Raw genomic sequence first — 288,358 nt, 5'->3', positions numbered from 1 at the left:
TTTTGAAGTGACTTTTTAAATGATAAAATCCTACAAAATTGTTAGTAATTATTTCTACATTGCTCCTATATTGGGTCATGGCAAACTCTTCTCCCTGCCTTTCTAGTTTACAGCTAGCCAACTTCACTCCCCTCCACTTTATTTTATAGAGTGGGGAGTCCAGCTGTGAAAGCCTCCACTAAATTAGATGAGTAGAAAAACAAAGATCAGGAGCAACGTTCTCATTCCATTGTTGCCACTCACCCAAGTTATCCCCGCCATCACCCCACATTTATATCAAGAGTTTTACTTGATGAATTGCCTCATAAATCAAATTGAGGATTTACAAGAAGTCTTTTTATTTCATGGATTTAAACGTAGATTGAATGCTTGGGTAAATATTGTACCATTTTTATAAAATACTAGCCTAACCAAAATACCATTAAATAGTACAGAGCCAATAAATAAACCAGCATTCCAATCCAGACATATTATTAAGGGAGGAAGCAATCAGATCTATAAAGGAGTTCTACACTATAGGAGGGTGAACTCTTACAAACCAGATGTTTCAGTTTCTGTGTGGCCTTTGTATAACGCAACGTGTTCTAAGGTACTTTGTAGTCACTAATTAGTAAAGGCTCACTTAAACCAAATACTTTTGTTCCTCCCAGTTCTGAGTGATGTGCACAATTTACAATGCTCTAGCGTTGACCTTCAGTGGCCTCTCAGATGAATAATGTGCATCTGAGATGGATGTTTTTCTTTGATATCAACAGTGTCCCTAAAGTAAAAAAGCAACACATTTTGTTCTTATCTTTTCCTGTGCCAATGTCTTATCTGTTTGATGTAAATTGGAATCTCAGAATTCTTCAATATTTTGGTCCTCTTCTAGATATGTTGCTATTCCTAATCCGTTATAAGGAATGCTTGATGCGGAGTATTTTCAGACATCTGGTTTAGTATAGATTTACCTTGTGTTGGTATCTTTGTTAGATGTTTAGAACTGAAAAGTAAGTAAATGGAACAGAGAATAGAGCCCCACAAGGATCAACACATATTTACCGAGGATTTCTTTGGAAGACTTATAGAGTGGGAATTACTCTGGCTCCTGCTGTGAAGGTAGTAATGACCTGACAAGAAAAATGGTCGTGTACGAGCGTTAGTCAAGGTGAATTAGAGCAGTATAAAGAAAACTCGCTTTGGAATCTGTAGACCTAGTTTAGAATCTTTACTAACTATCTGACTCTGGCGAATTATGTAATCCCTCTAAATATCAATTTCCACTGAATAAATAAAAGTATTGTCATTAATGAACAATTCTGAATAGGATTAAATTTTTTTTGTCTTAATCATACATGTGTGTGTCACTTGCTCTGTGACAGGGGCAATCATCCATGCAGTCTGGTTCCCTATCAGTAAAATGCTGTGAGTTCCCTTGAAGGAGCTATAAGCCTGCAGGAAGGAAAGTGCTACATAAATCCAATTATTGTGTGGAGAATGGTAAGGGACAGTGCAGTTAAAGTCCAATTATAATTTAACAGTAAGCATGTGCTTTCAGAGAAACAGATGATGGTTTTACTAATGTCTTCTCCAGCCCTGCAAATTAACCAAGATCCAAGAGCAGCTTCTGTGAAAAAACATGGTACATTAGTCTGCTAGGGCTGCCATAGCAGAATACCACAGCCCGTGTGGCTTACACAACAGAAATTTATTTTCTCACATTTCTGGAGTCTAAAGGCCCAAGATCAAGGTGCCGTCGCGTCTGGTTTCTTTCAAAGCCTCTCTCTTTGGCTTGCAGATGGCTGCCTTCTAGTTGCATCCTTACTTAGTCCTCCCTTGGTGGATATGTTGTCTGTGTCATAATTTCTTCTTGTAGAGACACTAGTCACATTAGAGCAGAGCCCTACCCATATTACTTCATTTTACAACAATCATCTCTTTAGAGGCCATATCGCCAAATACAGCCGTGTTCTAAGGTATTGAGAGTTAGGATTTCAATGTATGAATTTGAACTCTTCAGGCCGTAACAAATGGTTTTCCACAAAATCCTAAAGCCAGTGTCATTGGGGGCAATCTCTTAAGCAACCAAAGAGAGAATGTGAGTGACTGTGTCTGTTGGGGGTAGGGGTAATCCTGCAAAGGAGGACAACTGGGTCAGAGTGGGCAACCTGTTCCGGGACTTTTACTTCTTCATATTAATTCATGCATTTGTCACTAGGCTATATTTATATATACCACATGATTTTATTCTGTTGGTCCCTTTTGCTCCCAGATAACCCAAGTGAGTACAATATTTGATATGTGTCTCATAGGAAAGAAAAAAAAAAGTAAAGTACGAATGTATGCAGAAAATGGATAATGGTCCTAAAAGAAATTCTGGTGGACCAATGCAAATTTTTACAATAAGAAAATATGGACTTTTGGTAAATGTTGAAAATGAGAACTACAGATACGCCTTAGTTGTTTGACATCCATGACTGTGAGAACTTGAGAAAATAATAGAAGTGGTTGTATTTTGTGGGATCATAGATTTTTAAAAAAGAAAAGCCTCTAAAACTTATTTAACTTTACTAGCATGTATTTGGCCAAATACAGCCTTTCTGTTCATAGTCATAAGTTCATTGCATTATCACTAGTCATGCATTTATGGTTTTATACAAACGAATAATAACATGACTGCTATGGTGCTACTTGTGGTTGTGTTTTTGTTCTTGAGTAGATAAACTACAAGGCAGTAAGGTGAGAAGTGTATTCTGCTAAAGGAAGTGATTCTCACTGTATATAAAACACTATGGTGTGTCTTTGATTATGGACAAGTTTCAAGTCTTTGAAATCTAACTCAAAGTAAACACTGAAAGCACTGAGCAAGAACTTTCATTGTAAAAAATGTAGGAAGGAGTGGGATACAAAGAGAATATGAGTTTCATATACTCCTATGCCAAAATCAAATTTTAAAATATTATTAGGTATTTATTCATGGGATTAAATCACTAAAGACATAAGCGCTTTTTAGTTGGCTGAGTAAATCAAATATCTCTACTTGATTTCATATGTTACTTATTTGCATTGTTAATTTTTTCCATATATCATTTTAATCAAAGGTCAGAATAAACTCAATTCAGCATAGCTATTTGTAAAATGCAAGACAAGAACATTTGAACTATATAGATAATGATTCATAATTAGAAGTCTGATAAATTATTTTTTTACATATTTTAAGATGCATCTTTGGAAAAGTTTTAAAAGACATTCCAAGCAATTTCTTTTTCATGAAAAATTAAGGTTAATACTACATTAATATAAAATCTCACTCAAAATGCACCAGGGTTTGAGTTAAAAGGGATGAAAATTCTCTTTTCACTAAAGGTACTTTTTAACTGTCTCACTGTGTAGTTTCTTATTTTAAAGGAGGGAAGCACTAAACTGTTATATACCAGCTGTTTAAGGAGAAACCCTGTTTTTCTAGTTTCAATGAATCCCCCTAGCCTATATTCTATGGGATATCCAATGATCTCCACTCTTACTTATTTTACTAATTCCTGTTTCTTATTTCAAGTTTTTGCTCCAGCGAACTCTAGATTTCACCAGCATCTCATCTCCACTTATGATTATCTCTTTTTGTTCATCATTGACCCAGAGGAAGATTCAGACCCATATTCTTGTTCTTCAGGCCCATCTCTCAGACTACCCCAAGGACGTTCACTAGGCATGTGATGTAACAGGCTTTGCTGAGTTTTGAAGCATGGCGGGGTTTTAGATGGAAACAGTGTAACTAACTTAGAAATGAATGCTGGGCCCTCCAGCCACTCCACCAACAGAAATTCTTTGTTAGACAATATCATCTTCCAGCTATAACTTCTTGTCATTCCTTAGGCTTTTGTCTCTGTGTCTCTACATTTTCTCTCTTCCTTATTGATTCTCCCCTCTATCCAAGCCTGAACTCTTGCTCTCTACTCATCTTGGTAGACTAGCTGTCACACTGTCAAATCTTTCTACTTCCAATATGTGCCCTGTTAAATGCTTACACAATGAGGGACATTGCCATCAATCCCTTCCTAAGACTTTGACATTAAAAGTTTTCCATGTCATCTGGATCTAAGAAGGAAAGACATTTTAAAAACTTCTCCGGGAGCCCACCCCCACGGTTGAATGGTTAAGTTCGTGTGCTCCACTCGGGCGGCCCAGGGTTTTGCCGGTTTGGATCCTGGGCACGGACATGGCACCTCTCATCAGGCCATGCTGAAGTGGTGTCCCACATAGCACAACCAGAAGGACCTGCAACTAGAATATACAACTATATACGGTGGGGCTTTAGGGAGAATAAAAAAAAAAAGGAAAGAAGCTTGGCAGCAGCTGTTAGCTCAAGTGCCAATCTTTAAAAAAAAAACCTCTCTGGATTATGGGGACTGTGCTGTCAGTGCCACCATAAACTGCCAGAACACTGACATGTGATTATTTGGGCAGTGGGAAATGAATGGATAAACAAATTTCAAGTCATTGGTTTAACCTATAATCTCTGCTTATGTCCTTTTTCTTTTCAATCTACAGAGATAAAATAATGATCTGAGCCAATTTCGCTTTTATCTTTTTGTTCTCCTTTGCCCTGATAGGAAGACCACCTCACTCTGTAACCTATAGGATTTCAGACAGATTACAGGCTGCAGAAGGAGGATGCAGAATCTGGTTAATCAGCCACTGAGTGATTCAGTGATAGCTGTTTGAATGAAAACATGGAATTCATAGGAGTAAAGTTGAAACTAGCCTAAGGGATGGCTCTGAGAAGGCTGTGACAAAGCAATTTGCCTGCAGACCCCATTTGATATCCTGCAACATCTTTTCTTATGATTTAACCTTCGTTAGCTGTGTATTTCCCTTCTGCACATTTTGAAGTTTGCATTAAAAAATCATGGCATAGTAAATGGTTTTAATGCAATATTAAGGAAGGTTAAGGTTATGATTGTTTAAAAAACACTAGAATTTCAGAAGTGTGAGAAGGGAATGGGAACTCAGGATTGCTGGAGGCCATCACTTTTGTCCTGTTTACTTTGTTCTAACAGGGTCAGCCCTCGGGAAAATCAAGAAGAAGGTGAATAAGTTCCTTGACTTTTCTGATCAAATCACCTTTTTCCCCCAAATTTAGTGATGCTTCTCTGTGATCGAATGTCTTTTCAAGAAACTTTATCTCAGTTTGTTCTTCTTTAAATATACAGTTTGCAGATAAAACACTTACTTTGTGTTTACCATTTGCTAGACATTGCATTTAGCATTTAATATGTAATTCACACACTTCCAAAAAGTAGGTAATACTACTATGATCGTGTTATAAATGACGTATCTAAGATTTAGAGAAGTTAAGCAAATTGCCTAAGATCAAAGAGTGAGTTAGCGGCAATGTTGTATCGAAATACTTGAACAGTATTTCCACAACCTGAATTCAGAGTATTACCTCCTGTGGTAGCTGGTAGCTGCTAAAGAAGGACTCATTCATGTGAAGTGTGTGTTTGTGTGTGTGCCTGTGTGTGTGTGTGTGATTACTGAGGGTGAAAGTGTTGATGATGCAATGGAAAAATATCTGTAGCAGTGACAGGAAACATGGTGATGTTTTGTGATGTTGGCAAGTGTAGTTGGTATAAGGGACAGGGTGAGGTGGCTGCCCTGGTCATCCAAAATCCCGCACCATTCTCTTCTTCTTAAAATAGACTGTGCTCTAACTCCGGAAACATTCATTGACCAAAAACTGAAAATGTTTCATTATCAAAGAGAGAAATCAACTGTTGTCTATTATACTAAAAATGACTTGCTAAACGGCAACAACAGAAATAACAAACAATCATGGGAGAAAATATTCATTCATAAATCTTTATTAAGAGCCTACTGTATGCTGTGTACTATTTTAAGGATACAGTAGTGAAGACTGATATTGTCTCAGTTTAGCAACTTTTGGGGAAATACAAGAAAACGAAAAATTATAAGGAATAAGAGATAAAAAGATATCAATAAGAAAATTAAAAAGAAAAGAAAAAAATTGGCATCAACAATGAAAGGAGAAGCTAGTCTAAACCTCCACCTGTAAGAGATAACTGTCATATACTGTAAAAGTTGCACCAAACCAAGGACAGGCTCAGGTAGTATAGACCTTTACAGATCTTAAACAGGTGGTCTATTCTGGAAATGGAGACTTAAAGAGGGGGACTAAATCCTTTGTCTGGGTCAGCAGTGTTCTTGGCAGGGCATGGATGAATCACAGCATTGTAAATCAGTACAGAAATATCTTGTAGTTGCAAGGAGTGGGGAGAGAGGTCAGGGGAAGAGTTCACTGAGAGCCATGTAGATCTCTGCTTTCCCCAAAGACGAAACACAAATTTAAGAGAACTCAGCAAATTTGTTGAGAAAAACTCTGAAACAAGAAGCAAAGAAGCACTCATTTAACTCAACCCTGTGTACATAAAATTTATTTCACAAATTGTAAAAAATAATTATTTGTCTAAGAAAATATAACTTTCCAAAATTTAAATTTCAAAAATTAGGTGTTCATAAGCAAAACACCTAAACTGACCCAAATGACTGGAAAAAAATTGGGAAAATTATCACAGAGTGCTAACCACAAAGTACTAGCCCCAAAAGGATCCAGAGGGCATGTTAACAAATGTCCATAGACAGGTATTTCAAATGCTTTTAAATGCTTTCCACAACACAGAGAAAGAAGAGAGAACCCACCACACCTTTTTAGAAAGAAAGCATGACATTACTATGAAAACCTTCGAAAGATAGTTTAACAATAAAGAAAAAATAACCACTGACAGATTTAACTATGAATATCTACACATTCCTAAGAAAGCAAAGAAAAGTAAGTATATGTTCGTTTCAATAGATGTTAAATAGGAATTTTTAAAATTTTAATATGTATCCTTCATTAAGACTTCTAAATAAAATCCAAATAGATAGGAATTCTTTAACACGATGCAAGGATGATTATAATGCCTGTAACTAACGTTTATTACGCACTTACTATGATGCCTGGCACTCTTCTAACAACTCTTTCATATACTGTATACAAGCCCGTGATCTAGGTCATATGATCATCCTTATTTTACAGATAACAAAACCATGGCATGGAATGCCAAGTACCTTTCCAAGGTTGATGATCTAGTAACTGGTAGAAGTAGATAGAAACCAAAGTGGGCAGACTTTAGAACTCTTACATGTAGCAGAAATCATCTTTAGACAGGGTGGTCCCAGAACACTCCATGTATGGAGAACTGCATGAAGGATGCTTCAACTCTCTTCGGAGAAGCAGCAGGGAGGGGAGGCAGGCTTGAATAAATGAAAAAACATTTTGTTCTTAGAAAGGAAGACAATATTGCACATGTACGCAAAGCTTTTTACATATACAATGTTTATTACAGCAATGTTTGTAAATATCCTAACCATAGCAGTGACTGGAAATATCCTAAAATTCCATCTGTAAACGAATGTTTAAATAAATTTGGTATATCCATATGATAGAATAGTATGCCACTAGTTTAAAAAACATAAAGTTGATTGGTATGCATTGACGTGAGAAGATAGCCAAGATTTATTGGTAAACGAGAAAAAGAAGGTACGGAAGAGTATATATAATACTCCAGTTAATCTAGAAAAAGGAGATTTATAGCTGTAAGTTTACCACAGATACATAAAAATATGAAAAATTCTGTAAGGATATACAAGAAACTAGCAACATTGTCTAGCTCCGAGGAGTTCACCTGGGGTTTGGGTGGCACAAGAAGTAGAGAGAGACATGCAATTTTTAAGAATTTTTCTGTGATTCTTTAATTATAAAAAGTATATATATTAAAATGATCAGCCCAAGGGCTGGCCCAGTGGCGTAGTGGTTAAGTTCATGTGCTCCTCTTTGGTGGCGGGGGGTTCACTGATTTGGATCCCAGGCGCTGACCTACACATCACTTATCAAGCCATGCTGTGCCAGGCGTCCCACATATAAAAGAACAGAGGAAGATGAGCATGGATGTTTGCTCAGGGCAGTCTTCCTCAGCGAAAAAAGGAGGAGTGGTGGCAGATGTCAGCTCAAGGATAGTCTTCCTCCAAAAAAAAGGTCAGCCCGGGTGAGGCTGTGTTAGGAGCGCAAAGCAGCAGCAAAGAAAGTATCTGGAAAGGCCCTAAAATGAAGGATATTAAGGAAACGTAGGAAATAAAAAGATTGGGAAAGATACTCATAGTAGTTTTCTAAATTGATCAGCATTTGACCCCTTACTATGGCTATGATGTAAATTCTGTAGCCCTGGAACATTCTTCTATTGTTCCTAAAAGAGAGGTGATAACATTTTAGTAATACACCACTAGTATTACTCTAGGAAATTATACACTTTCATGACCTACAAAGATCATTTTCACTTAAAAAAAACTAGCTCCTGAGGGATTCAAAAGTCAATGAAATCTATTGATTTTTTTCTATAACTGCCAAAAAAATCCTGTTTTTCAGAGCTATAATCTTATACAGACTACACCAAACTTAATACAGAGCAAAACTTCATTAATTGGAACTTGGGGTGATATATACAGTATATTAATCTATTCAAGGAAATATTAATTTTACAATGATATCAAGCACATACAATAACTGATAGTAGCTTAATAAAATATTGCCTTTTTAAAGATTCTAGTAAATACAAGTGTCTGTTCTCTTCTTGCATGTACTAAGGCCTCCTTAAATATGGTTCTGTCATAATAAACTTTCAAAATCACACTTCTAATTCCTGAAAAGTCTTCTGAATTATCAGATAAATATTTAGTGTTGTTCTATTGTTATAGATTTTATTCTATATGAATACTTTTTGCATTGCTAACTTAATGCTTGCCATGTGTGTTACTTTTCAAACAAATCACTTTATTAAGTAATCTGATAATTAGTCCTCCAAGTATGATAGCTAACTTAGTGATTACTGCATATTTCTTATATTAAACAAGAAACTCACAGACTCAAGAAAAAATTTAATAGCAGCTTTCACAATTGAGTGTATGCTAATTAGTGGAAGCTTTGGGAAAATGTATTTTAATTTCCAAATACTGAGAAATGAGAGAGATCAGAATTTGCCACCCCAAAATGTGTCTCTTTGGCTTGATTATTTTTAAGAACAAAAGAAAAAAGGACTCAGGAAGAAACTTTGGCCTTCCCCTTAACTCTCTAAAAGAATTTAAGATAGAGGGCCTATTCTAGGAAGGAAGTATCACCATAAATAACTAAGATCTAAAACAAACTGAGTGTGGTAGACAGGGAGGAACCTACCAAGGCCTATTTGATCAAAAAAGTCCTTTCTGTGTCCCATTGTCTCTGCAAGGAATGGCAAACATTTGTTTACCAAACATTTGCTTTTCCATCTCCTTATGAGTTGCCTTTCTTCCCTCCAAAGTCCCAAGCCACTACCCCCAGCATCCTCCTTTGTCTTTAGCTGAAGGTGGTATGCCAGGTGTTGGCTTCAACCATTTTGGCAAGTTACTCAGTTTTCCTGGGTTTCTTCCTTGTGTACATGTTATTAAATTTGTTTGATTTTCTCCTGTTATTTTTTCTCATGTCAATGTAATTCTTAGACCATCCAGAAGAATCTAGAGGGTAGAGGAATATGCCTTCCTCCACTACAGAAGATAACTCTATAATTCAGTGTTTCACGTTTCCTCCTAAATTAGTCAAGTCCAATGATAGTAATGAAATCTACGACTTCTAGGTTTTTTGAAACATTGGTGATCACTGCACGGTTGTGTAAATGTTGATGTAGAAAGTCGGGAAAAGCACGAATATGTTTTGATGGCATCATATCGTCTGGAAGATATTTTTCTGAATAAATTCCAAAAATTGCCCAGGGTTATTTTTGTCATTTGCCTCTTTCTTTTAGAAGTTGGTGCTGAAAAAGCAAAATAAAAATAGCAATCACCACTCCCTAACAGTTGAATATTCTCAGTGACTGAGCTTTCGTTAGTTGTGGTTTTATAGTATTTGGAGCTGGTTTGTTTAAAAAGAAATAAATAGATGCATTCCTTGGGTTTTTGTTGGCATGGTTCACCTCTTTTGCAAGTCTCTTTCTGTGCTGTCTACCGAAAAGAAGAAATATCAACCCAATCTCTAGTGTAAATAAGTGAATTATGAGAAACAGTTTGCTAATGTTTCTTTGCTAGAGTGAATTTAAATTTTTAAGCTTATTAAATTGCCTCGATATTCTTTACTATTTATTTCTATTTTGTCAATATAAGAACAATGTAGCTTTTATAGAAAGTTTTGAAAATATGGAATATGACATATATATAATTCTTTTCACATTCCCATACTCTGCTATGGACCTCATAAACTAATTTCTTTATTTTTTTTTGAAAACACTATGAAGGAATTAACAATAAGTATGTTTCCTGGATATTCCTCCCCAGGACCAAGCCTTGTGGAACTCCAATGGTAAATGATAATCCTAAAGAACCAGTAATGTGACAGCCAAGTTACAGTCAGATGATAAAAGAAAAATAAGTGATTTTATTTATATGTAACCTTTTAAAATATTTAAAAATATTTGTCCATTTACGCATTCATTCATTCATTCATCCAATAAATTTCACTACGTGTCTAACATAAGCCAGGCAGTAAGCTAAGTGCTGGTTACACAGTGATGAAAAAATAGACATCTGTTTCTGCCCCCATGGAGCTTAGAATTCCCAGGAGAAAATAGATAGTACAAAATAAAAATCAATGCATATCTCATTATACATTATAAATTGTATATATTTCTTTTTTAACTGCTTATTTTCCTTTTAACATGTTATGAAAGTATTATTTTTAAAAGTCAGATCATTCCTCTGCTCAGAACTCTCCAGTGACTTCCCATCTGATCAAAATAAAGTGCCAGCCCCTCCCTTGGCCAACAGGCACTAAAGGCTGGCAGCTGCTCTTCTTCCGTTGCTGTCTCCTTCCTCACCCGCTGTAGTCACACTGGCTTCTTGGCTGCTTCTCAATCACACCAAGCCAACTTCCACCCAAGGCAAGGCATTGTATTTCCTAGTCATTCAACCTAGGAAGCCCTGCCTCCAAAGCCTTAAGGTCTAACATGTTATTTCCAACTTTCTGAGGTCTTCACTGGCCACCCAAATGAATAAGCCTGTCTTCCAAACCAGCCTTTAATTTACTTGGTTCTTCTTTATAGCTTTTAATACATTGTGACATATTATATTCTCATATGGTTACTGTCAGACTCTCCCTTCTAGAACGCTAGCTCCATAAAACTAGGGATTTGTTCTCTTCATTGCCCTATCTCCGACATCAAGAACGCTGCCTGGCACTTAATAGGTATTTAATGAATGTTTGTGGAATGAATGAATAAATAAAATGAAAAAAATGTAGATGAATACACAGTTTCCCAATCACTGAGGGCTTTTATTTGCAGCTTTAGAATATTTAATGATACAAATACATCATAACTTAATGAATCTCCGGTTTTTAGCCATTAAACTAAATTAATTTCCATTTTTTTCCTTGTATAAACAATGCTGCCAGGAGCTGCATTGAGGTTAAATCACCTGGTGTTATTTCTTTAGGATAAATTCCAGAAAGTGGGATTTTTCAAAGACTATATAACTATTTGGCCAATATTAGATAATGAGAAAATATTTATTATTGCTAAGGAATGTCTATATCTGAAATAAACTGAAGCTCATTGAGGAATTGGCCGCTGGGCCCTCTGTCCAACAGTAAGCTTCAACTCAAATTATTTGGGGTGCATTTCCATGCCTCTAGTCACGGTTTCTGGTGAATTCAATTTTAAGTTTTCTCCAGTCACAATTCTTAACCACAGTTTGTCTAGCTAGGTAACACAAATGTGAGTTTTAATGTGTATAATATATATGCCTCAGAAATTTTTAAAATCTCACTTCTAAAAATCCAATAACTTTATTTTAAGAATCAGAATAGGAAACATAAATAAGAATACATATAGTGATCCATCCACAACTATTTGACTGGGAAGTAGATTAAAATCTTAAATTATTGCTGAAGTTATCTAAGTTGAAAAAGACTCAAATATAAGAGCTGAAACCAATCAAAGTTTCTCATGTCAGCTGCACTATTTCCTAAGGAGATAATCTATGCAAGTAGTATTTATCATTTAAACAGTCCTGATTCAAAGACCATTGATGATGTTATATTGCCAAAAGAAAGAACTTCTAACTGACAGGTTATTCGGCATGAGAAGGAAAGAATGAAGGAGGCTATTTGCATTTAGCTCACATTTTAAAATAAAGAGAAAGTAAAGAGAACAGTTTCCAAATTTGACATCAATCCTCCTCCCTTTATTTTTTTTTTATCAAAGCTCTGTTTTAGTTTAGAGAGGAATTCTAAATTGACATTTAAATGGTGGCAGGCCAATTCTCCTCTGCCTTGCGAAGCGGTCTCTGGAAATGTACAATTATGCTGTCATCTTTAGCACTCCACATTGGACAGAGTTTAATTATTAATGTGTTTCCCTCAGAGAATGACTCGATCATGTCACAACTCTAGACAAATACAGCTAATGCAAAATCATAAAATATTCACTTGAATACTGCTGAACTGACAGGAAATTAATTCTATGAACACTTTTGATATTACCAGAAAATTAGTTTCAAACGCATAAGACTGAAATAAATGTGTTCATAATTTGCTCAAGGGTAACGCTCATCTTGCAATCAGTTGGTGTCTTTTTATAAATGTTACAAGTATTCAACATGGCTTTATGATAAAGAGGACAGCTAATGTAATGTATTATTTGTAGACAGTGTTTTACTTGTAAACAGCAGGGAGTGAAGAATTGCTCTCTCAGAAATATTTAAACTCCAGTAATATTCTGCTATTTATCATTTTGTAGAACTGAAGAAGTACCATCAAAAAAATTTGTTTTTCAGAGACTGAGAAGCTTAAGGAATGGTAATGGGATTTCAAACTTTTCACTTCAGATCACTCTCCCATGTCTTATAGAATATCTGAAAATGATTGAAAATGATTAGTAGCTTAAGGCTACTTGGTGTCCGGCATTGGAAAAATTAGAGATTTTATGTCTTTTGACAGTTAAAAGTATCCCTCAAAGAAATTTATTCTCTCCTCTGTGTTTGTCCAGCAATTTGCACAAATTTTAATGTATTATTGTGTAATTATTTGTGGACCTATTTTCACACTTGCTTAACAAAAACCTCCTCGAAAGTACAAACTTTGTCATGGCCTCTATCTTTGGTGCCTAGTCAAGTGTGGGACACAAAGGCTATATGCATAAGTTGTTTGGTGTATATTTAAATGAAGGGAAAAACGGATAAATGAGAAGAATCTCACTAAAAATATCAATGGGGAAATAAAATCAGTCAACATAAAGTAAAGCCATTTTTACAATAGAAAATAATCTCTAAAAGACATTTTTAACTGTATCTCTGAGAGTGGCTTGCCTAGCCTTCAATGATTTCTGCTTTTCTGGACACTCCTAACACATAAATGTAAGCATTTGATGGTCAGAATTTGTTATCTGGCTACAGCTAATTGAGGCAAGCTAAGCTACTGAGATGTCTCTGCCTCAAAATTTGAAATTTTGGGTGTTGTTAGAGGTATATCATATTTGACTGTATTCTAGTGAGAAAGTCTGCCAATGAGTAATGAAGTTCACTCTCTCCTGCCATGAGTTCCAGCGCCTCTTTTCCTTCTATAAAGGACCGTTTTAGCTTAAGCTAACCGTAGTCTGTTTCTATTGCTAGAAACCAAAAGAAACTTGCTTCACATAATAATGTATGACAAAACATGTTTTGACAGTCTCATTGTACTAATTCTATATTTTTAAACAAACCAGGTAATCTATATTGCTATGTCTAGAGTTTTCAGGTCTTTCATGCTTTTTCCGTATACTGATCATACATTTCACATAATGTGAAAAAGGAATTATTATAATTGTCGGACATTCATTTTATACCATCTGCAAAGATGCTGTAATAAAATATTAAAAGAGGTATGGTTATTAATGAATCATACCAGTGAATTTTAGTTTAACAGTTTTAACTTATTTTAAAAATTGCAGGAAATGAGGTTGTTCATTATGCCATAAAGCTACTTCTTGTAATGACAAATCGAATGAGAGTCTGAGTTAAATGTGACTATATAAATGCAAAAAGAACCAAATTGAATATATTCATAGCAAGTGAAATATAGAAAATTAACTGAACAAGGAAAATCTTAAAACAATGGCTGAATGTTTTTTAAACTCAATGTTTTAATATTTTCCTTATAAAGATTAGTTAAAATGCATACTAAGCTTTTATGCTAGTTTTTGTCCCCCTATTTTTTCAAGACTGGTTATTCATTCAACAAACAGGAGATCTATTTAGTCGTTCATCTTGCAAACAAGTATTCAAAACCTACCATATGCCAGGCATCAAGCCAGGTACTAAAACGAGTACGCAGATGAGGGCAAAAATTTTTCTATCTCTGGGTAGCTTTAAATCTAGCAAAGATAAGAAAAGTAACACAAAGTTACCATATAGATCAAAATATGACTGAATGTTAAGAGAAGTGTGCATTTAAAATAATATGAAATTTAGATGAAGGAAAAGAGGACAAATTAAATAAGGAAAATTATGAGAGGATTAATTATTAAGATGGCTTTAACAAGATGGAATTGGGCAGGAAAGGATATTTTGAAAGACAAAGGTAACTCTAGTGACCCAGAACAATATGAGAAAAAGAATTTTTGCTGAAGCATAGAGCTTATTCAATGACCAGCATCCAAGGATGGTATCCCGAGTCTGGCTGGGAAGGAAGTTATCTCCCCTGCCCCCCACTCAACCAATAATCAAATCTTCTCTTTATATTTCCAAATAAATTTGTTATCTACATGTTACAGCAAAACTAATAGAGTTGTTTTCACTCTCTGTATATTTTTCCTCTCTTCCCACTATCTCTTAAAACAACTCCAATCAGATTTTAGTCTCTATCTTTTCTAGGTCACTAATAGCACCCACATTGTTAGCTCCAATAAGTAATTCTTTGTCCAAAATTCACTGACCATTAGTGACATTTGAATACTTGGTCATTCTGTCTTCCTAGGAACCTGGCTTCCAGATAACCCCACATCCTTATTTTTTCTCCAACATCAATGCCCATTTTTTCTCATGATTATTATTTGTTTGCATTCTCTCCAACCTCTTAACCTCTTAAGTGTGGTATCCCAGTCTTTGGGTGACTTCTCTTTTTGCCTATTCCTTCTTTCTGATATAATTCTGTTTTGTGGATTAAAACACCAAATATAAATTGAAGACTCCAAAATTTATACCATATTAAGGACCCTTAATTCTTGACTCTTTTATCCAACTGCCCTCTCAACATCTCCATTTTAGTTATTTATAAAATATTTGAAAGCTGCACTTCTGATTGCTTCCCCATTCCAAACCATCTTTACTCAGCGCCTTCCCCTTCTTAGTTAGAGGCAACTCTGTTCTTCTTGTTACTCATATCAAGACTCATGGAGCCATTTCTGACTACTGTCTTTCATTTGTTCTCCCCCAGATCCTGTTGATGATAACTACAAAATATATCCAGACTCTGATTGTTTCTTATCACCATCACTGCTACCATCCTTATCAAACTCAATGGTCTCTTACCTAAACATGTTCTTTGTTTCTGCCATTGCTGTCCTTCAGTCTGTTGTCAATACCACAGCCAAATGGATCCTGTTAAAATATAAATCAGATCCTATCCTTCTTCTGTTAAAAAATTGTGCAATGAATTCCTATTTCTCTCAGAGTAAAAACCAAAGTCCTTAAAATGCTCACTGGCTGTTTCTCTACCTGGAATACTCTTCTCCCAAATATCTCCAGATTTACTTCTTATGATGGTCAGTTGTATGTGTCATCTTGGCTAGCCTATATTACCCAGTTATTCAATCAAAAACTAACCTAAGTGTTGCTGTGATGGTATTTTGTAGATGCATTTAACATCTAAAGTCAGTTGACTTTAAGTAAAGGAGATTCTCCTTGATAATCTGAGTGTACCTGATCAAATCAGTTGAAAGGCCTTAAGAGCTGAACTGAGGTTTCCCTAAAGAAAAAAGCCTGCCTATGGACTGCAGCATCAGCTACTTCCTAAGTGTGTAAGCCAATTCCTTGCAATAAATTCTCTCTCTCTCTCTCTATCTACATAAAAATATAGATAAATACACAGATATAGATACACATAGATAAATAGATAGGTAGGTAGATATCTCACTACCACATATATTGAATATATATATTCACTTCTTGTTATGCATGGTACTTATATTCTATAAAGTCACCAGGAACACTGAATTAGCGAATACTGGACCATTGCTCCTAGGGGAAATATAAGGTTAAGGTCTACTCACAACACTTTTGAAAAACTGATCAACACATAACCTTATTTTATGTGTGCTCCTGTTTAAAGAAACCTTATTTAAGATATGTTGTTGATTCATAGCAAACAGTACTATAACTCATGTCTGAACAAAGATTATCTAACACAAGCATTTTCTCAGTAAAGCACATCACAGACTTTTTGTGCTAGGGAAAACAAGATAGTTAATATTATGTTTCGGGGCCATTTTAAACAGTGAAATCACCAAGAAAAAGCACAAAAATGAGAAAGAAACTGGTACTGAATAGACCATGAGAAGTAAACGTTTACAGTGTGAGAGCTAAAACAAGAAGGCCCACCATTGCTTTGTTGACATAAACTAAGAACATGTGTGTTAGGTGACTCAGTTTTTTTACTGCTCTGCGCATGACTGCAAAAGTGGCATGATTATTGATTTGTATTGATTTGTAGCTTACAAATAAATTTTAGTGAGGAGATAAATTTTCGAATGTGGAATCCATGAATAATGAGGATCATACACACACACATCTGTGAATAATATGTATCCATGAATATATATGCAAGTAAGTCAGTGAACGATGAGAATCGAATACACACACACACACACCTGTCTCTCTCTGACTCTGTCTCATTGTTTCTCTCTGTCTTTCTGTCTCTCTCTCGAGGAGGATATTTATATATCCTATCGGTTCTGTACCTGTGGTGGAGACCTATCCAGTGTACTCCTTCTTTATCTACTTTAAGTCTTTGCTCAAATTTCAACTTCTTAGGCCCATTTTGAGCACTATAGTACTGCTAATCTTCCTTAGCCTACTTATTTATTTTTTGTAACACTTATCATGTTCTAACATTATATAGTATGTTTATGTTGCATATTTATTCATTATTTATTGTCATTTATTATGCATATTTATTCATTATTTATTGTTTGTTGTCCATCTCCCCAGATTCAATGTAAACTTCACAAGAAAAGGATTTATGTCTGCCTTGTTCACTTATGTATCATCATTGATAGAATTATATTTGTAAGATAATAAGTGTTAATAAACATTTTTCAGTGAATGATGAGGTACTCGATATAAACATTGAGTTTTAAGATAATTTACTTGCTGTTCGTTTCAGTGAACTTGAAACCAGATTATGGCCTCTAAATTTATTCTTTTTGGAAATTCTAGAGTAGGCAGCATAAAGTTTACTTAAATATATCCAGTGGCTATCTTTGTAACAACTATATTTCACTCTCTGGGGGCTCCAATCTGAGAACTGAGCTGCACAGCCATGTGGGGCATTTAAAAAGTAGTTTTGCTATCAAGAACCAAGAAGAGAGATTAAGTTAAAGACTTAGAAATGTGTAAATGATGATTGCTAAAACTGAATAAGTGTGTAAGCTCTCTGAGGAATAATATAGATAATTCAGTAAGAATGGAGAAGAGATAAAGAGGAGACTAGAGAAATTCTAAGATCGAATATATTTAAAAAGCAGGAGGAGGAAAATGAGATCATTCAGATATAGTAAAGAAAACACTATCTCTATCATCTGTCTATGTATCTGTCTACACGTCTATGTATGTATCTATCTATGTATCCCAATGGGGAAGAGTTTAATACACCAATAAGGAAGACAAATTAATTTTTGCTTAAATACAGTGTTTAACCCTGACAGAAGGGAAAAATTCTTCCATAAAAACATTATATACCCATTAAAACAAGTAGCACTTTCGATGTCTCACAAGACTGGCACGTGGATTGGGAATGAAAAGTGTCCCTAACAAAGGCTGGTTTGCCTTATATGACTATTGTGCGTTGGGGGTAGTAGGGAAAGATAGGTGCAAAAAGCCAAAGCCCCACTGATGGGGCGACTGAGAAATAGCCTGCATCAAACAGACGATCAGTCTCCCTCCATGAGATTTGCCTTCATAAACTTGGCGGCTAAAGAAGCAGAAAGTTAAAGGGCAGGATTTTTACTGAAAGTGTAACTTAGTCTAGCCTTTAATTTCTAATTTAACAAAGATTATCATCCCTTCATCCTAGTTTACTAAGAGAGGAAAGGGGATAATCTTTATGGGTGGAAGATATTAGCTGTACTTATACAGGTCTTTTATGATGAAATCTGGTTTAAAATTTAAAAAAAATAACATACATGCAAGATGCAAGGAAATGTGACTAATAACCAAAGAAACAATACACAACTGAAGCAAACCCTAACGTGGTCCAGAGATTAGAGTTAGCAGCAATAAGTAAAATATCAACATTACTGTAGGAAGGATAAGGAAAGATAGACAAAATTGGATGAAATGTATGGATTATTTCAACATATATTGAAATCTATAACAAATAAATCAAATAGACATTTTAGAATTAAAGTGTTTAATATCTGAATTAAAAAACCCATTGGACAGGTTTAATAACTGATGTAAAAAAAGGTTAATGACCTCAAAGACATCAGTAGAAAACATTCAAAGTGAATTACAGAATAGAAAAAAAAAAAAAAGAATGGAAAGGAAAACATAGAACATAGAAACCTATGAAGAAAGAGAAATTTAGGTTTTGCTTGGTGGCGTACTACAATGAAATTTAGTGACTTGAAACTATAGTCATTTATTATTTCTTCACAATTCTGGAGGTTGACTTTTCACAATTCTGTGGGTTAACTGAATGCTTCTTTCTGTCTGGCAGACTTGTCTGATCTCTCCTGGGCTAGAGGTTATGCATCTGGAGTTATCAGGTGGGTCAGTTAGGGGCTGGATAATCCAGGATAGCTTCCCATGTCTGGTATTTAGCAGGCTACAGGATGGCTAATTGTTGGCTGGGGCATCTCATGTCTCTTCTTCCAGGCATTTCCTTCTCCAGGAGGTTAACTCAGATTAATTCACAAGATAGTTTCAGGGTTCTAAGCACATGAGAGAAAACAAATGTTCAAGTGCTTTTCAAGCATTTGCTTGCGCAACAACTGCCTAACGTCCAAAGCCATTCAAATAGCCAAGACTAGATTTAAAGAGTAAAGAAACAGACTCAACCTCTTCGTGGGAGGAGCAAAAACCTCTCCCTGAAAAAAGGTGTACCTACATGGGTGAGAAAAAAATTGTGGCCATTTTTTGCAGTCTATCACGATTGGAAATTGAAATCCCAGAAGGGACGTACAGATGGATTGGATCAAATACAATAATTAAAGAGTTAATGGATGACAATTTTCCAAACTGTTAAAAGATATCACATCTTAGATTTAAAAAAACCAGAAAACCACACGCAGAACAATTTAAAAAATTAATTAAACAAACCAAAGCAAACATCTAAGCACACATTAGTTTGTTGAAAAACAGAGACAATCTTAAGAGTAGCCAGAGAAGAAAGAAACATTTCCTTCAAAGAAACAATAGTAAGAGATTAACTAACTTCTGAACAAATATTGTGAAATCCAGAAGATAATGCAATGGTATCTTTATATACTGAAAAATAAGTATCTATCAAAAGTAGAATTAAAGATGTGGAGCAAGTAGAATATTTGCATATTAATGGACGTGCATATTGGTAAAGTCACTTTGGAAAGTTATTTGGAAATACATTCAAAAGCTAAACATTTTAACTTCCCTGTAAGCCAGCAACTTCATTCCTAATTACATAATCCCTCCAAAACTGAGGACATACGACCACCAAAATATATCTACAAGAGTGTTCATAGCTGCTTTCTTCATAACAATTGCATACTGGAAACAACCTAAGTATCATGCTACCTAAGTATCCAAGCATGGATAAATACAGTCTTATTTTTCATGCAATGGAAAAGTAATCTTGAGTTTTTAATATTCACATTTACTAGTTTTATCCTGAATGCCCACAAGAGATGATCTGGACTATACATGGAATATCATTATTCACTTAAAAAGCAGATAATGACTCTGTGGTTTCCATCTCCCAATTCTTCCTCCTGGGGTAGCATGATGAAAACCAAGTCAAATATCCTACACATAGCAACTTTAGAGTCTGTATTACAGGCAAGAGATGGAGAAAAATTGATTTTCTCTGCTTATATACAGGAGAAAGATGGACATGACTCTCTTTCTTCTCCCAAATGAAGGGAGAAAAACCTTTTCTCCTTGACGAAGAGATGGAAAGGATTCTGAGTTCTCACTCCAACCTTTTGCAATATAAATAAAATCTCTCCAAAAGCCAGCTAGTCCCAGGTATCTTCAGATTTTGCAATCTAGAAATGTCTCCAAAGTCTTGGGCCCTCTTTTCTCTTGAAATGTAATTACATACTTATGATTTTAGGTAAATTTCTCTGGAATTCTCTCTCTGTATATATAATTACAAATTTAATTCCCAAGGCTTTCTCTCTACCCAGAACCCCAAGCTTGCAGGAAAATTTATTCAGAAATCTCCTACTCTATAGAAACACAAACATATTTTCCCTATACTTCATACCAACACAATGATATGAAAGAATAAACTACTTCTAAACTCAGCAGCATGAATGAATCTCATAGATATATAATGAGGAAAGAAAGCAGAGACAAAGAGTATGTACCTTGTGATTCTATTTGTATGAAATTCAAGAAGAGGCAAAACTAACCTATGGTGATAAAAATCAGAATAACACTTTCCTCTGGAGGGGGAGGTTAATGGTAAGGGGCACATGGAATTTTTTATGTAGATATATGTAGTGGTGTTTATATGTAGAATTCAGTGACATTTACACTTAGGATTTTCTCACTTTACTGTATGCTATGTTTCAATAAAAAAGAGTGAATAAAGATATTTCTGAAGAGACTAACATTTCAGTTAAAGTAAAGAGGTCATACTTTTTGTGGACCCAATCAGAACAGTTTTGTCATATTTCTCCAACAATGCTTGTTAGTCCTAGTATAAAAATTGAAAATAAACAAGCAGTTGGATTTACCAGAAGATGGAATGTAAAAGATGCAATTGGAAATGCTGATCGATGAAGATTGCTTTCGAGTGCCGCTTGACCACGTAATTCATGCTCAGTAAATGAAACTAAAATAGGAGATTAAGGAAGACTAAATAAAACATCTTCTAATAATATTAAAGAATGTCTTCGAAAATTATCTCACTTAACCTTGCTAAAACCTAAGACAGTACATTTTTTTATGTTTCCAGAAAATAAAACCAATGAAACAATAAGGTTACTTGTTGGTGGGTAAGGACTAGGACTTAGACTAAGGTTCAGCAATAATGCCCTTGCCTAGAAAAGTGTATAGCACCATGCTCTGTAACATTAAAATTTTGAAATAGCCAAAACCATTAAATAAATGGTAAGACATACATAATATAGAGTATTAGTAGGTAAAAAGAAAGGGAGACATAAAACGATTGTTGCTAAGTGATAAGTATAAAAAATAATTGTAGATTTTCTTAGGGTGCATTTCCTAAAAACAATCTTCAAGGAGAGCTTTTCATTCAGGAGGCTTTAGGGATCACATTCCAAAATGATATCTTTAGAGCTTGGGCTTGTGGCCCCAGTGGTTAACATTCCGCCCTCTCTGCTGCAGCAGCCTGGGTTTGCAGGTTTGGATCCTGGGTGCATACATACCCACCCACCAGTCATGCTGTGGAGGTGTCTTACATACAATAAAGCAGAGGAGGATTGGCACGGGTGTTAGCTCAGGGCTAATCTTTGTCAAGCAAAAAAAAGGAGCATTGGCAATGGATGTTAGTTCAGGGTGAATCTTCCTCAGCAAAAAAAAAAACCTTCAATCAATTGAAGAAGCTGTGTCAGGCAGAGGGAGAAGATGAACTATGATGCGATGCAAAAGAAGATTTAGTTGATCACACGGGGAGTCCTTGAGCTGAGATGGTCTCCAGAGCTTCCCAGATTGAAGCAAGAGGTCCAGGCCTTTGTATTTCTACAGAGTAGTCATTGGATAAAGGCTTCCCTGGGGGTCAGAGTTGAATTGGGGCAAGGTTGCTCCCTCCAGCATGGTGGAAGGTAATTTGGAGGGGGTCCTTGCTCACAGTGGCTAGCTGAATGAATGCCTCAGTCTTGAAGGTAAGAGTTCTGAGTTGCACACCACTGTATCCATTACAGGCCACTCATTGTGCCACATGGATCTACCTGCTTCTTATAATTTGACCTTATATCGCAACAAATTCTGCAAGATCCTAATTTGTCTCCTTTCCTGGAGATCATAGAAGAGGAAGATTAGTGGAACAAATGAGGATCTTGTCACTGCAGCTGGTATTGGGCCCAAACTGCTATCCATCTTCTGCTTCCTCTACGATCCATGCTAGATTTCCCTCAGCTTCAGCCTGCACCTCTGCTAGTCCGTGAGTTTCATCTTAGAGAGTGATCCAGACCCTCACCTCTAAAGGGTCTAATTCCCAAGATATCATGTCCTTCTCAGGCTAGCGTGCTACCTTTGTCCATTTAGCTTCCAAATCAGGCAAGAGAGGACCAAAAGTTACTTCAGCAGACCACCTCAGGTTCAAATACAGTCTTCACTTCTCATTTTAACTGCAGCTCTACCTTCTGCTAAAGATCAGTCATTTACTCATTTTAGTATGTTGATTCTTTTTCTTGACTGCTTTTGTTATGACATGAGAAGCCTGAAGTGACACAGTGGTAGCCATAGGTGAAAGTTTAGTGGAAATCTTACTGTGACCACTCATGGAAGTTCCCTCTGGGAACCAGATCTTCTACACTCACAGAGTCTAATGTTGTGAGGAGTAGAGGCACAAATTCCTCACATGGCCACAGAGAGTAAATCAGAGGTACTCCAGCATCTACCCCTTGGTTCAGCAAGCCAGATATTCTCCTTTCTGGAGACCTGGCATTGATTTAGGGTATATACTGAGTCCTTGTGGATTGTACTCCACCCTTGCAGAAGATTATCTCTGAGTTGCTGTTACAGCTTCATCTTCAAGAAATTGTTCCACCACTTTATTATGCTCATAGCTTCTGTGCTGTGATATGTGATGTGAACTGTGGATTCTATAATGAAGTAGCCAGTGTCACACTTCCTTTGCTATAGAGTGTATCTCTTGGTGGGCAATGTTACGTGGAAATACATTTTGGTGCATCGAATTCTCAGAATACCCTGAGGTCTTCTTTCTGAGACCCAGCTTCTCCTTCAGTCAGTGGGTAGCAGGTCTGCAAATTGTCTCAAGCCTTGAAACTGGGCAAGTGCACCCACCTTGAAAAGCACTGTTTGATCTTTAAGCAAAGAGGAGAACGAGGCATTAACTGCAAGAAGAAGGTCATTTTGGTGAATGCAGAGGAACATGACTTCTCAAGTGTGTTGACTCAGCTGTCTCCATTCAATGTTTCAGGGTCTCACGCATTCTCAATCAGGACCTTGTTCTTGGATGAGGGAGATTTGACAGGGTTGAGAGTTCAACTCGTTGGAGCTCTACTTCTGTTCCTGTTAAATCTTGGGTCTGATCCTCAGTATTTTCTGTGCTCCAGCTTTAGAAGATACAGTCTGTTAGCTGCTAAGGAAGTCTTCTGGCTTTCACACATTGCTTGAATAGGTTATTGATCATCTTTAGCCTTTAATTTTTCCCCCAATGTATCAATAGCGCCCAGCAACCCACATCCAATTTCATACTCCTTAAAATTACTAGTTCCTCTGTACTTTCCAAATTCCTGAGATAATGTGCCAGCCAGTGGGTTCTCTTACACCAATATCATTTTCCAGTTTATAACCAGTATAAGTTTTAACTATTACTCTACTACAACATGGCATGTGCTAAATACTTCACCTGCTATTTACCTACCACCAGTGATGAGGTCCTCACGATGGCCACGTAACCATTGATCCAGCTTCAAAATCTCATTTTCAAATCTGACTTGTAAAATGCCTAGACAGCAAACTCTAATTTAGATTAATTTACTAATTTAATAGGATCTACTTATGTACTTTGGGTGCACAAAAAAGGGAGAATGCAGCCTCTACCCTAAAGTCACTTCTAAGTTACGTGAGTTGATAAACAAAAAGCAATCGTTGTCAGTATGATAACTACTTTAGCATTTGAGCTGAAGATATTATTGACGTTATTATTATCAAAAGTTACCGTTTAGAAAACTAAGACTCAGAGACACTGGGTTCCTGAGTGATCTGACTCCAAAAAAACTGAATAATTTTAAAGACTAGTGTTAGAACCAATTGAAAATAAAAATATACTCTATGTTGCTGGTCTTTTGTGCTTCCACATTTAAGGCAAAATACATGTGAAACAATTGGAGCTAATCTCTACTTGGAAAGCTCTGTGCTTCAGGAGAACTATCTAGTGATCAGAAAAATGCTATCCGTTGCTACTCACTTTGAAGAAATGGCAACCAACTGTTAGGTTTTAGTCATCTTTTGTACAGGATTCTATTGTATAGGATTTAACAGCAGTCAGTCTATTAGCTTTTGATCTTTGAAGAGTCAATTAAACATCTTACAGAAGGTAACCAGCTTTGTGTCTGCTCTTCAGTTGGAAGGAGTCTAGTTGACCTGAGGAAAAGAGGTCATCATTCTCTGAGCTCATTCAAAATATTCTTCCACACAAAAGATAGCTTCAAAAGGAGTCGTTAAACATGCAAATGCAATAAAAGACGTTACACATCTTCCCCCTGATGCATGGCGCAATTAGTGCAGTGGACATCACTGCAATGGATATCACTGCAATGGATGTTCTTGTCCTGTTCTTCAAACTGCTGAGTTAACCGTGTCTGTCATTCTTTAGTTTTCAGGAAGTTCTTGCAATTGGTCAATTATATATTTATTACCTTTTTTAGGAGAGAGAAAAATAAGATGTAATGTGGCAATGTGATTGGAAGATTTTTTTGTTTTCTTTTTGGCTTTTTTGGGGGAACAAAATCTAATTTCAACATGTAAATTCATCATTATGTGTATGAGTTCATGAGTTTAACTTTTAAAATTACAACTTTGCACAGCACAAGCTTTCACTTACGAAGAATGTTTTACTGTCTTTGTTAGGTATTCCTTTGTTTTGATGTTATGAAATCAAATTTCTCTGCTGTCTCAGTTGCTGACTGGTCAACTATTGTGTTTTAGCAATTACTCTTCCTTTCTCCTCACTGATTACAAGCCAAATTATAAAATGCTGGAAGTATTCTCTCTTAAACCAGTTTTCAACTTTAAAGCATGAAAAGCTTGTTGTAAAGATGGAATGAATTTACTTCTTTTTTTTCTTTATATTTTATACTAGCAGTTGAAGCCTGCAGCAGTTTCTGTATGTCAGGTGAATTTAACACCAGACCTGAGATTATAATACAAAATTTCTAACTGAGGTTCATTTATGAATCCCAACTATTGCTATGAAGCTTCTTACTGTCACAACTGAATTAAAAAAACAAAGTATAAGACTCTTGTAAATGTGAAAAATTGATTATAATTATTCCACTAATAAAAAAATTGAGATACAAAATATAACTATATAAGGGTATTAATACTTTTATATATTTATGAATTTTTGTACCAGCATCAATACCAACTAATTTTAATATCATCCAAAATTATATCTAATACAGCGGAAAATTAATTAACAAATACATTAAGCAACACCAAGACTAAGACTGATTATAAGGAATCATTATTCAATATATCCCAACAGGCTGATTTAAAGCACTTGAAGTTTGTTTTTAAATATGAATACTTCATTATTAAGTATAAGTAAATTTTTCTAAAAAATGAATAGTAAGATCACTTTTTAGACAGATGAATAGGAAGTTTTTATAGAGCATACATCTAGAGATACAGGCTGGGTATGTGGATCTGGAGCTAAGGAGAAAGATCTGAGTTAAAGGGACAGCTATATCAGTTAATATAAATCTTAAGGTGAAGGAGATTGACTATGAAATAAAGTAGAAAAGATAAAATGTAGAACTCTAAAACACAAAAGTACTTAAAAAGTATAATGAGAAAGATGAGTCAGGCAATGAAACTGAGACTTACTAGTCCAAGAATTAGAACAACCACAGAAATGAAATTGGAAAAAATTGTTCAGACAATTAATGTAGTCATAACCCAACACATATACAGATAGTTCAGCTAAAATTAGGAGGATAAGTGGCCATTGTGTTCAGGAATCAGAGGAGTGACTTCAATAGATGATATTTGATGTGAAAAATGTGCATCTATCTGACAGCAAGATGAAAGAATACATAGGGTAAAATAGAGACTCTAGAAATTATAGATATGAAGAAATGTAGTAAAATAGACTAGAGCTAGAGAGCAAAGCTATTAGGGAAAGATTATTGTTCATCATTTGGGGATGAGAGGTGGTTCATCAGCTTTCTATGACATAAAGGACAACTCGTGGAGAGATAGAGAAAAAAGGTATTCATTGATAGTAAGATTTTTCCTGAAAAGATGTGAAGTAGTGAAACAATATTGCTTAGGAAAAAACTTTAGATAGGAATCCAAGACAGGAGGGCAAATCCGTCTGCTTCCTTTATGAAAGACAGGGAGGTAAAGAGGAGGGCAGAGAGAGAGAAAAGTAGATGATGATTCAAGATATAGAGGGAATTATTGTCCAATAGGCGCAATTTCTCTAGGGAGCATGACGCAAAGTCATCAGCTGAGGGGAGACAGAAGTAGAGATAGAGATAGAGACAGATAGACAGAGAGAGAGAGAGTGATGAGAGAAAGAGAAAGAGGTGGAGAGGAGAAGAGGAGGGGAGGGAATCAGAGAGAGGTCAAAATTAGAATGTAGAAAAAAACAGTGAAGGTTTTGAAATTGGTTTTAGGGGAAGTAGACACATAGACAGATACTGCTGAATATCTTTGATGTCTCACTTAAGTTTGGAACGTAATTATTTAAGGTAGTAATTTGTGAGACCATATGGATATGTCATCCTTTAATTAAATAACTGTCCTCCATTATTAGTATTATAATTTCAACCATAAAAATGAGAATCTGGAAATTTTTATTTGATTGTTTTCTAGATATTTAATTATAAGATAATATAAAAGTAGTTTTAAAAATAAGATCTGAGTCACAAAACTTAATCAGATACATAGAAAATAATTGGCGAATATATAAGCATCATTAACACAAAAAATAAATTTTTGACATGATATATACAGATATGCATATAGTTATATATTTCATTCTACTTTGGAAGATAACCTGGATCTATGAATAAGTATTTTCCCAACTATGAATGATAAAATGACACATATGATGACATACAATATATTATACATTATTTATACATTGTAAATTACGAAAATTTGAATTAAAATTATACACATAGTATATATTAAAAGACTAGAATTTTCTTCCAAATAGCTTCTATTCTAAATTTATAGCTCTCATTTAAGGAGTAAAGTACTATGGAAGAGTTGTTAAGTGACAAAGAAATATTTCTTTCCTTTAAATAATGAGGGGCCAACTCAGAGCACAAAAACATCTGTTTAAGCAAAATGGCAAACATCTTTATATTTGGCAACATAAGCTACCCCAATCATAGCACAAAATGTCTTCATTTTACCTCATACTAACACAATAATGAAAGAATTCTGAATTGTTATGTTTACAAAAATCTATGCATTTTTGAACTCACTGCGTAAATGAGTCCATGAAGATTTGCCTCTCATATAATATATTCATTACTTTGGTTTCCAACTTTTATCCAGAATTATAAAATTTCAACTAATCAGAAAAAAGCATAAACATCCATCTAAATGATGTTCTTAATTATTTTTGTTCACATAGATTCTGGGCGGTATGTTGGCTGATCACATTGCTTTGCAGGTAGAATTCTTTTATTAATTTGCGACATCCTACTCACGTGGCTCAACAGATCTCAAAGGAAATTCTTTCTTTAAAGATTTATAGGAGGAAAAACAGGAATTGATGAACAAGGCAGGTCCAAGCTTTAAAGTGACTTATTTTACCAAGTGCGTCACCAAACCATTAGAAGTAAATGCAGTTTTGTTCCAGAGAGAAACATGGAAAGAAGATATTTTGCTGTCATGACCTCTTCTTCATATGTCTGTGTTGAGGATTCATGAAATAAGGTATTTCTGCACTTGAACAAGAGAAGAAAAGACAATCTTGGAAAAACAGAAAGGGCAAAATTGTTCCCAAAGTAACAATTACAAATAAAAGAGGAGAAACTAAAGGTCGATGGGAAGATATGCTGCAATCAGGTTTGGAAGCTGAGACAATTCCGCAACTCACTTAGCTGTTGTTCACTATAGTCTGGTCTCTAAAAGGGACCTTGAATACTTTTGTCATGCCGAGTTGTGACTTGGTTAGTGAGGATGAGCCTCAGGCTGGAACTTGCAAGTACTCGGTGTGCATGTGACGGAATAAATATCTCAAGGAACTCACTTCAGTAGACCCAGAGTCCAGAGTAGACAGGCCTTCAGAAGTTAACTTTCTTCTGTTCATTTCACGCTTCACTCGGGCAGCCACTTACTAGGCAGCCACTGTGTTCAGAACACAGCAATAGAGGATAAATGTTAATGCAACCATGCGCGTTTTGGCCCTACTGCCACTTATCCATGTGGCCGTAACCTCAATCAGAGATACACTGGGATCCCCATTGCGTGTGTGATCATAGGATGACTCCTGGCAAATTGGGATGAAAAGAAAAAAAAGTTTTGCTTTTGCATTCAATTTGCTATGGTTATAAAGACCCAATCATTGTATCTTTTATGATTTGTTAAAAGGATTCAAGGTACAAGGGCCATTGTGGCAGAAGGCATATAGTATTCATAAGGCACCATATAGGGAAATAGAGAGGCCCAACAGCTTGATCTCTCTACCCTCCATCACTTTCGACAAGTCAAGTGTCTCTGTCCTGGTGTCTCTTCCTCGTGAGAAAACACAAAAGGGGATGAATAATCCATTTATCCACATAATAAATTTTAGACTTAGTTTTTATCTGTGAAAATGAAAAGAGATCTTTGGAGCCAATTTTAGAAGTCATAGGTTCCAGGTCCTGTTGTCACTTACTATCTGAACTTGGGCAAGTCATTTAACCTTTCTGAGCTCGAGTTTCCACGTCTATGAAATTGAAATAATAATGGCTAACTCACAAGGTGCTGTGGGTCAAATGAAATACTGTAAGTGAACAAGTTATGAAAGCCGCAAAGTATAGTACAGTTTAAAGTATTATTACTGACTATAGTTTCTCTTTTCTAGCACAACGGGTAAGTAAAATTAGAATCCTTTTTCTATGCCTCCTTTTCATAAGTCGAAATAGAGTTTATCCATGGAAAATAGTGTCATTAGATGCCCAGAGCTGGACACAGATATAGTCATCTTCATGACTTAAATAGTTCCACTTCACTCTTTAAATAAAATATCCCTGGAGAGAGATCATTGACTCCACAATGTCTAATGGGCCTTACTTATTTTGACTTGGGGAATCTTGTGAGACATAAAGCAAGACGCTAAACTCTCAATTTCAGTATCACCTTTTTCCTAGTCTAAATTTAAGATTGAAACTTGAGGTTAGAGTTAGGCATGTCTGTATAAGACTTTTGAAAATACTTTTTTTGTAACAATAGACAAAAACATTTAACAAGAGAATATTCACAGACATTCCAACCCTGGCACCAACATCTGTTACCCTATAAAGGCAAACCTGGTTTTGCCTGCAGAGATTCTTTTCTCTCTTACTTTCAATAAAGAAATCTGCCATTGACAGATCCATTCCTGAGAGTTTGATATAGAGAACGGACTCATGAGGAGAGAGAATGAATGGCAGAAACAGAAGGAGGAATGAGGAAGAGAGAGAGAAGAGAAAAGAAGAGGAAAGGAGAGCAGAGGAGGAGAATGGAGAGGTAGGAATATCGGATCTGTACTTCAAGGACAAAATTAACTCTTTGGAAAAAGGAAATAATAGACATAAAAGGAGCGAGGGGAGGGAAGGAAGAAAAAGATAAATCCTCAAAAACTCAGCTTCCACAAAATTTTGGGTTGTTTGCTGAGAATGAGGAGGAATAAAATTAAAATTAAAATTTGAGGGAAAAGTAGCTGCCACCAACGTACTGAAAGAGTAAGAAGTAAGAATGGAGGATCTATGATGTATATCACTATGCCCTGTGAGTAGAGGTTTGATTTTAATTACATTTATTAATTATTATTTCTTGGGCTGGATGCCTCAGCACACAGCTGGGCTGTTATATGATCCCAGGTATATTCAGTTGACATTTTGATGTATTCAGTGAATGTCATTCAAACTGTATCAACGAAAAATTCATATATTTAAAGGATGTTCCTTAACTATTTACTCAGCTGTATTTAGTCAGATTTATAGTGAATAGAAAGTATGTTTCAGACAGGCTCATTTCATGCGTCCTTTTTCACATCTTTTTTTAAGATTATTTTTTCTTCATTTCCTCGCTATAGTAATTTCATACTAAACAAACGAAAAACAAAATGCCTCATCAAAATTAATAGTGAAGAAAATTTTATCCCATTTTATCCAAAACTATTTTATCTAAAATTGTATCTAAAATATCTTCTTTGTAGAATTTTATTAAATACTATTAATCATTCTTTCTCTGCAAAGGCTAATATCTATTACATTGAATGAAAGGAAAATTTGATTTAATTAGGCTCAGAAAGTGACAGCACTTTGAACTTCCTTTTTCAAATGCAATACTATCTAATATTACTCCACACCTACTGTGTGCCAAGCACTATCCATGCAATACTTTTAAACCATTTTGTGGAACACTGACGGTGTCTTAATTGAACTGAAATTAGGATGTAGCCACAGGACTTTGGTATAGACCAAACTCTTTCAAGCTGAAAAGTAAAGTGTTATTTTATAATGAAGAATGGCCCTTAAATATAATTGTTTCTCTTTACTTTCCAAGTTATTCTTGAAAGTTATTCCACCAGTCATACTGTAAGTGAAATATATAGAATTGTTTTTAGCTCTGAAAACCAGGTTGGCCTGTAGTGTCAATACTTTGCCAATGACAGAAATTTGACACACAGTATTTAATTTAATTAACTTTAAGAAAAATATTGTTGTTTATTCATTGCTGGGGGGCAGAGCTAAAAATGACCAGTAGTAATAATACTGTTGGAAAAGTGTCTTTCTGAAGGTGATGAATTGACATAATGCCCCTTGAGTTTCTTGGGAGAGTCAGGGTATGGATTATAGATAGGTAAGAAAAGCAGTTTCCAGTCAATATTATGTGCTTTACACCTGGTTGGAAAAAAAAATCATTTCCCTGTAACTATTTAGTGTCCTGAAAACTTGAAGAGAAACTAAAGTCAGTTGAGAGCTATGTTTTCATACGAGAACTCTATCTAAGCTAACTCTCAATAAGATGAAAGAGTAGCTTACAGACAATTTGGTCTAAGAGACTAAGAAGATTGATCCTCCAAGGACTTTGATACTAGGGAAGTTTAGAAGGTAAATTTAACCTTACTATTATTTAAGCCTTCTTTTGGAACAGTGAACTTGATTTTACTGACTTATAAAAACTCTCCTCATTGTTTCTCAACAGAGTTTTCATCTTAACGGGTTATTAATATTGCCAGTGCTGTTTTATTCAGAAACAAAGCTGGTGTGAACACATTGTAAAGTGAATACTATGCAGTTAGCTGTCACAGAAAACTACTGCAGGTGAAAGAAGTTATCTGGAACACTATTCTTCTATTTTCTAAGATATATAAGACTTTGGTGTTCTACTAGTATTATGTCTTTCCATCCTTCTTCACAAGAAGGCCTTTCCACTTTATGTGGTAAGAAGGAAATGAAGTGACTATTTCAACAAATGTGGACTAGAGCTAGTAAAAGCAGAAAGCATGGTTTGTATTAAGAACAAAACACTATAAATTCCATTCATGTGTGTTATCTGAAAAAGGCAATTTTATAAGCTGTAAAAATCAGGATATGAATATAAAAATATGACTTCATAATATGAGACTCCTTTGAACTGGATTTTCTTTATCACTGGTTCGAGTACTTGCCCTTTGAGCCCACTTTTGGGATCTATGATGCTATGTGGAAATATGAGCGACTGTACCACTCATTATGATCAAAGTCTGCCTTTTTTAGGAGGGTCGTAGCTCAAACTTTGCCTTTTTCCATATTGTTCAAATGGTATCAATAAAACTACTTCATAATTATTGTATGAAGTGATTACCTAAAAAATATTTTGGTTTGTATTTACTTGCAATGAACTTTAATTAGGAAATTATATCAAGAATGCGTGGGTGAGAAAAAAGACATTTCCTCCCTCTGGGTTTAAACTTGTGTTCTTTGCCCCCTTGGGGACCTTGTGCTTATCTGTTTGTTCCTGTGTTCCAGCTGAACCTCACCCTCTTCTTACATCCCTTTGCCTTTAAACCTTCTCCCTTCTAGAAGGCTGTTGTGTTATTTCTTTCTTATTTCTTGCTTTTATTCTGATACTGCCTGACACATTTTTCGTACTGTATTTTACTTAATCTCTCCTGCACTCTGGGATCTGAAAGTCCACACAATAAGGTCATTAATAATGTTCTTCCCAACCTACAAACCCTCTTTCAATCACTGAAATTTAGAATCTTTGAAATTTTGGCCAAGCTATTGTTTATGATCTTTGATTAAAAGTCTTTTGTTTCACTATATCTATGACATTAAATTTTTCTTGTTTTCCAAAGTCTCTCATTCCTTCTCTCCTGAGAGTAAGTAATTCTCTACGCTGTTTTTTTTTTAAAATATCGTTAAAGAAATTCTCACCTTCATCTCTAGCCTTGACCTTTCTGCTATGTAAGGAGTTGCAAGGATTTAATTGCTTGCTGAACATTTGTACTTTAATGTTTTGCTGTCGCTTCAAACTCAACACTAGGAAACAACTAGCAGCGTTCCTTGTCAGACTAGTTCCTGTTTCTCTTTTTGCTTATTTCTCCTCTCACCTCAGAACTATCTCTGGCATCTCGCTTACTTTCACATCCCAATACTGCCCTGTCTTGTCTATGCTATTTAACAAACAAACAAACAAACAAACTTCTATTTATCTCCTTTTTCACATTCCTATTACCTCAACTCTAAATAAGTCATTTATCAGTCCTACTTCAGTCACAAGAGATAAAGTGTGTAAAGGAACTTGTCAAATAACAACTTTAAAGTGACAAACAAGGTTACTACTACTCCCATCAGCACAAAATCCTAACTTATCTCCCTGCTTTATGTTTCCTTATTCAAATGCATCTTGCATTTAGCCAACCAATTAATTTCCTGAAGATAATCGCAATACGGAATAATCCCAACTTTAAATTTCAATGTCTCCCCATTTCTTACTATAATTCCTAGAACTGATATTTAAGTCTCTCCATAATAAGACACCAATCTGCTTCCTTACACATCCATCTTCCTGACAAAACCCACGTCTATGCTTGTATATCAAATATCCCATCTTCCTTACCATCCATGTTATAAAATACTATTTCCATTGTTCTCCAGGACTTCATTCTTCCATTCATGTTTCCAGATTCTTCAACCACCCAGATATAGCCTTACCTCTTTTTGCACTTCCTATCTGAAGTCAGCAGTTGAAACTTATTGCATAAAACATGGTATTGTTAGTGTTTTCTATGAGCATGTTTTGAATATCACTTTAAGTTTCATGAAGCAAAGAAAGATTTTAAAAGTTATTTTATTTCCCCATGATGTCCTTAAACAGTGGACTTTCTGAAAATATTAGTTCACTGCTAATTGATGCATTATTTTCAAGAACTATCATCCTACTTTTGAGTAGAATAGAGAATACCATAATAGAATTTACATATTCTAAAACTGTAAAGTATTCATTTAATTAATATTCTCTTAAAATTGGTTGGAACAATAAGTAGTATAAGAATACTACCGCAAGAATTCTTTTAGTTTATTCAGTACAAATCTTATTCTGCCAACATATCTGTTTACTATAATTAAGAAAGTTTCATGAGAAAGAGTTGAAAAACAATCCGTAGCTTGCCAACTAAAAGAAATATCCAGAATTTTAAAAAACCTGTCATAATTTCTTGATTTGCCTGGACTAAAGGATAGAAAGGAACTGAAATGATTTGGACCAACTGACCATGGCACCTGAGTTAATTATTATTGGGGGTGGGTATGCTCTCCTCATGCTAGTCGGCACTCTTGCAAAAGCCTGACATTGACTGGGCAGGGTAATGTGGGTGGACCAGGACAAATCCATTTCTATTATTAGAGAAATAGCTTAAAGCACTGACTCCAATAATGGAGGCTCAGTGAGATCATTTGAGGATATGAAAGACAGAATCCTAATTTTTGTTATTTAGATTTTTCATGACAAAATTATGCATTTCTGGAAAGTACTACTTCTCCTTTGAAGGGCTATGTATACAACGTTGTGGAGAAGATCCTAATTTATTTCCAATACTTTCCTCAGAAGAAAATTTAACAATGGCTATATAGATAAATGGTAATTGTATGTGTCATGCGCTTTTACTGGTGTTTAATTTATATCAGTTTATTTAATACTGACAACAATCCTATAAAGAGGATATTATTATTATTAACTTTATAAAGAGGATATTATTATTAACTTTAATAACAATGAATGGATTCAATTTTGTTTCACACTTTCCTAACTGATATCACCATTAAATAAAATATTTTAAATGTTATTCATGTTTGCTTTTATAGTTTTTATCCTTAGAGAACACAACGCAAGCAAACAGAAACAAAAGAAAACAAAAAAACCTTGTCCCTGAAAGGCGGTATGCAAAAAATTCTTTTAAGTAATTTGGCCTTGAGTAAATCGTCTTCCCGGTGTTTGGCAGAGTACAGAAAACATTCATCTTTGGAAATAAGACCAGGACAGAAAGTCCCAAGGGCAGATTGATTATGGAATCTTTTGCAAGTCAGCACCACAAAGTTGCCCTGTAGAAAGCACATGTGTCATGGAAGAAACAAGCTGTTTACATTTTCCAAATTTTAGAATTTTTCAACCGTACTATTTGCCTAGTTTAATAAGCCACAGACATATAAAAACACACAAAGAAATTTATATAGAGGTGGCAAGGTGGAAGGGGGGAAATGAAAGTTTCTGAAAAAGATTGCAATTTGAAATAATAGATTTGTATGATAGTCTTCTGATTTGGAAATTCTTATTTAAAAATTATACAAGTCTGAAAACTTTGTATTACATGGAATGACGGTCTTATTTCACAGTGATAATTGATATCAATAATCTATAAGCATTGGCAGATTATTAGAGATTTTAATGATAAATGCTGCCCTTTCGTTTATAGCATTATTTGGTTTTCACAAAGTACCATGCTGATAATAATGAAATAGTAGTTTGCATCTCCTAAGACCCTGTGTATCAGAAGATTGCAAAGTATTGCAATTAACATAATTTTCAAGCATAGAAAAGCACATATTAGTAGAATCTTAAGGATGAGTTCATTCCAGAGCTGTCCAGTATGACAGCCACTAGCCACATGTCTATATAAAGTAATCTTTTAATTAATTAAAATTAAATAAATATTCCATTACTCAATTGCACTAGCCTCATTTAAGTTCTCAACAGCCGTATGTAGCCAGTAGCTGCTGTATTGGACAGTACAGATACCAGACATTTCCGTCACTGTAGAAAGTTCTATTGGACAGTGGTGTTCTAGAGTTGTAGTCTTCAAAATGTAAAATTTACACTTTGTTGAATGAAAACTTTTTAATATCTCTAAATATTTACATATAACGTGTAATATAAAATCAATATAAATATCTGTTTTAAATATAATAAACCAATTTATCAGCATGCTCTTATTTTATGCTAATTATTTCATCTTATTTTTGGAGGATTTTGCATGGATTAATATAAAGATTCTTACTTTTCAGTATCTTAATATCTTAAATATATGCATCTAATCCCTTCTGCTCATGCAGTGCCACAAAATACCTAAGCTTTACTTAATATTGTGTTCTATATTTGAAACATAATCCCCCAGTTTTATACTAAACAAACCCCAAAGAAATATTTTCATAGCATATTGCTTTCAAATAATTAAAAATATCTTGCCTAAATTTCTGAACTAATCTTAGCTGGGAAGGGATGGGACACAAGGAAATCTTTAGTTTTTAAAGTTCATTGGTTTCTGAATTATTGAAGCACACTAAGTTTAAATCTAACTTAAAAGTGGAAAAATGCTCTTATTCCATGCTCTGGCTTAAAAATAGCCAAAGGGATTTTGCTCAAACTTGTGAGTCATCGAAATCCAAGAATTTTTACAAATGCATGATGGTTAGAACTAATGTTTACAACTTTGAATACATTCATATAAATTAGAAACCTGACACTAAGGTGAAGCCACTTTTAGAGACAGGTATAGCCACCTAATGACCAAGAAATCATAGTCACTCTATAGTTCTCCACATTTTAATCTTTAAATGGTATTTCAAGTGGATTGAATTCTGTATTAATCCAATTGGTACCACAAATTCAATCTGCATCTTGCTATGGAAAGAGATATAAATATACAGATATAAAAGTAGACATATAGACAGCCATGTCATGTTGAATGGAATTTGTCCTCTTTTTAAGGATAACATGTAATAAATTCTCTCAAATTCTGAAGAAGATAGCATTTAAGTGTCAGATTCTCTTTTTATTCTGTTCCAGAGTATCCTCAAAGATACCAAAAGACTATCCTGTGGCTCAAATTCCCTGCAGCCTACCAGCCCATGCATGATAATATTGGAGCATAGAAGGAGGTAATTGAGATGGTGAAGTTGTAGGCTACAAGAAAAAGCTTTTGTGATTTCTCCTCTTCTCTCTGTGAGGGAGGTAGGGTACCAACCCCTCAAGCTGAATGAGTAGAAGTCAAGAGAACCATTCATAAACATTAGGAGGGTTTTCTAGAGAAAAGTGTTTGTTACCCATTCTGTAATGGATGTTTGCTGTACCACAGAAACTGATAGCTGATGGCAGTGCATCTCAGTGGAGGCCTGTGCGAATGCCTGGAGGAAATTGGCATGTGGTCCCCGGAGTTTGGAGGGCATGTGAAAAGAGACTATTGCCTGCCTTTCCAGTATGTAATTCTGAAGAGTTGGGAGGCTGGCAGCTCCAGCTCATAAGGATAGATTATGAGGAATAAGGGCTGTAGAAGGGCAAGCTAAACTTCCTTTACTCAGTGTACCAGGAATGTGTTGGTTTCCCATGTACCAGGTGGTTATTGAAGAAGATAGATGGTTTTAAACCACCTGGAATGGTATTGCAGTCAAGAAAACTACTGGGATGAGGGATTTTAGCAGTAGGCTTTTGTGGGATATGTACTGCAGGGAGCGGGAGTCAGGGGATCAGATCATAAAAGTTCATGGCTTAATTACGGAATCATGAAGTATGAAAAGTCCTTGGAGGTTTCTAAAAGCGTTCCACAACTGTACGCTGTGAAAGATAGAAAATTTGAATACTTATCCCACAGAACATTAATAACAAATGTCTTTTGCCCCTTTCTCTCTCTGATTCCTCTCATGACTCTTGATTCTATCCTAAAAGAATCAGAAATAGCAGAAGATGGATGACGCCATCTTATTTACAGGAGATCCCTCGGCTATGACTCAGACACTAGCTGGGGGAGGAGGAGGGGGTGGAAACTATCAGCTGCATGTTATAATGAACCTTTAACGCAGACAAGGGAAGTTGGTTTATTTCCTGAAAGTTACTTGAAAGCAATGGGATCTTTCCGAGATGTTGTCATAGGACAGAGAAGAGAGCAAATCTAGCATGTTTGAAGGCAGGGATTACAAAAAGTAAAGCTATTTCCTCCTTGTTCTCTCAACAAATTTAAACCTTTCAATAAATTTGTTACATATATATAAACCAAATTCTTTTCTAGAGGACTGTCAAAAATGAGTGTCATTGGTCAAAATGGGAAGTGGATGAGAGAAGATGGATGGCTATTGGTAATTCATCGCTGCTGCAAAAAGGAGGAAAACACACTGCAAATGCATAGAAATAGGTATGAATACTTATCTTAGGTCTTTCAAGTCCACTCAAACAATTTTTGTTCAACTCTTTCCAATTTTAAAATCATTTTCTTTGATAGAGAAGAAAGAAGTTGAAGAATTCTGTTTTCTCACTGTCATCTGTTAATATTATACTATTTCACTCAGAAACATATCTAACAAAATTTCCCTTTTTTCTTTCTGTTTTTACTGCCAACATAACCCAAAGTTTTTGTTTGTTTGTTTGTTTCCGTAAGTATTTTTCCCCCTCAGGCATTGGCTCATATGAGGATAGATTTTTCTTTCACCTTTCCTTATAAAGTTTTGTTACTCTTTGGCTTGCTCTTCAAATATACCTTTTCTTCCATATTTTGTACATGTTCTTCTAAATTCTAAGCTTACTAGAGATGTCCATGTATCTGAATATTTCTGAACATCCATACCTATTTTTCAGTTCCCTGGAATCTTGAATAATTATTTTAGGATATCAGTTTAATAGCATTCTATCAATTAGATACAATGTCTTTTTTTGAAATCTATTGTTACATGATTAATATTTTATTTAAACTTCTAAAAAAGTTTTACTAAACTGTAGGGTGTATGTAATGCCTAGAAATCCATTTTTTAATATTTATAAACTTTAATACATTTGGGTAAATCTCTACCAAATGTTCAGTCAATTTCACTTTACCAACTAGTTCTTTAATATGAGTTAAAATACAAAACCCTATATATTCGTTTTGCAAAATGTGACTAACAAAAAAAAGTAAAATAAAAAGTTGAAATTCTCCACCATTTGCATTTTATGCCTCTATGTCAGATTTGCAACCTCTTTTCATAAAGGCTTTTTCATTTTTTCCATATGGTTAAGTAGTCTTCCATGTTTTCACAGGATTTCCAGATATATTTCAAACTTTTTAAATAGTTACCTAAATATTTACCCATATTTTTCCACCTCCTGGTTTGTGCAGATTCCTTTAGGAATATGTACACGTTTATGAAAAAGTAATGATACTTATTTGCCCCTTTGCTTAGAATGGTGCTTTATTAGAAGGCTCTTTCTTAAATTTGATGTGCTCAGTTGGTTTTTAAGTCATTTTTCGCTGTTGTTGTTACTGACGTGATTCTTTATTGGATTAGATTTAGAGAATTTCACTTATAAAATACACTTTTTGGAATAAATTATGCTTTTATTTTGGGCCCAACAAATGATCAACTTTGATAAATATTCCAAGAATAGATTGATACATTTGTATTTTCTGCTTATAGGACATACAGTTCTTAGAAACAAAATATACATATTCACTTGTATAATTGTCTCTTTTTGGTACAGCTGTATTCAAATCGCCTATTATAATCATGGCTTTCACACCTTCTACTTATATTCCTAAGAGGCTTCAGTTGTGGATAGTATGAACTTTACAACTTCACACCTCAATACTCATGTCTTCAAAGCACAAGTGACTTCTTCCATGTAACAACAATTTAACTATATCAAGTATCTAATATACAATCCACATTTAATTGTACTAATTGTATTAAATTGTCCTAACAATGTCCATTATACCAGTTGTTTTGATTTTAGATCCAATTGAAAATAGCTCATTATGTTCCGTTGTTTAATACTATTTATTTTTCCACTCAAAATATTTGTGAGATTCTACGATATTAGTTCAAGTAGTATATTTCATTCCTTTTTAATGCTCTAGTTACAGAGTGTGTATATATATATATGTGTATATATATGTATATATATGTGTGTATATATATGTGTATATATGTATATATATGTATATATATGTGTGTATATATGTGTGTATATGTATATATGTGTGTGTGTATATATGTGTATATATGTATATATAGGTGTGTATATATGTGTGTATATATGTATATATGTATATGTGTGTGTATATATGTGTATATATGTATATATGTGTGTATATACATATGTGTACATATATGTGCATGTATATGTGTATATATATGCGTGTGTATATATGTATATATATGTATATATGTGTGTGTGTATATATGTGTATATATATGTGTGTGTGTATATATGTGTATATATGTATATATATGTGTGTATATATGTGTATATATGTATATATGTGTGTGTATATATGTGTATATGTGTATATATATGTATATATATGTGTGTGTATATATGTGTATATATGTATATATGTATATATATGTGTGTGTATATATGTGTATATATGTGTATATATGTGTGTGTATATATGTGTATATATGTATATATATGTGTGTGTATATATGTGTATATATGTATATATATGTGTGTGTATATATGTGTATATATGTATATATATGTGTGTATATATGTGTGTATATACATATGTGTACATATATGTGCATGTATATGTGTATATATATGTGTGTACACACTACACACATATACTGAGTTTATCTATAAATTCTTTTGTTGACATTTAGGCAGTTCTTCTACCCCTTTTTATCATTATAAACCATGCTATTATGATTGTTTTCACAAATATCTTTCTTACGGATGTGGGCATATTTTCTCTTGTGTGTATAACTAGAAAAGTAATTGCTATCTATTTGGGTAGGAATGTCTACACCTGCCATAGAGATTCCCAAATTATTCTTCAAATCAATTATACCAATTTATGCTTCCATGAGCAAAGTATATATGTCCATTATACCTCATATCTGCCAGTGGTTGGTAATTTCAGGCTTTTAAACCTTTGACAATCTGAATGGCATGAATAGAATCACACTGTGATTTGATTTTGCATTTTTGTGATCATTGGTGAGGTTGAGCTTGAATGAAATGGCTTGCTAGCCATTTGTATTTCATATTCTGTGACTTGCTTCTTCAAGACCTGTGCATATTTTTGTTTTATTTGCTACTTCCTTATTGATTTGCAGGAAATTTATATACATAAGATTATAGAACTTCACTCATATATGTTGAAAATCTTTATCCAATGTGAGATAAATCTTCAACATTTATTGCATTTTTTTGATGCCAAAGTTTTTTTTTCTCCCCTTTTACATAGACTTTATTTTCTAGAGCAGTTTTAGTTCACAGCAAGATTGAGCATAAAATACAAAGAGTTCCCATACACCTCCTGCCTCTGCCTCCTGACACACCCACGGCCTCCTCACTATCACCATTCTGAACCTGAGTGTTAGATTTATTTCAATCAGTGAACCTACAGTGACACATCATTTACATTAAGGTTGACTCTTGGTGTTGTACATTCTGTGGGTTTTCACAAATGTATAATGATATGAGACTACCATTATAGTATCATACAGAAGAGTTTCACTGCCCTAAAAGTCCCCTGAGCTCCAACTATTCATCTTTCCTCCCCCATAACCCCTGACAACCATTGATCATTCAACTGCCTATGTAGTTTTGCCTTTTCTAGAATGTCATACAGTTGGAAAGATAAAATATGTAGCCTTTCCAGATTGGCTTCTTTCACTTAGTAATATGCACTTATTTTCCTCCTGCGTTTTCATAGTTTAATACCTCCTTTCCTTTTAATGCTGAATAATATTCCATTGTCTGGATGTACCATACTTTACTCACTCATTCAACTACTGAAGGGCATCTCGGCTGCTACAAACATCCATGTGCAGGTTTTTGTGTGGACATAAATTTTCAGCAAATTTGGGTAAACACCAAGGAGTGCTATAGACGGCTATTATAGTCAAGCTATGTTCAGTTTTGTAGGAAATTACCAAACTGTCTTTCATAGTGGCAATATCATTTTGCATTCCCATCAGCAATAAATGAGAGTTCCTCTTGTGCCACGTCCTTGTCAGCATTTGGTGTTGTCAGTGCTCTGGATTTTGGCCATTCTGATAAGTTTGTAACAGTATGTTGTTGTTTTAATTTTCATTTCCCTAATGATACGTGATGTTGAACATCTTTTCATATGATTATTTGCCATCTGTATATCTTCACGGTAAGGTGTCTGTTTAGTTCTTTTGCTGATTCTTTAATAGGATTGTTTGTTTTCTTATAGTTGAATTTTAAGAGTTCTTTGTAAATTTTGGATAATTGTCCTTTATTAGAATTTCTTTTGCAAATATTATCTTCCAGTCTGCCCCATGTCTTCTCATTTTCTTGTCAGTGTTTTTCATAGAGCAGAAGTTTTTCATTTTTATAGTCTAAATTATCATTTATTACTTTCTTGCATCTTGTCTTTAGTGTTGTACCTAAAGATTTGCTGCCACACTCAAGATTATCTAGATTTTCTCCTTTTAAGAGTTTTATAGTTTTGTTTTTTACATAGAAGTTTGTGATCCATTTTCAGTTAATTCTTATGCAATGATTATGTTCCGTGTCTAGATTCAGTGTTTTGCATGCGAATGTCCAGTTGTTCCAGCACCATTTGTTGAAAAGACTATTTCGCTCCACTCTGTTGACTTTGCTCTTTTGTTAAAGATCGGTTGACTATGTTTATGTGAATCTATTTCTAGGCTCTTTGTTCTGTTCTATTGATCTATTTGCCCATTCTTTTGCCAATACCACACTGTCTTGACTGTATATAATTATATTATATACTATATAATATTACATATAATATATAATATATATTATATATATTATATTATAGCTCTACAGTTAGTCTTGAAATCAGGTAGTGTCAGTCTTCCAAATTTGCCCTTCTTCAATTTTGAGTAGGCTATTCTAGGTCTTTTGCCTCTCCATATAAACTTCAGAATTAGTTTGTTGATAACAACAAAATCAACTTGCTGGGATTTTGACTGGGATTACATTGAACCTATAGATCAAGTTGGGAAGAATTGACTTCTTCAGAATATTGAGTCTTCCTATCCACGAAGAGGGAATATCTCTCCATTTACCGTCCTTTGATTTATTTCATCAGAATTGTGTAGTTTCCCTTATACAGCTCTTGTATATGTTTTGTTAGATTTGCATCTAGTATATCATTTTTGAGGGTACTAATGTAAATGGTATTATGTTTTTAATTTCAAATCCCACTTGTTCATTGCTGGTATATGGGAAAATGATTGATTTCGTATATTAAAGTTGTATCCTAAAACCTTAGTATAATGATTCATTAGTTCCAGTAGATTTTTGTCAATTTCTTTGGATTTTCTGTATGTACAATCAAATCATCTGCAAACAAAGACTCTTTTATTTCTTCTTCTTTCCAAGTCTGTATAATTTTTATTTCCTTTTCTGGTTTATTTGATTTAACTAGGACTTTCAGTATAATGTTGAAAAAGAGTGGTGAGAGAGACCATTTTTACCTGTTTTTGATCTTAGCAGCAGGAAAGCTTCAAATTTCTCACCATTAACTATGATGTTAGCTATAGGGTTTTTGTGTTTTTTCGGTATATGTTCTTTATCTAGTTGAAAAAATTCCCCTCTTTTCTTACTTTACTGAGAATTTTTATCATAAATGGGTGCTTGATATGATCATGTTATTTTTCTTCTTTAGCCTGTTGCTGTGGTGGATTATATTAATTGATTTTTAAATGTCGAATCAGCCTTGCTTACCCGGGATAAATCCCACTTGTTTGTGGTGTATAATTCTTTTTATACATTGTTGGGTTTAATTTGCCAATATTTTGTTGGAGATTTTTGCATCTTTGTTTCTGAAAGATATTCATCTGTAGCTCTTTGCTTGTAATGTCTTTGGTTCTGGTATGAAACGCTAGACTCATAGAATGAGTTAGGAAGTATTCCCTGTGATATTATCTTCTAGAAGGGATTGTAGAGAATTGGTATAATTTCCTCCTTAAATGTTTGGTAGATTTCACAAGTATACCCATCTGGATCTAGTGCTTTCTATTTTGGAAGAATATTAATTATCAGTTCAATTTCTTTAATAGTTGTAAGCTGACTGACATTTTGTATTTCTTCCTGTGTGGTGAATTTTTGCAGATGTGTCTTTCAAGGAATTGGTCTATTTCATCTAGGTTATGAAAGTTGCGGGCATAGAATGATGCATAGTATTCCTTTTATTAGCCTTTTACTGACTATAAAATCTGTAGTGATATCTCATCTTTCATTTTTAATATTAGTAATTTGTCTCTTCTTTCTTTTTTTTATCGTATGCTTTTTGGTGAGGAAAATTGGCCCTGAGCTAATATCTGTTGCCCACCTTCCTCTTTTTTTTTATCCCCAAAGCCCCAGCACATAGTTGTATACCCTAGCTGTAAGTTCTTCTAGTTCTTCTATGTGGTATGCCGCCACAGCATGGCTTGATGAGCAGTGTATAAGTCCGCGCCCAGGGTCCAAACCAGCAAACTCTGGGCGGCCAAAGCAGAATGTGTGAACTTAATCACTATACCAGCAGGCCAGCCCCTCTCTTTTTACCTTGGTTAGCCCGGCTAGAGTCTCACCAATCTTACTGATTTTTTCAGTGAGCCAGCTTTTGGTTTCATTGATTTTTTTTTATTGATTTCTTGTTTTCAATTTTATTGGTTTCACTCCAATTTTTATTTCTCTCCTTCTGCTTATTTTGGATTTAATTTGCTCTTATTTTTCTAAGGTGGAAACTTAGGTAATTAATTTTAGATCTTTCTTCTTTTCTAATATATGCAATCAATGCTATAAACTTCCTTCTACACAGTGCTTTGCTGTATTCCACAATTTTGATAGTATGTATTTTCATTTAATTCAAAACAGTTTTAATTTCTCTTGAGATTTCTCCTCAGTCCCACGTGTTATTTAGATTTTGTTGTTTAATCTCCATATATTTTGGGATTTTCCAGCTCTCTTTCTGTTACTGATTTCTAATTTAATTTCCATTGTGGTCTGAGAATAGACACTGTATGATTTCTATCATTCTAGATTTGTTAAGCTGTGGTTCGTGGATCAGAATGTTATCCATCTTGTGAATGTTCCATGTGAGGTTGAGAAGAATGTGAATTTGACTGTCGTAGGATGGAGCATGTCAATTATATCTAGTCAATTGATAGTGCTATTGAGTTCAGTTATGTCCTCACTGATTTTCTGCCTGCTGGATCTCACCATTTCTGATAGAATGGTGTTGAAGCTTTCAATTATAATAGTGGATTTTTCTATTTCTCCTTGCAGTTTTATCAATTTTGCCTCATGTATTTTGATACTCTGTTGTTAGGCTCATTCACATTAAAATTGATTATGTTTGCTTGGATAATTGACGCCTTTATCACTATGTATTACCCTTTTATCTCTAGTAGCTTTCCTTGCCCTGAAGTTGGCTCTGTCCAAAATTAATATACTACCCCATCCTTTAAAAAAGCAAATTATTGTCAGCATAGTTTATCTCTCTTCATCTCTTTACTTTTGATCTATATGTGTCTCTATATTTAAATTGGGTTTCTTTTAGACACATATAGTTGGGTCTGTTATTTGATCCCCTCTGACAATCTCTGTCTTTTAGTTGATATATTTAGACATTGATAATTGTCTTAGTCTATTCAGGCTGCTGTAATAAAATACCACAGACTGGGTGGCTTATAAACAACAGAAATTTATTTCTCATCAGTCTGGTGGCTCGAAGTTTAAGATCAGGGCGCCAGCATGGTTGAGTGCAGCCCTTGTGCTGGGTTATGGGTTCCTGTTTTATCCTCACGTGGTGGAGGGGGCAGAGTCTCTATGAGGTCTCTCTTATCAGAACTCTAATCCCATTCATGAGAGCTCCAGCCTCATGACATCCTAAAGGTTCCACCTCCTATTACCATCATCTTTGAGGGTTAGGATTTCAACATATGAATTTTAGGAGGACACAAACATTCGTACCAGAGCAACATTTGAAGTGTTTATTGATGAACTTGTTTTCATATGAACTATATTTGTTACTGTTTTCTACTCGTTGCTCTTGTTCTTTGTTCCTTTTTTGTCTTCCACTTTTTTTATGCCTTTTGTGGTTTTAATTGACATTTTATAAGATGACATTTTCTTTTCTTTCTTAGCATATTTGTTGCATTTCTTTTTTTACCTTTTTTTTGTGATTGTCCTTGAGTTTGCAATACACATTTACAGCTAATCCAAGTCTACCTTCAAATTATATTATACCACTTCATAGGTAATGCAAGTTCCTTATAAAAATAAAATATTCCTAATTCCTCCTTCCCATCCCTTGTATCATTGCTGTCATCCATTTTACTTATCCATAAGCATACATATATTTGTATATAGACAAATTATAAAAATATGTAATCAAATACATTGTTACTGTTATTACTTTCCTTTAAATATACTGTTGTCTGTTAGATCAGTTAAGTATAAGAAAAATAAAAGTTTGTATTTACATTCACTTATTCATTCTCCAATGCTCTTTTTTCTATCCAAATTTCTGACCTATACATTTTACTTCTCTTTAAAGAACTGCTTTTTAACAATTCTTGCAAGTCAGGTCTACTGGCAACAAATTCCCTCAACTTTTGCTTTTCTGGGAAAATTTTTATTGCTGCTTCTTTTTTGAAGGATAGCTTGGCAAGACACAGATTGTAGGTTTGTGGGGGGTTTTGCTCTCAACACTTTAAATATCTCTCTCATTTTTCTTTTTGCTTGCATGGTTTCTGAGAAGTCAGATATAATTCTTATCTTCGTTCTTCTATAGGTAAGGTGATTTTTTTCCCACCCTCTGGCTTCTTTCAAAGTTTTTTTCTTTATCTTTAATTTTCTTTAGTTCTAATATGATATGCCTGGGGGTAGTTTTATTGGCATTTATCCTGCCCAGTGTTCCCTGAGCTTCCTGGATCTGTGTTTTGGTGTCTGACATTAATTTACAGAAATTCTACCATTATTGCTCAAATATTTCTTCTGTTCCTTTTTCTTCTTCTTTTGGTATTGCCATTATACATACGTCACACCTTTTGCAGTTGTCCGACATTCTTGGATATTCTATTCCATTTTTTCAGACATTTTACTCTTTGCATTTAGTTTTGGAAGTTTCTACTGACAAATCCTCAAGCTCAGAGATTCTTTCTTCAGCTGTATCCGATCTACTATGAGCCTATCAAAGGAATTCTTTATTTCAATTGAAATGTTTTGATTTCTAGCATTTCTTTTTGATTCTTAGAATTTCCATCTCTCCTCTTACATCATCCTTTTTGTTTTTTTTTTTTGCATTTTGTCTACTTTGTCCATTTGAACCCTAGCATATTATGCTTAGTTGTAAAACAATTGATGGTCTGATAATTCGAATATCCCTGCCATATCTGAGTCTGGTTCTGATGCTTGCTTTGTGTCATCAAACTGTGTTTTTTGCCTTTTAGTATGACCCGTGCTTTTTTATTGCAAGTCAGACATGAAATATGGGGTAAAAGAAACTATGGTAAGTAGGTTTTTAGTTATGTAATGGCAAGGTGTAAGGGAGGAGAAATATTCAATAGCTGTATGATTAGGTGTGAGTCTTTTGGTAAGTGTTTGCCCCTGGACTATGAACTTTATAAGTTCTTCACAGATTTTTTCACTGCCTTAGGTGGTACAGATGGCTAACGGGGACTGGAGTTGGGTATTTCCTTTCCCTCAGGTCAGTTGGGTTCTGATAAAACCTCAATAGTTTAGGCTCTGGCAAAATGGTTTTTCTTGAAGGCAGGTCTTATTAATTGGAACAGAATGCTTTTGCATATTTCAAAATGGGTGCTTCCCCTCTTGCTGGAAGCCTGAGGGGATTTTTTCTGATTATCACTGTGAGAACCTGGTAGAGCTCTTGGAGGCAAAACTCAAAAGTATGCACTCTGCCCTCCTGTACCCTGATGACTGGGCCCCCAGCATTTTTATCTCTCAGGCTTTTCCACACTGAGCCTCTAGCAATTCATTAATTACAGTTCAGATTGTCTTATTCAGGCAGTGGCTCTTGTGGAGGTTTCTGCTCCAGTAAGTTGTTATTCTCTGTATCTTTTCTTTAGGATTTCAATAACTATATTAAGAAGAGAAATTTACCTATTAACTTTCCTTCCTTGTAATAGTCTTTTCATGCTTTGGTACCAGGGTCCCACATAAATTCTTTTTTAACTCTTCCCTATTAATATTAGAATTTTAGAAAACTTTACTTCTTATTTGCCTACTTTAGCATTATTTTAATTAATATTTCAATCCTATACATACTTTCATTCCTGGAAGATACTACTGTTATTATACTGTATAATTGATATACAGTCACTATCCATTTATAGTTACTAACATATTTGTCTTTTTGATTGCAACTCATTACTTTCTATACATTTATTACTTCTTTAAATAATTGATATTAACATTTTTAATGTGGTTTTGCTGACAACAATTCTAAAAGATTTTGTTCATTTAGAGATGTCTTTATTTAAGTTTAATTCTGAAGGATATTTTTGCCCAATATAGAATTTTCTAGTTGGCGATTATTTTCTCTCAACCGCTAAAATTGTTGTTTCATTGTCTTCTGGCTTCCATTATTTTCATTATTGTCTGTTTTTGAGAAGTCAGTTTTCACTTTTAATATTGCTTCTTGAAGTTAATATTTGTTTTCCCCTCGGATTGGGTTTAAGTTTTCTCTGTTTTTAGTTTTGAGTAATTTTACTCTGATGTTCCTAGATGTGATTTTCTCTGTGTTTATTTTACTTGGGCTTCACAGAGCATCTTTGCTTTCACTGTGCATTGATGTCTTTTGTCAGTTTAGAAAAATCTCAGCCACTGCCTGTTCAAATATTTTAGCCTCCCTTCTGGAAAACCAATTATATTTATATTGATCTATTTACTATATCTCAGTTAATTTTAATGATCTTCTTTAAATTTTCATTCACTTTTTTTCCTCTCTGTCCTTTATGTATATTTCTACGCGTCCATTTTCCAGGTGTCTGACATCATCTTCTCTTATTTCTAGTGTGCCTTTCTACCTGATGCCCATTAATGTCAGTTTCATTTATAAAGTTACTACATGACTCGTTTTATTAATTTAATATTTTCTAGTAAAATTTACTATCTTTTTATATTCTCCTTTTTAAACATGTGTTAATCATAGTTATTTAATAACTTGCCAACTCACTCCAAAGTCTGGATCACCTCTCATTCTTTTACTATATTGTATTTTTTCTGTTGAATTTTAGTCATATATACCTGGTCTTTGACATGTTTAACAATCTTTGATTGAATTTCAAAAATTATCCATAAAAAATTATGTATGCTCCGCATGTTATTTTCCCAGAAATTGTTTGCTCTGCTCTCCTCTAAGCAGGGAAAGTAATGGCTGATTACCTAATATCTTCAAGGACTGCTCTATGTTAAGTTTGTTTGCAGCCTCAGTAATGTTCAGCTCACCCCGGTTTGTTCTTCATTCTTAATTGTTTTCAGCTGATATCTTAATGCGTTCTTTGGTCCCCTTTTCCTTGGTGGATCCCAAATTCTTCACATCAAACTGAGCAAAGATCTTCTCTACATTTTAGATGCTTTCTGCTTAGGTTTTAATTCTCCTACCTCATGCAGCTCCAGAACTTTGCAAATGTCTTTAGGTTAAAATCGATCTTGGCTTGAAGCTTACCAAGTCTCTTCCAGAATATTGGCTTGTTTCTTCTTCCCTCGGAAGTGACCCGCTCAGGATGCAAAGTCCAGGTTCTCAGCTGCCTGACTCTACCTAAAATCACTGAGTGTCCCCAGGGTAATAATAACAATAGAAATCAGGTCATTGCTTGAAGTGCTTCCCTCTCAAGGGGCTTAGCCCCTCCAGTTCTTGTTGCAGTAACACGTCCCCACTGCTTTCAATCAAATGGTTTCTGTATATCATCCAGCATACACGCTTGTTTTTTGCAGGATTACTGATCTGCCATTAGTAGTCCTTTCCATTCTTACATCCATCTACAAATGTAAATTCTTACAATCCTGGCATAAACCCAACCTTGTTATAATATGATGTTCTTTCATACTTTACTAGTTTCAATTTGCTTATGGAATTCTGCAAGTATGTTTATGGATTAATGAGCCTTTTTCTTTTTTTCTTTATTCTCTGTCAGGTTTTGTTTTTAATATTATGCTCATCTCATTAAATGAGTTTGGAAGTGTTTCCTTTTTGATATATTCATGAATAGTTTGGAAAAATGGAAAATATTTGGTTTTGAAATGTTTACCACTTCCTTTAGGTAAAATCCTCTAAGCTTGCTTTTGTTTTTTTGTTGTTGCTTTTTTAGTGTAGGAAGGTTATTAACTATGGATATGGTTTTGTCTTTCTTTAAACCACTTTGGAGAATCATATTTTCTTTTGATTAGTTTATTTCATTGCATCTTTCCGTTTTTGTTGCTTTCTGCTTTTGTGATTATGGCGTCCTTATTTACAACTGCAGCAAGAAGTAAGTAACGCAGTGATTTTACAGTTGAGGAACTGGAATAGCCAAGTATACCCAGCTGAAAAGTGACAAAATTAAAATCTAAATTCAAGCTTTTCCACCACATCACATTTTCTTTCCTAATTGAAGCACATCCACCAATGATAGGTCAAATGGTCCCAAAGGTAGCCTAGACCTTAGAGTTGCGTCCAGTGTGATTCTTTAGGATAATAGCACAGTCAGTCTGAGAACTTTCCACTTGAATAAAAATCAGTTAGGTTAAGTGTCAGTAGTCTGACAACTTAAACGTGGCTACTCTAGAATAAAAATTAGAAAACTCCGCACTATGAACTATTTTGTTCTAGAATATCAGCATAGAATATCATTATGAAATGAGTGAAATCAGAATAGCAATTGAGTTTGAAAACTGATAAATGTTTACAACTCATATTAGGGGTCAATCGATGGCATCAAAGCTATCTCTTTTTTTTCCTCTCAAAATACTTTCCTTATATTCAGCAAACTATTACCCCAAGATTGGGGAAGGATAAGGTATTTATAACTAATTGGAAAAAAGTCCAATTTTAACAATAAAATAAGAAACTGAAGGAAATTAAGTTGATGAATATAATCATTTGTTTAAAAAAACCAGATAGCATAATAGTTTATTCCCATGCTACTGTAGTAACTGATTTACTATTACTCTTAGACATAACAAAAATAATTTAGTTTATCCATAAAAGTAGGAATACTATAAATAATTACAGCAATTAATCCTTGTTCTGCAACAGTTTCATAAAGTTCCATGAACTAAAAATTTATGATATGTAGTGTTTCATCAAGTGATTTTTGAAAGTTATATATATGTGTGGATATATATATATCCACACATATATATAAATTAATATAATAAATAAATATATACAGTCATGGACTGCATAACAATATTTCATCAACAATGGACCACATATATGATGGTCCCATATAGCCCGGGTGTGTAGTAAGCTATACCGTCTATGTTTGTGTAAGTGCACTCTATGTTCACACAATGACTAAATTGCCTAATGACGGATTTCTCAGAATGTAACTGTATCATTAAGTGACACATGACAGTGAAACCAGGTACCTGAGGGTTACTGTAGATATTAAACCAATTTGCTGTTTTCCTGTTTAACTTGAGGAGTGACTCAGGGCTCTCAGAATCTGTGAGCTTGTTTTGCAGAAGAAAGAGAATGCCTTGGGGAGGTTGTGATTACTGGATGGCCAGCCCTCAGGGGCCATTGAAGCCCAGAAGTCAGATTGCCCAGGGGCTTATTGGGAGTGACCCCTTTTTTTCTCGAGGATACTCCTGCCAAGCCCCTTAGCTCTATAAAACTCCCCTGCTTTCTCTTCTTGGAAAGGCAGATTAGAGCCAGCATAGGCTCCCACCTACTGTTTTGACCACTTTGAATAAATCTTCCTCCATCTCTAAGCACGAATGTCTCAGTGTTTGTCTCTCCATGCATATGGCACATGAATTTGAGATTAAGAGGTTCGGTATCAATTGTATGTGAATATAACCTTAACCCAACGCGACAGTCAACAGCTGTGGCAATAATTCAGAATTATCCATTAGTACCCTTAGCATATTAATCATAGTTGTTTTAAATTTCCAATCTGATAATTCCAATATCACTGCCGTGTCTGGTTCTGATGCTCTCTCTGTCTCTTCAAACTATGGTTTTTTCCTTTTGGTATTCTTGATGCAAATAATCCATAACCAATATATAGATGAAAATTGAGGTGAGCACATTCTGAGCCAAAACGTGAGGACCATATAGCCTGGGGCCTTCCTTCCCCAAGGAAGAAAGGGCACAAAGAAGTGGGGTGTGCAGAGTGGCTATACACCCTCAAAGAGCATGTTTCACATATGACTGAAGTGTTCCTTTTACAATAGTCAGGAGATTGACGGACACAGCAGGCAGTAGGTCTTCTGTCTCAGTAGACACAGCAGGGGGGCAGGTCTGTTGTCTGGAGCTGGGTGGTCACAGGTGAGTGCAGCAATCAATTCCCAGCCTAGGGAAAGATGTTTACCCTTAAGGAAATGCCAATGTGGGGGAAGTTGCACTTTATCTTAAGGCCATTTGTTCTTGTCTTTGAGACACAGAAAATACTTAAAGCAGATGTATAATGTATGTATGCTCAATGGGCAGATCAGGCCCTTTTGGAAAAAACAAAGGCCAAATTAGGTTTATACCAAATGGCTTCCTCATATACTCCAATCTATCCTATTGCTTGCCAATTTTATTTGTCAACATGCTTTCGTTAAAAAAAAAGTAACAGGCCCAAAATGGAGTCATTTGTCCCCATGGCAGCAAACTAAGGCATAATTGCAGTTTTAAAACTCTCCCAGGAATGTGACTTTTAAACAGTCAGTCTGAAATTTCCTGAGTAGCACCAGTGAGGTAACCTGCATCATAAAACCCCCACCATTCCCTTCCCCCCAAAAGAAGATGTCCTGGCTTGCATCAATCCGTTCTTTCCTTTCCCTAATGACTTTCTTACCCCACCTTCCTCCTGCTTAGACAAACCTTTCATCTTGTACAGCTCCTCAGAGCGCCATTCTGTGTGCTGGATGGGATGCTGCCCGATTCATGAATCGTTTAATAAAGCCAATTAGATCTTCAAATTTACTCAGCTGAATATTTTGTATTTTAACACCTTGAAATTTTTTTTTCCCAACTGGACATGATATGCTAAGTAACAGGAGCTGCTGTAAATAGGCCTTCAGTAACATAGGGGTGCAGTATGGAGGGAGAAGCAGCGTTCTCTAGACCTGTGATCAGGTCCCAGTCTTTGAGTGAGCCTGTGCCTCTGGCCTATGAACTTCACAAGCACTTCTCAGTCTTCCTCTCCCCCCTTAGGTGGGACAGGAAGGCTAGAGTGGGCTGGAGTTGGGTACTTCCCTTCCCCAGGTCGGTTCGGCTCTGATAATCCCCCAGCAGGTTAGGCTTTGGTTAACTAGTTTCCCCTGAGGTCAGGCTTTGTTAAGAACAGAGTGTTCTGGCTTATTTCAAAATTGTTCCTTTTATCCTCCACCTGCCAGAAATTCAAAGGATTTTTCTCCAGTATTTACTGTGGGAACCTGGTGTAGCTCCTGGAATTTAATTTCACAGTACTGTGTGGGGACCCCTTACGAATGGGTCCCTTTGGAGTTTTTAACTCAGAGTTGTCCACACTGAGCTCCCAGCAATTTGTCAATCACAGCTCAGGTTTTCCTACCCAGCCTCTGGTTCCTGGGGTGGTTTCAGTGGATCACGGCTCAGGGAAACTGTGACTTCCTGTGTTTGCCCATCTGTCTCTTCAATCTGTAGGGACAGTGATTTGCCCTGTGTCCTTACCTTTCTGATGGATCCAAGAAAAGTTGTTTTTGTTCAGTGTGTTAAATTTTTACTTGTTGTTACGATGGAGTGGTGACTTCCAGCTTCCTAACATGGAACTGAAAACCGAAAGTCTGAAGTCTTAACCCTTCAGGAAAAAAATAACTAAAGTGTTTTGGAGACAAATTAGTGGGAAATACATTTTGAGCTACGTTGTACATTTTGATGCCTGATTCAAAGAAAAATGATTATGACTGATCCACCATGAAATATTATTTAGAAGATAATGCAATTTCCTTTCTACTCAACCAAATAATTAATTTACTTGCCTCTAGAGTAAATCAACATATTCATAGTTAAAGAATTCAACAAGAAATCTTAAGAATAAGAACAAATATCATCAAGTTATATTAATGGCTTCTGTTCATAAGCAATCATTTCTCTTTTATTATAAATTGGTAAATATACCATCAATTTTTCCCACATTCCTAGATGGTAACATCAGCATATTGATATGTGAGATCTTATTTTTAGATTTTCATTGCTAAAGCCTGAATTCAAGTGGAAAAAAGATCTTTGAAAATTAATTTGAAATTTACAAAATGTTTTCTTCTTACCTTCATTGACAGTATAAGTATCTGCAAGAGTCAAGAAGCTTCTGTATGGAAAAAAATTAAATAACAAAAATTCCAAGAGAATTTCCTGATTGTTGAAAGATACAATTCCAAGTTAATAAAAATACATAGTCCAAAAGAGAAACTATTAAATTTAAAATAATTTTTGCAAGAATGAAATCATTGAGGCCAGCCCTATAGCCGAGTGGTTAAAGTTTTATACACTCCACTTCAGTGGCCCAGGGTTCATGGGTTGGGATCCTAGGTGCAGACTTACTCCACTCATCAGCCATGCTTTGGAGGCATCCCACATACAAAGTTGAGGAAGATTGGCTTGGATGTTAGCTCAGGGCTAATCTACCTCACAAAAAGAAAAGAAGGAAATCATTGTGTATTTATTTCCCATGATTTATTATATATCTTGAGAGATGGAAGTTTTCATATTTTCTGTTTGATTCTCACTGCAAGATAACCCCTTTCTCCCCCAAAAAAATTTGTGAAGGTTGCGTTTGGTCATATATAGAAGAAGGATAAGAAATTCACTTATTTGTATCAAAACTGCTATTTCATAGTTGGCTTCTAAGGGGAAAATTACAGTGCTTATTTACTCGTTTAATTTCAAATCTAAAATGGATATGATGAAACAGAGGAAAATATTAGAGAACCAAACGATTTCCAGGAGACACGAGTGAGAAAATACACTTCACTTATATAGAAAAGACCATTGGAAAGAACAGCAGCTTTCAAGAGTCAAAGATAAATATTCTTTAAACATTATTTGCACTATTAAAAGTTAATTATTGTTCATTGAGCAAGAAGATGTTTATTAAATATCTACTATGTGCCAGACAATGTTCTATGAACTTGAGATATATCAGAAAAGAAAATAAAAAATAATCTATTCTCTTAATGTTGAATTTTAGCTGAGGGAAACCAGAAACAAAGCATAAACATTACAAATAAGTAAAACTTATAGTATGTAAAGTGATAAATTACATAAGGGATGCGGAAGAGAGGAGATAAAGATGAAGTTCCAGAGGGAGAAAGTTGCAATTTTAAATAACTTATAAATAGGACCTTGGATTAAGTGAGCCTCATGGAGAAGATATCATTTGAACAAAGACTTAAAGAAGGCAAAGGTGGGGCCAGCCCGGTGGCATAGTGGTTTAATTCGTGTGCTCTGCTTCAGCGGCTTGGGGTTTGCCAGTTCAGATCCTGGGTGCAGACCTACACACCATTCATCAAGCCATGCTGTGGCAGTGTCCCACATAGAAGAACTAGAAGGATGTACAACTAGGATATACAACTATGTACTGGGGCTTTGGGGAGAAAAAAATAAAGAATTATATGTGATAAATGAGTTTAAAAAGAAAAAGAAGAAAGTCAAGGTGTTGGCTATGTTTAGGCAGAGGCTCTGAATGAGGAGCTGGCCAGGAGTAATCAAAGAGCTTATATAGCTAGAATGGAGAGAGCAAGGGGTGAATAATGGGAGAGACAAGAGATAACAGGGGCAAGATCAGGTAGACCTTTGTAGGCCATTGTAACGATTCTGGTCTCTGAAGATACAGAGAGCCAGTGGAAGATTTCCAGCTCGGGACTGAAATGAGCTGACGTTTTGAAAGGATTACTCTGGCATTTATGTCAGGGAACACATGATAGCCAGGCAGGGGTGGAGGTTGAAGAACCCATTTATGGAAGCCATAGAGGCCTGGAAGTTGTTCACTAGGGAGTTGACTTCATATTGGCAGCTTGAAATGGACCATGGTGGGTATATTTACACCTAGGAAAGCAACAGATGCTACAAATCAGGTATTTTAATTAACCAATTTAATTATGACACTTTCATAATTTAAAGTACATGAAAGAGTTTTTTTTATTTGAATTCTTTAGCATCAAGTTAGTTTTGGCATACTACTTTAGCCATTAATCTCTGTTTTCTCTTGCTGTTTGGAATTGGCTATATTTATGAATGAATCAGCTTTAAGTACACCTTTCAGATTGGATGAAGCATTCTAGGTTGTTTGTACAACAACTAGTTAACTCTCATGTTTCCTTTTAAACAGATCTTCAATTTCACTAAGCCAGTCACAGTCATCTGACTTCCTTTGTTACTATTGATTTAGGAATAGGCACAAGACAAAAGTGTGGCAGATTAGTCCAAGATCAAAATAGATCCATTATATACGGTAGTGTCTAATTAGATCGATCATATAAAATATTCTCCTAAATAGAGATGCCCAGGAAGAGGTGGATTTTCCTGGATACTGTCATATTTGGACATGATAATTAGAAACACTATAGCCGCTTTGCATGGTTGCAGAGAGCTAACCTTGGGACCAGGTTTCCACGTGGAGGCTGTCAGACCAAAGAGATGAGAAGAATCTGGATCCTTGATAATGTCTCTGACCGACTAAATTAACCAACCCCAGACCCTCCCTACCTTTTTCTTTCTCATTATGTGAAATAATAAATATTCTTTATAGTTTAAGTCAGTTTGAGTTGATGTTCTATTATTTGCCATTGAGAGCATCCTAACTGACATAAAAGCCCAAGCTTCAATAGCTAATTCTGTCATTTCCTTCTTTTTAGAATAAATATGTTATTCAAATATCAAAACTGTCACTATCATTTGCAGTTTCTTCATTTACTGATGAGTTTAATGCAAGATTTGGAATTGATATCAATTCTCCTAGAGGATCACAAATACTTGAAACAAGTAGATCAACACTGTAATCCATTTTGTATTCAACAATTAACCTGGTAATATAGTACCTGCTTTTGTCTATCAGTGGCCATCAAAATTCATATTCAACTGATATTCACAGAGTATATTGTGTCCTATTGTTACTTTGTTTTATTGTGTGTTTGGTTTTTTTTTTACTTTAGGAAGATTGTCCCTGAGCTAACATCTGTGCCAATCTTCCTCTATTTTGTATGTGGGATACTGCCACAGTGTGGCTTGATAAGTGATGTGTTGGTCCATGCCCAGGATCCAAACCTGAGAACCCCAGGCCGCTGAAGTGGAGCACGTGAACTTAACCACTACACCACTAGGTGGGCCCAGTATATAAATTTTTTGAGTCTGGTATTTTCATTCCAGTTTTACAGATGACAAAATTGAGGCTCAAAGAGATAATCTAATGTATAATTCAGTATTGATGTTTGTGCCAAGTCCATTAATAGAATGGATTATGTAACTGTGTCTGATGTATACTAATGGATTTTAATTTGATATTAAGTTATATCGCTGTGTAAATATTTTTTGTGTACACATCTGCAATAGAGATATGTAAGCACCTCTACATGCACACACACACTCACTCATTGCCTTCCAAAATATGATACCATTGTACACACCAGTAAATATTTATTGATTGTTTAAATTTAAAGTAAGAGGCTTGACGGTGTATTCATGTTGATTCTATCAAAATCCTATAAAAATAATCAGCTTTGTTTTTCAGTTCTTTATGCTCAGCATCTCATTTTTAATTGTGTAGGACAGAAATTTTAAAGCATTAAAAATCATTATTAAGAAAATGAAAACAGGTTTTAAGATAACTAAAAAAATGTGGATCATAAAACATTGCATGATTGTAATAATATCAAATATATGATTTTATGGACAGAACTGGAAGATAATTTGCAATGAAACTATTTGTCTTGGGATTTATAGTCCTTTTCCACATTTTCAATATTCCTTTTAATGTTGTCAATTGTTTAAAAACTATAAATAGGACTTGATATTTTCTTATAGACAATTTCCTAGTAACACTGGTCTTTCACTTCTACAAAGAAGTGACAATGAATTCAGTAAACTATTTTCCATTTACAAAAAAAAATACTGAAGTGGTAGTTTGGCAGTATCTGTACATTCAATGTAGAATTTAGTTTTTGAAGTTTAACTGGAAAATTTGAACAATGTAACAGCCACACTGGGTAACTCAGGCCTCTAAGTCCCTAGTCCGGCCTTAGTTCCCCGCCCTCTGTAGATGATCTGAATAGTCACTCTAATTCCCTGCTAAGGTTCTTTGTTTACACACTCTTTATGTGATGTGGTAATGATCAAAAACTCTGGAAACAGATTTTCTGAAAGTATGATTATTGATATTTTATAAACCTTTTGAGATTACATTTATCCTGAATAAATACCTATATCTGAAACGGCACGATGACAAACTGTATAAATGAGATACAAAGAAAAGAAAAGAGGAGAATAGAAGGATAAATATTGTATTAATTTTCGCATTTATCTTTTTCCCTCAGCCTCTAGATTTATTTGCCTAATTGTTCCCAAGGTGATGGAGTTTGAAAATTTGCTTTCACTAATAAGTGTTTGTTAGGGATCAAGAATCTCTGACCTTCTAAACTCTCCCAGGACCCTTTCTCTGTAACTGACACATGGCCATTTCCCCAATCCTGTACGGAAGAGGCCAAATTGACCAGATTCCTAAATGGAAATGTGGAACAAACAAACAGAAAACAATATAACTTTGAATATCCTCAGAAGCATTCACTACCAGTATTGATAGAAGGCAGACATATTTCCATTTATTGTCAACAGATTTTAAGATTTTTAAGTACATGTAGCATCTCTGCTTACGTTTCAGTATGCTAATGATGTGCATAATGGGAAATATCTTAACTGAAAATGATCAGTCATCAGTGAGTATGTATGATATACCTACTCTTTGCTTGTCTCTGCTAAAAACTGTGCATGAGTGTTACCTAGCGGTACCCAGTAGACACCTCCTCAAGGAGCATATATTCTCCCATGGGTGTCTAATATGGGCTGACCAGGGGAAAAGAAGGAATGGAAAGGGCGTTTTCTAAATTTCAAAAGTTTGAAAACATACAGAATTCAAGATAAGATGACCTTATCTTCTTTAAAATGATGAACTAGCCGGGGATTTAAAACTGAAAAATTTTAATATGTAATATATATAATATAATAGACTATACTATAATGCGTGTATATACATAAAAGATCACACTTAAATTCCTTCCTTTGGAATAAATATTGGTGAAGGAACCATCATAATGTTTACCGGTTTTCTTCTCTATTTTCAAAGGATGTTATATTACATGTGATAAATATGTGGAGGGCATATTGATGTACTGAACAATCATATATATGACCATACTGATGTATTGAACAATCGTTGACATATTACCAATCATATTGACCTATTGAACAGGATTGACAGTGGCTAGAATGAGATTTAAAAGGGATATAAGGACAAGCTTTGAATCATCTTCTGACCACATGTAGTGAAAGACAGCATGATTTGAACCCATAAATACACTGTAGTTGGATAAACATCCAGAAATAAAAGACTAATAATAGAAGTTTTGAAGGTTATTCTTAATCTTACTTTTTATTCCTTTACAGAATGTTTTAATGGTGAGCAAATGTTGTACAATCTAATACTTTATCAGAACATATATGGATTTTCACTTGTTTCCTTTGCTGATTCCATGAAGTTGCTGATGTTTTTCTCAAGGCATCTCACTTCAGTACCTAATATATGAATTGTAACTGAGTAGTTGATAAATATGCAGGAGCAGGTATCCCACACGATCAGCTAATGATGTTAAACAAAATTCTTGGAGAAACATTGAAAGATAGTCCAGATTATTTTAAGTGTAAATACAGATTTGCATATATATCCTTAGTCATATATATATGCACACATATACAAATACATATATAAAGATGATACAATTCTTTGTAGATAGAATAGTGATTCAAAAAAACCTTAGAATAACACTATTAATCATAATTCTTTCTAAAAGTATAATTTAGGGAAATGCAAAATAAAACAAATAAGATCTTAGAAACCCAAAGAGGAAGAAGTATCCTTACAGAAGTGAGCTCTCTATGTATAACTTTATACCTAAGTTATAAAAATATTTGCAAAAACTTGACAAACGCCTTACATACTGTAGGCAGGAGACGATCAGCTCTTTATATCTTAAGTTTTTGCTTTGTTTTGACTTTTATTTGAATGTTTATTCCTTCACTTACATTTTTGGTTGTTTGTTTTTCGTGAGGAAGATTGGCCCTGAGCTAACATCTGTGCCAGTCTTCCTCTATTTTGCATGTGGGATGTCACCACAGTGTGGCATGACGTGTGGTACATAGGTCTGCGCCCAGGATCCAAAACAGCAAATCCTGGGCCACCAAAGAGGAGTGTGAGAACCTAACCACTATGCCACTGGGCAGCCTCTTGACTTAGATTCTTTAAGCTTCAAAATGTCAACTCAGAGAAAATGCAAAAAAAAAAAAAATCACTGATAATTCCACAAGTATTGCACTAATTTTGCTTACTTTCTTTGTACAGTCTTTCTTACATGTTCGTATTATATATTAGCAATATTTTTTCATCTTACTATATTCACTTTTCAATATATCATGAGATTGACTATGCTGCATTGTGATCTTCATAATCATAACATTACGAATAAATTTAATAGTTATTTGCATAATGACTTTCTGAATTAATAATTGGCTCAAATCACCATGAATGTGCTGATCACATTTGATGTCATTTAATCAAAACAGAGTCTGTCCCTGGGATATACCATGTGTAGAATATCTAGTGAAATATCTACACCAAGCTCTGTAGGGCTTGTGTTAAAAGGTAATATGGCTCAGGGATTAATTATCTGGCTCTAGAAGCATAAGAGGTAGGGCTTTATTACTAACTTTGTGAATGTGGACCTAGCATCTGTCTAAAGCTTGGTGCTGTAATATATAAAGATGGAAAATGACATCACTATGAGTATTAAAAATTGCCATGCATTGTGGTCTTCGGGTTTCATGTGCACCCCCTGAGTCACAGTGCGTTGGGTTTGTATATTGATTGCTCTCCTTACTAGTTTTATCACTTTGGGCGAGTAACTTCACCTCTCTGAGCTTCACTTTGCTCATCTATAAGATCAGAATAATAAAATAACCATTAGAGTGGGGTTTTGTTTTCATCAAACGATATAATCTCTGTAAAGCAATTAGAGTAACTGACACATGATAAAAGCACCATTGATTTCAGCAGTGGTTATTTTAGCAATAGTAGTTGTAGTAGTAAAATTCAATAAATATTGGTGTTTTTATATATTTTTTGTATTGTCAACAATGCATAAAGTAATTTTTAAAATTTTATATTATTATTTTTGAGAATTGATTGTGTCTTCAATTATTCTTATACCATTACATGCTATATAACAAATATTTTAGCAGGGCATTTTTTATTTCATTCTATTCTTCCATAGCTACTGACAGAAGTGATTGCAGTTTGAGGTCAAATCAGGCAATAAAAATGAATTGAGTAAATGTGACTATACAATGGCTAAATTTACAGTAGAGTTATTTTTATGTCCATATTTTAATATGTCATTTACAGCCTATTTATATTAAAGCATGCGTTGGTTATGGAAATAGTTGCATAAAATCAGCCATTATCCTATATCTAACAAGCTGTTGTGACTAATCCCATTCTGGTTTATAAGGTTTCTAAAGCTTCATTATTCAATGCATATATTCATAGACTTGACCTTAAGTCAGTCGATACATTCATGAGATGAGACCCAAAAACATATCACAACTGCACTACATGTTTACAGTAGAAAACGGACATCACTAGGTATGTTGACTTCTGAATAATGATTGGAATAAATGCTGCCCTTCAAACGCTGGTGTGCATGCCCTCAATCCCCAAGGAAATCAATATTTGCTCATCTTTTATGAGCGCAATCCTTAGGAGACCGCCTGATACCTCCAGGCAGAGTTGTGTGTTCCTCCTCTGTGCTCTCCTATCACCTTGTTCATGGCTCTTTCATAACACTGTCTGCAATTTTTTGCTTTTATGATTGTATCTTCCACTGGACACTGAGTCCCTGGAGATCAGGTCCTGTCTCCTCATTTATGTAGCTTCAGTACCTGGGGTGATGCCTCATTGGAAAATGAATAAACGTTGAATGAACGACTGACCACTGAGATGGCACATACAGAAGTTCCTCTAATTAAGAACAGCTTCGGTTGAAAGCCTATTGGTGTGCCTGAGCCTAAAGGAAAACCCAGTAAGAGATCAGTGAGTGAACTATAGCTGTGACAGGCACTGGTCTCAATATTTTTGCTTCTTTTAAATTCTCTTCTTTGAATATTTGTGTTCATAATGTTCCCTTTTATTGTATTTCCGGCACGGAAAATAAAACCTGAACCAAAACTTTTATGGTCAAACTAAAATAATCATGCTTAACTAACTAATGTCATTTTTTTATGTAGTAAGCTGATTTGACTTGCCCAGAGGCTAAGCTTTTTTAAGTCTATAAAAATTATAAGGTTTAAAGTGTGTAACCAGAGGAGATCCTGTATTATCTGAAAACCTGATGAGGAAATGCAGTATTTCTTTTTATTATAATCTGTTACTGTTAATGTAGGCAACAATGTGTTTATTGGTAGGTCTCTTCCATTGTTAATGAAAAAAAATTTCTAGAGATAGTGGCTCGAACAAAGTGCATAAGGTTAAGTCAAATTCCATTTCCAAAATTATTTTCCCTCTCGTCTAAATAAGAGACATTTTCAAAAGCAGACATATATGGGGGCACATGGTTTAATGCAACACTAGTAATAAAGAAACCATAATGTGCTTTTACAAACAGTTTTGGGATAACTCCCTCGTATTATCATCATTATTGAGTGAAACATGCAGCACTTTACCGTGACAACAGGAACACCTGCCAGCAAAGCTGTGAAACTCGAAGTTTCCCTATTGCTCAATTCGGCTAACAAGCTGCTTTAAACTGCGCGACATCAAGGATTTTTTTTCTGTCCACTCTTGGGGCATATTGTAGAGAGCTATTCATCAATTATCAAGATTCTCTTTTTATTCTCCAGGGGAACTGAAAGGTTGTAAGCGGGAAGATTTTAGCAGCAAAATCTCTCACTGTATTTAGTTTAGTATAAGTACATTGTTATACATATATTTTATATTCCTTTGAGAAATATATAAGGAATCATAAATCCCAGTCAGAATCTATCTTGAATGTTGCCAATACAATCTTTCCATTGTATAAAATCCTCAGCTTTGAAAGCTGATGACATCTCTGAAATTACTTGGTAATCAATTATATTTTTGTATTATTACAAGTTTAAGTATTGTTATTGTTAGCACAGAGGATATTGCTACCAATAGTTACATAGGGTTAAAAGTCAATGACTATTTTCGTTATATTTAAAACTCTGCTATATGGTTTGTTGTGTTGACTAGGTATGTGCTGTAAAGTTAAAATGCAGTGTTTGCATACTGAGTAATTCTAAAATGTAAACTACATTCCTTAATATTAATGTGTTTTAAGTGACACCAGTTATGTATGTCTATGATTCATATTGCCGAGATCTTCCCCTTCCCCAGAATGATGTACTGTCACTGTCCTATTCATTTTGAATGTTGTATTCATAAGGGTTTTGTGACTAGACATCACCGTAAATCAATGCTATTGGACTATATTTTCAAACAAAACATTTACAGAGACAGTCATCCCACGTTCCATATTCAGAGTGCACCACTTCTGTGAAGGTCAAATAAAGTCGACATCAACTTATGGATTAGTTTATTGAAAGAGCAAATGAAACCAGCAATTTTTGGAATACCTTAAGAAGGGGTTTAATGTATTCCTGTTTCACTCTAGAATTCCTAATAGTCTTAAGAGCTCTGCTAGAACTGTAAGACAAACAACATTAGAGGGAGACATGAGTACTTGAGGTTGTCTTTTCTGATGAAGCACAGGAAATATTCCAAACAGTGATGGCTTATATTATGACTTTAGAAAGTATGTGGTAATGTTAACAATGTCACAATTTACTTCAAAATAAACACGATTCATTGATGATCCTCTATTACTTACTGAATATGCATTCATGGTTGATACACAGAAATACAATTTGTTTCAGTAGAACAAGCTGATCTCCTATGTTCTGATTTTTTTTCAATATTGAGAAGACCCTTAGATTGAAGTAAACAATATTTCTTAATTTTCTTTTCGTAACAATTTGGTGTGACGAAGGTCTCGGGTAGTTTGTGGCCACCAAATATCCTCATGTAACATTCTGTAAGTTTTCTCTTCTCTGTTTTCATTTTCTCTATTCATGTGGCTGTAAAGGGAGACCACATACTATGTAACAAATATACCCAAATCAGTAACCTATGATCCTATTTAAATAAACCATCGAAGTGTGAATAAACAGGAAAAGGAATTTAGTTTTTTTGAGAGATAGGAGTCATTCTTGAGTAAAGAGCATTGAATCTAAACTCTCTTGCATAGTTTGGGCTTTGTATACATTAACTTAGATATTTCTCTAAAGAATAGAAAATATATTTTTGCTAAAATTGTTTGTGGGAAAAAAAAAACTTTTCCCCTAAGCTACTAGTGATATTTTACATAAAAGAGTTAGAACTTTCTGAATTCCTGTTCTTAGTTCTTCCTGTTGACAGCAAATTTACAAGATTTCAGAAAAAAAGTTTTTAAAGTTACCATGTAACAAAATAAAAAATAGCAGTCGAGAATCACCTTACTATCATATAGAAAGATTCTCTTAATAAAATGCGTAACCTGCACAAATTAATAAATGTACAGTAATTTGGCACATAAAATAAATTAATTTTGTATAGAAAATTGCAATGTGCTACAGGTAGGCTAATTTATCTTAAACCCAAGCCCATATTTTACACCATGATGACATCCATCCATTTTATATTCTGATACAGCACTTAGTACAGGGAGTGCTACACTCGTTCATCATCTGTACCATAATCTTTCTTCCCAATTATCTTCTTGGGAGGTTCAGTCAAGAGTGACGGTGGACATAGACATCAGAGCTTTAATTAAAAAGATACGGGTGCTCTGATGGAGGTAACTCTGTGTACCCCACATTTTAAGGTAAATTAGGTGAAGATGTGATCTTAATTAACATGTGCTAGCCATAAGTTGCTCTAGTTTTTAGGTTGTTGGAATATTCTGAAAAGTTTTAGCACTCACTTTTGGATGCTATTTGAAGGGATGTGGTGGGGGTGGGGTAGGGAGCAGTAAGCCAAACAGCAAAAACCAAATTGATCCCATTCCCTTTGTGAACAATAAACCATTTGAGGAGATAAGATGTAACTGTCTGTCTGCAGGTTTCTTTTAACCATGTTCCGGTCTTTTATTTCACTCCTTTATAATTATCATAAGGATGCCATTCTTAAAGTGTACTTTATATCAGTTCATTGCTATGCAGCACAGCCAGCTCTGGAAGGTAATGTTCACTTCACAGATGAAGAAAGCAAAGAATAAAGAGCCCTGCTCTCTTGCCTAGGGTTACATTATAAGTTAGTGGCAAAACGTGTATTAAAATTCAGGCCCCTAGAGCCGCAGTGTTTTAATTAGCTTAATAATCCATGCTAACTTTCATGATTGTTAGGGCTTACGTTTTGGTATTCTTTAACACTATTCCCAACACCTATGAAAAATGGCTGCCCTTCATAAGGTTAATGCAAACTATGAGTTACACCAATTATGCAAACCCTAATCTTTGTAACTTATCTACCTCCAGGGTGCTTAGTGCTATGTGAGCCGTATTTTATTTCTTATTCAAAAGAGCTTTCACCCACTTCTGTGAGCACTTTCCTTTTATACTATTAACAACAAAAACAAAACCATTAATTGCATGTTACCGCATTTAAACTTATAATGAAGGTATAATTATCTCAACTGTATTAATAAAGAAATTAATGTTCAGTGACTTGTCCACAGCTGCCTAGCTAACAAGAATTAGCATGGGAATTTAATTCTGAGAGTTATTCCAAGTATCACAGTACATTATCTTTACATATAAGGTTGATTGTTAGAAGAAATCATGTGATACTAGTGGAAAGATAAAATCAATAAATGGATTTGAAAATGGACACATTGTATCAAAAAGTTCCTCATATGTAAATTTTTTTCCTAAGCCCGTCTTCACTTAGTCATGATTCATATTCTGCACCTTATTTATTCCTTCCTTCATTTATCCAGTTAGTCATTTGACAAATATTAAGCTAATTGCTGGCGTCATAGATCAAGAGAAATGATTTCAGGTTGTGCTATTATGGTTTTAAAAATGACTAAGATAGATAATACATTAAAGTGAACTGACTCTAGATGGAGTGTTTCAAAAAGACTTAAGCCAGGATAGTATTTAAACTGAGCATTAAAGGAACTTTGAGATGGAACTGCCATATCAAGAATGAGGGGAAAATATTCCAGCGAGGAGAAGCACAGACAACATCTTCACCATCATTGAGCTCACCTTTGTGAGGAGGAGGCAAACGAAACTGAAGCGAAGAAGTCAAAGATGTGATATGTTACATAGAGGGAAGCAGTGAGGAAATCTCACAGCAAGGAGACGTAGCAGAGTCATTCTTTCAGGTAAGACGTTATAGAAAGTCTCACTGAGAAAGGGACACGAAAACGACCTGAAAACAATGAGGCAGAGAGCCAAACAGATCTCCAGGGAGGGCCTCAGGCAGAGGGACCAGCAAGTACAAAGGCCCTGTGGTAGAAGTACACTTGATGTGATAAAGAAGCAATTAAGAAGTTGTAAGTAAGGTGGTGGTAGTGTCTGATTAGAATTTAGGAAGATAACTTTTGTGGGATTTGAGGAACAGAAGGGAGAACTCAAGAATAGAATAGGAGAATAATTAGGATGGTTTTGTGCAATTCCAAGTGAGCGATGATGATGACCTGAACAAGAATGGTGGCATAGGAGATGGAGTAATATGCTACATTTTGCAGGTGGAATCAACAGGACGTACCGTATGATTAGCTACAATGAGTTAAAAAAAGAGAAATCATCAAAAATGACTAATTTTTCACTGACAGGTGAGGGGCCTAAGTAAACTAAATTAGGGAAGATGTGGCATTGAGTTTGAGGAAGAAATAAAGTGTTTTATTCACCCCTATTAAATTTGAGATATCTATAAAATTTTAAGAGGAAATTTCAAGTAGGCAGTTAGCACAGGTTTGATATATACATCTGTGTTTCATCAGCATCAAAATGATATTTAATTAAATTCATAGGCTCTCCGTTCCTAATAACGCTACTCAGCACAAGCTTAGAAATATGATGCATAACTATAAGTTAAACTTAAATGTGAAATTCTGAGGATTGTTCAACCAATTTACTTAGAGGCAAATAAACAGTTCTACTCTTGCATAGATTCACAAAAGGGGTGATTTTGTCAGTAGCTCAAAATTTTTAATCTAAATATCAATATCACCATCAATAGAATTTGAATAGCAATATCACAGAAAAACAGCAAAAAGTAAAAACTAATAATAAGTTTTATTCCTTAAGTCCTATCTGGCTTTTACTTGATTACTATGCTTCATATATTTTCCAAGACATATGAACTTGAACTCACCAACGAGTATAATCTCAAATTCAAGTAAGATGACCATCTAGGAGATTGCTTGAATGACATGGACATATAAAGGTTACAACTTTGCAATCTGAAGATGTGTTGTGTTTGTCAGGTGTAGTGTTTTAAAATGACGAATTGATTGTCATGAGGCAGGGTGTGCTCTTTCTAGTTAGTCTCAGATGCTGCCACTCCCTATTGTCTTCACCATTATGCTGTTTGCCTGGTTCTTGACGCGATTTCACCTTCTTAACCTGCTATAGATACTTTCCACATCTATCTACCTTTGTGTTAAGACTAACTGGCAAAGCCCTGTGCATGGTGGTTCTTTGAAATGAGCCCTTATGCAATTCCTTTTGCAGAATTGTGTGTTAGTATGTTTCATCAGTCTACGCTGAAAGATAGGTATAAGAAATACACCTATGGATCTTATCATTGTGTGCATGGTAAGAATGTTATTGATGATGTTATGCATTCCAGCACACAGCATTCCTTTTATGAAATAACAGTGAAAAACTACTTCAGGGGCCAGCCGCGAGGCCCAGGGGTTAAGTTTGTGTGCTTCATTTCGGCGGCCCAGGGTTTTGTCTATTTGGATCCTGGGCGCCGACATGGCACTGCTCAGCAGGCCATCCTGAGGTGGCATCGCACATAACACAACTAGAAGGACCATCAACTTGAATATACAACTATGTACTGGGGGACTTTAGGGAGAAGAAGAAGAAGAAAAAAAAAGATTGGCAACAGATGTTAGCTCAGGTGCCAATCTTTTTTAAAAAAAACACTTTACTTCTAATATTATTACTGAATTAAGTTGTTGCTCTAATTAATTGGCTCATTTTTATCTCAAAGTAGTGTTAAGAATTGATTTCATTATGCAGTTTCAATTGGTTGCTTGAAAACTTAGGTAAATGTGAAATAATAGAAAAAATGTATATTGGTCTCTGCCCTGAGTTCCCGGCACAAAGCTTCCAAGATCCTCATAATTAGCTGAATGAAGAGAGTGCTAAAAGCATATTTTATTTTGTTCTAATATTTGATCTTTGACCCTGCTTCCTGACACATAACTCCTAAGTTCCTTGAAATTTCCTGGATGATTGAAATATTTTTTCTTCTGTTAAGGTGAGTCATGGTGGCCTGCTAGATAGCTTCAGAATGGGAGCTGGTCACCAGAAAGCTCAAACTACAATTAGAAGCTTGGAACTTCCAACTTACCTCCCATCCTCCAGGAAGGGGAGAGGCTGGAGATTGACTTAATGGTCGATCATGCCTATGTGACTAAGTCTCTATAAAAATCTCAAAGGGTGGGATTCAACGAGCTTCCAAGTTGGTGAACACATTCACATGCCAGGGGTGTGGTACACCCAAACTCCATGGGGACAGAAACTCTTACTCTGGGGACCCCTCTGGATTTTACCCTATGTATCCTTTATTATAACTTTTATTACATAATAAGCCAGTAAATGTAAGTGTTTCCCTGAGTTCTGTGAGCTGTTCCAGCAAATGACTGAATTCATGGAGGGGATCATAGTAACCTCCAATTTAGAGCTGGTCAGTCAGAAATACAGGTGACAACCTTGGATTTGTGATTAACACCTGCGGTAGGATGGGGAGTAGTCTTGTGAGACTGAGCCCATTAACATATGGGGTCTCCACTAACACCAGTTGGTGTCAGAATTGAATTGGATTGTAGGACACCCAACTGGTGTTACAGAGAATTGCTTGTGGGTTGTAGAAAACCCAAACATCTGGTGTCAGAAGTGAAGTTTGGTATGTATGTATGGTAGGTTTGTATGATAGTGTGAGAGTAAAGGAGACACATAGGGGAGTTTTTCCAAGACAGTTAGGATGACAAATGTTGGGACTCTGTGTAGACAGCATTCCAATATGACTCTCACTGACCCTCATCCTTGTATTTTCTCTTCCCTTTGAATGTGGGGGAACCTGTAGCGATGAGATTTTGCAGATGTAATTAAGGTCCCAAGTTAGTTGATTTTAAGATAGGGAGATTATCTGGGTGGGCCTGACCTAATTCTGTGAGCCTTTAAACATGGATCCAGAGGTCAGAGGCAGAGGAAATCAAAGATTCAAAGAGGAGAGGGATTCAACTTGAGGTATATTCTCTGATCTGACTTTGAAGATGGATGGGGCCGTGTGGCAAGAAATTTGGGTGGACTTTTCTTGCTGAGAGTAGCCCCCAGAAAGGAAATGTGGACCTTGGTTCTACAGGTGCAAGGAATTGAACTTGTCTAAAAAGTAAAGGGCTTGGAAGTGCATTCTTTCCCTGGAGGCTCCAGAAATCACCAAATCCTGGCTGACACTTTGATTTTGCCTTGTAAGACCTGAGCAGGAACCCAGCCACACTGTACCTGGACTCCTGATCTAAAGAAGTGCGAGCTAATAAACGAGTGTTGTTTTAAGGTCGCTAAGTTCGTGAAAATTTGTTATATAGCAATAGAACAAAAATACGGACTATTATGTCAAGAACTGTTAAAGGTATGAAAGTTTACTCTGTTTGCAACCTAAAATGAAATTTGCCACAGTTTCTTGCATACTGGTAGAGACATGAGACTCATGGATCACAGACAAGTGGCCTTAGTAGCTGCAGCAGAGCAAAAGCCAGAGTATCAGGATTTGTGCTGGTGGCCTGAACCCCAATTCCCACAGGGTAATGCAGAGACAGCCAGGTGATTGAGCCTCGCTGCACGTACATTGAGTTCTGTTACAGGAAAGGAACTCCCAGCACAGGAAACAGAAATCTTTTATAATGGGCAGTAGCCTGCTTGACCTTCTCCCAGAGGGAGACATTATCTTTATTAAATGGGCTAGTACATAAACCTGGCCTTTGCCCCTAAGGGGGGCACTATCTCTGCCTTCTAAGGCTTCTTCCTAGACAAAGGCTATCAGTGATGAGCAGAAACACAATTGTCTGTCAATATCTTATACTTATACCTTCCTTCTTGAACAGAGGCAGTTATACTAATAATAAAGCGTTTATTCCTAGAGAATTAAGATGCAGTGAAGAATATTTATCAACACTGTGCTATACGTAGACATCTCCAAACTAGTAGACTTCAAATTTTATATAAAGCAAATTTACCAGCCTAGCTTAAAATAAAAGTTATAATCTACCCTTTGCATTTGCGTATAAATGTATAGTAGATTTTCATTAACCTTAATCTTATCTCAAGTTTCTGTTCCTAACTTTGCTTTTCTCTCTTTCTTCCTTCACTATTTCTAATTCATGTTGTGGTTTCATATTTTCTGAATCCTGAAATAAATTAGAAGAATTGTGTTTAAGCAAAGTCAACTAAAACAGAATAATTTGGTAAGAAATAGACTGACAAGCAAAAAAGATATTTGTGTAGTTTTCCCATGATTCTGTATATTGCAGGGCCTGTGATCAGCTAAGGAGTTGGGCTCATTAGACTGAATTCATTGAAATTTCTAAAAGCTTTAAGGGTTTTGTTGCAGGATATATAGTTCTATGAAGGCAATTGTTTGGAAAATATTAGATATTTTTAATAGTTCATGGTTAATTTCATATCTCTGAATAACCTTTGGCTCTGACCAAGGTTCATACCCACACAACATATAGCTTGAAGAAAAGAGATGCTCTTTCCATGCTGATTGGACAAGTTAAATTTCCAAATCGACCACCAGACCAACTGCTGTGGGAAGAATGAGGCCTATTCACATAGTCCTAAATTACTGTCTATCTAGGAGCCAGTCTTGATGGCAGATGGGATGAAATTAGCTGATAAACTTAGACCAAACAGAGATCCATTCTGGATCTGAGCAGGGGTCAATCCCACTCAAAGCTCACTGAGTGCTGAGTGGCTAGAGGGGATGCAGTGTGTAGAGGCGGCAATCTATATAACTGCTATGTGAATCAAGGCAGAGGTTATTAACCTTATATTATAGAATAAGAAACTGAGGACAAAAATGCAATTCATTTGGCCTCAGTCGCATAACAAATGGCAATGTCAGATTTTTAGGCCAAGTTTTCTGACCTCAGGCCTATTTCTCTTGTCCCTATTTTCTACCCTCTAGTGATACGTTGACTAAATTAATATGACCTGTTAATGAAAGCAGGGTTTGAAAGATGAAAAAAGGAGTGGCAATGAGATGAATAGGGTCTTTGCAGAAAAAATATTTTCAAAGAGGAAAACACCTAGAAAGAGGAACCCTGGGTCGGATTTTGTAAGACGATGTTTGACTTCTTCACAAATTTGCCTAGGTGAAGACCTTCAAGTACTTAAGAGCCAACAACTCAGTGGTAGATTGCAAAATCCATGCCATGAGAGCACTTTTGCAGATTCACTATCCCACTGTGACTCCCCAGAACAGCTCAGGCTAAAACAAAGAAAACAAATTCCCATGAAAACCTAACTGAAAGGTCACAGAAAGGAGAGGCAAACTCATTAATTTTTTTCAGAGCCTGAGGGTTCATTTTTTAAAATCTGTGCCACATTGGCACGTGCAGTCTGCATGATGACTTTCTTTTGTAGCAAAGCACATCCGCTGCAGTTTGCAATACCCTGATGCCTGGCTGTCCTTTGGCTCCATATCCTGGTCTTAGCTGAGGCTGCCTTGTAAATTCAGGAACTCATTTCACTGTGAATCATCCGAGATGGACCTCTCTCATGATAGATTTTACTTCTTAAATGATCTTAGAGTAGTTATTTTCTATCTGACCTGTGTACAAATGAGTTGTAACAATAGCATCTACATTAATTGTTAAATTTCATTTTTTCTGATAACTGCTTCATTCAAAGTGGAGATAGAGGGCTGCTATTTTCCCCAGAAAAAAAAGCATAAAGTTAAAAGACAGTAAAGTGATAATTTGTATTTTTACCTGTGGGTTCAAGAGTTGATGTAAGGCAGAAAAGTTTGAAAGTATATATAACCTGGCTAAAATCAGTCTTCTTTCTCTGTTCTCGATCAAGAAACAAGGTGAAGAGTTGGAGAGGAAGAGAAGAGTTAGAGCCTGTTAAGGAACATTCATCGCTGCCCACCTTCCACTCCATGTTGGAAATCTCTTTAAGTTCAGGAAGCAGAGAAGAGAACCACAGCTCAGAGTGGATGACGAGGACCCATGAGAAGCAGTTGTTTACATTTTTTTTTGAGACATAATAGCCACAGTTATTAAAAAAAAAGCCAGTTATTCCTTAATATATGAATCATTATATACTTATAAAAATCTTTACAAGGTATGCGTATATTACTATAGTAATGAATTTGTGTTAATGTCCACAAACACATGAAATTAAAATGAATGAGATAAAAACATTTTTGGAAAATGTCCTGTTCCATTTATCAGTGGTGCTAAAATCTTTTTAAAATTTTATTAAAATTATTTGATGCTTTCAGCGTCATTAAATATCCATCAAAGTCATGAATATCTTGATTTAAAACTTTGTGCTAGAAAATGATTTGCAGGCCTTTTTCTAAATTCTCTTTATTGAGACAACTGTTTATTAGTTTAATGACTGTCATTATTGGAGAAGTCAAGTGGTAAGATTCGTAGATGCAAATAGAAGAAATGCATGTTGCCTGCATTTACTAAATCTTGAGACTCATGTTTCAATCTCACCCACTAATAATGAAAATATTTTGCTGAAATTGGCTAGCAGGCTTTGAGCTTCCCTGATGTTCATCAGTTGTTCTTTCAAGCTAGAAAATGCTGCATTTTCATATTTTTACAAAATATGCTCAAAGCCAGTCACAGAAATTCATTTGGAAGATTCTTAATCAGATTAAGAATTAGAATTCTGATTTTTTAAAGCATGCTGATAGGAGAGTTTTTATAGGTGACGCTGTTTGCTTTCAGCAACAAATTTATCCAAAGCCGGACACGTTTATAAATGTCATTTTTCCAAACCTTCTCTCTATAGCAGGAGGTTCTTTGGGAAGCAACTACACTCTTACTCATTGTTAAAATGTGGCAATTTTGGAATACTTATTTTATTAAAAGAAAAATATATAACTCATCTTTAGCTCTGATAATTCCTTAAGGGCACTCTCATAAGATATGAAAAGTATCTCTGTGTGGTATGCAGGATTTTCCTTCAAAATATCTGCTTTTTTCAAAATATTTGGAGATTCTTCTATTTAGATAATGTGGTCCATATATTCACATTAATAAAATGCAATACCTCATAATATACCGATACATAACAAAGGAGTGAGGATGGCCCTGCCCATCCAGGTAGCACTCCCTTGCTTTCCTCAGTATGTGTCAGAGGATGATCTCACATGCTGTGATTAAGGAGGTCTCATAATTTTTTCTTCCTACAGCTCAATTAAATCATCTCATATACCTGGTGTCTACATAGCCCAATTTTTTAAGCCTTTTTATTTTATAATGATTTTTGATTTATAGAAAAGTTGCAGAGACAGTACAGAGAGTTTTTTATACTCTTCAAGAAATTTTCCCTTTTGTTAACAAATTACAAAGCAATAGGACATTTGTCAAAACTAGAAGGTAACGTTGGTGCAATACTAGTGTGTAAACTACTGATTTTACATGGATTTCATGCATTTTTTCTCTAATGAATGTCCTTTTCCTATTGCAGGATCTAGTCCATGATATCACATTACTCTTAGTTGTCTTGTTGCATTAGTCTCCTCTGATCTATGGCAACTTCTCAGTTTTCTTTTTCTTATGACCTCGACAGTTTTTAAGAGTAATGATCAGGTATTGCATAGAATGTTCCTTGATTTGGGTTTGTCTAATGGCTTCTCATGGGTCTTGCAAAGAATACTACGGAGATGAGTTGCCCTTCTCATCACATCATGATACATAATATCAACACGACTATCTTTGGTTGTTAACCTCCGTCAATCACTTGGTTAGGGAGGTACTTAAGATGTTTCCTCACTATAGTTACTTTTTTCCCTTCCTTTGTTTTTGGAAGATAGAAAGTCCAGTTCACACTCAAGGAGAAAAGCATACTCTACTTTGAAAACAAGAGGGCTTGAGTTGGTATTTTGATTTTTTTGTGAGGACATCCTGAAGTTCCTTTGGTTCTCAAGTAAGATACTGTTGACACTTGATAAAGAAAGCATGCCAGCAAGACTTCATGGAAGCCTGGGAAAAGCCAGGAGAGAATGTATGCTAGGATATCCCTTATACGTCGCCCTCCTTGAGATGGAGCAAAGACATAGCCGAAATATCAGTGGATTGAATATGAGAGGGTTAGCCAAGTGATAGCCAAAACTAGGCCCACAGATATCCAGATATTACTTTCTTTTTCTACACAAATGGCCTGATAAGATAATTTTAAAAGGGAAGGAAAGGTTAGAAGAGAAATGAGACAGAGGAAGACAAATGTGATACTACTATATTCAATGCTAGTTCTGAAATGACATAATCTCAGAATTTCTTCAAGGAGAAAGAGATGCATTGGAGATGGAATTTTATCACTAAATGAGACTATGTTGTAAGCCTATAATGACTGAGATAACACTGAATTGGGCCATGAAGAACTAGAATTAAGTAGATCAGATTTTTTGCCATCATGCAATAATGGGAGCTCAAGCTAGAAATTAAATTGAATTACATAAAAATAAAGAAAACAAGATTTTTCAATATCAGAGTTTTATGGGCTGTTGCTACTGTCAGGTTCATACCTTTCACACAAATTTGGCAGCATCATCACAGGTTACAAACAAAATCTGTCCATGCAGGGCTGGCTGGATGATAAAAAAATTGTTACAAGATATTAAGACCATGCTTCGTGGTTGGGCTAAGCAAGATATATTTTCAATTTTTTTATGATCTGGGCAGACATTTCATAAAAATGGGGATGAAAATCCATGAATAAGGGAAAGATATAACTTAGTGTTGATGAGTATTAGTGTCGGACTCACAGAGACCAAGATTTAACTTCCAGTTTTATTATTCGCTAACCCTGTGATGTTGCTGAATTTAGTTACATTTTTTGAGCCTCAATTTACTCCTTTCTTAAATGAAGATAAAAATGACTGCTTTATGGCATTATCAAAATTAAATGAGATCACATATGTGCTACATTCAATACAAAGTGCCACATATGATCGATAATCAATAAATCATAGCTTGCTACTCTTCTTTTCCTTCTTCATTTCTTATTCTTCTTCTTCTTATTATTATCCTAAATATGTATTTTGAATCCTGAAATTATAAGAAGTTAAAGCCAAGTAAGTTAAATCTAGCTAGGAGCTGAGATAGTGAAGGAGAAATATAACAGCACAAATGAGAAGAAAAGGTTCATAAGGTCTAGAGAAAGAAGTCAATTAGAGCATAGAACATCCACCAGGAAAGCCACTTCAAAAAAAGAAGCCTGGGGCTGGCCCCGTGGCTCAGTTGTTAAGTTTGGCCTGCTCCACTTCAGTGGCCTGAGTTCATGGGTTCGGATTCCAGGCATGGACCTACACCACTCATTAGCCATGCTGTGGCAGTGACCCGCATATAAAATAAAGGAAGATTGGTGCAGATGTTAGCTCAGGGTGAATCTTCCTTAAGCAAAAACAGGGGAAGATTGGCAATGGATGTTAGCTCAGAGCTAATCTTCCTCAGTAAAAAAAAAAGTAAATAGACAAGGAAACTTAAGTTATGAGAGAGAACTGGGTGTAAGTTGACTGAGTTGTTAGTTTATACAGATACCCAAATTTGCTCTCTTGAGGAGTTATCAACACTTGAATAAAGGGCAGTCTTTTATTTCACAGCTAAGGCAATTAGAATTTATTTTACCTTACATATTTTAATTTATAATTCCTAATTAGCATATTTTTTGCAAATATAATAGGGTACTGCATGCTAAACACAAATTCATATAAGTGCTTATGAGATTTTCAACATTTTATTTCTTATGGCTGACCAAGCATGAAAGATTAGTAGAAGTAAATTTTTAAAAGAATGCTTAGCTATTAAATTAGAGCGTAAACTTTTCCAGTCTTTATTATTATTGCTAGATAAAGAGTTGTCATTTCTAAAGGAATGCTGGAAGGTAGTTAATTTCTCTTTATGCTTAGGGTTACAGACTTTTAAATTTGTAGGTCTATTTCAGGCCTCATTTAGCTATTAAGAAATTTACACTATTTCCTTCCCTTTCCTAATGGCCAGAGAGGCTGCAATATAAATTGAGAAGGGAAGGATAAGGAGAAGAATCCTTAAATTTTCATTATAGTTGTATCTCCTCTCATCAAAGGACCTCAGACATTGCCCTGCTGGGTCAGTAATGCCAGATAGTTAATTTCCATCAAGATACACAGATGTGCTGACATAACAATACCCAATGTTTCAAGAGCCTCAAGGATATTAATAAAAAACCATTTCTTAGAGGAACCTCAGATATTTTCCCCCAGGAAAGATTACAGATCAGTATTTGCTGTCTCAAAATATTAAAGTAATTAGTGTTGGGTGAATTTAAAAAAAATGCAACATTCACACTGGTCCAGATAAATGCCAAAGTTTGGAGGACGCTTACTTGAACTTTACCAAAACTATGGAAATTCTCATGTTTGCACAAATGAACTGCAAGTCTAGGGGGAAAGGACTATCTTGCAAGATTTTGAAAGCATCCTGTTGCTGGTTGGATTGAAAATACCATGGTTGTTCTCTGCTTTTTCAGCATTCTCTGGGTCGGTTTAAAAAAAGATGAAAAAAAACAAGAAATGCAGAGACATTAAAAAGGCAAAAGTGAGCTTTTGAAACCTTTATAAATGAGGTGGGTTTTTTTTTTGGAGTTTGACCTGAGACCATTGGACTTTATTTCAAGGAAATGATAATGAGCCAAGTAACTGTACTGGCTCCCGTGTCCTGCCCCTCTGCCTCCCTCCTACCTTCCATTCTACTAGAAGCACGGGAAACCCTTGGAAGTCCGCAGGAACTCCATGCTTGCATCAGCTCAGGGGGGGATCCAGAGCAAGATGAGAAACAGGCCTGGAGACTGTGATGGGAGCTCGAGCAGATTGTGCAGTCTCATTTCACATGCTCTTGTATCCCCTGCTGTCACATTTTTCTGCTGCCGACAAGAAATCAGCTATGGGCAGAGCGAGGGAAAGCTAGGGCAGCAAGTGCTCTTCTGGCTGGTGTTAACAAAGCAGCCACGCTAGCGAAGGGCCGCCTCGTCTTGCATTCTGCTCTGCTGTCTTGAGTCCATTTCTGAACCCCAGCCAGCTCCCAGCTGGTCATATACTACAAGGCTGTCATGTCATCAACCCAGGCAAGATGTTCCAGCGTTTGTGTGTGTATTTTTTTAAACTTGCCAACTTGGCTGTTTTCCCATAAATTGCATGGAATAATAATTTTTTTTCGAAAAAGCTTAGCTTCTCTTTACCCATGGGTGAGCAGGTTTTTGGAGATTGCTCAGTCAACAGAATTCGGGTCAAAATTAGTGACAATGAACAGGCAATCATATTTAGATATTCAATGACTCATATTTGGATATTAAGAGTCTAAAGTAAGGTAGAATATTCAGAAGCTTTTACTATAAGGAGCATCTGATATCACGAGTAAATGTTTCTATTTTCCAAATACGTTATATATCTTCATTGTACAGTAAGGCCTTGCTTTTTGACAGTAGTTTACTTTGTGTGTATATATATGTGTGTACCTACCTGCTTCTTTTATAAAAGCTTTCCTGGCAAAACATCAAAACATTATCTGTAAAATAAATGATAATAAATTACCCAAGAGAAGAAAATATCTTTCCACCCAAACAATACGTAAGTCAAGATGGTTTATTTGAGAGAAGCCTGGGTTTGTTCAAAAAAAAAAAAGAAGCATTTGTGAATATTTTTAATAATTTGAACATATGGTCTGAGCAGAAGCAGAAAAGGCACTTTTTTAACTTGATGTCAGATCATATCACATTATGTTGATTTATACTGCATAATGTGATATGTTGCAGATTTTTAATAAATGGACTTACTTTACCATCTCAACTAGGAAAGATTTCTGTGTGCAAATCTGGTGATGCCCTTTGGGGTTCTTTAGGAGCTCTCCACTAACACCATTTTCAAGTTTCTGACAGAGATTTTTTATATTTTACTTACTTTCTCCATTGGGTAAGGTGGCAACATGTGACAAAAATGAAGTGCTAACAGAAAGAATGTTTCTTTCTCCATTTTTTTCATCAGCTGGGGGAACTAAAGTTCTTTTATCTAGTTCAGGAGCAATAATTTGACAAGAAGTAATGAGCAAGTTTTTGATGGAGGGGCGGGTGGTGTAATGAAGGTGTGAGAAGGAAGCTATGTGAGGGAAGAGGGGGGAAATGAGAGCATTGCCATGTCGGGGAGGCCTGATCTGCACAGCAGATGAACCGACTGTGTACTGAGTCGTCTTCCTGATGGCCCACCTTCCCTTATGCTGAATCACAGAGACACGCTGCTAAGATTTCTGAATACTTTTCATCTATAATATCCAAACTGTGTTTCTGAGAAAAAAAATAAACTTTCAAAGTAGATTTTTTTCCAATGAAAAACAGAAACTTAAATAGATCAAGCAGCCAATCTAAGATTTCACTGGGATCTGACTTTTTGGCAAACAAATATAAAACTACCATTTTCAAACCATTCTTCCAAATCTTTCTTTTATTTGTCGCTTATCATCCAAATAATCACTTATCTTTAATTAAATGACTATCGTTGAAGCATATGCAGTCCCATACACATACCTAGAAAAATGAATTAAAACAAATTAAGCAGTAATGCATCATTTCTCTAGACAATTACCAAGAGACAGTGTAAAAATATAAAAAGACACATAAGAAAATCACAGAACTCCTGAAAGAATATCAAGCCCAAAAGATACGTCAATTATCTGACAGGTGAATTTTATATACAAAGAAGTAAATGAGAAGACCTGTGACGGTGGGGGTCATGTTTGTCTGTTAGACAGTATTTCCAATACCTGGCATAAAAATAAGTCAGAGATATTTGCTGAATAAATGAATTAATATGTGCAATGTTATCTTAAAAAGGGAAAATAACAGATGATTTCACTGTTTTTTCAAGATTGCAAAGTAGAAATAAAACCCTTTACTATTTCTAATTAGTATATGTAGTACACTTATTCTAGCAGGGCTTCAGCTAATTGCTCTCCTTGGGTTATTTAATTTTATTTTCATTAATATTCCATTTTAAAATTAAGGAAAAAATAAAGGGAGGTTGTAAAATTGATAAGAAATTTGCCTAAGGTCAGTAGATACTAAGTGGTGAAAATAGGACATTAAGAGCCCACCACGCTGTATTGCCCAAAAGCACTCGAGGAGACAACTAAACTTCCATGGCAGTAAAGTAGCAATTATTCCAGATCATTTGGATGCACGGAAAGTGAAACTCTTTGATCACATAGCTTTCAGGGCTTGAGAGAAGTGTTAAAGGATCAATCAGTGAAATAGCTGAATATATTAAATATGGTTTAGTTTGAGATAGTGTACGCAAAGGCATTAAAGCATAGGGGGATCTGCAGATCCAAGTTCTGATCTATATTATAGGGGCAACAAAAAGAAAGCCCTAATGGTATGCAAATATGATGCTAAGGAAGTCAACGAAAGATGAATAAAATAAATTGACAATGTCAGAATGAAGAATGTGTCCCTAGAGAGGAATGGAGATCCAGTAGTCAGAACTTTTGCTAATGCTTAACTCATTTCTATCTGTTTTTCAGGTTAGTTTTGCCACCCAAAGTTCAACTTATCTTGAGAAAAGAAATAGTTAATTAATATATCTCTTAGGATTAATATATCTCTTAGGATTAGTGTCGGCTGTGAGAAACAGAGATCCCAAAGCAGTAGCTCAATAAAGAAACATGTTATTTCTCTCACATAAAAGTCCAGAGAAGATTGTTAGAGATGATAGGGCAACTTTGTTCCCCAATGTCCTTAGAACGCCACGCTCCCTCTGTCTTATTCTCTCAGGCATGGCCGATTCATAATGCCAAAAGACCGTCCTCTCTAGCTATCATGCTGGCATTCCAACCCACAGGAAGGAGGAGGGGATGATGAAGAAGCCAGGGAGTGTACATTCCAGCTATATTTCAAGGAAGGAAGCATGAGACACACAAAACACCTTTCCTTACATCTTATCAGCTAGAACTTAGCCACAAGGCCCAGGATGTTGGTCAGTGAGGAAATGTATTGGTTTTCAGGGTAGAGAGCTAAAAATAGGCAATTTCATAAATATTACTATGAAAGAAGGAAAGAGTAGGTGTTGGAAGATGACTAGCAATCTCTGCCACAGTTAGTATTTATTTAGAAAATGAAAACATTTCTTTTTCACTGTTATTTTTTTAGAATTGCTTTAAAACTCACTTCTTCCTGAGATTCCTTCCATGCATAGAGACTGGGGAACTAGCTACTATTTCCAATATTTACTAATATTCCTGAGGATTCTTTGCTCATATGGGCAAACTTTGCCTCAGAAATACCAAAAATTCATGCCACAAATAACATTTATCATTGGGGCCCATGAAGCCAATATAGTTTGACATATTTTTTTCATACATGACCTTTGTAATGCTTGTTTGTGGGTTCAGTAATATACTAAATGACAGCAATCTCAAACCCAGACGAAGTTATTCTTCTTAAAACATTACACTTCGATGGGTGGGCTAGCTCATCATCTCTCCCCGAACTTGCTTTTACTCCTGCTGTCCATTTTGATGAACGGCACCACCAAGCTACCTGTGGTCATGCTTTATTTCTTTTCTTTCATCCAATGCAGTCAGATACTGTTGGCCAGACTCATTCTTCACTGGGCTTTGTCTGGGTCAGACTGATGTTGTAAAAGGTTTTCCAAAGAGTTTTTACCCATCCCTTCACCACCCCAGCCTCAGTTCTGCTCAATCTTGACAAGAGCCCTCTCCTTTCTCAATTAGGACGCTAAGAGATTTTATCTTTATTACCTTTAAGGTAAGGCTATTACTACAGAAATTTCAGGAAAATAAGTAATCAGTGTTTAGCTTTAAGACTCCAAAGCATAGATGGCATTGTTAATCCCAGGAAAGACTGTCTGAAGGTACAACCCACAAGAACATCAAGTGCTTGGCAGATCCTGGTATAAGCAATATGGAGAGAAAAATGGTGATTATTACAAACTCTAACAATTATTCAATCCAGAGGAAGGAGGAGGAAGAGCAGAGAGACGAGCAAACACATTAGCCACTGTCATGTATCTCTGAAAGCACATTCCTGGAGTCAAAGCCCAGGATGCTGTAAATCGCTAGAGAGATCTGGGGATCCAAGAGTACAGGGAGGTTAGTATAGTTACTTTGCTGTAATTTAGGGCTCAACCAACCTTTGAATTTTTTCCCACAGCGTCTTGGTGTCGAAGAGTAAAACAGAAGGACCAGTCGTAGCAGGTCTACATAGACAATCCCGAGATAGAGCCTGGGTGAAAATGCAAGATTTCCTCTACTTTTCTTAGAACATTGTAGAATTGGTTGAAAGAGAACACAGCCTAAGAGTCCTTTCAGTTGCACAAGAGCCCCCCTGTTTCTCTCTGATTGGACTGTGCTATGACAGGACAAAAGGAAATACATCAACAAATTCCAGTGGAGATAAATGCAGGAACCCTCAAGATCATCACTCCCCAGCCCCACCCCCACTCTGTCATCTAGTAGCTTTGGAAGCTCAAAGAAGGCACAGAGGAGGATGTCCACAGTTGAACCTGGGAGAAGATAAAAGTATAGGAGGAGAAGGTGCTTCTTGACCACCAAGACCCTTATACCTCTTTCCCCTAATGACTTGGTTTTATTATGTAAGCACCAACTCCAGCTATCCCAGGTTGCAGGTAGAAACCCCAAACCTGGAGGTGAAGAGAGAAGAGTCAGTCTGTACTATCAACCTAAAGTGATAGTTAAAATATAAATTATAGGGGCCGGCCCCATGGCCAAGTGGTTAATTTCGTGTGCTCCACTGCAGCGGCACAGGGTTTCACTGGTTTGGATCCTGGGCACGGACATGGCACCACTCATCAAGCCATGTTGAGGTGGCGTCCCACGTGCCACAACTAGAAGGACCCACAACTAAAATATACAACTATGTACTGGGGGGATTTGAGGAGAAAAAGCAGAAAGAAAAAAAATAGATTGGCAACAGTGGTTAGCTCAGGTGCCAATCTTAAAAAATATGTATATAAATTATATTTAAGAATTTAAAAATCATGTCCATGTATATATGAATAGATATATACATGTATTGTATAAACGAGTTTGTTTATTTGTATGTATAAACACGTTTTTACAAACATCTACTACATATTCATTTTTCTCTATATTTATTACCTTGATCCTAAATCATCATCTGTCATAGAAAACATAGTCTCCACAGCTCTCCCAGTGCCTGGCTCACGCATACCTGTCTGCAGGTTAACAAGAAGGCAGACCAGAGTTGACTGTTCAGCTGTGAGTTCCAGCCTGCACCAAGTGATGCCAATGGTGTTTGCCCAAATCCTTTGCACCAGAGTTCCTTTATTGTTTTGCTCAATACACTTGTTTTGACTATAATGGTTGCAGTTATCACATTGTATCATAATTAAGTGTTCACTTGTTTTCTTTTCCCAGTGGAAGGTTTTGGGGGTGAAGGAGTGTGCTTTATAGAATTAATTCCAGTATCTGATACACAGCACATGATCAATCAATTTTAATAATATGAGTAAATGAAATAACAAATGAGTAATTACTGTATTCTCTTTGCATCTTGTGTTTTAATAAAATAATTATCATAGTTAAACTAAAAAAAAGAGAAGCCTAGGAAAAGAGATGCCTTGACTGAAGTTCAGAGGGAAACACATGGAGGACGTAGTAAAGCTACAGGAAAAATTCCCTAACTATATATTTGCTATTCACTAGCAATAGGAGAGAGAAAAATGAAATCAGAAAGTGTTTCCGAATACTTCTGAATTTTCCACTGTATATATATATGTATTATATTATATATTTTATAATATTTATATATTTTATATATATTATATATATATTTTAAAGTTAGATTCCAATAATATTTCAAAAGCTTCATTTTAATTAAAAAAAAAAAAACTTTTGCTCCATAGGCTTTAAGTAGGAGCTTAAAAATGGTAACGTAAGAAAAATTTTTCTACCAAATTTATAGTCTAAAAGCAGATCAGAAAAACAATACTAAATAGCAGACATTTAGCTAATTCATGAAACACTTCCCTGAAGAGTAACATATTTTGTTCCAATTAAAAAACATTAGGAAAATTTATGTATACCTGTAGTAGATTGTCAAAAGTGGTCCCACAATAAATGATGCCTCCCTGTGACCATGGACTTTTGCCATGTCTTTGCTGCTCCTGCCATCAAGAGGTAGAATGTATTTTCCCATCTCTTTGATCTGTGCTGGCCTTGTGAGTTTCTTTTCCCAATACAATGCAAGGAGTGATGTTCTGGGACCTTCTGAGACCAGAATTTAAGAGGCTGTTTCCTTCTGCTTTTACTCAGAAGAACTGCAGTCACCATGTAAGAAGTCCAGGATATCCTGCTGTAGAGAGAAGCCAAGTGGGAAGAGAGGTCTTGGGGGATAAGAAATCAAGTGGAGGGAGAGGTCCTGTGAAGGAGAGCCAAAGCTCCAAACTTATGAGAAAGCCCAGCCAACACCAAGGAAAGGAGCAATTCAGTCGTCCTAGCCAGCCCCAACTGTTTTGAGCCAACATAACACTGGTACCAGATATGTGAGTGAAGTCATCTTGAGTCTTATAGCTCTAGTTTAAGGTCAGCCCTGGGATCTATGGAGCAGAGATGAACTGAGCCCTATGCATCCTGCCCAAATGCTAGACCCAAATAATTGTAAGCCAGAATCGGTGTTTTAAGCCATTAAGTTTTGTGGTGTTTTCTTATGGAGCAATAAGTAACAATACAGTACCTCAATGATGATCATAGTTTTATGTACTACCCAGAAATTGGTGTAGGCTGATAGCACACTAATTACCGTGCTGCATGTAGTAGTTCATACAGGTGTTCCGAAACTTCTGTTTTAAAAGAAAATCTAAATAATTATGTGATTTTTGGAAGAAACTGATATCTTCTATAGTGTGTGCACAAAATAATGTCTCCCTTAATCTTAAGAGTCAAAATATATCTAGTTTTACAAAATTGCTACACACATAGAAGAGAACTAATTAATTTCATTTTGTTTAAATAAAATATATAAATTCATATTTCTAAAATATGTCATCTATAATAACATATCAAATAAAATACATAAGTACTATTAGAAGAATAACAATGAAGTGGACATTCATGGCCACACTACTTATATTAAAGAACATAATTGCTGTTTAAAGTTAGATTTTCTTGCATACAGATTTTATGTCACCCAATTTTAAGTGGCATAATAAATGGCATTCGTAGGTCATGAATTTTTAGTATTGAATCAAAAAGTATTTAAAAAGTTGGAAATGTTATGATATGTAACTATAAAAACAAATGCCCCAGCTAATTTAATTTAGCTCATTAGTGTTATTTGTCTCATCAATATGAAAAACTAGTTAAATTAAGTCAAAGAACAACGATTAGGCAAGTCTCACCCTTCCTTCAGTCATATGAAGGACTACACAACAGACTTTAGTCTCTGAAGATTGAAACATGAACTGTACCTCCAGCTCAGGATAAGTATAGGAAAGAAAATCAAATGGGACTGTTTTATTGTGTTTGTTTTTATGTTTTATTGTACTTGACCACTCATCATTTCATGCTTCAGTTCATCACTTTGGCTTGCTCTTCATGAGTGAAGAGAGAAGAGTTAAGTGTTGTCACTCAAGGATTATCACTAGAGTTACCCAACCTCACTAAACGTCACAGTATAAATCGGAGAACCTTCCATTTCTACATTAAACCAAAAAAAACAAAATGTATCAGAGATAATCCTTGATTTTTACCAAGGCAGTTTAATTGAAGTCTTGTGAAGACATAGAGGATCTCATGAAAATGTTTTATAAAAGCTGATTTTAAAATGGCTCATTTGCTATAAAAAATGTTTATAGATCTTTAATAGATAGTCTCCAGAGAGTCATAATTTTTCTTGAGTCTATTACTTATTGTACTTTCAGGCATTATGGTGTCATTTTCATTCAATGTAAATTTTTGAGGGAGAAGTAATCATAGCTGAAGTCTCTGAAAAATCACCCAGTTGTTACAATTAAGTTGATTGCCAGTCTATATTTTTCATATAAGAAGAAGAAATGTTGCCACTTTGTGAATAACTTGGCAATGATAAATGACACACGTTTTCATACATAGTTATAATGTTCACATAATGCTTTTTCTCCCCCAAAGCACATTTAACCTTTGTTTTGTCAAGAATTTTATGGACAATAAACTCTGAACAATTCTCAGTGCTAATCAAAGACGGAGAGCAAGGTTTTGAGGCTTGAATAAATAAGGTAAAAGTAGTAAGTTTTGTGTCCAGCTCACTCTTCCTGGGTTGATATTAATGTCATGTAAATAGTGCAGCCAGGACTCTCACTTTTTGGATTCCATGTTAAATTGGATTGCATACATTTTAAAGTTAAGTCTAGTTTAAACAATGATAAGTAATTGAAACAATGAAAGGCTAGCATCTTATAAGAATGTAGGAAGTAGAAATTTACAAATAACTTTTATTGGCATTATTATGTCTCTCAAGTCCCACACACATATAAAGAATGGGCAGATGTCTGCAAGAGTTTTTGTCTGAAGTGTTGTTGTGGTCTTGATGATGTTCAAAGGATTTTCATCATCTGACCATCAGCATCCCATCAAATTCAGAGTATTGTTTGACTATTTTCTCTGTATCTGTACAATGGCAAAAAATGTCAAAAGCACATCAGTCTGCTTTCACTATGGTACAAAAGCCTGTGTGTCTTTTGTGCATTGGATGGCATTAGCAGCTTAATTCCAAGGCTATAGGATTTGTTTTAGTAATTCATTGTTATGTAAACAAATCAGAATTTCTCCTCTCCCCCAACTTACTGGCTTCAAATAAAAATTTAATATCTTTTGTGATTCTGTGGAATACTGGACCCAACTGAGCAGTTCTTGTGCTCCACATTGTGTTTGATAGGGCTGCAGTGATCTGGGGCCTTGGTCTGGAATGTCCAAATAGTTCACTTACATGGCTTTACAGTTGATGCCGGCTCTTGGCTGGGAGCTGATCTCGAATCACTGATCGGAGCAGTTCAATTTTCTTCCGCATTGCCTCTGTATATGGCTTAGGATTCTTAGAGTAGGGGGGCTGGGTCTAAAGAGAGAGCAATCCAAGAGTAAGCTGTTGAAAAGGAAGGAGACAGAAACTGCCAGTCTTCTTAATTCCTGCTTATTATGAATTGTTGCTTAATTCCCAGGGTATCAGTTCCATCTCATTCTATTGGTCAGAACAGCCATATGCCAACCCAGATCCAAGGAAAGGAGAAGCAAATTCCATTTCTTGAAGTGAGGAGTGGCATCTATGGACAGAGTGGTGAGGAATTTTGGGGCCACAGAATCATGTACTAAATCTCAACCTCTCTCATGCCAACTCTGTCACCTTACCAATTTTTCCATTCCTCATTTGTTATACCCTTAAAATAGAGAGAAAGCCTAATTGGGGCATATCTGTTGAGCACCTCCCATGTGCCAGACACAACAGGATATTGTGAGAGTACAGCCTCACTAGATAAAGATGACTTAAAATGATATGGCTGAAATGTCCAAATTATTAAAGCTAGTGTTCTCATTGTTCTGTATGTCAAAAATTTGGACATCTTAACAACACCCTGTGTATTTCTGAGAGTTCCCCTGGAAAGCTTCGTGGATGCCCCGGAGCAAGTCTACCCTGTTCCTGTCATCTCATTTTCCCATCACACTCCTGCATCGATGTCAGTTTACCTGCTAGATTTGGTTTGCTTCCCTGGCCGTGGCCACTGATCATTCTAGTGCTCCAGCTAGTTTTCACAGCACAACTCATACAAGGAAGTAACATTTATCAAGAATTCATAAAGGCTTGATGTTCAAGCAAGTGTGACATAAAGTGGCTCGAAATCACTACTAGCAAGGGCTATTATTATGTCCCACAGAATGAAACTCTCAAATGAAACATTGCCTAACTATACATAGGCTTTTACATTCTGGGCTCTGACTCATCTCACATCAAAGGAAGCATCTCTATGTATATAAGACGGGGCCCAACTTTACCTCCAGACATAAGAGGAAGACACCTCCTAAACCACTGACTCTCCTCGAGTTCAAGTGCCAACTCATTTTCTGTCATTCAACTTATTTTCAGAATTATTGGCAGTGGGAATGCCCATTACTTTAGAGTGTAATGCCCACTCGCATGAACATGGTGTGGTCTGGGTCACCCCAACAGTGTGCAGCAGCTTCAATACCTGACGGTGCGTTTCCTAAATCAGGAATTAGTATTAAATGACAGCTAAGAGAGCCACCTCACTTCAGCTCCTTTGATTTCCTTTCAACCAGTTTCTTTCAAGAGAAAATCAGGTCTAATTATCTATTTGGGCTGTCTGGTCTAGGCTGCTAATGAAAACAAAACAATTGCTTAACCCAAAGCTTGCTTCCCCCTTTTCTTCTCTGTCTCTCTTGCACCTATACACATGCCCACGCTAACAAATAATATATAAATGTCAGCATGAGATATTCTAAATCCAGATTTAGGGAAAACTGAACTAACTAAGTTAAACTAAATTTGACTTTTATTGGTTTCCTGAGACTGTCATAGCAGAGTACTACATCCTAGGTGGTCTAAAGCACTGGAATTTATTCTCTCGTCATCCTGGAGGCCAGAATTCTGAAGTCTGAAACTAAAGTGCCCACAAGGTGGTTCATTTGGGAGCTCCAACGGAGAATTTGTTTCGTGTCTCTCTCCTGGCTTCTGGTGGGTGTGGTAATCCTTGGAGTTTCTTGATTGGTAGATGCATTACTCAATTTCTGCCTTCATTGGCAACAGGCTGTGCTTTTCTGTGTGTCTGTGTCTAAATTTCCCTCTTCTTGTGAGGACTTCAGTCATACAGTGGGGATTAGGGCCCACCCTAATCAAGTATGACCTAATCTTATTTCAAATAAGGTCATGTTCACAGGTACCAAGAGTTAGGACTTCATCATACCGTTTTGGAGGGATACGACGCAAGCCAACATTTAATATTTGTATGCAGAAAAGTCTGCAGCCTCATAGAATCACACAAGTCAGACTAATAACCAGCCCATTTCACATGTATCAAATAAATGCCTTAATTTGCATTACTTCATTGAGTCAGGACTTTCCAAGAATAATCGAAGTACTTACCTATTTGCCTAACATCTGTAGAACGTAAAGACCGGATCATTCAAGTTGTCCCTCCCAGAATAAAGGAAAGTCTGCCCCCAAACAAATACCAATTTCCAGCCAATAAGGCAAAAACTGCTCATAAACCTCCCACTTGGCAGTTTTCTAACTTTAAAAATCTTGAGATCCAGTCTCCACTGGGCACCTGTTTGTAAGGATAAAATGAAGTAACAGAATGAGAAATCCCTAAGCATTCTTAGGAAGAAACAGTGATATACAAATCTGGGGCAGTTTTATTATTCTCTTTTCCACACCACTGAATTCATTTTCTCAGTGGGAAGCCTTCTCTATCATCATCTTTTTTCTACATTCTTTCCCAAAGCAGAGCTTATCTTTTTTTATACCCCTTTCACATATATTATGTTATTATCGCTAAGAGCAAACTTTAAAAGAACCTGGATATTGGAGCTGTTGCTATACTCTTGAGAGAATACTATGCTACCCACTGAGAGAGGGAGTCCTGCTGTTAAGACTCTTTGCCTGGTGAGATGACCAGGGTAATTGTCCAGGCTCTGCACCGCCAGAAAAAACACCAGGGGCTCTGAGAGGTACGACAAGGCTGAGAAAATACCTCCCATCGCTAGTGCAAAAGGGGGGCAATTCAGACTATTGTCTTTCCTCCATGATTGTTTAAAAAGATTTAAAATCAACCGACTAAAACACACAGATTGTAATTCTAGCCTGGGCACCGTTCGATGTGGGACAGAGCTGAGGACTAATTGCTGAGAGTTCTAAGGGTCTGGAAAATTCCACTCCTGCTGAGGATTGCCAAAGATTAAATCTCAAACTTACTGCATTTTTTTATTATGAAATAATTCTGACATAAAATAACTATAGAAATCCATATAACAAACTCCATTGTGAATTTCCTATCAATTGCATTCACTGCTTTTCATCGTTTACATTATCCCTTGAAGCACATACCTTTAGTTCTAATATACTCAAATTTATCACTTATCCTTTTTAGTTTGCATTTTTGTGTTTTGTTTAGAGAAATATTTTCCTACCTTGAAGCTATAAACATATTTTCCTAAAGAATTTAAAGTTTACTTTTTTACGTTATATATTTACACCTATATTTATTTATGTCTATGTTGTGGAGAAGGGATCTTTTCTTTTTACCCCACAAACTGTAACCAATTTTCCAAGCCCATATATTGAATGGTACATATTTTTCCTTTTGCCTTTTGGGAAAGATCAAATACACTGAAAAATTAAGGAGATGATTTTATCCTATAAAGCTATAGCAGTTGGAAGAAAATTAATGAGGAGCATCTCAAAGTAAAGGAAGGGGGCTTGGGGTTTTATAGAAGCAGATAAACAAAAGACTCATCTGTGAGTCTTAGGGAATCAGCAGAAGGATGCAGAAGGGTCTTATTTGGAGATGTGTGAGGGCATATTTTATTTTATTTTATTTTTTTGAGGAAGATTAGCCCTGAGCTAACATCTGCCAATCCTCCTCTTTTTGCTGGGGAAGACTGGCCCTGACCTAACATCTGTGCCCATCTTCCTCTGCTTTATATGTGGAACGCCTACCACAGCATGGCTTGCCAAGTAGTGCCATATCTGCACCCCATCCGAACCGGCGAACCTAGGCCGCTGAACTTTCATACAGAATGTGCACATTTAACCACTGTACACCAGGCCGGCCCCCAAGGGCGTACTTTAAGGTTGGTCATTTCCTGGAACACAAAATTGTAGGCAGATTTCAGAGAACAAATGGTAGGGTGGGGGAGTTCTTAGCCATTGCTGCTTTCTGGCAGCACAGGGCTCAGATAAAATTGAACATTGGCACTTATGATCAAATCCCCATAGCAAGCTTTCTATAGGCCTGAGTCTATTTCTAGGTTATTGATTACTCTATCCATGTGTCAGTATCATCATTTCATTGTTATAGTGGTTTTCTTATTTTCGTTTTTTTTTAATGAGGATGATAGGCCCTGAGCTAACATCTGTTGCCAATCCTCTTCTTTTTGCTTGAGGAAGATTGTCCCTGTACTAACATCTGTGCCAATCTTCCTCTATTTTGTATGTGGGACACTGCCACAGCTTGGCTTCAGGGGCGGTGTGTAGGTCTACAGCTCGGATCCAAACCTGCAAACCCCAGGCCACTGAAGCCGAGCAGGAGAATTTACCCACTATGTCTCTGGACCAGCCCCTATAATAATTTTTAATATCTTATAAGGTGAGATCAATGAACTTCTTCCTCTTCAAAGTCATCTTGGCTCTTCTTATTTCTCTGTCAATTTCCAAGAAAATGAGTTGTGACTTTCATTGGTATTACATTGAATTTAAAGGTTAATTTTGGAAAAGGTGACAATTTTGTCATATTAAGACTTTCTATACATTAATTTGGTTTGTTTTTCTATTTCAAGTTTTCTATGAAATATTTCAACTAAATCTGCATCTCTACTTGTTTTTTTCTCATTTTCAATGAAACACAGTAACCAGCTAAGTGAATATTTTAATGTTACATTTTGCAAAATTTAGATTGTGCTAGATTTAGCTTTAATTAAGAATATGTTTCTGATCACAAAGGTAATATTAACTAATTGTAGAAATTTTGGATAAAAGGGAAAATGACAAAGATGAAAATATCCATTGTCAATATTTTGTATATTTCCTTTAAAGATCCTCATATTGAATATTTCCATATATGATAAAATTGGGATCACAACTACGTGTGCAATTTTATATTCTACTTTATTGACCTAATATTACAAAGTTTCAGTAAACCGATATTATACCATTACATGGATTTGCAATAATCCCTTTATTCATTTCCATTATATTGGGCATTTTGGTTGTGTTTAATCCTTGGTTTTTATAAATATTATGTTTTCAGAATATCTATATAATAAATCTTGCTAACTCTGCTTAATTCCTTAGGACAGAGGTCAGCAAGCTATGGCTAGCTGCCTGTTTTTGTAAATAACACTTGATCAGAACTCAGCTGCCCTCATTTGTTATGTTGCGTCTATGGCAGCTTGCATGTTACAACAGCAGAGTTGAAGAGCTGCGACAGAGACCAGATGGCCGACCAAGCCAAAAATATTACTCTCTGGCCCTTTACAGGAAAAGATTGCTGACTCCCTCCTTAGGGTAAAATTCTACCCATGAAATTTCCTGGTCTAGGTGTAGGCATAAATTTATAAGGTCTAATACACTATAAATTTTCTTCCTGAAGTTCTGAAGTTTGTGGCAATATTGTATGAGCACCTGTCTCAAAGCACAATTACCAGAATTGAATATTAAACCTTTAAACTTATAGAGTACATTTTATTCCGTCCCCCCATTGAATTTTTCAAAAATTATGGTCCAAATAATTTATTCATATGCTACAAAATAAACTGATATGTACTTTCTGTAAACCGGTATTTTGATATTTTTATATCATGAGTTTTAAATCACATACTGACTTGTGCTTGGTCCTCCATACGTGTGTGTTCCTTGGGCGTTCCAGGGAAATCACTGTAACGTCAGATGATGCTTGAAGTACTTGACAGCAGCCAAGGAGATAATTATTCATGAGAAAACGGAGGCTGTTTGGGTATCACCCTTCCACCGTGTGCACACGCAGATCCCCTGGTATCTCTCAGTAAACACCACCAAGTATGTCTCTTTTCTGCCTCCAGGAAGATTTTCATCCTTAACCATTAGCTTTGCCACACTAAATCACCAGAACAAAAATTCTAGTGCTGTGTGTTTCTTTCCAAAAATTTGTATCTCATCTCCCATAGAAAAGAGTAAAGAAGTATTTATGATTCTTTCTGTGTTTGGCTTATCAAATGCCGCAGACAAGATTTATATATGCATACTTACAATAGGAAAATTTTATTTAGTGGCAAAATGAAAAACCCAAATAATGAGAAACTATATTTTTCTTTCAACTGGTATAATAACTCCATTACACTCTATTTTATACAACAAAATTGTTGAGAAGATGGTGTGCATGTAACATTCTGCAAAAATGATGACCAGTATATTTTTTAGAGGAGAAACTGAGTTAGAGAGACAGGAAGATTTACTCTCTTTGTTTACCTATTTCATCTTATAAGGATGTTTAAATTTATAATTTACTTACTCTTTTTTACAATCGAATCGTTTTACTTAAGGAATTAGAAATAAATTTTTAAATGACTAAATGTATTTTAACCATTTCAAAGTGTTCTGATTATTGGCTAGTTTGTGTTAGGTGTGAGAAAGAAGGGCTATTATGGGATGTTTTGGTGAAGATAAATGCCTTTGGGATTTGACTCCTTGCTTTTTGTTATAAGACCAAATAAATCCTTTCTAAAATTTATTTGAACTTTGGCCATGATATTTATTCATGAAAGTGATTCTCAGAATATGGGTTTTTCGTAAGAAGATGAAATATTAAAGCGAAGTGATGTGTTTTTATGAGTCTGAGAGGTGATGGGTGTTCAGAGTTCATTGACCTCCCCACCTTCCAAGGACACTGGGCCTGGGCCCTACGCAAAGGAATGTGTCTGGGCTCGGGGCCAAAGATGGCCACTTCGGCCTTGACTCTAAGGCACAAGTTACAAAAAAATATGTCTTGCATCATGTTCCTTGTCTGGGCTGGCCGCCCCCCGACAGGCACCTGACAAGAGTTTAGAAACATCCCATCCAATGGGAACAAAAAAGATAAAAACACCCCATCCATGGGAACAAGAAGAAATAACTCAAAATATCCAAATATCTAAAACCCTGAGCCAAAACCCAGAGAAACCTTAGGATAAAAGAGAGTCACAGGTATAGAATAATTGAAAGTCTCACTAAGGAAAGGATGCTTTGCCTCAGACCCAGACAATCGGTGCTCCCACCCGCTGTACAAACTATTGGGACTTTCCCGGCTGATTGCGGTGTGGATGTTGTAAGCACTGATTTGTTGCTCCCCTTTATCCTTGCTCCTTGTTCTGTTTCCGTGTATCAGTAAACTTTGATTGCTTAAACAACTAAGTAGCCTTGGCGGTACCTATCATTCCTTGCCCTTTGCCCCTGTGGGCAACAATGGGAAAATGGGAATTCAGGTATATTGAGAATTTCATACTGGATGGATACCAAAATTCCTTTCTGGAATCAAGTTACTTCCAGGCAAGATTACCCCTTTCTACCACTCCACTCCCTCCCTGGACTAGAAGAAAAAGAAACTTTTATTGATTGTGCAACCACTTTGCTAAAGACACAGTGCCAAATGATGTTCATTTGTGAAAGGTGGAAATGGCTCAAGGACACTGGTGGCTCTGAATGGAGAAGAAGCATTCTCCCTCCATGGTTAACAAGTGGTTTGGGTTTTCTTTTCACTTGTCAGAAAGTCTTAATAATCTTTCTCATCTGTGTATTTTAAATGTGAATGGAAATCTTCTGGGTCAGAATTACACCCTCACCTGCACGTTAATTTGTGCAGGTTCCCTTAGGTCTACGAAGAAAAGATCTCTGGAATTGAGCTCCAGTGACCTACATTCTTGACAAACATCTCGGACAATTTTTATGTAGACAGAGGACTATTGACGAAGAGCTGTTTTTCCCCATTCTTCCTTACCTTGGAATTCAGGCTTTTGAACTTAGAAGGGAAAATAGTGAGATCCTTGCACATATCCCATTTTTCATAATTTGTGAAAAAGAATTTACAATATACTTAATATACAAAAACATAGACAAAATACACTTAATATACAGTGTCATTTAGTGGGAAACACTGTGGCTGTTGATTCAAATGACAGTTGTGAATTCTCATTGTTTTCTAAACTTGATTCCTCAGTGGTAAAATGACAGAACTTAAGTCAAGGTCTATATCTAAAACATCTTTTATTTTAAGTTTTCTAGAGAGTATCTCTTATCATTTGTCACCCTACACACATTCATTCACACTCCCTCACACACATGTATGAACCAACTGGTGCCATTCATTCAGATATGTGCAGAAGCATAAACGGCTCATAGAGAAGAAGCTGAAGTGCCACAGTGCCTTCTCTCGAGAAATCATTCTGGAGAATGAAGGGATGAGAGTGCCACCCCAGGAGGAATTTCGCTGGTTGACCTTTGTAAGTTTCTAAGAAATTTCAGACTTAGTCAAATATTTTGCCCTGGGATTCCCCTGTGACTAGTTATTTCTTATCCTTCATTCTTGAAGAAAGTGGATTATAAATAGTCTTTCTGTGAGCTTTAGTTTTGGAGATGAAACTGGAAAAAATAGCCCCAGAACAAATGAACGGTATATGCCCTACATGAAGCAAATCTTAGATAATAGTTTTGGTCAGGGGTGGGGAGTGTTCCATTTTACTAATCACTAGAGGAGCACAATTGGCTCTCACTAGCAGGTACATGCAGCTCAGCGCGCTGCCTCCCCCACCCCCATTTTTACCCTCCAAAGCAGACAAATGAGGCTCAGCACAGATGAGCTCCAGGACTAAACATTACTTTACATCTTGACTTTTCAGGTTACTATGGCATTTTGCAATATCCTCATTATGAAGCAGAGAGTTTACTAATTAGAATATGTTGTCAGAAAAAAACATTTCCGCAGTGAGTAATATCTTGGACGTGTGACTTCACGTATGCCTCAAAACTATCTTATCAAAAAGTCCACAGGTAACGTAACCTCAACTGATACCTTTTTCCAAAATGCAGGAGGGCAACCTGGCAACTTCCTCCAGAGATGTCTGAGGCTCCAGCCTTTCCTTAGAGGTTGATACTTTCATTAAATGCCTCCTTATTCTGGGCAGTTCTTTGAAGCTGTGCTCATTGGTGGCAGGCAGCGGGGCCACTACCTAAGAGAGAGAATGTCTGATTTAAATGTTCTTCCGTTTTTTTCTCCCCTTGTTTGTCCTCTCTCCTTCTTTCTTTCTCCTCCTCTCTCTCCTTTCTTCACTCTTCTCCTCCCTGCCTCTCTCCTTCATTTTGTTCTTCCATCATTTCTTTTCTTGTATTTCGTATTAATGTATTAAATACCAGAAATAGTGCTTTGCACAGAATTGGATCAATAATAAATGTTTAAATAAATATGTGTATAAATAAATGGTGATTATGGGTCTGTCATGTAAGGAACAAGTGTTTCTTTGTTTACGGCTGGCTGGCACAGTCATTCAAAAATACTTTGCTGCAAGTTCAACCACACCATGGTTTTCATATGGAGCGACTTGCCAAGGTAGGCTGGCTAGTTTCATGAATTGATGGGGTCCTTCAATCTGACCTAACAAAACAGACCAAGGTGATGGTATTTCAGGATGATATGCTGATCCTACCTTTCAAAAATCCTTAACAAATGTGAGCATTGAGCCAGGTATTTCTTTAAACATTCATTATTTAAACTATTTCCCTTCAAAATATCATTACATACAAATTTAAACATTGTCATGTATGTCATTTTTGTTGAATCTTTACTACGCTAACCTCATTATTCTTCTCATGTTTGTGCTTTAAGTGCTTTTGTTTCTGTCTTTTAGAGAGAAACTTGATACCTAGGTAAACTGAGGAAATTGGCACAAAAGGTGGTTCTGATTCTACCAAGTAGATATCCTGAAGTTTTTACCTGAACATGGGCCAAATGCTAGTTATTCTGAGACTGGTAAGGCCCAAAGCAAACAATTTCTGTGATGGCGTTTTGATGAATAAATGTGGTGAGGCTGAACTACAATCCCCAGAATCCCCTTCCTAGGATGTTTCTAGGATGATTCTAGGATGTTATGATGGGCTACAAGAGATAATCTCTTGTGAGAGTTGGAACTGGAGAAGGAGTCGGTGGCCATTTTTAATCAAGCACACATTTTTTCAAAGTTAATCAAACAGACACCAATCTAAACGCTGCAGTGAAGGGATTTTGCAGTAGTTTTTATTCCAGTAATTTTATTGAGGTCATAATGGTTTATAACATTCTGTAATTTTGGGTGTACATTATTATTTATCAATTTCTGAATAGACTTCATCGTGCTTACCACCAGTAGTCCAATTTTCGTCCATCACTGTACATATGTGCCCCTTTACCCCTTTCAACCACCCACCAACGCCCTTCCCCTCTGGCAACCACTAATCTGTTCTCTTTATCCATGTATTTGTTATTTTCCACATATAAGTGAAACCATGCAGTTTCATTTTCTCTATCTGGCTTATTTCTCTTAACATCATACCCTCAAGATCCATCTTTGTTGTTGCAAATGAGACGATTTTGTCTTTTTTGTTTTTGTTTTTTTCTCCCCAAAGCCCCCCAGTACATAGTTGTATATTTTAGTTGTGGGTCCTTCCAGCTGTGGCACACAGGATGCCACCTTAACATGGCCCCACTAGCGGTGCCACATCCATGCCCAGATCCGAACTGGCGAAACCCTGGGCAGCCAAAGCAAAGCGCACCAAACCAACCACTTGGCCACAGGGCCAGCCCCGATTTTGTCTTTTTTATATCTCAGTAGTATTCCATTGTGTATATATACCACACCTTCTTTATCCATTCTTCAGTCGATGGGCACCTGGGTTGCTTCCATGTCTCGGCTGTTGTGAATAGTGCTGCAATGAACATAGGGGTGCATAAATCTCTTTGAATTGTTAATTTCAAGTTCTTTGGATAAATATCCAGTAGTGGGATAGCTGGATCCTATCATATTTCTATTTTTAATTTTTTGAGAAATCTCTGTACTGTTTTCCTTAGTGGCTACACCAGTTTGCATTCCCACCAGCAGTGGATGAAGATTCTCTTTTCTCCACATCCTCTCCAACATTTGTTATTTTTTGTCTTGGTGATTATAGCCATTCTGACAGGTGTAAGGTGATATCTCATTGTAGTTTTGATTTGTATTTCCCTAATAATTAGTGAGGTTGAACATTGCTTCATGTGTCTATTGGGCATCTGTATATCTTCTTTGAAAAAATGTGTGTTCACAGGCCTTCCCTGAGATCGGAGATTACAAAGAGCAAGTGAGTCGGAAATCCCTATCCCTTCTCCCCTGATTCTTCCTTCCTGACTGCCTGTAGGCAACAAAGTTCAGATCATGTCCGTGGGGTTACATCCTAATCATCTTCCCTTCCTGCTTGCCTGCCCTAGAGACTTTGATTTTCTCAGCCAGCCTCCACAATTGCATAAGTCAATTCCTTGATGTCCATTTCTACATATTATCCCACTTGTTTTGTTTCTGTGCTTGAACCCTGACTGATACGCTGCCAAAAAACAGTGACCAAAACCTGCAGGTTCTCCTAGAGATTGCTGTTAAGATAACCATTCTGTGTGTGTGTGTGTGTATGAAGTTGTTATTTTAAAGTTTAAACTCTAAGAAAATAAATTTGTACAATAATTGTTTATTTTGTACAGAATGTTCTGTCAGAATGCAGGTAAAGTATGACAATTTTCAACAAGTATTCACTTAGGATTATAGTTCATAAAAAGTAAAAAGAAATTGCAAAGTTATATTTTTATATTGAATGAAAAATTGAGTAAATGCATTGAGTAAACAATATTCTTAGACAAATATTTCCATAACACTAATGCTTTGAGATTCTTTGGATCAGAAATGTTGAAAGATCTAATATGTAATATGATGGTTGTAATATGTTCACGTTAATGATATTTTTGCTCCGGCTAATCAGCTGCTACTCAGTCGATGTGTGTTTTTCATAATAAGAGAATTTAGGTCAATGACATACTTATCCTGATTATCTCGTAGAGAATTCACAGGATATAATAAAAAAGTAGTTCTAAATTGGAAAAGTGGAGGAAGAGTTGGTTTTTGGCTTCTCCTTATTGAGAAGATCCATTGTTGAAAGAGAGATAAGAGACAGTGCTATAAGACCAGATCATTATTTATTTTTCTTATAGTATGTGATCTCTGTATTAGGAAAATAGGCTAAGTTCAAGTAAATAGTACAATCTATTTGATATTTTTACAATCTTCATATAAGATCTGTGTATAACAGTGTCTATTGATAGACAAGGAACTCCTGGGATTCCTAACAAGCAACACAGAAATCAAGTAGAATGATCTGGATTCTGTTGTCATCATTGGTGTTGTGGTAACTTAGCAGGAAACAATTAAAAAATATGTTGATTAAGTACCTGCTGTGGTCAGACATTATTTTAACTACCATTGGGGAAAAGAAAGATTAAAAACTTGGTATCTCATTTTAAGCAAAGTATAATTTAAAACATTTTAGTTCTCATTCTTAAGTCCACCAAATCTTTTGTTTCTCTTTAATTAATTAGTTAATTGCTTGTCTTATTTTTATGCAATCTATTAAGTAATAAAGTAATAGGAATAGCACAGTCTTTGCCCTGAAGGAACTTGCATTTTAGTAAATAAATAAAATAAACATGAATTTAGATCATAAAAGAGATTCTTAAAATTGTAAGTAGACATATAATTCTCAGTAATACGTGACACAACACAGTAATAACTAAATGTCTCTGGTGTTTACAGTGATACCCTGTATAATGACATTTCAGTCATTGATACACTCTATACACCACGGTGGTCCCATGAAACTGGTACCATATAGCCTAGGTGTGTAGCAGGCTATACCATCTAGGTTTGTGTGAGTACACTCTCCAATGTTTGCACAACAACGAAATCGCCTTATGACACATTTCTCAGAACGCATGCCCGTTGTTAAGCGATGCATGACTGTCCTAGTGTTTTCACGTTAGCTAACGTTTGACTATACAGATGTAGTTCTTGACGGATTAGGGACTTGAATTTATTCGTATTTTTGCTCATTCCATAATTGCTTAACTAAAGTCTAGCTTCTCCTTTTATTTTGTAGAATCCCTTTAATTTTTGAAGACTCTTGACTGCTAGTTGTCTAAAACCTTGGGGTGGCACTTATAACTGTCTTCTGGTTGTCACCTTTTATAAAAGTTGTCTATCTAGGAAAAGCTAAAACTTATTCTAGAACTCAGCATTTCCGCATGGAAGGGCATCTTGCTGGCTACAGAAGCGGTCGAATTCTCTAGTGTTTCCTCTCAAGTGAGTCATTTGCGATATCGTAGGTACTTGATACGGTGGTTTTTATGCCCAGAATACTCTTGCCTAGGGTTTGTTCAGCTGATTCCTATTCAGTTGGCATTTAATGTGAATCTAACAATTCTGCTTTTATTGTTTGACTAGACTAGGGATTGGCAAACTATGACCATTGGGCTAAAGCCAGTTCAACACCTATTTTTATAAATAAAGTTTTATTGGAAAACAGCGTTTTCCATTCATTTATATATTTTCTCTGGGTGCTTTCATGCTACAGCTTGCAGATTTGAGTAGCTGTGACAGAAACCATATGGCCTGTGTGGTAGGCAGAATCCTAAAATGCCCCCCATGATTTCCTGTCCTAATTCCCAATATTGTGAATATTGACATTGTCTGGCCTCCACTGCAGCTCAACTTCTCCCTCTGCCCAATATCACTTCTTTCTCTCCCTTCTATAGGTTTTGATCCAAAGGGAATCTCCTAATCTGCTTCCTGGAGAACATGACCTGCATCACAGAAGTTGATCATCAAAACTCACTTATTTTCAAGGGTCTAAGCTGGCCCTCCTCCAACCCTGTCATCCTTGCTACTTGCAAATAGGTGACAAATCCTTAGCCATTCATGGAAATATGGTGATTTTCCTCCAGATGGCTTTCTTTTTTCTCCAATTGCCTTTTTCTTGGGGTTGATTTCTTACTTAGAAAGGACTCAATATCATGGTGTAAGTAACACTGTAATGCCCTGAATCTTGTACGATTGAGGTAAGAGTTGGGGCCTCCTTCAGAAAGTCCCTTTTCTTTACAAATGATTATAAATAAATGATTGAATAAATGAGGTGAAAGGCTCTGAAACTTAAACTCTGTCCTAAATCCTCCTCTGCTCACCAGAACTAGAGCCTGGGGTTTGAAAGGAGCCAAATTAGCTCTTCCTTATTTGGCCTTTTAACAATTTGTCAAAGCAGAATCCTTCGGAGAGCTCTGATGTGGAGTCAGAAAGCACTGGTTAGAGTCTAGAATCAGACAGACCTTGTTTGAATTCAGACCTTCTCATGCTAGCTATGTGATCCTGGACAGACTACATAACTTCAATGAATCCAATTTCTTCAACTGTAAAATGGAGATATTAATATCTACCTTGTAGTTTTCCTGTGAGCATTGAAAGGAGAGAAAAAAATAAAAGGCACATTCCCTGGCATATTTGTATGTCCTCAATAAAAATGTTAGCTATTATGATTTTTAGTGTTACTAGAAATATTATTATTATTATTATTATATGTCATCTCATAACCATCTGCGCTTCAAGATCCATCAATGACTTTATTTAGGATCAAATCCATAATCATTAGCATGTCCTCAGGCCCTACATGGCCTGATCCTTGCCTCTCAGCCTCATCTTTGTCATTTTCACTCAACTCCAGACACATTGGCTTCTTTTTGGTTCCTTGAATGCAGCAAAGTTTGCCTACCTCAGGTCGCTTCCGCATCCTGTTCCTGAGGATCATATTCTCATTTCCCTCCATGAATTTAGCTAATTGCTACTTATCACCTAAGTTTCTGCTTAAAGTTAGCTTTGAGGAGAAAGGCTCTTGCTCTTCACCACCACTAGCCTTCCTCCAGGTTTAGACAAGAATACCTTACGATGATTACTCAACTCAGTCCTCACTCTAGCTTCACAGTATTTATTATTTGCTGTAATTATATCTCTGTGGGTGTTTGATTAATGTAGAATGTAACTTCCATGATAGCAAGGGCTTTGCTTTTTTTTCACTGACATGTCTCCAAACCTGCAATAGTCCTTGTTCATAATAGGTGTTAAATAAATATTTATTAAATATGGAGCAAACATCTGTGTGCCCCATTATTCTAAAATCTTTTCTGAAAGTAGGTGATGTATCATCTTGTACCCCAGTATCTTATATAATGCCTGACATATATTAGGATCTCAATAAATATTTGTCAAATGATTGAATAACTAAATAAACAAATAAGTGGTTCTATAGTTTTCTCTTGTTAGATAAATAATATATAAATAATTAGATAATCAGAGAAGCTATAAAATATAAGTTAAAGAATAAAACCTTTATAATATTTGGGTACAGTGGCAGAGATCTAGTATTAGGAAGGAGAAAATTCCCTTTTCCCTCCTTGGTCGTTTTGGCTGGTCAAATAAATTAAATGACATATGACAGATTAACAAGAGAAAATCAAATGTAACGTATGTACATTGGGAATTCAGGTAAGCATGGACAATTCCAAAGACAGGCAAAACGAGGTATATATGTCTTTATAGACAAAGGAGAAGGGGTCAGGGGTCTAGGCCTTCAAGGGAAAGGAGGAAATTTACAGGAAATAAAAAAAAGAGTTAAGATTTGTTAAAGAACTGTTTGCTGGGCCATCCAGAAACAATGGAATAAAGAGAGGACTTTGATGAAACAGGCTTCCCTAGGTTCCTCCCTGTCTACCACATCTAGTTCATGTTATACTGCGGTTATCTATGGTGATAGATCCTTCCTGGAACAGGTCCCTTATCTAAATTCCTTTTAGGTAGTGAGGGGGAAGGTCAAAGGTTCTTCCTGAGTCTTTGGGGCCTGATTGTTTTTAGGTTGAAGTAATTTGCATGCCAGAGTGGCACATCGTGGGGAGACTCTTCTGAACCCCTGCCCTAGCTAGCTTTCTGGATTGGGCCCTTAAGCCTACTAGAGGCAACTGTCCTTTTACCCACACCAGTGTGTCCTGATGTCCATGCTAATGAAGTTAAGCATCTTTTAAGGCTTACTGGGTGTGTGTATATATATATAATTCCTTGTGTTGAATGATTATATGTTTGTCCCCATTTCTATACTTCTTTTATGTTCTTTCAGAGTTATAAATATTCCTCATATCAATATTTCTCTACCCAAGTTGTATATCAAGTTTTAAACTTGAGGAAAGTTTGGTTGAACCTCTGGTCCAAGCTCTAAAAATGTTTTTAGGTTGTATTTTGTCTTCTTTGACACATAGAAGTATTTAGAATTTTGTGTAGCAAATCTATCATTCTTTTATTTTACATGTATAGGGGAGCAGAATTTGCTACCCCAAAATGTATCCCTTGGGTTGATTACTTTTAAGAACAAAAGACTCAGGAATGAAGTTTTACCTTGCCCTTAACTACCTAAAAGAATTTAAGACAGAGGTCTATTTCTGGAAGGAGCTATCACCATAGATAACTGTAATATAAAATGAACTAGGTGTGGTAGAGAGGGAAGTGCCTAGCAAGGTTCCTTTGATCAAAGTCTTCTCCAGGTCCCTTGTCTCTGCAAGGCACTGCAAACCTTTGCTTACCAAACGTTTGCTCTTCCATCTGCATGCGAATTGCCTTCCTCTCTTTGAAGTCCTAAACCACTACCCCCAACATCCTCCTTTGTCTTCAGCCGAAGATGGTGGCTTCAGCTATTTTAACAAATTACTCAGTTTTCCTGGGTTTTTCCCATGTACACAGGCTATTAAACTTGTTTAATTTTCTCCTGTTATTCTACCTCATGTCAGTTTAATTCTTAGACCAGCAAGAAGAACTTAGAAGGGTAGAGGAAAATTTCTTCCTCCCCTACGCACGTATTCACATTTAAGATTAACGTCACGCTAAGGGAGATTTCTTAAATAGATACTCATATTTTTTCCCTTTCACTTTGCAATCATTTTGCAAAGAGAAATGAATAAAAGCACTTATTTAAGGGGCTGGCCCCGTGGCCGAGTGGTTAAGTTCGCGCGCTCGGCTGCAGGTGGCCCAGTGTTTCGTTGGTTCGAATCCTGGGCGCGGACATGGCACTGCTCATCAGACCACGCTGAGGCAGCATCCCACATGCCACAACTAGAAGAACCCACAACAAAGAATACACAACTATGTACCGGGGGGCTTTGGGGAGAAAAAGGAAAAAATAAAATCTTTAAAAAAAAAAAAAAAAAAAAAGCACTTATTTAAGTAGTTTGATCATCACTGGTGCATACGTCTAACTCCCTTTGCAGCATTTTAAATTTATTGAATTAGAACTCATTTCTTTGGATGGAATAAGGGGTTGTCAAATTCTGTATCAAAGAGTGAGATCAAATGTGTTGGCGATATGACCTCAGGTAAAGGCAGGAGCATTAGAGTCAAACAATTTCAGCTTCTTGGTGGCAAGGCCTGTCTAATGAATCTTTGTAACCCTGTACCTGGGATAGTGTCAGACACAGAGAAACACTCACCATTTGTTGGATGAGTGAATTACTTGGGATTCTATTAAAACACCACAATTTATGAGCCATAGAAAATGACCAAATTATTTAATTTCTCTGATCGTGCACTTTCTCATACGGAAAATTTAGACGATAATAACTTCTTTTTAAGGCTTTGGAAGCATCACATTAAGTAATTCAGAGAAAGTGCCTGACACATGGTAGGCGTGCTATCAATAGTAGTTATTATCATTTAATTCCTTGCTCACTTGTTAGCTTGGGTTCTAGAAAAGATTTTAGAGGATTCAATTAAACTTAAGCTGAGTTATGAAAGAATAAAAGAGGTTTTAGACACACTTCAGCATACATAGAGGTTTGGAAGGAAGTTGTATATCTGTTTGTATGCTTGAGATTAAAGCTAGGTTTAGCAAAAAAGCTTCAGAGAAACTTATTTAAACAGAAATGGTGGTTTGAATCAATTCTGTTTTATTACTCCCATGTAACATTTGGATGATGTGTCCACAAACAGTTTCTTTATTTGAACATTTAATTGATTTCAGCTAAAAACTGATATGATGATTTTAAACTCAGCTATTGATTCCACCATCCTGAAAACAATCTGGGAAATTTACTCTCTGGTGAGCAGAGATCAAAATAGTTAATATATTACAATTAATTCCCAAACGCAGCTGCTATGAAAATTTATTTTTATTATCTCCATTGCATGGCTCTCACTTGACATAACAATTAAATACAGTTATAGAGACAAAAACACTCCTTAGCATAACCATAAGCCTGCTCCTCCTCGCAGCTAGCTGTTATTCTTGAATGAACTGGAAGGAGCAAAGGAGGGGCAGCGTCGATGACTTGCAAAGATTTCTTTTCAATTCAAATCTATGTAATATATTGGAGTGCCACTGTAGTTGGTAAGAAATTACATAGTTTAATGAACAATGCATTTGTTTCATTGAAGGTTTAAAAGAGCATATTGTTTGATAAACTCTCAAATGACATATTGAATATATAGATTTTCAAAAATTTTCTCGTGCAGTATCATGTTATCTGTCTTCAGCAAACTAATCCAGGCATATGAATATTATCACACAGACTTGTTAATCTTATCAATTTTTAGGTGCCCGAATAAGCATTACAGTTTATGAAGGTACTTACAAATAAAGAATTCAATGAAATGTTTAAAAACTTAAATTTAGGATGTAGATAAGCAACCTGAATTATACTGTGTGAATTTTCCATATTGTATTTAGAATAAACATTTTATTATGAACCATAAGGAATATGTACAATAAATATTTTATGACAACTCATAAAATCTGTTATTATTATTTGCATTTGTGTAATACAATAGACGTATCGTAAGAACATTTATATGAAGATGTGTTTTTCTTTTTGTTTAAAAGGCAGTGTTTTGTTTTTTAATAAATCAATTTTACACCACAGTCATGCATACCTGATGTGTGTTTTTAATGGTCCTTCATAAAACCAGCATTTAAACTCTTACTTAAATGCGGGGAAATTTGATTTACTAGAATATGCACCTTGATTGCCATAGGAAAATGTGTACAGAGGTTTTGCAATATTAAAATTGCATCCAATTTCTTTACATTTAACTGTAAGGAGAATGCAGGGAATAAAGACGAATGATTGACTAATGTCAGAAGGTTCTATATTTATAAACATATGACACACTGATAAGCCCAGGATGTCATTAATCTACCCTATTTATATGTAAGCATTAACTTTCTGTGTTTCTAATGATACATAAAAGAAATTATTATAATAGTAGAGAAGGTTTATTGACAGCAATCCTAATGCTTAAACAGTAGTGAGCTCCTGGGCCAGGGAAATCTGTTACTGGAGCATCATAGATCAATATTAAATATGAAAACAAACAAGAAACACTACTATGCTTTTTCTTTGTAAGCATTTTGTCTTTTGTGATTTTTGGAACTAATCTGGGCTCAAAGTTCTAAATTAATTGAAAAGAAGCTTTGGAAATCGATGATTGAGAAATTAACCTGAAATGTATGTGTGGATAGTCAGTCTAATACCAAGCCTACATCTTTTATTTTTATTTTCAGAGTTAGACAACCTTAACTACTTTCCTTCTTGAAATCTGATGGTTTGTTTTGTGTGTGTGTTTGTTTGGTTGGTTGATTCCTGTCACATTACTATTTCTAGTTTTCCTGTCAATTTGTGTGTTTGTGTTTGTGTGAGGAAGATTGGCCCTGAGCTAACATCTGTCTTTAATCTTCCTCTTTTTGCTTGAGTAAGATTGTCACTGCGCTAACATCTGTGCCAATCTCCCTCTATTTTGTGTGTGGGATGGCTCCACAGCATGGCTTGATGAGCAGTGTGTAGGTCTGCATGTGGGATCCTATCCCCCAAACCCTGGATCGCTGAAGTGGGGCATGTGAACTTAATTACTACTCCACTAGGCGGCCCCTCCTGTCAGGTTTTAAACCATAAACCACTCCTTATTTCTCGTCTTCATGGGAACCTCTTGATCCACTCATTCTTGGTGGTATCTTGTATTCTCTTCTTCTTTCACTTTTTTACTTTTGCTTATTTATCTTAGGAAATTTTATCTATTCCCATGGTTTCCACTATCAACTCTTTGCGGATGACTCTTAAGTCTGTAATTCCAATCAACATTTCTTTCAAAATCCAGACTCATACCCAATACTTCTGAAAATGTCTGCCTTCACATAACAAAATAACTTAAAATCAAGTCCAGCTGTTTACTGTCCTTTTCCCAAAACAATATCTCTGTAAGATGGGAAAAGACTAAATCATCAGTTACAGCCCTATGGGGCTTCAACTAGTGCAGAACAAACAGAAGAAAGATAGGAGAAGGAGAAAGATGTACAGAATTTCTGGGACAATCTCATCTCTAGCAAAAAGTATAGGGTCCAGAATTGTTCCAGGCAGTGTGATAAACCTTGCCAGGGGTCCATAGGGTTTTCCCACAACAGTCCTAGACAAAACCCATACTCTGAGGTTGGCTCTTCCATGTTGGAATGAAAGAAACAAAGACACAATGAAAGACAGAACTTTTCCTCTAATAACTACTGGAGAAAGAAGCAGAGGTGTTTAACCATTCCAAGAGTTCTTTCCCAATGCCCAAACGTGAAAGAGGAAAGCATCATGTTAGACGTAAGCATTAGAAATGCCCACTCTAAGGCTGTGGGAAAATTTTCCTAATTTACTTTGCTTTGTGTCACTATAAAGCTACCTTGGTATAAGAGCTGAGAAAAGGAAGTACTCATGTTAGCAGCGGTAGCAAAAGCCAACAGATGAGGTGGCTCCAGTACATGGAGAAGCATTACTCACATTCCAGCACTCATAGCAACATCAAAGATACATGCTTATCTCACATGGAAAACTTTAATACACTGTCGAGAACCAGAATGGGTGGGGACAGTGGGGGAAATGTAGTAACACAACGATACTGTGGTAGATCGAAGTCAAAGTGGCTTTTGTTTAATTACCTCTACCACCTACATAGTTTTCCAAAGACTGTTCTTAGAGAGTGGCCTGCTGTACATCTATTCAACCAGGTGAGAAAAAGAGGAGTCATCCTAGATTCCTCCTGAACCAGGGCTACACCTGCTCTGATTACCTCTACCACTCCAGGGGCTCAGGCCCTCATTGCTACTACCTGGGATTTTTGCAGCAGTTCGGGTTTACTCACTGGACCCCAAGGTTACGCACTTCATCCATCCACGTTTCTGTTAATAATCTTTCTAATATAAACATGACGATTTCAATACCCTCTAATAGTTCCTCCTAACATTTTGGTGTAAACCTCACTCCTTCAGTCTGGCATAAGAAACTTCATGCCATTGCCTGGGTGGTCTTCCACTTTAATTTTCATTAGTACCTGCCATTCTAGATACAACACTCCTCAGGCCTCCAGTTTCTTCCTTCTGGACTAACCACCCCTACCCACACCCTGCATATTATCTCTTATTCATAAAAAAGAAAGAGGGGAAAAACCAATGTTTAGACATACAGCTTTTTCAATTCATATACAGCTCCATTTTCCTAGGACACACAAATAACCTGGTTACCAGGTTGCCTCAGGTAGGATGAATTCTAGTATTAGGTGCTGTGCTATGTCCGAAACTGTTTTTCTTCTGGAAACTCATTGTCCTAGTCTGCTCAGGCTCCCACACAAAACACCATAGACTAAGAAGCTTGAACAACAAATTTATTTCTCTTGGTTATGGAGGCTGGAGAGTCCAAGATCAAGGTCCTGGCTGGTTTGGTTCCTGGCGAGAGCTCTCTTCCTGGCTTGCCAAAGGCCTTTTGCTGTGTCCTAACAGGGTAGAGAGAGAGCTCTGGTTCTCTTCTCTGATTAGCGCACTGGCCCTATCTGATTATGGCCTCACCCTTAAGACCTAATTTAACCTTAATTACCTCCTAAAGGCACTATCTCCAAATTGGGGGTTAGAACTTCAAGATGTGAATTCTAAGGGGACACGATTCAGTCCATAGCACTCATAATCATTTATCCATCCGTAGAAAAACTGATTGAGAGCTTAGGGTCAGAGGACAATAGGAGCAGAGGATACAAATCTGAATTAGAAAAGCTTCCAGAAAGAAAGGTATACACATTCTTGAGGAAGAGAAAAGTGCATCAACAAGCAATCGACAGAGTGTGAGAAATGCCATAACAGAATTATGTACAATGTATTTTGAAAGGCACTGAGTGATTTTGCATTTACTGAAAAGTGGCATTTCACCCAGAATTTGAGGATAAATAATAGCAGAATAAGAGGTGAATATTGGAAAAATGGTCACGGCAGATATAAGGAAAAACGTAGATTTCCTTAGTGTAGTAAAAAAGCATGTCATGTCTGGAGATTCCTGTATTATTTATTATGTTGAAAGAATAACAGAGTTCACAAGGGAGGGTGATATGAGATAGGCAAGAAGGATTGGTGATGCCTAATAGTATAAAGAACAATGTATGGCTTATCAAAAAGTGAGACATTTTCCCATAGTCAAAAAAAGAACAGTTAAAATTTCCTTTTTACTTTTTTTTTCTGTAGAACTAATCGGATTAGTACTTTGGAAGGATCACTCTAGAAGCAATGTGGACACTAATTCTGTGAGGAGGAACTGGAGAATGGCATTTCCATTAGGAAGTCATTATAAATGTTTGGTTGAGGGATGAAGAGATCTTGAATGAAGGTTGTGACAATGATCATGGAGAGAGGGAGTTAGATTTGACGTGGTTTCTGACTGGCCACAGACATGAAGAAAAGAGAGAGAAGTCGTGGAAACTCAGTAGTTCCTAGCTTGGGCAAATGATCTATTGGTGATGGCATGTAATTTAGAGAAAGCTAAGGGACCGTAGGCAAGTGTGGAGAGGAGGGAAGCAAGTGGATAATGATTGGGTTTATTTCAGTTTTCTGAGAATCCTCAAAGTGATTATTTTTACTGGAGAGTTGGCAAGCCTCATTTATAGTCCTTCAGAAGCTAAAACTAGAGGTTTAGATTTGGTAGTCTTTAGCATTTGAGTATACATATAGTTTAAATTGTATCCTTTTACCCATTGTGTTATTTCATTGAGGCAAGAATATTGGGGATCCAGGAGCAAAGATTAAAGAAGAGTATAAATTTGGAAGGATGTGGCTTGGATAAAGGTCACTTGTGTGAAAGAATGCAGAATCCTGGGTCCTCAAAAGTGAAATAGTTTGTTATTTTATAGTTTCTGGATTCAGCCTGCTTTCTTGCAAGCTACGTAATTGCATTATCTTCAAGATCTACAACAATGAAAGCTTCCAAAATCCTAGCTAGAAATTCCAGAATCTAACAACCTTAATTTTTCTGAAAATGTTCCTTAATTTTTATCCATATTTCTCTCGTTTGTCCTTATATCTTTGCAATCTATCCTTCCTATGTTCTTTTATCTATTTATTCAATGAATATTTATTGAGCACCTCTATTCAGGTAATGTTCTAGAGTCTAGATATACAACATTTAAATACATGCCTTCAAAAATCTTATGTTCTCCCTGGGAAGAGGGAGTCAAGTTTGGACAAAATGCAAAGAATTACAAAGCTCTCTTTCAGTCTTTATTTAATAATAATAATAATAATACTCAGTTACTTTATCTCTATCTGGCCCAAACTGGAAGACAGAGGACTACAATTTGGGTCAGAAACTCCCTCAGTCTAATGAGTAAAGAATTATTTCTCTATTCCTAAGTTCTGTTCTAATGGTTGAGATTGAGCACAAACATTTCAAATGACTGATTTCTCCATGGAACACAAATTGAGTTTCCTTTCTTTAAATGAAAGAAATGATAGTTTCAGTTAAAAACACACATTGCGTTTTTTCAAATTTCAGTTAGTGCCGTATTGCCCTGCACATGTTTCACTGTGTTGATTTTTGAATGCAGATTAAAGTGCCTTCTTTTTAACCTTAAAGAGAATCTTCTACTGATTGAACAACTTAAAAATCAATTTCAACCTAATAATCTTCTAAAAATATCCATTAGAAAGTTCAATTCCATTCATGATTAAATCAATTTGATGTTCTTATCCTAAAGATCTTTATTATTTTTTAACATAGAGAATTTTATCTGAAGCTTAGTTTTTAGAACTCCAATTTTATTTTACTGAAATCTTTGGATTTTCAAAGCATCATATAGTAATTCGAAGATTTTCAGGTCAGGCAAAATATGTACTACTTTAGTATCGCTTGGGCAAATTGAGATATACTTTCTTTAAATAATCATCTAGGTAAAATATTTCCAGAATGTTTTTATTCAAGTTTGGTAGCAACAATTTATGAGTTGTTGACTGATCTATATTTTAAATTCATTTAGTAATATAACTAGATTAAATCATGCATCAGAAAAGACTGCTGGAGAACTCAAATGACCATGAAGCAGTCTTGCTAATGTATTCATGAGAAAGCTTACAAAGTTTATCATTTTACAAACTTCTATCTATTAGATGTCCACATCACTTCATGTTTGCATCATTAAGAATTCATGGCTTCCTATCACACTTGCCATCTGGTCCCATATCCTAAGTAGTACTTCCAAGCCACACTCTTCAACACTTCTCTCCCTTCCCCTACTTGCAGAAGACACACTTATTTCATCATTGATATAACTGAAAACTCATTTCCTAAAAAGTATCCATTCTATTATTTGGGCAGAGTTTTTCTTCTCTGGCAGTTGATGGACCACAGATAAACAAAGTAGTTGAGAGAAACCGGAGAGAGAGCTCTAGGTGTGGTTTGGGCATCAAGGATTTCCAGAATGCTTCTCTCTTTTGGCAGAAAGCAAGGTGACTCACTGCTCTGCTCAGAGGTAAGGGTGAGAAGAGTGAGGAGGAAAGCAATTTCCCTGTGAAGTTGGCTATGGGAGGGATTGAAATTAGAATTTTGTGTGTCCTTTCTGTACTTTTATTTAATGGCTGCTACTTGATATTAAATAAAGTTTATCTGTAAATTCTCAAGGGTAATGTCTTCAGAGGATTCAGAGTAAGGAGATTTTTTCTCATTTCAATGAGAGCCTCAGCAGTGCCACACACCCTGACTGTAAGGGGAATGGCAGAAGAGGACAGGGGACTGAAAGAGGGGACATTTATAGTCAAGGATGTTGGGGACATTGTACCTGAAAAGATGCTTCTTAGCCTTTTCTTTCCAAATTTAATTTTTGCAAAGAAGGTCAAATGATTACATCCCACCCAGAACATATGCAGAAGTTGACATTTATTATTTTTAGATTTAATGTGACTAAATTTGGCTCATTTTCCATGCCTGTCCAAATCCTTCAAAATTCTGATTCTGTCATTCAACTTATTCAGTCCCTCCTTCCTGCTTACGTGCGGACATGGTCAATGCATCTCCAGGGTCTTCATCTAGAAGTTGGTTGTATAGATTGAGCATAGCCTAGTGGTATGACTCTAGAAAGCTCCACTCAAGTTGATATAACTTTCATTATTCGGTGTAGTCTTTATGCATGGTCATTCAATAATGAGTGACAATGTAAAGTCATGTGTGGACAAATCCACTCAACTGTATTATTGTCTATTCCATACTAGTTTATCTGATTCACATGAATATCATCCACTAATTCAGTAATTGGACATGTGAGACAGGTTGTCCCTGACTAAGTAAAATCGAGATATCTATACTAAATTCCTGTCTATCAGGCTAGAAAACCAGTAGAAGATATTCATTTAGGATAATTTCATGATCACAGTTTTAAAACACAAATTTATTTTATTGGTATCCTATCTCTAGTATTACACTTATTAAAATATGGAATTTTAATTATTACATTTATTGAAAAACATTGGATACATTGTTTTTAATTTAAAACACATTGTACTTTGATTTTCTAAGATTCTGATGTGTGTGATTCCTTTAATCTCATTTTCATTTTTAGTATATTTCCTTCTTATGAGCACTTATGCATTAAACACAGAATGCCATGAGATGTACAAGAAAAGAGGTTGAAATTAATTTACGTCTGTCTTTTTTGGGGGTAGTTCTTTTATTTAAGTTGCTTGGGAATTTGATGGAATATTTTTTCCTCAGGCCAACCTATGATGCTATTTGTCGTATTTCTATAAAAAGGCTAAAACTGATGTATCAATTTATGCTTGCCAAAATAAGTACCATTCATAACAAGTGTACTTTTTCTTTATTCTCCATGTGGTTGTAAGAAAAAAAGACTGTAAAAGTGAGCACTGCACAGTACTTATTTCATCTCACAGATCTGTATTAATATCCCTACATCAGTGTCAAATGTATTAGTGAAAAGCACAATTAATTTGTTAGTAGGGAAATTATTTATCAATGGAGATAAGAAGTGGAAATAATGGCTCCCTTAAATGAATCCTAATATTGTTACCCAATTTTGGACATGACTTGTAATCCTTCTGCCACTGAGTCAGGCAAAGAACAAAATGAAAAAAGAAAAGAAAAGAATTAACATAAAGAACAGGATATGAGTAGGGAAGAAGAGCAGGAGCGATTAAGAATGGCATTTGGATTGTTTTCCTAACCTCAGAAATGAGTTAACAGTAAAGGAATATCAAAATACACAGAGATATATGTATATATATGTATATATAACTGGGGCAACACTTTCCCCATTCTCCTTTCTTACCAAATTCCTCCTAAATGCGCTATCACTGGAATTCATTCATATTAGAGAATAGAAATGCTCTCTAAGAATATCTAATTGACATCATCTCTTTTTTTTGCTTATGCTTGTCTAAAAATGAAAAGAAATAAAGATGCTACAAATATGATCTTATTTTTAAATATTAGAGATGGTCATGTGAGATGGAAATGGACTTAACTGAATTTGTAATGACAAATCAGATAGATTAATTTAACAATTGAAATAATAACTAATGTGTACAAAGAGCTTACTCTGTAACTGTCAATTTGTTGTATTTTATATTATTTTTATGTCTGAGGAAACTGAAGCCTCAGGAAATCAAACATCTTTCCAAAGTCACTCATTAGTAAAAGTATCAAAGCTAGAATAAGAACTGCTGTATTTCATATTCCTAGTTGTTAAACTCTGTGATGTAATTCCTCATTATTATAATTAAGGCTGCAATGATTCCCTTTACATACATATAATAAAAAATGTATTATTTAGAAAATATATATCATTATGTTGGTAATGAGGAAAAAGTGCATATATGTTGTACTTTTTCCTCATTACTGATGATTTTCTCCAATGAAAGGAACACTTAAATACTATGAAACAATAACATAATTGTTGAAATACATTTCATCTTAATGTTATTACAGATGTATACCACTCTGTTCTGAGTTTGTAGTCACCCTCTTGTGGACTCCCTTTAAGAAGAAACTTGGATTGCTACGCTTTTAAAATGGATTGTTTGACCACCCATTCTGGGGTGAATATTTTGATATTTACTCAGAATGCACATAGAAGACAAGATTCCTTCCTTAAAGGACTTGCGTCTACTAAAAAAGGCAAAAATGTGAATACATGATTGTGTCATGAACTATAATAGAGATCCTTTATTACAGATTTTTGGGAATCCACAGGAATAAATTATCAACCATGCCTGAATGGATCAGGAAAGCCTCACAGGTGAGGATGGGCTTTCCATGTGGAAGGAAAGATGGGCAGGAATGATAAGGTAGGCATGAAACAGAGTGGTGAGGTTTGCAAACTGTCAACCTTTAATATGACTGGACTAGACTGTAAACTTCAGAAAAGCAGTGATGCTAGAGTTTAGGCAAAGCTCAGATTGTGAAGGGCAAAGAAACCATGCCAGGATTATACATTTTATTCTAGATTTAACAGAAGGGCCCCGGAGTGTTGCGATATGGAGAAGTCAATGTCATATTTACGTTTGGGAAGAACTCCTGCCTTGTCTCAGCCCCGGGGAAAGGTACAGTAGAGAGGATGAAGAAATAATGTTAAGTGAAGATATTTGACACTTTCTAACATTACACCAAGATAACCGGCTCTTACCCAGTGATGAGTCTTGATGCTAAAGATGTGCAGATTAAATTTGAGTTTAAGAAAATATTAACTTAAAAAGTTAAATAGCACTGTCTTTAGTTACTTATAATTCCCAAATGGGTTATAAAAGGATTTTATAACCTAATAAATTACCAGGATATGAGGCTGTTATTCTCTCATCCCGAGGATAGCGCCTTAATACTGAGAGCTCTGTTGGTTTTAATATTGGCAGGATCTTTTTTTCTTTTTTTTCATTTCCTATCATTATATCCTAAGGCTCCTTCCCACCAGTGCAGCTGCCACAGAGTTTTCCCTCAGCATCTCGCCTTGTTTTGCTCTCTCCGTCTCAGTAGTTTCATACCTGAGGCCAATTTGTAGTTCTCTCCTGTAGTTAAACCAGCTGTTTTGTAATAACATTGTTGATTTCTCTGAATGAATAGTACAGAGAGCAGTCTTTTACATTATCATAACATTTGTAAGACATGAGCCCTAAAGGATCTGAGAAAATCTATAGTAGGAGAGAACATAAAACGTCTCTCTAATTTTGAAATGTTTTGTTAATATGGAAATGCAATAATAGGAGATAATGGCAGTCACTTGCCTACTACTGATTCTGAGAAGTAGTGGTCTTTAAAGCCAGATTTAAAAATGCATGTATGTCCAGCAACTCTGTACATCTGTTTAACTCCCAGAACAACTTGGCAGGCGAAGAAAGAAAAGGAAGTGGTAAAGTCAAGCTTTAGTTGCTTAAATGGGAAGGTATCTGTTTTTATAATCAGCATAATAGATTTGGAGTAAAGATACATTAAACTGGCATTTATCTTTTCAAATTATATTCCATTTCCATTACTTCATTAATAGGACCCATGTTTTTCAATTACATGTAACACTTCTGAGCTACATATAAAATCCTATGCATTTCTACAGTATCATGTTTTATTAGAAGGAATGACTAACATGTGGGGAAAATTGACAAATACATTGATTTCTCATGTGTCTTTCAAAAAATTAAGAATAAGAAGACTTTTGTTCTAGGTCTTATATAGCATCGTCTTGTATTATATATTGTCTCCAATATAAAAGTTGATGTAGTATGCTAGTCATTATATTATTTAACAAAATTAGAATATTTAATTGGAAACATTTTTTTAGATAAACTGCTATTTTTGATTATTTTATTTCTATCTCTATTTTTGACCTAGTATCAAAATGATATACACTCCACTTGAGTTCATGAAATGGTACAGTAAGCTCTTTTATATCATGATTGATGAATTACTGTAAGATGCTGCTCATCTCCTAGCATATGTTCCAGATGTTAAATATTATGAGCAATCTCTAGTACTTATAACACTAGTAAGTGTCTTAGAAAGAGACCATTATTAAATTTTAGAGTGGAAATCCAAAACTGTGGACAGATTTGTTTAACATTTATTTCCTATTTAAAACGTACTATCTCCCATTAGTGAATTGAATTGTGAAAAAAAAATATAGCTAATATTTTCTCTTTAATCGGTTTTGTTGAAAAGTTAGATCAAAGTTCTCCAACAAGTCATTTGTGATAGACAGTCAAATCCATCACATGTGTAGGCGGAGGGTCAGTAGCCACCAAAAACTTTCTTTCCACAGAGCTAATAGAATTTTCAGCTGGGATAAGAAAAGCCCAAGAGAAAAAAGAGAAAATCCTTCTCATTTATATTCCCCAAGAATTTGTGTAGATGGGCAAATGCCAATATTAACACAATCTTTCCGCTATCCTTTAAAAGTTATATATTTTCAAGGAAATAATTGTACACTAGCTTAGCAATTCCTCTACCACAACTTGCATCAGAATCATCTAGAGAGCTTGCTAAAACAGTTGACTGGGCCCCAATCCTAGAGTTTCTCATTCAATAAGCCTGGGATGGGTTCTGATAATTTGCATTTCTAACAAGCTCATACAGAAACCACACTTTGAGAACAACTCCACTGAAGAACAGAAAATAAAGAAAAATGTATTAATTTGACCCCTAAATTATGGCTCTCTCTTGACAGTGAGGCATGTTTTCTATTTGCTTTTTGTGTGTCTGATAATTTTTTTAATTTAATGGCAGACATCATGGGTATAGACAGAAGAGACTGAGGCAGGTACAGTGAAGCCTGGCAACGGGTTTGTTTCTTCCGTCAAGCTCTTATTGTTGGAGCTTAACTTTATCTACTTAGGAGATGATCTAGGTTTGGGTTTGTTGTTGCCATGGTTACGTTCAGTGTACCACATGCTTCAAGTACCTCTAAGGATGCCTTGAGCTTGGGGTTGGGGTTCTAGGTGCTTTTTCTCATTTTTCATGTTCCACTCTCAGCTTTCAGCTTTTATCCATGCCCATGCCAGCCACAGAGGGCTTCTCTGTCCACATTTCCCACTCCCCAGTAGCAGTTGCTTGTTACTTGGTGCTTAGGAGGCTGGTGGAGAGGATTGGGAGAGTAGAGTTCTCTATTTTCTTGGTCCAGCCACACACTTAGGTAGGCTCTCTGTGCCTGGGCTTTATGGGCAGGGCTTTCTCTGCACTCTTGAAACTTCTCATGGCAGCCAAGCTGTGTCTTGGATTTGTGGTATGTTTGTGCAGGACAGTATTTCCTGCCTCCTCTACTCCCCCAGGGGTAGAATGTCCCTAATACTATTGATAGAGGATTCTGGGCCCAGGATTGAGTTACTAATCTTCTATTCATGGGAATAGAATTCCCTTCATTCCTAACATTTTATTATATGACTCTTGTAAGTGAACTGGAGATATTGGCCTCTCTTTTATTGTATAGTACTTAATAAATATTGAGTTGCATAACTTTGCTTTTTTTTATTATTTTGTGGAAGAATTTTAACTTAATAAGTATCAGGCATTCTTGATAACTTTTAGAATACCTCCACAAAAATTTCTGAGCTTGATTTTTAAAAACGTTTTTATTTTAAATGACATGGTAGGCCTAGTGTAGGAGGTTTCCAATGTCAATTTTCTTATTTTTTATTGGTCTGTTTCACTTTCTAACGTTTTCTCTTTCCAATTTTGAAAATGTACTTTTTTGTAGAAGAGTATGTGCAATGGACTGAATTGTTGAGTCTCCCAAAATTCGTATGTTTAAATCCTAATTCTGAGTGTGATGATGTAGGAGGCGGGGCTTTGGTTAGGTGACTAGGTCATGAGGGTAGAGCTCTCATGAATGAAATTAGTGTCCTCATAAAAAAGTCCAAGAGATCCCTCAGCCCTTCTGCCATGTGAGGACACAGTGAGAGGAAAGCCATCTGCTAATCTGGAAGGGCACCCATTGGACACCAGATCTGCTGGCACCTTGATCTTGGATCTCCCCAATTTCAGAGCTCTGAGAAACAAATTTCTGTTGTTTATAAGCTCCCCAGTCTATGGTATTCTGTCGTAGCAGCCCGAATGAACTAAGGCAGTATGTTTTTTTAGTTTTTAATGTTATTATTTTTAGTTTTTCACATTATTTACAAATTTTATGTCTGTTATATATGTAGCAATTTACCCTATTTTATATTTGGTCATTTATTTGAATCTTCTTCCACTTTTCTTTTATCAGTTTGTAAGAAGTTTGTCTTAGTACTCTGTTCAAAGAACTAACATTTGTTAGTTAGATATCTCAATTTTTATTTTTTACTTCTCTATTTCATTATTTATCTGTCATATTTTTTATTTTTATCCATGTCATTCTTCAGATTATTTTATGTCTTTTCTTATCTCTATTCTTAATTAAGTGATTTCCTGAGTTTTGAGCTTCATTTTCTAACAAATATGAAGAAAATTTATAGCACTTTTATATTCTTTATTTCACAATTTTGAACTATAAATACTTCATTGTTATTAATCTCTAAGTATATCATAGTAAATATTATATAATTCTTATTTCAAATTTTAAATATTTCCAGACATATGAGTGGCTTGCGGCCATGCTTTGTTATTGCTTTCTAATTTTATCACATTGTAGTGAGAAAATAAAGTTTTTATGATATTGACTATGGGGATATATTAGGCTTTCTTGCTGACTTGGTTCATATGTGATTTGTTTGAATGTTTTGTGTTTGCTTAAGAAAAATTTGTGTTTTCGGTTGATGGGTTTATAGTTCTCCTTATGACTATCGGTTTAAGCAAATTAATCATTTTATTCAACTTCTCATACTTTTGCTATTTTTTCTACGTATTATATTAATTTTTAAGAAGGATGTGTTCAAACTCCAGTGGAGTTTTCGATTTCTGAAATTCCCTCCAGTTTTCTTAGTTATTATTTTATATATTTTGAACCAATATTATCAAGTTCATGTATGTTAATCACCATTACTTTTGTTGTTCTTTTGTCCCCTTTTCCAGTATATGACATCTAAATCTCCCTTATGATGGTTGTTAACCTAAATTTTGATTCAACTGATAAAACATTTGCTACCATGGTTATCTTTTTAAAAAAATTCTGATCAATCGCTCTTTTACCAATCTTCCATTTTCAGCATTTCTTCATCTTTTTGTTTTAAATGTGGCTATTGTAGCTAACATATTGCTGATACTCCTTTATAATTCAATTTGGATGCTTTTCTTTTCTCTGATCTGTTCAAAATTTTATATTCCTTATAACTGCAATTATATCAGGAATTATTTCTACTATATCATTTTATGTTTATTTACCATACATTTTTTTCTTTTTTTATCTCTTTCACTCTATGGACAGAATATTCCTCTGGTTTTAAAGCCCAATGTTCTATTCCTTCTCTGCTGTGGACTATCATACTTATTAAGAGCTTTAAGTATGCTTATTTTTCCTGTTACTGTGTGAAACTTTCCCCTATCCATATATTCTGTCTGAACAAGAAAAGAAATTTAGCCTGCAGTTGCCTAGATGTCTTCTCCTCCCACCACCATCGTGGTATCATCTGGAATTTTAGTTTTGAGTGGGGTAGATGCCCTTTGTCTTGTTTGTCACTACTTTTTTAGAAAACAGTAAACCTCGTTATCTCTTTGTTCATTCTTACTTTTCATATGACTTTTTTTCTTTCTCTCAGGTTTACTTATTGCCTTTTTATGACTAGAATACCAGCTTTTTATTTCTTTCCTTTCTTTTTAACAAGAGTCACAGTATGATAAATTATTTCAAGTCCTGTTTGCCTGTGATTTATATATATATATTTTAACCATATATGATTATTTTCCTGGGTGTGTAATTAAAGTTCCCTATTTACTGTTCTTCTCTTACCTTTCATTTGTATAAAGAAATCTGATATTAATCAGATTCTTATTCTCTTTAGGTTATCCCATTTCCTCTGGAAGAAACTAAATTGCTTCTTGACTTTGATGTTTTCAAATTTCAGTATCTTCTATTTGTTTGTGATATAGATTCTCACATTCTGAGTGCTGTAATTTTTTCTGTTTTGAAATATTCTCTAGGCTTCTCCTGATACAGGTACAGTATAGCATTTTCTGAGTTTTTTCTTAGTGCTTATGCATCTCAGATGCTTTGTGTTTCTCCTTGTGACCTTGTCTTTTAGAACTATGCTTTTGCTCGTGATAGCCACCTGAAGGTGGTGGGCAGACCCTGGGTTCCAACCCTTCCAAACTGCTTTTTGGAGGTTGGGAGGTAAGCATTTTGCCTTAGGGCTGAGAGCCTAAGGTTTTGCAATTTTGGCTTAATCACTTCTTGTTTTACACTCCAGGTATCCCTATGCCCCAAGGAAACTACTGTATTTTCATTCCAGGGACCACTTTCATGGTTCATATCTAAGTACCCTTTAGGGTAATTTCCTTCTTCTTAGCATGGAGAGGGGTGAGGAAAGAGATCTGCTAAATCTGAGCCTTGGTGGAGAATAACGACACTGCATAAATTTTGGCTTTGTTAGGAAAATGTAAAGGCCAGTACATAAATTAAAATTTAAGTAGAACTTCGTTTCCAAATATGGTGGCAAGCTGGCATAAGATGCTGGTTCTCTCTCCTTAAAGAAACCCTGAGATGCTACATGAGTGACAGAATATTTTGATTCTCCAAGATATGGTGAATGATTTTAAAACTCAGAGGCTATCTTAGAAAGATAGAAGCTGATTAGGTCCTAGGAAACAGCGACAAGGGAACCAGCCTAGAACAGACCTTCAGGGGTCACAGATGTGGGATACGTTGAAGAGAGATTTCTCTTTAGGTCCAATCTACTCCTCTCACCAAAGCATCCCTTCCCTGACCACCTTGGGCAAATTCTTGCACAACCTTCTAGAGAAAGTGAGCAACCGAAGTAAGGAGACAGTGACAATGGATCCAGGTGGGCTGATAGGTAGACTTCTGATTGTTTCCTCCTCCCAACTTTCACAATCTTGGGCTAAAAAATTATCATAAAGAATGCCTTTTGGCACCTATTCTTGCTGTCAGCTTAATTTAAATCCTGGTGTAAATTAACAGCCTTTTCTTCTTTTGAAGATTTTTCTCTTTATCTTTGAAGTTCTGAAGTTTCACTATGACATGTCTAAGTATATATTTGTTTTTATTTATTCTACCCAGAATTTGATGTTTGATTTCCAAATGAGTACTCGTTTGTTCCTTTGATTCAGATAATTTTAGGCTATGATCTCTTTAAATATTCCTTTCTTTCTGGTCTCCCCCCATTCTCTCACTCTAGAACTAATCAGATGTATGCTAAATATGTCCCCAGTTATCATTCGGTTATCTTTTGGAGCTATAAAACTCTTCTCGTATGATCAAAAACATTAGGTAATCTATCAGATCTATGTTTCTAATGGGTATGTCTCCCTGGGCTGGACTCCTTTGCTCGAGTCATGTTAGCTAACTGGCTCCTTACTTCTACTTTTCTCTGTCTTCATAGGTATTCTCTTTCCTTTTCTCTTATATTCCATTTCCTGATTCTTGGACCGTTGGTTTTTGTCTTTCTCTCTTCCTTTCTTCATTTTATGAACACATCCTCCAGCAGCATCCTAATAAAAGGGGCGTAAAATGATTGGAAATGTCTTAATTTTACACCGAAGCTTGACTGATAGATTCACCAAGCCTTTTGAGTTGAAAATTATTTTTCTTTAATGTTTAAAACAACGCTTCATTGTCTTTAATTTCTAGTGTTGCTTTTTAGGTGTTTGATGACATTTCAGTTGATGCTTTGTTATGTATGCAATGTTTCCGCTTTCAAAACTTCTGGAATATATCATTTATTCATAATGTTCTGAAAACTTGTGATGATGTGCTTTGCTGGAGAACTTTCTCGTTCATTACGCTGGGAACTTAATGGCCCTGTCAATATAAAAATTCCTACTTACCTTCCCTGGTGTTTATCTTGTTTATTTTCCTTTTCTGTTTTCTATTTCTTTTTCTTTCTTCTTCTTCTTTTTTTACAGCATAATAACTTGACTTACATATATTGTGAAATGATTACCATAATAAGTTCAGGTAACATCCATCATCTCATATAGATACAAATAAAAAAAAAAAACGGTTTTTCCTTGTGATGAGAACTTTTAGGATTTATCTTCTTATCAACTTTCAAATATACCATACGGCAATGTTGACTGTAATCATGATTTTGTACATTACATCAAGACTCACTTATTTCATAACTGGTAGTTTCCACCTTTTGACCACCTTCATCTAATTCTGCTATCCCCACCTCTGATAACCACAAAAGTGATCTTTTTTTCTATAAGGTTTTGTTTTTCTTTTTAGAGTCCACATATAAGTGAGATCATACAGTATTTATCTTTCCCTGTCACTTAGTATAAAGCCTTGAAGGTCCATCCACGTAGTCACAAATGGCAGGATTTCCTTTTTTATGGCTAAATAGTATTCACACATAGATATATCTGTGTATCTCATGCTTTCTTTATCCGTTCATCTACTGATGGACACGGATTGTTTCCATACCTTGGCTTTTGTAAACAATGCTTCAATGAACGTGGGGTGCGGATTTCTCTTTGAAGTAGTAATTTAGTTTCCTTTGAATAATTACCCAGGAGTGGAATTGCTGGATAGTTTTCATTTCTGATCCCTTGAGATATTTATTTTATTTTGATTATTGTTTTTTCATTTTTATTAGTTTTAGAAATTATTTGTTGCTATGTTTTAGAATTAAAGGCAGAGGTGTAATCCGTGATGTTACAGAACCATCACAGCCATAAATCATCTTAACTGGTCTCCATCTGTTGTTAGGCTCCCTCTTTCAATCCTTAATAGTTATATTTCTAATACTCAAATCTGATTATGTAATTCTGATACATGAATTTCTTTAGAAATTTAGGAATTTAGCAAACTCCAAATTCCTTTGCATAGAAGACAAAAACCAAATTCCTTAACATAGAATATAAGACCCTTTATGATCTAACCCTGCTTAGCTCTTTCTTCTTATGTAACTCAATTTTCTCTGCTGACATATTCAACTATTTGCCATACCTGAATTTCTTATTCTACTTCACAAATCACTTCCTTTTTCCAACTCTATAATTCATTTCCCAATTTTGCCCTCTGAATTCCTGCTCATCAGGCAGGGTTTAACTCAAGCATTACTTATTCTAGACTGTGTAAGCTGACTTTTCTTGCTAAACTAGACAGATGTCCTGATAACCCACACGCGCTTCCCTTATACTTTTGGAGGACTTCAACTTTGGCTTATTTATTTGGCTTTCTGACAAAACTGTGAACTGTGAGTTCAGACACTATGTGTTACTCATCACTGTATACTTAAGAAAACGAGTAGTACCTACAACCTAGTAATGCACTGTCTTTAATGAATGCTTTTTGAGAATAGAAAAAATGATGTTTGTAAGATGAATTAATTAATATCATTTTACAAATGTATTTATTTGACACTGAATCCAAGTGAAAAAAAGTCTTTACTAAGGTTATAAAATTGTGAAAAATAATGGAGAAAAATTGAAGAATAACTTCATTGGATCACCTTGCTTTAAAGGTTGTCCTATGGAATGAAGCAAAATCCACCAGTAAATAAAACCACTAAATAGCTTTTATGCATGCCAATTACTAGGGAGAGAATGCAAAGCTTTTGAAATCCCAGGGAGATTACAATTGAAATAACTCCCCAAAGCCATACTTCATTGAAAAATATTGACTATCTAGATTAGGACTGTGAAGGAAAATACAAGAACTTTTAAAGAAAAATCTGGATATAAAGATGTATCTGTATTGCATTTTTTAGTATAAACTATCTTGAACTCTTGGTATATGTACATAACAACATGTCTTTATTTACTTATTAAATACTTATTTGCTTATTATTACTTATTTTTCCACATGGTATAATTTCAAGATTAAGTATTCAGTAAGATACATAGCATTTTCTTTTGACTTGTATATAATGACATTCTTCTACATAGATTTTAACTTCTTGAGAAGAAAAGTGCACATAGTATCTCTTACATTCTTTTTTGTTTAAATTCCATCTCCTTTTTTTCTGATCAGTATACTCAGAGTTGGTCTAGTGACTTACTCCTTTTTCACTGGATACTGTCATACGTAGAGTTCCCAGACACTGACACTTCACAATACAAATTTGAAAAACCAAGAATGTATTGGCCAAAAACCTACAAAGAGAATTAGTAGAGTAAAATACATGGTCCCTTACATTCTCCTTAGCCCGAAGAGAATTGTGCCTGCATTGGCAGTAGCTAGGCACAGGCCATGGACACAGTGTTATGGCAGAGAAAGACCCCAACCCTGAGATGATCTGCATATCTTAGGGAAAGGCAGGCAGAGAATAACTATGCAGCTGTGTAACAATGGAAGCTCCCGGTGTGGAAATAATGTCCATTATAGAAATAGGAGGCTCTCCAGAATTGAGCCTCTGGTATTGGCCTATTCTTCCAATTAACTCAATCAGAACTGCTTAGTTGGCTGTGAGCCTACTTCTTGCTAAATTACTAAAAGTAGATGAAGGAAACAAATCCTATTGTATTTCTCTCTCTTAAGACACGGTCTTCCTGAATTTGTCAAATGAGTTATACTGTTTCAATCTTGGGCATACACTGTGCGAGAGCCTTTAAACTTGTAAAAAATATTTACTAAGTTCTTAATATGTACCAATCATGAATTGGATCTACAAACTAAAGCATAGCAAGTAACAAGACAGACTAAGTCCTTGTCATTATTAAGCTTACATTCCCCTGAAGGGAAACAATCTTCATGTTTTCCCTTTCTTGCTGGGGAAACCAGTAAGTCACATTTCCCAGTCTGTCTTGTCTTTAATGTGACCATATGACTGAGTTCTGGCCTATGGAACATAGAGAGAAATTGACGAAAACTACTTCAGACCAGACCCATAAAAGGATCCTATGCAATTCTCCATAAGCTCTCTTCACGAAAGGTGATATAGGCCAGATGCGGAGGCTTCAAAGGGGTATCTCTAGGCCCTATAATATGTTGGAACCGCTAAATGGAAGAAGCCCCTGAAAACTTCATGGCACAGAGAAAGTGTCTCCACTGCGCGCGCACGCACACACACACACACACACACACACCCCAGATACTCATTGAGTGAAATTGAACTGTATATGAGTGGGAAATCAACCTTTGTGTGTGTGTGTGATAAGTCCGAGACTTCAGACTTGTTCATTGGCAGACAGTTATATAAAGATACGAATTTAAATAAATAATCACAAGAAGGAACCATCCATGTACAAACCGAGTTTTCCAAGGAATGGAGAAATACTGTTTAGTACAATCAATGTAAAAATGACCAATGGGGCTAGCAAGGGGTAGCTAGTATGCAATAAGGTCAGGAGTAGCAGGATTATATCACACAGCAAAGCAGAACAAATATATGATTTTATTCCAAATATAACGTGGAATCATTGGAGGGTTTTAAACGACAGAGTGATACTACACATAATATTTCTAAATTGTCCTTTTTCTTTCTATTGTGAAGAGAAAGGAACTGTTAAGGTACAAAATGAAAAACTATTTAGGAGGCTATGATGATAGTCCAAGTGAGAAATGAGGATGGTTTGGTCTGGCGGCTTTAGTAGAGACTAAAAAAAGTGGATGGATTTTATATACGTTTTAGAAGCATAATCAACACTATCTGCTAGTGAATTATATGTATGTTCTAGGTTTTTGGCTTGGTCAAGTGGTTATATAGTGATGTGGTTTACTGAGGTGGAGGAGACTGAATAAAGTTCTGCTTGGGAATGGATGTAGTTTAAGCATTCTGTTTTTCACATGGTAAGTTTTAGATGCTTATTGGTCATGCATGTGAAGATGCCAAGTAGACAACTGGATGTAAGTATCTAAAGCTGAGGAGAAGACAGGTTTGCAAAGAGATATTTGGGATTTGTTGACATCTGTAGTAACCGATGAAAGAAGTGAATGAGGTGATGGGAGGAGGGTGGGCAGATAGTGAAGTGGTGACAAGGACAAAGTCCAGGAGGCACTTCTACACTTAGGAGTCAAGGAGAAGATGACAAGCCAGCACATGAGCTTGAAAAAAACTAGCCAGTGAGTTAGGAAGAATATTTCTTGTGACTGATAAAATAAAATATGCTTCTAGAAAGAGGGCATGGTCAACCAGTTTAAATGCTGCTCAAAGGGCAAGTAAGGCAAAATCAGCGAGGTGACCATCAGATTTGACAAGGCTAGGGCCTAATGGTAGTTCTCGACAAAAGTGGTTTCTTCAGTGTTTGGTCCAGAAACAATGGAATAGATTGCAGAGACAATACCTAGTGAGGAAATATAAGCAACAAAAATTAGCCACACCCTTTAAGAAGTGTTGGTGTGAAGGATAATAAGAAAGTGGTAGCTGCTGGCATAATGATGACAAAAAAAAAATTTTATGGCTATCCAAAGGCATGCTTGTATGCTGAAGGCACTGTGGACAAAGGTAGAAATTAGGGGAGAAATACTCAGGAGACTGTAAAGTGGTTGGTAAGAGTTCAATCATGGAGAAGGTGAGAGGAGATGATTTCCAGAGTGCAAATGGGACGTTTGACTTATGATGGGAACAGAGAACTTACTCCAGTGCACCAGGAGGAAAGAATGAGTTTACAAATGATTTGACCCAATAGGGATGACCTAGCGAGATATTTCTGTACTTTCTGCTACCCAGGCTCAGGAAGCTGCTCTCCCTTTATGAAGTCTGTTTCTTCAGCACTTACTTTACGTCTGTGAATCACCCGACATCCTACCAATAAATTCCCTTTTACTCTAGTTAACTAAAGTGTTTTTCTTTGGTTTAGTACAGAAAGCAACAACTGGTCAAATAAGTCAGTGCTATGTGAAGAAAGCAGTCTTCATGAAAATTTGGGAAACGTTAAGTAGAAAAATTCCTCTCTCCTAAAATATATTCTCAAGCTTCCTCATGCAGGGTCAGAGATTGCAACAAGAAGGAATATTGGTCACATTCTTGAGCACTAAGATTGCAGAAAGCTGGTCATTGGCGTGTCCTGTAAGAAACAGTCAGTGTCAGATGAGCAGATGTGAAGCAAGAAGCTGGTTGTCTCTTCTCTCTCTCCATTTAGATAAGTAAGAAATAGTCGCCAGCCTTTACTTGGTCTCTTCTGACATGTATAAATGTTATTTTGCATAGAAAAAGATTTTCGGCAATCATGTTGATGTGTCAAAGTAGAAAAATGTCCAGAAGGCAGATTTATCTGAGGCACTGGTTTTCCCACTACTTTAGCTATGGAACTGCTTCAGTGGATGCAAACAGGCAAAAATATATTCTGTAAAACTGAAAACAGAGCAGATTTTCTTGAATTAAGAATGAGTGCCCATAAGCCCAATTTTAGTTCACCTTCTCTCTCCATCCTATCTATAGCCCCATAAACCTGAGCTTGAGTGAATATTTTACGTGTTATACCATATACCATAAGTAGGTTCCTTGATCATTTCTTTTTTTTCTTTTCTTTTTTTCGTTGAGGAAGATCAGCCATGAGCTAACAGCTGATGCCAATCCTCTACTTTTTTTGCCTGAGGAAGATTATCCCTGAGATAACATCTGTGCCAATCGTCTTCCACTTCATATGTGGGTCACCACCACAGCATGGCTGATGAATGGTGTAGGTCTGGGCCCAGAATCTGAACCTGTGAACCTGGGCCACTGAAACAGAGTGCACCAAACTTAACTGCGATACTACAGGGCCACCCCTCCTTCATCATTTCTAATTCAAATCACAACTGAAAGTACTTAATGATTTTGCTTTTGATTGTACAACTATGGATTATAATTTGAATGGTTTGAATAATGCTCAAAACATTAAATTAACTAGTACCCACCAATTCTACAAATCATGTGGATAATTATGTGCTAATTATGTGTTTTAAATTTTATTTGTGTTACTTTTCTTTTTATGATAACGCAGAGTAGGACCATTCAAACAAATGTGCACGTGGTAATATTGGGATACCTGTCATCTCAAAGATGAATAAGGTCGATTCAAGGCAAGATGGGATCTCCCTCCTTCCCCCTTGACTGTTCAGTGAGTATGATTCAAGCTGTGTGCTCATTCAAGGAGTGAATTTCTCAGATAGGGGAGGGAATTATTCAGTCGAGGGTCCATAAAGTCCAACCTATCAAATTATTTTTTTCTACAGTTTTTGATGAATGTATCTGCATCCTAAGAGAAAACTTTATGTTGGCATGAAAGCTTATTACATACTTATTTTCAAAAGAGACTATGAACGTTAGAGGGGTTAAGAATTGCATTCTTAAAAAAGTAATTAGCTATGGCATTTATTTAAAAAAGAGCTAAATCAACATGCCCACTCTTATACACAGCACCATTCATCAGAGAACAGATGGTCCCCTAAAAGTGAAACTAAACAGTTCTCAAAACATGACAATCCATTTATCTTAATGTGAACATCCTCTAGCAGATATCAAAAAACAACCAAGACAGATTTACAACTTTTGGCGTGTATTATATATGCACTTGAAATCCAAGAAAGAATGTTTGCATTTAATAATCTGATTCATATTGGTAAATGGCACATGAAAATGTATAGTAAAACAGTGCTTAAATATTTTGATTATATTCAAAACTGCATTAGTAGAAAAGACAACGTTTATCAGCAATATTTCTTTAAGCTTTCTACTCTGTTGTTTGGCAAAAATTATCTGAAATTCCCTTCTGAATAACTCTATCTGCCTAGATATTTGAAAGCTGGGTATCTTTTGTTGGGCGGCATACTTTTATATTAGATTGAATAACAAACATATTCATAGTATATTTTATCTTTTTAATTCATGCATTCATCTTTCATTTATTCAGCAAACAGTTATTGGGCGACTGCTATCAATTGTACCAGGAAATGAAAATAAAGAGATAAATCAATGATCTCTATTTCTGCCCTTAAGGATTTCACAATATAGGAGGGAGAGACAGACATATAAACATATCATGATAATAAAATGAAATAAGAGTTTAAAATATAGTGGGGAATAATATGTTGGAAATATTAACTAATGTTGTTTTCTTCCCATATTTTCAATTCCTCCTTGGTAGCTTCCATTCCTACCCTCTCTTCCCTTCCTCTCATGTGGTCTCTTTTTGACTTTTGTGTTTTAAAGATGCAGATTTTGCAGAGAAGGAAAACAGTTAAAGGCTTTGCAAAGGACTGGGAGTAACCCCATAAAGAAGATCAGAGCCCAGCTAGAAAAGGATTTCCTGTATGGAGGGAAGGAAGAAGAGAGCTGGAAGGGGAATGATAAGATTAGAAGGTGATGGGTCCATGTGAATGGCTTCCCCTCTTAGTCTCTAAGGGGGCTGGTCTACTGGAGTAAAGGCTGAGTAAGGAGATTCTCAAGATTCATGAGATTTGAGAGTTAAGGGTAACTGTGCCACTGTGTGTCTCGTCCAGGTACAACCCTGAGCATGTGTGCTAGCCCCAGCTAAACAATGATTGTTATTGTGCTAGGCAGACAGAGCAGGCAGAATCTTATGGAGTTCCCTGTATAGGCACGTGATACTGTAGCAATAGTCATTCATTCATTCATTCACTCATTCACTTATTTATTCATTTTGCTTCATTCACTAAATGTTCCAGGAAATCTTCTTGGAACTTGGGATATATGAATTCTGGTAGGCATAATTCTCAAATTACCTCCAATGACTTGACCTGAAATAATCCCCTCTATTTTGAGTGCAGGAAGAGCTGTGAATATGAGAAGGTATCATTCACATGATTATGTTACATTATATGACAAAAAGCAAGTTATCTGGATGGGTTTAAGTAATTACATGAGATCTTAAAGACATGGTTTTATCCAGCTGGTAGCAGAAGCAGAAGCCAGAGATATTCTAAGCATGAGGAGGATTTGACATACCTTTGCTGGCTTGGAGATGGAGGGGGTCACATGGCAAGGAATGTGGGCAGACTCTAGAAGCTGAGATTGGCTCTGTTGACAGCCAGCAAGAAAATAGAGTCTTCAGTCCTATGCACGGAACTGAATTTTGTCAACAATCCGAGTGACCTTGGAAGCACATAGCCCCCAGATCCTTTAGATAAGAGCCTGCCTGATTGACTGATGCCTTGATTTAGGTTTCCTAAGACCCTCAGCAGAGAACCCAACCATATCCACCGAGACTTCTGAATTATAGAGCTGTGAGATAACAGATAGTGTTGCCCTAAAATTGTGGTAATTGTGGTAAATTGTTACGTAGAAATAGAAAACAAATACCCACATAATAATAGAGAAAAACCCCTCACCACATAGAGTCTAAAATCTAGTGGGGAGAGAGAGATAATTAAGACATAGAAGTTCTTCTAAATCATTGGAAAATCAAAATATAAATTATGGTAAGTGAAATTAAAAGTGGAAGGCAATTGCAATTTTAGAGAGGGTGACTACGGACACTACATTGAGATGATGGCGTTTAAATTAAAAATTTTATGGCGTGAGAGAGTTAGCCACGCAGCTATCTGGGACAAGTGATGTCTGGGAATGGAAAAGAATAAATTCCAAGGATCTAAATTGGAATAAGATTGAAGAATTGCAAGAAGGGCAATGTGGCTGGAGAAAAGTGGACAAGGAGGAAATTAGGAGATGAAATCAGAGAGGTGACAGGAAATTAGTTCACACAGAGCTTTAGAGGACATTGTCCGAATACTGGCTTTTCCTCTGAGTGAAATGGGAATCCAACGAGGGTTTAGACTGAGGAATGACATGATGTGACTTTGTATTCAACGAGATCACTCCAGCTGCTGAAGAAGCAACAGAATAAATATGACAGAAACATGGAAGAAACAGCTGTTAGTCCTGATGGTGTCTTTCATATGGAAACGAGGTGAAATTCACAAGAAATCTATATACACCTGTAGCAAGGGACAGGACAAGATTGTAAAGTTCTCAAAACATGCCTTTGAGGATAGATGTCCACTAGAATGTAAGCTCTATGACCACAAGGTTTGGTTTTATTTTTGGCCTATTTTCTTAATCACGGTATTCCTGGAGCCTGCTGTGCAGTTCCACTCTATAATTAACTGTTGAATAAATGGAGACACATATGAATGAATCAGTGATCACTGAAAATTTCTCATTTATTCACTTTGCCTTCCAAACTGGGAGAAATTAGAGTGTTTGGCAATGGATTGAATGTATGTTTCTGCCATGTTAGTATAAATATGTATTTTGGTTCTTTGTTCACTTTTAAAGATTTTTTTTCCCCATTATTGTTAGGAGCCAACAGACTTGAAGTTTCATAAGGGCAAGGACAATGTGTTGTTTATGATTACAATCTCAGAGGCCAGCAGACTGCTTAGTACATTATGGGCATGGAAAAATATATATATGTTTTAAATCTATGAATAAAGAGTGAATTCTGTGATGAAACCATTTGTTTTGTCTTTTGTATAATATTCTCAATTACTACTGGGAACAAATATGTTAATGATATCCCTCTAACTCACCAATACTGGTACCATGGTACGCTGGAACCATAGTGGGGCAAAAGCGAGCTCTGTAACTGAAGGGATTTTGTCTTTCTCCATCACAGCTGTCACCCCAGTGCCTGGAACACTGACGGACACAAAGGGGATCCTCAAAGAATGGGTTGGGGCGGGGAAGAGAGGATTAGATGAGCGCAAAGATCAATGAAAAAGAATCAGAAAGATTGAGTTCTAATTTCCACCCATTATCAGATGTTATGTTTTTAGTTAAGTTGCTAGAAACTACAATGTTTGGTAGGTTGATTTTTAATATTTGTTCCAAACCTGAGAAAGAAAGCAAATTATGCTACTCTAGCAACTGCATGAATTTATTACATTCAACCAGTAGGATTTGCTAAAATGTTACAGATTACTTCATTAATTTCCCTAAATTCTTCTTAGTAACACTCTGAGGAAATATAAGCATTTTTTGATGGGAGAAAAATCTAGAATGCTGCATAGAGAAGGCAATCAGAGGAATAGGAAATTTAGGGGGAAAAAATCTCCGCACAAGGAGGTCATCCTTCTGAGAAATGCATTGATAACAGGGAAATTGGGAACTTTCAGATAAATTTTAGGTTACTAGGTGCCTGTAGAAATATTGATTATGCCATTTGTCTCTGTGATCTGATTCCCATGTACCACCAGTATCATACTCACTCCTCTTTACTCTTCACAGGCTGCCAGTCACCTTTCTGAAAACAAATCTAATTAGATCACCACTCTGCTAACGAAAAGTTGATGATTCTTGCTGCCATAGCATTAAATACAAATTATTTACAAAGAAATATAAAATATTTGCAGTTTGGCCTTCATTTTCAGACTCATGTGATGTCATCCTCACTCCCTCATCACAGAGTCTATGCTCCAGCCACAAGAAATTCTAATAATAAATCCTTATCTTTGCACAGTATGTTTCCTCTTTCTGAAATGACTCCTTCCTTTCTTGCCCTTACAACATCCAAGTCATCCTTCAAGATCCAGCCGAGACTCACTTTCTCCAGGAGAGACCTTTTCTTACAGTCCTGAGTGAATGAACATAGTAGCTTCACCATTATGTTTCCATGGCACTATTGTAGCAGAAATTGCTAAAGGCCCCCAACAGCCACTGTGCCCTTCTTCCCTTTGGCAATAAAACTCTTAACTATTTATCACACGGCCATATGACTCGCCTCTGGGAACGGGATTAGAACAGAAGTTCTGTGAGCAATTTCTGGATCATACCTTTAAGGGGAGCTGCTTGACATCTACTTTCTCTTTTCCCTTTCTGTAGGTTGGGCCATGGAAGAAGTACCCTAAAGAATGACAAGGCAAGATAGATGGAACCTGGGTTGCTGATTCACTTTGTTGGAGGTAGCATCCTATACTCAACTGATAGTCTATCAGCTAGGACTTCTGTGTGCGAGAAAAATAAAGTGATCTTGTATAATTTAGCATTATTTGGTTTCTATACAGCAGTTGGCCCAATGTACTAACTAGCAATACAGTGTTATTCTCTTTACAGACCCAGTCACATAATTGAAGTTATTAGTCCGCCATAGACTGCCTTTCTTAAGAGTATTTTAGTTACCTAAAAAAAAAAAAGAGGGAGGATTGATTTTAAGAATAAAGTGGTATTTTACAAAACTCCAGGGCCTCGCAAAAATCTAGAAATAGGAATTGGAAAGCCACCAGAAAGCCATATAATTAGTCTTTGAGGCTTAATCATTTTCCTGTGTGTCTTACTCAGCTCTCTCTCAGCTTCATTCTTCTGCCTGGTAGTTAAATGCCTTTTCTTTCTTCACACACGTGGGTGAAGGCAACCTCCCCACACCTTTCCAGAACATATCATTTAAATTTAAGCAAAATGTCAGATGGAACTAGATCCTTTAGGTCCTAATTCCAAATTCATTAAAAGAGAATCTCTATGGTTGGGCTTGGATAAAATCTTCCACTCAAATCTAATCATGAAGCCAGAGACGGGGCATTATTTTTTTTGCAGTGAAAGGAAGTAATTGCATGTGTACACACATACTGAGAAGTGTCTGCTGCAGAAATCATTTACGATTAGAGGGCCTTGTCAAGATTTTACTCAATTTGTTATCCTCTGAGCCTAGTGCATTGCCTGATAAAATAAATGTTTGCCGAAAGGTGACTGAATGAATATGATCCAGAGAGAGAATGCTGATAATACAGCAGCCAGAAATAGGTTTCATCATTTTGGCTGTAGACATAAACTCTTCTTATCGTGCAGACAAGAAGTGAAACCCAGACAGTGCAGAACTCAAAGAAGGTATATTCCAGGAGCAAATTCATCATTGGCAGGTCTCAACAGGTGACCTGTAAAACACACACAGATTTACCCTGAGTGTAATGTCATCATCTCACACAAATCACAACTGTCTACTTGGTCACATTATTATTATTATTTTAATTTCAAAAAATCAATTAAAAATGATGAACTATCTGCATTTTTAGTTCTGTCAGTTAAAGAAGTTTCTGTTCTATTGCAATAAAAAATACATCATAAACTATTTGACTGTGTGCATACATGTGACAGTTAGTAAATGATGAATTCTATTTTAAATCTACATTTTTGTTTTTTCACTTTCTTTGGTCAATGGGATAAAGCTATGAATTACCTGAGGTAGGAAACCTAATCACCTGGGCTACAAAGTCCTCCTTTATTGCTAAAGGTACGAAGAGATAGAGGATTCATTCTGAGATAAAGACATTCAATCTCACTCATCAGACTACGCATGTCGGAAAAATCACCTCATGGATGAGCAGAACAGATGGAGCATAGCAGAGAATGAGGGACTTGGGAGATGGAAAGACATAGGTTATGTCAGAGCAATCCTGGACAGTGCGAGATAACAAAACAGTGCATCCATACATTCTATTTCCAGTGGGGATAATCATTGGAAGGTTAATCCTTTAGACATTCGGAGATTATCCTACACTTGCAGAGATATCATGGTAATGTCTTATCCTGTATTTCAATTCTAGCACCTAATTGTAATGGTAAACTTTATGGGCAAAAGTAAAGGGATATTACTTAGTAACACTCTTGTTTTATTTTTAAGTTTTCGTTTTAAATAGTTTCGAAACTAGATTAAACTTTCAATAACTGTACAAACAACTACTTCTTACCCTTCACTAATATTCCCCAAATGTTAAGATTTTACCATCTTTACTACCTTTACTCTATACTACCTATCCTCTATTTCTCTATTTTTTTCTTTTTGGGACTATTTCTGAGTCAGTTGACAAAGTGATGTCCTATTTCTCTAAAATATGTATTTGTCCAAGAAAACAAAGAACACTCTTCTATATAACAACAACTCTACTATCAAATCTAAAAAATTAAAGCTGATGTAACATTACCATTAAATATTCACACTCTATTTAGAGTTCACCAATTGTTCCAGTTGTGTCCTTTACAGTAAGAGGATCTAGTTCACGATCGCATTTTTCATTTAGTTGACATGTTCCTTTATCATCTTTCAATATGGAGTGTTCCTCCGTCTCTCCTTGACTTTGACGCCCTTGACAATTGTTCAGAATGTGCCCTGGTTTGCATTCGCCTGATGTTTTCTCACGATTAGATTGAGATATGCACGTTTGGCAGAAATAACCCAGAAGGGATGCTCTCTTCCTCTCTGTGTATCAGATCAGGGCACATGGTGACTATTGGTCCTATTACTGGTGAGGGTAACTTTAGTCCCTTCATAAAGGCAATGTCTGTCAGCCTTCTTCACCATAAAATTATCTTTTCCACTTTGTAATGAATAAGTATTTTGTGTGGCTCGCATTGAGACTATGTAAATACTCTGTTACTTCTCGCATCTCATCCTCTAGTTTCAGCATCCATTGATAATTCTTGTCTGAAGCTATTACTACCATGACTCTTTTTGAACAAATCAAAATAAATTCCTTGACATTTATTTATCTATTCATTCAAAAATGTATATCAAAGACCTATTATGTGCCAAGCACTGGGTAAAAGTCTAAGGATACTCTATCAGTCAGGAAAACAGCCCCTGTTAAGTATTATGGAAATACAGGATTTATTATAAAAAATAAACCTTAAACAAATATCCTTACAAAAGGTCCTGTGGAAGTAAAAATCCGGATGCAGTTAGTAGAAAAATCAGAGAAAAAATCACCAACATGTTTGCCTGGAGATTCAAGGCAGGGGGACAAGGCAGAGCTTACAAGTAAATCCAAAAGGCTGAGCTGTTGAAGTGGGACTATGAAGGAGGAACTTATGGAAAGCCCATAGTGACTGTTCCAGGGGACCTATTGCATTTATATGGGTGTCTCTGTGGTTCCCAGTCATAGTCAAATTGATTTAACATAGTCTAGCACCGATATCTAGGGGTGGAGAGTGGAGTAGAATACCCAGTTCCTGTTTTCTGTGAGCTTTGTTGGGGAAGGTAGATATTGGAGAATTAATGGCAGACAAATTAAAATTGGAATTCTGAAAAGCGTTAGACAGAATCACATGATTCTGTGAGTTAAAGAGTTTAATAATGTGGTCTCCCCGAGGCAGTGATACTTGAGTGGAGATCTGATGAAAATGGCCTAAATGATAGCTACCTCCTCATATTTCTTCTGTAATGTGAGCTTATCACTCCCCAGTCAAGAAGTAGAGTTTAATTCCTCTCCCCTTGAGGTTGAGTTGGACTTGGTGACTTGCTTGTACTAAGTAGAAGGAGGTATCAGTTGATGCTACATGATTTCCAAGTTCTAGGTTAGAAGAAGCCCTTCTAGCTTCTGCCTTGCTTTCTTGAAATGTTTGCTCTCCAGATGCTTCTCCGCAGAACCCAAGACATCACGTGTAGTTGTTGTGGTCAACGATCCCAATTCTGCCCACGTTTCAAGTTATCCCAGCTCAGGTGAGTGAAGGAAGAAGCTTGGACGTGGAGCATCCAGCCCTAGTTGTTTAGCTCCCATCCACGCAAGTCACTTGAATCACAACTCCTTCCCCACCATTTGAGTCTTCCAAACCATGGCTCTCAGACATCTTTCAGCAGAGAAAAACCGTTCTCCTTGTGCCTACTACCTGAATTTCAGTCTCATACATTTTGTAAGCATCACAAAACCTCAAAATTGTTGTTGTTTTCTGGTATTAACTTTTGGAGTGTTTGGTTATGCAGCCGTAGTAACTGGAATAATCAGTTTTGAGATGATTTCATCAATCCAGTTTAAAATGTATTTTATCTTCTATCCCATTAACATTACGAGACAGAGAAGCAGAGATGCTTGAGAGATATTTGCAAGTTAAAAATATAAAAGATATTAGTGATAGTTTGACAGATAATGGACGGTAAAGCAGACGAAAATATCAAGGTTCTTAATTTCTCCAACTCCATAGATAATGTTATCTTTTAAGGAGATAATTCCTGTGAATGTCTGGTTCTCTTTCCCTTCCTGGGAACACGGAAAATTGTACTCTAACCTATCAGTAGTTGAGTGGTACTACTTGCCTAACTCTGGCCAATGAGTTGTGAGTAATGAATAATTGTGAGTAAGGTAATGAAAGCCTCTGTATGTTTTTCCCATTCTTTTCTTCTTCTTTGGAAATGTGAAAAGAAGCAGCCTAAATTACTGAGCCATGACATGAGTGACAACTGCCCTGGAGAGTCACCCAACATACAGAGGACTTTGTGGAAACAAGAAATTAATTTTATGTATTAAATCACTGAATTTATGGGGTCAATTTTCACCATAGATTAGTCGTGTTTGTCCTGATCACGTGGGAAATGCTGAAGGAAGACTTTGTGGCCATGGGAAGTTGGTTTAAATCATGGAGTTTTTGGTTTTTGTTTTTCAATTAAATGGAAATTGTATCAGTTGTAAGGCCATTTATAAATCACTTAGAAATTATTTTAATTTGGATTTTTTTCCCACATATTTCTTTCACAATTTTTATTTAAAAACCACTTTAAAGAGTCAAAACATATCCCAGGCACTATTCTAGATGATGTAGAATACAGGGTAGATATACTTATAGAAATTGATATATAAACATTAGCCTGGAGAAGCACAAAATTTAGTAGAGATTTTTATACATGAGTATACCAACCATAACACAAGGTAGAAAATCATAAGTGTTACAAAAACTGTTCAAATATAATGTTATGTTTGTTCAAGGAAGCCTAGAGGTTCTGGGGAGTGGTTGTCTGTAACAACATACACAAAATAATACATCATGCCTGGAAAAATAGGGACAAATTTAGACGTGAGGAGGATCTTTCATGCAGAATTGTGGCATGAATCTGGCACAAGATGTGTGTAGTAGATAGAGGTGACAGAAAGTAATGCAGTTGGGCTGCAGCTCAAGCATAGATTTTAGAGTAGAGAATAATAAGGCCAGAAAATTTGGTTGAACTTGGTATTAGATTGCAAAGGACATAAAGGTAAAAAACATAGTTTCAGATTTTATTTTCTTAGGCGAAGGAGAAACTACAGATCTATTTGAACACAGGAATTAGGTGTATGAAGGGTGTATTTGAGGAAAGAGACTGAATAAAAGCCACTTATATTAGAGCAGTATTCAAAGCAGGAGGCATTGAGAGCCTGAAGATAGAAGCAGTGTGAATGAAGAAAAAGAGACCTAGGCAAACATTTTTAACTTGCATCTAATTAGATAACAATAACAATTCTTTTATATTTGCATTTATAAACCCTTACTATGTATCACCAAGTAGTGCTCTAGGTGTATCTATCTATCATCTGTCTATCATCTGTCTATCCTTCTATTATTCTATTTATTGATCTGTCATGTAACTTTTTGTCTACCTGTGTGTGTAAATTTATTTGATCTTCACAATTATCTTAGAGATGAGTTCTATGTTGGGTACAAGGAAGAAGGAGGGATGAACAGATAACTAAAAACTTAAACTTGGGTGAATGACACAACTGTGAATTATAAACAGAAAGTGAGCACAAAAATGAGAAAATTTGTATGGAAAATATGCTCCATTTAGTTTTTGACATATTTTGTTTGAAGATCTATCTCAAATATATATATCAGTAATGCACATAAATCTCTAATTTTTAAACTCCAGATTTTCATTTTTGTTAGATACAATATTGGTAGCAAATTTTACAAGTAGATTGGTGGATCAATAAACTTTTGCTACATCACAATTCACTCCAAAGCAGTGGCTTAAGGAAACAAACATATGTCATTTCTCATTGTTCTCTTAGTTGGTTGGGTTGAGAGCTTTCGAATGGCCTTATTTTCGTGTCTGAATACCATATGATAGGCATCTCTGGGACAGCTTGGATGCCTAGGACAGCTGGGATGGCTGGTTCTTCTCTTCCCATGATCTTCCACCCTCCTGAAGTGGACTGCTTGGACTTGTTCACATGGTGGCAAACGGTTCCTAGCAGCAAAAGTTGTTGGATCCTAATGCACAAACACTCTTCAAGCCTCTGCACAAGTTACATTTGATACTGTTCCGTTGGTCAAAGCAAGGAAATTGGCCAAGCTCAGATTCAAGAGGTGGAAAAGTAGACTCCACCTCTTAATGGGGGAGGCACCGTATTCACATTGCAATGGGACATAGAGTGAGGCAGGAAAACAATGGTCATTACTACTGTACTTACCACAGTTGGTGCTAATGCTTTCAACATTATTAACACACGTTTATAATCATAAATACTATACTTCAATATGTAAATGTGGCATTTTAGGATGACAGTGGCTATGATTGGTACTGTACCTTGCAGAGCAAGCATTTTCTCCCAATCCATTGTTTCCTTCTGTCTTCTGATTAGGCTGACATTGTTCACCTGTAGCAGAAAAGTAGACGTGACCAGAATCTTCCCAACACTTCCCCACCCCTCCATCTATTCTGTGTTCTGGTGATATGGTTAATGGGGCTAAGGGGTAGGGTTACGTAAGGTACATGTTCTATTCTCTTCTCACATCATCGAATCATTATTCTAAGAGAAATGATATAGTTACTTATCTTCATCTCCATCTCATAAAAGCCAATTTACTGTACAATATCGCTGAAAAATTACTAGATTACTGTCTGTGCTCACGACCCTATAGAAAGATAATTTAATCATTCTATGCTGTAAATTCATATTTGTTGGTTGACCTAGGAGCCTAGATACCGCTTCTGAACTGTTTCTGTTAGAAAATGTTGCCAAGTTGCTCACTTAAAATATTTGACTTGGCAGATGGTTCTAGTTGGGGATTTCCATTTTTTATCTTCAATAATGAGACACAAAGTGTATCTTGTTATAGGAGGCAGCATGGTATAATGGGAAAGGTCTAGGACCCAAAGGAGTTACACTCTAGCTCCAGTGTCATTATTTACTACCTCTGTGACACGGGACAAAGCAGTTAAAGTCTGTAGGCCTTAGTTGGTGTTTCAGAAAAAAAAATAAAATATTTTAAAAATAGATAAAATAAAATAAAAGTAACAACTGCCCTTTCAGTACCACAAAAGTATAATCTATTATAGAGCTTTGAAAACTTTAAAGCACCATATTAAAGTAAAGCATTCTTATCTCTGTTAGAGTTACCTGGTGTTGTATATGATAGTAAAAAAATATTGACCAATTACTGTTCAAACCCATTATTATTAAAATAATAGAAAATGATAAGCATTTTTGAATTAGACTAAAATTAAATTTAATATATTTATTGATAGGCCAAACCTTTTTGCACTAAATCAGCAAATCCTCCAATGTTTTAATACAGAATAAAACATTTTGAATGACACAGATACCGCAAAATTTTTAAATGTGAGAATGAAAAAGGGAACTACAGACCAGCAAAACATTGTAGTGATAATTCTGAAGTCAAGATGAAGTACCTGTTTATTCATTAATAACTTTTACTACATATAATTCCAAGTCAAATTTTAAAACATCAAAATGAATAGAAAAAAGTCTCCCAACTATATTGCAATGGCTTTTCTAGTATTTGTTTGTGCCATGGTGCATTTAAAATATCCAAGCTTCAAAATTACACTTTTCTTTTTTCTTTAAGATAGTTTCAAAAAATAATTTTAAAACTTGTTGATATTAATCTTCACTAGTGTTAAACAAATCTTGGAATTGCATTGCTGAGCCTATAATTAAGAGCACCTATGTAATATATTTTTGAGAAGCAAAACGCAGATTTTATATGGCCCTATGATTAGGAAGACAGAAGGAACAGAAAGTTCTTCTGTTTTATGTGTGAAGTTCTGTGGGAAAGTATTTAAGGAAACAGTTACTTACTGTGGGGTTGAAAATTTAATAGTATTTCACAAGGGAAGAAGAAGGAAGGGTGTTTTGAACAGAGGGAATCGTGTGAATAAAGGCATAGAATGATAAGACCACACACACTGTTTCAAGAAATGTAAAAAATTCCGCCTTAGTCCAAGCATTCCATAACGTCGGCATTGTTCTGACCAGTCATCCCTATCTTTGCGTTCCACAACCCCCTGGCCACAGTTCATGCTTCATTTTGCTACCTGCACTTTTTCTAAAACCATGATCTGGTCTTTTCACTCCTCTGCTTTTATATCTTTGATGCTCCTCACTTACTAAAGAAAAAACCTTAAACTCTTTCCTTTGCATTAGCTCTGGAATTCTTCACAAACTAGCATTTGTTTACCTTTCTGATCTCTCCTTATATTAGAAAGAGTTGTGAAAATTTTAGATGAAGCATGACCTGGACTTCTAAATTATCCTCTAACCCCTTGCTATATTGAGAGCATTTAACTTTTTCTAGACCATAATTCCATTGTCAGAGCTGAGACCACCTGCAGACATCTTTGCTTGTTCTGAATTCTGACCTTGGTCCTAAAATACTTGATTTTGTCCATGAACCTCAGCCTTCATTCCTGACCCCTGTCCTTGTTCCCAGATCCTTTATCTCTTCTTTAAAAAAGGTCCATGCTGTATGCACATTGTATTAGACTTCTATTGTTGTATGGCAAATTGTGACAAAATAAGGGGCTTAAAGCAATACACATTTAACTCAAAGTTTCTGTGGGACACGGGTCTGGGGACAGCTTCGTTGAACCCTCTGTAAGGCTATAATCAAGGTATTGGCCAAATGTAGATTGTCATCTAGAGACTCGACTGGGGAAAGGTCTGTTTCCTGGTTCATTCGAATTGTTGACAGAATTCATTACCCTGCAGTTGTAGGACTCCTGGTATCTTGCTTCCTCACAACCAGTGATGGGGAGAGATTCCAGAGTCATATGCTAGCAAGACGGAATCTCTTACAACGTAATACAAAGGGGTGACATCCCATCACCTTTGGCATTTTCTCTGAGCTAGAAGCAAGTCATAGGGCCCACAATGACTCATGGGGAGGGGATTATAAAAGGATATGAATATCAGGAGACAGAAATCATGGGGGCACTTTAAAGTCTATCTGCCACACATGTGCCTGTGGCACATATGGTTTTCTATTAGGTATAAATAGTTCACACATACAAACACACACACACACACATGTTAGATATCCCAAGGTCTTAGGGCAATTTTAAAGTTTAATAATTTCAGATGTATAAAATACTGCAAATATATAAATACTACAAACTTATAAAATTCAATCATTTAATTTTTTGTGCAATTATTCAATTATGTGAAAATTCTATTTTTTAATTTTTGTTTTCAGTCAATGTTCACTATCTTCAATCATATATATATGAGAGGGAGGGAAATATTGAAATATCTTGAGAAAGATAAATTGAGATTGGCGACTTGAAGGAAACTCAAAGATTGCCTAGTCCAAGTTCTCTTAGTTTAGAGACAAGAAAACCCAGATGGATGTAGTGTCATGGTTACCAACAAGTTAACAAGAGAACTGAAATGAGAATTCAGAATTCTTAACTACATTTTCATTATTTCTTTCCATTCTCATCACAATATCTCCCTCAGTATACTGCCAAAAATTACAAGAGAATAAAGAATAGCATTTAGCTTAAAGCTTGGAATATAGTAGGGGCTTAATGAATATTTTCTAAATAAATACATGAAAGAAGGAAGGAAGGAAGAAAAAAAGAAAATGAGGAAGTCTTCTGTAAAAGAGTTCCTCCTATTTTTCTTCTTAACCAAGATTTATTTTACCAAAATTTTAGAGATGCATGCGTGTGTATATATATATACACGTATATATAAATTTATCCCTAAAATATTTGTATTTCTCTAATGCATTCATATATATATATATACAAATAATTGAAAGAAAGTAGAGTAATTTTATAAAACACTATCCAAGACCAGTAATTTAATGAAAGATCATAAATCATAAAATGGTAAAACTAGAAACAACGCTGTCAACCAGAAAGAGATAATTTAAAAATATTTATTTATTTACTTACTTGGTGAGGAAGATTGGTCCTGAGCTAACATCTGTTGCCGCTTTTCCTCTTTTTGTCTGAGGAAGATTTGTTGCTGAGCTGACATCTGTGATAGTCTTCCTCTATTTTGTAGTTTGGATGCTGCCACAACATGGCTTGACGAGTGGTGAGCAGGTCCACACCTGGGATCTGAACCTGCGAACCTGTGAACTTCAGCTCCTGCTGAAGCGGAGCGTGGGAACTGCACTGGGCCAGCCCCTAAATATAATTAATTATTTTTAAAGTACATCTTACCGTGGGAACTAGGTCAGAAATGGAAATATGCATACACAAAAAGTCAAGATGGTACTCACACAGGTTTGCAGTTCACCCTGTCAGTATTATCTAAACAATTTTAAAATGGCCATTGGTAAATAATATTGTTAAGTGACCACAAAAGGAATTCTACTCTTAAAGAAATGTACTGCAATAAAGGTTTACAGAGATTTTAAGATGCCACACATTGAAAGACAATTTTTAATTTCAGAGTTACAAAAATGTGAAAAATATGAAGTTTAGGTTCTATAATATATGATATCTACAAATGATGTATGACATGGCCTTAGGTTTTATCATGCACTGAAAGTCAGAAACAGATTTTTAGGTGAAGTAACTTATCCAGTACCACACAATGCTTAAACGGTAGGGAAAGATTTTAAACTCCAATCTTACCACAAGCTATGTGCCTTCAGAACATGCAAATTGAACTCACTGCATGTTATGTAATTTAAGTGTTGCACAAAATTGTCTTTATATACCACAGAAAAAATGCTGAGCAAAACCAGACGTAGATCAAAATAGTCATGCTTAAGTTAGACAATGATTTGACTAAAATGAGTTTGATTTACCAATAGCATCATGACACTTTTCTAAGTACATGCCAGAATGGACACGGATTGTCTTATAAGGACTCTTCTCTGTCCCCATATATACATCCCCAGTTAGATAGGACATTACGCTCAGGGCTTTCAAGACCACAGCTTCCCTCTGTGCCCACAGTTAATGGAGTCATAAACTAGGCTTAAGTCTTAATAGGATAAAGTCAGATTACTTTGAAAAGTAGACTTTACTTGATCCTGAAAATAATACTTCCATCAATTTGTATTTCAGTAAGTCTTTCCAATGAGCAAGCTTACAGAATAAAAGTTTAAGGCTGTATCTCTTACTTAAATCTGTTGACTCCCACATCCAAGAAGTGATGATTAAGCAATGCCTACACCCTTTCAGTCCTTGTCTGGGCTGGTGGCAGCCAAGTCCATTTAGCTGATCCTCTTGCCTGTCTGCATCCTTTTCATTATTGCTTTGTCCCTGCTGTCAGGCTGCTATCAGTGCTGTCACAAGAGGTAATGTTACCTTTATCTTCCTGAATCCACTCAGGGGATCCGAAAGCATCCCAGTTCTTTCTTCCATGACCACACCTCATAAAGTTCTAGCCTCATATGATATAGGTTTTATCCATTACTCTATAGTCAAAATCTCCTGGAGGAACTCTCTGAAAGAAGCTAGTGTAGTGAGGTCATAATTATTCTCCTAAACCTGGGAGTTTGGTGGAGGCCATTCTGTTCCATTGCAACCATTATAATGGTGCCTCACATCTTAAGGGAAACCACCTACATTCTTCAATGAATTCACTACTATTGCATAAGGCATGATCTTCTCTCAGTATTCCTTAACCTGTTTCTTACTGATAAACCTCACAGCATTATAACTTTCTCTCGTTTTCTTTGTTCCAGGAAGGCAGGCACCGTGTTTCACAATTTAAACCCTTCAACCTTCAGCCTACACTACCCATATCTTCTCATAAGTGTTTCTGTAGGATTATCTCCACCCCATTATAGGTCCTCTGCATTTTTTCTAATACAAAAATATAAAAGCCAGAAACAGTACTAGCAATTGAACTGATGTTTATCCAGTACCTCTCATACTTTCCTTCTTGGGCCCATCAACTCTTGGTTGCCTGATCACCTGACTTAGTCTTGTGGTTCTCAAGATGAAAACTGATTATGGGCTTCCTTAGACTTTGCATCATCTTTCCAGACTCACATCAAGTGTTAGTTGATTTGCTTTCTTATGCTGCTGGATTCCTTACCAATCCAGGAACCTTTGTGAACTTAACCAAGAAGAGGGTCACTGGGGCTGAGACACTGGTTGAGATGATATAGTATATTGAAAAGAAAATAAAGTGAAATTTAGAATACCCACCATCGCCATTAACTAACTGCGTGATCCTGGTCAAGTTACATTCCTCATCAATGAAAGAAGGGTTCAGTATCCTTCTTTAAATCTAGGTGTTCAGCATCCTTTCTAACACTTAGAATTTTTAAGTTCTTTCCAATCTTGTCTCTAGATCTGTCCCGAGCAATTCCAACCAGTAAATCCTGAGGATGGTACTAAGTAAGAACTCAATAACCTTTGCTGAATGAATTGTTAAATAAATCTGTTATCATAGACAAGAAAGAAAACTTGAGTAGTCTTGGGACTCTCCCCAGTGCAAACATCACGGCAAAGAGATTTCATTTGATAGCTACATTTGTAAAATTCTGCCCTATTAACAATCACAGTCTACTGCATAACAGTAGGATTTTATGTAGAAGCACAGGAATAGAGTCTTTCAGAGAAATAATATGATAATAATTATCACACTCAAATATCAAAGAGTAGAGTAGTCTTTATAGGCTGCATGGTATCAATAGTCACCTTTATCAGATGAATGTATGTATTTGGTGAGTGTGTATATACATTCTATACTTTCCCAAGCCCAGAAACTGCATTTTAATAATGAATTATCATGTGAAAATTTATATACACCATATAATTCAATTTGGAACTAATGCATACTTGAGTATATTCAGAATATTTGATTTTAAGTATCACTGGGTTTAGCAATCAGAATATTTCAAAGGTGCATGGTTACTGCTAGAGTTTTGAATAGCCATGCTCCAGAATCATTAAAATCTCTATACATAATAGCTATGATTTAATCTAAAAATGATATTGATGTAGTAAAAACAGTCCTATTTACAAAACAAGGATGCTATTCTACAGTATATTTAGGTCAAAGTTGAATGAACAGTATGAATCATACTGTTTGTTTTGTAAACTAGTTGTAGGCTTTAAATTAGTTTCTAAATAATTTACTTCTACATTTTATACATTCAAGCAACATTGCTTGGATATTTTCTCCCTGTGAACATGCACCAGTGAGTAGGATGTTCATTAATGTTTATTTTTTTAATAAACAAAGGTGTGCTAAAATAGTTCAAACAATATTTCACTGAATGCTATTAGGAATTTTAAACAACTAATTACTTCGGTTTGCAAATTTAGTGAAACCTAATTAAATAAATATCGGATCTATGGATCAACGTATTAAATAAATACTCCTGCTTTATATCAGTCTTTCACATCCTGTGTTTATGGAGAAACCTGTTTAAACAAACAAGTGATAAATGAATAACTGTAAAATACATAATTCCCTTAAGTACTAAGTAATGAACAAAACAATTATGTCAACCTTGAAACTAAAAGTTTTTTTCAATTCTTGGAAGGAGAAGTTCATTCCTAAGTGGATGAATTCCAAATAAAAGTGTGGGATGTTTATCAAATTGGATTATCTTTGAATTATTGCTTTATGAAGTCGGTTATAAACATATAGTATATGTATAGTGTAACAAAGAAAATAATCATTCAAATGTCATAAAAATTTTTTTGCGTACTTATAAAGATTTTCTCCAAATACTGAAATTCAAAATGAGAAAGACATAAACTATAAAAGTCTTTACAGTAATTATATTATTTCAGCTGCAAAAGATATCTTAACTAGCTAGATTCCATTGATCTCCTATAAAGCTTTGTCAACACAAAGCTTTTTCTCTTAAATTGATTCTCCATTTTGTCTTCGCATTTTCTCAACAGTGCACAGCGGGCATCCGTGTCTACAGACAGAAAACAGGATCTAGCTGTAGGCATGTGAATAAAACAAAGAAGCCCCGATTAAAGGAAAAAACCAAACAAACTGCTGTTGCTATTTGATCTTAAAATTATTGATCTTGTCAATCAGTTACAGACACAGAGTGCCATTTAAATATGTAATGACTAGGAATGTTACAGTGTATTGCTGACCATTTCAAAAGTCAAAGAAATCCACAAGATAATGTGCTGCTCTAATGTTAATTTTGCTTTGACTGCTGAAAGTATATCAGTACACATTCTATTTCACAAGCATAAAATCAGTCAAGAAGCCTTTGGAGCTAGAAAATCAGAGCATCTGTCTAGATCTTAGCCCTGTGTGGTTTAACAGAGTGAAGGCCCAAAGTGGGTGGCGATCTTGTCTACCCTGTGTTCTCTAGGTAGAAGGGAGAGCGTTCGGAATGCAGGAAACAGAAGGAAGGCGATGAAAGGCATTGGCCTGAGCAGTAAGTTGCATTTGGTTGTAACAATGCCCAGTGTTGGTTAAACTGAAGACAGAAAAACACAATGAGCATCTGCCTGGAAATGCACAGCTTTCATTTAAACTGTGTAGCTGGCAGATTCTAAGCGAGAATGCTGATTCTCACCACTTTTTACTTTTTCACTTCAAGCCAAATGTGGACAATTTCTGGTGCATCTCTGACACTGAGCCATTTCACCTTCATGTATATCCACAACTCTAGTTCATCGAAGATGCTGACACTCTACTTGCCAGGCTGACGTCCTCCTCTTTGCCAGTCTTTTCTTCATTTAGTGGAAGAACTTTGCTGTTTCTTTTCTAATGGGGTCAGTAGCACCTTTGAACCTATTTTCACTTAAAATACAAAGGGATTTGCACTGAATAAGTAGAGAATCATATGCTCATCCCATACAGGAACGTGTACCAGGTCCCTAGTTGATGTCCTTCCATCCTTTCGGTCGCAGCTTGAATCTGCAACCATGATTCTGATTAACCTCAGGACGTATATGGTAATTGCAACTAACATTACATCAGGTCTCTGTGAAGTTTCATCAAAAAAGACCAAATTACTTATTCAAGGAGTTCCTATTCTTTTCTTTGAATTCTTTAATCCCCAAATAGATTCCATATATAAATCTCTTCTTTAATTCTAGTGAAGGTAATGGCAATCTGACGAGTGCTAAAGGGGACAGATTTGGGAATCATCAATATTCCAGGAGAGCGTGTTTAATTCTGTATTTTTAGTTACTGAAATTGTGAACAAATGGCAGTATCACCGTTATGAACATATACTTTCTGTGAAGATGAGTCAACTCTATAGCCTTTGAAAACAATATCTGTAATATTTCTAATTACTTTTACAAAAGAACACCAAAAATAGTTCATGTTTTTCAGATAAGAAGATATTTATCTATGAAAGTATAATGCAAATTCAGTTCATTTCATGAGCTAAGTATGTTTTTCCATCAGCAGGTGAAAAAAACAAACTTAAAAGCTAAACTAACTGTATTTTCTTGACTTCAAAATAATGTAGCTCAAAGGAAAAAAATCTGAAAAGGTTGGCAAGCTTAATTTTCGTAGCATAGAGCAGAAAAAAAATTATGCGAACAATCTTCTTTCATTAGTTTCCCTAAGTTTTGTGTAGTGAATCATGTACACAAGCAAGCAGCAGACAAAAACCCAAAATTTTTGTTTGAGCTTAATTTGAAAGACAACGATTAATATTTATAGGTGCCGGCCCGGTGGCGCAGCAGTTAAGTTCGCATGTTCTGCTTTGGGGGCCTGGAGTTCGCTGGTTCGGATGCCGGGTGTGGACATGGCACCGCTTGGCATGCCATGCTGTGGCAGGCATCCCACATATAAAGTAGAGGAAGATGGGCACGATGTTAGCTAAGGGTCAGTCTTCCTCAGCAAAAAGAGGAGGATTGGCAGCAGATGTTAACTCAGGGCTAATCTCCCACCAAAAAAAAAAAATATATATATATATATATTTATACAGTACTTATAATTTATAAATAGATCTTATGTATGTCATTTCCTTTAATATTTAATAACTTTGTGATTTACCACAGAAAATGTCACCATTCCTATTTTATGTCTGAGAAGGAGACTGAGCCTTAAGAAAACTGTAATTTAAATGAGGAAGTTATATGACTGCAAAGTGGAAAATCTTATCTTTTCACTCCTACTCCCTACTCAGGGATTACTTCCACTAAACCAGAATGTCTTCCCATCTATAACACAACTGTATGCAACAATGGGCAAACACTTTAATTTTAATAGCTATAAAATTTATGTTATTCAGAGGAAACAGAGAAAAGCAGATTTGAAGTGCTCTAAAATAAATGAACGGATTTCTAAAATGCCATTGAAAAATAGCATACATGTGAGTCCTGTATTCATGGCCTGGGCATACCAGGAATACTAGCATTGATAGGTTTAAGATATACAATTTTGGAAAAACACAGAAAAACAGAAAGGAGAATGGAAGAAGGTGATTCAGTCAAGATAGAAATTGACAGCAAAAAGTCCGTGAAGAGAGAAGAGCTATGTACAGCATAGCAAATTGTAACAAAGCAATTACAAAGAAAAGAAAGAGGATAGAAAAATAAAGGATAAAATGATTAAGCGAAGGGCTGTCTGAATTGAAAAGGAAAGAAGAACTCTAATATAGAAAATATTAAATGTGTGTTGGTATTAACACTGCTGCTGTATAATGCTCATTAACAAAAAATGAAGGGGATATATATTTAATATTCTCTTACAATGAGAGAATCTGAAAATTGAGCCTAAGAAATTTACCACAGACCACAAATAGGTATTTCTCTTTCTGGAATCTTGAGGAAAATGGAAGGCAGGAGGAGAGACGTGCCACTAAGGGCAAAATTGAAAGAATGGCAGGAACTTGCAAAAATAGTATCAAGAAGGCTGAACCACAGGGGGAGCTGAGCCTTTTGGAAAGCACTAAAGAAAATTTAAATATAATTTCTAAGAAATACTGAGCAAGGAATAGGCCTGCTTCCTGGGCCAGATGGTGTAATATTAGCAGATGACATTGGAAGGACTAAACTCCTATTTTGCTTCTGTTTTCTCAATCAGGAAAAAAATGATCTTCAGACTCGAAAGGGTAGGACAAACAAAGGAATCCAATCCTGAGATAAATGAGGAGATAGTAAGAGAGCACTTAGCTACTTCAATGAGTTCACATTACCAGGCCCAGATTGATTACATCCCCAAGGACTGAAGTAACTTGCACGTGGACTCTGACTCATCTTGTGAATTTGCCTGCTCCTCTCTATCTGTCCTGCCACTGTCTAACCCACACCCCCACCGTCTCCCTGCTGGGTTATTTTAACAGTCTTCTGCGCAGTCTACCTGGCCCCAGCGTCTCTTCATCGAGATCAATCTTCCATACCAGCTCCAAAATGAACTTTCCAAAAAACACATACATGATCATGTTTCTCTCTTACCTAAAAAACCTCCTATCTCTCCAGTTTCTCTAGTTTCTACAGGATACACTTCTTATTATGCTATATATGGGCCTTCCCTTTGTTGCACCACCTTGTCATTCAATGCCTTCTCTACCATACCATATAGCCCATGGCCTAGACAAGCTGGACTGTTGTTCAACTGGTCATGCTCACATACGCTTCCTAATCTTGGAACATGCTGCTCCCTCTGCCTAAAATGTCTTACCTTGCTCCACTGATCCACTTCGAGTCTTCAAGACCCAGGTTAACGATAACTCTTCTTTGTAGTTTACTCTGGGTCTCAAGGTAGATTGAATTCTGGACCTTTCTGTCTTCCTGATTAGAAAGCTTGTTTCTCAAAATGACTGAATAAGATTTATCAACCTTGAATCCTGCAGGCCAAATGTTAAATGTTTGCTGAGTTAAATGTAATTTTTTAATACAACCAAAACTTTCCATAAATGTTTGAAAAATCATGAGAGACGAGGCATCATTAATATCCTTGATTCCTAAAATTATACTTGTATTTTCAAAAGTAACGTATTGTCATTATAAAGATTCAAACACTGGATTGGTTCCAGGGGGTATAGGTTCATAGCCTTGTTCTCCCGCCCTCAACACATCAATATACAGATCTACTTCACCCTTTAAAAAAGTTACAGAATATTCCTTGGCTATGAATGGGCCAAGTCTTATGATTATGGGGTAAAGGAGAGAGCAAGAGGAAGAGATTATTATTTACACACTGTAGGCCTTTTCAACTGGGCCTGATTCATACACTTAGGAGAGAGAATGCTATAGGAGGATGCTATAAGAAAACTCAGTTCTCTTGAAACTATAGTAATATAAGCATGTCTGTGCAGACAAGTGATTCCACTGTTTAAAGGATTTTCAGAAATGCTTTTCACTAACCTAAGCTTCACAAAGTATGCAACTCCACTACATAAAAACTGCTAAAATGAGCACGTTTTTACATATATATGTGTGTGTGTATATATATATATATATATATATATGTTTTTATTTTTCAAGATGGAATCCAAGAAATGGGATTTCTGAGTCTAAAAATATATACGTTTTAGAGTTTCATATGTGGGAAGAACCAGAACTGACTTCATCATGATAGTCTTATACGTTTTTGATTAATGAATGGATATCCACCTAGAAAAACATCTCTAAATTTGTGCTGTAGCATTGTGTTATTTCTCATTTTCTCAGCTCTTGTATTCAAAATGCAAAAACCATACTTATTAAACAAATAGATAATTAAAAAGAGTGGAGATGAAGTTAATTCTCTGATAGAATAGCAATACAAAAATATCTTGACAGATTTGAATGATAAAGTCAACAAAAAGTAACATAGGAATTGAAAGTGTGCACAGAGATTCAAAAATCCTGTTCCCAAACTGTTCAGTGGAAAAATGTTCAGGGGCTTCAGCTGACTAAGTTTCTGCCCAATCATCAACATGTGATAACCTTCTAGATTACATTGGTTTTAGTGTCTAGAACATGAATGGTACAGATTTTATTCTTCTTCAAGAATCAGATTCCACTTGGGATATTGCCTCAGATTCTCCATGCCATATTTTACGATGGACATTTTCAAAGTGAAGCATACCCAAAGAATGATGAGTAATAGAAAGGAGGATCTCAAAACTACATCTTAGGAAAAATAGTTAAGGTAAGAGGAAATATACACAAATAATTCAGAGGTTTTTGAATGTTTGAAAATCTGTCTTTATTGAGAAAATTGATATAGTCTGTGAAGCTCCAGATTAATGGACAGAAATTATAGAGAGATTGATGTTAACAATATATGGAAGAAATTTAGCATTTAGAACTTTCCTGAAATGGAACAGAAAAGAAGATATGTTGTGAAGTAGGTAGTTGTGTTCTTGTCCAGCAAGGCTAGGCATCGCCACCCAGGTTTCTGTAGTTGGAGCTCCTATGTTGAGTGTTAGTTTACTAAAAGTGGATGACTTTTGGGGGTCAGCCTTGTGGCCAAGTGGTTAAGTTTGCGCACTCTACCTCGCTGGCCTGGGGTTCGCTGGTTCAGATCCTGGGTGCGGTGCTATGCACTCCTCATCAAGCCATGCTGTGGCAGCATCCCACATAGAAGAACTAGAATGACTTACAACTTGGATATACAACTATGTACTCGGGCTTTGGGGAGAAAACAAAAAAAAGAGGGAGATAGGCAACAGATGTTAGCTCAAGACTGAACTTCCTCACCAAAATGCATAACAAAACAAAAGCGGATGACTTTTAACAGCCCTTTCTATCAGAGATTTTCATAAAATGGAAAACAATCATCACAATAGCCAAAGTTTATAGAGAGTTTATGATGTCAGGTATTCTTTAAATCTATCACATAACATATTTTATTTAATCCTAATAACAACCTTGTGCAGTTGGTGAGGTTATCATTATTCTCAGGGCTTAGAAATATCACATACCTTTGGCCCTATTTTTACAACCAGTAAGTGGCTGCCTGGCTCTGTGTCACCGTTCTAAAGCTTCGTGATAGACCAGCCCCAATAAGCGGAGCACGCATTTTATGATCTTGTGACGAGTCACTTTTAGCACGTTCAAATGAGGGAAAGCCAGCGATGGCGTCTTGTCCTTTAAGAAGCCCCAGTGCTATTTTTGTTCCACTCTGTTTATTAAGTGTCTGCATTGTATCAGGGGTTCTAAGAATAACAGCCGCAGGTGCTGTCATGTTATAGACCCTAGCAGTCTCTTTGACCTCATAGGTAGGCTCTGGAAAGTTCACCCTCCATGTTAATTAAGTTCCTTCTGCCTGAAACCTGCACGTTGTAGTGGTTGAGTAAATTTTCAGGGATGAGTAGTATGCTCAGTTATACCTAGAAATACAGGCTGGGAAGGCGGCAATGGTTTGCAGTTGTTCCTTGTCAATCATAAGCTATGTGGCTTTGGGCTAGGTCTTAACCTATCCAAGCATAATTTTCCTCACCTGTATGAAGAGAATAATAATAGTAACAACAGTTGGGATTATAATGTGGCTTAAATAGTATAGGGTTATAGTGGGGATTGCATAAGGAAACACATAGAAAGTTCTTAGCACAGTAACTGACACATGGTAAATGCTAGAAAAAGGTTAGTTATTACTGTGATGATGGAGACGATGACATCTGTCAGTATAATGCTCTGTACTTCAGCTTCCCAGGAAACAGAATGCATGTGAGCACACATGCACATTGCAAATCTTGATAATAATAAACATTACTGTGCATATGTTTCTATAAAGCAGTTAACAGAAGTTCCATATTGCAATAATTTCTAAAATGTGTTATAACTAAAAAGTATAGTTCTCAGTACTGAGCGAAGTTCCATAAATCATTAAAAATTCTCATCCCCACTGAGTCTCTCTGTGACACCTCCAGCAGCTCAGCAGCCACTCGCAGGCCCAGCAGCTTGAAGGTCAGGGATGCAGGATCTCCAGGTGCCGGGGTCACTTCAGTGTTTAACCCCTAGTCCTGTCGATTTAAAACTATGCAGATTTGTTCTCTCCTTTGAAACAGGACCCAGCAAGGATTTATCAGGTGGTTATCCCCAGGGAACAGAAATTCACTCCAGGACAAGCTAACCAACCACATCAAATAAGGGCAGACGAGGGACAGGCCCCTATGTCCCATGTGTGAATGCTCTGGGACTTATGAAAAGGTCTTGAGACTGTGATGATAAATCAGGGGAAAATAATATGAAGGAGAGAGTAGGGTTGTTGGCTCAGCAGACAGATGGGCCCCTGTGGTTGGTTGTCAGAATCTTGAGCGGTTTCTTCAACCTTATGGCCAGAGCAAGAAAGAGTTTCAAGAAAAAGAAAATGGCTTTGGGAAGGTCATCTTCTCAGACAGATATTTCTGATTGCAAGGATTGCATATTCGGTGCTTTTGTTGCCGGTGTACTCGCAATGAAGCGATAAAATGAAAAGTCTAACCCGCATTCCCTCACATAAACACCTCAGGCGTTTACGAAAAACAGAAACAGATTAAGATTTAAGATGTGCCATACTTTTTTCTACACGCCTGTTTCAATTTGTTTATTGTAGTTTGGGTGACTTTTATAATAAACTATTTTTATCTGGATTTATATAGGGATTAGAGCAATTTAAACTTTTGGCTTTATTTTAACTGTTTTTCAAGCTGTGAAGTAATTAAAAGCAAACCTACAAAGATGCAATGTAACAAGATATGGGACAATCCTCTTTTTTCCATCTGAAATAACTTCTCTAAGTTATACTTTGAGGAAAATGTTAGGAAGCACCTGGATATGTGGATGTGTTTGATTCCCTTAGATTTTTTTTTTCTCTCAGACTTACACAAAGGATATAAAACATCCTAGATACTATTACTTTTCATAAACTCAAAGGTTAAATGATTGACTCACACATGCTGATATTATTGCGTAGAGATTAATCTATTACAAAGAATTAAATGCCCAGAAAACATCAGATATACGTGGGAAGTTTGCACAATGGAAAGCTAGAGAATAGAGTACAGCTTTTCTGGGTTGCAGTAGATTATTTAACTCCTAAAGAAACAGATCTGGGGCCTTTGTTAACTCAAAAATATTACAAAATAGAAGGCATAACTTCAATCAAGTTCTGCATATACATTTTTTAAGCTCTGATATCGTGAGTAATTGCACATTTTTCTACTGATTTTCATTTCAAGACTGATGAACTGGAAATGGCAGTCACCACAATGCGTCAGGCCAGCGCTGTGTTGCTTGGTAATAGTGAGAGACACAGAGAAAGGTACTTCTGTTTCTAGAATAAGACAGTACTGCTATGCCCCACTTTGATTTCCACAATTATTTACTGTGCTCCCATCTGCTATGTGCTCGTTCTTTTGCAATCTACTTTGCAGGAGAGAAGACGATGGAAGTATTCCTTGCTTTCAAGGGCGGAGCTCATGTCTTACAAACGAGGGACTTGACAACTATACAAATAACTCTACACAAGGTGGAACCAAATGGGTACCAAAGAGAAGTACAACCATGAGAGTAGGAATGAACCTATGAAATCATCCACATCATTTTATAGAAGAGGAAATGAAGTCAAGAGTAAGGGTTTGCTTAAGGTCAAACGTATATTAGAACAACCTAGGACTGGAAGTCAGGTCTTTTACATCAAATCAAGGACTCTTTTCAATTTAAACCACAGTACTATTTGGGGGCAACTTAACTAACTCTAATTGTTTTGGGGCTTTGGCATCTTTAACTTTAATGCAAGAGTATAAAAATATATCAAAAATCTTTCTGAAGATTAAAATACATGGAGTGAATTAAAATTTTGACTAAGCGAAGTAAATACCATTTTATAACTTTCTAAATCCATATTCATATATCTGATATATTTTACAAAGTGGTTGTACAATTCAGAATTGTCTGTGGAACAAATCCTCGTAGAGAGCTCATGACAAAAGCACTATTTTTGTTATCTGCCGCTAGCTGAAATTTAACAGATTCATGGGAATAGTGATTGCCGAAGTTTTTAAAATTATGTGGACCTTGACATGATTATAGTTTTTCTCTCAGTGAATGTTGATTGAGATAAATACAAAATAGCAAAAAACCAATATGAATTCTTTAGCAAATTTAAATTATGAGGCACAAAGGTGTCTATAGACACCTGAAAAATAAAGGTAATATGTGTGGGGAGGGGGGCGTTCCTTCAAAATGCCATCTTACGTGAAAATATTAACCCCATTCATTTATGCATTCACCATTCATTCATTCAAGAAAAATTGACTGATCTCATTGTAGTCATGAGACATAATATTAATAGGCCCGTGTTCAGAATTCTTTTTCTACTATAAAATAGGAACATTTGTCTTTCCATATTCTTTCAACTGGACTTCCTTGTGATGAGTAGAGTAGAAAGCTCCTGTGGGATTTGCTGTGGAATAAAGCAATTTGCGAAAACATAGCAGGATACTCTCACCAACCATGGTAAGTATTTCTCTTGCAGACTTCCCAGAAGGTGATGGAGATCATCTACAGCAAGTATCTTACCAGCTTGAGAGACAGTGAATAACCATGCACTATAATATCTGCTCATTACCGACCTCTACTGGGCTCAATAGATCCTGCAGATGATTTTTAAATAGGTTGAGTGATTCCAAGGGGAAGGAAGGAAGCCAAAATGTCCGCATCATGCTAATTGGCACTTACCTTTAATTCTAATTGGCCATTCAAGGAAGTCTCTTTAAAGGCAAGAGATTTAATCTCTACCATGTGTAAGGCTTACTTTGCAGTGTTCTTTTTAGGTTGGCATGGAGTATGCTTACCCCAGTTACAAAATCCTAGTAACATCTGTTGATATGAAGTGTTCATTTGCTTTTAATTTGCAAGTTCTTCCAGTAGATGTTCATGCATTCTGAAGCTAGCTAAATTTTGAAGAAATGAGCAGCCTCATAGGCATTTCATACCTACATGTTCAGTGATTACCTTTTCTTTGCTTGGAACTTTGGTTTCTTGGTAACAACAGCAAACCAATTTAGAAATGTGGATGGGGCCCGTCCATCCACGTGAAAACTCGCTTACTTTCATTTCTATTACATTCAGTTTTTTCTATGATAACTGGGGTATATATTTACATGAAATTTACACAAACGTTACTGCAATCATTTGTTTGCTTTGCCTTTTAATCATATCATTTCTGATAGGTTGTCTAAACAAGGATGTTAGTGTCCTCTTTCTAAAATAAGTACAGTTGAAAAACAGCTCACAGATTCTAAATCATGCCCTCCACATCCGCAATCGGACTTGGATATCCAGAAAGATCCTTACGGGCTGTAACAGATTATGGCTGCCCTCTAGTGACTAGACTGTCCTGCTGTTTCAGCTTAGGTTAGAATAGGGTGTGTTTAAACATATGTTCTCATTTCTGTTCAATCAGTTGGGCGTTAGAAATCTTTATAGAGAGAATGCAATACATACATTGTTAATTATGCTGAATATTAATTATATTCTATAAAATGTAGATGCATATGAAATGCAGAAAAGTAGAAATATTTTTGTCAGTTATAGTACTTTTGCCAACATGCATTTCTAAAAATGCCAGCTGTTTTCAAACTAAACTATTATCACTTAAATAACCCTATATTATTTTAATAATCATAGAACAAAGATTTTTTTTTAATGTAGAAAAGCTAATTACCAAATAGCACTGCTAACTATTGAGTCTTCCTTCTACACCCCCCCCCCCCCCCCGCCCCAAAGCTTTCTCCAGCTTATTCTCCCTGGCAAAAAGAACGTATTCTGTTCGTTTGACAAGAAATTTGTATTTCCAACTAGCTTCAGAGAAATTGCTTTTTTTCTAGTTGCTAAAATGGGCGGAGTTGTATTTAGATGGTCACACGTGCCTGGGCACATCAAGCCACATTTAAAATTCAACCAGCAAGACTACAACTATGCCAACCAACAGTAGGGAGGCACGGCAATCCAGACCGCAAGTGCAAGGGGGCTTTCTCGTTTTCTATCGGCTACAGGGTACAGCCTGGCAAAGTTTGATTTGATTAATTTCAAATTAAAGAAAAACAAAAGACAGAGAAAAGAAACACTGCACTTTAGCCTGTTGTTGATAGAACTGAATCAAAATAAATCTCACTGCCAAGCCGACCGGAGAAAAATCACCTCTTTGAAGGTTGACAGAAGAACAAATCATATTTTGTTCCCCACCTTATTTTTTCCCCCATCCCTAAACCAAAAGACATTTTCTACAATGGATAGGTGTTGCTTTTTTCTATAAAAAGTAAGTTTTCACTGCAAGTGTGAAAATCTAAAAATCAGCTAACCATAGAGGGAAAAATTCTCCCTGGCCTCTATGAAATGATGTGTCTCCTCCTGTTTAAAATACAGTGCAGCATTTGACCTTGGATCACATTCTGAAATATATGAACATTCAGGATAGAAATGCACTAGGAAAAATTGGTGGATCTCTATTCCTATAGTACCTAATGAAAAATATTGATATTAAAAAGAGGTTGACTAGATAATCTACTCTGCCTTTCCACATGGTCAATCATCTAAATAGCCTACTGGATCGTCTAGAACTAATAGAATAAATTCAATCAAGGGGTCAATTCTGATTTGGTATATGTTTCTAAACCTTTATACAAGGACAACTTATTTCTTATTTGTCTCCATTCCCTTTGTAGGAAAACATACTTTCCCTTCTGTCCAATAAAAACAGCAACAAAATCCTTTTGGGGAATCAAAACCAAATTTCCTGGGCTTTGTGGTTATGTTAAAATGACTAAAATCAACTGGCAGCAATACCAGCATTTGCCATTCTGCTCATCTCTATAATTCCTGGAAGAAAATACTCAGTTCATTTCAGTTTAGTAAATATATGTGGAGCTCTGATTCTGTGTCAGGTGTATTAGCGCCTAGGATGAATATGAAGATATGATTGAGTTTCTGCTCTCGATGAAAAAATACTTACAAATTGATGTATTCAATAATAAGTACATGCACAGTATACAAATACAGTACAGAATAGGGATTAATTCCCCGAGGACCAGGGAAATCCGATTAGAAGTGATGATCTCACTGGATCAACATTTTGAAGGATAAATAGGAACTCTGCAGACAAATAAGAGGAGGAAAGAACATTCCAGTTGGACGAAATGACCATTTTTTGAATTGAATTATGTCAATATTGAAAGGTGATGTACATCTTTCCATAAATTTTGTCTATAATACTTATGTTCCAAATTCAGTAGTAGTTTAATAAATACTAATTTCAACATTCAGTCTCTTAAAAACTAATCAATCTTCTAAACTCCTATCTTATGCCACACACTCTTCTCAGTGCTAGTGAAAAAGAACTAAATGAAACATAGTACACGCCCTCAAACTGCGTAAATGTTTATGAAACACGCAACTCCACTAAAGTTATAGTTAGACAGTACCTAGGGACAAAGAGGAGGGGAGAAGAAGCAGCAATAAAGGGACTCTTTCAACATATTTTTGGAAGAGAAAAGACAAATGAAAAAGTGATAATACTGAAGAAGAGTAGGGAAAGTTACAAACTAAATGCTAAAGGAGTGAGTGGCTGGGAAAAATAAGGTGATTCACATTTGTGAACTTCTGAGAGGCTCAAAGCTTGAAAGCTCAGATCACAGGGAGCGTGGGAGGCAAGCTGATGCTAATAGCTGGGAATTTGGTTAGGCATTTGCATAGAGAGGGGATGGACCACACCAAGGTCCTGCCCCAAATTCATACAACTAGTATCACATGCACAGTCAAGGGCAAGGTTGAGGACAGGGTTAAAGAAATAATAAAATGAATGAGGCAAAATCTACGTGATGAATGGTGCTAAATTTACACACTAAGGCACCTTATCCCTCCCTGCTTTGAGAATGTTGGAAAGCAGAACTTCTCTCTCAGATAGGAGATTCAGTGAGTTTTCTCTTGAATGACTGTTTAGTCCCAGAGAAAAGACATCATATATTGACACTTAGAGAGCTGTGTCTCTCTAAAAAAGTAAATCAATTCAACTGATCATTCTACAGTGAAACTCACTAGTCAATAAGCCTCATACTCATTCACAGAGAGCAACCAGCCAGCTTTTTAGTGTTGGTCTGAAACATGCAGAGAGAGTCAAGCACAACTTGACATTTTTTTGAAAGTCTACGATTAGAAAACAAAATAAATTAATATGAGCAGCCCCTCTCAAAGAGAACTCACAGGAAAGATATAATGCCAGGAACAGAAGCCAATAATCAAACATTTAATATATCAGAGAAATGAGAGAAAATATTGTGCCCATAAAGCAAGAATAGGGCATGACAAAAGAATAATTAGAGAATAGGAAGGGGCTTTTGAAAACCAAATTTTAGTTAACAAAATAACAATTTAATTTAAAAGTTAACAGAGTAGGAAATCTCCCCAAAAGTAGAATATAAAGATGAAAAACAGAAGCTAAAAGTGGAAAAATGCAAACATTAAGATAAATCCAAGAGGATCCACTTCTCAATTGTAGCTTTAGAAAGAGAAGCAGGGGTAATTTAAATGAGTGAATTAACAAATAAAAAATAAAAAAACATTTTCCACAGCTAAGGACAGAATTTTAAAACTAAAAGCATTATTAAGGGTCTAGAGCAGCACATTGAAAACACATACACACACACACACTGCAATAAAATGTTAAAACACCACATTACAAAGATGCTAAGAGTTTTCATACAGAAAAAAAGTTACATACAAGGGCAAGGAAATCAAAATGGAATCTTGAAGATAGTGGGGCAATTCTTTCAAAATTTTAAGGAATGTGATTTTTGGCCTAGAATTCTCAATGCAGCCAGATAAGCAATAAAAAATGCAGAAAAATATATTTCCAGATATACTCAAAGCCAAAGAATTAGCCTCTTATGAAATATTTCTTATGAATCTGCTCTAGAATTTTTTTCCCTTAAAGAAATGGGCCAAATAAAACCCAAAAGACAAAGGCAAGCAATTCAATGGATTTAGAAAACAGAAAAAGAAAGAAAAGAAGTTCCAGGAAATATGTATACAGCAGGCCTAAAGAGCATGGTAGAAGATAGAGGACAACGAGGGAAAGTTCTTCAGGAGAAAACTTCACTGGGGCTTCGATTTACAAAGTTAAATTTAATAAAGTTCTTCATGGAAGTGAGGGATTATCTAATACTTTCTAAAAATTATTTCTTGGCTCTGGTACATAAAAATTAAGGAATTGGATAATAATTAAGAGATTTCTGAGCAAAAATGGAATATTGAATTGAACACACTGGTCTATTTTTGCTTCCTCTCCATACTCTACTCTGACAGTCAAGTATGTATATACAAAAACAAGGAAAGTGGGAAGCAGCAGTTTTAAAAAATTAGAATTTGGAAAACAGCGGTAAAGTAACAAATAATTTATTAGATCCAAGAAAATTGAATTGTACTCTAGAAGGTGAGAGCCGAGGATCACACCACAGAATCTCCTGAGGGCTCTAGATTCAGGAAAACAAGACAGGTACTTTTGGCTGTAGGCTAAAGAGAAATGCAAAAGTTAGGATTGTTTGAAAGCCTAATTAAGAAGCAATGAGAATCTCTGATCTCTTACTCTTTTGTGGAGTTGGGCGATTATCTCGTTCCAACACAGGAAAACAAAATTGGAAGTTTATTCTTTGAAAATTGTCAAGTAGTTCTGGATTTCGGCTATTGGGTGCATTTGAGGGTGAATGTAAGGTACAGTATTCAGAGAGATCAGATACATTTACTGGGCTCCCAGAATGCTGAGGGCCAAGTGGTCACCCTCCGTACAAAAGATTGGAGGATCTTTCTCTGCAGAATTTACAGGTCCAAGAGGAAAGTCTTTGGGAGATTTCCCTATAGTGACTTGTGTAATAATACTGCATAAGTTAATAGTTAATAGTTGACACATACATCCATGGATGCAGAGCTTCCAATTAGCTTTTTCATAGTGGGATAATGACTAAAGAGATTACAAATGGGGGTTTCTGAAGTGCTGATAATATTCCCTTTTTTGATCTGGGAGCTGGTTACCCAGATGTAGTCCACTCGTGAAATTTTATCAGGCTAAACACTTAAATATTATACTTCATTAAAAACTAAAATAAATTAAAATATAGTAAAAGAAAATAAATAATAACAAAAGGATCAGAGTAATCCCAACTAGTTGCTGACTGGCAATGGTACAATCCTCCAGGTAACTATTTCTTTCAAATTATTTTATTTCTGTCAATAATGGTCTTGGTTGCAGAATAAGTTTGTTGTCAGTTGAGAAAAAAAGTAAGCCTCAGAAGGTTGGGTAAACTTTCCCCTAAATTTGCACAGTGGTATAATTCGAACTAATGTCATGACTCCTGGGCTGCATATTCTTCCAGAGACTACAATGATAGCTCTTCACTACATTCCAACGTTTTTCTCTGATAATAAAAGCTTATAAAACATTTTCGTAAACTCCTTTAACCAAGGTAATATGGTATTCATTTGGACTTGACACTATTGAAATCTTAATTCCACAGAGATTTTGCCTATGTATATTGCCTTCTAATTCTAGAACTTTAGATTTAGGATTCACATAGGTTTACTTTAGCGAGTACTAGTCATTTGCCTGGTACCAACTGCTAAACTTTGATTGAAAGCTCTTACAGTTTAGAAACGGTAAGCAATGTTTGTCACATGGAAAATGACTTAGTAAAAAAAATGTTCAAAAGGAATGAGGGAATGTACAATTTTCCATGCTTTGCTTGCAAAGAAAATTAGCTGAACTGAAATATTTCTATATGAAGTTGAAGTCAAATATCTCCGTGTACTGAAATCATGTGGATTAATTCGTATGTATTGCAGAAGAGAGCTATCTAAAGGAAATAATACATGTTTATTCTAACAGTTGATTTCTTTACTGTGTTGAATTTTGCCACGTTTTGACTCCATAGGATCCTCAAATTTGCACTTTAGACTTAAGAAATCCTTGTTACTGCTCTGTTCTTTTTTGGCCACAAACCCTGTCCTGGTGATTTTTCAGTGAGCATTCCTGCTAGAAGCCTGGCGAAACGCCAAGGCTTCCTTGCTCAAAGGGCCTTCCTGCTGTGTGCCATTAAATATGGAAATGTTCATATTTTGTGGATTCTGTAAAATTAGATGCCCCTGAGCTCAAAACACCTAAGAGAATACGCAGGTCTTCAGACGGAAAGAGCCAAAGATCGCACCCTGGACGAGCTGCTGTTTGGAGGCAACTGAAGCAAGGAGAGTACAAATTCCCTGCCACCATTCTTGATCCCCTGCTGTCTATTCTCCAAACAGCAACATTTTACTGTGTGAAACAAGCTTTGCCAGTCCTCTGATAAAAACCTGTCTTGGGCTTCTCAAATTTTCATTGAGTATAATTTAAATGCCTTAGCACGACCTGCCTGTGTAGTGCACTAGCAGAGTACACAAGGTCATATACACAATGCTGTGGAGCTGGCTCTCAGTTATTTTGGTTGCTTATAGACAAGTTGCATCTTACTAGTCACTAAATATCTAGAGTATCAGCGCTGCTGAGTTTTCCTGGGCCTGAAGCAGTCTGCACTTGCTGGCTATTCTCACTGCCTCAAATGTGTACCTCAGCCTCCAACTCTTGCCATGACCAACTTTCTTGTCTTCGGGTCCATGTAAATGTCTCCTCAAAGTCTCCTTCCCTTTCCATTTCACATCAAGAAAGCCCTCCCCCCTGTATGGCAGTCACTCTCTCACAGAACAACGGTGTGTGTTCATAGCACTTTTCATACCCTGTAAGTATCTTGTTTATTCAGGATAATTGTCAATCTGTCACTAGAGGGTAAGCTTTACGAGGGCAAGGTCCTCATGTCTCTGTTCACTCTGGTGTCCTGAGTTTTGAGGAGATGGCGTCACTCAGCTAATCCTTGTATGTAAATAAACAAATAACAGGGATTTAAACACCATTGTATAGTTGTGAACTTCTATGCAGTATTGTCACATAAGCCATCCTGAGGTGAAGCAATAAGGGCACACAGTCACAGCCTAGGGCTTTTGTAGATTATGAATCTAAGTCATAGAGCTGAGGTCAGTGAATATCTCTGCAAATAAGGTGGAAGATCACAGATCAAATAACAATATTTTAATGTGAAAAATAGGAAGAATTCTTGGTCATGAATTTACCTTTCCTACTATATCTGGATGTCTAGATCTCATCATCAGTAACAGTACTGTCTTTGAATGTGAAAATAGAGAAAAATATGATACTCACTGATCTAGCATATATTTAATTAAGAATTGCATTGGTATGAGTGAAACTTCATTTTCTCTGCCTAATGCCCTCTGAGGAAATAGCTTCAGCAAGCACAAGTGGTTTCCTAAGAGCCCAAGAATACTGGAGATTTAAAGGATGAAGAAGCCAGGGGAAAGAAGATTCCTTAATTTCACATTCCACATTTCTCCAGATCTGTTCTCTTAAACCTTTCTTTGTAACCCTGAAGGCTCTGATCAACCAAGAGTGTGACTGCCTTCTCAGACAAAGAGATCAGCAGTCTCCCAGGAGAGTTTTCCTACATTCCTTGAATTCACCACTTTAATACCAGACACTCTAAATTCCCACTAGTGGGAATTCAAAATTTAACTTCCAGAAGGATCTGGAATGGATTAAAGGAGCAGATCAATCAAAGAAATTTCAAGGTCCCTCTAAGGGTATCTAAGGCTGAAACTCCTCTTTCTGTCCTATTTTCCAATTCAAATTATGTCCAGCCACATTGTCCCATATAGCTCATCAAATGTTCTACATTGGCATCAACTGATTGATTACATTTAAGCAAAAAATGACAAAAAATAAAGATGCCCCAAATTTATAGTGTAACCCCATCCTATTATCAAATTCCTAAGGATAAATTAATCCAAAATACTCCGAAATATTAATGCCAAATCTTGTAATTCAAAAGAGTTAAAGTCTAAAATCAAATTCCCTTGAACTTGTAAGTTGAAAGTCCAAGGTATGGAGACCCAAAAATCCAATAAAGAAACACCTCAAATTTCTTCCTTTTTCCAATTTGTATTCCTTCTCCCTCAGTCCTGAGGTTTCCAACCAGGTGCCTGAGTCGAGTCAGGCTAGGCTCTATTGTGCATATTCCTTTAGCACTGCCGAAGTTAGCTACCTAAACTCTCTGATGCTGCTAATCCAAAGTTCCATATTGAAAATAAAAGAATACGTAGCATCATCATAGCACTGGCCCACACTCAAAAATTCTTTATCTAAGCCCATCCACTGTCCCTAGAAATGTTGGCACAAGCAAAACAATGGCTCCATAATCTACAATTTAGTTTCTAAAATCCATGAGAGACACTTAAACTATGACAGAAACTTACGGATATTAGGTTAAAACAAGTTAGGTGTCAAAAAAATCTTTCCAGGTAGCAACCCCATCAAGTTTCCAGTTATTTTATGCTCATGTTCCAGAATCTATTGCCTGTGAATCTAGCTTGATTTGGTAAAAATATCATCTCCTATCAAAATACACATTTTAGTAACTACATCAATAACCAAGACCTGATGTTTCCTCTGTCAGAAAGTGGCATTTTTGAGAAATTGTTGCCCTTTGCCATAATTTTAGATGAAATGCCTTTCTTTCCTCTCTGTAACCCATATTTGCTTCAACTGGAGAAAAACCCTCAGCAGATTTTGAATGGGAGTTGCTGTTAAGGTTCCCTAGCTTTGTGCTCCTACCAGTCTGGAAAGAAGCAATAACTATGCCATGCCTTCTCACGACATTTTTATTTTCACCTTGGCATCTGTATTTATTTTTTCATTTAAGTTTCCCATAGCCAGTGAAATAGAACCAATACATACCAGATTTTCCAAATGGACCCCAAATCTTATCCTTCTTCATCTCCCTGAATTGGATAAACTCCTCAAGATGTTATTTTCCCTTCTGACCAACATCAGAATCAGGCCTGGAGTTTCATGATAGTTCAGCCTAGCATCCTTTCAATGCCTCAAACCTTTGCTTCTCTTAGAGAAGTAGAGATTTGTCAGACATGTTGCCTATAATAACTGTAACATCCTGAAAAGTCACTCAAAAATATTTTGACTATTTTATGGTAACCTTCCCTTCTCCACTTTTACCTGTTTAGATATTCAAAAGATTATCCTGTATTGCTATGGCAGGGAATTCTCCATCAGTAGCTTTGAAAGTCTTCTTCTCAATAAGCATCCTTGGTTCTGGCTTCCTCTGGTGGACTCATTCAAGTCTGTCATTTTAGATTTTGCTCTCTTCTTCTGTCAGATGTCACTGGGCTTCAGTCACTTTCTGATCTAGCAACGACTTAAATATCTCTCCCTTTTCTACTATTCTCTTTTTAAAAAGTTTTAACTTAGGTACTTCATTTTTGTAAAACATCAAATCAGAAGAAAAAAGAGAGACAAGAAACAGAGCCATTACATCTTCAGTTCCTTCTCCAAAATTTGCTTGTTAGAAGAGTCACTCTCTCCTTCTTCGAAGAAGTCGTTGAGAGGACGGTAATAGGTCAGATTACTCTAATGATGCCATTTCACTTGGTTATAGGATGCCAAGGAAAAGGAAATTCTTTTTCAACAAATAAAAAGAAAACGATAATTAGAAATTCCTGAAAAGTGAACCAATAGCAACAATGACAACAAAACTGTGGGAAAAAGTCAAGATTCAAATATGAGGCAAGCTTTAAAAATTAGAAATAAAATTTCATGAGATTCAAAAATAAAATGCTGGCAATAAATGTATTAAGGAATAAGCTAAAAAACATTACAGATATAGTAAAGAAATAAGAAATTTCTTCTAATAATAAGGAAAAGTACAGCTCATTTGAAATATTAAAACAAAAAATAAAAAAAACAAAAATCCATACAAGAGGCCTGACCTCTGGATAGCTGAGAACAATGGCAACAATATCCTAAGTATCTCCAAAAGTAACCTCTTTCTCACACACACAAAAAGGGGAAAAATAAATTCTGTGAAAAACCGTCATCACAACTTGAAGACAGTGAATGACACACCTACAAAATAAGTATTAATAAGATCACTAAATTCCGATGTGTGATCGCTCACACTTCTCTGTCACTTCCAGCCAGCCTCAAAGCTTGGCCGAGCCCAAAGGCAGCCTGAAAAAAACTGAAGGAAGACAACTGAGGGTGGCTGGCAAAGAGACCTCCGTGTGATTTGAAACAACCTCCCTAAATCTGGAAATGCTGCAAAGTCTTTGGGCAGATCAGAGCAGAGACTGCAAGGAGGAGATTTCAAGAGCAAGTGATTCAACAAGTCATGGCTAAAGGGCCAAATGCAAAGGGACACTCTGAGTCATATAGCTGCTGAGGAAGAAAAACAAAGCAAAGCAAAAACAAGAAAGATGTGTCCTTTGGTAATGGGCTAGTGAAGGGAAAAAGTGGAAAAAGGGAGGAAATTTAGTGTTTTGCAAGGTTAAAGAGAAGCATAGAATTGAGGACTATCATCTCACCATCAAAATGAACAAAATGTTTTAAATTATCTGGACAGTGCAATACAAAAAGAAGAGTGGCCTTTCACCTGGAATAGTGTATATTGTTTTACAGTATTCCTAATGTAATGCACACTCTAAAACCATAACCATGACCAAAAGAAAAGTGAAATACTTACAAAGCTATTGAAGAAAATTAGAAAAAACATTAACACGCAAAAAATACACACCTTTCTCCCCCAAGAAACAACAAAGTAGAAGAAATGTGCAAACTAACATTCCAAGTAGATTTATATGCACTCACACACGCATTTGGATCAGAAATTCAAAAAATAGAATGCACACAACCAGAAAGAAATGAAAGAGTATGTATTGAACTCTAGAAAGAAATGGAAGAAATAGAAAAAAAAAACCTCATACATTAAGAATAAATTTCAAGAGCTTAAAGAAGAATAAAGATAAATGAAAATTTAATAACACGCATTGAATAGAGACAGAAAAATGATCCAGAAAATGAAAATGACATAAAGGAAAAGACAAAGGATATGTGAGCAAGTAGTGGAAATTGAAGGCCGGCGAAGAAGATATTGTATTTCCATGAGCGGAGTTCCTGAAGGAGGTTTACAAATCAATGGAATAGACATAATATCTATATATACAAATGCAACAAAATAAACATAATTATAAAATATAATGAAAGAATTGAGATTAAAAATATATGCTGTATGTTCATATATTCATATTCAATTGTGAACTAACTCATTACCTAGCTACCAAAAAAGATTTTCATTTTGGCTCACAAAACAAGATCCAACTACATGCTGTGCATAAGCAACACACCTAAAACGAAGTAATTCGGAAAAGGATGGACAAAGGAACACCAGGAAAATACAAATCTGTAGAGAGGAGGGATAGTGTGCAGAACTCAAGCTGACCACCATTAAATGTGATGACAAATGACACTCTATAGTCAATCTTCTACGTGAGGTGTGAGTCAATGCAATTAGACAAAAGAAATCAATTAGTGGAATTAAAATGGGTAAGAAAAAGTTAATCTATCTCTATTTGCATATATGATAATATTCCTGGAAAACCCCAGGTAGTCAATAATAAAACTAACTAAAACAATAAGAGTTCAGAAAAATATAGGATATAAAATTAACAAGCAAAAATAGTCTTTTTATTTACAAACAATAATCAGCTAGATGGCATCATGGTAGCAAAAACCATATTTGCAATTCCAACAAAGAAGATTAAATAATAAAGAATAAAGTTAACATAAAATTCACAAAATCTATACACGAGAAAATCTTATCAATACTCCTGAAACTCAGAAAAGTAGGCTTGAAATAATAGAATATATATTCTCTGGTTTTGGAGGGGATAATTCAGCATTACAAAGATGTCAGTTCTCACCAAGTTAATACATAAATTCATTGTAATCACAGTAAAAATAATATCCAGTTTTTTATGGAGTTAAACAATTTGATACTAAAGACCATACTGAGTACCAACCATGCTAGAATAGCCTAGTAAAACACTGAAACAGATAAAAACTCCAAATAGACAATAACCATAACAGACATTAAAACTTGCCTCTATAATTAAAACAGTGTGGTACTGTCCAGTGCATGAATAGACAAATAGACCGTTAGAATAGGAAGCCCACAAATAGGCTTAAGTAGATGATAAAATGAACCTAGTTTTTGGGGAAAAGTCAAATCCAGGGCTGAGGCAGAGAAAATATAAGAAGTGCCTAGAACATCTTCTTGTGTTAAAATGTAATGAAGTGCTGGAGAAAGGGTAGAGTCAAGTCAAAAAGATGTAAGAGTCAAAGCAGAAGAAGTTTGCAATGGCAGAAGATGGAGGGATTTGAGCAGCCAATTAAACAGTGGGAGTGTTGCATTATAAGCCATAGCATAAAATAAATATCCTCAAGTCCACACTAAGATAAATAAATAGATTAATAAATAATTAAATAGGGCAGAAGAGACAGCTCTCCCATACAAAAAATTCCAATTAGTAAATGTAGAAAGAATGAGCGAACTGCAAAACCACCATTAGGCAAACACCACATTAATAACTAAACTATTACAGCAAGATTCACTGATGGATGCTATAATTGGTGTTGAAAATTGGAGGAGAAATGGAATATTCGTATGGCCACAAAGGATCTCCTGCAAGGTAGTTATCAATTACAAAGGAAAAAAGTAGCAATTTTACAGTGCTAAAACCCACCAGACACCGCCTTAAACAAGTGACTCAGGTTAAAATCAGCGATAATAAAACACATCCACAGTTTGTCCCCTGGATGAGGGTCAATGAAAGAATACACATGAATCCTGTGTTATTCTTGCCAAAAATACAAAAACTACCATCTAATCATGAGGTAAACCCAAATTAAGACATTCTGTAAAATACTGACCAGTACTTTTCAAAAGTTTCAAGGTCATAAAAGACTGAAGAACTGTCAGAGATCAGGAGAGACTAAGGAGACATGGTAAATAAATGCAACTTGGGATCCTGGGAGAGGAGAAGGAGATTTGGAGAAAAACTGGCAAAATTCAAGTGAAGTCCATACGTTTGTTCATAGTATTGTAGCAATGTTAATTTCCTTGTTTTGATAACAGTACCAGGGCTATGTGCGTTGTTAACATCAGGAAAGCAGACTGGACAGTATATTCTCAATACCTGCTTTTCAACATTTCTAAGTCTGAAATTATTTCAGAATAAAAATATTAAAAGCGGCACATAAAAGCATGATTCAAATATAAAGCAAATTAAATTGGCATGGTTTTGAGCAATTAGTGAAGTGTAGAGAATCCATTTGAAAATTCCCATTTGAGTAGCACAGGGATTATGGCATTAGAAATTTAGAGAGGCTAATAAATTCATATCAAATACTTGCCTCTGCAGTGAACCGTAATTACAGACAGTCATGCATCGCTTAGCGACGGGGACACGTTCTGAGAAATGTGTCTTTAGGTGATTTCATCGTTGTGTGAACATGATAGGGTGTACTTACACAAACCTAGATGGTACAGCCTACTACACACCTAGGCTCTATGGTGCTAATCTTATGGGACCACTGTTGTCTACGTGGTCTCTTGTTGACTAAAATGTCGTCACGTGGTGCATGACTACATTGTATTAATGAAAATTATGTTTATGCATTTTTAGCATTTAGAATTAACCTATAGACAAAGCATTGAAGGTTTGATTATAATTATAAAAGAGAATATAAATATTTCCATCCTTGACAATATCAAAGTAAAAATACAACTACCCAAAATTAGGAGATAGAAGTAGGGAGGAGAGGCGCAGGCAAGAGTAGAGGACTAATAATATTATTCTAAAAAGTGGGAGGCAAGGAAAGACTCTCTATGGCTTTGAGTCAATGATACTAAGTAAAGGTGATAATAGAATGATATTTCTATATTGGGAGTAGGGGAGGTAGGGTGGAGGGAGTAAATTAAGTTTTCATATATTTTATTTCAAATATTTCACATATTTTACTATGATGAGTAAAATATAAAGAGAAAATATCTAACGTTGATAAATCCGAAGGCATATTTAGAGACTATGACCACCAATCAATTATGAATAGTAATGATTATAAGTAAATCCCTTGTGAGAACAGGACTAGAAATGGACAATCGTGGAGTGAATCCTATTTTCCGTGTGTGTGTGTGTGTAGCATTTTTAATGATGTGACATATTATGTCAATTTGTTAAACATTAAAAAGAATATATTAATTGTAACTTCTAATATTATTAGTGTTCTTCAAGTGCATAATATTATTGTCCCTTTTTGTATCATGTGAAATTTTATTTTTCAAAGCTATGCTCAAATGTCATTTTATTTTCACCTCAATATTTACATAGAACTTTTTCCTTACTATCCCAGGTAGGTTTAATATTTTGCTCCTCTGCCCTCCAATAATACTTTGTGTAAAATTTCATTAAGGAACTAGTCGCAATTATTATAATTTATCTAGTAACTATCTTTTCCTTTGTGAGAATGAGACTTCCTCAAGATCAAGTGTTATGTATCTTACTCATGTTTGTACTTCCAGCACTTAGAGTGATTGAAATATACTTTTTCACTATGCAAATGCTTATAGAAACAAACAATGACATCCTGCTTCCTTTAGGCATTAAGGAGAACCACCAAATTGAAAAGAAGGGAGTCAAATTCTGGTAGAATTATCTTGGTTCCATTGTTTCTGTGCCTGTATCCTTCAATCATTCATTCTTCCAGGTCAGAATAGAAAATAATTTGGAAGAGAAAAGCCCAAATCTGATGTCTGTTATCCTTCTTATCTTGGTTGCCCTCCATGATTAAAACTTGTCAATGGTGGCTGAAGGCAAAAACTATTGTGTCGTCCAGAATAGGCACTGCTGTGGTTTGGATTGTATCCCCCAAAGATGCCGAAGTCCTAAGCCCCAGTATCTGCAAATGTGACCTTATTGGAAATAGCATTTTTGAGAATGATCATGTTAAGATAAACTCATTAAGGTAGGTTCTAATTCAATATGACTGGTGTCTTTACAAAACGAGAAAGTTAGGACACAGAGATAGACACACATACAAGGAGGAAGTTATGTGAAGATTGGAGCTATTCTGCCAGCCGCCTACCAGAAGCTAGGACAGCCCTGGAACAGAGCCTTAGTGTCTTCATAGGGAGCACGGCCCTGCCAACACCTTGATCTCAGACTTCTAGCCTCTAGATTTGTGAGACAATACATTTCTGTTGTTTAAGCCACTCAACTAGCGGTAGTTTGTTAGAGCAGCCATAGGAAGCTAAAACAGGCCTTACTGGAAACACTTTCAAGCAGAGGGTCAGCAAAATGAAGCACTTTTTTCTGTTTCTCTTCTGTTCCCTGGGAGAGGATTACAAAGATGAGAGAGCCCAGCTGCATGCATGCTGTGCTCCAAGAAAGAGACCTCACCTCTGCAGTTCCATCTTGTTATAGTGTGCAGGAATAGTCTGGTGAATCAGGCTGGTGTGCACACTCTGGGCTTAGGACCAGCTCTCTGGAGGGATTATTTGAGAAGCTCAATCGACAGCACCTAACAACTTAGAGAAAAATTAAGATTGGATTGAATGACCTCCCCTTGAAGGGAAAGGCACTTGTTCTGGCTTGTTCATTGCCAGGCAACTCATGGAGAACCTCCAAGATCACTAGAAGACAGTACTATTTTGTCTCTTTACTGCTTTTTGCTTTGGCAAGCTAATATTTACTGAGTGCATACTATGTGGCACTATTACTCTTCTAGATGGGTGAGTGTGAGTATGTGAGTGTATGTACTTTACAGATTGGGGATGAAGTTATATGAGGTATATATCTGTATATTCCCCTCTCTACATATGTATCTATAGGTGTTTTAATATCCCTCATTTATGTGTTTATATGTATACAATTATTTTTATATATAATATATATACATACATAATTTATGTATATATAGGCATTTGTATAGTATGTATGTAATATATATACATATTCCTCACTTAAATTTCCCCCAATTTATAAATTGCATTACTTTATTTTTCCTCTTTTATAACTCAGATACTGAAGAATAAAGGAAGTCAAAATATTTTACACAAGTTGTGGTGGGGCAGAATGCGGACTCCAAGAATTGTGACTCAGAAATGTATACTATTAATGCTACTTCTCAGGGAACTCTCTAAAGCCGGCTTAAGCAAAAGGAAAAATAAAATGAAATTTTTTATGGAAGGAAGTAAAACCAGAAACTGGACATGTCTAACTCTTGTCCTTGCGTTCCTCTGGCAATTGCTTTATTTCCTTTTCTAAATATATACTAGTTCTCTTTATATGCTATTCTATATGCTACTCTATATGGCTGGAAGAGATAAGATATAGATGTCCTCCTTTCAGGTATAGCATATGTCACCCAAAGTTGAAATCACATAGTCTCAATCTGAAATTCTCCAAGAAAGAGCTCATTGGCTCAGTATGGGCCAACTGGCCAGCATTGGTCCAAACAACTACTGTCGGACTGGAGGCCTGAGTTAATGCTTAGTGATCACAGCTTCCAGAACCCTACTTTTGTATCTTTGGACTTGGGTGGGCAGAGTGGTAGCCTGTAGAAAAGTAGGATGGGGGGGAGGCAGCCAGTTCACCAGGCATCCACTACAAGACGCCTGTGCTCAGCTTAGAACAGAGGCTAATAGAGGAATCACAAATTTAAGAACAAACTTATAAAGTAGGTGATCCTCAGTCCCCTTCCATTGAGGATACTTTTGGGTTTTAAATTTTAAATGTATTCTTCCCTTCTTAGGAGCTGAGTTTATTATAATCCTGATTTTCAGTCATCTTTAGAAAAAATTTCTACTATTTATCCGTTTCCTCAGCACACACTCATTAAACATCTAAAATATGGTTATAGCTGAATTGTGTTCCTCACTCCCATAAAGATGTTGGAATCATAATTCCCAGTACCTGTGAAGGTGACTTTATTTGGAAATAGGGTCTTTGCAAACAATGAAGTTAATATGAGGTCATGAGGGTAGTCCTAATCCAATGTGACTGTACCTTTGTAAAAAGGGGAAATTTAAACATAAAGTCAGACACGTGCACAGTGAGAATGCACGTGAAGATGAAAGCAGAGATTGGTGTAATGGATCTACAAGCCCAGGAACGGCAAAGACTGCTAGCATACTACTAGAAGCTAAAGAAGGGCATGGAACAGTTTTGGTGCTCTGTTATGGCAGCCCTAGGAAATTAATGCAAATATATCTATGTGAATGAAGAGTTGGCCCTCAAGGAACTTACAGTCTATGATGGGAGATAGACTTATAAACTGATCTTAGTCAAGAAATGCCTCTGGTTAAGGTCCGAAGAGATGAGAATTTCATCCACTCCATCTCTCCCCAACCTCTTTCAGTACTTCATTGCACTTTTCATGGAAATATTTTGATGATTCAGTTCAATTGACACTTTTGAGGGATATTACCTGGAAATATCTACTCTCCCATTTTGAGTAAGATGCCTCTTCTATAAATTCTCAGAGAACCACAGGCTTCCTGCGTAGTAACAATTATCATAACGCACTTTTATCTCTTCAAAATACCTTACACATACTGAAATTATTTGCTCTCATGTTAGAGAATGATCTCCTGGAAACAAGGTGTAGTATCTTATTAATATCTATGTCCTCAGCTCTTAACAGGGTGACAATATATTTTGGTTAAATGAATGAACTAACAAATATTATTCAAATATTTACATAAATATCACTTTTACAAAGCACAAAGTCTTTTCTCTTTTATTCAGCTTCCAGAAATGTCTACCAGTGTTAAATAAACCCAGTTTGAACTCAACAGAGAATGAAAAGTATATGGGAGTTAATCTTTTTGATATTACACCATACGCTTTCCTGGATATGTAGTGCAAGACTCAGAATAGCATTCCATTCGTTTGAATGATGGATTAATTGATCAATTTCTGTGACAAACGGCAGATACTGGTTGCCAAATTATATCTTCAAACAACTTCTGTCATTTAAAATTTAACTGAACTATATTCCTAGGACAATCTAATCCTGGAGAAATATAAGAGAGAAATGACCTGAAGTGCCATTGTATTCTGGGCCATCAATATTTCTATTTAGAAGTCATAAAAAGAAGCTTCCAAGCCTAGTCAGGGCAGACCAAGCTCTCACAAAGAAGGTTCTGTCACCACTAAGGTAGTAATAACACTCACAGTGCTCTGGGAAGTGAACACCGCTGTGCCCCTCCCCTTCCTTAGAGAACAAATGAGGAGCACCATGTTGCCATCACTGTTATGTCTAGGGGTGGGTATCTGGAAATCAGAGTCCACATGGGACTCCTTTCCTGACTGCTGCCTCTGCTGTGTGAGCCTGATGAAAACCAGAAGGATATGGATGGTAAGAAGAAACTTGGCCTCCCTGCAGTCATAATTTCACTTTTATCCCACTTATTACCAGGGGACTCTATTCTATATTCAGATATAAAAGATACTATGCAGATTCGGACCTATGGTATTTTTAGTTCTGTGGTCTATGACAGCCCAAAGGATTTTAAATGTAAAAACTGGACTACCAGGCAGGAAACCTGACTTTCTCTCTTGGCTCAGACTCTTGGTAATGTGATTTGGTTGGAGGAATCTATACAATATATAGCTACTATGGATATTTAAATTTTTCTCTGCCTAGAATGTCTTTCATTTCATGTAGCCTCTCTACTCTTTCTTATATTAAGTGTACATAGTTTCTACTTAAGCTCTTAGAAAATATTTCTAACTAGAATATATATATATATGTTTTGTTTTCATTCTTTCCTTCTCCAAGCTGGTTCCAAATTAAGCTTCTTGAAATAAGATTTTTTTTTAATTATAAATAGCTAGTTTGAAAGCTTACAATAGTTCTCTTTAGTCTACCAAAAAGTAAATAAACAAAGGCTACAGTGATTGTTTGATTAATTAACACATTCATCCATCCTTCTATTAAACAAGCATTTGATAACTATCTCCTATTTGCTCCTATAGTATTAAGGATGATAGTCAGTCCCAGGAACACTAAGATGAACAGAACATGCTACTACACTTCAGGAGTCGACAGTAGAATAGTCAAACCATACCTCTATTCAGTTGTCTTTATTGACAGTGGTTGTTGTCTAAAAAGTCACTATGAGCCCCCAATTTGCACAGATAAGATTAGCTTCCTGTGTTCCTCTGGTCATGATATTTTTGCCAACTGAACAATACATGAACTGGATTTATTTTGTGTTTCTGTCTAAAGACATTGTATTCAATATACATTGTGGATTCATTAACACTGAACTCATGGCCATCAGTGCCATAACTCAAGCCTGAAAGAAGCTTATCTAATACATGGATTTTTTTCATGAAGCATATCAGCGCCTTCTTGTGCATAGGAACAATAGACAGCACTTCAACACCACACTTGGGGGCCATTTTACACAACAAAATCACCAACAAAACAGCACAAAAATGGGAAAAATGTGGCACCAAATAGATTACAAAAAGGATCCGTTATAATATGAGAGCTGAGACAAGAAGGCAGTGTGTGCTTTGCTTTACCTCAGGTGGGAACACTTTCATTGAGTGGCTCAAATTTTTCATCCCTCTGCTTGTGTACTCAATATGACTGCAAAAATGCCATGCATATTGAGGCTGCAAATCAATTTTAGTGAGTAGGTAGACTTGCAAATACAGAATCCACACACTGTGAGGATCAACCGTATGTGAACGAATAGGAAAGACGTGTTGCATCATTAATAGTATAATACCCAGGGCCAGCCCTGTGGCCTAGTGGTTAAGTTCGCGTGCTCCACTTCGGTTGCCCAGGGTTTCGCTGCTTCAGATCCTGGGCACGGACATGGCCCCACTCATCAGGCCACGCTGAGGTGCCGTCCCACATAGCACAGCCAGAGGCACTCACAGCTAGAATGTACAACTACGTACTAGGGTATTTTGAGGGGGAGAAGGAAAAAAAAAAAAGATTGAAAACAGTTAGTAGCTCAGGTGCCAAAAGAAATAAAAAGTTGTACAATACCCAAAGGAAAGTGAAACACAGAGCGGAAAAAATTAACTGTGCTTGGGAGTGTTGGAGAACACTCTGTAGACCAAATGATGAATGAGATATTATTTATTGGCTTCTGTCAAATAAGCAAAAGCCCACCCAGTCAAAGAAAATAGCATATGAAGGTCGTGATGACATGAAGCTGTGTGGCATATTCAGGAAGTACAAGTAGCTTGGTAATTCTTGGGTCTGAAGCTCAAAGTGGAGAGGTTAGAAGACGTGAGCGAAGAGGATAATACCAGCAGGTGATAAAGAATCTTAATATCCATCTTAATTAGTTGGAATACTTTATGTATGTAAAGAAGCTGATGACAATATGATAATACTGGAATCTTCTTCACATGTGCCCCATAGCAACTTGTCCCTATCCGTATTATAGCATTCATCAAACTACACACAATCTACCTTAGTATGTAGTTAACCAACTCTTTGATGGTGGGCAATAACTGATCACCATCATGGCCAAGAGCTCTAGTATGTGTCTTTCACTTGATAGGTGTTGAATAAAACAATAAATGAAAGAATGAAATATTAGACCAGCCTTTGTGTTTAGTTCCAATAGCCTTGCTCTCCATATGAGAAGAAGTAACCCCAAATGCTTTTTTCAGACTCAAGTTCTTCATCTAAAATTTTCAATAGTCAGCATTATTTGGGTAAGATGCTTATTGGTTGGGAGCCATTTTATTTAAAAAGGTTCTCATTTATACATACCTAATAAGTAGATAATGTTCAAGAAATTACAAAGTTGGACAGACACTTTTGAAAATCAGGTGTGTATCACATTCAAGAAAAATGATATGCTTTTTAAAGAAATCTCCTCTCAGAATTTTCTCTAAGTGACCTGACAGCAATTATTTTACCTGATTCATGCTGTTTAGAGTGTTTCTCTGACATGACCTGCTGCAATTGAAGAAGCCACCCTATAGGGGCACTTATCATCACAACTGTCATGTTTTCCTTTTTGCCGGGGATTTTAAATCTCACCACAAAGTCAACTCAGGAATCCCACCGGGGCTCATGTCTTGCGCTCTGTGCATTGCTCCTCCGACATTCGGAGCAAGATCAATCAATCAATTTTTTCCACCAGGAACTGAGTGGTCATGACATCACCGTCAAACTTAGCCCTGTTCTAGAAAACCAATTGAGCTTGACCAAAAAGAGCAGCAATTTATTTTCAACCAGAGAGGCTCAGTCTCTATAGGGTTTTAAATATCAGATGCTGCTGCTGAAGCTGGGTCCAGGAGTACCCTCACAGAGCCAAGAAGGGCAAGGGAAAGGAAGATCAATGAGCTCATTTTCAATAAATCACTAGATTAATCCAGGTGGGATTCTGCAGCTGCGGGTGGAAAACAAAAGCAGATCATTATTTGTATTTAAAAGTGCAAAAGCAAAACCAATTTTTTAAGTCAGGGTTCAGAAGGACTGACTGATGGAAGGGTAGATATACAGAGAACAGTATAAATTTTTGGATTAGAAAAGTTTTCCCCACCCCGCCACCAATTAATGTCAATGAACTCCACATTTCTGAAATCATTCTGGATGCACTATTCAAAGCGTTTTATGCTATCAGTAACTCCTTTAAAAGGGCCTTGCTTTGCAGGCTGTTTATGAAGAAAGCAGCCTCACCAAGATTTTTTTAAGCACTCTCTTTTTTACCTATAACATCAATATGAACTAATGAAACCCTCTGTTACTACGGTCTTTGGTTATATGTGTGCAATTGGAAACACTCTCAGCACACGCAGTTATATTACTTGGGCTTAATAGCGTCCTCAGGCAAAAGAATATTATATATGAATATTAAATTTTCCAAGAAAATTTTTGAAACAGGCACAATACTAATTACAATGCTTTACAATTCCTACATATTTTTTGTTAGAACAATTTCTATAAAACAGTATCTCTAAGTAGATATGAAGGAAAATATTTCTACATAGTTGATTATCAAGAAATATTTAGCTTGCCAAACTACTCGTGATCTCTCAAAATTAGCTTGAATACATTTTTATTGAAAGTAAGGTATTTAATCTCAACCACCTGCACTAAAACGTGCCTCATCATTTGAGTCAAGGTACAAATATAGCAAAAATAGTAAAATAGAATGAAATACCCATTGCATATCAAGTGCTCTGCAGTCAGAGCAGAAACGCTTAGTGTGACGTGAAATGGTGAAGAAAATTTGTGAGACTCCAAGATGAATCTGAAGAACATCTTTTAGTGTTGGTAGAGAAAAATTGATAAAAAATTGGTTCCACAGTGTGGTAAGAGTATGAACAAAGATATATAGTTGGGAAGAAACCACATGTTTCTCTAGGAGCGTCTGCAGAATTCCAGAAGCAGTGTTTCTCAAAAGCATAGCTGAAATCAAAATCACTAGGATGGCTGCTAAAAAGATGCATATTTGGGTTTCAATCCAGACCTCTTCAATGTGGGTCCGAAGAATCTCTGGTGATGATCAAACGGAGCACAGTTTGACAGCTGCCATACATGAATAAAAGCTAAGCCAGACTTGAAACCCACTTGTCAGTACGCACCAGTCAGTACTGGCACTCTTTTCTAAACACAATGGAAATTTACGTAGAAAGGATTGCTCTGTTTAGGGAAAGTCATTACATCCAAGTAGTTAAAAGCAAAAGTTTTGGAGTCTGTCTGACCTTAGTTTGAATCTGAAGGGCAAGTTGCCTCTGCACTCCAAGCTTTGATTTTTTTTTTTAATCCATTCCATTCTATTGATTTGAAGACAGGGATGGTATCTGTTTGCTTTATAGCATTCTCAGCACCTACCTTGGTAAATTATTGTTGTATACAGCTGGTGATGATGTTTATTATTGATTAAATGAGATAATGCTAATCGCAGTGGATATATGTAGAAAACACTTAAAATAATGTAGCCAATGATTCTATTATAACAGAAAGAAGCCATTCATTTTGTAAGTGTTTATTTAGACTTTCTGTCCGCAGCCTAAGTTCTGGGGATATAAGGATAAGATTAAATTCTTGACCTCAAATATCTTACTGTTTTATGAAGAAAAAGTCAAATAAATGGAAACTTGAATTAAAATGTGATAGAGAAAAGAGCACATGATAACAGGGAAGAAACTTCTAGGTCGGCTGGGGTAGTGAGACGAAGCACAGGGCATTCAGTGAAGACTTCTCTGAAGACATGACATGACATGACATCTACATTGGTTTTCCAGGGCTGCTGTAACAAATTACCACAAAACAGGTGACTCCAAACAACAGAAATTCATTCTCTCAGTTCTGGAGGCCAGAAATCCAAAATCAAGATGTCAGCAGAGCTGTACTCCCTCTGAAGGCCCTAGGGAAGAATCCTTCCTGGTTTTTTCCTACTTTTGGCTGCCTCTCAGCAATCTTTGGCATTTCTTGGCTTGTACAAGCATCTCTCCAATCTTGTTTCCATCTTCACATGGTTTTTTTTCCCAATGTGCACCTCTCTTTGCTCTCTCCTCTTCTTATGAGGACACCAGTCGTTGGATTTGGCCTCTCCCCCAAATCCACCATGGCCTCATCTTGACTAATTACATCTGCAAAGACCCTATTTCCAAATAAGGCCACATTCTGAGTTTCTGCTGGAGATGTATTTTTGGAGGACACTATTCAACTCACTGCAACATCTAAACAAGAATTTTGAACTACAAGTTAATGTTGATCTGACCGAGAACATGGAAAATAGCTGTGATGCACACTGCATCGTTGTTAGAGGCCCAGCCTTACAGAGACTCTGTTACTTTATAGTCACTGCTGTCTGTGCAGACATTCTAGGCAGAAAACTACTTTTCTTACTTGGGTTCACTATCTATTTTTTCAGCTCCTGGATGCTCCAGTCATGCCAATTCACTCTGGAAACCGGAGATCAAACCTACTGTGGATACATGTACGACTTTCATGCATCTCTGGTTTGGAAGAATCATTTTGCTTTCCAGATTCAGGCATCCTTCCTTACAGAAGCTAAGATCTCAGTTCTATCTCAGGATAGAAGATACCTGGCTTTAGTTTAATAGACAAAGGCCTTTTCATAACTTTGTCTAACCTGTTTGTGTATGTGCCTCTCCAAAACCAGGAATAACAAGATTGATGCCAGTCTGCTCTTTATGCCTCTTACAGCAGCATTTCTCATGAAGGGAGCAGAGGGAGGACTCGGCGAAGGTGAAGAAAGAACTACGGTGTCTACTAAAAAATGATGGAAAGAAGCTTGTGTGCTTTGGTTGCTTTTGCTGCCTACTCAATCTTTTCAGCAGAAAGAGCCAATATTTTTTTCTCTCCTATTTCTAGAAAATGAGCCAGAAAAGAGATTCATTTGTTTTCCAGATTCAACAACTTTGCAGATCACATTTTACGTATACAACTTGTAGGGTCTATTGAAACAAACTCCCTATGACCATGAGGATTTCCTCCAAAGATTTGCTTGGTTTTACTGAATTCTTTAGCTACATTAGGTTAAATTATTGAGGATAACAAGATACCACCTAGACCTTTCTGAGAAACAATGCTGCCTTTCTAATTGCCTTCATTCTGCACATTAATGACATCCTTGTAGGTAAAGTGACCTCTGATATCTTAGCCACCTATTCCACTGGAGGAAATTGGCACACGGAGATTCAGACTTTGTGGACAAGATATAGCACCTCTGAGCAGAAAATAAACATTTTCTCAGCAGATTTTTTTTTGTTCATTGCTTTACCAAATAATTTACAAATTTTAATTTAGTCTATATTATCTTTATTTAGATTGGCCTATTTCCATTCCTGACTTTTCAATAACTGTAGATTAACCAAGCAGGGAGAAAGTCAAAAAAAGTGAATTGCATTTGCTTGTGGAAGAGCTAGTATGCAGGCAGTAAATAACAGCTAGTTTATCTGAATATAAAAAAGGATTAAATCAACCAACATGGTAAAACAGAATTTTAAGTGGAACATTCTTCAAGTGATATACTAAAATTGCTTCCAACAAGAGTGCCTACATTTATTTATTTTTAAATGAATATCATCATATTTTCATATTTGTATGCATTTTGGATCAGGTACTTGTTGAACATTTAAAACAACTACTTTAATATAAGAGTTTTGAAAATTTGATAAGAATATCTTCTTTTGTTAAAGATTATTTACACTTTTCAGAAAATAATTAAATATTAAATATAACTATATAACAAAAAAGTATCTGCTGCTGAACCAGTTATTACAAACAAGAAAAATGGCATGATTTTCCAGTAAAAAAAGTTAATGTAAAAAATGGTCAGGGCTGGCTCCGTGGCCTGGTGGTGGAGTTCAGTGGATTCTGCTTCTGCAGCCCGGGTTTGGTTACTGGGTGCAGACCTACACTACTCATCAGCAGCCATGCTGTGGCAGTGATCCACATACAAAATGGAGGAAGATTGACCCAGATGTTAGCTCAGGGCCAATCTTCCTCAAGCACAAAGAGAAAGACAGGCAACAGATGCTACCTCAAGGTAAATCTTCCTCAGGAAAAAAAATAAGTGGTCAAGGGAAATAAGCTAAACATGAAACATTACATTTTCTAGAATTTAAAGATTTTTAGGTATTTTACATCATCTTTTAATGTCATATTAGAGGGAAGATACACCCTTGTATAAGGTTTGAGAAGGTCAGAATGTATACTTTCTGCAAATGTAAATACTATATTTCATTTTCATTATAATCTCATCTGTGTGTCCATTTCACCTCACCATTAATTCTTTCTTTCTGTCTTTCTTCCTTCCTTGCTTCCTTTTGTTCCTTTTTTGAGGAAGATTGGCCCTGAGCTAACATCCATGCCCATCTTCTATTTTGTATGTGGGATGCCTGCCACAGCAAGGCTTCATAAACAGTGCATAGGTCCATGTCCAGGATCTGAACCATTCACTCTTGGGCCACGGAAGTGGAGCCCACGAACTTAACTGCTATGCCACTGGGCCAGCCCCTCTTAATTCTCATTTTAATGGTGACATTACACACATACACACAAATGCTTTACTTTCAAAGAAGGCGAAATGATTCAAAGTAAAGATTCGAGACCTTCGATACTGACGAGCTAAGGAGCCTATCTGAGATGTTGCAGCTTGAGTCTTCTGGCTTCATCTGTTGAGAAGCAGTATAGTACTTCAGAGCATGGGCCCTGGCTTTGACATCTGCCATTTAGTAAATAGACGACTTTAATCAGGTTAGTTGATATCTCTTTACTTGGATTCCTCATCTGTAAATAGGCGGAATTATAGCACCCACCCCATCAGATTGTTGTGGTAATGAAAATAGTTATTACCTGACTATCTGTAGTGCTTAGAACAATGCCTGGTCGCAAGTACACAAGACAAGTCAAAAATTATTATTATCTACAAATGGAAATCTTAAAGTTCTCTCAGAGTTGTTGTGGAAGTTAAATGAAGTAATGTGTATAAAAACCTCTTATAGATTCTAAAGGGATGCAAATGTAATTTATCATGAAGTAACTGGCTAATAGGTGTCCTCTATCTCTGTTGCTCTCTGACCATAAGGATACAGCAAGTCTTCTAATCTATCAGAGCTTCTATACCTGCTTTGAGGGTACACATGAAATCGATTTACAGAAAGTGAATGGTTATGTGAATGTAAACTGTTCTCATAATTTACACCAACAGTTTGTGTAGTTAGATTTTTTTTTGTATTCACACTTTTATACTGTTTTTGTGGATGGAGCAGATATTGTCACCATTTTTAGGAGAGAAAACTGAGTTGAGACATCAGAAAGTTGTTCAGTTCTTCAAGCCCTTTGTAGCAGAGCTAGAAGTTAATCCAAGTTTGCCACATTCAAGGTCAAGAGATTGCACTTTTAGAAAAGAAAAGTAGCGTCACTATGATATTTAAAGCAACATGGCCAATCGAAGTTTTTTTCCAGCAGCGTGCTATTTCAGTTATATTGCTGAAAGGTAAGTGCTGACAAAATCTGTTCTTATCAAACCTGATGAAAAAATGATCTCTAGGATTGCAAAGGTGTTGCTGAAAGCCTTCACTGGCACCTGATTTGTCTAATGGATCCTCGATGATTATTTATTCCTGGCAGAGAGAATATTTGAGCAAGATTCTGGTGAAAATAAAATCTGTGTTCAGCAGCCAAACTGCCCTAAGTATAATACCTTTATTACATCTTTGTTTTTATTCCAAATTAAAGTGGGCGCATCTCTTCATCCACCCTTCATGCTCTCACACAAGCTCTTCACAGGTAGGCACAAATACATTTTAAGGAATGAAGCAGATATAGATAAATACATCCATGAATAAGCCTATTCAATATATAGTTTCTTCCCCGTCATCTTATTGGGTTGGTTAAGAAGCGTTCCCTTACAGATGTTGTTGGACATAATATTACAGAATAATTCAGGCTATTTCCAGATTGGAATCAATCATTTCCAATTGATTCTAAAAAACATAGTGTTTTTTTATTAGAAGTGAAGCAAAGTGACTAGTTGAAGAAGCCATATGTTAATTATTACAGAGAACCAATTAAATTCCACTCTGTGATTAGAAATAATTTGTAAAAATTCAGTCCTTGAATGTATGAGTTTATCTTTTTGATGTTAATGCAAGTAGTTGATTTAATTGTGTAAGTAACTCTGCTTGCTATTTGCAAAAGGTTAAAAAAAAAATGGATTTTTTTTAATGCCAGGTTACTATCTTTTTGAAAGTTTTTAAGTTCTAAAAGGGAAATTCCAGGCTTGCGTATATGTTATTCATGAACTTGTTTGTTTTTGTTGTTGGGGAAGATTGTGAGAGTCCCTGAAAAAAATGAAGAGAAAAATCTTCTAGGGAGATGAGGCCTGTGTTTTTTCTTCTCCTATTGTCCATGGTATAGTCTTAGGCACTTGGCCTCAGATTAGGGATTAATAGGTAGCCTTAGGTTTTAGCTAGTACCAGTCTGTTCATGTCCTAAAGCCTAGCTGTCCAATTTTAGCCTAGGTTGAGAGGGAGGCCAAATTAGCGATCTTTGGCTGAAGGAGAGCGGTTAGATCGACCCAAGTTTTATATTTCATTCCTTATGATGTATTTAAGACTTGCTCACAATCTTCAGTGAAGAAGCACAGTCATGATATAATCCGTAGATGCTTAATCTGGTTATTTTCCCAAGGCTCTAGGATATGAAAACACTGGATAAAGACACCCTGGGAATGCATTGCCAAAGCAAGAAACATTGTAGCATTTGATGTTCCCCTGCCTTTCTACTTCCTGAAGACAGATTGTGACACGTGTGACCATATTTGGTGTTCTGATCAGTTCCATGGCTCCGTTAGAAAATGATAGAGAGCCAGCAAACCACTCTCCTTGACAGTTCCCTGGACTGCACGAGAATTTCCATAATTGCCAATATATAGGAGAGTTTACCAAAAAATGCAGTTACAAGTGGAGGGGCTCATAAGTGAAACTGTTTGGGTATGTAGAAATGTGCTTATATAAATTGCTTTAAAACTTTAGTTCTATACATAGGAGAACTACCATAAAAATATCTAAATCACATGCTGCTAGGAGCAAGATTTTTTTATATTAATATCTAATTTTTTTGTGTGTGGAAGATTAGCCCCGAGCTAACATCTGCTGCAAATCCTCCTCTTTTTGCTGAGGAAGACTGGCCCTAACATCGGTGCCCATCTTCCTCCAATTTATATGTGGAACACCTGCCACAGCATGGCTTGACAAGTGGTGCACAGGTCCACACCTGGGATCCAAACCGGCAAACCCTGGGCCACTGAGGTGGAACGTGCAAACTTAACTGCTGCGCCAACGGGCTGACCCCAATATCTAATTTTTTATTTCAGGTTTAACCAAATTTGAGGTAGTAATTGCTATTCTATACTCATAATTGCTAAAGAAAAATCTTATAATTTATGTACAATATAATTCCTCCAATTAAAGTACAAAATTCAATAAATTTTTGGTTATTTTTGTTTTTTATTTTAATAGTATATTCACAGAGGTGAGCAACCATCAACATCATCTAATTGTGGAACATTTTTGTTACCACAATGCAGTCACTATGCATTCTCCCTACTAGGAATCCATTCTCTCTCTTAGCCCTAGGCAAACACTGATCTACATTCTATTTCTATAGATGTCTAACCATTTATAAAAATTAAACGACACAGTATGTGATCTTTTGTAACTGGCTTCTTTGATGTGGCATAATGTTTTCAAGGTTCAACCATTTTGTAGCCTGTATCAGAACTTTATTCCCTTTTGTTGATAAATAATTTCATTTATAGATATACCAAGTATAATTTATTTATCCATTCATCAGTTGGTGGACATTTGAGTTGTTTCCACTTTTTTGGCTATTGTGACTAGTGCTGCTATGTACACTTGTGCACAAGTTTTGCTGTGGATTTATGTTTTCATTGCTCTTTGGTATAAACCTAGAAATGGAATTGCTGTGTCATATGGTAACGTTGCTTTCAACATTTTGAGGAATGGCCCAACCCTTTGCTAAAGTGGCTGCACTATTTTTCATTCCCCCCCAGCAGCATATGAGAGTGTCAATTTCTCCACATCTTTGCCAACATTTGTTACTGTCAGTCTTTTTGGTTATACCAATCCTAGTGGATGTGAAGTGGTATCTCATTGTGGTTTCGATTTGTGTTTCCCTAGTGACTAATAATGTTGAGAGTCTTTTCATGTGCTTATTGACAATTTGTATGTCTTTGGGGCAATGTCTACTTAAATATTTTTTCCATTTTTTAATTGAGTTACTTGTCTTTTTAATATTGAGTTGTAAATGTTCTTTGTATATTCTGGATAAAAGTCTTATCAGATGTATGATTTGAAATATTTTCTCCCATGCAGTGGGTTGTCTTTTCACTTTCTTGATGGTATCACCTGCAGGATAAAAGCTTTTGTTGCTCCCTTATTCCCTCACCATGCTTCCAAATAAATTACTGGCACTGAGATCCCTTTCTCCGGCGATACTTTTGAGGTATCCAAGCTGTGATATTTACCACCTAAAAATGCCGATAGGTAATCTTATAAGGTTTATTAAAAAGATGATGAAAAGAGTATTCCATCAGATAGAATTTCAGTACTTTTTAAAATTTTAATTCAATTGCCAACATTTGGTTTCATTCAATTATTAAACTCTGAATTACAACGTATCCTTATTCACTGATGCCAAATGAGTATAAAAGTCTATGTCATATCTGTTACTCATATTTATAACCTAGCAGGAAAATTCCATATTTACCCTGCAATCTGTAATACATTTCTTCCTGTAACAAATGCTTTTTGGTTGAAAAGAATGTTTATAGCCTTGGCCATTCAGATTAAAGAGGAGCTAAGGGGTCTCTCATTGCCAGGAAAAAAACAAAACAAAACTGTGAAGCAACACATGAAAATCCTTGACTTCTCTCGTATTTGGGCTATTGATCCTTGGCTTCTCTCACATTTCTACTATTTCCGGTGGGGAAAAAAAAAGCATAGTAACTAAAAGTGCCTCTATCACAGTGCCAAAGCATAATACCCTGCACATAGTGAGAGATCGCTAAAGCTTTGCTGCATAAAGTTTGAAAAAATTGCAAAGAAGCCAGGTAAGCTGAATGAGGAAAGGGAATTTAATTAATGCAATATCTTACAGGAAAATAACTGTAGAATAAGTAATAAGTGAGCACTTGTTATGTTGAAAACTTACTCTGTTAAGGAAAGGTGACGTAAGCTAAGTCTCAGATCAGAAGCAAAGTTCTTAGATAAAAGGTGAGAAATCAATAGGTAATTTTAATTTTTTTAACTGAAGTCTTCCTTTCAAAGCTGGAAGAGACCCCAAAACACATGGTAAATATAAAATATTCGACAGACTCTGGTGACTCCTATCCCCAATACACTAATAAAGGGGGCAACAGAGTTGTCTGAAATGCAAGACAATGGGAATTGAGCAGCTAGCAGGACCCTGAGATGGTTTCGAATGACTGAGGGATCCATTTGATAAACTCACAAGGCCTCATGAAATTATCAAAAGATGTTCACAGATAAATCAATCACTTGCTTTTGGAACGTGTTAATATCTGTTAGTGACGTTCTGTAAAGGCATTTCAGAAGGATGTGGCAGTAGAATGTGCGTATAAAGAAGCTCAGCGGCTCCAGGGAAGTCATGAGTATGGGGCGGGGGAAAATCGCTCAAACATCACGCCACGCAAAACGAAGAGCCCAAAACAAATAAGCGAAAAGTTAGCCCATTTGAGATCGTGATTTTTTTCCTGTACATGTTCTAAGCACTTTTGTGGAGGAAGTACTTTCTTCCTCTAAACCCGATGTAAAGCAGACTGTTTTTTTCATAAGCAGATCAGAACCTACAAATGCTTCTTAATCCACCTTTCACTATGACAGATAATCCTCAGCCCCTGAAAACTTACATAAAGATAAAGTTAAGAAACGCGTTTTTAAAATGTCCCCTTTAGGTTTAAGGAACATTTACTACCCTGAGCTCAGTTTTCTGCAGTAGAATATAGTTAAATGGTGCTTCGAAGTTCTGAATGACAATATCACACTGAATTCAGAAAGAGAAACTGTCAGCAAGATGTAGATTATTCATTTTGCGAATTCAAGGATCTTGATTTTGAATGAACTTCTTTATAAAATGGAAGAAAAAAGAGGTGGTGAAACAATGCAAAATCCTGATGAATTATACTGTTAGGAGAATTAAATTTTTAATGTTAACTAAGGAAAACTAGCGAAGCCAAGGTAGTTTAAAGAAGAACGCTATCAAAGAGCCTCTTCTAGGCAGAGTGCCAGACAGCTTGAGCCAGGTTTCCACAAATAATACTTTCAGGTTTTATTTAAATTGAAATAAAGGCTGTCGTCTTAGCTTTAGCTGGCACAATGAAATGCACAGCTTCTTGCTCAATTCCAACATTCGTCCTACAATTGCATCTAGCGATACATATTTGCAAATATATACGCCATAGCGTTTTTACGGAGCTTGCCAAAAGTTATTGTTAAAACTCATTATCCAGCTAAAAGTAAAATAAATGAATAGAAATATAAATGACTAAATAAATAAATAAATAACACCAGGAGCTTCACATTTCAGTTGCCAGAAGTAATTCAGCTGGAAATGGAAACATCTGGAAATAAAATGGATGTATCATAGAAATTAAATTGAACTAATTAGTGTTATCTGGATGTATTTCTTTAAATGACACTTTTTTTTTTTTTTGAGGAAGATTAGCGCTAAGTTCACATCTGCCACCAATCCCTTTCTTTTTGCAGAGGAAGACTGGCCCTGAGCTAACATCCATGCCCATCTTCCTCTATTTTATATGTGGGATGCCTGCCACAGCATGGCTTGATAAACAGTGTTAGGACCGCACCCAGGATCTGAACTGGCAAATCCTGGGCTGCTGAAGCCAAACATGTGAACTTAACTGCTGAGCCACTGGGTGGGCCCCAAATGACATATTTTTCTTTCACTGGTAAGATAATCAATAATCTTCTCTCCAATTCAATTCTTAATGTCTTAAAGGATAGGACTCTGGAGATCTTTAAATTAGTCAAGCAGATTCGCATTTTGAGAACATTTCTCAAATTTGTTATATTCGACAAATTCTTTATTTTGCATGACGATGGGCCTGAAGTGCAATAGTCGTTACATTCTGAAACAAATGTTTTCTATGTCCACACAAATCTTCTATTCATAAAACCTTGTGGCTGCACACATCAAGCACATTTATGGTTATATCCCCTTTATCGGACATACTATATTATTGAAATGTCCCCTCTTTTTAAGAATGAATTGACTTTGCCTTTGAATAGTGGCAAATTTTTAAAAATTTGAAGTTATTGTTTTACTTTTTCATGTAATACATGTACACTATCATTGAAGCCTATTTCCAACATGAAAATATTTTAGATATTATTTTGTTGACAACAGAAATAATTCCACTAAATAGAAACCTCAGTTTCCTTGAAACCTTAACTTTGATCTCAATGTGTCTTACCGATGCACTTGAAAAGTAATTTGGCTTTATTTATAATTTTAAAAAATATAATTTAGTGTTTTAATCAGATCATTTTAATCAATGAAGTAGTCAATGTTTATTGGATATTTACCATGTACAAAACATTGTGTTAGTTGATATAAAGACCAAGCAGAGTTGATCTTCTAAGGCCCTTGAAATCTAGTAAGAAGTAAAAGACTCAGAAAGCAAACTAAGAGTGAAGTAGAAATGAAGACGAGCGGGCATTACTCATATTTTGAGAATAGTATTCTGATATTATAATTTGAACCAGATCCTAAAGGACAGAAAGATTCAGAAATAGGTATAGAATGGCAGAAACTATCTTTATTTTGTGGGGCAATATTTTGATTTTCAAAGAGAACTGAATAGCAAGATCAGGAATTCAATTCAGAATCATTTGTTTAGGACAGAGGAAAGATTTCACATGGAAGAACAATAGCAGAAGAACTAGGAGGAGAAGACAGATTGCCAGTTTACAAAGTGATCCACTCAAGTTTAAACGAAAGATTTTACGATATTCGGTAATAATAAACACAGAGTTCAATGACCCATCTTTCTAGCAGGCTTTCCCTTACAGCGCATGTGGACAAATTGAAACTACATATCCCAGAATTCTTTGCATCTAGGTTTCAAGATACAAATTAATTCTCTTCCTAGAGATGCTCTTGCACTTGATTTGGAAGGTGGACGTTAGTGAGACTTTCCTGCCCTGTTGGCTGCTGCTGAGATGAATGGTCATGAATGCCCCGGTATTTCTGCAACATCATTCCAGGGTCAAGTTACCAATTCTGGGTGTCAAAAGGTAGTTGCCACAATAGTAGTGATATCTCCCTGACTTCTTAACTGTAGCTCTGGTAGAGCCCTCTTGATTCTTCTTTCTGATTCTGACAGAGATGGTATCCTTAATGAGCCCTTTCAATGGTGTGGTCACAAGGGTTATGAGATCTGGAGGCCCAGAGTAAGGTCCACTTTTCCAACTCATCAGAAACTTTTGTAAGCATATACTTCCTTGCATTAAATCACTTTTTATGCAGATAAATAAAGTGATTTGTGTTTTCTGCCTCTAAGGTCGATCTGATCAATAGCAAAAAAACTTTCATTGGTATTTGATATTTATTTCCAGTGGGAACTTTGGAAAACCATGCTTGAAATCTGTGCACTTAAGACAAAGATAACTTTGGACAACGTTAGTTTACCACTTTTGTGTAATTTGTCTCTCTTGGAGAGTTTGGCTAAATAAATTGATTATTCTTTCAGCTTTAATTAAATGGATTAAATGGCATGCAATGTGCGGTGTTCTATTTCAATAATCAATGTTATTTCAGACAGTAAAACTTTAACCCTGTAGAAGTCTCAGGGAATAAGAATTCTAACTAGAAGATTTTCATAGGTAGCCAAGAGCATTAGTCATTAGAATATTATATGCATAGATATAATAGCTATTACATATATATATATATATATATATATATATATATATGGCTGTTAGCCAATCATGAAATGAAAGATTAATATTGTTGAAAATAGGAAAATACAAAAATCACAAAATGACACTCTCACAGCTCCACTTCATAAATATACCAGCTACTAACTCTTAGTGTGTATATCGTCCTTTGCAACAATGGATATTTATTTTTAAATTGCTTTATAACTTACATTTTTAAATCAAACGGAATGTGTCTCATGCTACATTATAAACATGTAAATAAATAAGCATTCTTTATTTGTTGTCTATTCCATTATTTTAAGCTTATTCATAATAAATATGACTGTGATAGTTCTGGGATGTTTCAATTTAACCTATTTCATGGAAGTTGTCCTAAGTAAAAGCAATATGCATCTGTCTACGAAATAAATATGTGAATGTGATTGGGTATTCCTTGATACCCCAGGGACAGCCTATGAAAAATTGTTATTGTGATGTGCTACAGATGGAGATGGAGATAGTACATGATGAAGAAATCAGTGTCTAATGATTTGGCTTCTTGAAAAATGGCTTCTTGAAAAAACAGAACTTTACTATCTCACACTCTAAAGAAGATTCCTTTTCACTCTTGATCTTAGGGTTTGCTGGTTTCTTGGCATCCATCAAAGCATCTTTAATCTGTGAACACTACCCAGATATACCACAGGCACCCACATTTTGTATGTCTGTCCTTCTGTCTTTTTCACACTGCATATTATTAATGAGGAATCAGGAGCCATCACTGCTCTTTTTCAAAAATGTGTACTAATGTCTCAATTAGGCTTATTCAATGTCATGAAGATACCTCAAAGTAAAATGATAGTTATTATTTTTATCTTTGTTAAAGCTGGATTAGAACATTTTGCTTGGTTACAAGGTCAAATACTTTGACAAACCTTCTGAAGCCTACCTTGTAAATTAGTGCAGAAACTCAATACAAGAGATTTAACTGCATGTAGATTACAGCCTGCTCACAAACCAATCATGGGTAAACTCAGAGTAAAAGATATTTTTTATATAAACACCAAATCTATATTGTATATTTTGTTGTTTATTTCACTTGTTAAACTTTCTATTTTGAAATAATTTCAGACTTACAAAAAAATTTGCAATAGTACAAAACCTCTTTATATCTTTTGCCAGATTCTCAAATCGTTAACATTAAACCACATTTGCCTTATTATTCTGTTTCTATGTATATTTATATGTATTATTTTTCTTGACCATCTGAGATTGTGATGCTCCATTATTCTTAAATACAGCAGCATGCATTTTCTTAAGACAAGGGTATTCTCTTTCATAACCACAATAGAATCATTAAAATCAGAAAATTAGCATTGACATCATACTACCATCTAATCCATAGGCTCCATTCAAATTTACTCAATTTTCTCTTTACATCCTTTAGACATTCAGGATTCAGTGGGTTATGATGCGCTATTATCTCTGTTTATTTAGATGTTCCAATTGTCTCAGATTTGGCAGCAGTAACATCTTTAAATTAACTCATGTCCTTTTGACATGATGGCATGATGATGTCCCTCATTCTTTCGTCATGGCCTTTCTGCTGGCACAAAAGTATGTTCCAGGTTTAGCTTACAATTTCCTTGACCCAGCTCTGGAATCAGTCATTTCTCCCCAAAGCTCTGGCTTCTTTTACTGGAGAAGTGAATTAGAAACCAAGATACAGAGGACATGTTTGCTCATTATTACTGGGGTATCATTGCTGCTGGATGTCAACAGGCAAAGCTGGAAGATGTATGTTTGCATAATCACACACACACATATCCACACATTCATGTATATCAACTCTATATCTGTGTATTTATAGAGAGATATATTTAAAAAATGAGTTCATACCAATATTTATCCAACTTCATTCTACTTTCTCTTTTCATATTTCTTACTCTCTTCTCCAACTGTTATAAACATGACTCCTATTATCCCCATTATAATGGCGAGACCAAATAATTATTCTAACACCGTAATCAAAGGATGGAACCAATTAATTAAAAAGACAATAAAAATCTGTCCACTTGCTCTTCCCCCTCCCTTTCTGAGGTGTGAAGGCTCAAGGGTCCCACTTTCAGTATGAATTGGATGGAGAATGCGGTTGGCAAAACGGGCTATGGTAGAACTACAATCAATACTGAGGCCCATATGATCAACACATATTTACTGAGTATGAACCATACATAAGATGTTCTGCTAGGATTTTTGGGAGAGTGGCTTAGATCTAACTCTATTCATACGCTTTTTCTTTTTTTATTAGCATAATTTAACCTCATCTTGTTAGAGAACTTCTTTCTTCTCTGTCTTCTCATCATTGGTTCTCTTCTGATCCTTGTCTGTCATTATGTCTTTTCTTACCTCTTTGTGACCTCCTCGTTCTATGATGTCAACCTCACTTGATAGCACCATTTCACAGTAATGGTGTGGTACTGCCCAGGACACTTGCAAATGACACAATCGTGGACAGGTCAAAGCTTCCTACACGTATTCATTCTTAAAATTAGGTTGGGGAGGAAAGTTTGATTGATAATATGTACCCATTTGTGTACATACACACACTACAAACACTAAAGAAGGGAAAAAAATAATGGCAAAACAACAAGCCCTTCTCTTCCAATTTGCCACGCAAGGCTGTTGTCTGTTCCTAATAGACGTATTCATTACTAGTTTCTTAATAATCTCTGGATAATTCTGTATAAACTTTCTCTTCTTCCTCCACCACACTCAGAGTATACCCTTGAATAGAACTCCCAGGCTCTATTCTTACTCCTTCCTCTTTCCAACTGCTCTCTCCAGTTCAACCACTATTATCTACTGCCCACACCTCAAAGCAGCCCATTCCTTTTGTTAGAGCAAAAAGCAGACATAGTTCAGCAATTTGGAACACATAAATGGAGTCTTCAAAGTAACGCTCCTGCTGTGAAACCAGAAACACGTGTACATCACTAGAATCGGTCTCACATTTGTTTGTTTTCTATATGATGCTGTCATTCCACTTCTCACGTAAACAGTAATCGTTTATTTACATATGCATTCATATGTCTATTTACAGTAGTATTAATGAAACCAGTAGATTAGGGAATCGGGAAAATGCTTTTCATGTATTTGGAGTGGAATTTCATTTTTTATCTTCTTTCATTATTTTTTCATTAATTCCTTCCAATGGTACATATGGACTGAATCTCTTAGGTCTCTAAGCCCAGATACTGACACATTGCATAGCAGACAATATAGTAAGGTCTCAATAAATATTGAATATTTAGTGAACTATTGGAGAGGTCTGGATTAATGTATTAAGGTATTATTAACTGCTTTGATAAAACTTAATTTCAGCACAGCACAACATGCTGGAGTAAATCAAAGCAAGAGCATGTTCTGGAAGGATCTCACTAGTATTGGAAGGGGAAGGAATTAGCTTTGAACTTGATTTCTGTTCACATGCGAAATTTCCTTAAAAAGTCTTTCTGGCTTTAATTACTGAGTCTTTAGAATAAAAATCTGCTGTCTCTTCAGATTGGTGGTATATTGCTAGGTTTTTATATTTTTATCAGGTTTTTATTTTTGATGGTTTAATTTTTTCCTGTGTATTATAAAAGCTTTAGGATTGATCTAGAGGACCTCCATTTCAGGTGAGACACCAGGAGTAGGAAACAAAAAAGGTCCTAGATTTTGTTCTAAAACCAGATTCGTGGAAGATACTGTCCGGTTGTTTCAATCCTCAAAGCAATGCTTTTAAAAATTCATTAAAAGTATTAGGGCATTTTTTTTTCTGGTGATAATTACCTAGTTCATGGAATTTTGCTTTTTAATAAGGAGTTATAATCACTAAATTTTTGCACTGAATTTAGTAAATTTTAATTTTCTTTTGATGAGACTGATCTCATCTTTACACATAGACTGCTAAAATGCTTTCTTAATGCTGATATTGACTCATAATGCTATTTGAAATCAGTATATGCAGCCTCAAGAAATGGGGGAAGGAATTGAATCAGATATCTTCCCATCCCTCTTCTAACCATGCAATTGAAACTATGTGAGTTTTCATTTTATAACACAGACCTAACCTATCTTATTTTAAATTCATTGTAGGAGCTTGACTTGCAAGAGAAAAAATTCATAGAATATTTTAAAGTCCTTTTGCTGTGGAGATTTATGCAAATTCTCTATGGAAATGTAGACACAACTTTTCCTTCATCAACAATGATGCAATTTTCCAGTGAAATATAGACTGGACCTCACCATCCATATAGGAGACATCTCTAGTGTATGCAGTGTATAAAAAGCATAGATGACATCTCGTTGAAAAAACTCTCAAATTAATTTAATGTTTTAAATGACTTGATGATTTTTAAACAGCAAGTTTTGGTATAGACATGAAATCCTTTTATTTTCTCTATGAGCATGAGGGAGGGAGAAGAGATGGGTTGCAAGGGTTGGGAATAAAGCAGATTTTAACAAACATACAAGTTATTAAGAAACTTTAGTCAAATTAAGGACCTATCAATGACAGGTGTAACAAGGCTTATATCTAAAATTCACAGTGATATTAGTATATTTTGACTACTCATTTTCCACTCTAAATTAAAGTTGTGGCTTTGAACCCTAGGGAATGTTAGTGAATGAAATAATCAACTGCAAAATGGGAAATAACTTCTTCTGAAAATCTTTTCTCAAGTGATTTTTGGAATAGAATCTATGCAGTAGAATTTTTCCTTTTCCTCGACTAGGGAAGGAAAAGAAAATATAAGCTTTAAAATTATCATATTAAAACACATATGGCATAAAGCCTCTTTTTACTTACCAAAAATATTTTTGACAGGAGAAAGAAAGGGCTGGAATCTGGGAGGGCAAGTAGACATGTACTTTTTAAGTTCTATTACATTGATTGATTTCATAAAAGTAACAAGCTATTTAAAAATTACTCTATTCACTTATCTCCTTGTACTTTTCAACAGATGGCACCTAGCAAAAGAGGCATGCCATCAATCATCCTGTGTCTTGCCCGGCGCTTTTCCTGTCCCACTTTTCTCATGTCTTTCAGTGCCATTTGCCACTGCGGCATCTCTACATATCTGTTCGCTGAAAGAGTCAGCTGCCATAGCTTGGCTCCCTAAGTCATTTGGCCCAAATTTCAGTCTCTCTCTTAAAGAAAAGCTAGGCACAACGCATCATGTCCACATGCTCATATCAATATGTGTATAAATTGGGAAAGAGGGCATTGGTGCTGAATAATTTCTCCAATTTTTATGAGTCTGTCAGTCTATAATGATTTTCGAAAAGTTAGATTTTTGTCTTGCATCTTTTCTTGGTGCAACTTAATTTGATGGCTTGGATCAATAAACTCTTGCATTCAGAAGCATCTCCAAGATTTTGACAATTCGTACCAATTAAGTTCAAATGTGTCACGAAGTGACCCATTTGACAGTATCTTGTCAGTCAGTTGACAACAAGTTGCTCCTATTGCATGAATTATAGACATGATCAATCCCCAAAGGGGTCCTTCAAAAGGGCAAGAGCAGCAACGTATTAGAAGGGTAGAAGATTTACATTTAAAGGAGAGGGGAATTAACTTTCACCAAGTTAATAAGCGCCTACACTCTTTTGATTACTAATAGGTGTCAGTTTGCACTTAGGAACCTATTCTATCTGAGCGAACAGATGCTACTTTGAAATATCAGTGAGCCAAAGTTGAAAAACCTCACAACTGTAGAATTCTGATCATCTTTTGGTTGGAATAGAGGGCTCAGTCTTATTTCAAAATGAGTAAAGACACATTAGAAATGGGACCATTTGTAGCAGTAACAAGATGCTTTGCCGAACCTGTCCCTTTTATAGATGATGCATTTCATCCTCCTTCCTCTTGTTTGTTGGACACAGTGGTTTGGTTTTCGTTTCACTCTATCAGTGATTGTGAGGACTGTTCACTTTGTCTTACCCCATTCTACCTTACAATGCCATCTTTGTGCGTATGAAGGTCCATCCATTAACATGCGGACCCGGTGCAAAATGGAAATGTGAAGTCCCTTGTCCAAAGATTATTAAGACTTTCAAGATGGTAACAGCAGAGCATTAAATCAAATATAGGATGCTGTCTATGTGCATATGTTTCTTACTCCAGTTTAAAATCTTTGAAGACAAGTTTTTTCTTCTTTTAGTTATTTTGAACATTATATATAAATATGCTTTAAAAATCAAAATGTATAAAATTACGTAATAAAAACTGAGCAACCTGATTCCCAAAACCCTCAGTCATATTGCCCAGGGAGTATCACCGTCAACAGAGTCTTGTGTGGGATGTGCCTTGTGAGTAAAGCATTTACACTTAGTAGAAATTAAATAAATAGTTGCCAGTTGCTATTTCAGAGTGTCTATTCTGCATATAGCAGCAAAGGAAGGGAGTCATTGATTGTGAGACTGTCTGACAGTTTAGCTGGAGAAGAGATCTAAATATGCACCTTCATTTAATGAGTGAACACAGAATATCAATAGTTTTCTCTTAATACTAATTGTGCTCATTTATAATGCCTAGTGAAAATTAATTTTAAGAGATACTAATTATATTGTGCCCACTGTTGGCTTCATAATGGGACTGACTTGACAAAAATCAACAGAACTGAAAGCATATTTGGATCCCTGTAACAGTGAACCTGATTAATTGGCATTAAACTGTTTATTTAGATTAGGTTAAAATAAAACACACTTGAAAAGTCCTACTGTGTAACAAGATATCTAATTACATCCTCATGACATCCATGTGCATTAGGGTTTGTCATCACAATTTTATTGACAAGGATAGGAAAGGTTAAAAAAGGGGAGGAACCAGTCTAAGTTCATCAAAGCATGTAAATAGCCTCCAAGTCTCTAGACATGATGGTACTGACACAACCCCTTGAGTTTCCATGCTACAGAAAATGGTTAAAAATAGTTCACCCAATACTTATATCAGTTACTCGCCTATTATAAGGTCCCTAAATACACCGATAATTGTACTACTAGGAAAACTGTATCTTTTGCATTTCAAAAAAAATCATCTCATCAGAATTCGTCAAGACTAATAAAGCGTGTGAAAGGGGAAATCAACACAACTCATATCTAAACCTGAAAAACAAAAACAGAAGGAGATAAAAAGAAATGACTCGGAGCCCTGTCTGTGAGCATTATTTATTTATTTATTTATTTATTTATATGCTGGATTTATATCGTGCTTTCCTTTTGAAGAGGTGATGTAAAATGTTGCACATCATATGCTTTGAAAGAGAAATTTACAAAACCCGCCTGAGTTCAGAGGTGGCTAACCTCACACAATGTATTCCAAGTACTTGGTGAATGCAAAAGAGCCTGACTGCCACCTTGAATGGATAATTAACATTTACTTAGCACTTAACACAGTAACAACTGTTTTGCTTTTGCTGTTTTTTTCCCCTTCCTGTTAAAAAATGAAGCTTTTAGTGGTGATGACGTGGTCCTGTCCGGAAGAGTAGGGTTAAAAGGAACAGCAGGTAATCTGCAGCCTTTTCCATCCGGAGCACATGCAAAGACTACCCATTATTTCAAGCCCTGGGGGGATAAAATGATCTTTTGCATCATTTCTAAAGTGTGAAATGAGAGATGTATCTTTGGCGGTGTTTAGATTTCTAACCACATGAAGGATTGCAAGTGTTTTTGTTCCAGTGTAAAATGAGAAGATGGTGTGATTTCAAAATATGTCTGGGTAAAGGAGTGAAAAATAGCACCTTTTCTCAGGTTGTTTTTATTCCCAAATGGGCCATTTATTTGTTTACTCATTTATTTTCTAATTTTTTTCAATGTCTTCCATATGTAAAACAGTTAAGAGAAACACAAATATTCTTAAGGCATGGTCCCAGATCTCAAAATAAAGTAAGGCAAAGATGAGGAGAAATGATTACAGGGAATGCATTCCATGGGGAGATGCTATTCGAAGCATTAAAGATGGACTATATATAAGGCGCTGAGTGCGGAATTAGGGAGCCTCAATGCCTGAACTGAAATGTTTCTGTGAGATTTTCTGGAGAAAAGATAATCTTATAGAAAAGTCACAAAAAAAATTTTGACAAGCCATCTTTCAGATTTGTGACGCCTGCGTGAAGGAATTTAGGCATACAGGGAATAAGAAGATGTAAATACGTTGTGCAGAATGTGGTCACAAATGAAAGTGCAAAGGAGGCATCCAGCTGACATGACTGGCCTTGTTTGTAATGATACACATTTTCTCCTTGAAAATCACTCACCAGTGTTCACTCCAAGATGGACTCCAATCATTTGATTTTCCGCTAAGCTAGTATTGTTTATTCTTATGTGATACAATGCTTCAAATCCTAAAACTAATTTTTCTCTGACACCAACACCGTTAGTAACTAATTTACTTGGGAAGGAAAAATCTATTGTCACCTATTCTCTATTCCTGTTCTTCTCAGTGAACTAATTTATTACAGGAAGCATTGTTTTGGTATTAAGGCAAATAAGCTATGATAGAGCTCATTATGTTTATAGTCTTTTATTACTGTTAATGCAAACAGCAGCGTGTAAGATTGCTGGTGGAAAAAGTAAGGTGCTTCTCCAAGTCTTTTTAAGAATGTTCTGGGAAGACAAGTAAAACAAAAAAATTTATGTAATATATATATAAAACAGATTTAATCTTCCTAAAAGAGTAACTAATTTCTGTCTCTTTCTGCCTCAGAAAACCATCAGTGTCTCACTAAAGTTCCCAGAGTAAATCTTGAATTTAGAATAAATCATTGGTAATCTCTTGCAATTCATCCAAGTTTAATTATTGCTATGCTTTTTGTTTGTTTGTTTGTTTGTTTGCACCTTAAGCTCTGGGCAAACTGAGCCTCTTGGAGCTCTCCCTCTGCCTGGAATATGCTTCTTCCTTATTTCCATATGTTCAAATTCAACCTGCATTTTTATGCCCAAATAGAATTTCAACTCATCCAAAATCCTTCCATTTATCTCTACGTTAAATAATCTTGCCTTGCTCTGAACTTACATCATACTTTATCTGAACTTCTTTATAACATTTGTCACTTTCAACCCTATGTAATAGTTCTTTACGTAACACCAGGAACACATTATTTATATCCATGTTATTTTCCCTTCTCTCTCAAGATAGTAAGTTCAGTGAAGCTCATGCCCAAATTTGTCACTGTTTCTGACATAGCAGCAAGCCATTTCCTTTGTACTTAGATGCTATGCAGTAGATATTTTTTAAGTAAATAACAAATGAAGGTGATAGAGGCAGGTTGCAGTTCAATAATGTTCTCAAAGACAGAGAAAATCTGAAGAGGAAGTAAAAGTAAAAATTTCAATTCAGTAAATACAATAATTTAAAAAATGTCAATGGGAGTAAATATTAATTCACTAAATATTCCAGGCAAATGAACTTTTGACCATAGTATGAACCAATCAGGATTTTAGATGAAGACACAAGATCCCCACTCCCCGGCCCAGTCTCACCTTGATTTTCACAAGTAGTTTCTTTATTTCACTAAGGATTACATAATATACGGAACTACTTGACCACAGAGATGTGTAACTTGAATATTTTAGAAACTAACATCTAAAATTGGAGGTTCAAAACACTCAATTAACAATTTTGCAGTTTGAATTTTTCATTTTTGTGTAAGTCAGCCTCTTCTAGAAGTGTTCCAATCTCACTAGAAATACAAAGGTATTGGTATTTCATTTCATCTAAACCACAGAATGCTTGACATTTGGTGGAAAGGCTTATTTTTTAAAGATGTTATGCCCTATTTCTGTTACATGTTTCATTACAATTTTTCTTTTTTTCATTTTTAATAAGGGGAGAGGAAGATGCTGGTTATTCATAATCATAACATCATAGTGCATGTTTAATTATCCAATTTAATAGGTCAAAAGAGAACACCTAGAATTGCCCTTTTGCTCTCGTTGTTCCTATTCCAGTCTAGTGCTTTCACTATCTCAACTTGAAAGTAACAAGACAATCCAAAGTGTAGGGAAAACTTCCCTTGTCTTTTTAGCAAACCTTTAACAGCATTATGGAACAGTGGTATTATTTTATTTACTACTAGTACCTAGTATCTATTTTCCAAATTGTTTTCCTGTAGATTCTTACATCTCTCCTCCATCCCCACACATTCTTTGGTTTCACGGCTTTAAGAACTTGATGTGATATGGAAAAACACATAGGTCTGCTTTCACATTTTATAAATTAAGAAACTGAAGCTCAGAGAGGTGACAGGCCTTACTAAAGTCAGACAGCTACAAAGCCCTCTGGTTCATTGTTGAGTGGATATAGTGGTTGGAAGGAAAGTTGAGGTTGGTAGCAATGACTTAAATTACTGAACTGAGAAGGAAGAGTAGAAACGATTTGGATCTTATGTAGAAAAAAGATCAAAAACCAGGAGAAATATTGGTATTTTGTATACTCGTTATACTTAGGGTAACAAGGGGAGGTGAATCAAGGACAATGTGAGAGTTTGATCAAATATAAATAAATTTTGATTAAAAGCTGAATCACTGTCATTTGCCCTTGCTAATCAATTCATATTTATGAAAATTCACTTGCGGAAAAATTGGATAGTAATTATAGATGGAGCAAATGGAGTATCTAGTTTTAATTTGGCAAAAAGAATGGGGAAGTTTAGAGAAGATTTTTGCCCTAGAAAAAAATAAAAGATGAGGTGATAAGAGAATAGGAATTTGAGTTCGTTATAAAAAAGTGTATTTTGAGTCTGTGCCCTTCAGAGCTTTGGGTTATTGTGGATTTAGTTTTCCACTCATGGATTCCGTCCAGTGCATAATTCATGCAGTTGTACACAGAGCGTCTCACCTCTTCTACCCCCTGGTTCACTGCCCAGAGGGAACACTTGTCCAGGGATGATCAGAAACCTCTTCTTCTGGTGGCATGCGCCCTTTGGCTTTATATCCAAACAACTGTAGTATTTTGTCCATTACAATCTCCCAGGTATGTTGGGAGTGAAAAATGAAAGTCAACATTTCTTATTTCCTGTTATTCTTGGCCCAAAACTCAAACATTCATATATTCCTGAGAATAGGAGTGATCCGATTACAACTTAAAGCTTAGTGTTGATAGCCAGTGTGGATGGAGCAGATGGGACTGGCCAAGCTATGGCTTTTTTAAAGAAATCTAGACGTGAATAAAGCTTGTATAGTTGATCAGTCCCAGAAAGTCAAGAGGATGAGACTCTGCTTTTCATGTAAGAACTTCCAAAAATGGATGGGACCCACTTAAAATACATTCGAATTTAAATTTACTGATCATCTCTTTAGATCCATCCAACTCCTCAAGACTTTCCTTCATTCTGGCAGTCCTGTGGTCCCAGCTTCTTGAAATTTTTGTCCTAGATTACATCCTTTTAAAGATAATGAATGCTGCATATTCCACCATAGTAATATATAGAAAGTATATGAAGTACATTCAAATCTACTCTCAACTATGGGTCCAGTTTTATAGAGATTTCCCTAATTACTTAACCTGTCTATTTCCATTTCTAAGTCAGGTAAGTTTAAACAAATTAAATAAATTCTTTGATGTAGCACTGAATTAACACATTCTATGCTAACTAAACTTCCTCTTTTACAGGTAAACTGAAAAATGACATTAAATGTGGTTAGAAAAAACAAAACACAGGGGCCGGCCCAGTGGCGCAGAGGTTATGTTCACATGTTCTGCTTCTCAGCAGCCTGGGGTTTGCCGGTTCGGATCCCCGGTGCGGATACGGTACCACTTGGCAAAAGCCATGCTGTGGTAGGCGTCCCACATATAAAGGAGAGGAAGATGGGCATGGATGTTGGCTCAGGGCCAGGCTTCTTTGGCAAAAAGAGGAGGATTGGCAGTAGTTAGCTCAGGGCTAATCTTCCTCAAAACAAAAGAAAACACAGATCTCACGCTCTTTGGAATCATTTAAAGATTTTAATTTATATTCAGCAACATTTTAGATGCAAATGAATTTTATTTTATTCTAATATGTCATAAATTTATTTGTTTGTATTTTAATGGATAAGATTTACTAAACCAAAATGCCATACAGGAAAATAACTCAACTCCCAAAATATTCTGAATGACTAATTGTTTTTTGGTTCACAAAATGCACCAACATTGTTTCTTGAGTTATATTACATTTATGAAAATAATAGAAAGAAATGATTTTTGATGAAATACTATGTACATCTAGCTTCCAATTAAAATCCAGGCAGATTTATTTTAGTGTGTGAGTTAAGGTTGATACTATACTTTTAGAAAGTTACTTGATTAAAAAATAAGTGAATAATTAATTGTAAAGAAACCAAATCAATCCAGAATATATTCCTTAATACACTAGCATATTTTGAAATAAAAAGAATGTTAAAACTGAATTAAATTATGTCAATTCCAAGTTTATAAAAAATCATTTTTATTTCTATAAATGTAGTTAGAGATAACTTTGCATTACCAATAGCATAATCATGTCATACAAATTTTTTCCAGCTTGCGGTTTGTTTTATCATTACACTTACATATGAGAGACTATTCATTTGAATAGTAATGACAGGAACAAATAATCTTCCCCACTCCTGATCTATGCTTACCAATCGATGCTGCACAATTTTTGTAAGTCCTATCCTCTTTCCAACTCTTTAGTCACTTTTTGCTGGAAAGTTGGATTGGTAAATTTGGGAAAAATAAATTAAGCACGCTTAGTTCAGCCCCTCCTTTCTGCTGGCATAGGGTGTCTAGTACACGGTGTCAAAAGAAAATTCAGACAGCTTTACTTGATATGAATATTTTGTTGAATGAGAAATAAACTGTTCACAAAGAGGAATTCTTCAAACCCAAAACTGGTATGAAGCTCAGAAGCATGATGTTATAGGTTGGCTTATAAAGAAAAAATAGGACAGTTGTTTACCCTTTACAATGATTGGTTATTACAATGGGGGTTTCCAGATGGCAGAGGATTGACTAAAAGTGACTATCTTATGCCATTTTAGGAAGATGACTTAAGTTTCTTTTATGACTATCAGAGACATTTATGAGAAATAACATAAGTTTCCCTTATGTTCATGAAACAAACTAGAATTAGTTTTGCTTATGTGACTTCAATGGTTTTGTCATCTTGGGGGATTTTCAAGTCTGGTCTCCATTTTAGTTTATTTTAGCAATGCTAAGTCCTTCAAAATGTGTAATTCTTCCAAATTCTGGGATTCATTGTTAAGAGACAGTTTGGTCATGTCCTACAACTTGGCTTCTGTCAGTACAAAAAAAAAAAGAAAGAAGAAGAAAGGAAAGAAAGAAACTAAATTTGATTTTTACAAATCTTTCCTTTTTAATATATCTAGGTTTGGGTTCAATCTCTTCTTTCTCAATAGAAAAAAAATTGTCACCTGTCGTTATTGGAACATGCTCTTAGTTGACCTAAAGTTCTTTTTGTCCCAAAGTTTGTCCCATGAAGCTATAGAACCGTTTGTTGTAGTCCTGAATACTATAAAATTCTCCGAAGGATTGTATAGCAATCTATGACAAAACTTTAAGGATTAATTAAAAATCTGAAGGTTTTTTGTACCAAGTTTGGAATGTAATAAAATTCTCCATGCTGATCAGACGCTCTCATTGGAAAATGTCTATGACTTTGATTAGTAAGAACGAGAAATGTTTCCCTCCATCTAACAGTTGAGAAGGCTGATGGTTTGCCCAAAGGAGGTAGATTTTCAGAATAATGTTGGATTGATTTGTGTCAATCCAGAGACGGTTTCCTTTCCAATCCACTGTGCTGCTTCTTTGGAAAGACTGCATATTGCAGCTTACCAAAAAAAATGAAAGAATAGTGGGAATTATCTTATTACTGATTTTTTTTTTATTATCCAGTGCCTGCTGTTTTATTATACAGTTAATTTTTAATATATATTCATGTGTAAACGGTTTTTTAGAAGATCACCTCCAGGAGAATAAATTTTGCATTTTACAACATTTTGAAAGGGCTTTAAAATAGATCATAAGATAAACTAATTTTTATTGTGTACAACAGTGATAAATCATATCCACTGAATAATATGAAGCTTCCTTTAAAATAGAACACAAGTGTTAGATGTATTTCATAAGAATCATTTCTTTTTCTTCTGAACCACTATTATTGGTCAAATCACCCCATTTTTAATCTTGAGGACTCATTTTTTTTCTGTGTAAATAGATAATATGTGAGATCATGCCTACAGAACAATATTTGGTCTACTTTGAGAGGCCATTGTTTAATAGTTCTCATGGCTCTTGGCCTAGAAAAATCATGTGATTCCTATAGTAAGAAGTAGGTAAAATGAACTAGCAGATAGTATAAAATCAAATATTAAGTAGTAATTTGAGGAGGTGTAATCAAGACAATCAGAAAATGGAGCAAAAATTGTGCAGCCAGAATATTTGGGGAAGGGTTTTTAGATGCAAAATATTGCTTAGCCCATTGTCTGTTTTTTAATAATCTTGTTCTGTGCCATTTCCTCTGCATGGTGTAAGTTTTGAGCTTCTTAGCTCTATCCTCTCTTCTCTTGGAACTAATTAATGGAATTGTAGCTCTTTTAGTCTTGAAAACTGCAAACCCTCTTAACTGCAGTGAAAGAAATCTCAGCAAGATAAGGAGAAACTATTTCCGCCTTTCTTACTGCTGTTGAAAAAATATATAATTCTGCATAATACATTGTTTTTGCAGAGTTATTTTAAGAAATCTAAGAATTTTGGACTATGGAGACTTTGCTATCCTGTGAAATTAAGCTGTAACCTCAGTGACATCTGTGATTCTGATTGGTGGTAACCTAATAATTTGTTGCCCTGGTAATATCCAAACTGACATCTCTGTTTTCTGAAAAAATAAAATCTTATTTTCTTATTAAGCCAGAATAGATCACAGACATCTCCTTCTTTTCCCACTTGCTTAGCCTGGGGGTGGAGGGCAAGCCCAATCCATGACTCTGCTATATTTCTCATTTAAATAAAGAAGTTAAGACATTTTGCCTCACTTAAATTAACAATTTCTTGTGGACGCTATTTGAACTGAATGCTAAAGAGGACAGCTTTTAAATAGATAGTCTAGTAGAATGTGGAAAATAGTGACAAGTAGTAGAAAGAATGCATCGTTGAAAATTAAAAGGAGGAGATGTTGGTTCGAGTGCCAAGTCTACCAGCATTCATTCATTCATTTAGCATACTTTTATTGAGTTACTGTTTGGTGCTAGAAACTCCTCCAGGTATTTAAAAAAATGAGATGAACCTGGAGTCAGGACAACTGGGATTTGAAATAGAGTTTGTCTCAGAAAACTTGTGTCCTTGAACAAGATAATTCACCTCAATAACTCAGTTATTCTTGTCTTTTAAATGGTGACAGTGATAAACATTGAACTGCATTAAAGTCTGTAACAGACCTCAGGTATATTAGTAAAATCAACAAGAGATAGCATGATTTATAAAATAACTGAGACATAGTTGGGGAAGTAAATCTCTAAGTGAGCAACTACTATTCAAAATCTTAGATATCTACAATATGTCATGGGGCTCAGGGGAACGGTCAACAAAAGGTTTGTACTAGATGCTGAGATTATACCCTTGTACTCTGAGAAACATAGAGACAAAATGTGAATACTTCTACACATTACCTTAATTCTAGAAACTTCCCTCTTTCAGTCTCAACATCCTTGTTTGTTAAGTGTGGGAGTTTGAATACTAGGGTCCCCTCCAGCTCCAACATAATGCAGTTTCATGTGATCCAGAAACTATTCTAATGGTTCAGTTATGCCACTTTTCACTAGACACAGATCTTTTCCCATGTATGAGCCAGAATTGTTATTTTATAGTTTTCTCAACTAGATTCATTTTCCAAAGAATAAGAGAATCATATGGCTCACCGCTGGTTACATGCTGACTGTGAGGATGTGTTCAGCATCAAGATGCTTCCATCATCCATTCCCTCATGCATACACTTTTTATTCAACTGTTACCGTGCTGGTCCTTTATGGTTAAATTACCCCAAGTTTCTAAAGTTCTTAAAGAAATTACAAAATCTTTACATTAGTTTCTTTGTTCTATTTTTATAATTTTTTTCAATGTTTATTTTCTTTTTCAACTATAAGGGATTGAAAGGTCTTATGAAAATAGTTAAAGCACTGATAACAGTGATCCATAAACATCTAATATTTTTCAATAAAGAGTGGGTGTGAAAAAGATGCTTGAAAATTTATAATTAAACTTCCTTTATAATAAAATAAAACAGGTGAATAGTTTTATTTCATTTTGAACTTAATAACATCAGGAAGAAAAGGAGATTTAGTCGAGATTTGCCTCAACTGGAAACTTTAGCTCTTACAGTAGTAAGCAGACAGGAATTCTAGGCACAAAAAACTAGAAGTTGCTGTAACTTATAAGTCTCTACATTGTCCAATGGACAGAAGAAAATGTCCTTTAAAAACACCATTCCTCATTTCAAACAAGCTGTAGCATTTCATCTTCACCATATCACTAAGGCAAAAGCTTGTATAGGTTATGGTCATCAATCAAAGTCCCTGATAAAAAGTTCTTTCTATTTTAACTACTCTCGAAATTCTCATTTAGAGGATTCAGTTCACTGAGCTAGATCAATCCATACTAATGCAGCCATCATGACCTTTATCTATATTTTCCTCTTTCAAAAATGCAATATAAACATAAATAAAAGAGAAAGCAATTCCCATAAAGCTAACAGTCTTTCTGGTTTGGTTTCTTGTCATTGTTGGTTTTGTTCTGTGTGTGTATATGTGTGTGTGACAGTAGTTTGAAAATTCTTAAGTTACTTTCTATCTTTGATTGTGTAGCGGATGTGAGGATGTTCTGCCCCGATCCTCCTTTCAGGACTGAAGCACACATATCCTGGCTGTACATGGAGGGGAGGTGCTGTTGGCTGAGTACCTCCGTGGGAATTGGCTCAAAATAGCTTGCCAAAGACATCCCCTTCCCTCAAGGAGGCACACATCCAGTGACTAGTCATACGGAAGCAAAAAGGTGTGGCTCCTTTGCCTGGATGGTGGACTCCCCTGAAGGGCTGTGCCAGCCTCAGAGCTGAGGACATTTTTGTCTGTAAAATGCAATTCAACTTCTCCTTCTGCCCAATTCTCTTTCCCTTATTACACAACATATGATGATCCTGAGAGAATTGACAGCTTAGTAAGCCCAGGAAACTGATGCAAGACAGATGGTGTGAAAAGGTTCTTTTAATGGTTGTTTAGAAAATTATGAAATTCTTCTTTTCAAATGACACCATCATTTCTCCATGTTGGGCACTCCTTACCTCGGGTATAGCTTTCTGCTTTACATAGGGACTCAGGTTAAGGAAATTTAAGGAAAGAGAGTAAAATGATATCAGATAGAATGTAAGCCTATTTGAAAAGCTTTTATAGGACTCATTAACTGCCTAGTAAAGATAGAAATATACTTTTCTCTATGTCTTACTTCTATAGCACACAACCTCATAAATGGCATCTGTAGTTCAGCATAATATAAGTGAAATATCTTGTGTGCCTACTTCCTGCCTATTCCAGGTTTCTAACATCATTTTTTTATATTTCCGTAACTTTTTACCTATTCTGAGTAGTATCTTATATTTCCTCCAGCCTCCACCCACGCTCACCAACTTCACAGGTTAAAAGTCTAAACTGCAAATGTAAGTATATTATTCTCTTACCTTCAATAACTCCCTATCACCCTAGGAAAAAGTCATATGTTTTAGAACGCATAGTATGTAGGGCAATGTAGTCTATACTTACAGCATTACCCCGTGGAGACTAGAAGTAGCAATACTTATTTTAATATAGAGGATGTTTGTACAACAAGGATTGCTCTCATTTCAACTTGTCACAACCTTTTACTGTCAAAGTTTTGGCTTTACCGGAGAAATTTGGTTCAACTAAAATCATTCTAAGCAAAGTGTGGGTAATTATGAAAAAGTAGTTTTGAGACGATAATTAATCAAATAAGAAATCATCCATGTGTGTTCCACCATTTTATCTTCAAAGCAATTCATATTCTAAAAAATTCAAGGCTATTGACATATTGAAACAATAATCACTAAAGCGTATTGTTTTATAGAAATAGCCTTGGAAATTGACTTTTCTTTAGATGTCAGAGTGATTAACAATTAATGTCAGTTGAGAATGAATGCTCACAGGATTAATTTAACTACCAAACTTATTAAGTCATAATAGATTGATAATCAAAAATATATGTCCTTAAAATGATTTTTTATAATCCATATATATACATATATGATTATTTTATTATGCATATATTTAATTACCACAGATATATCTGTGTAAACACATATGTACATACACATATACTTTTAATCCAAATATATATGTAATATTTTTTGCATGACATAATATGTCACAGAAAATTATATCTTCTGAAATTTAATTCATGAAAATTCAGAAAGTGTTTGTTGAATATCTAGCATTCTGCTAGCTAGAAGTTTATAAAATAACCTTCTCATCAAGAAACTTGTTGTTCTGTGGAGTAAAAAATTTTACATGAAATTTACAAATCTAAAAACAGTGAAAGAGCTTATCTTTTAAAGGATTAAATCAAAAATCTAAAAATCATAAAAGCTATGATATAGAAACCTATAGATACAGATTTACATAAACGGAGATTTCAGTGTTTATTAACATTTTTAGTCAAAATTTCCAGCAACTGTTTAAAAAGGAAGAATTGTGTGTATCATGTAATACAAATTTATTCAAAGAATTTATTCATGATATTTGCAGTATGCCTTTGTTTCTGAGGACCATTCTTTGAGAGACAATGATGCAAAATATCTTTCATAACTGCTTTGTCCACACAGTTACCACATGCTTTGTTCATACAAAGCCAATAGTCTTTTCTGTACATTTAAAGTCACAAACACCATCCCAAGTACTCTTAGTCTCCATGGTTACAAGCTATTTCATTTACAGAGAGTCTGCTAGAGCTAGTATATTAGAGCAGCTGTAGTAAAATTGGTAGATTTACTACCAAATTTCAATGCACTCTAGCTAGCCCAAATTTCCATACTCAGGATACCAAAAGCAATGCTGGAGTCCATCAGAGGTGGTGCAAATGTTAAACAGAAAAAATGAAACTCTTCTTTCTGCATGGCTGCAGAAAAACTACAAAGCAGAGTGACTATAAATATTCTATTAATTAGCTAAGTTGCACAACGTATATTCTGTTGATAACTGAGCTGTAAAGTATGCAATGTTTTTTCCTTTAGCCATTTGCTTTTGGAAAAAAGATTGTAGATAAATGAGTCAAAATCCAAACAATTAAATAAAAATTTACTTGCTATAACAATATAAAATTTATCATTGATTAATTTTTTCACAATACAGGAAATAACTTACACATAGTACCTATTCGTCTTGAAAGGGACTATAGCATTTTATTCTAGTTTTTAAAAATCTAAAAGTAAACCCAATGGAAAAGTTACTCATTAGGAAATAAACTGGGATTTTCAAGATTCATTTTTAAGCCAAGTGAAAGTACTGTGCAAGGTAAGCCTAGGAATTATGAGAGGTACAGCAGTTTCTAGAGGTGATATTCTTAACTCACAACGTTACTAATTTTGCATCTGGTTGTTGAAGTCACTGTCTTAAAGTTCATTCTTTAACACACTTCTAGAACCCTTTCAAGGTTTGAGCTTTCTGCACACTCCTAACTGCAACCAGGATATGAATTTAAATTTTAGCTCTAAGGTTTTGATTGCCAGGAATGCTAAATGCAGAAAAAATGATAATCAGTCAACAATTCACATTACTTTATTACCATGTTAATTCAATTCACTCAACATTTGATGAGTGTCCATTACATATTGGTCATTATGCTAGGCACTTATAACAAAATATGTGCTGGCTTATCAATGTTTTAAATTTGTTTAACAAACAGCCCTACTCATATTTCAATTTAATTCAGTCTATTATTTTTACAGTTGTAACCTATCATTTTTAAAAAGCACACGCTCAAAGGCATTTATTGTCATCTCCGTGCAATTTACTGTGGTAAAATAATGATAATTACTACTAGATTTCTATTAGAGTTTTATTCTGAAATTGCCGGGGATTGTTTATTTATGCTTTCTTTCTTAGCATTTGGTGTTTAAAGAAGCTTGAATTAGTGGAAATATAATGTGTTCAATATCTAAGAATATCTTAAAGGATTTTAAATGTGGTCTCATGAAGTAGTGACAAATGAAAGATGGTTTTCGTTCATATGTCCTTAAGGGACCAAGTTAGGACTGGGGGCAATAAGCATGAAGAAGACAGATTTTCTTCCTGAACAAAGAGACAGAGTTACCCTCAAAATGAAGGCAACTCTCTCGGAGGATGGTGACTTCCATGTTACAGGAGTATTCATTCAAAGCGTCTGTTGGAATGTGATAGAACAAAACGATCAAAACTTTCTGCAATGATGCAAAGGTTTATCTGTGCTTCTAACACTGAGTCACTAGCATCGCACAGTTAGAAAGCATTTGAAATGTGACTAGTGCAACTTAGGGGCTGAAGTTTTTCTTTTGATAGAAATTTAATTTTAAATAGCCATACATGGCTAGTAACACTTATATTGAACAGCAGTTGCTGAATGTATTCAAGGCAGAAGTCACAGTGATATTAAAGATTCCTTCTCACACAGTCAATGATTCTGTGATTTTTAGACAATAAAAATTTCCAACCATCATGCTCACTGATCCCCTGAACACCCCCTTTATGCCTCCATTGCACAGAACTCACCATTTTTTTTAGTGAAGTAGTGTTCTGGATCCCAGAGACGTAGCGCTTTTTATGTGACTAGAAAGTAAAAAGATTTCAATAATACCAACCAAGTTGAGTGCTTTTGTAATTCACATACTGTGTTTCTTCCTGTGGGTTAACCTTAAATAACTTTCAAACTGCCTAACGCTCTGAGTGGGCATCATGATTATTTGGTGGTTATTTTGTGTCATTCCTCATGGACTGAGGGGAGTGAGAGCTTTCTGGATGTGTAAAGCAGATTTATTTGGCAGAGAAGTCAGGCAACCACTATTGTGAAAGCCCGAAGTCAGGTTTTCACTTTCAAAATTCGCTGTTTGTGGGATGAAGGAATGATAACCTGCCCACATTGCAAACTTGTTTCCAAGGAAAAGACTTTTAAGCTGCAGACTTTTTTCTTTCTTTTCCACTTAAAGACTTATTCATGGGCAGCTGCCAGAAGGGCAAAAAAAAAATAAACCTTTTGCCTTTTTCTGGACATACTATAACACAGACTCCTTAAATTGACATAAAATTGCAGCCAAAGTGGGCAGCCATAGCAAAATATTTGTTTTTCCTCAAGCAGGCTCCATTCTTCCTGCTACATGACTTTTCCATATTGTGTTCTCTGCCTGGAAGGCCTTTCTTCACAACTTCATCGTTGAAAGCATACCTGATCATTAATGTCCACATCAATGCCACCTTAGCCCCAGTTTTCTTTATTCCATCTACCTATAACAATTTTTTTCCTGAACCTACTTATATTTATAAGTGAGAAAATACACATTTACCTGACTCCGCTAGATCGTATGCTGCCCCTCTTGATGGCTCAGATGTCACTGTCACCTCCACACTGCTTAGAACAGTGCCATGATAATATTAGGCGGAAAACAGACATGACGAATTAGCAAACAAATGAATGAAAGGAGCAATGATGAACAGAGTAAATCCTTAGGAGACGCTCCACTGGTGAAGGTGTCTGAAAAGCTACTTAAACACTAAGGGAAACATTAGCAGTTTTTCAGAACCCTTTACATTGCAAGGTACATGAAGCCTCATTTAAACGGATGTAAAAGCTAAGGAGGAGAATTTGTTGACCGAAGTAGCTTGACTAGACTTCTGGAGATGAGGCTTCAGTACAGCTGGAGACAAGGTTTGAAATGACATCCGTAGGCTGGATTCTTTTCTTTTGACTCTGCTTCCTCAGGGATCCAGGAAGGCAGCCAGCAGTTTGAGGGACTTATACGTTCACGTCTGGTGGAAGAGTGGTGTTACTCTCCGCAGTACTCCTGATAAGACTTAAGGTCCATGTTCTGCCTCTGCAATGTGTTAGACTGACTTCCTTAGCCTGGGTCACATTCTCCTATCCGGCAACTTGCCTGGAGGTGGAACCTCACCACATGGTGAACTGCACCCATGGGGTCAGTTGCCAGAAGAAGAGAGAATGCATGCTGAGGAGAAAAATATGAAATGCCTATCTCAACAAATGAATCAAAACTAAATTTTAATAGGTCATACTCTGAACTCCATTCAATCCTACCATAAATGACTTGAGACACCAGTGAAAGTTCTTTATTCTTAGTTTATTAGTTTTGGGGCTATTTTTTCCTCTGAGTAAGAAAATTCATCAGAAGAGGGAATGACTTGCATAAAATCACTGTAAATTGCAGAGAGGATTTTCAACTGGCATTTTCTCACCTGTGCATCTTTCATAGGTACGCCATGTGTGTCTTTCATAGGTATTATGTGCATCTTTCATAAATACTCTATGTGCTTCCCTCATAGATAATCCACGTGCATCTTTCATGGGTACTGCCTGTGCATCTTTCATAGGTAATGCATGTGCATCTTTCACTGGTAATCCATGTGCATCTTTCATAGGTACTCCATGCGCTTCTTTCATAGGTTATGTATGTGCACCTTTCTCTGGTACTCCCTTTGTGTCTTTCATAGGTGCATCTTTCATAGGTACTGCCTATGCATCTTTCATAGATACTCTATGTCCTTCTTTCATAGGTAGCATCCATTATAGTGATACTTGTCTTTAGAATCTGGTTAATATTATTGTTGATTTCTTTTCAGAAAATGGCTCTTGGCAGGCATGACTCAGATACATAATGACTCCTGGGATAAGGAATAGATGTCCACTCTTACCAGGGTGTAATTAGCGGCTAAATATCCTCTAAAATGGCATCTGATTTTTGTTATTTTTCATAATCACCTGGTGTCTTGTTTAATTTTGACTTTAAAATTAATCTTAAATTTATATTTCCATGTATTATCTAGAACAAGGCCTTCTATTGACTTACTTCTAGGAATTATTCTCAGGCTTTTATTTTTTTAATTTTTTTGTTTTTTTGGTGAGGGAAATTGGTGCTGAGCTAACAACTGTTGCCAATCTTCCTCTTTTTGCTTGAGGAAGATTGTCCCTGAGCTAACATATGTGCCAATCTTCCTCTATTTTGTATGTGGGATGCTGCCACGACATGGCTTGATGAGTGGTGTGTGGGTCCACATGGGTAACTTGAGAACCTCGGGCCGCCAATCCAAAGCAGAGCATGTGAACTTAACCACTACGCCACCGTGCTGGCCCCCCAGGCTTTTGTCTTTTTTAAAAAAGTCTTCCCTCTCCTATTACTTGTAGAAGGCAATAGCATCTTAAGAGTACAGGCCTTGGCGTCAAGAAAGGACTCATTTCCTTCCCAGATCAAACTCTTAATTAAACGTAATATGATTTAGTTCCCTCATCTATAAAATGAAAATAATGCCAGAGTTTTCGTGAAGACCAAATAAAGTACAAATAAAGCACAGTGCTTAGCATAGAGTAAATGTTAACTATCATGGGGATCATCATTATTTGTTATTATCTATTGTTGAATAGCACATTATGAAGAAAATAATCTAAGAACTGACTTGTTTTTTATAACCATTCAAGTTCAATTCACTATAAAACGTCTAATTGGCAAACTGTGGGCAATAGTGAAAACGATAGAGCACTCAAAATACTAGACTTCTCATTAGCCAATACTCATACGTTCACCCTTGACTTTTCATTCATTACTATACCTGTTTCCTAGATTTATTTCTCTTAATAAACCTGCTTAATTATATGTCTTCTTTCTCAGTTTTGATTCTCCTTCACCCAGAGGTCTGTACCACATGATGAAGGCTAAGTCCCATCAAAGGAAAGTTCCTCAATATAGTGATCAGAAACGCATCACGATGATTTATGCTCCTCTGATCATGTCCTTACCTCCTGTCGTCATGGCGCCATTACCACCTTGCCTTAGTTGCCTGAAACTCACTCTAAAACAGTCCTTTTAAAGAAAACTGTGTTATTTAGTGGAATTATGATTCGCCCAATTTGAATAAGCTGGAAACATTGAAATCGTCTTCATCAAAGTCTTGAACCACAATGTTTGTGAATATTCTTTCTAATTCTTATTTTCAATAGTTTAAAAATTAGTTCAGGTCATCATTTTTCTCTTTCCTGGAGCCCTCAGGAATTCAAGAAATATTTACTAGTATTTACTGCTGTGTTCCACATATTTTGCTAGGTGCTAGGATGCAATTTTACAGAAGCATCTCTTCATTCAGAAAGTTAGTTGTTTTGTTTGATGGTTTAAACAGGTAAGTAAAAACAAAGCATTGAATATGATGTGGCAATTTCAGGACACACAGGAAATAACGAAAGGAGTGAAGGGAGATAAAGATCTAAGGCAGGGAATTTATGTAGGCATCAGGTTATTAAGGCCCTTGTATGAATGGCAAGGATTTTAGACTTTGTTCCAAGTGTAACAGGGAAATATTAAAAGATTTTCTTCAGGCTAGATTTGTGTGTTAGCTACATCTCTATGGTTGTGTGGGAGAATGGATTCCAGGGAAAGACGAAGGCAACACCGAAGATATGTGGCTCAATTAGGTGATCATTAATGTATCAAAGGTAGGAAATAATTGTCTTCTATTTAGTGCAGTTACAGAGATTTCGACTTCAGGGCAAAGATAAGACAGGACTTGTTGCTGGAGTGAAAGAGAGGGAAGAACCAAACGTCTACCAGTTTTCTTGTTTGAGCAGGTACATGGAAAAACCTATTATTCACTGAGCTAGAAACAATAGAAGAGGCAAGGTCCCTGTATCCATTCTTCTCTGTCCAATCCACCATCCTCAATGTTGTCAAAGTGATCCTTGAAAAAATTTTTGATTATAAAATCCATGCATAAAAAATCCGATGGATAAACATTATTCACAGAACAAAGCGCAAACACCACATTCAAGTATCTGCATAATTTGTTTGCAACTCACTTTTTATTCCTCTCTCATATTTTTTCCCTAACCACGGGTCTCTGGACCTACGTGTGTGTGTATGTGTTTGTGTGTGCATAACGTTGCTTATAATTGTCTTGTTAACACATTACCCAACTGGTAAAATCCTATCTATCCTTTATGATCTAGTTAAAACGTTACCACACCTTCCACCATAAAGCAGATGCTCAATAAATGTTTAATGCATAAGATAAACATGGGGACAGGTGTGTCAGCATATGCATGGACATAGAGTTGCCAACGTGGGTCCTCTATGCTACAGTTCTGCCCATAATTTTCTAGTTCTGATTTGTCCAGGAATCTGTGGTGACGATGACCATAACTGGTAGAGATTCATACCGAAGGAAATGAGAAAGATTTCCCCTCAATTTAGACAGTGTTAAAATTATCCACTCCTGTCATGCTTTTCCTATTCATTAAATGATGACTTATTTGAAATATCAAGTATTTTTCAATGTATTGTTTTAACTCTGATGTATAGTGTTGTCTACATTCACCCATTACACAGACTTACACATCATAAATCCTCTATTCAATTTTCCATGAATTTTTACATGTCATAGTTGACCTGAAATTTCTCCTGTCATTGACAAAATTTAGTGTCATCGCCTGATTGTTTGAAATACTCCTATTTATTTACGCATTATGCAAATCAATGTATGCAATCAAAATAAAAAAATATATTCATTATAATAGTCTTTTTAAGCATTGTTAGAATAAGCTTTATGTTGTGATTTTTGACATGAGCTGCTTGTTTACTGTAAAGTATCTACAAATCTAATAGCTGTTGAATTTGAAAATAGTCACTATATTCCAGTTTATATGCCCTGCTCTTTTGCCTTGAGAGAGAATAATAGTGTGAATTTCATGATTCTTATAAAGTTATAATAACTAAATATAGTTTCAATAATTAATCTTCTAGACTGTAAAACAATATAATTAAAAATTGAAATCTTCCTCAAGAAACAAGGGAAATACACGAAATTAGATAAATATAGAGGAAAGGATATTCATATATTATCACTACAAATTTGTTAAAATGTATATAAGAATAAATACTTTAAAAGAAGGTAGTGAGAATTAGATTTAAAAAAATTATTTTTTGAATTTGTACCAATTTTACTAGTGAATGCAAACACCTACAATGTCTAGTAATATTTTATTAATATTGTATTTGATTGAAATTCATAAGAATATACCAGGATTGACTATAGATATAAGTAAGATAATTCAAAACTTTTACAATCAATTCAATTATTTCCTGTGATTCTCCCATCTTCCTATACTATAAAATGTGCTGAAAATGCTTAAAAACTAATGACATCTCTTTTCTTGCAAAACGTACATCTTATGATCATCTAGTATTTTAGTGGCACACCACTTACATATCCTACATTAGCCAAAAGTATCAACTGTTTTGTTTATTAGATGCATATTTAGATACATCCAAATTTTTACCAATATCTCTGCATAGTTCTTCCTGCCTTTTAGTACGTATTTCTGCATTGAATTTGCTTTTTCCTGAAAAGCATATTTTAATGATTGTTAAACGAGTTTCTGGGAGAGAATTTTTTTCTATTATTTTAGTTAAATTGTAAAAAGATGTTTGGGATTAAATGAATGTTCCTCTCCCACACACACATAATGGCTATTCTAATAACATAATGATTTTTTGCTAATGTCAATTTTATTCTTTCTACTTATACTCATTTTTTGACTCTATATTGCCCAAGTGATTGAATTTATTTGCTTTTAAAATGTATTGTTCTATTTTCATCTTTCTTTTCTATTGAAGAAGCAAAATAATATCATAGTGAAGGTGTCTCATTCAGAGATAATTTGGAGGGATCTAACCTGTTAGGCTGCATGAGAAAAGTGGTAGAGACTGATGTTACTTACAAGCAAATCTCTACTAATGTCAGTTACTGAATAATTCATAAAATAAAAATACTGCCCATCACTAAGGCCATTGTAGTTTTTCAGAGTCAATTTCCTAAATATTTCTTGAAGCCTTCTCTTATTTGGGACAACAATGTTACCAGCACTAATCAGTATGCAGTTACTGATGCTACATACTAAGAAGGTCTTGAGCTGACTTCCGAGTTTCACCAGTGTCAGCTAAAATAGTCTTCTTCATTCTAAGAAAACTAAAGGGTCTTCCTACCCACCAGAAGCTATCTAATTATGTAAAGAAAAGTGATTAACTGATTATGATGAATAAATTAATCTCCAAGGAGATGCACAAATTCAGACATTTCTAATTAGTATAATTTTCATGGGACAACTAGGAAAATTCTCTGCTCTTATTAACAATGATTAACAGAATAATATCTAATTTTTGGCAGCCTTCTACAAAATTATTAGACTCATCCTGAGGATGCAGATTAAGGAATTATAAATTCATAGAAAAGTTGTTAAAAGCTTACAAAAACAATAGCCTTAACAGAAAACTGTTTCTAATTAGAAGAATCCTTATCTTCCTTTGTTATGGTTTTCATCATCATCATCATCATCATTAATATCATCACAATTGATACTATTGAGTATCTACTATTTGCCTTGCTAAATACTATACATTTCATATGGTGAACTAACTTTACTCTTTATAGCAGCCCAGTGAGGTCAGTGTTATGATTGCCTCCAATTTGATGATCTTGCAAAATGGAAACTATTTTGCTTGGTCCTGATTAACCTCCAATTTCACTAGAATTGCAGTTTTTTCTAAAAAAAAATCATTAATATTTTTAATTGTTTTTAAATTTTTATTTGAATATTTAAGATATGTCAAATTTCTTAAACCCACACTGAGATAGGCAACAAGAAAATATAGAAAAGAGACACAGGGTAGTTCTGATAATACTCAATATGCCATGTGTCTGGGCAGGACACAATTTCAGCACAGATTTGAAATAACAGTTCTTTGTTTTTCTTTTGATCAACAAATCAGCCTGAAAATAAGACTGGAGAAATGTTAGAATATGTTGTTTTATCATATTTAAAGCAGAAATATATATAGATAGGGGCTGGCCAGGTGGCACAGTGGTTAAGTGTGCACGCTCCTCTTCGGTGGCCCAGGGTTCGCTGATTCAGATCACGGGTGCAGACATGGCACAGCTTAGCATGCCATGCTGTGGTAGGTGTCCCACATATAAAGCAGTGGAAGATGGTCATGGATGTGCACTCAGGGCCAGTCTTCCTCAGCAAAAAGAGGAGGATTGGCAGCAGATGTTAGCTCAGAGCTAATCTTCCTCAAAGGAAAAAGAATAATATATATATATATATATATATAAGACATATATAGTCATAGTGCCTTCACAAAAGAAGTGAAAATTCTCTAAGACAGGGCACATCATAGGAAACAAGATTCTAAACTTTTGAGCTAAATGTGATTGAAAAACTCATTGGGAAAATAACAAAGGGAAACAAAAAACATTTTAACAAAGCATCTTTCTTACGATCATACAAAATTTCTTTGTCAAAATAACTACATTTTAAAGTATGATCCCATTGAGAAGATGGAATAGACTGAACTGTTTTGTTTCTCTTCATCTATCAGAAGTTAAATGTAATCTTCTTAATGAAAAGACTATACCAGCTCAATGAAAAGACGTCTATGATATTTATATAGATTTCCAAATCCTGAATGTCTACCGGAATTACTTCTCAAATATTGTTTCCTGTAGACTTTCACAAAAATAAGCTTACCACTGAAGAATGTGTGAACAAATAATGTTTGTCAGACTATTTAAAGTTTGCTGTGACTATATACGAACACCAAATATAAAAAATAAAACATGAGGTATGAATAGCGATAGTATAAGGACAGCAGTCACTTTTTGAAGACAAATACGCAAAGTATCTTCAATGCTGGTAGGCTTTTGGTAGCAGATTATCATTACCAAATAGATTTGGCAGAGTGACGGGGGTAACAAAAAACCAAAAGCAAATGTGTTGGGTCATACCCACTGGGGATGGATTAGAAAGAATCATGGAGCATGTCTAAAATGTAGCATGGTAAGAGGAAAGAAGAAAACTGATGACATATACATACAACAACAACCGTACTCAAGTTCAAATCCCGGTTTTTCTTCTCACTCAGAGTAACGTCCCAAATCCTTAAAATGGCCAATATGGCCTCTCATAATTGCGTCCTCCTTTCTCCCTTCATTCTCTGAGTTCCAACCACGCTAGCCAACTTGTTCTTCCTAAATACTCCAGCCACACTCACACCTCAGGGCCTCCTTACCCATCCTTGCCTCTGCCTGGATCATCAGCTTCAAAAAAGCCTAGGATCGCTGGCTTCCCTCTGCTAGATTTTGGCCCAATGTCATCTTTTCATTAGGACCTTCCCTGGCCAACTCGTTTAAAATGGCCACTGCTCACCAGCCTTCCACATAACCTTGGATTTTTGCCACTGATCACCATCTAAAATGGCATTGCTGTATTCCCAGTGCCTAGAATAACGCTGTCACACGATATGTGATATTTATTTGTAGTTTTATAGTGATAAATGCACATAATAAGTGATTATAGTGTATAGACACTACATAATTGCAAAAGATCCTTTTTAGAAAAATATGCAAAAAAAGTTTGTGTTGCAAATACAGTTGTTGTTGTATGTATTTGTCATCAGTTTTCTTCTTTCCTCTTACCATGTTACATTTTAGACATGCTCCATGATTCTTTCTAATCCATCCCCAGTGGGTATGACCCAACACATTTGCTTTTGGTTTTTTGTTACCCCCATCACTCTGCCAAATCTATTTGGTAATGATAATCTGCTACCAAAAGCCTACCAGCATTGAAGATACTTAACTTCAGAATGGATATGTTTATAATACTATATAATGTACATTGTAAAATAATATAATTTTGTAAATATATAAATAATATAAATATTATAATTATATCATATATTATATAATTATATACACACACAAATCTGTGTGTGTGTGTATGTATTAATGGAGTGAAACTCATTGCCCAGTATGGATGATGGGTAATATGATATAGTGGAACAAACCTACGGATAAAGACTCACATATGTGCGTTCTAATCCGGGTTCTTCTGCCAGCTGGCCAAGGGACAGATGGAGAAAAGAGAAGGGCAATCAATGAAGAAAGAACCTCATGAGGAGATTCAGATAGCTAAGGAAAAAAATGTGCATTATTCAAGAAACGCTAAATTTCCCAGAGGTGCCACATTCTTGATTGGATGAAGGGAAGTGCTTAGACAAAATTGGAATTATAACTGGAAATTGGAGACTAGAAGGATTATAAATTTGACTCTCTACATTAATATATTCTTTAGAACACTCCAATCTTAAGCAAGGTATTTACCTTCATTTAGATTTCTTCTGTCCTAGGATCTCCCTCTGATTATTTGGACTAATGAGAATATCTCTGAAGTGATCAATCTAAAGCTTCACTAAGTATACCCAACATCAATATACACAGAGTGCAAGGGCTAGCAAACATTTCTCTGTAAATGGCCAAAGAGTAACTGTGTTGGGTTTTGTGGGCCATAATGTCTCCGCAGGAACTATTCAAGTCAACATTTGAGTGAAAGCAGCCATCGATGATGTCTACATCTAAAATGGGTGTGGCCATATTTCAATCAAATTTCATTAAAAAAACCAAACAGGCTGTGATCTGGATTTAGCCAAAGGGCTACAGTTTGCTGACCCCTGGCTTAGATAACCGTTCAGTAATAAGATTAACATTAATGTTTCCCGAGTGGTATGTGCCAGAAATTCTTCCAGAAACTTTATATTTCAGCATGAAAAAATAACTGCTGAGGTAGGAACAACTGATATACCTTCTGCCCATTTTTACAGGTGAGGAAACTGAGAAATAGAGAAATAATTCTCTCATAGAAAAATTAAGTAGCTTCTCAAAGGTTCTGTGGAAAGAGGAGGAGTCAACTTTCTGACTTGGGCAGCTGCTTCCAAAGCCCATTTTCCAACCAGAATTCTGCAGGACTTCATATTGTGATGTCATTAAGCAGTTCTTAGAGTGAAATAATTTGAACCAAGTAACATGTAGCATGAATTAGTTGCCTCCAATTCCCTCAGATAGAAACTGTAAAATACAGTAATTTGTACATTAGTGGTCACAGAAAGTTCTTTAATTTTTTAAATTCTCTACCTGCTCTCACCCCCATCTCTGTTAAAAAAATTCACTGGGTTGATCGGTGGTTACCAGGGAAAAGGGGGGGTGGGGGGAGGGCACAAAGTGGGAAGTGGTGTACCCACAACATGACTAACAAAAATGTACAACTGAAATCTCACAAGGTTGTAATCTATCATAACATTAATAAAAAAAACAACAACAACAGAAAACAAACAAAAATTCACTGGGTTAACTCGGTTTTCTGTAGCAGATGTTACAATACATAAATAAATATAATTTGATTTTCCTGTACGATATTTTATTTCACTTTTTTTCTAATCAAAAGAAGTTTTCAGGGAAATGAGTAGTACAACTATTAACCTTTTTCCTTCTACTTGAGAGACAACAAATTCATCATTTCAAATGAGAGCAAATAGAGCATTTCAGTCAAGTACAGAATTCTCTAAGGAACATTCCTCACTTAAAAGACATCAGAACTTTTCAAATTAAGGCAGTGAAGATCGTGTCACATTCAGCAATAAGATTGTGCCTGAAGAGTCAGGTTACTCAGCAAATACAGGTCTGTCTGGTGCCACTGAATAGTTTTCTTTGTCAATAATGATTTGAGGAAAGCAAAATGGAACAGCTGCATTTCACGTGTGATGAGGATTCATGGAAACGAACTTTATGATGGGTGTTAAATCCTGTAAACCTTAGGACTTTATCTTTTAAGTGACTTCATTCTTCACTTCTTGGCTTTCATGATTCATAGGTGACTGATATAATTAAAAACTGCAGTCTAGCCAGTTTCTCTAACATAAGAATTCCACTTGGAAAAGTCCATAAATTATGCAACCAAGAACATATAAAATTTTTCAAAGTAGAATTTACTTCAGTTCTAGATATCTGCTGTACAACGATATGCATATAGCTAACAATGCTGTACTGTATACTTAAAAATATGTCACTAGAGTAGATTTCATATTGCATGTCCTTTACCACACTTAAAAAAAAAAGAATTTGAGAAAAGGTAATAACTATATTTATGGTCTCATAAATTGTTATTTCTGAGGGAATGATAACAATCCACTTACTTAAGTGCCATTGTTGTTCCTGGATAAAAATCATCATCTTAGTCCATCAGAAGGGTCACGTAAAGGAGAGCTAAGGTAGATATTCAACTCATTATCTTGGTCAAGTCAAAAAAAAAAGAGAACTTCTTAACGTTACAGACTCATTCCCTTACAATGTTTGGAAAGTGCTCACCATTACACACATGCTCATTTTTTTTCACACTTCTATCACATCCTTAAAGCAGGTACTGCTGTCTAAAATGACACAGAGCTGTGAGTATGCATGGTAATTAATAATAAAACATTTGAATATTTTAGAGTTAACGCTTAGCCTTTCAGTCTTAATGTGTGAATGTTGTCTTGTAGCTGTATCAAAGTCTGGCACCAAAAAAACCCAGAACGAAATGTACAATTTGCAATCATACGTTATTAAAACAATGTATTTAGGCAAGAAAATTAGGTTTTATATATATTTAAATAGAATTGCGCGAACTTGGTTGAACTGTTCTTTACTCAAACCTCAGACCACAGACTCTTGGCAGACTTATGTGTTCTGGCTGCGTGATTGCCAAATGAACTCATTCTGATCAGCTTTGTAGTGGTACTAAACGAATGCATGATGATGATTGCTTAAAATGTACCTTTTTGTGTAATAGCACTAATTATCAGCCACCCTTTACAATGAGTAGATAATCGCTATTAATTTCTTTGGCATTCATTGTAGTTACATTAATCACGATGAGCTCATTTGACTTTAATATGAATAGAATATGTGATGCCATAGGAATTCCATCGTAATTTAATGGTAAATGCTGTCCACGGATTTTGAAGCACCATGAGCTTCCCTCATAGAAAGTGAAAGCCTTCATAGCTGTCTCCCAAATGTCAGTTGTTGCCCCTCGATTCTTGGTAATAAGAAGTGTTTAATGGATATATAAGAAAGCTCTGTGGAAAAGCTTATATCAAGCTAAAAAATTAAGTTTTCAAGAAAAAGGATGATTAAAATTTTGCGTAGTAGTTATGTGGTGATGGAGACAGAGAAGGAGAATTGTCCCAACAGTTTGAAGGCACATTTGCCAGTAAGATGATTAAGAGCAAGATGTCTAAACACAGATTTCTAGGCTAAATTGCCACATCTGTGATTTTGGCAGTTGACAACCTCTGTGAGCATTAAATTTTGTATCTCTAGAATGCAGATAAGTTCAGTGCACGTGTTATAAGACTTTCAAGAGAATTATACAAATAAAAGCATTAAACACCATCAGGGTCTTAGTAAATGCTTAATAAATGTTAACTGTTAATATTAATAATATTAATAAAGAATAAACTAAGTAGATGAGATCTATGAAAGCTTTGTTGTTGAAAACATCTGTGATACTTTTAAAGCTTTTAAAAATAAAACCAGTAAATAAGCCAGCTTTAGTTCATCTCAATTTTTATTTTTTTACCCTCAAGAATGAGATTCCTCCACAAATGGTTACATTTGACCCCGCAGTAGGTCAAACTGGGTTATTAAGACAGCCACATGCCGCTGATCTCCACTTTCTCCATCACAACGCTTCCTGTGTGTCAATCTACTGCTCATATCAATGAGCTATTCCAAGTGCTCTTTTTTCTCTTTTTATCCATCTTACCTTGTTTCAATTTCCTCCAGTTAATAAAAGAAATGCTTCTTCCCCTAATAGCCTTGTTTAAAGCATCTTGTTATGTCAAGCTAAGTAATGTCATTTATAACAGAAGAAGAGCATTTTTTGTCCAAAGAAAGCAAAATATCCCCCTGCGAACCTGACAGGTATTCTTGTTTGCTGACTGGCCGAATTTAAATTGCCTTGTTTGGCACATACTTTTACAACTGAGCCTTCTTTCTGTACTGGGTGCTGCTTCTGACAACCCTTCCTTGCATATGCGCGCCATCAAATAATTGCTGCTCTGCTTTCTTTATGTTTCCTTTAGCTGTGTGTGTATTTTTCAGCTTGTAAAGTTTCTTTTCTCCTAGGACCCAGTCTGAAATGTTATATTCTCTGGAGAAGGTAATGCCTAGGTGAGTCCTTCATCTGTTTTCTCATCTGTTCAAGGAAATTATTGTTGTCTCACATGACATCAGGATCATTCATCCTCCAGAATTCACAGGTATATTTGGAAATTTGGGGAAAAGTTCACTTAAAGTCAGGTAGGATTTTTTCCCCCTTCTTTTCAGTTAAATGATCTAGGATGAGATTCTTTTCTTTTTCACACTAGTAGCATAATCTATTCCATCACTTTAGTTTTCCACAAAGTCACTCAAAATTACTGTAAAAACAAAGCAAACCTTATGTCAGAATGAAGGATACAACATAAAATGAGGCTTAATGAAAATACTTCTTAGAAATAGGAAACAAGATTAGAGGTGACATATTATTATCAGCCATGAGGCAGCCAGGAAACACACACACACACACTCTTCTGGTTTTCTCATCATACTAGACTTCCATTTACTAATGAATTCAGAAATAATTGTCACCTTAGGGCTCTAGGAGTAGCGTGAATTAGAGTTGGATAGTTACAAACACTGTTATTGGAGGGCAACCTGCAATTTGCCGAGCTTGTTGCCTGAAAGAAAGCCCAGAGTCAAACAAACTCAGATGAATTCTTTGGGCTTGTAAAGTGCAATTAAAAAAAGAAAAGATTTTTAAGAACTCTGGTTTAATTTTAACCTCCAGTATATGAACCATAGCACTATTCAATTATCAAAACCTGGTCACCAACTTAGCTATATAAGCACATAAATCTTTTTATGTAGCTTGTCATCCAATATAATCACGTCAGCTCTATTTGCCCAGAATAGAGAGCTTTTGATGTCTTAGGGTGATGACTCAACCACTAAGTAGAAACAAGGCGATAAGTTACAAATGTGGAGACACAGCAACTAACACACTTGATTGATTAGTTGATGGGGATAAATAAAAGATGGTTTGAAAGAGTGTGGGGCAGGTATTTGTGGGATAAAGCTCAGAGATCTGTGGCTTCAAAGCTTTAAAGTGCTTTTTATCTGTATGAAATTACCCAAATGGCAATTGAGTTCATGCAATTTAACAGTTATTTCAAGGTTGTGGGAAACTATTAGCAAATAAAAATGATTTTTACTAAGAAAGACTTTATACTAGCCCTTTTTTGTTCCAAGTCTCTCACATAATTTTGGAGTATTTATATAACAGAGAAAATTTGTTACTTTGAACGTGGTCAGTCATGTTCTTTTGTCTGTAATACAAGCAAACTAGAATGTAAGCTTCCTACCATATAAGCTTCACAGGGGCAAACATGCCTGTTTTTGTGTCTTGATATATCCTGACAGCCTAGAACAATGCCTGGAATATATCAAGTACTCAATAAATACATGTTGCTTGAAAGAAAGTTCTTCTCTAAAAGATGATGTGGTACACATCTTTCCTCAGTCTGATACCAGTAGCTCAAACATTGATCTCCTTTTAAAAAGAGTTACCTGGTTCTTCTAATTATGGGATGTCAAAAGAAGTTTCCATTTCTTCTCTCTGTTTCTATAGAGATTGGGTAAAGTTACTCTGTATTGTGAAGTAGTTAAACACATGGGCTCTGTAGACAGATTGCTTGGGTTCAAATCTCAGCTCTGCCTTTTATTAGCTGTGTTACCAAGGTCAGAAGACAATATTTCTCTGTGCCCCTCTTAGCATAGCAGGAAAGGGTTTAATAAGAATACCCAACTTGCAGAGTTATGAGGATGGATTTAAAAATGCCTAGAAGAGAATTTAGCACATAGTGAGCACTCAATAAAACTAGTCAATCTTATTATTGCTGGTGCTAATGTAGGACATTTGCAATAAATTTTCTCATGATGGATATTCCCATTTAGGTGGGATTATTCAACAGATTATGGGTGAATTATTTTCTTGGCAGTTGAGAATCATTTCATTCCTCTAACTTGATTATATCTATATTAACATACCTTATTTACAACTATACGGTGTTATTATAATTTGTTTTTGTATCTATATTGCCCACTCTAGACCACTGTCTGTTTAAATCAAGACCTTGCCTTATTTACCTCTGTATTCCTGGAAGACAAACAGTGTCTGAAACATAGGTGCTCATAAAGTATGTTAGACCTATTGATAAATGAATGAATGAATGCATGCATTTCTATGCAAGTCTTTGGCTTCTGTATACACCAATCACACTTTTTCTGCTCTAGTGCACACACTAACTAGATTATTTGCTCTGAAAATAATTATTACACAAAATAAAGATTGAAAAGTAAAGAAATTTTTCATTTTCACTTTAATTTCTGAACGTCGAAAATATAAAGGATAGGTGTTTGTGTATTTCTACTTGTATATTGAAACATTTTCTCATAAATATATTTTAGGCTTTGTATATTGAAACATTTTCTCATAAATATATTTTAGGCTTTGTCATTTCATCATGAAACATAAACAGTCAAACTTCCAAATTCTAAACATGAAAGTGACTTGATTAAAACAGAACAGTTCCATAAAAAGTATTTGGTAAAGAAGTTGTTTTTGTTTATAGTTACATTAGAAATTACCACTAGAAATTAGATATGCTATTACAAAGATAAAATTCCTATGATAAATAAGTCCCTATTATTAGGAGATGCTGTCTCAATGAAACTTTAGTGTTTGGCATAATTTACCTGAAGTATAGTTCACTTAGTTTTCAATTAAAAAATCTAGAGAACTGGGGCCAGCTCAGTGGCGCAGTGGTTAAGTTTGCACATTCCACCTTGGTGGCCTGGGGTTCACCAGTTCAGATCCTGGGTGCAGACGCATGCACTGCTTGTCAAGCCATGCTGTGGCATGCACCCCACATATAAAGTAGAGGAAGATGGGCATAGATGTTAGCTCAGGGCCAGTCTTCCTCAGCAAAAAAAAAGAGGAGGGTTGGTGGCAGGTGTTAGCTAAGGGCTAATTTTCCTCAAAAAAAAAAATTTAGAGAACTCCTTTTGACATTAAAGGAAAAAATATTTAACATTCTTGGATATTGTAAGAATGGACTTTGAACAATAATTCTCTCCACTTTCTTCATCACAGAATTTACTTCTGTAGATTGAAAGTCGCAAGTTTATGTAGCAATATGTTTCGGTCATTCACAAAGCTATTGTTTTATATTGAAGAATTATATATGTAACTTATTTTGGGAGCAATATTTCTAAAATGTTGATGCACTTCCAGTCACAGAAAATGTCAAATGCTTTCAAAACTGTGAGAGGCAGATTTGTGTTCAACAAAAATTTTCAGGATTTCAATCTTAAGGAAAGCAGCAAAACTGAGATTTGATTCATTTTTTTTCTACCCTCTGTCATTACCTTCTCAGCACTTATGACATTTTGACATATCTTTTCTATGATCACAAGCATTCTTATATCATTTCTCAATCATTTTTTGATATTCAATAAAAGAAACATAATGACCTAATTCAATACAGTCAAAGAAAATAATACCTTGTTTCAATTATATTCAGAATCTTGCTATTATTTTTGGTGTTGTGTCATTTTATAGTTGATTAAAATTAAATATGAAATCCTCAGGTACCTTTTAAACTTCTGGTTAAAACAATGCAGACAGTCTTGCACATTTTTTATTTCAAACTATCAAAAGCCAATAATTTCTTGAAAAATTCAACTGATAACATAATTGTATGGTAAATTAAATGAATGGATGTTATTGTGTTATTCTTCCAGGTTTAATAAATACTTTTTCTTTGTCAATAGCTGAATTTTCAGTGCAAAATGAATGTAAGAATTTTACATGCTGAATAGTTTTTTAAAGAAAAGCTTTCTAACTTACAATTTCAGCTGTATCATGAGTTAATGTTTTGGCCAAGGTTCTGTCATTTCATTACTATAAGTTTTTGAAGTAGGTAATTTTTTTGTATTTCCCGTGAAAAATAATCCATGTTCTTATGTGTTACATTAGTCACAACTCAAATAAGTAAAATCTCTCAATCATGATTGATTGCACCATATCATTTAGGTTTTTGTTGCTGTTGTTTGTTTTGATTTTAGGATAGGATTGCTAGATCGCTCTTCTGGAATGTTATTAAATTGATTACAAAAAGATTAATGTATATCATTTGACTACCATATTCTAAGAAATTTTATTTAAAGCCATAATTAACATTTCTGTCTCTAAAGGATTTTCTTTTCAAAATCACTTATAAATAAATATTTCATGTTAAAAACACACTCTTCAAAAATTGCATGAAGTTATATTCATTTATTCAAAGTTCTTCAGCTCTGATGATTTCCCTAGCTAAAAATAGTGTAGCCTTTGTGATGTTCATTTTAGAGCTGATGGATGCCAGGATCTGTATATGAAAATGTAAAATAATTTATAACATGAAGAGAAAGAAAGAGTCTCCTGCAGAGATTAAGTGTCTTTAACACCAGGACGAGCTTGTCTCGTCTGCCTTTGGAACAATAGATATTCCAATCTAGCATGACATCCCGATGACAGTCTTTATCTTCCATTGTCAGTTAAAATATGGGGAAGAAGTTTCCTTGAAATTTCCCCAAAGTACCAGATACACTGCAATTCCCAGATGTGCACTTGTTTGCAAGGCAGAACCGGAATCAGCTAGAATACCGAGCTGCTTAGTTCTACAACAGTGACCAGAGAATTTCACAAATGTGAACTTACCCACTGTGTTCTTCGAACCAAATCCCCTAAACTATCATCTAACATTTGGACAGGGCAGCTTTCTCATCTCTAAATAAAGAAACATTCTGAATAGCTAATGTTTCACTTTAACATTACTCTTGTCTAACGTTTAAGAAACGATTTAAAATATTGTGACCACAATGGATTTATTGAATACATTTTGAGTAACAGCTGGTAAAATTTTCAGGCTCTGAACACATGTGCACATTTTAAGCTTTTTTTCCCCCAAAATATTAAGAACGTCTCATTTCAAACTTTATAGTAGCTTTTGTCAAAGATATTTGAATATTTAAAAAACATTTTATCTGAAATAAAATTGATTTAGTAAAATCAGTACTAAAATACTATTGCTTGCATTTACTAATTTTTACTGAAAGCATATATAATGATATTTGTTTAAGTAAATAAATTTTGTAATGGCTCATGTATACAGTACGAGATAAAACAACATAAATTCAATGAAAGATGAATTTCAAAAATGAAAGGTCTATAACCATAAATATATATTATAAACTACAAATAATACTTCTGGCCTGTTATAAGTTAAAATGAATTCATTTAAAAAAATCACATGAGTTTTGTCAGGACTAGAAAACAGTCTAAAATAATGCAAGGAGTGTGGTTTATTTTATTCTTCATTTTTGTTACTACTTTTAAATCAAATTAAAATGGATGTACAGGGAGTGTATTAGATTAATAAGCACTTAGATTGTGTTATTTCTTTATTTCAAAAATAAGAAAAAGATATAGACTAATTAACAATATTCTCACCCTCGTGTTATTGCAGTCTTATGTCTATCAACATGCTAGATAAAATTCAAACTATATAGATTTATTTTGGCCTTCATTACCTTCCTAGATTTACTAATAATACTTAAAGATCAGATCGTGGATGTCATTGAAAATGCCAGAGCAGGTCTTTCCTTAATTCATCTCTGCTTCTCATAGGGATAACATCAGTTCTCCTTGCCATATGCCCCCCACCACTTTGATGTTGTTCTGATACAGTACTTCTGACTTCATCCTCCTCTAGCCTCTTACTTTGTTTGATTTTACTTCACAGTACATATCAACTACATGGCTGATGAAAAATTTGTTGTTTTTCCTTCCCTTCAACCATAGTATAAGGAAATCATGTGAGAACAAGGACTTTGCCTGTACAATTGTGTTAAATTTCCTATGTCTCATAGTGGCCAGTACATGTGAGTTGCTCAATGAATATTTATGGCATGAATGAAAGAGGGCTTTATTTTTTCCAAGAGTATCATTTTACGTTTTTTAGGAGGAAAACTTATAAAGAAATTCAAGGTCATTCTAATTTATAGAGCATCCTCTTTCTCTTAGATACAAGTTAATATAAACTAGTATATTAAAAATTATTTCAAAATTTATAATGATTTTCAAGTACAAGTAATTGCATATGTTGATTGGATCTTGAAAATATGAACTGCTTAGCTCTAAGTTGAACACTGACAACTTTCTATCTGGAGAAGAGTATGTATAGTTTTAAATGCCAAGAGCAAATTTAACTGTACCTCTTGGGATGCAGACAGTGTTAACTATGTTCACTTGTTATTTTTTCACTGTCCTTAGAAAAAAAAATAATCTGGCTTATATCCACATTTCATGATAATTCTTATACAACTTCTTTTACTGTATCATTGTTCCTGCAATTACCCTTCCTCGTTCTCTCAAACATACACATACATAGGTCTATGGCATGCATTATATATTCACAGTATCTTCTGTGATGCATTTAAGCATGTAATGCAGACTGAGCAGATGGTGCGTTTTACAGTTTCACTTAAGCCGTGAAATAATGGTTCTAGAATTTGAATACAAAATTTTTTGATGCTAAATTCTTAAGTTTAGATTTCTTCCTAATATGTCATCATTTTTGATCCATCCTTAAGAGATGGTGGTATAAGAATGTTCTCAATGGGATCTGCCTAAATTTAGAGAGTTCTAATCATGAAAATACAGCTGAGTAGATTTACTTAAAAGAGTTGATTCTAAGTCAACCAAAGAGAAAGAAAATTCATTAATCAGTTTTGGCAATTTGGTTAAGTAGTAAACAATATACAAATCATCACAGACATGTTAGAGCAAAAGCTGTGTATGTGAACCTGCTCTATCTACTGACTCTTGTTTTTCTCCTGTTAAAATGCCATTTCTCTTTCTGAATCTGAACATCCTAAGCCATTTTTCATTCTATCCTCTTGGCATTCAATTGGTTGCTTACTTTCATAAGCATATATTGTATTTTTTCTCATTTGGGGGTTTAGCCAGCAAGCTGAGTATGACTTTATATCATGGCTTCTCCTCTTTCATTTTAAAGACCTTACTGCTAAAGTGATGTTTTTGTTTAGTCGGTTGTTTTCTAGGAAAGACCGTCTGCTAGTTAAGACATTTCTATTTTTCTAACTAATTTCCCCTCTTGTAGGTAATAATAAGTTCTTTCTTTATGATGAGCCTTGATTCATCATTTTGTTGCCCTGCATTAAACATGACATCTGTATAGAAGATCTCTTAATATTTTACCATAGTTTAAAAAAAAGGCTTTGTGTGATTGTATTCATACAGAATATTTTAAAATAATTTCTGGCCTTAGGGGGAAAAAAGGATCAAAGCTATATAATTATGTTTATGTTAAATCTTAAATTTACTTATTTACAAAATGATATAATTTATCCAAAATGTCTCTGTATTCCTATGGTGGGGGGTGGGAGTGGTCCATGCTAGTTTAGTCTGGCATATTTCTAAAGCACTCCATGTCTCTTTTTAGTTCTACTCAATTCCATTCTCACATAAATAACTAGATTTCTTAGGTTTCCAGTCCACATTGCAAGATCATGAGAAATGGTTGTCATTAAAATTCCCGAGCTTGGCAGCCTTCATTCAAGAGAGTAGTCAGTTCTAAGCAGACTTCTTTTAAATTGCAGTACAAAGAGAAGTAGGATTTAATTTACTTGAGTAACATACCCACGGCTGTTCACCCATCCTACATCTGTTCCATGGTTACATGGACATGATGACAGCAGGGAAATATAGTTCTCAAAATACGACAGGCTCCAAAACAAAAATTTGTGTGCCCACTGCCATTGGGATCCCTTGGGCTTCCATTTTAATTACTTTTATTGGATATTCATACCCACTTGATTGTTATACTGCTGCTAAACAAACTTCTCAAAAGTCCAAATCTCATTATGACATCCCTATGCTTAAAAACCAAGCAGAGACTTTCCATCATCTTCAAAATAAAATTCCAAGTCTTTTCCAAAACAAACAAGAGCCTTTATGATCTGGATCTTTCCCACATTCTTCTTTACATTCATATTTCACTCTTTTCTTTGGACGTATTTAACTACTTGAATTTTCTTCAAAAGATACTGTTAACTAATTTCCACGACTAGCATTATGATGTCCTTATTCCCTTGAATATGCTCATCCTCATTTCTTTAATTTATGCAATTCTAATTTCTTTTAATTTAGGGCATAAAATCATGAGACAATATTTGATGATACCTCCTTCTCTATGGGTATAGTTTTAGTTAGGTGTCCATCAGGCATGTTTTTATTACATATTGTTAAGTGTATTACACTGTGTTGTAATCATTGGTTTACTTGTCTTTCTCCACTTTACACTTTGTGTATCTTGTTAACAGGAATCATATCTTTAATATCTTTGTATCTTCTACCCCTGGAAATTAAACACACTCAACAAATATTTCTTAAACGTGTTTATATAATAATTAAAATATACATTTATAAAGAATTCTTAAAACTCAACAATAAAAAAACAAACAACTTGATTAGAAAATGAGCCAAAGTTTTAACAGACACTTCACCAAAGAGATATACAGATGGCAAATAAGCATGAGAAGGTGCTCCACATCTTACGTCATCAGCGAAATGCAAAGTAAAACCATGAGATACTACTACATACCTATCAGAATGACCAAAAGCCGGGACACAGGCAACACCAAATGCTGGCAAGGACATGCAGCAACAAGAACTCTCTTTCATTGCTGATGGAAGCGCAAAATGGTAGCACTCACTTTGGAAGACCGTTGTTAGTATCTTACAAAACTAAACAGACTCTTACAAAATGATTCAGCAAGCACCCTCCTTGATATTTTCCCAAAGGAGCTTGAACTTATATCCATACAAAAACCTGAACATGAATGCTTATAGAAGCTTTATTGCCAAAACTTGGAAGCAACCCAGGTGTCCTTCAGTTGATGCATGAATAAGTAGACTGGTTCATTCAGACACTGAAATATTATCAAATACTGAACAAAATTATCTGTCAAGCCTGAAAAGACATAGAGGAACCCTAAATACATATTACAAAGTGAAAGAAGCCAATCTGAAAAGGCTACATATTGTATGATTCCAACTATAGGACATTCTGGAAAAGGCAGAACTATGGAGACAGTGAAAAGATCAGTGGTTGCTGGGGGTTAGGGATGAATTGGCAGAGTACAGAGGATTTTTAGGGCAATGAAACTACTCTGTATGATACAATGATGGCAGATACATGCTATTGTACATTTGTCCAAACCCACAGAATGCACGACATCAAGAAAGAAGGCAGGCAGGGAAAGAGGAAGAAAGGAAGCAAGAAAGGTAAAAAGAAAGGAAGGAAGGAAGGGAGGAAAGAAGGAAGGACAACACTATGAAGGTAGTATAGTTATGGATGATTGCATTACTCTTCCAACTATTTAATCCTCTTCTCAACTACTAGTTCCCTGTTGCCATATGGTTACAGTGCCTCCTGTGGGCACTTTTCTTTTCCAGAAATGTCAGAGCTGCACTTCAGCCTGGATTTGGCCAATGAAATGTAAGTGAATTTTGCCAAAATTTTCTAAAGATTTCATACAAAAGAAAACTTCAGATCAAAATAACTTATAAATATAAAAACCTGAAATGAAACATTAGCAAATAAAAATGCGTTATTTTATGAAAAGAAAAAATCACTAAACTGAGTAATATTCATTTCATATAAGGGAGAGTTTCAATATTATAAATATCTTAATGCAATTTGTCTTATAAATATATAAAAATTATATTATCCCTTCCACTTACACTGAAAATATACTTGATAAAATTCAATATGTTTTAAAAGTAAATCTTCAAAAAATAAGAAGAGATATATGCTTACTTAACAGATAAAATATATCTATGCGCCCAGGTACAAGCAACATACCTAAGAATTTTCTTCTAAGGAACAAAGAATAATAATTCCTATGATGGATTCTATTATTTAACAATGTACTGATAGTGATAGCCTATATAACTAAATAAGGGGAAACATCAAGAAGTATAAAGATTAGAGGAAGAAAAAAGTATCACTATTTACCAAGGATGGGATTTTGTACTTGAAAAACCAAAAGGATTCAATTTTTTAAAATCACAAAAAAGTAAAAAAATAGAGTAAGGTTGTCAGGTAGAAAACAGATATATAAAAATCAATTGCCATCGTATTTACAAATAATATCTGATTAGGAGAAATGCTGAAAAAATCTTACATTTATAATAACAAAAAAATGAAATGCTTAAGGATAACCTTAACAATAAATATGCAAAAGATATATGAAAGAAACTATGGAATGTCATCAGACACAAAATGAAAAATGACGATAGCAAAAACAACCGAAACTAAATAAAATATGTGATAAAAGGACTCATTATGTTTTTGGATAAAAAGTCTCAATACTATAAAGGTGTGAATTCTCCCAAACCAAATCTCTAAATGTAGCTTGATTTAAATAAAAATATCCATAGCTTTTTTAAAAAAAGAAACAACAAAACTACCCTAAAATTCATTTGGAGGAAAAAATGGCAAGCAAAAATACCCAGAAAAAGTCAAATTAAAAGAGAATAATATGATACACCAAACAACCTGCTCCCATATTAAAACATATTATACAATAGCATTAATTAAATGCTGTGGGTTTGGGTCTGAATAGGCATTCAGACAAATGTAAAAAAATGAAAAGTCAATTAAGAGGCAAAAAAATATTAAAATTTAGTGCATGATAAAGGTGGCATTTAGATCAGCATTGATAAATAACGTTGATAAATTTGAATGGCTCTCTGGGGAAAGAAAAGTAAATTGAATAACACACCTTATGCAAAAAGAATTTCCAGAAAGTAAATTTAAAAAGAAGAACTATACACGCATTAAAAGAAGACACAGGAGATTATTTTTAATAATGCAAGAACGGATGGTGACATAAATATTGACATATAAACTGCATGAAAATAATCTCCTGGGGGAAAATCATAAACAAGTCAAAATACAAATGACAAACAGAGAAAAAAAGTGATTTGTAGCTGAGATTACAGGCAAAGGACTAATTTTCTTACTATATCAAGAGGTACTAAAATCAATAATAAAACATCCGGATACCCAGTAGAAAAATGCACATGTGGTCCAAACAAGAAGAGCACATAAAAAGAACTAAAAATAGTTCTTAAGCATATGATATATATCAACTTCCACCATGATAAGAGAATAAAGCCTAATAGTTAAATGATAATCTTCCTTTTTTGCCACTCAGATAGGCAGAAACCAAAGAGTTTGATAACAGAGGAGGTGACCAGAGCCTTTAGAAACAAGAAGTCTACATTGCTGATGAAAGTGTGAACTGGGATAGAATCTGCTGAGTATTCCAACACTGACCCAAATTTAGAATGCATATATACTTGGTCCTGTGGACTCCATTTCTAGGAATACATTTTATAAATTTATTCAATCATGTAAGACATTAGCATTGCTCGCAATAGCAATTTACACAAAATTTATTGGATAACAGGGCAGATAAAAGAAGTGGAATACAATATACTTTCTAAAAGGATTAGGATAATGCTGTATTGGCTTGTGTGGAAAGATCTAGATTTCGTTTAGTGAAAAATTACAATATGTTATACAGAGAATATTATACTGCTATTTAGCAAAAGGAAGGAAGGAAGGAAGAGAGAGAGAGAGAGACGGAGAGAGAGAGAGAGAGTATACACTTGGGATAAATAAGTGAACAAAACAGACAGTTTCTACTCTCATGGAGGAGCCTCCATTTTAGTTTACACATTTCGTTGTACATTCTTAGAATATGGGAAGTTTATACAAAAATAATTTAATCGTAATTTACTGATGTAACATGCTATCTTTTTTTCTCAAATGGGGAAGGCACTATGGTAAATGCTGAATGAGGAAAGAGTAAGGCATTTTTTCATACAAAGTTAAATCACTATTGAATTTTAATGAAAATGGCACGTATTGGCAGAGAAAGTGGTTCCGTTCTGGGAACCCTACAGGGCACAAGAAGAGGTAAAGATGGCTGTAGATGGAAGTGGATGAAAACCCAACTCACTTATTTTAAATAGTGGGGCTATGAGACAGATTAATGAGAAATAAAACAATAAAATTTGTTGGTAGAGGCAGGATCTTTTTGAGACACTAATAAAGAGTAATTTGATTTTGGAGAGGCAAATGATGTGATGAAATTATTTATGGTGGTTAAGCTTTCAAAGAATCAGATGACAAGAGCAAGATGGAGTGTAAAATATGCTATTCCAACCAGCATACGTTTTGCAGAACAATAAAAAGGTAGAATACTTGCCCAGACTCCTCTAAGTACTTTGTAAACAAGGCTATTAAACTGGTTTTCTGCCTCACGGTCTTTGAGTTAGCTGCAGGAAGGGCAAACAGGAGTGGAGGAAAATATTAGAGAGAGGACTGCAAGAAAGGAAACTTTAAAGTTTAGAATGAGAGTGCCAAGTAGTTATCGCCATAGAGATAAATGGAGATAGTAGACATTCTGTAACGATTTTAGGTAAGACAATCGAGCCAGAGTGGATACATTACACAAAAGAAGCAGTCTTTACAGAAGCTGGATTTGCTCCAGGAAGGAGAATTGCGAAGCTGGATTGCAAAATTACGAGGGAGACATATTTCGGACTGTAGATAGTCATTAGTATTTTGAAATTTGTCCTATGATATGTATTTCCTATTCAAAAATTCTATCTTATTTTGAAAAGAGTAAAATAACTTAGAGGAGTATAGATATCTTTCAACTGGAATTTTGAATTTGGTAATAGAAAGAATACTTGATTTGAATCCTGCATCTACCATTTACAAGCTAATTTACCTTGGGAAAGTTATTTAACTTCTTTGAATTCCAAATTCTTTTTTTTTATGAAATTGGAATCATAACACTTCTAAAATTCCTTTTCTGGACTGTACCCATGCACATATACATGTGAATATAATAAATAGTAATGACACACAAACACACGTGTACATCACTGAACTACACGAGAACTGCTTTTCTTTGTAATTTTGCTCAAGCATGGGAAAGTCTAAGCATACACAATCTATTGTGTATGTAGGGGGAAACAAATACATATGTGAAATGTGGAAGTTTCTTTCATTCATAATCTCAAAATCTTAAAATAAAAAAATTACTAGGAAATTATTAAATATACATTGTGTTATAAGTACTCTTTATAATTAACTATATTGTTTCCTTAATTTAAGGTTTACAGAAATAAATAATCTAGACCTTGAGCACCACTTCAAAGGCTTCCTTGCACCTGCTCCCATTGTTGAACCCTTAAACTCTAGACTTTAGTCATAGTGAAAAGCTTTCAGGTCTCCAATGAAAGCACAGTTGCTTCTATAAGGTTTTCACCGTGTTTTCACCATGTTGACCCTCCACTTAGGTTCTACCTTATCCCTTGCTCCACTTCCTCCCCTATTTGCCTCCAGCTAGTGGCGTCTTCCCAGAAACTGTTCCTAACATCTGAGTCTAATGAGCTTCTTATATGTCACATTTCCCCCGTATCATCTGCACCTACTCCCACTAGTAATAATTGGAATATTCATTGAGTTATTACTATATACTGGCACACTATTAAATATTTTACATAAATTTCTCATTTATTGCTCAAAATATACATCAAAACATCTGAACTATTAATACTTCCATTTTACATGTATGGAAAACAAGGTTTTGAAAAAGTAAATAACTTGCCCAAGGTCACGGGGCTGAAAAGTAGATCTAGGATTCAAACACACGTTCCCTGACTCATTCTAACAACCTCCCATGATACACACTCACTGGTGCCTTCCTGCATTTTCCAATCATTAAAAATTCCTGAGATCAGCGATAGTATTCTGTTTCTTATTTTATCTGTAATACCTTGCAAAGTCTGACATCAAGATGTGATTCTCTCCCATGCCCATTGAATTCAAGGTCATTGACTGTCATGGAATTTGGAATTTATTAGGAGCCAGAGAATTATAGGCATTATCCAATAGGAGACCAGGCGACAAGATGAAAATGGGGAATTTTGGTTAACGTCATCCTTCGTGGAAGAGCTGCTGGATCAGGATCTGGCATCTGACATTTCTGAGAGTGGCCCAGGGTGTGAGAACATAGCCTACATCATCATTTACTTCATGAACCGTAAGAAAGCGGTGCCTCTGACAGGAAGTGGGAATGTTGGTGTCTGAGAGGCTGAAGACAATGACAATAGTATCAACAATATGTCCAGCAATCACCCATATCATGCCCTCCCACACTGCTTCTGAACTCTCCACACCATGAGACAGCTTATTAACTATTTCACAAAGGAATAAATAAATTTTAAAAACTGAATGAATAAATAATATTATTTAAAATACAATAAAATATATAATATAATAAAATCATAAATAAAAGCATTTGGCATATTTAAAATGTATATTAAATATATATAAATATACATTTTGTAGTGACTAAAAATGTACCCAAAAAGCTAGGAATATATATCTAGGAATGACAGAAATCTAATTATAGTTTTGATTTTACATTACCTCTTTTCAGGGAAAGGCAAATTAAAACTACAGTGAGATATCACCTCACTCCCATAAGATTGGCTATAATTAACAAGACAGGAAACAACAAATGTTGGAGAGGCTGTGGAGAGAAGGGAACCCTCATACACTGCTGCTGGGAGTGCAAACTGGTGCAGCCACTATGGAAAACAGTATGGAGATTCCTCAAAAGCTAAGAACAGATGCACCCCTATGTTCATCGCAGCATTATTCATAATAGCAAAGACTTGGAAGCAACCTAGGTGCCCATCAAGGGACAGATGGATAAAGAAGATATGGTATATATACATGATGGAACACTACTCAGCCATAAGAAATGATGAAATCCGGTCATTTGTGACAACATGGGTGGACCTTGAGGGTATTATGCTAAGCGAAATAAGTCAAAGGGAGAAAGTGAAATACCATATGATCTCACTCATAAGTAGAAGATAAAAACAACAAGAAACACACAGAAACAGAGATTGGCTTGGTGGTTACCAGATGGGAAGTGGGGGAAGGGAGGAGGGTGAAAGGGGCAATTAGGCACATGTGTGTGATGATGCACAGTAATTGATCTCTGGGTGGTGAACATGATGTAATCTACACAGAAACAGAAATAGTTAACGATGTACACCTGAAATTTATATAATGTTATACACCAATGTTACTGCAATAAAGGAAAAAAAAAATAGGGACCAGCCCTGTGGCTGAGTGGTTAAGTTCATTTGCTCCACTCTGGGGGGCCTGAGTTTTGCTGCTTTGGATCCTTGGCACAGACATGGCTCCGCTCATCAGGCCAAGCTGAAGTTCAACTAGAAGGACCTACAACTAGAATACACAACTATGTACTGGGGGATATGGGGAGAAGAAGAAAAAAAAAGAAAAGAAAGATTGGTAACAAATGCTAGCTCAGGTGATAATCTTTAAAAAATAATAATAATAAATTACCTCTTTTCTTTAGGTAAGCTTGTATTGCTCCTCTTGGTCATGCTGCTTAATTTTCCTGATGCTTTTCTGTGTAACCAAACCATTTTTATTGCTTGTCTTTCTACATTTTCTTTTATTAAGGCCTTTATTAATATTTTCAGACAATTTCCACTCTTTCATAATACTGGTTTAAATATTGTTTTAATCGTTATTTTTTGTACTTCAATATGCTTTACAAAATACGTAACACATAGTCATTTCTCTAGAGCTGATATCTTGCCAAGTTTGCTTTCTGAGTTTCTCTTTATGTTGAATGTTTTGTCTTCTCTGGACAGTGTCTTGATGTTTTGGCCATCTACCTAGCAGAAGTAAAGAATTCAGGTTGTGCTAAGAGGCAATGGGAGGAGAATTTAAACCTTTAAACCATCTTCTCTTAGTGAGATGAGTAAATTCCAGAGTGAGTAAATTTGAAAATGTGTATCCTACAGGATAACAACATGGCTAAAATGATACCTTCACATTCATGCAAATATATTAAATATTAATTTTGCCTATAGCAGCTCAGAAGCACGAGTTTTTAACTGTTATGTGTATACACTTATGTGGGTTACTTGTAAACTCTAATTTACAAATAAAGCTGAAAGGGGTGTGTGTGTGTGTGTGTTTGCACGTACGCATAAAGAGACTATGAACTTTTAACACAAAGGATAAACTATGTAATCCATTTAGTCTACTTATACATTTTAAAAGGATACCTGAATGTAGTCACTTATCTATATTCTGATAGTCTTATCACACCTGCACACACACATACACATATACACATATGTGTGTGGGCATCATCATTCTTTAAGGCTGTGCCTTATAAACACAAAAATATTTTATTTAAAAATTAAAAAATCAAATTGAGACTAAAAATATATTCTTGGTAAACAGAGTTAAATAACTAATCAATTTTTTTACAGTTACCAAAGAAGTTGTTTGGCAACATTGCAGAAGAAGTGATTGGTTGACATTTTTTGCCTGTTCATATCAAGCTTCAAGTACAACTAGACCTCTGTCAATATTCTGGATGAATATTCACGTGGAAATATGCAGCAGAAGAGATAAAATATGAATTATTTAATATTATACTTGTATCATGTATCACCCTTCTTCCGTACCCATTTTATGACTCTTTTGAAGTGAGAATTTTGCTTTGCATTTGAGTTCATTTTAAAAGTTTGCTCCTATCTGGTATAAATAAGTGTAGATAAATTTTAAGCCAGGTTTTATGAGTAATGTTCTCACCATATGCATAATAGGCACTTAGCTGATAATGAAGTTTCCTGTGCAATATATTAAGTCTTTATGTATTATATAAAACTCTATAATGAAGTATCAAAAAATATAGTTGTTGTAAGCAGGGGCTGGATAAATGTTTTCTGTTATAATTGTTCTAATTTTATATCATCATTATTAATGATTTCATAAGCACCCAATTCTTTCTCCCACCTGAACTGAGAAATGGGCAATTTTTCAAGGCCATAAAAACTTAGTGTTGAATTATAACTGCACCCATTATCTTAAAATTGAAGTCATCCTTCGGGTACAATCACTCTGCCTATGACACAGATCTTTTTTCTTTGCTATTATAAGTAATAGTAATTTTTACCTTTAAGGGTATAAGCTACATAAAGTCGCCATCAATTATTAAGCCTCATAATTTATTAATATTACCTAATTTATGTATTTTCCTTGCTTATTACTTACTAGCTCTCTCTTTTGGTTTTTGTTCTGGATTTAGTTGTAATAAATATTTTACAGGAGATGTGGTTTAAAAGAAAAAAAGACTTGTTTCTCTAGTTTATAGTATTAATAACTTGAAGCTATGCAGACCAGGGCAATATCTATGAACAGTAAGAAAAGTACAACATTTTCAAGATTAAAAACCAAAGGAAAACAGACTCATTAATCTAATATACATTTGATATTTTACATTTTGTTGATACTATTTGACAATAAAAGAAATCGAGAATGAAAAATCTACCCTGTCTCTTCTTAATAGTTAAGAATTCCTTGGAAAGATTTTGAATTTTCAGGACAGCAATCTGTCCCCAAATATTGGCATGTATACAAAAACATTGCAAACAAATATTTTATTTCTAAAGTTAAGTGAAAAGACAAACAAGAAAAGAGAATTCTTGTTGAAAAGCTGATTATTTTGTTTTAAAATGAAACACGTGCTACTACTGGCAATGATGGGCCAGCTTATTTTGGACCAACTCTCTCACTGATAACAATAAAAAGGATAGACAAGAGGACAGCCTGGTGCTGTACTGGTTAAGTTTGCATGATCTGTTTGGGCAGCCAGGAGTTCACGGGTTTGGATCCCAGGTGTGGACCTACACACTGTTCATCAAGCCTTGCTGTGCCGGCATCCCACATACAAAACAGAGGAAGGTCGGCACAGATGGGAGCTCAGGGGCAGTCTTCCTCAAGTGAAAAGAGGAAGATTGGCAACAGATGCTAGGTCAGGGCCAATCATTCTCACCAAAAAGAAAGAAAGAAAGAAAAAAGGCTAGACAAAATGTTTAATATGTCAATTTGAAATCATCAGAATGTTACCAAGAATTCAAGGACTCGTGAGTCCAACTTTCTGAATAAAACAGAAGACCAAAGTTCTGAATGTGACTTTCAAAACAATTTTCTCCTTTGAGGTACTTGCCAACACAAACGTGAAGTCTAAGAAACTTAAGAATGTCAGCAGAAGCAAAACGTGACAAGCACAGAAGCTGGCAAAAGTTTTAGAAGCTTCCCAAAACTAAGGGGATGAAAACTGAGAGTTCAGGACCTGCAAAGTTGAAAGAACCGTGTGAACATCCCAGGCTTCCTCTTAGGACCTTGAGGGCCACATTCTAGGGACGCGGGAGAACTCCAAATAGACCAGTGCTCCAAATAGACCAGTGCTTGCAGACTGAAGCGCAGCTTAGAATCAACTCAACCGTTGTTTAGGGCAGCTCACGGGTCTGCATGGGAGAAGCAAAAGGAAACCCTCTACAAAGAAGAATAACCTCTAGCCCGTCACATGAGTCCTACTTTTTTTGGTTGTATTTTCGCAAAATGTATGTCCCTTAATCAAAAATATTAACTATGCAAACAGACAAGAATTGACTGAAAACCAAAAGTAAAACATGTAATAGAAAAATAACAATAAGAGATACATATATTGTGTCATTAGCCCAAGATAGGTGGAGGGGGCAAAAGATAAGTGATGCTATAGTATATCTAAACAATGAAATCAGTAAGATAGATCTTATTAATATACATAAAACTTTACACCCATGTCTATGGAATGTACATTTTTCTCAAGTATACCTGGGGGTTTCCCAAAAACTTATCGTATATTAGATTAGAAAGAAAATCTCAAGTTCCTTAAAATAAAAGTAATACAAACAACATTCTCTAATTATAATACAATAAAAGTCAAAATTAATAACAAATCTAGAAACCTAAAATGTCACTCCACACAGCTTAAAAACATCCCTCTGTATTAAATAATTTGTCAATGAAAGAGGAAATATGAATGAAAATTCAAGAACTCTTAAAAATATAATAATAATGATTGGGGCTGGCCCAGTGGCCGAGTGGTTAAGTTCGCGCGCTCCGCTTCAGGCGGCCCAGTGTTTCGTTGGTTCGAATCCTGGGCGCGGACATGGCACTGCTCGTCAGACCACACTGAGGCAGCGTCCCACATGCCACAACTAGAAGAACCCACAACGAAGAATACACAACTATGTACCGGGGGGCTTTGGGGAGAAAAAGGAAAAAATAAAATCTTTAAAAAAATATATATATAATAATAATGATTAAAAAATGATGTATTATAGACTGTAAGTGAGACGTGTAAAACAGTAATCAGAGGGAAATGCATTGTCTCAAATACTCATATCAATAGAAATAAGAAATAAAATAAATTCTAAATGAAATAATATCAAATATTTATTTATTCCTGAAATGTGGCTATAGCTTTATATTCAGAAATTATTAACATGTATATCATTAGATGAAAAGAAAAAAACCCACATATGCACATATGATTACTTCCATAGATGCTGAAAAGACCTTGTAAAAATTCAACACCCATTTCTGATTTAAAAAAATAAGAATCAATAAAATAGCATTTGAGAAATACTTTGTATCAGTAATTCTTGTGTGTGCACTTGTGTGTATATACATGAAATATACAAACTATATATATATATGTGCTGATAAATATATACAATAAATGTATGTGTAACTAAATAAAGAAGAAAAATATACGATCATCTCAGCAGGTGCAGTAAAGTATTTGTTGTCAACCATTTATAACAATAATAATACCAATGACTTATCAAATTAGAAATATACGGTGATTTCTTTAATATGATTATTTAAAAGTGGCTATAGATCCCTAGAGCAATTATGTAATTAGTAGGAAAATGTTGAAACCTTCCTTCTGAGTTTGGGTACAAGATAAGGGTCACTTTCACCACATCTCTTCAACCTTGGACTTAATGTATTTCTCACTGGAATGAGCTAAGAAAGAATATCCAAGGTATGTGAGGTTAGAAAGAAAGAAACATAAGGTTATTATTTACAGATTATATTATTATACATATAGAAACTTCAACATTTCTATAGGTAAATTAACAGAATTAAAAAGTGACCTCAGTCACATGAAAGGATGTTCAACATCATTAACTATCAGAGAATTGCAAGTGAAAACTACAAGGAGATAGCTCACTCCCATCAGAATGGCTATAATTAACAAGACAGGAAACAACAAGCATTGGAGAGGATGTGGAGAGAAGGGAACTCTCATGTACTGCTGGTGGGAGTGCAAACTGGTGCAGCCACTATGGAAAACAGTATGGAGATTCCTCAGAAAATTAAGAATAGAACTATCATATGATCCAGCTATTCCACTACTAAGTATTTATCCAAAGAACATGAAAAGATGAATGTGTGAAGATACATGCACCCTTATGTTCACTGCAGCATTACTCACAATAGCAAAGACTTGGAAGCAACCTAGAGGCCCATGAAGGGATGGATGGATGAAGAAGATACAGTATATATATTCATGATGGAATATTGCTCAGCCATAAAAAATGATGAAATCTGACTATTTGTGACAACATGGATGGATCTTGAGGGTATTATGCTAAGTGAAATAAGTCAGAGGGAGAAAGTGAAATACCATATAATCTCACTCATAACTAGAAGATCAAAACAACAACGAACCATGATATAGAGACAGAGATTGGATTGGTGGTTACCAGAGGGGAAGGGGGGAGGAGGCAGGGTGAAATGGGTGATTAGGCACATGTGTGTGGTGATGGATTGTAATTAATATTTGGATAGTGAACATGTCGCAGTCAACACGGGAATCGAAATATAATGAGGTACACCTGAAATTTATGTAATGTCATAAACCAATGTTACCGCAATTAAAACAAAAAGTGATTTCGTAAGGTTGCTAGGTAGAAGGTCAATATAGAAAAATCAGTTATATTACCATGTATCTACAAAACCAATTAGAAAATAAAACACCATTTAAAGTAGCATCTAAAGTACAAAATACTACATAATAAAATTAATAAAATATGTATAAGACCTCTATGGAGAATAATATAAATTCTTATGTTGCAACATCAAGAAATGTATACGTTCTCATAAATGTATAGATTACCTGCAATTCAAATTTTGAAATATTGAGTTGAGGAGCAGAGTAGTGCATGTGTATGGATGATGTCATTTGTCAAGCAGATTATAAAATTTAAATAGAAAGGCCAGGTGCCAAGAATAGTCAGGAAATTCTTCAAGAAGAAGGCAGAAAGATGTCTCCTTCAGCTACAGTGATTAAAACAATGTTGTATTAGAGCAGAATGTTATAGACAGATCCACCAATATAAAGCCTTAAAACAAATGCACACGGATATGGAAACTGGATATATGGCACTCTAAATGAGTGGGAAATAGAAAAAGATTTTTATAATTGGCCCTTGACCAATTGGCTATCTCATAGAAAAAGAAATTGATCTTTAACATCCCATCCAAAGCACAAAATCAGTTCCGGGTTGGTTAAAAAACTAAATCTGAAAGAAAAATCAATTCACAAATGTTCCATAGGGAAGTACTTCTTAAATACGACAAGGAAAGCAGAATCACTGAAAGAAAAATTGTAGTTTTTACTTTCTAAAAATTAAGAATGTTTGATCATGAGGAGGAGCTAGAAAAAGAACAAAGAAGCTAGACGGTGAGAGACTATAACTGTCTCACAAGTAAATGCTTTTGAACTAGCACCCAGAACATGAAAGGAACTCCTGCAAAGTAAGACAGGCCATAGATCAGAGTCAAAAGCCCTGTACAGATAAATCACAAAAAGAAAAACTCAAATGGGTGATAAATTAAAATAAATAGTCCTTCATCTTGTTATTAGTCAAGGCAATATAAATTCATATCTCAATGATATACTGTTATAAGCCCATCAAGTTAGCAAAACTACAAAGTGTAGGTAACAATTAGGGAAACAGGAAATCTTGAATCTTGCTCACTACAGTTAGGAGAGTAAATTAGCATATTCAATGAAAAGGAGTTTAACCTTTTCTACTTTAGTTGAAAGTAAACTTATGTTATGACAGAGCAATTCCTAGCCCAGAGAGTAATCCATGTGCCTTTGTACTGTGGTCCACATACAAGATGTTTCATACATCATTTCTGCAATAATCAATCCAACACCTGCAGCTGGTAGACCCGCACAATGGAGCACCATATTTCAGTGAACATGAACCCCATACAATAGCTTGGATGAATCTCAGGAACATAAAGTGTAACCAAACACACAAACGCACACACACACACACACACACACACAAATATATAAATCCAAAAATCCCCACTAAACTCTGATAGGTTTGCATGCATAGGTATTTAAACCAAAAAAAGCAGGAAAATAATTATGAAACAAGTCAGGGAGGTTACCTTCCAGGGAGCAAGATGGTTCTGTAATCCATGAAGGACATACGTGTACCTTGGTGTGACTGTCAGAGTTCCTTTTCTTTTCCTAGATTGTGGTCACACAATTATTTGCCTTATAATTACTCATAAAATATATTTATACAATTTTTCTATCTATATTATATCTCACAGTAATATAAAAAATATATTTAGTATGATACCATTTGAGGAGTCTGTCTGCACAGATATTTATTATAAAGTTAACAATAGTTATTTATAAATGGTGAGATTTGGGAATATTTTAAATTTCTTCTTGGTACTTTCTATCTCTATTTTTTCATTATTATCAAGTATCATTTTTACAAAAACAAATACTTTCTAGGGAAAAAAAGGTAATGTGATTTTGGTATAAGGTAATTTCCTGTTTCTAGTGTGTAGATTTTTAGTTGGAGGATAGCCCTCCTGTGGGAATGCCGACAAACTTAGAAAATATTTACATTGCTACTCTAATTCTGTTTTTCTTGTATTTGTGAGATTTGCAAAATGTGTATGTAAGTTTAAAAGAACTCGTTATTTAAGGCAAATCTCATTTAAGCATCTGGATTTTGTCACATACAATGTTCCAATGGTTTGTAAGCATTTTTTCTTTTGCTTTACAGGAGAGAAAAATATAAAGTATTGCCCAGTGATTTTTCAGTTTCAGAATAAAATTCACAGCTGAAACGTAAAATATTGCTTCATTACTCAGAAGTGGTCTGATTACAAAGATGTGTTATAAAATTATTTTTCTTAGGAAGTATTACTGTGCAATATAGTTATTATTTAATAACTATATGTTAATTGTATGACAGGAGACTAAAGCTGTATTTCTGTTTTTATATTTTGAGGGTAGATTTCTTGTAATTTAAAATTATCCATTTTGAAATTCATTTTACTTGAAAAAATGTTAGATCTACTCTCTCTCACTCTTTTTTTTTTTTTTTTGGTGAGGGAGACTGGCCCTGAGCTAACACCTGTTGTCAATCTTCTTCCTTTTGCTGAGGAAGATTGGCCCTGAGCTAACATCTGTGCCCGTCTTCCTGCATTTTGTTTGTGGGATGAAGCCACAGCACGGCAGGGAGATGTGCGCCCAGGATCTGAACCTGTGAACTTGGGGCCATGGAAGCAAAGCATGTGAACTTAACACTATGCCCCTGGGCTGGTCCTTGCTCTCTCTCTCTCTCTCTTTTTTTTTTTTTTGGTGAGGAAGATTAGCCCTGAGCTAAGATCAGCTGCTAATCCTCCCTTTTTTTGCTGAGAAAGATTGGCCCTGAGCTAACATCTGTGTCCATCTTCCTCTATTTTATATGTGTGATGCTGCCACAGCATGGCTTGATAAAGGGCGTGTATGTCTGCGCCCAGGATCTGAACTGGTGAACCACAGGCCACGAAAGCGGAGCGTGTGAACTTAACTGATACACCACAGGGCTGGCCCCTCCTACTGTCTTTTTTTAACCCATGGAGAAAAAGCATTGAAACAATTGTTTCCTCTAACTCAATTTCTCTTCCTATGTCAAATTTTGCAGAGATCTGAACTCATATGAAAATATTCTTGGGAAATAAGTTACAGATTTCACCCCGGCAGGAATACATACATCAGCAAAATGTTTATAAGATATTATGTCTCTAAAATACATGACATATAACAACTATTTACCTTCTTATTGATAAGTTCAGGTAAGTATTTTATTGACAATATTAGAAAAGATAGCTTGGAATTTCTTTGACCCCTGTCTCTGACGTTTAGGACTCAGGGAGGCTTTTAGTCTCGTGTTCGGGCTTAGAACGGTAGGTGTGAATATCATCCCGACGTGCCGCCATTTACCTGACGCTGCCCGTTGCATCTTTACTGAAAATGTCCAAGTTCCTATTCAAAGACAATCACACACACACACAAACTTAATTTATCTAAACATTTGAAAGTATTATGAATTTGATTTGGTTCATCCATATAAGCAAGAGCTAGTTTAACTTTTCTGTGTTTTTGAACATTTCATTACTGTAGATCTGTTAATACCAATGTTGATATCAGAAAATGCAAATTATAAAGTCACACTTTCAAATGCTAATGGTAACAAGATGTTTTTATAATCTTAACTCCAATATAAGAATGACTTTTCTATTTTCTGTGGTCCTTTTGATTTGGGATAACAAACATTTGTTTGATGAGCAACATAAAACGGTAAAGTTAGAGCAGTTGTATTGTTATAAAAATTGGAAATATTTAAAAATAATTGGACCCCATAATTTTATAAAATGTGATATGTAGAATAACTATCCTCACATAAATACATACTTTCTTAATTGAACGCTTTAGAGATCCCTCAAAATAATTTTTGATTTTATACCTTTTTGGCTGACTTTTTGAAAAGGTGCAGTTTGAGCTATGTTTGAAAGGAATACCCCTTGTGGGTAACTTAGCTGCTTTTCTCTGCTGACTACTCGGCAGGGCTGGGAAGCTGATAATAAACTTATAAAACTAATGTAAGTCATTTTATTTTTTAAAAAATGGGGCAAATGGCTTATGGCTGTAAAATTGCAATCATGGATATTTTATTTTTGGTAAAGATATAATATCTGTAATTCCTGAGAATGCAGATTCAGACTTGTGAAAATTCTTTGACATATTTGACCAAATTTTTAGATCATTCACTACACTGTATTCCGAATTTATCTCTCTTACTAAATAAATACATTTCAAAGATTATTGCAAGAGCTTTTTACACTTGATCAAATTACCAGACAAATACTTCATAAACTCTTTTCATTGTAGCCAACCAGCCTGATTTTAGAAAATTTATGGTTTTCCAAGAGTGGAGAATTTTAAGTAGCCTCAAGAGGTTAGTTAAAAATATTTTCCAAATTAAAAACAGCTGATGGCACTCCTTAATATCTTGCCCAGAGTAATCAATTTTCATTTGCTTTTCAAGTATATACCAATCATATAATAGTTGTGTTTATTAAATATGGATTTTATTTTATAAAACCTACTAAAATAATAATGATATTTTATCCTATCTCATCATTGGGCTTGGCATTCAATACATGATTCTTCAGAATCATCTGTCTGAAATGATATTTCTTTATTCAGCTCACTGAAGCTCTTCAAAGTACATAACATCCAGCAAAGAATATAAAACATCACTGCCAGACTGTGTCAATAATCACGCAGAATTTTAATAGTGATTAAGATGATTTCCTTTCTGTGTCCATGTAAGACACTCAGAGGTTAATTTTCTCTGGAAAGCTGAAGTATTATATTCACATTTATTTCATTTGTTACAAATCACTTATTGCTTTATGAAATTCAACTCCTAATTGTGACATTTGTTGTTACTTTAACTTATCCAAGGCAACTCCGCTCTTCTATCTTTCTAAAATTGAGTTTACAGGGTTACAGAAATTTTAAAAAAGAAAATTAAAATAATTTGAAGATATTATTTTCAAATATTATAGCTGTGCTAAACATACACGGACAAAATGAAATGTTACTATACATTGGAAATTTAACATCTAACAGAAACCTAGCATTATAGCATCTTAGAAATTAAGCTGTTTTCATTATAATAAGGTTCAGTTTTAAAAATTTCTGTTAAGCAGTTCAATATAACCTAGAATAATGAAGTTTCTTTTTAGATAACCAACGTGAAATTTTTGTTAAGTGCTTATTAGAATAATTGGCATTAAGTTCTAGAAGAAAATATTAAAGACTATTCAATTGAATATTACATCATGTAAGTTGCATTAACGTAAACAGTAGTTCCACATCTGGTCAAATGCCTATAGAAAAATGCTATTTAGTATACCTCCCAGTAGAATATATACATTTTACATTATTATTTTTAATGTTCTATGAACCCTCAGTGAAGAATGTTTTAAGTATCTCACAGATATATTTACATATCACTCAGTTTTTACTTTCACATCAATATATAATATTGTCCTTAACATTATTAATGTTTCTTTACCTTTTTTTTCTGTCTGTAAAATCTTTTCTCCAGTCAAGGGAGGTATCTGCCCACGAGGATGGTGGAGGTAGTGGTGACAGTGATGTGTGGTTATAAAATAGGATTAATCATGCAGGAATCATCAAAGAGCAGTGCCAAGATTACATGCAGCTTCCAGCATGGAAAAATATGATTTTTTCAGCTAGAACATAACATTGAAACTCAGGCTATTCTATCACGAGAAGGTGCATAAAATTCTTTTCTTTTTTTTAATAGTCCACTATGAACATGTCATGGGCCAATCCTGGAGTAATTAGTGCACAGATTTTTCTGTACTATACAGAAGACAACACCTATGCCCATTTGTTAAATAATTTCTATGGTAGCAGGAGGGCACAGTGTAAGGACAGAAAGAGGAGAAAGGAGGAGGGGTAGAAAAGTGATCAGAAATGTGTTATCATTTCTCCTTTCCAGGCATTCACCTTGGCAGGGATTGTTAAATAGTTTGAGATAATTACTCAGGATCTTTTATCTGCTCCTCTCTGTGTGCCTCTGGGACAGGATTCCACTGTGAAATGGCATTCCCAATGTTACATATCCAGATTTAGTTAGGAGGTTGCAACAGCATGATTGGAAAAAGAGATGATCTAGTCATTCCAGGTCCTATGTGTTATGGATAATAAATTAAGAGTTCATGGACTTGCTATTGGGCTCGCCATGATTGGGCAAAATGATTTTCGAAACAGAGCCCAGAGTAGGGCAGCAGAGTAGGGAGCTTGGGCAGAGAGAAGATGCTGGAGAGGCTTAGAGTTCAGAAACTGTGGTTCACTCAAAGGAAGAAGAGCCAGCATGGAAAGGTGGGCAACGCCTCCTGGGACCTTTATCCGACCTAAAAGTAAGGACCATTGGTTCACTGGCCACAGCTCAGCAGGATGTGTCCTAAGCATGTAGACCAGGAAAATTGTGTGTCGCTTTGGAGACCAGATACTGATCTATGCACAGTAAAGGACCAGCCAGAGGGGAAGGCCCCTCAAAGTTATGGCCCCTCCCCAGGAGCAGCCCACATCCAACGACTGGGCAAGTTTGACTACAAAGCTTCAGCTTCTGTTCCTCAATTCAGGATATCCCTGGAGGCAAGTATGTTGAAGGCCTTAGTGAGAAATATGCACTTCAAAAGATGAGAGTGAAACCTGACAGAGTTCCTTTGTGAATATACTAAAACCACTGAACATACTAAAACCATTTGTGAATATACTAAACGTTGTGAATATACTAAAACCATTGAACTGTAGGCTTTAAAAGGGTGAATTTAGTGGTATGTGAATTATATCTCTTTTTTTTTTTTTTTTTTGAGGAAGATTAGACCTCAGCTAACTACTGCCAGTCCTCCTCTTTTTGCTGAGGAAGCCTGGCTCTGAGCTAACATCCGTGCCCATCTTTCTCTACTTTATATGTGGGACGCCTACCACAGCATGGCTGCCAAGCGGTGCCATGTTCGCACCCGGGATCCGAACCAGCAAACCCTGGGCCGCCGAGAAGCGGGATCGTGCGAACTCAACCGCTGCACCCCCGGGCTGGCCTCTATATTTCATTTTTAAAAATAAACATTTAGTATGTCTAAAGAAGTTGAGATAACCGATGGTTGAGCTCAGACTAGTGAGACTGGAAGGAGAGAGGAGTAAACGGGGGAGGGAGGTAGTTATAGTGGTTAAAACAACATTGATCTTAGTGAATAAGTAAAGCGAATACTTGAAATTGATATATAAAGAAAAAGCAAGAAAAAAATACTACATATTTAGAGATTTAGAGGGAGCATAAGATAATTTAGAACCAAAAATGGTTAAAAATAACTGCCTCTGAGGAATAGGGCTTGACAGAGATCTATTCTTTTCACTGCAAGCCCATTATAATACTTTATATTTTTAACGGATATGCATTGTTATGGACTGAATTGTGTCTCTCTAAAATTTATATGTTGAAACGCTAACCCTTTATGAGATGTATTTGGAGATAGGGCCTGTAACTGGATAAAGTTAAATGAGGTCATAAGCGTGGTGGAGCCTTACCCCAATATGACGGGTCTCTTTATAAGAAGAGAGACACCAGGAATGCATGTGCACAGAAGAACAGCCATGTAAGGACACAGCAAGAAGGCAGACATCTCCAAGCCAAGGAGAGAGGCCTCAGAAAAAACCTAACCTGCCAGCACTTGGCTCTCGGACTCCCACCTTCCGGAACTATGAGAAAACAAATATCTGCTATTTAAGCCACTCTGTCTGGTATTTTGTTATGCTAGCCCTTGCAGACTAATATATGCATATTGCTTAGATAAAAATAAAACAATACAAAATAAAGTACATAGTAAAAATAGTTATTATTTCTCTTACACAGAGACTATATGAGCCCAAAAAGCTGGATTGAATGCCAGGCCTTTCACCCTTTGTATCAATATGATGATTGACAGAGGCCTTTGCTATCTTATAAAGCAAGAAAAGCAGTAATCCATTAGGGTGTGATGCAAATAAGTTCAGAAATACTTAACCATATCCAGTTTCAAAATGGATAATAGCTACAAAAAATAGACCAACCCAAGTAACCAACCCAAGTAAGGAAACAGAAACCAAACCGTTGATCTTCAAAGGGCTGTGTAGGGAAGAGATTGCGCTCATCAATAGAGCTTGAGTTTGGATTCTGGTTTGCAGCTCATTAATTGTGAAATCTTGGACACTTTATTAATTTATCAAGGATGCAGTTTCCCTTCTCATAAGCAAAGGCTATCACTGAGACTTCCTAACAAGGGTTGTTAGGAGTTTTAAGTGAAACCAAATATGGAGGACACCACATAGTAAGATCTACATAGGAGTTAACTTTAAAAGTTAATAAATAAAAACAAAAACAAAGTAATGAAGTTTGCCTCAGAACACCTTCTCTGGATTTAGCAGAATATAAATTTGAGTATTTTGATGGTATTGTTATAGCAACTATGGCCTAAAAAGGCAAACGATAGGTCTTAATTACTCCTTTTCTTAAGAAATATATTTATAGACTGGTCATATTGGAGCCTGAAAGCCCCAGTCTTTGAAGTGGTCTACCAATGACCAATCAATTCCCAACCTCTTCACGAGTGGTTTCACCTTGCAATGGAGATGAATTATAGTAAATCTCTTTACCTTTGTCCCTGGAAGTCTTTCTGTATCACCCCATAGGTATGTTTTGAAACTCAAACAAAGATTTTGCACAAACTCTATAGATTTTTATAAGGACGCATAAAACTGGACCTAGAGCTAAGACTTGACAAATGGGACTCAAACCAATTACTACAAGCATAGCACAGGTATGCAGAGGAAGTGCCCCTTGGGATTACATTGGGTTAGACTGGATTCCGGTAGTAGGATCTAGATATAGTAAACCTGCTCTTAAAATAGTTAATAAAACTAGTCAAGCATAGGGACTTAGAGCAGGGCCAACACTTTGAAGTCATTTTATTTCCTTAAATATTTAAATCACATGTGTCATTGAAGCCAGGAATAATTTATCATGGAACTATATTTACATTTCCCATGAAGTGCATAAAGCCACAGAGTGGAGAAAAAAGGCATAAAGATTCTTGTTTTGGTTGACAATTTTCAGACATCATTCACTTACTCAAAATATTTATTGAGCAACGACTTTGTTCCAGGAACTATAATATAAACATGCCACATTCCCTTCTTTTAAAGAATTCATAAACTTATACAGGAGGCAGATAAACTGATAATCACAACTCGTTAATCCACACCATTTTTGGATACACTTTCCTCAATTTAGATCTTAGCAGTCTACTTAGTTTTGAAGGCAACTGGGAGCGTTTGAGGATGTTTACAAGGCTGTGATTACAGGAACATAGCCACCCAACGCCTACTAAATTAATTAAAAACTCCTTAGGATATTGTAATTATACTTTATGATTTGTTCCCTCGTCTCCCATTCACATTTCCCCAGCTGTGTATTCTTTCCCAAACAGGGCATTACTTTTCTTGCTTTAGTGTCTTTGTGGAAACTGTCTGGCTTGCTCTGCTAGTTTCTCCTGTTCTGCAAATCCGCGAAGCCCAACTCCTACTCATTCATCCAGACTAAACTCATATGTCATCTCCTTAGAAAAGTCTTCCCGGACTCCATTGTTTCTGCCTGCTCTGCCATGCTTGGTGAGTCACTCTTAAATCTGGTCCCACCGAACTTGGGACATATTACTGTCAACACTCATCACATAGCCCTGTAATTATTGAATCACATGTCTAACTCTGTAGACAGTGAGACAAAGACTCATTAATCTTTTTGTCAAAACACAATATCAAGGACACAGGCACTCAAAAATGTGTTTGACTACTTGGATTGGAATGTGCAAGAGGTAAGGAATGGCAGCAGAAAGATGTCCACATTTTGCATCTTTGTTTGCAGTATTAGAAGACAGTACCATGGATGCGAGTTATGCTCCATAAGAAATAGAGAGCCACTGGGAATTTTAAACAGATCTGTAACATATTGGATCCATGGATTCCTTGTTCTAGCACTGAGATGTGAGAGTGGGCTAAGAAGAACAATTGTCAGACACTGATACGACAGAGTAGATGCAGTCAAATCGAGCTAGCTAGTCCAGGAATTCCCTCATTCCCCCTGCAAACCTGCAGGATCTTTCAAATAGTGTGACTTTCTGTTTAGTCGTGAATGCGGTCTGTACACACAAGAATGGCTGGACTAGTTGTGAATAACGATGAAACATATAAATGGTCACCAAGTCAAGCCCTTGAGTACCTCTGTCCTCCTATAACTCCTCTGTCATCCCGTTTTCTCCTCAGGGACCTTCTTCCTGTCCATAAGTCAGCAACCACGAAGTTATTATCATAGTTAGCAAGAAAACCCCAGGATTAGGTTTCCAGAGCCCCCGGCAGCAATATTTCTTAGTAATTGATGTCCGTGTCCTCATCCATGTTAAATATTGTAAGTATCAATTATGGTTATATAAGTATTCTGACAACATGGTACTGGATTGAGGGTAACAGCTATGTACATGTTAGGAGGTTATTATAATAGCACACGTAAGTGATAACAATGAAACCAACATCTCTAGCTCTAGAGTTAAAGCTGGGATTCAGTTCCAGGTGAGGAAAGAGGGCACCAACTTTCACAAATTTAAGGACAAAGCACTAGGTTCAGAATGAAGCAGGAGCTCAGTTAATAAGAATAGGATATATTATGTCTTACTAGATTAGCACCCTGCTGTCCGAATCATAAAATGTCAGAATAAAGTTCCTCAAATAATCTTAAATTTACAAGAGATCTTGAATGTGAAATGAGCATAACACTAGGCATACAGGTTGAAGCAGCTACCTGCTTTGAGGACAGTAAGATGAGGATACAAGAAGCCAAGGAAATTCTGAGAGAATTCTCATGAGAAGAATTTTAATATCCATTTGTAGATACAAGTAAAAATCCCCTCTGTTGTAAAAGTCAGTAAGGGGAAAAATTATTATTCTGGCTTAAAAGGTTAGGACTGACTTTCCAAATAACTGAGTACTTAAGAGGTTTTTTCCAACATGTATTGTCTTGACCAGCAGATATAATTTATGTGCAATATCTGACCTGAATAATGAACTATCTAATATTGAATGTAGACATGATTTAGGATGATTCCTGTTATTGTTTCCTTTTTATTAATATGAATGGTGTAATATAATTGATATCATTAATCCAGTCATACTGACTCAAAATTTGAGAATCATCCTGGATTCCTTCTTCTCCTTCACCTCCTGTATCATCAGTTACCAGATCTTACAAATTTCACTGCACATATATCTGAAAGACTATGGCTACCCTTCCTTTCTGAGCTGCTATGTGATTTCATGCATCTTCATATGCCCCCTGATCTATCATAGTTATCTTTTAGGTGAAGGTATTTGTGATGGGTCCCATATATTCTGATTACTTTTAGTCACAAGAGCAGACCCATTTTATGAATTAAATACCAGTTATTATAAGCTCACAATTCTGAGCTCTTACCATTTGCGTTTCTCCAGCCCTGGTTGGAAGCCTCAAGTGATGATGTCAGGGGTAGGGAGGCATAGGGTCAGTAGCTTCACTAGTCCCAGTCCATGTCCTTCTCAGTTCACTAAACTCGTTATAATTTGTGGCCTCTCCAAGTTGGAGCTGGGGGTGAGGAAATGAGAGTGGTAAAGAAGATACTACCAGACTGGTACAGTTGTAATCTGACTCAGGTGGCTTCTAATGACAGATGTACAATTTCAGACTCATTATCTTATGGGACATTATTTTAGATTCCTCATAGAACCTTCTACTGGAAAACCCCCACAGAAAATCATTTGGTGTGAGTAATGCCACTGACTTTGCCCACTGTTGATTCCCCACTATCCTCAAAGCCTCAAGATGGTATCTTTGCCTCTCCAGGTGGTCCTCTTGTGGGGGATTGCTTTTGAGAAACACACTAGGCCAGCTTGGTTCTCATAAAGTTAGGCCTCCCAATGCAACCCTCTCTACCATACCTACTCCTTCTGAAACCCATCTAGCCTCTGCCATTTACTCTTAGAATTTTCTGAATAAAGTTAGACCCTATCTTTGTGTCTCCCTAAAACCCCAGGCTCATATCAAGTTCTCAAGTGTTTCTGTTGAAACCCTGCAGTCTTAACCTATGTTGGAAAAAAAGTACCCTTCCCTTTCTTTCATGAGGGAACACATAGCCAACTGACAACACTCCCCAAAAGAACACTATCTTCCAGTCATTTCAACTTTAACTATTTTCAAACTTCGAGGCAGATGAAGAGCTAAAGTTGGTAGAACTATTTTCATAATCTCTTGGCATGTTCCACACAACTACTCTGGCACCTTCCTTTATTTGTTGTATTATTCTTGGCCTTTGCTCAAAACTCATCAGAGAAAGAATCTCATTTTAATATTTGATAACAAATACATGTCTTTCTCACCAAGTAGATTAAAAGCTTCCTAAAGTCAGGAACAAAGGCAATATGGAGTGCTGATTGGACACAGACCTTGGGACCAGATGTACCATGTTTCAAATCCTAGTTCTGCTACTTACCAGATGGAGGATCTTGACCACATTATTTACTTTCTCTGGGACACAGTTTCTTTGTCTGTAAAATGAGGCTAATAAACCTACTTTCTAGGAATAGATATCATTTATTGAGCTTTTATTCTTATAACATTTATTTAGCATTATGTAATAAAATAAAAATTAAGTATGAAAATCTCCTTGCATCTATTGTCTCCCTTGTATGAGATGGGATTTGTTATTTTCCACAATTTACTGATGAGGGTTATGTCTGTTAATTAACATGCCCAAGTTTGGATAGGTATTAACTTGCACAAATGACAGAGCTGGGAATCTAGAAATCTCTTTTCCAAAATCGATGCCCACTGAGATAGATACACTGAGGACCAACCATATTGGGTTGTTGAGAGGATTACATGAGATAACTTGTTTAAAGCGTTTATCACAGTGCCTGATTTATAAAGCCTGTTTGTAAAATATAGCCACCATTATATAATTCAATTTTACTCATCTTTCAGTATTTCACAGTGAGTAACATACTGGCCTTCCATAGCAATTAACGTGTTAATTGAATGTATAAATAAATGAATAGATGATAACCTAGTGTTAATGTATGGTTATAAATATTTAACCATGTATTTTTTCTCCTTTTTTTACAGACTGTTGCTGCTATAAGGACTAAAGTTCCTTTTTGTGTATGCCATTAATAATGTTACCATCACACCCTAACTTCAATTTTCAGTGTTATTTCAGAGATGTTCTCTTCAAGGAAGGAAAATAATCCAACTTCCAAATAAAAATATAAAAAATAAAAGTAGCTACCATATTAATTTTGTTTTAGAGTTTTTAATCTTCTCTCATGTGTTATTTAGTTTATATCTTCATTTGTCTCATATTTTATAATATGCATTTTGAAAGTAGAGATGCCACACCCTCACTCAGCACAGTGCTTGCTATGCAGGAGATGCTCAGTTAATACTTACTAAATGAAATGAATACATGTTTCTTATCACCATTTTACAAAAGAGGAAACTGCTGTACATAAACATTAAATTAATTACCATACTTTACAAATCTAGTAAGTGTTATTTTCAGGCTTCCATAACTGGCTTTCCTCACAATCAGATTCTAAAGTCTATTCTGTTTGAGTCAGTGACTGGCCCTAATCTCCAGGGCACTTGCAAGCTCATTTAAGAATATACACATTTAATTATGTAATGAGTTGCTTCCAAAGTTTTTGAAGTGGGGAGATAAAGAATCATTTATCCAGTTATTTTACAAATGTTTGGAGTAAATTAAAGCTATGATACAGGCTTTGTAAAGAACTTTACTTGTTTATCTATGCATTTAGTTAGTTTTTAGAACAGGGTGTGATAAACTAAAGTGGTTAATTGGCTTTGATTAGTTGACTCACAATGTCCATTAGTATTACGTGGCAAATATTGCTTACGGGACTTACCCTAATAGGAAGTTTATGTATAGTTAACATAGTTTTCTCAAGGAAAGCAAAAACAGCCTTATATTCATCCTGTTCAATTAACTTTTATGGAGCTATGAATTGTGTCTTGCTGAGTTTTTGGCTTGACTGAGTAGAAAGGCTAGAATTTTGGCATAAAAAATAAGAATATATTCAATGAGGTATTTCAAATAATAAATGTATTGAATTATTTGCTTCATTCAATAATATATGTTAGATAAATAGTGTATGGCAGCCACTTTCCTAATCCTTAGTTTAGTACAAGAGTAGTATATTAAACTATCCTAGTTTAATGTAAAGTCAACTAATCAGACAAAACTGCTGGCATGTGTGGAACACAGTTTCTGCTGGAAAATATAGTTTATAAAAAAGTAACAAGATAAGTAAATAGAAACATAAAGTATAGGAGGAGGTATGAATTATGGATGCGATTTTTAGCAGGGTAGCCAGGAAAAGCGTTTCAAAGAAGAGGACATTCTAATAAAGACCTGAAGGATGTGAGGGAGAAAGTCATCAAGTATTCGGGGGAAAGATTATTTCAAGCAGTTGGAACAATAAATGCAAACAGTCTACATTAAAGCAAGACTGGTGTTGGGGCAACAGCAAGGAGGCCAATGAACAGAGTGAGAAAGCCGAATAGCAGAAAGAGAGAAGGGTCAGGAACAGGGGCAAAATAGTGAGAGGAAGTGGTGGAGAGAAAATCATGTTGGGCGCTGTAGGTCATTGTAAAGACTTGCTTTTTCTTGGAGTGAGTGGAAGACATTGGAGGCTTGTTAGCAGAATCAACCCATTACATTTTATGGCTTCATGAGTTCACTCTGACTCCTATAAGAGCAGACTGAGAAGGGACAGGGGCCGAATTAGGGGGATTGTGAAGGCTAGTGCAAGCTTGAGTAGAAATGATGGTGATTTGGACCAGAATGGTTAACAGACTTAGATGAGCTTATCTAATTAGCAGTGGAACTGTTGAGGAGCAGTCAAATTCTGGGTATTTAAGGTAAAGCTGAGGGAATTTGCCAAACTGTGGGACAAAGAGTCTGAGAGAAAGAGAAGAGTTTCATGATGATTCAAGATCTCTAACACAATTTGAAATACTGGAATTGCTATTATGTGAGATGGGATGGACTGGAGAGAGAAACAGTTTTGGCAAAGGATTACAGGATGATTTTGGGTAGGTTAATCTGAGATATTCATTAAACAGCAAAATGGACAAATTGAATTGGTCAATGGAGATTGGAGTCTGGAGTTCCAGAGAAATTCTGAACTGCAGATAAATATACTTGAGAAATTAAAGAATATCGACAGTATTTAAATCCATAGGTCTTCTACATTATATTCCACACTCTCTCATACAATTAAGAGCTTTTGTCTTGCAGGCACGCATACTAATAGTTTATCTACCCAATATACATGTGACATATGTATTATATATCTAAATATAAACGTATACACACACATATATATATTTGCCATTCCATGCCTACTTATATATCAGTTGAAATACATTTATCTTTTCGCAAAAATGCACATGAAAGACTGTTCATAACAACACCACTTATAATGTCTCAGACTAGAAGCAACTTATATGTCCATCCTAGGTAGAAAGGGTAAATAAATACTGTCATATTTAATCTAGATGAATCTCACACACATAATGTTGAACAAAGCAGTTAGACTACGAAAACGTATGTTGTACTTTTCCTTTTATATGGAATGGAAGAAAGTGTGAGAATTCAAAATGGTGATTAACACTGATGGGTTGTGACTTGAAGAGGCTGCAAGGGGGACTTCTGAGGTGCTGATTCTGTTCTTTCTCTTGAACATAGTGCTAGTTACATCATTGTGTTCACTTTGAGAGAAACCATTAATCTGTACACTTAGGATTTGTGTACTTTTCTGTATTTATGTTGTATTTCAGATAAAACATTTACTTAAACAATCTTTATTGACTCCATTTCTCCCTCCAGCAGTTGATGTTGGAAAAGACACAATAGAGAGGGGAAAATTGACATAGTAAGTGAGAGAAAGATATTACTAGAGCAATGTCCTTGAACAGATGAGAGGAGATGGGAAGCAGTACACGCGAAGAGAGTTGGCTATTGCTGGGAGCGTGGGTTCTAGGTCATCCATTGATCCTCCATTGTGTCTGGAAAAAGTGACAGCACATGGATACAGATGAAGGTAGAAGAGTGGGTAGTTGTGGTGAGAGCTTTCTAATTTCTGTATCAATTGAGTTCGTCTTCCACCTGAAATAAGAATCATGATTAAATCAGATGAGAGGATGGGAGAAAGTGTTGGAAGTTTAAGGAGAGGTAAAAATGTAACCATTTGGGAGAATAGGAGATTAATTTTTGGGAAAATATTGCAAGAGTATTAGGCCCATATGTTTTCAGTGTTCAAGAAATTGAAGTCAGCCAGACAGTATGTGTGTGTGTGTGCACATAGGTGGCAATGTGTGTATGTATTTTCCAAGCACATTGAACTACACTGATATGGGAGCTAGAAAAGAGTTATTGTTTTAACCCAGTGGATAAAATGAAGTGAGAAAAAGTTACGAGAACTGAGTATATATGCTGGTGAATAAATTTAATATTGAACATAGAATTTAATCTACATAAACTTGTATATGAGCACAAGAAAAAAGTATGTGACACTGAAAGAGTGCTAAAGTCATGGATTATAAACACCACTGGCACTGAAGACTCTTAAGGCTTGTGGTATGAGAGGCAGTAAGAAGAAAGGAAGGAAAGTGATGGTTAGGAAACTAAAATTTAAAATACGGAGTGTTGAAAAATAAAATGAAATAAAATATAGAGTGTTGGCACTTAACATTGCAATGATAAGGTCAAGTGTAATGCCATAAGAGTAAGAAAGCAAGAAAGATGAGATCACAGAAACAGAGGAAGTAAGAAAATGTTGGAGATCAGAATTTTGGTAAAATCATCTATGTTGATTACAATTTGGTAAAATCCTCTGTGTATAATATCAAACTCATCATGATTTTGAGAGAAGCAGAGTCAGAAATAGTAACAGTTACCAGGGATTTAAGTACTGAATATTAAATTTTTAAAAAGTTACACAGTGGATCTCTACATAGACTTAAAATTTTGTATTTTGTAATGGTGGAACGAGAAGCAACAATATATTATCTATATTTGTTTCTTACCTAATGTGGCCATTTGACTTTGAAAGCGGAAATTTTTTATAGTTAGGCTTAAGCCCTTCTCTTTGATTATGTTTATGAGATAAATTATGTTTGCATGGAATATCACGTTTATAAAAATGTAAATGTTCATTATTAAAGAATTAGAAAAATAAAAAAATATTTTTAAATAAAAACAATACTTGAGTTCATTCTAGAAGAGGAAGAATACTATAATAGCAAGTAGAAAATCATATTAATATTTAGGAGTACAGTTTTCTTCTCTAACCTGACCACACCAGTGGCAGATACCTTCAAAATGTCCTTAAAATATTTAGATTTCTTTCCTGAGCACATATTTGATTTTGGAGGCTTAGTTTTATGAATTTATGTGAAATAATTAAATCGGTAGTCTTAGTTGTTTCATCTGATCATGATATCCTTGTAAATATACATGTTCAAACAGTATTCCAAAATTTTTGCATATTATACTGAGATGTGCAAACTTATATAAAATGCAGACTCCTCCAGGAGAACAGTTGAAATACAGCACTTATTTATTTTCAAGGTCTTTCATAAGGAACAATGAAAGACTTCTGTGCAAGTTTAATGAATTTAAAACTGCTTCAACTTTTTATAAAGTTTATTAAATCCTCTTTCCATTTAAACTATCGCTACAGTATACAGAAGTTATTTCAAGGATTTCTAGCGATCTAAAGAGGTACCTCTGGAATGCTGCAGGTTGATGAAGGGCAAAATTGGACAATACAGCTCTCACTTCGGCCTGTGCAGCCCTATGGTTATCTGTTTTATATATTGGCATTCTTCTTCAGGTTTGTTTGAAATGATAATTTCTATTGATGAAAAGAATAACAGTGAAAAAATAGCTGGTATACAAACATGAGCACTAGATCCCATGATATGTTTTGTCTATATAACCATCCTACATAGAACACAAATACTTTATAATCAATCATTTATTTTTGTCTCTCCTCACTACATTGCAAACTCCAAAGGGCAAAGATTTTAGTCTGCCGTTTTTAAAGGCTACCATGACACTGGAACTGTTTCTGATATACATTAAATGCACCATAAATATTTATTAAATAAATGGATATGGAGACAGAAGGTTATGTAATTCTTAGTCTCTCAATGTTGTCCTTTCTTTTCTTAGAAAAAAATAAGAAAGAAGCCCTGTTACCTCAGCTGTATAGAACAAATGAGAAAATGTGCATAAAAATACTTCATACTCTATTGAGCATTCTCTCTACTAAGCATAAATTATAAGGCACAATTATTAGATAAGAGAATTTGTTTCCATTAGCTCAGCATTCAAAGACACAAAGAAGAATATGTGAATAATGTTGTTGATGTTAATTTTTCCAGTAACCTCAATCATCATTTTTTAAAAAAAATATTTGGGTGATTCGCAAAGAGATGGGACTAAATCCTGCAGTAGATATAGGCAGATAAAGGTCCTACAGTTTTACATGGGAAACAGAATGACCCGATAAGGGAAAAAACAAAAGCAAGAACAAAACCAAAATTCTCTCTTAACTTCAGACTATGATCTGAAATATATTGTTCCAACCCACTGGAGTAAATTTTAAAATAGTCCCACTGTTACTACAGATATAACACTGATTGTACAGAAGACAATGGCACCTATGGAATGCTCTTACCAGACGATGGCAGAATGTTCAGACCATGGTCATTTTAATAACTATACATTCTGTATCAGAATCTCTACTAGGCATTTTACATACATTATTTCATTTAGCTATTACAACAGCTCTAGGAGTTGCATACTATTTTTCTCATCAAGCAGCAAAGAAATGAATGAGTTTGGGCAAAATGATCCAAACAAAAAGTGGAGGATTTGAAATGTGAATTGCACTTTCTCCAACTCTAAATTGTGTGTTCATTCAATTTTGGAAAATGAAGCCATGCCCCAGTAGAAAATAGGTGGAAATAATTTGGCAAAGCAATGCAATTGATTTAAAAAATTGTACTACAAATAATGTCCCACTTACAAGAAAGCAACATGCTTGCACAGAATAAAGTGCTCAGAATATCACCAGACTTAAGATCAGTGCAAACTAAGAAAAATAGCATCTAAACAAATAGTTTATTATAAAGAAAGTATGACAATGTATACCAGAATCCTAACGCAATGTTCACAGCCATTGTCCATATCTGTGCAATTATGCTTATATTGACAATTTACTTAAATCTGTAAAGTCGTTTCCTATACTGTAGGTCAATCGTATTTAACTCTTCCTTTAATAATGTTTCTAAAGTTTCAATTTCAAAAAATGTCCTCACTTGCTGGATAATAGAGCAGAGGCATAGTGGAATGGTCTTCTCTTTCCTGCTAGAAACCACACAAAATCAACAAGGAAAATAAAGCCCTACATCTGCTATACTAAAACTAAGGGACTGAGGAAAGCTAAATGTATATTTCTACATATAAATATATTGTATATATTTCAATATTACAGAAAACTCACCCTCAAAGTAAGGGGCCAATTTCAGGAAACACGAGACAAAATACTGACTTTGGAGTAAAGGAACGATTCCACAGTCATTTAACCTAACTGTTGAGAAACCAATGGAGACAGCCGTGTAGGAGAAATGTCTCCTGGGCCTGATTTGGTTCAGAGAGAAAGACACAGAGAAATATAGAGTGCCATATGTGAAGGGAGTGGTCCATCTCTATGGCAGCCGAGTGAGGACTCCGAATTTTAAAGTCTAGAAAGCTACCACTCCTTCACCCGCTATTGGAAAGTATTACAAATGGTTGGTTCAGAAACTGTAATTCATTGACTTATGAACAATTTAAAGAAGATAGCACAACCTCTATACAAAGATCAAAATAATCAAGAAAATAGGGCTAGACCAGTGGCATGGCAGTTAGATTTGTGTGCTCTGCTTCAGCATCCAGGGGTTTGCTGGTTCGGATCCTGGGTGAGGACCTAAACACTGCTTATCAAGCGATGCTGTGGCAGGCGTCCCACATATAAAATGGAGGAAGATGGGCACAGATGTTGGCTCAGGGCCAGTCTTCCTCAGCAAAAAGAGGAGGATTGGCAGTGGATGTGAGCTCAGGGTTAATCTTCTTCAAGAAAGAAAGAAAGGAAGAAAGGAAGAAAATAGATGCAACCCTTCTCAACAGAGAAAAACTAACTGCATGGGAAAATGTTGTCACACAGCGCTACAAATAAACATTTCACTGTTAATGCTGTGCAAGATGTCCAATCAAGCAGACCACTAATGATGCAGAGTTAATTATGATAAGATTTATCTCACTGTTCATGAACAGTCATATGGTGATATTTTCCCCTAGCCTGTTTCATCTGAACCCCTGATTCCTTGTTTTTGTATTACCACTTAGAAGTAGACTCACTGAGATTTCTGGACAGAGCTTAGATGCGAATCTTACTTTATGTCTCATAAATAAAGCACCTAACTCAGTGAGCTTTCCCCAGTCGTTTTCAAAGCTAGGAGAAAACCAGCTGTTCTGCTTAGATGGCAATCATTTACGTGATTGTTGGTTGTTCTCTAGCAAATTTTTCACAGTAGGGGACTTCTTACAGATAAGAAATTCATCAGTGATAGAGGAATAGATTGCAAAACAGTCTAGTTAAATGTTATTATAGGGGAATTGTGCATTTTTTCTATTTAAACCTTATTGCTTTGTTTTGGAGTATAGGTTCAAATAAACTTTAGCATATGAAATTCTCTAAGAAGTCATTTTCTTAAAGAAACTAGCTAGGTTAAAAACAAACTTTTGTCAGCAGAAAAACTGTTTAGCTAAATCTTCGTAATCCTTAGCCAGAGAAGAACGGAGGAAATCAAACTCCATCAATTGTGTGATAAATAGCCCTGGTGGGAGGATGTTCAAGCAGAGGGTAGTCATGTGAGAGAAGCACACATGCTAGACAATATTTTTATCCTTTAAATTAAAGTCATGGGACTGAGGGGCAGGGAGGTTAAAGTAGAGAGCAAAGTCATTAGGTTAGGAAAAAACCAATTCCTTCTTGTTTCAGTTGTATTTTGATTTAGGCAGAGCATAAATTAAAAAAAAAATTCCTCTTACCGAATCTGTATGGGTGTAAATAGCTGAATCCTGGGGAGATAAGTTTAGTTCAGCAACTCAGCTAATTGAGAAACATTGACACTCACATTGACCTGCTTCTTTCTTACCTCTGAGGCCACAAGCCTCATATTGGCAGAAGCAGCTGGGGCAGCATATAGAACACACCAAGCTGTGTCTGAGCATAAATAGTTATTAGAGAAATGGAAGGGTTATAACCAAGGCTAGATAAATAGCAAATGGTATCATGTAAAAATAATCAATAGTATGTCAAAGTACTAATGGTATTATTTTTCTTTAATACTTGCATTAAAAAAGCATCTGGGGGCGCCGGCCTGGTGGTGCAGTGGTTAAGTTCACGCATTCCACTTTGGCGGCCCAGGGTTTGGATCCCGGGTACGGACATGGCACCGCTCATCAAGCCATGCTGTGGTAGGTGTCCCACATATAAAGTAGAGGAAGATGGGCACAGGTGTTAGCTCAGGGCCAGTCTTCCTCAGCAACAAAAAGAGGAGGATATGTGGCAGATGTTAACTCAGGGCTAATCTTCCTCAAAAAAAGAATAACATCTGATTTTAAATAATTTAAAGAAATAATTTGTATATGTACGTATATGTATATTTAGACTATAATTTTGACAAAATAGGCCATGAGTTTTTGATATATTTTGTTACTTTTAATAAATGTAGTTGACAAATTTTGACATGTTTTCTAGATTTTAGGCCCTCTCTGTTCAAAACTTTTGTCATAGGTATTGTCATTCTTCTCTGTTAACTAAAATTTGAAGAACCTCCATTGAAGTAAATTTAAAATTCTGAAAAAACTGAATAATAAAATTTTCAGTCTAGATGCTATTTTAGTGATAATTATTTTTGTAAAGAGCAGAAAACAATAGCAAAAAATGTAAAAAAGAGAGAAGGGAAAGAGCAAAAAAGAAATTCATCAGGAGATATAGAAAGACGCCAAGATATAAGGATGTAGAGAGACTTCATTCTCAGCGCAGACAATGGGAATTTTTTTCTCACATGTTCCCCTCCAACCACTGAAATGAACATTAGCATTGTGACATGTCTGTCATTTTTAAAAGAAATCTGAGCTTGAGACAGAGATAGGGAGTACTTTTTATCAATTTCCTCCTGCTTATTTTTGTTACTTTTAAATTTTCTTCTATGGATGTCAAGTGTTCTTTCTCTATATCTCTCTGGAGCAAAATGCTTTAACAGTGAACTATACTCCTTTTTCCAATTCCTCTTCTGTAGTTGTCTCTTGAATGTATTACAATTAGACTTCCATTCCCATCATTCCACCCAAATAGCTCTTGTTAAAGTTACCAGTAACCTCCAGTTAAATCAATCCACTGATAATTTTTAATTCTTTATCTGATTTGATTGATCAGTAGTATTGGACAAAATAGATAATCTCTCTTTTTTGAAAACATATACTTCATTTACTTCTGGGCCCATACTACTGCTATCTCACTAGTCTCTTTTCCTCAGTCTCTTTTCCAGCTTCTCCCTCATCTCCTGTTTTCTGTTGGATGGATTACCTCCCCAAGAATTCAGTTCTCTACTGTTTTTGTGATGATAATTTTTTTCTTTTGAGGAAGATTATCCCTGAGCTAACATCTACTGTCAATCTTCCTCTTTGTGCTGAGAAAGACTGGCTCTGAGCTAATACCCGTGTCCATCTTCCTCTATTTTGTATGTGGGACACCTGCCACAGCGTGGCTTGTCAAGCAGTGTGTAGGTCCACACCGGGGATCTGAAGTGGCAAATCCCAGGTTGCCAAAGCAGAATGTGCAAACTTAACTGCTGTGCCACCAGGCCAGCCCCCAGTTCTCTAGTGTTTTATTAGTTAGTACATTTACATTTAGTGTAATATTTATATGGTTATACTTCTTCATTTTCTGCCTTTTTTTGGTTAATTAAATATTTTCTAGTGGTCCATTTTATTTCTCCATTGACTTTAGTCATACATTTATATATATGTTTACATGCATAGGTACGTATATATGTGCATATTTATTGTACACTGTGATTAAAGATTACATCCTTAACTTATCTTATTTTACTTATATTTAATATTAAACTTCCCCATATAAAACGTAGGAACTGGCGAAAGTTCCATTAAAACTCTCATTCTTTTATGAATATATATATATATATATATATATATATATATATGTTCATTGAGATTTTCTATCTGGTGTCATTTCCCTTCAACTAAAGAACTTCCTACTGCAATACCCTTTATCATTACTTTTAGTACAATTTTTCTGTCAACAAATATTCTTATTTTGTCCTTTTCTGAAAATATCTTTTTTTTTTTTCAGATAAATGCTATTTTCTTGGATGAAAAATTCTGGAATAACTAACAAAATGCTTTTTCAGCACTTTAAAGATGTTGTCTTCTTGCCTCCATTTCTGCATGATCAGAAGCGAGCTATTAGTTTTATTTTTATTTTTGTTTCCCTGCGTATAGTATGTTCTTTTCTGTGCTGCTTTCAAGATATACTTTGCTCTTACAAAGTTCGATTTTGATGTACTTAGATATGGCTTTACTTTATTCAATTTGTTTGAGGTACACTGAGCATCTAGGATCTGAACATTGATGTTTTCCATAAATTTGTTTATATTTCTTTGAATATTTTTACTGTTATATTCTCTATGTTTTCTTAATCTTCGTATTATTTGCACTTGTGTTGAACCACTTGCCATTGTCCCACAAATTAATGATGCTTTGTTCAATTTTTCCAATATTTTTCTTTCTTTTCATCAAATTAGATATTTTGTTGATCTATCTTCAAGTTCACAGACGCTTTATTTTGCAGTATCTGATTTCCACTAATCATTTCTAGTCATATCATATATATATCTAGATATAGATATAGATATGGATATATAGTAGTTTTAGAATTTGTTTACTATAGTTTCCATTTTCCCCTGAGGTTCTCCATCTATTCATTCATTATATCTATCTTTTCATTTAAATCATTAACCATATTTATAATGGTTGTTAAAAACTTCTTACCTGTCAATGTTAACATCTGCAGTCATTTCAAATTTTGTTTTTAGTGACTTGTTATTAACTTATAATGAGTCACATTTTACTGCTCCTTCACATATCAAGTATTTTATGCTTGACGTTATGGATTATACTTTGTAGGATGTCTGGATTGTGTTGTCTTCTTTCAAATGTTTTGACTTTTGTTTTGTCAAGGATCTTCTTGATTAAGTCAAATTTGGTTTTACTCCTGGTTTCAGCGTGTCTCTTTCTTTCTGTCTTTCTTTCTTTCTTCCTTCTCTTTGCTTTGTCTCCAATCAAGGACATTGTGCTATCTCCAATGCTATGGTCTGTTGGAATCTCAAGTGAGCAATGAGCTATCTTGCCAGATCTAACTCTCATTGGCAAGGCAAGACTTCCATCATCTTTCAATATGTCATGACCTCTAGAATATCAGGTCTGATCTCAGCTCCCTAGCAATTGCTCTCAGACCTCACTGGAGTCTTACCCTCTATAAGTGCAGCATAGCTCTCAGACAAATAACCTCAGGGAACTCATCTGCATATTTCCATGCCTGCCTTCTGTCCACTTCCACACTCTTTAGTAACATATTCCACACATTTTAGCCACTTCATCAGACTCTGATTTTGCCTTCTCAGCTTAGCAAAACTGTCATCTCCTTAGGCAATAATTCAGAACATACTCAGAGTCAGAAAGTTTGGGTGAACATAGGGTTCATAGTAGTTATTTTTTCCTCATGGATCACAGCTCTGTAATGTATACTGTCCGATGCTGGAAAACAGATGCACAGGTTTTGTCCATTTTTATGTAGTTTGCGTTAGGAGGGCAAGTCTGATACCAATTACTCTGCAATGGCTAGAAGCCAAAGTCTGTCCTTCTCATATATTTTGAGTTGCAATTGTCTTATCAATTAATTTGAATTTCTGATCATCACTAACAAATGAAGTCGTTTTCTTCACAGTTAATGGCAATGCTTTATTTCCAGTTGCTCAGGCAAAATCTTGGAGTCATTCTTGACTCTTCTCTTTTTCTCATGCCCTGCATCCAATCCGTCAGCAAATTCTAGTTTTACTTTCAAAATATGTTCATTATATTTCCTCTTTTCTGGCCTGAATTACTGCAATATCTTTCAAACTGGATCTTTTCTTCTGTCTTTACCCTCTCAAGGTTGTCATTATCCTTTATAACATTTTGTGCTTATTAGAAAAAGATATCACTTATGATCAAAAACTTTCACTAGTTTTTCATCTTACTCAGAAAAAAAGGATTCCCAAGTTCTTGCAGAAGCCCAAGAAGATACAGGATCCCACTCCTTATTATCGCTATCTCCTATCACTCTTTATTTGTTCACTTTTCTTTTGTAACACTGCCTGCTTTATTATAATTGCAATGGATGAAGTTTATTCCTCCCTCAGAGCCTCTGCACAGAATGTTCCCTTTGGACTAGAGTGATTTTTCCCAAATATGCATATTGGTCTCTGCTTAAATATCACTTTATCAACGAGGCTATCTGTGACCTCCTCATTTAAAATAGTATTATCGCCTAATATTTTTCTAAACAATAACCACCACCTGGGAATCACTACCCCTCTTTCATAACCATTCTAGTAAATCAAAAAACAGAAGAATTTAATTAGATAGACAAGTAAATAGTATTTGTGATAGATTTTTGACAGTTTTACTATACGGTATTTGTTTTTCCTTTGGTATAAACTACAGTTTCGCTTTCAGGGAAGAAATTTTCCCAAATTGCATATTCTCAGTTCTGGACCTTATCCCAGTGTTATAGGCTATTTAATAGTGTCTTTTAGTTAGTATATCATTAGATTTATTTTAAAGTCAGCATTCTCTTATTTCTCCTGATTCTCATTATGTAATTAATTTTAATAACCAGAACTCCGTAATCTTAAATTCCATCAATTTCTATAGAAATACCTATTTCCTTACCATTATGAAGTGACTCCTGTCTGTTTCCTGTGGGCTAAGGAAGACTCCCTCTTCTGTCACCTTGTTTTGATGAGGACAGCTAAATATCTAAAATACATATCAATATTAATAATATGTATACATGCATAAGCATTAAATTAAGAATTTATTGAGTTCAAATATTAACTAACTTCCTATTATTAAACATTGTGGACATTATAAATCTGAATGCAATCTATCTTCTACATTCCTGTTTTTCCACACATACTTTAATTCCTCAAGGGCATATCTAGTTCTAGTGTGGTTGGCCTGCTAAAAATATATTGAGATACCCGCAGGAAGATTACAAGATCCGGGTTTGATTCTTAGGAACAAGTTTGATGATAGACTGAGGAATTTAAGGGTATATTTGCCCATGACATGGCCTAGATAAAAATGGCTCTAGAAAATTAGATTGTTGTTTGATGGGGAATAAAATAAAATATAAAAGTTTGTCTTGGTTTAATAGTGTCTTAATAATAAATATATAAATGTAAAAAGTACAGCATTTTGCGACGGCACTGAAAAAATAGATTAGCAACATCAATTGTTGTCAGCAATATACGATAGAAATGACACGTAGTCATTTCATATTTCGAAGACATGATAATAGAAGGAAACAGAAGCGAGAACTTAATATACACCTAAGATAAGTATACTATCAGACTTCAGAAGGAACCCTTGGAGAATAAAGTGAGAACTTACGAGAGTAGAAAATTTTGATTTTGTAAAAATATGTAAAAACAAGCTAAGAGCTTTTTCAGTATGAGGCAAGTAATTTTTCCTCTGGCAAGCCCATCAACATCATAAATAAATTGGATTAAGAAAAGTCATTTCCTTATGTCTTCTATCTGTTGGTTTCACTGAACTTAGCTACAATAACCGGTCCCTGGAGGGTAAATGGCACAATTAATCCCTTGGCGTCCTCATAGTGTCAATTACCTGGTTTGGGGTTTTTATCTTTGTAACAATCTGTTGCCTCAGGTAATCTTCCTTGAACCTTACTATTGGAAAGGTAAATTGAGATCAAACTAACCAGAGATAAAGAAAGGTCATCCACCTGAATCCATAGAATAAAACAATAGTTCTCAAAGTATGTTCCTCTGACCATGAAAATTTCTGAAACTCAGGGCATCTATAAAGACAAAAGACATTATTCACTGATTTCATGAGTTGACATTTGCATGATGCTACAAAAGCTATCTTGGGTTAAACTTTTGGTGTCTTAGTACAAATTAAGTCAGGGGTAACAAATTGTAGCTTCCCGATATTTAAAGTTGTGTTTTTTTTTTTTTTCTGATGAAATCAGTTCAGATATCAACAAATGTGTTTTTTTAATCATATAATGAAATATGTCAACTTTTCAAAGATCTGCATAACTCAATGAACCAATCATTTTCCAAGTGACCAGTGCATGATGTCACAAAATCGTGCATACTGAAACATCAGTTTAGAGTGAAATTTAGGTAGATTTCAATGTAACTGTGTGAAATGTGCTTTGCTTTCTTTTGGCCTTCTCCAGCAGGGCTCTCCAAATCCAGAACAGTCTTAAAGGCAAGTTAGGCTCCCTCATATGCTTCCCAAATCCTCTCAACCTCTGCCCACTGCCCAGTACTAAAGCCACTGCCACATTTATAGATATTTGTTCTTCAGCAACTCCCTTTCAAGATATCAAAATCTGCATTAGTTACCTATTACTGAGTAACAAATTACCGCAAATTTAGCTGCTTAAAATAACACTCATTTCTCTGGATTCTGAGTCCAGGCATGGCTTATATGGGTCCTCTGCCTCAGGCTGTCTCACAAGGCTGCAATCAAGTGGTCTGCAAGGGCAAGGAGCTCATCCAAATGCTCTTCTGGGAACGGATGCCCTTTCGAGCTCTCATGGTTGTTGGTGGATTTGGTTTCTGGCAGGTTGTCGGACTGAGGGCCTCTATTCCTTGCCAGCTGTTGCCATGGGCCACTCTCAGTTCCTTACCATGTGGGCCTCTCCAATGTGGCTGCTTGCATCATCAAAGCCTGTCCCATGACAGGGCATATAGAGCTAGTCTCTTGCCAGATGAAAGTTACAATCTTAGGTAACCTCATCACCAAAGTGACATTCATCTGCTTCACCTTCATTGTATTCTTTTGATTACAACCAAGTCACACGGAAGGGCAGGTGTAATGGAAGAAATTGAAACCCAGGACATAGAGATCACTGTGGGGCCACCTTAGAGTCTGCAGCCACAGTTATTAATGATGATTTTGTTTGTTGTTGGAATTACTTGTGTATTCCTTTTTCCTTATTTTTAATTATCTGCATTTTCTTAATATTTCTTGTTAACTTGCATTGCTGTCATATTAAAGTAAGGTATAATTAATCTTTGTTGGATGTGAACATTTGGAAGGACTTCCATCAAAATTAGCTAAAAATCTAAGATATTGTATTTAACATTTTGCCCTTGATTCTAAGACTCTCTGAGTCAAATTTGACATTGAATTATGGTATCTGTGTTAATCCCGATAGCCTATTTGATTTTTTCTTTTTGTCCACGTCTCTGTTTACTTAATTATATTTTAATAGCAATATATTCAGGTTGCAACTGTGTTAAGTATATAAAACATCATGCTATTTCTAATAATTCTGGATTGAATATATCTATCTTCATATCTTTACTGTATCTGCCTAGATATTAAAGCATGATAAAATCACTATATTCAATAGAAGGATGTTCTTTAAAATTTTGCATCATTTCTAAGTGTCCTTTTCTCTTATAGACACTTAGGATATAACCACTCTATAATACTTCATTCTTTACAAACAATGGTATTTTGCCTGTACGTTGGATTTACAATTTTCAATTATAAGGACATCTGTCATATTTTTGAAAGGTTGCTGTGAAAGCTATCTGAGATGTCTAAACTCAATAAAAATTCAGTAATCCTAGGTCTTAAAACTGAAGATACAGTTTCATATGCCAGAATATTTCCTTTGACTCTAATTTTGAATATGAGAGTTTGAAAGGGCTTTTTTATTCTATTTTGTAGGATTAGATTTTGAGGGCAAATGTTGTCATATCTCTAGCTTTCTGATTAATTTCTTGATAACTCCTTGTGGTAATAGCAGAAAGACCAGTACCTCCCTTTTAAATCTCTATCATGAATTATTCAAGAAGTATGAGGAGGCATACTCAGCCTGACAGGGGCACCAGTCTTACTCTGAGAACTAAAAAAATAAACAACTAGAAATCGGATTGGTTTCACTAACTTTATTAGTCAAGATTCTCCTGAGAATTCCCTCACACAGTTTTGGGGGCTGGCAAGTCTGAAACTTGCAGGGCAGGCCAGAAGACCACAAACTCAGGCAAGAGTTGATATTATAGCTTTGAGGCAAAATTCATTCTTCTCTGGGAAACCTCAGTTTTCACCTTAAGACCTTCAAATAATTTTGTGAGGCTTATCCATATTACCAAGAGTAATCTCCTTTACTTAAAGTCAACTGTTTCTAGAAGTTAATCTCATTGACACAACACCTTCATAGCAACATCTAAACTAGCATTTCACCAAACAACTTAGTGCCATAGCTTGGTGAAACATTTACATAAAATTTGACCATCAGATTTCCATACAATTTTGAAACTGGTCCTGCATATTGTAGCAGACACTGTGAGTAGTTTAGCGATGACATACCTGGTTTTAGATCCTGCCAGCCGTGTGGTATTGCTGTCTTAACCTAGAGCTCCAACTTGACAACTCGAAATAATTCTTTTCTCAAAGTATGACCACGGGGCCATATTCTGCATTATTCTGTTTAATTTTTCACAAAACCATGTGTATGAATTTAAAAATATTGTTATATTGATAAGTTTGTAATACTTAGTAGAGCTTTCAATCTAGATCTACCCTTGATTTTTTAGCTGAATGAAAGAATAATAGATGTTTGAGGATATACGAAATTTTCAAGTTTGTTCAAATTTCCACTTCATTTATGAATAGACATTTCATTCAAATCATTGATATCACATTTTTACTATATATAATGTTAGTTAAAATGAAAATATACAGAAGACATAGCCCCAAACTTGTGAAACTCCAATAGAAATTACCTGGCAACACATAAATCACCAATTTTCTGCCAAAGTTCAGATATTTATGATGGTGATTCTTCTAAATTAATAATTAAATTCCTTTAATGTTTATAGTGGTAAGATTTATTACTTAAACATAGTTATAAATCATTTATATGTGAGAGAAAGAGAGAGAGACAAAAAGGGAGAGAGACAAAAATAGGGAAATAAAAATTGAGAATTCAAAGGGAGGAATATATTTAACAGTGGACAGAAGTGGCCAGGAAGTTTTTCTGTAACTATCAGTATCCATATTCACAGGCTTATTTTCAATTAGGCAATTGCATGCTTACATTATCTAAATGAGCCATTTTACCATTTTTTTTTTCCTTTTTAAATTGATGCTTAGAGACTTTTTCTCATTCCCTCTTTGAATTCAAATGTCCAAAGCAAACTCGTGGAATGAAATTATAGGATCACTTTTCCTACTTCATGTCATTCCATGATGTTCTCATGGTAATAAAAGGAAACTTGATACACACTTTCTGCTCCTTTTAATTTTATCTCATTCAGCTTCTCGATAGGTTGCTTTTTTAGCATCATTTACCTTTAAAGGACATAGATGTGATAGTGATTAGGATTGGAGGTGGATGATTGAGGTGGAATCTAGAAGAAAAAAGTTCATGAAAATCCCTTCTCCTCTGAGGAGTCTAAACTTATTTGCTGACAAATTGACTTATTTGCCAAATTAAATTTTTTAAAAATGATAAACAGGCAGACATATTACTGTAGACATACATATTGAAATATTATTGGGTTATTTTGCTTATTTTGGTGAAAGGAATTTCAGATGACTGAGAATGGCATGTTTCACCAATGTAAACTTATGCTAATATAGTTACGAACACATAATACTTTTATTTATGCCAAATAACCTTTAAAAAACTATTAATTAAACCTGGATTTCATTACTGGATTTTTTATTTGTTACTTTGAAAATGTTGTCTGCTTCGAAACTCAGCACTGTACTAAGATCCTAAAGCAGCATTTCTCCTCACACATGCAGAAATTTTTCCTGGTCTAGAGAACTATTTTTCTCTTGGGACCTCCAAATTTTCCTGCCAAACTTACTAACCTTTTACATTCTATATACCTGTTATACACTTATACAACTTTTCCTCTATGCTGATGACTTAGAGCTGACTGAATGCTCAATTTAGATAATGCATTAGGGATTATTTCCACTAAAATTAGGCATTAGTTGAGAGTGATGTCAGCATCACGGCTGAGTGAGCTGTTCCCCTAGGCTCTCTCCCCTAAGATACAATGAAAAGAACATTCATTAACCAACAGAGGACATTCACACAACACAGTAGATGTCTGAGAAATCCACACAGCCATACATCTAAAGAGGGGAGTGCTGGATGCCCTGGGAGGCAGTTGAAGGAGGTAACAAGATATTCTCCCCCTCCACAGTGACAGTGTTCTAGAGCTCAGGACCTGACACTGTGGCTGGTGTGCATCTCTAAGAGGAGAAGGGGGAAAAGGCAGCCCAAAGTGAGAATATTTCCACTCATGGAGTTCCTTTACAGCCAGCAGGAATGCTTCACACCAAGCTGGCTAAACAGACACAGGGACACCTCCACCAATAAGAACAGCCCAGGTGGACAGCCAATGAGTGCAGAGTGGGAGCACAGGTGAGAAAGAAGGTACCCCCTCCCCAATCCACCTGGCACATCAGCTTGGCCCGTCAGCTAGGGTAGGGGATCCCAGCCAGAGTGCCTGCATCTGTATGTGTGAAGCAGGGGTGGCCAGACACAGATAGCCCTATCAATATAACTTAAAATGGATGGGCACAACTACCAGGGGTCATGGCAGCCTTGGAAAACACAGCTCCTGTGCCCCCAGTGATGGTAGGTGAAATCTGTGACCAGATACTACCATTATGTGGTGGCAAAGGTCCACCCACTCAAACAGCATGAAGAAATATATTAACACTCTGGACCAGAAGGAAAATGACAACTATCCAGAAACAAATCCTGAAGTCACAGAAATTTACAATTTAAATTTCAGAGAATTCAAAATAGTTATCATAAAGACACTCAGAAGTTACAAGAAAACTCAGAAAGACAGTTCAATGAACTCAGGAATAAAATTAATGAGCAGAGGGAATTCTTCAAAAAAGAGATTGAAACTATAAAAATATCAGAAATGTTAGAGATGAAGAGCACAATGAATGAGATTTAAAAATATCTAGAATCCTTAAAAAACAGAGCTGATATTATGGAGGACAGAATTAGTAATTTAGAAATAAATACTAATTCATTTACCTAGAAGTAATATAGAAATAAAATAGAAATGCTTCAGGTGGAGGAAGAGAGAGAATTAAGACTAAAAAGAAATGAAGAAATTCTCCAAGAAAAATCAAACTCAATTAAGAAATGCATCATAAGGATTATAGATATTCCAGAGAGAGACAAGAGGGAGAAAGGAGCAGAGAACTTGTTTAAAGAAATAATAGCTGAGAACTCCCCAAACCTGGAGAAGGATTTGGAATTACGTGTAAATGAAGCTAATAGAAGAACTCCTAATTGTATCAATGTAAAAAGGCCTTCTCCAAGTCATATATTAGTAAAATTGGCAAAAGTGAATGACAAATAAAAAATATTAAGGGCAGCAAGGCAGAAGAAAACAACCTACAAAGGAAATCCTGTCAGGCTTTCAGTGGATTTCTCAGCATAAACCTTACAGGCTAGGAAAGAGTGGAATGATATTCAAAATACAGACAGACAAAAACTTTCAGCCAAGAATACTCTATCCAGTGAAACTACCCTTCAGGTATGATGGAGAAATAAAAACTTTCCCAGATAAACAAAAGGTGAGAGAGTCCATCACTATAAGACCATCACACAAGAAATGACCAAGAAGGCCATCATACCCGAAAAAAAAAAAAAAAGACAAAGCATTTACAAAGCCTTGAGAAAAGAGAAAAATAGACAGACAAAATCAGAAAATTACAGCTCTCTATCAGAATAGGTTGGCAAACAATTATAACATTAAAGATAAAGAGAAGGAAAGCATCAAAAATAAATATAATCACTTCATTTTAATAAAAAATGCACAACACAAAACAGAATAAGTTGTGACAACATTAACTTATATGGGGAAGCAGAAAGACATGGAAACTGCTTAGACTAAGGAGATAAGAGGTTATCAGAAAATGGACTATCTCATCTACAAGATCATTTACACAAACCTCATGGTAACCACTAAACAAAAAATCAGAACAGAGATACAAATGATAAACAAAGAGAATATCATCATAGAGAATCACCAAACTAAATTGGCAGTTAGAAATACATGGTATGAGAAACAAGACCCAACCATATGCTGCCTCCAGGAAACACATCTCAACTCTAAAGTCAAACACAGGCTCAGAGTGAAGGGATGAAAGATGATACTCCAGGCTAATGGCAAACAAAAGAAAGCAAGTTTTGCCACGACTTAAATCAGACAAAGTAGACTTCAAGATAAAAGAGACAATGAGAGAAAAAGAGGGGCAGTGCATAATGATAAAATGGACACTCCACCAAGAGGACATGGCACATAAACATAGATGCACCTAACACACGAATGCCAAAGTAGATGAAGCAACTATTAAAAGAACTAAACAGAGAAATTAACAGCAACATGCTAATACTGGGGAACTCAACATCCCACTTACATCAGTGGCTAGATCTTCCAGACAGAAAGTTGACAAGACATAGTGGAACTAACCAAAAAGCTAGCTCAGATGGACTTTGGATAGACACTACATCCAAAAACAAGAGAATACACATTAACTCCAAGATCACATGGAACATTCTCAAAGATACACCATATGTTGGGAAACAAAGCGAGCCTCAATAAATTTAAGAAGACTGAAATCATATCAAGCATCTTTTCCAATCATAATTCTGTGAAACTAGAAATCAACCAATAAAAAATAAGCTGGGAAAGTGACAAATACATGAAAACTAGACGACATGCTACTGAACAACCAATAGATCAATGAAGAAATTAAAGGAGAAATCAAAAAATATTTGGAGACAAATGACAATGAAAATACATCATATCAACTCATATGGGATGCAGCAAAAGAAGTCCTAAAAGGGAAATTCATAACAATACATGTCCACCTTAACAACCAAGAAAAATCTCAAATAAGCGATCTTAAACTACACCTAACAGAACTATAAAAAGAAGAATAAAAAAGCCCAAAGTCAGCAGAAGGAAGGAAATAATAAAAGAGCAGAAATGCATGAATTTGAAACCAAAAAAACGGTAGAAAAGATCAATGAAACTAAGAGCTGATTCTTTGAAAAGATAAAAAAATTGACAAACTCACTCAGAAAAAAATAGGCAAGGCTCAAATAAATAAAATCAGAAAAGAAAGAGGAGAAATTACAATGGATACCACAGAAATAGACGATTATGAGAAAGTACTATGAAAAACTATATGCCAATGAATTGGACAATCTGGAGGAAATGGTAAATTCCTAGACTCATACAACCTCCCAAAACTGAATCAAGAAGAAATAGAGAATGTGAATAGAGCAATCACAGTAAAGAGATTGAAAAGGTAATTAAAAACATCCCAAAAAATATAAGTCCAGGACCAGATGGCTTCTCTACAGAATTCTACCAAACATTCAAAGAAGATTTAATACTTATCCTTCTCAAACCATTTCAAAAAATTTAAGAGGATGAAGAACTTCCTAACTCATTCTATGAGACAAAAATCACCCTGACACCAAAGCCAGACAAGAACAACACAAAAAAAGAAAATTACAGGCCAATATCACTAATGAACATACGTGCAAAAATCCTCAACAAAATATTGGCAAACCAAGTACAGCAGTACATTAGAAGGATCACACACCATGATCAAGCGGGATTTATATCAGGGACACAGGGATGGTTCAACATCCACAACTCAATCAATGTGATACGCTCCACTAACAAAATGAGGAATAAAAACCACATGATCATCTCAATAGATGCAGAGAAAGCGTTCGACAAGATCCAACATCCATTTATGATAAAACTCTCAATAAAATGGGTATAGAAGGAAAGAACCTCAAAACAATAAAGTCCACATATGACAAACTCACAGCCAATATCATACTTAATGGTGAAAAACTGGAAGCCATCCCTCTGAGAACAGGAACAAGACAAGGGTACTCACTCTCACCACTCTTATTCAACATTGTACCGGAGGTTTTGGCCAGAATAGTCAGGCAAGAAAATGAAATAAAAGATATCCAAGTTGGCAAGGAAGAATAAAAACTCTTGCTGTTTGCAGATGACATCATTTAATATGTACAAAACCCTAAAGAATACCTCAGAAATCTATTATAAATAATCAACAACTACAGCAAAGTTCAGGGTACAAAATCAATTCACAAAACTCAGTTGCATTTCTATATGCTAATAACAAACTAACAGAAAGAGAACTCAAGAATACAATCCTATCTACAATCACTACAAAAAGAATAAAATATCTAGGAATAAAATTAATCAAGGAGGTTGAAAGATCTATGCAATGAAAACTATAAAACATTACTGAAAGAAATCAATCATAACATAAAGAAATGGAAAGACATTCCACGCACATGGGTTAGAAGAATAAACATAGTTAAACTGTCTATATTACCTTAAGAGATCTACAGATTCAATAGAATTCCAATCAGAATCTCGATGACATTCTCACAGAAATAGAACAAAGACTCCTAAAATTCATAAGGGGCAAGGAAAGACACCGAATAGCTAAAGCAATCCTGAGAAAAAAGAACAAAGCTGGAGGCAACACTATCTCTGACCTCAAAATAAACTACAAAGGTATAGTAATTCAAAACAGCATGGTACTGGTACAAAAACAGGCACATGGATTAATGGAACAGATTTAAACACCCAGAAATAAAGCCACACATCTACAGACAGCTAGTCTTCAAAAAAAGAGCCAAAAGCATATAATGGAGAATGGAAAGTCTCTTCAATAAATGGTGTTGGGAAGGTTGGACAGCCATATGAAAAGAATGAAAGTAGACCATTATCTTATGACATACACAGAAATTAACTCAAAATGGATTAAAGACTTGAAGGTAAGATGTGAAACTATAAAACTCCTGGAATAAAATATGGGTGGTATACTCTTTGACATTGGCCTTAGAAGCATCTTTTCAAATACCATGTCTACTCAGACAAGTGAAACAAAAGAAAAAATAAACAAATGGGATTACAACAGACTAAAGAGGCAAGGCAAAGGAAACCAGGAACAAAGTGTAAAGACAACCCACAATCAGGGAGAAAATATTTGCAAATCACATATCTGACAAGGGGTTAATTTCCCAACTATATAAAGAACTCATACAATTCAACGACAAAAAAACCAAACAACTCGATCCAAAAATGGACAGAGGATATGAGCAGACATTTTTCCAAAGAAAATATACAGATAGCCACCAAGCACATGAAAAGATGTTCAACATCACTAATCATTAGGGAAATGCAAATCAAAACTACAGTGAGATATCTCCTTACACTGGTTAGTATGGTTATAATCACCGAGACAAAAAGTAACGAATGTTGCAGAGGATGTGAAGAAAAGGGAACCGCATACACTTCTGGTGGGAATGCAAACTGGTGCAGCCACTATAGAAAACAGTATGGAGATTTCTCAAAAAATTAAAAACTGAAAAACCATATGACTCAGCTATCCCACTACTAGATATTTAGCCAAAGAACTTGAAATCAACAGTTCAAACAGACTTTGAGGGTATTAGGTTAAGTGAAATAAGCCAGACAGAGAAAGAGCAAATACCACATGATTTCACTCATATGTGGAAGATAAACAAACACAAGGACAAAGAGAACAGATTAGTGGTTACCAAAGGGGAAGTGGGTTGCGGGGTGGGCATAAGGGGCAAAGGGGCTCATGTATACACTGACAATATGTACACTTGAAATTTCAAAATGTTATGACTATTATGGCCTCGATAAAATAATTTTAAAAATTAGGCATTATTTGATTGGTCAAAAATCTAACTACCACTTTTGGAAATTAGTGGCATCCTTAAGACCAATGGCAAAAATAAACTATACATATGAACTTATTCTAGCTGATAAAGTTCTTTTCCATGAGGCCACTGGTTAACAATTTTGAAACCAATTAACATATATACATATGGAAACCACATTTACATATACACATATGGAATTAAACAAATGAATAAATGGATAGTGGGTGACGGGAATCAAGTTTATCATTTTGGAGTGGGAGGTTACAGATAAGGGAGGAATGAAGACTGTAGATTGTTCCATGCATTAATGGGTTAGAATGGAGAAATTAGTATGAGTTCATGTTTAGCTAAATACAGGTACATATGGAAGCATATCTAACTATTTATAGATATGTACATATGCATATCTTAGTATACCCATATATATTTCCTTGCTCTGTCAGCTGAGAGTCCCTACAAGTGAGGACATTCCAGTAGCAGTGAGCACACCTGGCACTCAGATCTTGGTTTCTAATACCATTCTTTAATAAAAGGAACCAAGACTTCTCAGAGAAATAGCTGATTCTAGGTCTGGGGCAAGAAACATATCAGATAGGACTAGAGCATCTTCTAGTGACAAAGGAAGGAAGCAAGGAAGTACTCAACAAAAATATAATGGTGTTATGTAAAATAAACACCAGAGTCAATTGAAAAAACTCCTAATAAAAAAAGCTGGAAAAATTTGAAAGACAAAATAAACTAGTATTGGATTATAATCCAAAGTATAAAATAAAGAACCATGAGGCCACAATGATATAAATAAATGATTGAAAGAAAAACTGGAGAATAAACAAATCTCTTGTGCAGAAGAATTCCAAATTATACATGTAGGTGCTCTGTCCTAAGGAGATGGAGAGTAATCCCTTCTCCTTAAGTGCATGCTTCACATAGTGACTTCCTTTCAAAGAGCACAGTACAAAGAGAGCGGAAGAACAAAGCTTTAAGTGGTGACACCTGACCTGCAGGACCGCAACTAGGTGTTCAAGGTACACATCAAAGTGCTAAATATGTTGAGAGTACGCACCCTTGATATGAACTGATAAACGTGGTTCTTTAGCTCTAAGGTCTCTTTCAAAAAAAAACCGCAAACCGTGTTTACTGATGAGAAAAACGTCAGACAAATTCTAATGGAGAGCCAACCTCTAAAATACCTAACCAGTAATTCTCCAAACGATCAAGGTCACTAAAAACCAGGAAGTTCTGAGAAACTGCTATTGCTGAGAGGAGCCTTAGGAGACATGGAAACTCAATGTAATATGGTATCCTGGAACAGAAAAATGACATGAAGTAAAAACTATGGAAATCTGAATAAAGTGTGCACTTTAATTTAAAATAATGTGGCAATATTGGTGCATTAATTATTGGTTCATTGGTTCATTAATTATGACAAACGTGCCATACCAAAGTAAGATATTAGTAGCAGGAGAAACGGTGTGTGGGTATTTGGGAACTCTCTATACTATCTTTCTTATCGATTTTCTGGAAAATTAAAACTATCATAAAATTAAAAGTTTATTTTTGAAAACATCTGCATCAAAATAAAAAGGGAAATTCCAACATCCTTTTATAGAACTATTTCTGAAGGCAACTTAATTTCAACTAACAACACTCCTATTTACAACTGCTTTCCAAACTGCCATTTGTGTGGCACTCAGAATGGTTTGTTTTATAACTCCAAACAAACTGTGAACTCTTAAAGCTTGTAGTCACCTTCACAAGGGGAAAAACATGAGGGAAAAATTTATTATATTTTGTATTATAAAATTCAGATCCCAGTGTTAGCAATCTACTGTTTCATTAATGTTTTAATCATTTATGAAACCATAATCTAGCTCATTAATAATATAACAGTTAAATTTCATGTGTAAGAAATATGCACTTTTGATTCACAAGAAATGGAAATTATGCTTTTATTGCAAAATACATCATACCGAAGAGTATATACCACTTATATATAGTTTAAATAATAATCATAAAATATGCTTGCATCCTCACCATCAAGATTAAAAAGGTAGAGAACTATTAGCTCCTTAGCCTTCCCTGTTTCTTTGATTACATTTCTACTGTCCTGATTTTTCTGTTAGTCGCTCTCCTTGACGTTTTAAAACTTCCGATCATGCGTGTATACCTCAAACTACGTATTGTTTAGTTTGATAAAACTAAGTACCAACTATGTTCCCCCCATTCAAAGAAAATTCAATATCATCAGTATTGATTGGAAGCTCCTAGGAAACGTAAATTGAATGGAATCTCTGGTATACTGTCTAGTTGCAGGTTCCCTGATAGTTTATAGGAATCTTTTCTGCATAATTGAGTGGGAAAAGCCTGGGTTATTAGAGAGAGAGAGCTCATCACAGGTGGGACATGAGGTAGGGCCACAGTGCAGTGTGGCCCATGGGCTAGATGTCTAATAAGAATATGGTCAGGTGGTCAATGGGAGTCAGCTAACGTCTGTTTTCTACCTCTAACTTCCCCATGAGCTGTCCCCAGCTCTCAGGAAAAGCCAAAACCAAAACTTCTCTGGGACTAGTCTTAGGTTACCCAACGTGGAAGAGTGTGGAAGAGATACCAGAACGTTAATCAACCCAGGGTAAAGACAAACCAAGTACAGAAAAGAATCTGTGTTCAACACTTCCCAGAAGAGATCCTTTATTTTACACCAGGGATAGATGTCCAGGCTAGGAGTGTGGGAGGGGGTGAGTGGGGAAGTCTCCCAGTGCCAGGATGGTGGAAAAGAGTTGTGGAGACATAAACAATTTTCAAGCAGTTTTCAACTAGTCGTTACTTTAACCCCCTTCCCTCCACTCCCATTTCCAGAGGCATGTAGCGTGTGAGTTCCTCATCATTTTGAGGTGTTTTGCTCTGTAGTTTAGATTCTTTTTCAATATTCTCTTATGCTGGATGGGGATTAACTTTCTTGATTGTACTAAGTCAGTTACCATTCAACTATCTGTTTGGAAGAATTCAAAAATTTTGCTGTTATTTCCTTTCCTGTTCTCCTCATCCTTGTGATACACACATGCACACATACACACACACAATTTTAATTTACTCCTTTAATGGTAGTGTTTGTGGGGTTTCAGATCAAAACCAAAGTAAATATATGTGTTCAATCTGTCCTCTTAAATCAGAACTTCAGAATTGAAATTGCTTCTATAAAATGATAACAGCACAACTGACATAGTTTTTTATTTCAATGTTGGCAAAATGTATGCTATGATTGATCAGACAGTAGTATTATAACTGCTTGAATCAATGATGCCCTGTTGCTCATACCTTAGCTCTCATTCTCTTCTAGATTAATCTTGAATGTGGAGCCAAACCTCACCAACAGATGCGTGGCTAGTTAGGATAGCAAAGACCAATAATTGGATCTTTAAGAATCAGTTTTTCAATAGTCTCTTATTCTGAATGAACAAATCTCAATAATTCATTATAATTGTAAATGGAGAAGTTAAAGATCATGTTGATCCCAAGCCAAGATTTTGAAAACAAGAAAAGCATTTTTATTTTTCTAAACAACTGTATCGGCATTAACTGGTATTCAAAATGAGCTATTAATAAATTGACAAGGAATTGAAATTTGCCAAGTTTATGACATTAACACTATAGTTATGTTACTAAAAATCTAATAGAAAATTTAGAGAAAGTTATTATACACATTAGATAACATATTCTTTAGCGAAATTTATTACCTCGCTTCTGTCACTTGGTTATAGAACCACCTTATCCTGAATTCCCACATGTTGTGCCATTTATTTTTTCTTTTGCAAATAGGAGAGAATGGCGAGTGAGCACATAATTTTAACACTCTGTGATAAGTGCTATGGTGGAGGTAAGCACTGAATGCTATCCTCATAGAGGAGGAGGGCCAGACTGGGGGACATTGGTGTCACAGAAGCTGCAGGGGAGATGCCTGAACTGACTCATAAGACATTAGTAAAAGTTACAGAGATAAGGAAGCAAAGAAGGGATAGAAGAAGTTAGGCAAAAGCAAAGAGAGAACACTTATATGCTTAGGCTACCTAGAGCAAAATTGATGGACCATAAAATAGAGAGTGGAAAGAGATAATGCTAGAAGAAGTGTGTAAGGGACAGATTAAGAGGACCTTACGTGCCATACTGTGGAGGGCAGCCTTATCACAAATACATAGCAAGTTATTAATACGCTTGAATCACAAAGGTGCAATGGTTACAACTGCAAGTTA

Source organism: Equus asinus, chromosome 16 (genome assembly GCF_041296235.1).
Source record: "Equus asinus isolate D_3611 breed Donkey chromosome 16, EquAss-T2T_v2, whole genome shotgun sequence".
Classification (NCBI taxonomy): domain Eukaryota; kingdom Metazoa; phylum Chordata; class Mammalia; order Perissodactyla; family Equidae; genus Equus; species Equus asinus.
Note: the sequence above shows the minus strand (reverse complement) of the source record.